Source organism: Apus apus, chromosome Z (assembly GCF_020740795.1).
Source record: "Apus apus isolate bApuApu2 chromosome Z, bApuApu2.pri.cur, whole genome shotgun sequence".
NCBI classification, from domain to species: Eukaryota; Metazoa; Chordata; class Aves; order Apodiformes; family Apodidae; genus Apus; species Apus apus.
Window position 1 is genome coordinate 34,403,258 of NC_067312.1, and position 288,358 is coordinate 34,691,615.

Genomic DNA, 288,358 nt, shown 5'->3' on the forward strand with positions numbered 1-288,358 from the left:
TTGCTGCCGACTCCCATGCCCCTCCTGTTCCCCGGGCAATTCTATTTATTTATTTCTGAAGGTCTTGGCTTCCCCAGCACCCAACAACTCAGGGCTTCAGTTTCTTTTAAGTGTGCAGAGCTCTTACGCGCAACTTAGTGGCCATTAACTCATGTTTGGCGGTGTTGTTTCGGGGTTGGTTTGTTTTGTTTTCACTGGGATTATTACTGTTAATTCAGACTTTTCGTTACTCCCCTTTTTCTCCCTGTATCTGCTCTCTCCTGGCTTGTTCCCCTGTCAGTATTAAGCTCACCCCTGTGCCCACCTTTCCCATTTCTGCCTGCCAGGTGTTCTTCTTGCTGGGTGCCTCAGGCAGCTCCAGCCACCCCATACTGTCCGCACTAAATACCTTTCCTTAAACATGAGACCTCAGATCCAGATTTTGACTCAACACTTCCTTTCTCCCTGCCTGCCTCTCCTGTTGAGTCTAGTTGTGGTCCTCCTCCCTTCTGCGTTGAAAAGCAGTCGGCCTCTCAGCTCTCTGGCAGGACCACCCAGAACACATCACACAGGAACGCATCCAGGTGGGTTTTGAATGTCTCCAGCAAAGGAGACTCCACAGCCTCTCTGGGCAGCCTGTTCCAGGGCTCTGTCACTCTCACAGTGAAGAAGTTTTTTCTGATGTTTACATGGAACCTCCTATGCTCCAGTTTGTACCCACTGCCCCTTGTCCTGTCACTGGACATCACTGAAAAAAGCCTGGCTCCGTTCTCCAGACACTCACCCTTAACATATTTGTAAACATTGATGAAGTCGCCCCTCAGTCTCCTCCAAGCTGAAGAGACCCAGCTCCCTACCTGATGACACCACACAGCACCGCGTGCATGCAAGTCACGGCAGCTTCTTCGCCACAACACTTGTGCCAAACCAGCAAAAAACTCTTAAGACTAGCAGCACAAAAAGTTACTTCTTACACAGTTACATTGTCTCACAGTAGCAGACACCTAACCCTTTTGTAGCCTGATGCTCTATGGGCCAGTTTTCTGCAAGCTGCCCTCCATGCTACTTGCTCACAAAGGTAAATCCTTGAGAAAAGAATAATCTTACTGCTTTTGGTTTTGATGCTGGAAGACAAATCAGGCCCAAAACACTCACTGCAGTAGCCACAAAGCAAGTTCTAGACTCGCTTCTCCTCAAATGCTAAGTAACAATTTATAAAATATAACTGCAGAACTTTACCCCATCAGTATCAAGCAGGAACAAATGGCAGATTTCTGATTGTTTAAACTAGTTAAATTCATTTTCTTGGAGGTGGTGAAGCTTACCTCCCTGGCATAAAGATCAGGTTTCTACAATGTCAGGCAAGAACTCATCAGATCACCAACATATTAGACAGGAAAAAAAAAACCTTTCTTCCTATGCAGAAATTAATTATCACTTCAGGCAAAAATTGTTTAAAAAATGAAGACTAAAGTAGACTCTACATCTGTAATTGATAGACGAAGAGAAAAAATTGAAAGTAGTAGAAATTGTATCTGCATTGGCAGATATGTAAGTCTTTATTTCACTGCATTGAATCATTCCTGTTTCAGCAATACACAAACTTTTGTATTTTTTCCTAAATGAGAAAGTGTTGAGTACTGCAAAAATTGTTTATATTAATATTTTGCTATGCAGAAACTGCCAATCTGAAGGGACTCCCTTAGCTAAGTCACTACTCTGTTTAATCATATAGTTATATTTATCTTCCATACCAGATTAAATAAGTTCATATTTTAGTTTTGAAGCAATGCTCTTGGAATCTCTAGGGGACACTCTACTTTCCTCAGCTTTTGGAAACAGTCTTTTGAATCTGACATTTCTCAGGACTCAGGAGCTTTGCATTTTATACTAAAATCAGTGAAGAGCAGCTGAAAATACTTTTTTTCTTAATAAAAAACAACTCAAGATGGCTCAGATTCATACAAAACAGAGTGTTCTTCAAAAGAGGCTAATGTGACTAATGCGTTGTTGGAAGGTAAAAGTTAAAGGAGAAGCTGCTGCCTGAGCATTCACAGACCATTCAAGGAGCTGCACATGCACCAGCTGAGGCTTCGACTGCCAGAACTGGAGTCTCTTTGCAGCCAACGACCCAAACAAGCCGATGGGTGTCCCTTTCAACTCCTTGCTCACACATTGACTCACTCTTGGACTCTTCCTCCTCCTACAGCATTGAACGTAGTTTTCCTGGAGCAGAGTCTCAGGTAACAAATCTTATATAAAAACATATTCAGATGGTACAGCTCCATCTCTCCAGAGAGAGACCCCAAGCAAAGGAATCCTTGAGCATTGACACCCTTACGATCTATGCACCTGCCCTTCACAAGCTCTTCACATGCCTCTTTAGTCCAATAGTGATTTTTGCTCTGGAGTCTTCTAACATGTTACTGGATTCTTTCTCTGTCCAAGGCAGGCTGTTAACTGTCCCTATTGCAGCTTCTGCTGTTGGCTGTAGCCTGCTTATCTTCTGGCTAGCGCTTCTTCCCACAGTCTAGACTTAGGGTAAACATTGCTTAGGAACAACTAAAACACCAGTGTGCTATCCGCATTCGTCTCATATAAAATCCAAAACACAGCACTGTACCATTGACTAGGAAGAAAATGAACACTATCCCAAGCCCAAAGCAGAACTAGGTGACAGTCTTCCACAGCTTGTGGCCTAAGGCTTCAGCAAATCTAGCTACTCATGCTAATGCTAAATGATTGAATGATTAATTGTATTTAAAACTTACTGATTAAACCTAAAAGACTAGTATTTCTTAACAGTAAAGAAAACCAAGTAAAATTTGGTTTAAAGAGTGAAAAATAAAATTGAACAAGTTATATTTTGTGTGTGATTTACCTTACTTGTAGATGTTAAATAAATGTAAGATTGGAAACAATCTGTACAGACACAACATTAATACAAAAAAGTGCATGTTGCAATCCAGACATTGTACTTAAAAGAGAGTAACGCACTACACAGATGCTATTCAACTTTAAGGTTGATATGAGCATTTTTTAGCAATCAGCTTAATTCTGAATGGCAGAATCTGAAGAGCTTCAGCCAGACCTGCCACCTGATGATCAGTTAAGAGTTCAGTACACTGATATCTGCAAAGTTGTTACAAGCCAGGAATGAAGCTCAGAGGTGAAAAACAGTTATCCCTGCTAGGAGTTGTATGTCCTGAGCTTGCCTGCTTGAAACAGCCATTCCAACTGACTTCCTGCAGGTGTGGGCTAGGTTGCATTGCAAAAAAGCACACTGATATCCTGCCTGCAAGTGCAGCAGTTGCTCCTTGCTCTGCCAAGGCCAGACCCATGCTGAAGCCTTTCCTTTTTCCTGAAGGTCAAACAAAAACAAAAAATCCAAAAACATATATCCTGAATATATGGTTTTAGACCATATATTGAATATATGAATATTTGGTTTTAGACCAAAATATTCCTTAAATTGTGAGGAAATGCCTAATACAGCATATACACGAGATGTATTTTTCAGTGTGGGGGAAATAAAGTTTTTTTGTTGAGCTACAAGCACGCAGCAGCAGTAGTGTCTAAAGTAATTTTTGAGAATCAAAGTAAAAAAAATTATGCATGTGTTATTATGGGCAGAAAAACTCATCTTATTTGTTCAGTATCTTGTAGGCTGTCATGGTGCCCAAACCTAGCAGATTTTGCAGATATGGTGTTAAATCTCTGTGATTCCTTCCACATTATCCCATAATTTGTATTTCTTCATTAGCCAAGGCATTTTCCAACATGTTCAATTTTTGACTACTCATTAGACAACAGCAGAGAGGAAGACCTGCTCACTGTTGTATGTTTGATGAGGGCAAAAATGCCATAAGAATGCAACATAATGAAAACTTCCAGTTTTGTGTGCACCCAGATGAAGAGCTTCATTGACTTGGCACAAGAAATGTAAAATAACTGCATAATGCAGAAGGAGTGAAAACACAGCTAAAAGCCAATTGTACGGGTCAGGTCACAGACTAGAAACTAAGTTTTGACGCTTATCTGAGGGGGTGTAAAACATGGACTTTTTTTGTCTCTTCCAAAATTTCAGCTCTTACCTTGCAGGATAACAGTAGCAGGTGATACTTTCTCCACACATCTTGGAAAATCTTAGCCCAAAGTGGTATTTCTGCAACAGGAAAACAACTTTGGAACAAAAAGTGATGGGGCACCTTAAGTGCTCTAGCAGTACTTGCAATCACAGAGTCAGTCATGACCATCTCTAAGCCAAAGCAATTAGCTGTACTTTGAATTCAATATGAGTGTTTTCCTGAGTGAGGACCAATTGCAGCTCTGTGGTTAACATAAGCTGGCTTTAACTTCAGAAATAACTGCCTTTGGCGTAATTTTGCTCCTATTGGGGAACTCCCAACTAGAAGAAAAACCCCAATGATTTAATGTGTTTTTAGGAACACAAATATTTAGAAATGAAGATAAACTATATTTTTAACTTAAGTTGCTAACATATTTCTCAGTAGATTTTTTTTGATGTTATAAAATCTGAGACCCTTAGATTAAAAAAAAGGAATTAAAGAAGGGTTAAGACTTCAATCTAAACATTTCCAGTTGCTATATCCAGACTAAACAGTCATACTAAAGCTGAAGAGGGGGCTTCCAGACCGAATACAACTGAGGAAGCTTGGGAAGAGGAACTGCAGCACCGCTCCCCGCAGGGATGAGGAAGCAGAACTGGCAGCAGCAGCAGGCACAGAGCAGGCAGCCTGTCAGACCGAGGGGCGCTGCGGGTCCAGGGATGGAGTAGGCACCTCGCACAGCTCAGGCAGTTGTGTAAGCTCGTGTATCCAACCTTCATGTGTCACCACTGAGCTATTACTTCGCTTTGATTACAGTTAGACTATGTAATCCCTTCTACGGACCAGGATAGCTGAGTTTCCCACAGAGGACTTTTGTTTTTTTTTTCCTCTGTTTCCAAATGTGCTCATTCTGTGCATTACCCATCAGTATATTATTGTCTCTTAAGCGACCTGTCTATCTTTCGGACTGTGTGTTCTCAAATAACTTGGCTCTTTTTTGGACTCTCTGCCCTCCAAGCTTAACCCGGTGGTTTGCGGCTCATGCATTTCCCTGGATAACTTGGTAATCTCTGGACAGCACGATGCGTTTTTCCTTCTCCAGACGCAGATCAAGGCTCATCTGAGAGACATGCAGGAGGACCCAGGTTTGCCACGGCCCGCAGAAACCCAGGCCACACATCGACAGAGAACAGTATGTACTCGGAGTGCCTTTCAGGCTGCTTGCCTGATCACTGACACCTCTCTACGGCAGCCACGGAACGTGCTCGCTGAGCGCTGCCGCAGCTCCCCCCAGCCCGTCACACGCTTCCCGGACCAAGGCATCCCGGAGGCGGGAAGCAGCTCCCGCGCCCGCGCGTGCGCAGCGCCGCGCCCGCCACCGGGCGCCTTCCCGCCCTTCCCGCCGCCGGAAGTAGCTGCGGGGCAGGGCGGGGCGTCACCGGGCGTGGCCGCGTCCTTCCCGGCCGGCCCTAGCGACCGGCCCCGCGGCGGCACCGGCGGCACCGGCAGCGCGGGGCGCGCCCCGCGGCTCGCTCGTCCTGCGGGCGGCCGCGCGCTCGCTCGCGCGCTCCCTCGCTCGCCTCCCGCACGGTTCCCAGGGCGTCCCCGCCCCGCCGCGCCTGGCCTTCCCCGGGGGCCGTCTGCCGGCGGTGGGCGGCGGAGCTCGGTGCCGGCTCCGGGAGGCTTTGGGCGGCTGCCGTAGCTGCGGTGTGAGCGCCGTGCCCCGCTGCTGGGCTGGGCTGCAGCCTGCGCGGGCGCCGGGGCCGGGCTGAGCAGCATCCAGGGGCTCGGGGACCCCTGCCGATAGGTGCCGGTGCAGGTATGTTAGTTACACCTGGCGGTAGGCGTGCTAAAGTAGTGTGTCTTCAGATCCCGGTTGGATTTGAGTAGTCTCCATCGTGGAAGAGTTTTGGGTTGGACCTGTAAAGGTGGTTCTGTTCCAGCCCACCTGCGTGAGCAGGGGCACCTCCCGGTAGACCCGTTTGCTCCGAGCCCCATCCAGCCTGGCCTTGGACACTTCCAGAGGTGAGATAACCCGCAGCTTCCCTGGGCCTGTGTCTCACCGCCCTCACAGTGCCAGGCAGGAATTTCTCCCTAATGTCTAGTCGAAACCAGTGTCGTCGCTGGAGTTGCTTAAGTGCATTAGGAAGTTCCTAAGGAGAGTATGAAACAAGCTTTGTAGGTAACACCCATCAAACGTACTAACTTCTCAAACCAACACTTGTTACGCTGTTTTATTTCATTTTAAGGCTCCTACCAGCCGTTCCCAACCTCTTGAATACTTTTCCCAGCTGTTTTCTCGGCTGTGACTGAAAGAAAGCTGTGGCATTCGCTGGGAGTGTGAGTGACAGCTGTATGGTGTTTATGTGTTCTGGGGCTTACAGACACAGGTACCAAGGTGAATTTTGGTGAGTAGATCTTAAAAATCAGAAATGATACCTCTAGATACGATTTATTAATAAACTGAAGCAAACTGTTAAGCTTCACTGTACTTTTCTTCCCTTGTTGCTCCGCTTGATTTTGAAGATATTTTGAATATAAAGCAGTATGAGAACCATGGCTTTTTATGCTTTTCTTAAAAAAATAAAATAATACAGGCTTAGTGTTGCTGCATGTTCTGTTAAAATTATAGCTTGAACAGAAATGCATTTTTTTCTTCTCTGTATTTCTAGTGCTGGTCATTAGCTACTAGAATGAACAAAATCAATTTGTAGTTAATGACTTACACCAAGTACTTCTGTGTTTGCTCCAACAGACACAGGTTGTGGCAAGCATGTGGCTGGCTGCAGGCCAGAGCTGGTAAAGATGGAGTCCAGGCTAGTTTATTGTTTCAGACTTCAGCGTGGATGTCCATCTGCTGTTCAAAAGCAAACCTGCGTGGCTCATTAATCTTTACTGTTGGATACATCTTATTCTTCATGTTACTTTAATAATGGAAAGAACTCATGAATGAGTTTGCTATTCAAGTTGAAGTAAATCATGGAGCTTTTTTAGGGTCTCTGTTGTAAATATGTTATCAGTATTGATTTATTTTTTTTTAGTAACACTACACTAGCAAGTTTCTTCCAAAGGTGAAATGTGTTATAATTCAATGTAATATTCCTACTCTATACCCCTAAATATTGCTGATATATCTGATACAGTAAAAATACAATTGAGTAGAAGATTCCAGGTTTACAAAATAGAAGACTTGGTATTGGTCAGTAAAATTTGGATATTGACCTACTTAAAAATAATAGTACATGCATTTATCTCTGTTAGATTTATTTTGAAGACAAATAGAGTTTGTGATCTTCTTGGGAGAACAGAGAATGTAGGGGAACAATCTATGCAATTTTGTATTGGCATCATTCTGAAAATGCTCATAGCAGATATTCTACAAAATCTATTGCCAATCAAAAAACCAAAGTGTGTCTCTGTTACAGGTTTTAATGTTCTTATCATATGGAAAAGAGTGATTTTTTGAGCTTGTCAAGTGAATATATATATGGTCAAAGAGGATGTTGATCTAGTTTACGGACGTAAAAAGCTGCATGTTGGATGGACATCATGAGTTTGTTGTCTTCAGTCAGCCACGCTGTCACAGAATCTGAATGGTGAGCTCCACTTCTGTATTTTTAACTCTAGTAATATGGTTAATGTTGTTTGTTGTTTTGTTTTGTTTGTTTTCTAAATCCCTGTAATTCAGACTGAAGAAGAACCAGATATGGTGTGGTGCATGCACATTTTGCCATTTCTATTTAGTCATTAGATGAAAGGAATTACTGGAGGGTGTGCATACTGGCCATCTGATCTGCAAGGATTCTCACACAACTGTAGCAGACGTGACTTAGAGTCAGAGGGAGTTCTGTCTGCACTTAGGAATGCTGACCTGGAGTTTCAGAATGGTTTTCTGCATTAGCTGAGGTGATAGAGGTTGGCTTAAGTCTTGCACGTGGGTCTTACATTTTGCCATAGAATAATAGAATATGCTGAGTTGGAAGGGACCCATCAGGATCATCAAATCCAACTCCTGTCCCTGTGCAGGGCACCTTGAGAATCACAACATGTACCTGAGAGCATCATCCAAACACTTCTTAAACTCAGGCAGGATTGGTGCTGTGACCACTTCCCTGGGGAGCTTGTTCCAGTGCTCAACCACCCTTTGGGTGAAAAGCCTTTTCCTGATATCCAGCCTAAATCTTCCCTGATTCAGCTTCCTGCCATTTCCCCAAGTCCTGTCATTGGTCACAGGAGTGAAGAGATCAGGACCTGTCCCAGCTCTTCCCCTCACAAGGAAGCCATAGACTGCAGTGAAGTCACCCTTCATCCTCCTCTTCTCCAATCAGAGTAATCCAAGTGACCTATTTATCAAATTGTAAAATATTTATAGGCTGCAGCTATAAACTTGAAATTTCATCATTTCATTTGTAATTAGTAATATCCTTAAAGGCAACACTTAATCTAAATTACTGTTCCACTTGTTGATGACATTTTTGTCTTTTTTGGAAGTCAACTTATGTGAGAAAATGTGTAACATCAGGTCAAGTTCTTAGTTGTGGAAAATGTTAATAACATCTTTGTGCAAACCTAAGGGTAAAGTGATCATGTTTTATTTATCATTACATCCTGGTAGACTTTCATTTCTTTAATTAATGCCTAAGACTTTATGTAGAGAAAGTTGTCCAATTTGAAATTGCAGTAATTGCACGTAAGCTTGTATTACGTAGGGGCTGATCCTGCTAACTGCCAAGTAAATTTTCTTTTAACTGAAATAGTAGTGTGAAGTACTGAGGCCTGAACAGTAGGCCCAGGACCAAAATTGACCTCTAGATGAATCTCACAACCCAGCAGTGTATATATATAATATATATATATTGATGACAATCTATAAAGCTTTATTGTAACACTGTGTTAACAGTAACCAGCAGATGGATCTGTCTTTATTTAGAGGCATGCTGCAAGGCCGTGAAATAAGGTGTCTGGCCTTGTTGAGAAAGTTGTGATTTAAGCCAAAATAGTGAGAGTGACAGAGCACTGGAACAAGCTGCCCAGAGAGGTTGTGGAGTCTCCTTCACTGGAGACATTCAAGACCTGCCTGGACACATTCCTGTGTGATGTACTCTAGGTGATCCTGCTCTGGCAGGGGGGTTGGACTGGATGATCTTTCGAGGTCCCTTCCAACCCCTAGGATTCTATGATTCTGTGAAAATAGACCCTCCTCCTTGGATGCCTCCCTAGGCCCTGACCAGGCTTTGGGTGAAATCCAACAGGGAGGGTGACACCAACAGTTTCCACACTTGAGGTTTTGAAATTTTTTTATTCAACTGTATAAAAGCTGCACCCTCTTGCAGCGACTTTGGAGACCTCAACCATGAGTGGACACACAGCATAGGACTTCCCAGTTGCTGGGACACCTTCTCCAAATCCTTCCTGTAGCTGGGGCTCCCCAGCAGCTGTGGATCTGGGTAATAGTTAATTATTATTAAGGCAATTAGCGCTGCATCTCTCTTTGTCACTGTTGCTAACTGTATGTAGTAATTATTAGGTGCATTAGCTCCCTCAGCACTCTAGGATGAATACCGTCCAGACCCATGGACTTGTTGGGATCTAAATGGCACAGCAGGTCCATAACTACTTCCTCCTGGATTACAGGAGGGGGATTCAGTTCCCCATCCCTGTCTACCAACTCAGGAGCCCAGTTGTTCTGATGGTAGCTATTTTTTTTTTAAAGACTGAGGCAAAGAAGATGTTAAGTACCTCAGCCTTTCCCTTGTCCTCCATTACTAAGTTTCCCCCCTTATCCAATAAGGAATGAAGATTTCCCCTGATCCTCCTTTTGTTATTATTGTATTTATAAAAGCATTTTTTATTAACCTTTACAGAGATGGCTATTTTAAGCTCTAGCAGACATCTGGTAAGTTGAAGTCCTCCACAAGAACAAGGGCTAGCGAATGCCAGACATCTCCAAGTTGTTGAAAGAATGTCAGTGTCTTTATCCTGGTTGGGTGGTCTGTAGCAGACTCCCACTAGGTTATCAGCCTCATTGGCCTTCCCCTTTATCCTTACCCATATACATTCTGCCTTGCTGTGTCTAACATTGAGTTCTAGGCAGCCAAAGCACTTCTTAACATATAACACCACCCCACCACCTCTCGTCTTGCCTGTCCCTTCTAAAGAGCCTGTAGCCATCCACTGCAGCACTCCAACCATAGGAAGCATGACACCACGTTTCCGTGTTGGCAGTTATATCCTGCTCTCCCTGGTGCACAGTAGCTTCTAACTCCTCTTGTTTATTTCCCATGCTTTGGGCATTGGCATATACACGCTTGAGCCGTGGTACAGATATCCCAACCACTTGCATGGTTGCTAACCTACTAGTGAGCCCTGTGTTTTTGTTCCCACATTTATCCCCATTTCCCATCTCGCGTGGGATGGCAGACTGGTGGCTGTCCTTAGGCTCATCTCTGGTGAGCCTGGTTTTGTCCCCATCCCCCTTCAGACCTAGTTTAGAGCCCTTTTGATGAGCTCTGCTAACTCGTGCCCGAGGATCCTTCTCCCCCTTCGGGTTAGGCTTCCCCACCTGTTGCCATGCCTGGTGTCCTGTAGGTCCATCCATGATCAAAAAAGCCAAAGTCCTGTCTGCTGCACCAGTCCCGGAGCCAGGAGTTAATCTTCTGGCTCTTCCTGTTTATCCTCTCATCAATCCCTGCTACTGGTGGGATAGAGGAGAACACCACCTGTGCTCCCGATCCCCTAACCAGCTGTCCCAGGGCCCTGAAGTCTCTCTTCTTTGCTCCCAGACTTCTGGTAGCTACCTCATCACTGCCTACTTGGAATAACAGTAAAGGGTAGTAGTCTGAGGGCTGCACTAGGGTAGGGAGCTTCCTCCTTATATCCTTAACCCTGTCCGCAGGGAAGCAGCTGAGCCCCCAAGAAGTGGGTCTGGCCTGCATATAGGGCCTTCAACTCCCTTTAGAAGTGAGTCACCTTGCTTATTCTCTTTGCTGCTTAAAACTGGAGTTTAATAAGCTTGTATTTATGACTAAATGCAATGTCTTGTTTTTGTATTACCTTGAAATACAGAGTAAAATAAGCCTACTCTTTCTGTTGGCATCTGAGTCCTTTTTGTTGACCTCATCAACTGGCAAAACATAGTGGAAATGAAGATACTGGGTATTTTAAAGGACTAGATCTTTAATTTGTATGGTGTTTGTGATTTATTGCTTTCGTGTAGTTTAAATATATGTATTTTTAAGAAAAAAATGTGAAAAAGTGATTTTTGTTCCTTATATACCCATTTGTTTCATGACAGAGGTGGTTTTGGGGTGGTAATCCATGTTAAAAAACGATCCTCACTGTAGGAGACTAAAACTTGCTAGTCATTTTAATATAAGTGATTAGCATGATTTGTTTTAGGCATTGCAAATGTTATTGACTCAATAGTAAAGATAATGAAAAATAATAAAAAACATGCTATGCTTAAATCAACTTTGTGAAATCCAAGGTACCTATCTGTTTTAAGTTCCTGCTGGTGCATCTCTTGCACATCAATCAATTCTATGTAACCCCTTTTTCAAAGAGCAATAGTATGATGACAACTGCATGGCACAATTTCACTTAAGTGACTGTTTAGAAGTTTGAGCTCACTATCTGATAATTGTAATAAGGGAGCACTAAAACTTATAAGGAATACTAATGTTTTTTGAAAACATTCATATTTTGCAGCTTATGTAATGCCAAGTGTGAGTCACAGTTACTACAAAATCACAGTGAATCAGAACTGGAGACTGCTGAAGATTTGAGAAGAAAACTCCGTCAAGCTAAAAAAGAAAAATTAGACTTAATAATTAAACACAATCATCAAGTAAGGACTGTTTTATTTACTTCATTTTACTCCTGGGATAAATGTGATCTCATTTCATTAAAATAATACTCTCAAATGGTGTATCAAAAGCATAGTCATTAGCTGAAAAAAAAAACAAGCAAGGTGGCACTGTACAGACTTTTCATACTTGTTTGTAGGAACTCTTAGCATCTCTGCTGGCATTGTTTGTAGTTAAAGTTGCACAAAGAATTACCAAGGCTGGAAAAGACTTATAGGATCATCAAGTCCAGCCTATGACCAACACCACCACATCGGCCAGACCATGGCACTAAGTGCCACATCCAGCCTTTCCTTGAACACATCTAGGGATGGTGCCTCCACCACTTCCCTGGGAAGTCCGTTCCAATATCTAATCACCGTTTCCGTGAGGAATTATTTCCTAATATCCAACCTAAACCTCCCCTGGAGCAGCTTGAGGCCGTGCCCTCTTGTCTTGTTGCTAGTTGCCTGGGAAAAGAGTCCAGTCCCCACCTGACTACAACCTCCCTTCAGGTAGTTGAAGAGAGTCATAAGGTCCCCCCCTGAGTCTCCTCTTCTCCAGGCTAAACAACTCCAGCTCTCTCAGCCTGTCCCTATAAGGCTTTCCCTCTAGTCCCTTCACCAGCCTTATTGCTCTCCTCTGGGCCTGCTCCAGCACCTCAATATCCTTCTTGAAGTGAGTGGCCCAGAACTGGACACAGGAAGCCAGGTGAGGCCTCACCAGTGCTGTGTACAGGGGGCACCAAATTTTTCTGCAGGGAATGAAGTCTCTGTCACGACCAGTAGTTTGTTAGGTAAAATTGCCTGGTGACACAAATAAATAAAAGTCACGGTTTGAATCTAGCCTCTTATGTACATTTTTTTTCAGGGTGTTAGAATATAATTTTAATACTGAAATTCGTAAACCTAGCTCACCGTTTCTGTGTGTGTGCATATGAAATCCAGCTAGGGTATCCTTTAGTGGTCTTGCAGTGTCTCAGCTTGTGCAAATTTGCAGTTTTTAATAACTGTAACAATGTATAATACACAAATAGGGTGATGCATTCATCTGTAACTTCATACACGTTAATGTGAACTTCATTCATAGGAAAATAATTTACTTGCATTACAAAGGTTTTCTCTGATGCTGTTGTAGAAACTAGTATTGAAATGAGATAGTTGTAAGAAATTACTTAATATTTTCTTTAGCTTGATTACTTGAATGTCAGCTTTCACAGTAGTATATATAGGAAAAGTAGGTACTGAATCCAGCAGTAGTTTTAAGTGGCTTCAGATTTGTTGCTACTAGGAACAATTCCTATGCTTGCTAATGCTAATCTGGCAGCTGATATCCTGGTTTAAACTCTACTGGTGCAGAAGTGTTATTTCTGCTACTACTAGAGGGAACAATTCTGCTCTTGGCAGTTTGCTAAGGCAGTTGTTGTGGGTGCTTGTTCGTCTGTTTTGGGCTAATTCCATATCCAATCAAGTTTAATCAAGTTTGAATTCCATATCCTTTTATTATTGGGTTGTGCATCCAAATTAAGAGATTCCTGCTTCTCACACAGTGACTTGCTCTTGTGCTGGAGTTAATCAGTTTTATTTTCCATTGTCCCATCAGCTGTGGGGGCATTCTATAAAGCTGATACCTGGAATTACTTGGATTTTTAAAAAAACCCAAACAAACGACGTGTTACGTTGAGATTTTGAAAGCTGGGTATTCAAAAGGATCTTCAGTGTAGTTTTGCTCTTGTGGTTTGCACCACAAAATCATGTTGTATTTTAGGCAGATAAACTCCTTGAGGTTTTTTTCCCTATTCATTTACTTGTAGTTTCAGATAATGGAAGTGCTGTGATGTTTTTGAAGTCAATGGGCTACTTTGTAGAAGTTCTGAAGAGATACATACTTTACTTTCCACCTTCTTGTGTTGCAATAGCTTGAAACTGATTTTCTGGATCCAATTTTTGGTAGCAATGACTAGGCTATGTTTCTTAATCTGGGTAAGATAATTTTTTGAAGTGTTTTCCATTCTTTGTTAGTTGTCTGTTAAATTTAATAGCATTCTGTTTGACTTCTGAACATTATCGGACTGAATTTTATGTCCATACATATATTTGTGAGTTATTATGTGTCTGATAGTCTAGCATCCCAACTTGACTATTTTTCCAAGTGTTAAATGTAAAGAAAGTCAGTTGCTGCACTTTTTCATTTGAGGTGCACATGGAAGATGTCAGCATTATGACTTCTATTTTCTCAAGGTAGTGTATTTTTGAAGAAATGGAGCGTATGTTTAAGGTACATTAAATTCATGTAGGAATGGGAACAGTTTACATAGAAAACAGTAAAAGTACTCAAAATCTGATTAAATGTGCATTTGCAAGGCCATATTTAAAATTCAAGTGGAATTAGAATGCAGGTGTGAGTGCAATTCAAAGTGCAATTCATTGAGAATATTCTGTAGGTGTATTTCTGTAATGTATTTTTTGAAAGGAGCATTTTTGTCAGTTTTCTGAAACAAATTTGTTTTCTAGCTGTCCAACTACGAAAGCCAGATTGTCAAATTACGGTTGGAATGTGAGAAAGGAGTCGTTGTTCGGCAAAGTCTGGAGTATGATTTGGAAATTGCCAGGAGAGATGCTCGCCTGGAAATATGTTCTGCAAAAGAGGAGCTAAGTGATGCGAAACACAAACTTGTAGAACTGCAAGGTAAGTTTCAAAAAAGCAAACATGGAGCAAGGCTAAGTCAGTTCCAATTCAGGAAGACAAGTGAGAAGCAGTTTTCTGCATGCTGTTTTTCCTGGGTCTCTCCTGTCTTTCCTATCTCTTATCAATCTGCTTTTACAAACTCAGAAGAATTTGCAAAACTCTTGCTGTTTTGTGTGAATTAAAACTAATCTGCTAAACCTGTCAACCCTTCTTCCTCTTGCCCCTTACCTTCTGTTGTTCCTTTTTCACTGCTGTCCCTATACAGAATTATAGTCATGGTGCCTCTCTCTGCATCCTGGTTATCACTCAGTCCAGCAGTTCTTCCTCTTCCATTTCAAGGGGAAAAAAAATAATAAAAAACCATAAAAGTCCATTCTGCTTCTTTCTTTCATCTTTTCAAAGGTTTCAAGTTTTTAATTGCTTATGTCCAGTTTTTTTTCTTCTCATCAAACTTGTTTCTCTTTTTATAGGTAATGGATCATGTATGTTGTTACAGTAGTATGTGGAAGGGAAGGTTTTTACCTAGACTTTTTTTTCCCTACTAATTGTATATTCAGAAACTCAGATTTTCTTGATCCTCCTCAACAGAGCTTTCTCATTCTTACAAGTGAGGTTCATGCTAAGTTAGTATAATACCTTTTTAATCTAGTACAGGAAGCGCATTTGTGAGTTTTCTTAATCTTCAATATTCCATCAAGAATTTAAAGCACTCCTCATGGAGATATTGCCCTTTCAAGAATGGAAGGAGACTTGGAAACTTCTAAAGCACCAGGTGTTTTTAAGATAACTAGGAAGCTGATCTTTTCAATCCTTTGGAGAACACAAAAAAATACATAAAAATTTATGGATTGCAAGCAGGAAGAAGGCATTGTTTTTTTCTCTTTGGAAATTAGCCTTGTGATTGCAAGCTGAAGACTTGAACTGCTAGTTTCTCACTTAAAGAAACATTATGTTTCTTTCTATGAATGCTCACTCTACTGCTAATCTGCTTGCCAATTCAGGAGTAGTGTGTATGTGTATTTTACAATACGTTACATCTCATTTTGTGATTCCCTTTATGATTTGGAGAACTTGTTGTCTGCTGTATCGATTGCAGATGGTGGTGGTGGGTGCAGCTCTGCAGGGGAACTTGTGTGGGAGGAAGGAGGTCTGGGTCTGCTTGAAGCTGATCCTGTCCAGCTTCACAGTGGACAAACCCATGCACTAGCACGCAGGGCACCTCTGCCAAAACATGTTTCAGAAAGGGTAATAAATGCTGAGAGGAAGAAAGAGAAGACGACAAAAAAAAGAAATGGCAGGAGAGACGGGAGCAGAACAGCAGCCAGAGCAGGGACTGGGGCTGAAGCCAAAGTAGTGACTGCCCATGCAGGCACCAAGAGTCAGGACTCAAAACAGGCTGTTGCTGATGGAGAGTCTACAGCACAGTGACCTAATGTAATGTGCAGTGCCATCTTTCACCTCCCTGAAGGAACTGGGCTAATGTGTGGTGAGGAGAGTGGAGAAAGGGGGTAGGCAAGTTTTTGCTGAGGCAACAGATATTTTCCTAAACGTGTATGTATGGTGTTAGTTTCTTTCCATACCAGAATCAGTAATTAGAAGTCTGTTAACTGACAGTAAATTACATTATTTGAAATTCTTCAAAATTCTTCAAGCTATTTTTTTTTTTCCCTGTAACAGGTTCCAAAGAAGTCAAATCATCATGGTGTTGCTCCCAAATCTTCGGCAGTTTGTAACTTACCACTTGTTTTCCCTAGTCACTTGGAGACTTCCTCACTTAGTCCTTGCTGTGACCCCAGCTTAGCTCCTCTCATAGGAGGCCTCATTTCTGGCTTGTCCTCCTCCATATTTCCTCTGAATTATTCTTCTGCTGTTATCAGTGATGCTTGATTTTCTGCTTTCTTACAGTTCTCTCCCATCATTGTGTTCACTGATTCTCTCTCATCTTAATGTGTCTCTTCTCTTTGTATTATTCTTTTCTGACTGGCAGGAAGTTTCAGAAAAGTAGGATGAATTTGAAATAAAAATCTGTTAGAAAATGGTGCTCACTTAAATGCCAATGTAGCTAGTTGTATTCGGCAAAATGAAAGGCAGGTACAAAGTAATTTAATATGAAAATGAAAAATTTCAGATGTTTTTAAAATTAAGCGAAGTTCCTAGTCAAACTGCTTAAATACGTAGGCATAGGTAATGAAATTTTCCATAGCATTTAAGCTTTTGCAAAAGAGTATATACAGTGTTCCCCTATCTCAGGACATCTGCTCGGCTGGCAATTAAAATCTCTTGAGAAGCAGTAAATTTCCTTGGAAAAGCTAAACCTTTGCTTGCTAGCCCAACCTGTCTTAGGTTTTTCCTATAGTCCCTTTCATGGGGCAGGTGCCTATTTTTAGTGTCACTTAAATGCAGCTTAGAATTATTTGATACAGGAGGATATCTATATCAAGTAGACAATTGGAAATGAACTGGCCAGATGTTGTAGAAATCTGAAATAAAAGTGTCCATGCTATACAGATCTCACTTGAAAGAGTTATCACAAGTTTTTATTATTTTCCAAGAGAAGAGTTTTAATTTATAAAAATCTCAAGCATTTCTAAGTCATTTTGTGAAAGATGCTGCAGAAGCACAAAATTTGATTGTTTCTTTGGAGTGAATCTGGTGGTGGAGGTGTTAACGTTCCGGTGTTCCACAGGATATCACAATACACGGAAGAACTGACAATCATCACACATTTTTTTTCTGAACATGCTTTGCAGTGCTGCTTGTCTTCTTTCCTTCTCTTTTTTTGTAAACCATAGTTTTGAATGAGGAACTTCAGCAGAAAGTGACAGAGACTGAGAAAACATTTCGTATTGCTCAGCAGAACTGGAAAGAACAGCAGCAAAGACTTGCAAGTGAGAAGGATTGTATTCGCAGAACTTTGAAGAGTGAAAATGAATTGCTTCTTAAGGAAAGAACCAACCTAGCAAGTGTTTTGCAGGTATGATGTATTAATAGTTGGAAAGTTGCATGAAATGATGACTAGAACTTTTTTGGTGCAGTGTGTGGCGGGTTGGGGTTTTTCTGGTTTAGGGAAAAATCCCCCTAACAGCTAAATACTGCAGAATATTTCTGAAGGATATAGCTTTACAAAGGTACACGGACTGTGTCACAGTCTTTCTTGCTTTGATAGCATGAGTTGTGGCTGATTTTCATAAACACCTAAGTCAAGCTACCAGAGCACAGTGGTAGTTAAGCCCATTTGCACTGTTGTGCAAAGCTGGGTTAGTAAAATCAGGGACACCCAACACCTAGCTTCTGACTCAATTTCCTTCTTGCCTCTCCCAGTTTGACATGCAATAGCCTGTGAGCATGAAAATAATTTGTATAATATGGAGTCTACACACTGTCTGGGAACACAAACGGTGACGGAATTTCCAGTTGTACATTGTACATTATTCACTCCATGCCACATAGGAAAAATGATGGGTTTTGGAAAATCTGCTGATTGGTTAGGAAAAAAAGCATTTAATACTATCAGATGGCCTTAAAATCTGTTATAGACTGTGAGTTTTTATTCTGCAGATAATTAATTTCATTGTGTTTAATAAATAAAGTAATTGTTGAGGTTGGGTTGTGCTGATATGAATAAATCCCTTAGATGTTAAATATGTAAGAAATAATAAAAATGTGAATTTTTTACACTGTTTTATACAGTAAAGCCATTCTAAATTGAGTTATGTTCCAAAGAAATCTAGTAGTATTACGATGCAGAAGTGCTGAGTTAACATACTCAACTTTTACCTTCTCCACAGGGACACAAACAATTACACAACTATCATTTAATAATTCTAATCTTTTTAATTGACAATTGAATTACCTTTTATCTTAGCAATGCAGTAATACCATCTGAGGAAAATCAAGGATGCAGTCAGCTGTAGTTATCCTTTATGATTTTAAAGAAGTGTAGTGCAGAGGCTCTGTTAAGGCTGATAGCCTTTTACTCAAATGCATGACATGTGCAGAGAACAGATTACTACTAAGAGATTCACTTTCTTTTATTCAGTGGGACTTTTTTTCAATATATTCTTATTTTCCTTTTTTATAGCCCCCTTTAAGCTGTGACAGTCACATCTCAGTTGGTCTGGACATTGGTCAAGCAGTGGAACATTAGTCCTGCTTTCTTTTCATCTAGTCGGCTCCAAGCCTGGGACAGTGCCAAACTGACTTCCCAAATGACACAAACCAATCCTTGCCTGGCAGGTTGTTAGACCAGTTCTGACAGCAAACCTACCTGTTTTACCACGTTGTGGTGCTGTTGGTCAGATTCTATGCAGCACCTGCAGGAGCAGCTCTTATTAAAAAAAAAAGAAAAAAAAAAGGTGGGGGGGAGAGAGAATCCCTTAGTTATGTGTATCATGTAAGTACTGACTCTTCAGCTATTTGTTGAAAGGCAAGTCTGGAAAGAGAGATGCAATAATGAGACCTGAAGAAGTTGTCATGTAGTGTGTGAATATGTAGTGTTTTCTGCATGAGCTGCAAAAGGAGTTGAACCCTGTATGTTTCTTAATGACCAGGAGATCTGATGGTGAAGAATGATCCCATTGAACTGGATTTCCTCTGAATTAAGGACAAAAGGGAAGTCCTTTAACTAGCAATTTTGTGGATGTGTTTAATAGTGCTTTGAAGTAACAGTTAGTAGAACCATAAATGAGTAGTTAAACAGACAAACAAAGCCAAGGAAAGAGAAGGTTTCAGAGAAAAACGTGAGTTGATTGACAAGTGATACTCTTAAGGTCCTTCTCAAGCCAACAGAAATATGATTCAGTTTTCATTCAAAGTCAATGCTTTAGAAAGCAGGGTTAGGTATGGGCTATGAAAAAATATATATTTAGATAGAGTTTTCTTTTTTAATTTGTCAGGTAAAGCAGGCTAAGAGAGTAAGAGAGGGGCTTTGGGTCTGAGTTATGATGTGAAAGCTTAGATGAAGTAAATTAAATTTTTGTTTTAATACTTACATAGACATAAGATTCTAAGCATGTGTGCAAATCCTTGTTGGAAAAGCTGCACTTTGTGAAATGTAATTCAGAACTTGCCTTTGAAAATGCTGAGGTAGGCATGGAAATGAAGTCAGCTTAACCTATTAAATTGTGTCTCTGAGATATGGAGGAAAGCTAATCCTCTGCTTTCTGACAGAGAAGCACTGCACATTTGTGGTACGCTCTACTAGGTGTGCTTAGCATGCTATAGGGTTCATAATAAAAATGTTGGGAGTTCAATAGTAAATGCAATAGCATCACCTTGTGGTTAGTCAGAATAGAATATTCCTTCACAGAAGCACTCAAGATTTTCCTGAGGCCACTTGTGAAACCATGGTGTTTACACACACTTAAAAAAAATCAGCCATGTTTTTCATAACCAGATATATGTAGAAAGTGTGTATATAGCATGCGAGCATACAAGGGTATATGTGTGTGTATCTATATATATATTTAATGAATTGAAGTATGTTTCTCTTTGAACCTTCTATGTGCAGGTGACTGCTGGGATAGTCTTGCACAGATTCATACCAGGTCTGAAAAGTTCAGAGCCTTCTCTAAGGTTCTGAAATTTTACAGCTCATATGGACTTGCATAACAAGCTTGATGTATTAATGTCAATTTTAGTCTGATTAATGTTAACTACATGTTCAGTATAAAATGTTTATAAGTCTTGATGTAGTATTTTCCAGCAAACTGGGTATTATTATTTCATGTGTACTTTTCCCAGCTCACTTCTGTTTATGTTTGGAAGGTATATCTGAAGAGATAAATATATCTTTCCCATGGGGTGATAGTGAGAGTAGTTGTATATTTCTACAAAAATGGTTAAAATTGTTTTTTAGCATTTTTGGCTGGATATTACAGGAAAAGTTAGGGGATTAGTTTAAATTTAGTCCAAATTCCAAGTATACTATTTTTGCAATATTTTGCAAATATTTTGAGGTTCTCAATTTTTTTCTTCACATGTGTCTCACATGCATGCTCCTTTCTATCTTTTCAGAGTCTGCCAAAAAAATGTGCCATAGTGCCTGTGCTTGAAAGAAGAGAGAAAATACAATTAATTTTTTTCAGTTACTGATTGGCAACATTTAGCACTGTAGAAGAGTGGTGATTCCCTTATTGTCATGTTTGAGTAGCCAAAAGTTTCTACCTTCAGTCTGGAGGAGTTTCTAAAAATAATTTTCCAAACTTTGGAAAGGACTCTTTTTTTCTTTGATCTTCATGTATAAACATGGTTCTGTCAGATTTCAGTCTTCCAAAGAGTCATTCTGTATGAATAATTCATTTTCTCCTCCTCTCTGCTGTGCAGATGCCTTATGATTAGTAATTTCTACTAACAAGATTATGTGATGTAAAGGTAATAGCAGGATTTGCAGACGAGCTCCCTTATTTTCACAAAATGTCTCTTGCCATGATATTGACTAGGAGTAAATGAACAGGAGGACTTTTTGTAATCTTTGTGTGTTTTGCACAGAAAATAATTTTAACAAATTGGGTCTCCAAAGGTCCTTCAAGTAAATCACTGGATTTATACCATGTTTCTGATGCCAGTTAGAAAAGAGTTTATTCCTGTCCACTAGACCAAAGCTATTCTTTTTGATGCTTCTGGGATCTCCAGCTTAAGTATATGCTACACTACCTGGGGTTCATTATTTGGCTACTTTCCTCTGAGCCTGGTGTGGTGTAATTGTGGATTTTGTAGCAGTGACTCCACAGAGCTGCTGAGTGCAGTATTCCTAGTAATTATCCCAGCCCACAGCTTGCTTCAACTTCTGAACACAGAAACTAAAGTGAGGATCAGCTTGGTTATGTTATTCTACTGAGAACTTCATAGTTCATGTAGATAATTTTTTTGAAGTAATTCAGTTTCTAGACAGAAAACTCTTACTCAGAACAACAGTAATATAGATTATTTAGGCTATAGGAGTAACTATTTCTAAAAATGTCTAATTTAATTTCAAGTTCAAACAAATAAAACCAGAACAAAATAGAACTTCTGTCCCTATTTATCATTTTGTCAAATGCATTTAACTGTTTACCTCTCTATCATTGCCGTTGAGCTGAAAGAGAAAAGAGAGTGGAGGAGTGGAGGAGCAGCCTTATACCCTTTAGAGAGTGAGATTCCTGGTGGGGAATTGGTTCTGATTTTTGTATTTTTGCAGAAGGTCAAGTTTGTAGTGATTTTTAAACCAACACGTTTTACCTGGTGGTGAATGAAGAGCATGTCAGCTGTTGACATGCTAGCATGTTATAGTAGCCTGTTCTTAATGCAGTCTCCATTCACAAGGTATTCCTCTTTTGAACTGTAATACTTTAATACTTTACTGTAATACTTTACCTTACTATAAGTATCTTTTAATGCTTTTTTTTTTTTTTTTTCCTAGGAGCAGAATAATACACTGCAGAATTTATGCAAGAAGATGAAAGAAGTGGAGGTGGAACACACTGGTTGTGCTGAACTGTTGAGGCATCAGGCCACTGAGCTTAAATACAGCACTGAAAGGGAGCAGCGACTTAAACAAGAACTTGAAGTAAGGCTTTTAGACTATTACTGTTAGTTTCAACAAGCTCTGACAAATTGAGCAATTTCAGTTTTGAGGGATGGAACCTTCCAGTTAGGCTGTGAATTCTATATACTGGATTAACAAAGTGTTGAATATGAGTTTCTTGCAGAAAAGACTGGACAGGCAAATGCCACTTACACTGTTTGTCTGACTTGACACTGATGTTTGAACAGCATATGGGGAAAAGCTTATGCAAACATGAAAACAAGGCTAGCTTTACTTTAGGAAGTATATACATTTTCCCCTAACCTCTTAATTTTTCTACCTTTGTATCTTTTGGTCTTAAGAACAAATTTTGAGAATTAGTGCATTTGCAATGCAGAATGTATTGGAGCTGAAAAAGTCACCAGATGTTGTGCTAGGTAGAGAGAATTACATACTGGAAGATCACGGTGTTAAAGCAGCCTCTTCCTGTCTAGACTTGAACCTACAGGTAGTTATATTTTGGCTGTCTGTTGAGTAACACCTGTCTCAAGACTTGAAGACTGATAATGTGCTTCTTTTACCAAACTGCTCGTTCTCTCCTAAGTTTTAACGTTTTGTTTCTCCACAAATAGGCTTTGTAGTAACTGTATTATCTGTATGTACTGCCTGGACCAAGACTTTCTTTTCTTGGTAGAACATTTGTCACTCCAGAAAGGCAGTGACATAGTGAGCAGATGATTCTTTATCCCGATACTGGTTTTCTACCAAATACAGCTTGAAATGTTTTCTGCAATTCATTTTAAAGAATGGGCACTTGCAGGATATGAGCGCCCCTAAAGGAATAAGTGACATACACTTTTCTGTTTCTTCTCTGTTATTTTTCCCTTAAAGGCAAAAGAAGTGTTAAAAGCATTGATTGCTAGGTATGTAGGGCTTTGCATTAAAGATGAAGTACAAAAGAAAATTCCTACAGGGAAGATCAAAGCTCATCAACTAAAACCACTGACTTATTGACCAAGAAGGTAGACTTTTGTGCCCTCAAAGAGATTTATGGGAAATCTGTTGTCAGGTATTATGAGCTGCACATTTTTTGGTCTGGGCAGAATTACCTTCAGTTGGAAAGTGCTGTGCACTGTCAAGTTCCAACAGCTCTTTTAAAAGCAAAGATTTTTGCATCCAAATACGTGAACAAGGGCCTGTTTTGTGACTTCATGGTTTTTAGTATATTAAAGTAGAACTCAAGGAGGAGCAAGGCAGCAAGTTATTTCTTTTTCTAAATACATTGTTTGAGTAAACTCACTCTGTACATTTGAATAGGAACTACTCAGTTCCTTGAAAATATATTAACTGCTGTGGCCTGGAGTATATTTTATCAGGGAATGCTATCTATTAACTACAAAGAGCTAAGATGTTTTCATTGCTGCTTAATTTTTATTAGATTATTCTACCTTATTGAATCTCTTAATAATGTTAGAAAACAACATATTCAGACTACAGAAAAATCAAGTCTCATGGTACTTGTTGTAAGTACAGATATTTAACCAGTAGTTAAGGAATGTATGTGATGGAACCTCTTGCATTCAGAAGTTTAAGCAAATTAGCACAAATCCCTGTGAAATAGAAAAAAAGTATTTTAGACTGCAATGTGTATGCTTTAGTCAGCTTGCATCTCACTTCACCATCTCAAAAGTAAATTGCATGTAAGTGTCTGAAAGGGCCTACAATAATAACATACTCATTCTGTACTTCAAGTCAAAGAGATGAGCATCTCCAAAGATACCTTTATTCTTTAAGAAGCAAAAGCACCAGATATTTTAAACTTTCAATATTGATTACTGTATACAGTATTGGTTACTGTAGACTTCATACTGGGTAGTAGACTCAAACACAGAAGTCTGTGGCAGCAGCATCAACTGCATCTTACCAGGTACCAGTACTTTGCATCACCATTTATGCAGAATTTATTTTGCCTTTTCTGTTGTCATGAGAGACTAGGCATTCTGAAGTTGAAAAGTCAGTTTAATAAAGTCTATCTGTTTGAAGTTGCTCTCTCACCCATAATCCTCTCCCAAAAATATATATACTGAGGAACAGTTTAACGGAGTTTGAAATCTAATTGCAACCTTTCTTTGATTTATAGATTTGTCACTCCTCCTCCTCTCTTAGCTGTGGAGCCCAATCAGGCAGAGGTATTGTCTGTCCTTCATGCTGAAACATGTAGAAAGACTACAACCAGAGGGGCCAGATGAACTGCTCTTCACCTCTGTAGCTTACTTTTTGGAATTTGGACTATGCCCTTTTAGAAGGGCATGCTGCATTTCCAAGTACAAAGAAGTGTTTTTGTGAAGTCTGGAGGTTGTTGCGGTTTAAACACATTGCCGCCAATAGAATTTCCTCCTCTGCTCTCACAGCTGTGTCACTAGCATTCTAGCCTCTGTGGATGTTATTCTTAGTTGCCAAATTCTTCCCATATATTGTGGAAGAGACATTAAAGGAGGGTGCTAAAACTTGGACAGTAATTTTCACTGTGTGCCTTGCCTTGTGGTTTTGGTCACCTGGTGTAACTCTCACACAGCTCTGTGGTATTCTAGCTGTCAATCTATGGGAATAAGCATTACCCATGTAAGAAATACGGTTAAAAGTTCTGATAACTTCCAGCTGTGGTTAAATACCACTCTTATTTTTGCTTATGATGTTAGTGTTTGAGATGGATTTCTATTCAGATATAGAAACTTACACCCCAGACACAGCGAGCTGAAATTTTCTTGAAATAGACCCTATATTTCCTTATTTCTCTTAATGAAATTTTTAGCTTATAGATGGAAATTTGGGGTTCGGGGGAAGATGGACACGGGAGACCCGTCTTACTTCAGTTTTCATGCAGAATACCTTGTGTTAATGTACGTTTGGTTAGAAAATGTCTGTTTAAGTTCTTGATGATGGCAGCAAACTTCTGAAGGTGATTTGTGTGAAGGATAGTGTAATTCTAATTAAAAGGCAATCTTGTAAGATTATTTTTGTTACATACTTTTTGATATACAATCTTCTGTCATACACGACTTTTTGATAGGCAATGAAGATGAAATTTTTTTATTTCACAAAGCTGTTCCTTTACTACACTCTGCTGGACATAAGGGAGAAGTTCATGGGAAAATATGTATGTTTCAGTAATGAAAGGATATAATAAATTTAGATTACTTTTATTTTTGTATGATGGCACTCTTAGGAAGATCTATATTTAATAGACTATAGTATGAAGAAAGTAAAGTGAAAAAAGTCTACCCATTCCCCCCCTTTGTTTTTAAAAAATATTAGTCTGGTTTTCTAGTTTTAGTCTGGTTTCTAGTACATGTCTAGTTTCTGAAATGAGAAAGTAAGAGAGAGAATAATGGCAAGTTTCTGTGGACTCATCAGTTGAAAGATAGCTGTTGGTACAGTGTCTAACCTGCCAGCTCTTTGCTTTGCAGGGATGCCAATGTAGTGTACTGTTGCATGGACATGGACTTCTTGGAACACACACTGTTACAGAAAAATATTTTTATTGAACTCATCAAGATACTACCATTTATGATAATCAGTTTCCTGGAACCAGTGTCTTTTATTTTAGGCTTTTACTCCATTGCTTTGGAAAGATGATTTCTTGGAAGACACAGAGAAATTTGTATATAAAACCAGTGTTTCTTATGTGTCTAGCTGCCAAAAAGCTCTGTGGGAAAGCTGTTTGACAAACAGTGGAGGAAAGGGGATTGTGTTTTTTACCATGAGAAACCAAATGATTAGTTCATAAATTTCAAACTCATTGTCTTGCTCACAGAAGTGTAGTGATTTTCTGGTTTTTGTTTTATGTGTTTGAGACTGCCAACTCTTACTAAGCTGGAGCTCAAGATCTCTCAAAGTTTTTAAGCCTCTCTCACGAGGCCTGAAAAATGTCCTGTAACTTGGTCGATTTTATTTCTGAGACTGAATATGCTGCCATACTTCTGAGACTTTGAGTTGCCATTTAAAGACCATTTCCTTAGCTTTCACATTCCCTTTCCTGCTCCCCCACCTGTAAGACCTTTTCATGTCCTGCTAAATATGTCATATTGTGCTTGCTTCAGCAGCACACATACCAAAATTGGAATGATACAGAGAAGATTAGTATACTCCCTGCACGAGGATGACATGTGAATCTGTGAAGTGTTCCCTATTTTTTTGCAAAAAATAGGCAGTATCAGATGGCACTAGTGAGCACACCTGTGGGAGGTGCATCCAGGTAAAGGAACTCCTCAGCTTAGTGACAGAGCTCTGGGACGAGGTGAGTAGGTTGAGGAGTATCAGGGAGTGCAAGAGAGGGAGAGACTCATGGAATTGCGCCGTGCCTTCCCTGGAACAGGTCCAACAGGCAGACAGGGTGTGTGATCCCCTATCTTCTCTCCAGCTGCTGAACACAGTGACTTAAAGGGTAGGGAGCCATGGCCACAAGTTCCTGCTTAGTACAGCAGGTGCGCCTCCTCCTTGCTTACTGCTTCACTTTCCCGGGTTCCCAAGCATAGCAGGTATGAGGCTCTACAAGTGGAACTGAGCGATAATGAGGATTTCATCTAGCTTGGAGGTGTCATTGAGGTTAAGTCGGCCTCTGCCCTGTGTCAAAACTGCTTCCATAAAGAAAAAAGATGGGTCATTCTCATAGGAGACTCCCTTCTGCAAGGAACGGAAGGCCCAATATGCAGATTGGACCCAATTCTTAGGGAAGTCTGTTTCTTCCCTGGAGCCCAGGTTAAAGATCATGTGGTTTGGGCCTAACCAACAGCAAAGAACGAGCCACATGGCCACTCACTCACCTCCCCCTAACCCCTGCCAGCTGTGTGGGAGGACAAAGGGCAGCTAGAAGCTCGTGGGTTGAGACAGGCCAAGGAGGGTTCACTCACCAGTTATGGTCACAGGCAAACCAGACTCAGCTTGGGGAAAAAATAATAATCTAGTTTATCACAAATCAGATGCACAGAAGACAAAAACGAAACAAAGAACAGTGCTCAAATACTTTATCCCACCCCTCCTTTCTTCCTGGGCCCAAATTACTTTGTTCCTAATTTCTCTGCCTCCTTTGCCCGAGCGGCACAGGGGGACAGGGGATGGGGGTTCAAAGCTGGTTCACAGTCTGTTGTTTCCTGTTGCTCCCTTCTCTGCGGAGTAGGATTCCTCACAGTCTTCTCCTGCTTCCCCATGGGGTCCCTCCCATGGGAGAGTCCTTCACGAACCTCTCTAACATGAGTCCTTCCCACGAGGTACAGTCCCTCAGGAGCAGACTGCTCCAGCATGGGCTGCCCACAGAGTCGTAGACTGCTTCAAGAACAGTCACCTTCCCTGGCAGAGTCCTCCATGGCTGCAGATTCAAGTCCGCAGGCTGCAGGTCTACATCTGTCCCATCATGCTCCTTCAGGGGATGCTCTGCCATGCTCCTCCATGGGTTGTGGGGGGACAGCCCGCTGTCTCACCAGGGACTGCAGGGGAGCTTCTGCTTGGGCACCTTGTCCCCCTCCTTCCTCACTGATCTTGGTCACTTCTGCTCCAGCACTGCTCTCAACTCTGCTCTCCAACTCCTGTTCTGTTCTCGGGTCTTATATCAATTCTTTCATCCGTTAACCAAAGAGGTGCATCTGTTGTCTTTCTAATGGCTGGGCCTTGGCCAGCTGGTTTGGAGTCAGGGGAGCCTTTCAGCTTCTTACAGGAGCCACCCCTGGGGTCCCTTCCCAGCTACCAAAAACCTGCCAAACCCAACCAGCACAGATGTGAAGAGAAAGCTTCCTGTACTGTTGTGGCCCTCGGATTATTAGCCATTATTAGTTTTTCAGGTAGGTACTGATGAAGTTGCAGCAAGAAATCCAAGGGCAGTCGAGAGACTTCAGGGCCTTGCGTTGGCTTGTTAATAAATGAGAAGCACAAGCAGTGTTCCTCTCTATTCCTGCAGTTGCAGGGAATGATGAGGGAACAGGAAGAGCCAGCAGATCAATACTGTGTTCTGAGCTTGGTGTTACTGGCAGATTTTTTTTTTTTTTTTTTTTTTAATCATGGGTCAGTCTACACAACATCAGGCCTGCTGGTGACAGATAGGGTATGCTTGTCTCAGAGGGGGAAAGGGATCTTTGCACAAGAGTTATCAGGGCTTGTCAGAGGAGTTTTAAACTAGATTTGAAGGGGAAAGGGATAAAACCAGGCTTGCTAGAGATAAGCCTGGGGTGGCACACCAGCATTCGTGGGACAGTGTGCTAATGAGGTCCTTCAGTCTGCCATATCAGTGGAGGTAGAGGATGGAGATCTATGTGACAGCAAATGTACAAGGGATGTTGGTGTGTTAGAAACCACAAAAGCACCTTAGAATGGTCATGGAGGAATGAGGACTTCTCCTTCCAGAAGGATGGTGGGATCAACAGCCCAAACGAGATGCATCTATACCACTGCATATATCATGGGCAACACACAGGAGGAGTTGGAATCCATTGTACAGTAGGAAAATGTTGATACAGTTGCCATAATGGGAATATGGTGGGATGACTTGCACAACTGGACTGCTACAATGGATGGCTACAAACTCTCAGGAAGGGATAGGCAAGGACAGAGAATTGGTGGGGTGGCCGTGTATGTTAAGGAGTATTTTAATTGTCTAGAGCTCAGTGAGGGTGATTGAGTGTTTATGGGTAGGAATCAGGGGTAAGGCCAACAAGATGTGGTACGAGTCTGTTGTAGACCACTCAACCAGGCTGAAGGAGCAGATGAAATATTCTATAAGCAGCTGTGAGAGGTCTCACAATTACTAGACCTTTTTCTGGTGAGGGGAGCCAATCAGGGAGGGTGTCTGCTGAACCTACTGCTTGCAAGCAGAGAGGGTTGATGTGATGGTTGGAGGCTGTCTTGAGCATAGTGATCATGAAATGAGAGTTCTCTGTTCTTGGAGAAGTAAAGAGGGGGTTCAGCAGAGTCAACACCTTGGACTTCCAGAGGGCAAACCCTGGCCTGTTTAGGAGACTGGTTGACAGAGTCCTTTGGGAGGCAGTCCTGAAGGGCAGAGGAGTCCCGGAAGACTGGACAATCTTCAAGAAGGAAATCTTAAAGGTGCAGGAGCAGGCCTCATGGGCTGAAAGGTGAGCCAGGGGAGAAGACTGGCCTGGCTGAACAGAGAGCTTTGGCTGGAACTCAGGAAAAAATTGAGAGTTGACCTTTGGAAGAGGGGGCTACGAAGATGTCATGAGGCTAGACAGGGAGAAGATTAGAAGTGCCAAAGTCCAGCTAGAACTTAATCTGACTGCTGCTGTAGAAGACAATTAAAAATGCTTATTTAAATGTGTTAGCAAAAAAAAAAAAAGGACTAAGGAGAATCTCCATCCTTTACTGGATGGGAGAGGGAAACACAGTGACAAATGATGAGGAAAAGGCTGACATACTTAATGCCTTATTTGCCTCAGTCTTTAGTAGTAAGACCAGTTGTTCTTGGGGTACCCAGCTCCCTGGGCTGGAAGACAGGGGTGGGGAGCAGAATGAAGCCCCCATAATCCAAGAGGAAGTGTTCAGCAACCTGCTACACCACTCAGACACACAAAAGTCTATGGGTGTGGATGGAATCCACCAGGGTTACTGAGGAATCTGGCAGAATTATTCAGTTAGCCACTTTCCATGATTTACCAGCAGTTCTGGTAACCAGGCTAACCAGGCTAAGGCAGGCTAACCTGGCTAACCAGGGAGGTCCCAGTTGACTGAAGGTTAGCAATTGTGATGCCCATCTACAAGAAGGGCTGGAAGGAATATTTAGGGAACTACAAGCCTGTCAGCCTGACCTTGGTGCTGAGGAAGGTTGTGGAGCAGATAATCTTGAGTACACATACAGGACACACAGGTGATCAGTCTCACTCAGCATGGGTTTATGAAAGCCAGGTGCTGCTTGATTAACTTCACCTCCTTCTATGACAAGGTGACCCACCTAGTGGATGAGGGAAAGGCTGTGATATTGTCTACCCAGGTTTTAATAAAGCCTTTGACACAGTTTCCCACATAATTTTCCTGTAGAACCAGGCTGCTGCTGGCTTGGACTGGTGTACCTTGTGCTGGGTAAGATACTGGCTGAATGAATGGGCCCAAAGAATTGTGGTGACTGGAGTTAAATCCAGTTGGTGGCAGGTCACAAGTGGTGTTCCCTATGGCTCAGTGTTGGAGCAAGTTCTATTTAATAACTTTATCTATGATCTGGACAAGAAGATCGAGTGCATCCTCAGTAAGTTTGCAGATGACACTGAGTTAGGCAGGAGTGTTGATCTGCTTGAGGTCTTGAACCTGATCTACCCCTACCATGGGTGGTTCTTCACTCTTGCATTCTCCCTTTGTCTTCTGTGCCTTGGGTGGTGTGGCTTGAGCACCTGTCAGTGAAGACTGGGGCAAAAAAATCATGGAGTGCCTCAGCCATCTCCATATTCTGGGTAACCAGGTCTCCTATTTCCTTCCAGAGAGGGCCCCTATTTTCCCTAGTCATCCTTTTGTCATCTGCATGCTTATAGAAGCTTTTCTTGTCGTCGGATTGAATTCTGTCAGGGCTTGCTTTTGTATTTGTCTAGGAGGTCCTTGCTCATCCATGCAGGCCTCTGGGCATTTTTACCTGACTTCCTCTTTGTTGGGATGTGTCACTCCTGAGCATGAAGGAGGTGATCCTTGAATATTAATCAGCTTTCCTGGGCTCCTCTTTCCTCCAGGGCTTTATCCCGTAGTTCTCTACAAAGCAAGTCCCTGAAGAGGCCAAAGTCTGCTCTCTGCTCTCCTGAGGTCCAGAGCAGGGAGCTTGCTGTGTGCCCTCCTTGCTGCCCTAAGGATCTTGAACTCCACCACTTTGTGATCTCTGCAGCCAAGGCTGACATACGGACTTTCTGAGAGGAGCTTCCTCTTTATCATCTACTGTGTCATCATATTATTCGAGTCACGTTTGAAGGCTTTTCACTCTTAACCCACTGCCAGACCGAAGTTGTTTCAATATTGTCTTATGTAGCCTTCACCAAGAATTAATAACTAGTCACATGTTAGTCTTGTCTATGTATAAAGTAACAGTGTCTGTTCATGTACTGGTAAGGGTTTCACCAGCTACTGAGCATGAGAACCAAATGGGACAGCTTTTTCCCCTCATGGTACTGAACCGTAGAAAGGGAGAAGAGTTCTGATGGGTTTGCTAGCTGCAATTCCATTGCTGATTGGAATGGACTTGGAGTTTATCCATAGGCAACCAAACTTTGTAAGTTAAGTAGTCCTAGTTGTCTTTACTTTTTTATTTGTAACCGATAGAACCTCTGCCCCAGTTTAAGATTGAGAAGTAGTGCTGCCACCCTATTGAGTGGACTCACCACCCACTCGGTAGAATTTGTTAAGGTGAAACAAAAAATATTAACAGTGTGACTGCTGCCCACTGGCTTACCTTGGGCAAACTGCTCGCTCTGGAGCGCGGAGCCTTTGGTATGACATACCCTCAAATGGACTTGACCAAAAAAGGGGGGCACTTTGCATCATTCCACATGGTGTGGTGAGATGCGAATCAGGCTCAGTTTACAGTGGATGTGTGTAAATGCTGTTGGGAACTTTGTAAGTGAGCAGGTTGAATAAATGTGCTGGAGGAAGTGGTGGGACAAAAATGGAAGTCTCACACTGGACTTGATGATAGGTGGATGAGCCACCTTTACTTAACTAGGAAAAGGAACATAGATCTCTATGTTCAATAAATAGCCTAAAGCCAAGCGTATGGCATATTTTTTAGCCCCCATGCCAATGTAGTTCTTTGTCTGGGTTGTTCAAGTCAAGTATGGCTCCTCTGTCAATGAGACATGTTACACTAGACTTCGTATCCAGGAAATGTTTATAGTGAAGGTTGACTGCATTTGGTCATGCTGAAGGAACATTGCTTCAGCAGTTAAGAATTGTTTGTAGTTAAGTAACTTTATAGTTACTAAAAGGTTGTGTATTATCTGGACAGGAGGTGGCTCCACCTTACCATGATCCGGAGGCATCAGCATTTCTAACACTAGGTGGAAGTGGTCAGCACATCTCCCAAAGATGTGTTTGGAACTGACCTCCTGATTTGATTTATGAGTCACAGGGAAATGTTTTTAAGTAAGAAGAACTAAGATACCAGTCTGAATATGGAAGCACACAAACAGAGTGGGTAGATGATGATCCAGAGAGGAGGAACATGTGTCCCCTTCACTTACAGCTTTAACTTGGCTGAGCATTTCACATAAGGATTGGATCTTATCAGTGGGGAAGTGTAAGTATTATGGGAACTTCTCAGTAAGATGGAACTGAAAAAGCTTGTAGAAGTGGTCTAAACAGAAGATGAGAAAAATTGCTTCTATTACTGTATCTAAACAGTAGCTGTTGTGACTTTTTCCTATTGTTTTGTTTGTTACTTATCAGATAAAGGGAATTTTTAGTTAAGTACAAATGTCAAATGATTATATTTTTGTGTCTGTGGCATTGCACAAATATAGGATACTGAATTTATCTTTCACTGTGCCCCAGTATTCACAAATATTGAGATACTGAGAACAGGTGTGAGGGGCTGAGAGAAGTGAAAACCACAAAGGCCAGTTTGGAAAATTGTATTGCAAACTGTTAGCATGTAGAAATCATCTCCTAGAAACCACGTTAGCATTGACATGCAACAGGACACTGGGAAAACTGACTGAACATTAAGGGATTAGAGTTAACATATACTGTGGTTGCTCATGAGTTCTAAGGCTGACATAGAAGTTTTAGTAATTCTTATTTGCTGTTTCTCATAAGTCACGGTTCTGTCTGTGCTATCATGGAAATAGATCCCAGATATCCTTGTTCTTTGTACAAGACTGAAATTGTCTCAGCTTGAATATTTAAGGCAACTTCAGAAATTCCATGAATTTGTGTGTGATACCTTACTTAAGATGTCTACCTTCATTTGTCCTGTTAGGGGCACATGGAAGTAAGGAGTGACTGAGTGTTAATAACCGGTGTTTCCAATGTTGGATAAGCAAATGCTGTCTAACCACTAAAGCACTCACTTCTTGGATCCAGCATAGAGATCCATCTCTGTGACTTGGACCGGAGAAGAAGCTTTCCAAGCTAAATCTGAAAGTATTCCTGTTTGAAAGGATTCCTCTCCAGTGGAGAAACTGTGGTCTGGATGTCTGTGGCCCACAACCTATCTTTATTAATTGTTTTCACACAGCTTCTTTCTAGACAGGCATTGTGTAAAGTTTTCAAACACATAAGGTTCAGTAAGGATACTGATTTTCACGTGTTGTTGATTCAAAGAGGTTTGCCTAACTAACATGATTCTGTGTCTTTCTGTTTGTCAGGCAGGAACACAGAACTCCTCTCCTCATCCCATTTCTCTTTGTGGAATGGTTAATGTGGTGTTACAGTTTAGAATCATCCCTGACATTTATTCCTTTCCCTCACAGGGTATGCAATGGATCATTCTTACAAGGGACGTATGCAGCTTCTCACAGTGGAGGGAAGTGCATATAAGTATCAGTAGAGCATGTTTGAACCTTTAGTAGCAAAACAGACAACATTTTCTATGTAGTGTTTTTTTTGCATCTGTGTTCTTCCCAAATAAAACATCAGACTCAGCTTGGAATCCACGTGCCACTTAGGTCACTGATGTACACTTAGATAAACAGTGATTCTAAGATTCTTTTCCTTAGCGCAGTCTAAGCAAATCTGATTTTTTTACATTTAGTAACTGTATTGCTTAGCAAGGCTTGTGTGCTAATGGCTGGTTAGATATCTCTCATGAAGTTTTTTTTTTTTCCTACTAATTTCCCACTGATTTGCTGGCATCTGAATTTGTTTAAATTTGCTAGGTCTATGGTGAACCATAAGCTTCAGCAATGAAATAACTGAACCCAGGAAAAATAATATTTTTTGCTCCACCAGACACAGCATCTATGTGACTTACTCAGTTTCCATATGCAATTTTTTTGCAAGCTCTTAAGTATCTGATTCTCTTCTGGGTAAGAGGTGCTTATACTGGTAAGAAAAGATTGTAGTTTATTTGAGTAATCTTCTGAGAATTTTGATAATGTAGCTCTCTCTTCATCTTTGTCTTCTAGCAATACAAGAAATTAGTGTCAGTTCCTATCAGGTCCCTGACAGTGACTTGTCAGGGAAATAGATTTTATTTCTCTCCCTAGGTTTTTGTTTCCTAAACAACTGGTGGACTAATTCTTAAAGGTTTTAAAAATCAAAATTGTAACAAACTAGTGGTATGAGACAAAGCTTTAAATAATCAAACTCTGAAGAAGAAGAGCTTTACAAGCAAGAACAGAGCATTAAGATTCCTAACTTTGTGAAGAAATCCCAGTTTTGAGCCAGTAAATTTTCTCATGCTTCTATGTGGGGATATTATCTGCAAGATGTTACTTATCTGTCAAACAGATACTTTGATTTCTAGTTTCCAATTTAATTTCCCTGTGTGTGTACTGTCTTGAATCTCTTTGAATACTTTTCATTGGGTACTTGTCAGGTACATCTAACTGTTCTTTGGTGGGTGCCTAGGGTTCATATCTCTCATACAGTAGGCTAGACAGACTGTCCTGCTTGCACTTAGGAGCCTGTTTCTCACATTCCAGAGATCATCAGGAATCTCTGTAGCTGAAATGCTAGTTTTCCCATTGCTCTTTTTATAGGCATGCCATTGTATTAATTACTTCTTTAGTGACTTGAGAAAACTCAAGCAAATGAGCCATCTACAAAATACCTGTTTTTAAATGCGATTGCTCTTGCTTCAGAAAGCAAAAGAGTGATATGTTGGCACTTCTTACACATATCTACTTAATATTGCCTCTCTTCTCTCCGTGTCCCAGAATTTTCTATATTTCTGGGAATTTATTTCCTTCGAACCATGTCTCGTGTCCTTGCAGTTAGTGTGGGTCATGTTGACTCAAGGATACAGCCTCTACTTTTAAAGAGCTATACCAGCAACTGGTTTGGAAGAATGTGGTTGCTCTGTTTTTTCATTCTTTCAGGTGCCATCACTCAAGCTGTTAAATATTCCTTCTGTTTTTATTTTTCTTCTTGGGACTGACGAAATCTACCAGTTTCAGGGGGCTTCATTGGAGAGCATAGGTTAGCCATTTTGATACTGTCTTGGATCTCATTTCACTGAAGAGAGGCAGATATGAATGTATATTTCTACTTTGTACTGGTGCCCAGGAAATAAAATAAGACTTAAAAGTCAAATGCAGTACAGAGCTTGTGAATTAGTAAGTTATGCCTAAAGACTTGCAGAATCACCTTTTTTTTTTCTTTTTCTTCCCCCCCCCCCCCCATTTCAGTGTTTGCTATGAGAACAGATACTTGAACAAACCAGTCAAAGAACTAAAAGCATTTTTTCTCTTGAGGGTATGTAGTGAAATGTTCTCACTGAAGTTTCTGTTTCTTAATTTTATTTTTTAAAAGCTTTCAGCTCTAAACGTTGTGATAGGTACTTTCCTGACTCTTTTATTTTTCTCCTCAAACTTAGAATTATTTTCAAGCTGACTTTTAAAATGTTATTTAAAAACAAATCACTTAAATTTATTGTTCACTGGCTACTTTTACTAAGACTGGTAGTATTCTTATGTAAAACCATTCTGTTGACAGATATTGACCTGATGCAGGATGCTAAAGAGTCCTTCCAGACTCAAGCAGGAGGTAGTTTGCTAATTCATCATTAAGGGCAAAGGGGAATAGGAGCTTATATTTGGAAGGAATGACTGTTAAGAGTCTCCATCAAGCTATCTTTGAGAATAATCTTAGCAATATGGAAGTACAGTGGGAGTGTTTGTGCAGGATTTGGGAATTTTTTCTTTTATTTAATATATTAAGCGGATAAAACTCCTGGGAAGAGGCAAAATTTAATCCTTTGGTAGACCTTACTGTGGAGTCAGTTTGGTAGCTCTGTGTTCTTGCTGCTTTTCTCTTTAGTAAGCCTTCCATGGACATCAGTTTCTAAAGTCTTTCCTTGTTTGTGTGTATATAATGATAAAAAGTTTAAATTTATGGCCAAGAGCTTTTATTTTAACATCTGTTAATATTTCTTCTTTTAAATGCTCAGAATCAAGATAGTCTTACATATTGCTTCTTTGTTTTACTTTTCCAAAATCAGTAACTTGAATTGTATTTATGTAACCTTAAATGTGCTTATGTTAAATTACTTTTTAATATTAATTTATTTTCTTGATCTCTCTGAGTTAACTTGAAGCCAAAAGACATTTTGGGATTAATTTTTCTTTTCAATTCAATTTCAGTCAAACTGAAAAGATTTTATTGATACAAAACAGTGTAGTTAAAATTGTATATGAATTTCCATTATGGCAGATCTTTCGTTACTGCTTTTGGTAAAAGTGTTTTTCCAGGTGAAACTCTGTGTCAAGGCTGTTACCTCAACAAATGTATCTGTTGATTGCTTTTGTGTTTTGCATTGAAATGGTTTCAGCTTGGATCAATTAACAAACCCTTTTAGTAAAACTACAGACTGCCTTTTGAACTTTTTGTAGGCAATTGAAGTTTTCAGTTAGATTCCTAGTGTAGTAGTTTGCATTTTTGTGCTTTTTAAAATGCTGAGAGAATGGGTAAGAAGGATGCAAGAGTTTTATTCAGAGAATCAGGTTTTGTTTAAACTATGCATGCGTGTACAGGTTCTCCTGTGTAATGAGATGTAGTAACTGACTACAGTAGTCAGGATATTTATTAAAAGAGATCATTAACATTCTAATAATTGCTAGATAAAAACATGGGAGAGAATAGCTACAGGTCAAGGAACAGAGCAGTGAAAAAACTAGTAGGTTAGTGCTTTAAAAAATTACAGGCTTTACAGATTTTTGTTGTGGGGAATCTATGACTAGTCTAGGGCTGGTAAGAAATCTGTTCTGGGCAGCTTAGTTGCAAATTAAGTGCCAAAGCAATGTATTTTGAGAAATTCTGTGTCTTCTCTTTGTTTCATCTGTCTTGTTGCTGAAATTGTAGATACTCTTTTGATAAACCATTGTATTTTGGAACATACAGGATGTTGTTATGGTAACTCAGGTGACAACCTTGGTGTTACGACAACAAGAAAATAGTAGGATGGTAGGAATAGTGTATGGAGTCCTAATACACTGAGTGAACAGAATAGTCTTTTTGTCATGTTTGCTATCTCTCTGGACTTACATTTCTTCGAAATGTACTTTTAGGCAGCTACAGTGAGAATAAAGAAACTGGAAGAAAACATTGAAGCAGAGAGAGCAGCGAATTTGGAATCCAAATTAAATTCAGAGCTTATCCAGGTAAACTTTTTGTTAAATATTTTGTAGAAGTTGAAGTAACACAGGTGATAAAGTTGTAAAGATAAAATCTTCCAAAAATGTAAGACGACTTACTTGCTTCAGTGAAAACACTGAATAGTTTTTTTGCAGCAAGTGTTAAAATCGTAATAGTTAATACATGAAAGGAGAGAATAGAAAATACCTGCTTTTCAGGGAACATTAATGTTGTTAGAATAAATAATAAAATATAACACTTGTAAGTTTGGGAATCCCCACTAGCATTTCAACAGTGAGGGGAGAGGACATATTTCAAAATAGTTAAACACTATACTACTGTTTAAATATCCTGCTCTGTATCTTTTGAATGGGCACTTAAAGCTGTTTGGAGATGCAGTGCATACATCCAGCTTCTCTAGGAGTGAGAGCTTAATGCATCACAGAATCACAGAATTATAGGGGTTGGAAGGGACCTCTGAAGATCATCTAGTCCATCACTCTTGCTGAAGTAGGATCACCTACACTAGGGCACACAGGAACACGACCAAATGGGTTTTGAAAGTCTTCAGAGACAGAGACTTCATAACCTCTCTGGGCAGCTTGTTCCAGAGCTCTATTACCCTCAGTATTTTTTCCTTATGTTTAGGTTGAACCTCCTGTGTTCCAGTTTCTGACCATTGTCCCTTGTCACTGACCATCACTGGGAAGAGTCTGGTCTCATTCATACTCCTGACACCTGCTCTTCAGAATGAGTTCCCCCCTTCTGAAACTGCAGATCCAAATATAATCATTCAGAGGACATTTCAGCTTCAAACAAAATAATAGTGTCTGCAGCTATCAATACATTTTGATTACATGAAAAAATGTGGTATATACATTGAATACTGAGTATTTCTATCATTGGACTGTATAACATGGGGTTTGACCCAGTAAGGCAGTTATGGTTTATTTTAAAAAGCAAATTTAAAAAAGCTAAGTGACGATTGCTTAGTAATCTCATCCTAACTAAGAAGCCCTTCACACTGGACTTCTGAAAAACTAAGCAAAGGAAAAAAAAAGGAGTTTTGGTATCATTTTTCTGTGTTAAAAAAATTAGTACTGCCATTCTTCAGTCAGTTATTTTCTTGGTCTCATGACCTTCTCTATATACAGGCACTTGAATTTTTTAAAGTGACAATTAAACAAGTACAAAGGAAAGATTTCATATTTTTCATTTCCTCTCTCCACTTTTATAACATATGAAGGAACTTGGAGGTTAACATTCCTTAAATTTAGTACTTACCTTTTATGGGTGAATTACTGGTAAGATTTTCTTCCTTGTTCATGTACATGAACAAGCTTCAAGTGTGCTTTGTACTGAGTGGAAGTGTAGCCTTCATTGTTAATTCCACACTTACATGCATCTACTTAAAAAGTAGCGTTTCCCACAAAACTTTAGTAATAATTGAAAGAGGAAAAACCCAGACTCCAGAAAAGGAAAATATAAGGTACTTTTGGTCAGCATATGTTTGTTTCAGTTTTTAACTGTAGGCATTCATACACTTACTTGTACATGTGTACAATGCTTTCTGTAGATATGCTTCCACATAGAATAAATAGAATATAGTTACCTGTAAAGGAGAACAGAACACAGAACAGTATTAGAGGCCATAAGTTTTTCCTAACTTGCTTCAATTGCCTTCTTATCATTTGGTAGTTAAGAATTCAAGACCTTGAAGAAGCTTTACAGGTGGAAAAAGCCAGCCAAGCAAAAGCTCTTTCGGATTTAGAAACGATCAAGAAAGAGTTCAAAGAGGTAGAAAATGCATATGAGAGAGAAAAACACAATGCCCAAGAGAACGTGGAAAAACTCAATGTGTAAGTTACCTTTTAAATTAATTGTAAAATGGCAGTAGACAGTTTGAGTACCAATTACACTTTACATTCTCTGTAGTTTTCAGTAACTGGAAATCAACATAATCTGCTGCAATTTTCCAAACCAAGACAAGCTTCAGAACCTGGCATTCCATTAGTAACAGGTCCATATCAGTAACCTTACATATTAGGTAGAGAATAAATAAATAAATTATAGATTATTTGCCAAAGCAAAATTGTTGAAAATAATATGATTGGAGATACTGTCCCCTGTAGTGTTTGAGAGGAGTGTAGGAAAACATATGTTGCAGATTTATAGAAGATACTTTCTGTATACACTTAAATTATTATGAAAAAAAGTACTTTTCAGTGAGCTAGATTAATCTTTTAAGACTTCTGTTGAGAAGTTATGTAGAATTTATAGTGGATAATCTTCATTGTCAGCTTTCAAATAATTGTGGAAAGTTTTAACTTGGTAATGGAAAATAGAAAGGGGTGGGCAGTGTGTGAGAGCAGACAAAATTACTTGGGAATCTTTTCTTGCTTAGCACAATCTGCTGTGACTTTTTTGGGGGCAGGTTTTGAAATAATGGCAGTTTTACATTCCCCAGGCAGATATAGGGTGCTGAGTACTGAGTCTTCTTCCCTGGCTGAATCTAGTATTTATGGGGTGAGAAAATGTCAGGAAGAATAATGGTGTTGGAACATGGGAATGGGTGAAATAAAGGATGGCAGTAGGTAAAGTTTAGGGAAAGGGGCGGAATCAAACTTAAATTGGGTGGTGCACAGTGGGGGTGTCAGAGAGGCTCAAGATAGTGGAATGGGTTGAAAAAAGAGAGGTGGCATCTCAGTTTAGGATTATATGAGTGTGTACATATAGATATTTATGTTGACTTACTCATACAAGCAATAGTGGCAAACAAAAGAAACTTCCTTACAATATGGAAGCCTGTAGTCCTGAGAGTCCTTCTATAGGTGTGTTAGTAGCATAGTTATAAACACCTTAGAGGTCTTCATGAAAATAAGGCCAAAAGAGGTCTGAATGTAAGATTGTGCATTTAGGTAAGCCAGAGTCATATTAAAAGAAAAACACCACCAAACCACAAGCTTTTTTTGCTGGAAATAAACGAAATAATTTTTATGTTAAAAATTTGTGAAAATGTGTGAAATATATTATGATAGTAATCCAATGTGATACTTCAGGAAAACTGCAGTCTTCACAGATGGACAATGAATAAATGTATTTCCAGATTCTTTATGGTCCTAAAATAACATCACTGAATTAAACTGTAATCTCACCCTGCCTGGTAGTATTTGCTTTGAGCATGAGCTCTATGGCAGCAACATGCGTGGCACTAATCTAATACTAAGTTCTTCGCCTTTCCTTGAGCTGAAGGAAGTCTGTACCATTGATTTGACATTTTATTTGTTTGGTTTCTTTTTGTTGTTGTTTTGTTTTAAAAAAAGCTTATTTGTGTATAAAACAACCTTGTTCGGAGGAATGGCAGTTGGATCAGTAGTTTTATGTAACAAGCTACTTCACACTGTGTGAGTTTTTCTTGTGTGTAACTTCTTATTCTTACAGAGAAGGTGGTTTGGTGGGGTTTTTTTGTTTGTTCATTTGTTTTTCTGGTAGGTTTCCGTATTTTTTTTCTGTATAGTTTTGGGAAATTTTCACCTGTTGTTTCTGGCCAAGCCCAAAAACCAGCCCTTAAATTGTACAAACAGCACGTCTGTCATCATATCTGTTATTATAGCTCTTGCATTCTTAGAGAAAAAATGTGCATCTGACCTGTAGCTTTTGCTTCTGAAGCTTAATATAATGAGATTAATGATACTGTTAAATTTAAGGGTGCAGTCAGTCCATATGGGAATTGGCAGATATGTAGAAATTCTATCTATGATTTTTTAAAGTACTTGACTTAGCTGAAACATCTGTTTAGGGATTTTCCAAGCCATTAGAACTTCATAAGTTTTTACACAGGATCTGCTTTTAAAATTCTAAATTAATAAGATTAATTAAAAATTGTGAAAATCCATAAATAGTAATTTTCCAACTAAGTCTTTGAGATACTCTTAAAGATACTATTCTGTATTAGATTGTTCAGACCAGCATAAGGATAATGGTTAAATATTGAATCACATTGCTGCATGCAATGTTTTGCTCCTTTTGAGAATCTTTAATCTAGATGTGTGAAGCTATTTCTTTGAAAAGTGACAGTTTTTGTTTTTAGTGTAGTTCTAATCCATGAAAATTACATTTTCAAAATTAGAAGAACTCTTAAGCAAAAACCTTATACTAATATATATAATTTGGTTGTTGGTGGTTTATATATATACATATCTGAATATATATATATGTACTTGTTGCAGCTAAGGCTAGGAAATTGTTCTTAAGAGTTATGATACCAGTTGCATTAGGAGCTTTGAAATTAGTGCTTACAGAGAAGTAAGTAGTTGTGTTACTAAAGTGCAAAAAGAACCATAAACAGCCTTCCCCTTTTCCTCTAAACTGGATAGTTCCGTCCAGTACTTTCCCAGGAAAGCAGACTTGTCCTATTTTGTTAGGTTTTTTTGATACCAGAAAGAATTTGTGCCTACTTCAAGCATTTGTTCTGTGTGTTTATTTGATACCAGAATAAAATTTGTCTAATATCCAAACAGTACTTTTCACTTGCAATCATATTTTGATTCAGACAATTATTCCTAGCAGCTTCTTCCAAATCAGTTTTTTGTAAACAAATGAGTTTTCATTGAATCCATGAAAACTAACACAGTTAAACAGTTGGTGGCTTTGTTAATAGAGCTTGAACAAACAGAAACAGCCTATCCTTACCATTTTCTTAGTCCAGACACCTAACTTCCCAGAACTCTACAGAGATAGGTAGTAAAGATCAAGCTTTATCTCGGATGGACATCAATACACTGAGTTCCTCTGAGGTAATTACACGGAGTGGGCAGGTACTGCCTTGTCTGTTTCCTGTGCCTTTTTATTCTTTGAAGCATGGAAGTATCAGTAACATTGGTGAATATCAGTGATTGCTTTTACTGGATTCCTTCAGAGAGAATACAAGAGCCTTTGATCTACTTACCTTTGAAGGCTGTGGTCCTTGGACTCCAGACAATGTCGGGCACTTGGCTTTTTCTTATAAGCCATTATTTGGTGTCCTAACATATTTTCCCTTTTTCTGGTGTAGTCCCATGAGTTTCTCTTTAAGCCTTAGTCTGGAAAGTCTTGGAGACTTTTAATTTGTTGTACTAGAACACTTGCATGTCTTTTTAGCTGGGCTTGATGTAGGATAAAGAATACTGAAGTTGGAAGCTATACAAAGCTGTGAGAATGTATTTTCTCAGATTAAAAAAAAAAAAAAAAAGATGGTTGTAGCAAATGAAACCAAGCAAACAGGCTTTTCTAGGTTTCATAATTTATTAATTAGCTCTGAACCCAGTAGCACTATGTAAATTGGAAATAACATGGGATTTGCTTCTATGTGTGAACTCACTTTTCTTGAAGAGTGAGAGCATGACATAGAATAAATTGAAACTGCCTTTGCTGTGTTTCTGAAAGCTGTGGGAGTAGAAGCTACTTTGGGGGACTGAAACAGTCAAATTCTTTCTCTAAGAATAAGAAATAACCATCTACAGCGAAAAATAATAATCAACAAGGTACGCAGGTATTTAAAGGACTGACAAAGTAGTCTTTCAGCTAAAAAGATACATTCATCTATAAGTCAAAGTGAGGAACTGACAATATTGATTCAAAAGTTTGAATGTTGGAGGAACTTTCAGCCCTTTGCATTACTATCAATTCTAGTGAGACAGTAGTGATAGAAGAGATAAAGAAATAAGAGAAACTTGGATGTACTCACTGCTAAGAGTTACATCAAAGAATAGTTCAGAGTGAAAGGGATTGCAGGAGATCTGTAGTCCAACGTTCTGCTCAAACCAGGATCAGCTATGAGGTCAGGTTGCTCAGGCCTTCACCCAGATAGGTCTTGAAAACCTCCAAGAATGGAGGTGGCAGAACTTCTTTGGGAACCTCTTCCACTGTCTGAGTGTCATTAATGTGGAAAAAGTTTCTCCTTGTATCAATCTATTTAGATTTGATTTGTGACGGTTGTCTCTTGTCCTTCAGTTACACACTTCTACACATTTTATCATGGAATGTTACTGAGGTGGCCAGACAAGATTTATCCTTGATAAATCCTCACTGAATGTTCCCCATCACCCTTTTCTCTTTTGTGATCCCAGAAATTTGTTCCAATAGGACTTCCCTAGGCTGAAAGGAAGCTAACTCGCCTATAGTTCCTTGGCTTCTACTTTTGCCCTTTTTCAAATGTAGGTGTGACGTTTGGCTTTCTCTGTTTGCTAGGGAGCTCCCCCAGTCTCTGGGACCTTTCAAAGATGACAATGAGCTATGACACTGGCTAACTTTCTCAAAACCTTTGAGTGCAGGGGAGCTGTCCTCTTCAATATCTATGGGTTGAGTTCCTGCAGGTAATCCAAGACTTAATTCTCACCTAGTACAAGTAACTGTTCTCCTCTTTGAGCACTTTTATTGATCATAGGAGCCTGGGAGACCTTGTCAGGGAAGACTGAGGCAAAAAAGACAATGAGTGTGGTGACCTTATATGTGTGCTTTTGATAAATTACCTGATCTGTGTAGGAGCAGGTCCATGTTTCTTGCCTACCTTTTTATAGTAGTACTAAAATCTCTTCTTGTTGTCTTTGTTATTCTTTGCAAACATCAATTCTAGGTGAGCTTTTGGCTTTCCTGACAATGCCTACACACTCAGGCAGTCTTTATAAATTCTTCTTTGGATTCCTGTTCTTGCTTCTTCCTCCTGTGTGGTGTTGTTTGGCCTTGTAACTTTCTCATGAGTTGCCTGTTTAGCCTTGCCAGGCTCTTTATATATCTGTTTTGCTGAGTACCAGGAGGAGATACAGTATGAGAACTGTTTGAAATTTTGGGAACAGTCTGATAGTGGAAAAATTTGAAATTATGCCTTTCATAGTAGAATATAGTCAGATTATATGGAAACTTTAGGAGCAAGCTTAGTATGTAAAATCAGTGTTGATTATGCAAGATAGGATGTGGTCTTTCTGGAGACCATGTTAATTAAAATAGGATGGATTCTGCTTAATATATACAATTCAAAGGCCATATCCAAATGAATTTAAAACTTGAAGCCATGGCCAATGGCTTCAAGTTTCAACATGGCCAATGAAAGTACTAGGAAATGAAAAAAAACCCCAAACATAACCACTTCTTGAAAAGCCTTTCTTAGAAAGAATATATAACTTCACTTAAAAAAAAAATAAATTTGGAAGCCATATGATGTGCTAAAATATCTGTTGATTATCTTTAAAAGGATATAGTATACTGGACAAAATTATTTTTGTTAAAAATGTTCTATTCTGAAACTTTCCAGTTTAGAAAAAGAGTGTTTCTCCATAAAGAAGCAAATGGATGAGAAGATAGAGGAAAAGAAGAAGATAATTAAAGACCTCTCTGAGACACTAGTATCTAATGAAAACACCTGCAGAGAATTACAGGAGGAACTTGCAGTGGTAAGACAAAAATCTTGTGGCATTTACTGTTTAGGATTTTTAAATGTACTGTGAATATAATTTGCATTTGCTGTGCTGAGCTGTGGAAGAGCTCTGCCGTTGTGTTACTCTGAGTTTACTTATGTTACTTTGTTTTGTAAAACATGAGTACATACAGCTCATACTCTGAGAAGCTAATTAAAAATATATTTTAAGTGATACTCCATGTATTTAACTGGAGATCTACTTGCAGAAAAAATTATCTTACAAGTATGTCCACGAATAAAGAGTAACTTACTTTTGCATTCCTAGCGAAGAGGGCAATTTGTAGATACAGATTATGATTTCTTGTGGAGAATGTTCTGTCTTTCTACCCAAGGTTTTTGCTTCTTCAGGCTTGGTTAGCTACCACTGTAGGCTTATTTAGTTCTATTTCACATAACATTTTGGTTTTAGTGCAAGCATTTGACTGTAAAAATTGCTTGAAAATTGCTTGTTTGAAGGTGACAAAGCAGAAGGAATTTATTTTTTGTTTTGGTGTGGATTTGGCTTGTTGGATGTATTTTATGGGATTACTTTCTGAAAATTTTCTCCTTTGATATGGCCAGTTGGGCCTTCCCACTGTCTCCATTCACCTTAGTTTTGAATAACAATTTTGCCATCCTGTCGCATAGTAGCAGGGAAGAAAAGATGTTAGGATATCTAGAAAGCCTTCTCACCTTCCACTGTGTAGTAGCATTAAGAGTATTTCTGTACTTAGGCAATGTGAAATTTTTGAAACTGGCTTGTGAATTTCTCCTTTTTCTCTCTCTTGGAGCTATGAATAAGGAAGGTAAATGTGGCCTGTTCCCTGCTGCTGCCAGGCATTGTGCTAATCAGTGGGCATGAGCAGAGCACCTTCATCAAAGGATCTTAATCTTCAGACTTGTTGATGTCTTTTGGTCAATGGATGGAGTTATTCCAGACATTGTCTTATTGTTGTCCACTTCCCAGACAGAATGGTAACTAACAAATTGAAGAAAAGTTAAATCAACCCCCCCTTTTTCTTCTGAGTGAATCACAGCTTCTTCCGTGCATGCATTAATGTATTAAATGGCATCTACTGGCCTAGTAAGCCTGAAAAAGTCATCTTACCATGGACAAAAGGAATATGAAGAGAAAAAAACCAACTGCCTCCTCTAGCTGCAGTCAGTAATGGTTGCTATTTATTAATATAAAATACAATTCCAAGCAGAAAAACTTACACTAGGAACCTTGAGTGGTTGCTAGGTATCACTGTGATACCTAGCTTTCTTTTTCTATTTGTGTTCCTTAGTAAAATCTATGTTAAACCTGACAGGAATTCATGACAAAATTCCATTAATGATCAAAGTTTCTGGTAATGGCAATAGTGGCAATGGTGTACTCAGAATGAACATTACATGACTGAAAAGTGAAAAGCAGAATGGATTGTCTTAGTTAAAAGAACTGTCTTATTCATAGAGTCAGTTGTTTTAATTGTTTTACTGGAATGATTGCAGACCATAATGCTGCCTTGAACAGGTAATAAAAATACTAATATTCTGAGGAGTTGTATTAGTGGTTCCTTAAGGGATTAAATTTTTATCACCTTGGATGGCTTTGTATTTTTCCTGAAGACTTTGTATTTTTTGGGAAGCAGGAGTTGCCTGTGTGTGGTCTTGTTTACTCAGTTGGGAAAGGTTTTTGTTATTCTTCCAAAAATGAAAAATCAGAAGACTCTAGGAGAAACTTAGATAACATTTCATATCCTGTTATTAGGCTATCCAGTACCCATACTAAAATTGTGTGAAAATGTCACTGTGTTCCATTCATTCCCCCCTCCTGCTTTCTTGATCTGTTTGTTACTTTCTGATATTTATACTGTTATTTGACATCCTGAATATGTCCTTTCAACTCCAGTCTGATAATCTTATAATAATTTCTCACTGTACTGCTTTACTACAAGTTAATGGTTTTTATTTGTAGAATATTTGGGAAATACAACAAAACTAATGAAGGCTTGTTGTTCTTAGAGAAACAGACTTAAGCAGGGACAAAAGACATTAATTGGAAACTTTATAAGAAAAAGAAGGTTTTTTTTTTTTTTTAATGATTCGCTTGCATCTATAGGAGAGAAGTTGTGCTGCTTTTAATTTTAAATATCAGCATGTGGCAGAAGTTTGCCAGGAATTTGCATGGATCAAATGTGATAAGATCTGTTGGTATCAAACAAAACTGCTTATGATTGCTCAGCATGAGCAGACTTTCAAGATTTCCATTATGTTTTGCTGAGGAAATTGGTCTCAAGCTTTTCATTATTTCCAGCTAAGACTTCAAGAAATTTTTCACTTGAAGAATAGCACTTTGAAAGAATGGTCATTGTGACTCAGGACTTGTTTTAAGTTGAAACAGCCCCAGCTGTATTCCTGTCCCATGGAAAGAGTATGAAGTGTCTTTATTAGTTTTAAAAGGCACTCAGGAAATGTACATTTCTGGCACCTAGTAGTGGATGATCTCTAATTCCTGGTATTGGACAAATGAGAGATGTTGAATCTTTATTTAATGGGAAATGTATTTTTGAAATTTGGGGAGCTTGCCAATTAACTAGAATGCATATTAGGAAACCGAAGTACTTAAAATTTGTGTATTTTAATATAATTTCTTTTAACTGAGAAGAACTGTGCATTAATTTCTTCCCTTTGTATAGATACTATTAGGAGTAGCATGTTTAGTGTATAGATAGTGCAATAGATTACACCTAGAGCCTCTTTTTTCTGTGAGGGATATAAATCTTTCACAGCCATGAACGCAATCATGCTCTGTATGCATCTCAGCTATCTGCAATAGCCTTGTAGGTTATCTTAAACTGAAAGTCAGAACAGAAGTGTTTGAGAATCTTGTTCCTGGACATGGGCATTAACCATTGTTCTTTAACACAGTGTCTTCAGTGCTGACTGCACAGACAATGAAACACCCTGAATATTATGATTCTATGCTGCAAATTTTATGGAGAAGAATCTGGTACTCAGTGGCAAAGATGTAAATCTCATTTAGAAAATTTATTTTGAACAGAGATTTGTCTTTCAACTTAAACCAAGATGCAGGCTTCATTAATGTTGTTCTCATGATTGTTGAATATTGTGTTACATTAGTTCTTGCTTTGCTTGCTTTAACTCAGGGTTGGAGCATTCCTACCCAGATGCTACTTGTGTTATTGTTCTAATTTAAGAAGACCGATCAGTCTGAAGCATCTGCTGAGATTATCTTCTACAAAGAAACCAATTTTGTAATTTATTCATAGAATTATAGGGTTTGGAAGTGGAGAGGTCACTCAGGCTGTGATGTCCCGGTGCTTGAAGGCAGGCATCTAAAAATGCTTTTAAAGTTGCCAGTTCTCAAATAATTTTCTCTTACAATAAAACCCCAAACCCAAAAAACCCAAAGAGATATTAATGAAATTCTCTCCTACCAAAATGTTGTTAAAAATCTTTCTTTAGGGGGTTAGAATGGTTCCATAGAAAACTTCTTTGATTTGGTTCCCCCAGGGTAGTTCTGTAAACATTCTGTTGCTTTTGTAAAGTTCTGGCTTTGTCCTTTGCTCTGCCATCACCAGATGGGATTTGTACTGCAGGCCAGATGGGTGACTTTGTCCATGTGCAAGAAAGTCACACAGGAAAATCCCTGAAAGTATAAACAAAGTAGAGAAAATTCCTCTTGGAATAATAGCAGTTTGTTGTGGGACTGGAGCCCAGTTCCCTGCATAATAGTACTGGAGTTTTGATAAGTTAATTTTGAAAAAGCCTCAAACTCTGCCTATATGTTTATTTTTTAGCTGTTACTGAACTTGAGCTACACGTGCACATTTGCAGCACCAGGCCATGAGGACTATTTTGGAAGGGTGCATAGAGTTTGCATTTATTCAGCAGTGGCTTTTGAAAAATGCTGAAAAATCAATGAAACTTTTGTTCTGTCTTGTAACAAGTGGTGGAATAATATTGAGTAGTGGTAGTTAAGTAAAATATCTCTGCAACCCAGGAAGCAGGGAATTACCCAGATAAATGCAAATACCTAATTCTGGAAGATTAGCATAATTCTGACAGTGGGTGGAATAATATAAACTTATGAGTAGTAGCTTTTCTTCATAACTCTGGTTATCCTTACAGATAAGGATATAAAAGCATTTGGAAAAAAATTTTTTTCTCCTGGTTGGAGCCTATAGTGCCTGTAATGAAGAATACTTGGCTTCTGTTTAATTTCTGTAAAAGTGCTGTTTTAAAATTGACAGTTAAATAAATATGTTGCCAAACACTTTTTTCTACCAAAAACGTTTTTGTCCATAAGGAATGTTAAGTGACAGTGGGAGCCTTCTTAAGGCCATGAAGTTTGACTCTGTGAAACATTGTATATTCTATAATTCAGCATATATACTGGGTTAAAAAGTATTAATTTGCTTCCATATTGTTTGTTTTCTAGCCTTCTGTTCTGAGTATTTTATGAGGGAGGGAATTTTGTTTGGGCGGGTATAGGAAATATTCCTAATATATTTTGAGAATTTTAAATTCCTGGGTGTTTATGCAAACTTCACAAGAAAACTTCACCATTGATTTCAGGGACCTGTGATTCCTGATGGCAGGTTCTACCAGTAAAGAATTGAGGTGAAGAAGGCATTGAGAAGGCCTTTCCTGCCTCCTAGTCACCGGATCCCCTGCCCCATTCAGCATCAGGTCCACATTTTGCCTAGTCTGCTGTATTTCAGGAAGCCTTTCCTGTTGCCTTTCACATCCCCTGTCAGATTCAACTTTAGGTAGATTTTGGCATTCCTAAGCTTATCCCTCTGAACTTGGACAGTGCCTCTGTATTTCTTCCAGATCACCTGTACCTCCTTCCACCTCCTTTATGCTTCCTATTAATATTTTAATTTAGTTAGGAGCTCCTTGTGGATCCAGACAGGCATCGTGCTACCTTTTATTTTCAAGGTAATTTTCAAGGATCACTTCCAAAGTCAAGAAAGATCCATCATGATGTGCAGGAAGTCAAGCAAAGTCAGCATAAGGCTTGCTTTACTAGTGTTCTTTCACCTGTTTCTACCAATGTGGTCTGGGAAGTAAATTCTTTTTAGCACTTTGTCAACTGATTTCCCTTTTGAAGTAATCTAAGGAACCAGTGCCTTTCCAGCAGTTCTACAGGAATGACATCCTCTAAGACAAATATGAAGATGGATGGAGCTGCTGAGAGGGAATTAATCTCATCTCCTGGAATAGCTGGATCTGGCAGAAGATATCTTTCAGCAGCTTCAGTTGATTATGTTTGACTTTTACACTTGTGGACTCTGTTTTTTTTCCTTTTCAGGGAATTATATACACTTGTTTTTGTTCAGACTGAAGAAAATTTAAGGGAGATACAGCTACTGCCATGGATTGTCAAATGGGTGCTTGTGGGGAAGACAGATCTACATTCTCCTTAGGACAGTGTAATGGAAGTATGAGAAAAAACAGAAGTTTTAGAAAGGGAAGTTGTAATTACCTGTAAGGGGCAGAAAGCTTTACAGTGAGGACTGTGAGATGTTGGAGCAGGTTGTCTAGAGGGATTGTTGAACTCCATCCTTCAAGACACTCAAAACTTGACTTGACAAGACACTGAGCAACCTAACCTGGCTTCAAGCATGGCCTTGCTTTGAGTGGGGAGTGGGAACAGATGATCTCCAGAGATCCTGTCAGCTTAAATGATTCCATTGTTTTATGGCTCCACTCATTCTTATTAGATGTATGTCAGTGAGACATAAGAAGTTAGGTTGATACTTTCAGACCCTTTTGGACTCCTAGACTGTGCCTGGATTTCCAGCACTGTAGTTTACAGTATGTTTCTTTAATTTCTGATAATGAGAACAGTGATTGAAAATGGAAATTAGAAAGATTCTAAATACTTTGTAACTAAAGTGTAGAGAAACTGGCTAGTGCAAGGAATTTACTTTTGATCTTTTTTGATGTGAAAAAAACCCCTAAAGTTGGCTAGGGAGTATAGATGCAGTTGGCAAATAATGCACAGCGAAGTGGTGAAGGCTGAATAGACTGGAGTGTACTGACTAAATTGTGGTAAATGAACTAAAAATGAAAAAGTTGGATAAGAAGAATGAAAAAAAAAATGTCTTACATTTGACTTTTGCATGGGAAAAGGTTCTTCTGGGAAGATTTAGTCTGACCTTGTCTGTGCTGGAGTGGTTTATGTAAAAAGAATATTTATTTTACTGTGATGCTGATCATATTGTTATATTTTCTGATTTGTAATATGTGAGGTCTTTGAGATGGTATCAGTACATGAGAGTAAATAATTTTTTGTGTTTGCATCTCATAAAATATTTTTACTGGAGCTCAGCAATTACAAGCTCTATTTGTGTAGATAGATTTATAGAATAAGAATTAAAGCTTAGGGTTTTTCTAATGTATAGAAGTGGTTTGGAAATTCTTTATGAAGTGTAGTACAAACTCTCACACAAGGAAAGGCATGTAAATGCTACAGGGGACCTAACACTCAAATACACATATTAATAATATATTAGTTGATGTACAGTACATATAATTAAAATTGAAAGAGTAAAGCTAATTTATAAAATATTTAAACTGAACAGTGAAGAACACTGCAGAGAATTAAATGCATTCCTTATTTTTTTTGCCTGACAGTTATATGCTACCAGTATGTAGCAATTTTCCTGGGGAGGATGTTTCTCACACTTGAGAAGTTGACTGGATCTTTACACGTGCAGCAAAGCATAACTACACCAATAATTTATAGGATAGAAAACAGTAGGATTTTTCTCAGTACAAAAAGGATAACCTTCCATCAGGAACTAGAAATTATGCAAATAGATGTTAGAATTTAGAATAAAAATAAATTGAGTAATTAAAAGTAATGAGACATCTTAGACCAGAACCTTTATCATAAGAAAATGTTTATTTAAATCTAGTTTCTCCTTGATTTGGGTAGGAGGGGTTGTTTGGAGGTTTGGGGTGTTTGGCTTCTTTTTGTTTGTTTTTTATTGTTGACTTGTGAAACTTACTACTTTTTGCTAGTCAGCTGCTAAAACTGTACATTTCTTTGGGAAGTCAGAACTACCACAAGAACCTAGGTCTTGTCTGGAGTAACGCGTGTATGTCTTTGAAAATTGCAAGTATTAATAACAGTTATCAATTGAAGTAATTATTTGACCTAATCTTTCTATTGTAGTGATTAAATAAATGTGCTGTAATACCTATTTACCTTCAGGATAAAACCAGTGTCTTGATTTGAACAATAGGCTGCACTTAAGTGAACGTCTTTCTTTAAGAAAATTTGATTATAGGAGCCGAAGGGCTTTGCTGCTTTATATTCCATGCATAAGAAGGAGGTTTTGATATTGAAGAAATCGCTATCAAGCATGGAAGATAGTAACAATTAAAGTAGGCAGGTTTGCAATGAGAATAGGTGTGGGATTTGACTGAATGCCAGATGATGAATTTCTAGCCTGTCTGCCAGTAGTTTGGTGTCTTTCTGGATGCCCTTGTAGGGTGTAACAATAGATTTCATTCCTTCCATAGATGGGCAGCAGTTAATTAATGTTCATTAAGATATTTTTAAAGCAGAAGAAGATCAAGACTAGGTTACAGTGCAACCATTTTTTCTTTTTCTTTGGACTACCTGAAGCCTTTAATTCTATTTTAAATGTATTTCAGGGTTCTGTGTTACTTATTTGTGATGTCAGTTAGGTCTCTTGGCTCAAGAAAAGGGGTAATAAGAAATATAGCAGGAATTTGAATTTCAAGGAGAAAAAAAATGCCACTGTGATTTGTATTTCTTCTCTTTACCATTTTAATGCGTTTCTTTTTTTACCCCCTCTCTTCTTGCCTGTATCTCCTGTCAAATAAAGGCCAAGAAACACCAGGTCTTTCTAACAGAGACGTATGAAAACAACATGAAAGAGCTGAAGTTACCCTTGGACAGCTTTGCTATGTCAGGCCAGCGGACAGCAGGTTAGTTGAAGGTATAAAATGACAGATGCATCTGTCAATGTTCCAAAGTCACTACATTGTGGGAATTCTGCAGATGCCTCTTGCATTCCCTCTTCTCAACATGCTTTGATTTGATGACATGATAAGAGCAGTTCTCACAGCAGTCAAATGGCCTTGCTAGCTGAGAAAGGGTGACGGAATGTGGACCTGCTGTTGTCAGCCCAGAGCTTGATTTACAAATGCTGGGGTGTATATGATCGGTCAGAAAAGGGCTCACTTGCTGTGCTCTAAATCCAACTGAGAAAAAAGTCCTTACAGTATACCTGCAAAGGGAACAGATGTTTTGCCTGAACTGAGCCAAATTCTGAGGCAACCTTCAGCAACTTAAAGGTCATATATTCAAAAAGGTTGTGTAGGACACATGATATAACACAGTAGTTTTTACTGTTGATTGTGGACTAGTACTGAATTGCATTAACTTGATCTAATACTGAACAAATATTTATCTATTTGAATTAAAATTAATTGTAAGTCAGTGATTGTCACTCTGGTACCTAGCTTTATATGTAATTATTATATCAAACTCAACAAACTGCTACCTGCTTAAACATTTAAATAGTAGCCGACATAAGCAAGCAGAACTTTAACATCAAAGTGAGTAATTTTTTAAAAAGGTGAAATAGCACACTGCTTAAAATCTTAATTCAAAACTACCTATTAACATTTTCTCTTTGTTTCCTGTTAGAAAATCACATCCTGGACACAATACTTACGTCTTACAGTGTAGGTAAAATGGAATAAAACAGGCAAAATATTGTCCAAATATCAAGTGTGTTTGTTTTCTGTAAATTGTCATTATATGTTTCTGCACTTTTTAGCAACAATAGACATAAATGGGTCATAGAACACCTTTAAATGGAGATGTGTTTTTTTATATCTCTGCAAACAACTTTTTTTTTTTTTTTTTTTTTTTTTTTTAGAGCCTGGTACTGTTAAAATTGAGTAGAGGAACTTACTGATTCCTCTTGTCCTTAAAAATCTGTCCTGGAATCTATGATGCTTGATTTTCTTACATGGGCTATATGGGCTTTTTTACTTCTTATTTGGGAAATGGTATTAGTTTTATTCTGTAATTATAAACATAATTCCTGTGTGTAATATATGTGGGTTTACTGTAGATATGTCAGACTGAAAAGCTCTTCAGAACTGTATGTTTTCTTCCATCTTGCAAAGTGTCACATGCCCAAAGGGGCATCAGCTGTTCTGGAGGGAGCTGGATTTGCTGCCAAAGTGCAGTTTCCAAAGCAGTAAGTGTCTTTTGGGTAGGCTTTCTATTCTCCCTAGTGGTTAACCTTGCAGAGAACGGCTTTGACCTGGTTCTGTAATACTAAGAATTCAGTGACAGTAACTCCAGTATTAATTTGCCTTTTTAAGGCAAACTTTGAAAGATCTTATTTAAAGAGATTTTTTTTAAGCTTTAGCATCTCCTGCAGAGGTTCAGTTGAGGCAGAAAGTAAATTTAGCTCTGCTGTGGATTGAGTCTTTATGGCTAATATTAAAATGGACATTAACTAAGACATTTGTTCTATGTATGTTCTATGCTTCTAAGTGTGAAATTTAGTACTGTTGCCTTACTGAGTTGTGCTTACAAATTTATTATGTAACAAGTATTTCTTTCAGTTTTCAAAACGTTGTTTAATGTAATCATATTTGAAATGGGAATGCCAAGGTGCCAATAAAAGTAAACATGTTGAATGAACCTGTATAGTGTAATTAGCAGATGAGGGGCTAAACGAGCCACAGCTAGCTGAGCAGTCATTCTTTCTTGTTTTACTTTATAACTTTTTACTCAAGAGGTTGAAAGATGTACTTAAAATCTGCCAGTGTTAAAGGTCCAGCCCCTTAATTTAAGTACGGATGGAGCTGTGATTATTGGACTATACAGGGAAATGAAGAGAAGACTATCATTTTAAGACTAAAACCCAGGATATTTAAAAAAGTTATTTTTTTCTTCATACATCCCAAAATAACAAGGATTAAGTATGTGTCTTCTCCTTTTATAGTGACCTTTAAAGTTTTTCTCAGTGTTGTTGTTCTTATTGGGCAATTTGCATTATTTCAGTTTATCCCTGTTCAGTTTTTAATATTTTGCAGTTATTTGCAGTTGTCTTCATTTCAGGAAAAAAAAGAATAAATTGCAATCTGAAAAAGACTGAACCCAGTATAAAGTGATAAAAGTGTTAGTTACTTTGAGTTATTGTCACCACTTATTGGAGGCCAACAGTATTGCTTTGGTCAAAAATCTAAACCGCAGCACCATATGACCTGCAACGAAGAAAGTTAACTCCATTGTAGACAGGCCCAGTACTGTTAGGAGAAAGTCTGAAGCAGTACATTTAAGAGTTTACTCACTTGCACACCTCCTGTCAGGCTTTTACTGAATCTGGCGTTTCCTTACCCCAAACTCTTAGGTGATATACAGGGAAATATTTTCAATTATTGGGTTTGCTTTTACGTTGTTACTGAAGTAGGGCCCCTCCAGCAAGCAAGTGCTCCTTTGATTGTGTTGCAGGTCTCCTGCATAACTGGATGGAGACAAACAACATTTGGCCAGTGTTGGTCAGGTAGTGCAGGAAACTGGACTATGGCATTTCTGTTGGCAGACTGAGCTAACTAGAAAATAGAGTTGCAGCAAAGACAGGGAATGCCAGCGTGGAAAGTTTATTGGCAGAAGTCTGGTTTTGGCAAACATGATATTAAGATAGTTCAGAGGCATGTTTCAGTGACAGCATGGCCAGTTGGGGCTTCAGAAATGAAGATGCATTATTTAGACAGCTTGATAAAAACTATGGGATGGAATACAACCCCTAAATTGACTTAATAGGTATTATTTTAAACTGAATGAGAATTTTGAGTTACAAGTTCTCTAGAGCTGTAAGTATGGCAGAATGGTACTTTCTTCTGTGCACAGGATCACTGCAAAATGTGCCTGCAATGGCTAGGAGAAGTAGTTGCAAGAAATCATTCTTGTAATTGAGAAGAGAGGACTGGAGCCCTTTTGCATCCTTAACTATTGCTGTGGTTAAGGGATGAAAATGACAGTAGGGTGTTACTAATCTCTTAAATGTGAAATCTAAACTTCTCACAAAAGGTTAGAATTTATTAATTATTCTTAGGTTGATTATAGGTGTAACATTGGTGTTTGGGACATCTCTAGGACTCAGAAGTTTGGCTAAGGGCACTGCAGTCTCATTAAGAAGATTTTGCTTTTCACTGACTGTGTAGACCATTACAGTAGGTGTCCACTGGAGAGCCTGGTAGGACAGAGCAGAAGTCTGTCACTGGGATGTGTGTTCTTTTTACGTTCACTTGCATACTGTAGAACAGATCTTGCTTCTCTTACTGAAAGTCATCTCGCAAACCTGCACTGCTTTGACAAGGTGTGACATTGACAGTAACAACTGGCTGGCAACCTGAAGTGAAAAGTTAGTGTCCAATCTGAATAGTACTCCATGCTTTCTGGTGTTATCGAAGAGTTGGGAGAGCAGAGGCTAATTAATAGAAAAAAATTTCAGAACAGCTGTTGGCAATACTTTCTAACTTCTGCATATGTGTAAGTTTTGCACTGACACTGCACTCACATTGGTGCATTATGTATAGCCTACAGGACAAATCTGTCATTTTTGTATAATGCTTTGAGTAGGCTGTCATGCTTGTTAGTTAATGCTAACCTTAGGATTTTTTTAAAAAACCCAACCTGCTGGTCTGTAAGTGCACATCCTCTAGCTGACGAAGTTTTATGGAGATCCAAAGAAAAGGCTGAGAGTTTAATATCTGATTTGAATTTATGAGCCACCCTAGGTAAATTGCGTAGCAGCACTTATCTTTCAGAGGTGATAAACACCTTTATCATCATTTGATTCTGCTGGAAGTTGTGATTGTTTATCCTTTCTGGAGTTAAACTGGTGCAGAATTTTAATTTCTTTTGCAAAATAAGGATGCTATTTGTGTTGGTAATGTTAGTTTTGCTTATAGAGCAGCTAAGACTCAGAGAAAGGAAGATACTGTAATTTGTTACAAAGTAAGTTTATAAACAGTGCATACCAGTATAAATAATACTGAGATGAAGAATCTGTGAATAACTTGTTATTTTGCTGTAAAAACAGAAAAGAATGAATAGTTTGTTATTGGAAATTTAATATCAGCTGATATCTTGTATCCTTATGATCAATACAGTGTTGTTTTTCTTTCTTACCACATTGTACTATGGGCTTTTTAATGCTCAGACTTGTTCATATGTCCCTCATTAAGGCAACCAGATCAGAAGTCTCTGTCTAAAGGTTTAATAAGCAAGTGTAGTGTGTGTATAATGGATATATCAGCTTTAAGATTTATAATTGAAACATTATGTAGGACTCTGCAGACAGATAATAAATTTTTTTTATTATTTCCTTTGGAATGAAATTCAAGATCATTTGAAAGGTTTTTAAGACCTCTCCAAGCATAACATAGTCATGTGGTCTTTGGCTCAATAAAGCATTGAGTAAATTAAGTACTGCGTTAAAACATGCGTGCTTAGTCACAACAGCAAAATAAGGTCAGGAAAACTGTAACATACTTAACTTTCAGGCAACGTGTTTTTCAAAGCATGTTACTGTGTGATTTTAAAGTTGACTGGTCTGACTGAAGCTGACCACAGTAGAAATTATATGCAAGACTGCATACCAAATACATTAGGTAGAAGTGTAATCCAGAATTTACAATTCTGTATCTTGTATTAAAGCTTTTGTACAAATGTCTTTCAGCTGTATTTGCTCTGAAAGTATGGCTATTCGGCTGCATCTCTTGTGGCAAGCAAGGCTGCTGCTCATTGTTTTGTATTGTCACTGAAGCCCTAACTAATTTTAATAGCTCTCATCTAGGGTGAGTCGTTTTCTCGCTGTGTCTTTAAGGCTTAATTTTCATTCTGTATTTTTCTTCAGGCACTGGTAAGGACAAAGATAAACCTCTGGGCCTCTCTGACCTTGAGACTTTGAGCTGTAACTTGACAGCTTACCAGAACAAGCTGGAAGATATGTCTAATGAGGTAACGCTTGCACTGTTTGGCTCTGTATGTATCGCCTTTGGCCTGCAGCAATACCTACACTTTGTTTGTAAAAAAAGGTCAGAAGAGTGGGAGTGTTGAGTTGACAGCTTCACGTATACCCAAAGAAATAATCTCTGTCACTACCGTTTCTAAGCGTATCCTGCAGTGAAGTTTCACTTAAATCTGGGGCAAGAAGGAGAGCAGTTTTTTTCTCTATTTAGTTTAATTTGGTTTGTTTTCTTATTAAACCTGTTGAAGGTATAATTGTAAATAAATATTCAGGAAAACAAGCTATTCATATCTAGGATTTCAGTTAAGAGATGATTTAGGAGTTGGGCAGTGTGTACCGCAGTATTTCTAAATATGCAGCAACTTCAGCCTCAACAGTCATTGCTATCAGTTATGTAAATGTGCATGCCCTTGTAAATTTAAAAAGTGGGATAATTTCCTGAGATGAGTGTGTTTACTGTGAAGTCCCTCTTGGTGTTATTTTTTGCTGTGTGTTTACTTTTCAAGTAAAATAGGACTGTGGCAATATTTTCTTTGAATTATCTAAGACAATAGAGGAAATATTTCAGTTTTAGAAAACTGTCTTACCCTTGAAAAAAGCCACAATCTTGCATTTATTTTCTCATTTGTATTGCTAATATGAATAAATTAAACCTCTTGAGTGTAAATGTTTTATGAATTTGTGGCATTAAAGGCTGTAGAGAGAAGTTAACTGCTCTGTTAGAACATTCTGTGCAAACTTGTAATTAGCTTATCTTTGGATAAAATTGGCAAATACAGAAAGTCGAGGTGTGATAAGATTGTAAAAATGCCAGTGCTGTTTTTTCAATTCTAGGTTTTATTTTAACAAATGCATTGTCTAGCTAGTCACTCACAATGTTAAAAAAAAAAAAAAAAAAAGGCAGATGAAAAAGTATATCAGCTTTGCCCCCTTTATTGGGAAAAGAATGGTCTCCCGCAAGACCTTTGAGTTTGTTCAACAGGCGCAAAAAATAAGTGACCATGGAAACAATTATACTTTTGTAAACAGCAAGGACTCTTAGGTCTCTCCCAGAGAGATAAGAGAACCAATGTGTGTAGTCGTTATGAAACTCTACTGAGACCCATGTCTGGAAGCTGCAGAGTAACTAGGAGCATACTACCCACAGTGAATTGTTATTTGGGAGGAGGAATGTCACGTGATAGGCAGCACAGTTGAAAAGTCGACTCAGCAGGCTTTGGCTTAGTGATGTGCTTTGTTGTGAAACTGTGCCAGAGACAGCAGTGGGGAGACCAAGGGGGTGGCTACTAAGAAAGCAAGGAGAATTTTCTGACAGAAAGAACAATGAACTGTCCAGGAAAATAAATCGCCAGCAGAGCAGGACCAACTGATGACCTGCCACAAGACTTCCCAGTAGGACTGTGTGTGACTGACCCTGAAGTTGTCATATGGAGCCAGAGATCACTGAGCATCTTCATGGTGCACAGAGAGGGCAGAGCACTGTCCTTCTTGATCACTCCCACCCCCATAGTTCATGCTGCCTTTGGCTTTTTATATATTAGCTATGCTTAGAAATAGAACTTTTAAAATAATACAGTAAGATACAAAGGGACTATGAAGGGTGCTGTGCAGTAAACACAGGATGTCTTTAAACACAGCAGTAAAGATTTAGTTTTGAGTAATTATGTAGTGGGTGTTTTTACAGAGAGATTTTCAACAAGACTCCACCTATTGATTGTTATTAATATAAGTGTTCATCTGTATGTGTACATGAAATAACGCTGGTAAACTTGTCATGTATCACTCTTAACATAGTGCTTTAAACATTAAATTAAATTATTTAGATAATCTGAGTGACTGAAAGGTGTGTGTTTTGTTTTTGACAGATAAGAAGCTTTTGACTTTCTATATAGTGCAGAGGCTAGAATATGTTTGGGAAGAGAGAGAAGGCTACTAAACCAACAAAGTCTGGAAATACTCCACTAGCATTTTGTAATTTACTGTAATTATTTCTAAGGATTCTTCCAGGTCTCCTAATTTTAGATAAAATAAAAATATAATTTCCAAAGTAACTTATAAATTTGGTAAATGGATTATTTTACTTCTGAGTTGCCCCTTAATGCTGGAGTGCTGGCAGTAATCTCCACTATAATGCTTTATTTCAGACACATATTACTAACTTCATCATCAAGTAATCATAGGTACAGATTATAATGATGTGTCATCTTTTTCGAAAGTGGAAAGAGAAGCTAGTACACTTTGTGCTCATGGGCTACCTCTAGAGTTGTTGCTGTAACACTGCAAATAGTTCAGTAGTCACCATACTTCTTGGAATTTTGTTGCTTTTTACAGTTATGTGACTACCATCCAGCGCTCAGCAAAAATTGGAGACCATGCTTGTATGTGGACAGTTTCTGCAAATGGCCACTGATTTCAAAACCTTGTTTTTTCAAACCACTCCCCAGATCATAATCTCAATTTATTAAATCTCAGGTGCAATCCAAAGCCCATCTTTTGGTGACATATTTTTTAACGGGAAAGTTAACAGTGGAGCCACTTAAGGATTCTGCCACTGTTATTTATTGTGAATGATTTTCAGAGAGTTATTTAGTGCTTTTGTAATGGCACGTTATTTTGATTGTATGGGGTATGAATATTATCAAAGAATTGAACTTTTTTTTTTTAACGTTTTTTGCAAAATTAATCCTTTACATTCAAGTCATTATGTAACCTTTCTGTAAAAGCCTGTTTGACCTCTGTATTTTATACAGCTTGGGAAACTGAAGGCTTTGTGTGGAAAGATGGCCAAAGAACTTGAGATATCCAAAGAGGAAATATGTGCTTTAAGTCAAGAACTTAAGGTATGATATAATGAGCTTAATATAAAATTTGAAAGTTCTGCAAAAAGTATCTTCCTGGATTTAAGGTATCTTTTCTTCCTTGCAGAATAAGTCTCTGTATCATTTTATCCTGTTGAGCAAGCTAGTTTACTTTGCAACCTTGTGTAAAGCCATGTCACTTTATTCTGTTTGCCATCTTAGCCTACATAACTGATCATTTCCATGACTGCACTGCTGAAATAATTTGAAATTGACTTATCATTTTGCATAGTATTATTTTATGTTAAAATCAGCATCAGTATTTTGTCTCTTAACTGTTTTTCTCAAGGAGATAATTCAATTAATATGACATTATATTCATATGAAAGCGTGTTTTATTAAAGGAGTCCTTTCCTTGTTAAATTTTGGCTTCGTTTGTGACTGTCAGACAAGTTAGTGCTTGTATGGGCATCAGGTCATTCTTAGCACTTGTATGATGTGCAGCCCAAATTTTCTTGGAGTAAAATCTACCTCAGGACAGATAAAAAACACTTGTGAACTCTTTTATTTAGTTTCTACACAATATTTTTTTTCCTGTGTTGGCTGACACACCACTTTTGTAATGTCCTGGCTGGTTACTTCAGTGGCCAAGGAAATGAGGAAGTCCTGAGGTCATGGTTAAACTCAGTCTTCCAAGGGGTAGTGTATTATATTACTGCCAAAATACAATACAATGTATCTAGTCCCAGAGTTTCTTCTGCTAGGGATATGCTGCCTTATCACTTCGGTTTAGTCACAGACACTTCTTCAGCACTTACTGAATATTCATGTTAATTAATCCTTGCACATGATCTGTCATCTGATTTGAACTTTCTTTACTAATTTATATCCAGAAGACTTAAGACTCCTGTTTCTGTTCCTGCATCTTTGTAAAGCACCTAAAAATGCTGCAACCCATTGCCACAGACACATGTATCCTCATGCAAAAACTGAGTTAGCTACACACAGGCATTGCTGGTTTTTATGCAGTACACCAGTTTCTGAGAACTGAATTTTTTTTTGTAATAACATTGTATATATGAGTGAAAATTAGATGTAGTCTGAAAACATTTATGTTAGAAATGTAACATTACTTTAATATTTTAATATTTTCATTAAGAAGAATAAAATTTGTCATTCTCTGATGAATTCAGGAGCATCTTTCTTGTTGTATTTCTTATATATAAGCATCTGTGATTATATGAAAAAACCCAATGCTTTCAGTTTGACCTTTGGTAAACTTTTCCAGTACTGGGGGTCTAGTGCTTGTAGGAGAGGAAAGGATGTGTATCTGTCCACTCCTTCTCAGCAATCTTTTGGCTGAAAAGGGGTAGTGTATTAAGTTTTTTATTTACCTTGTGATATTTGGTACTTATGACATGATGATTGTATTTATGGCCTTTTCTAATTATTAGTTTCTTCCCATGGTCAAACCTCCAAAGAGTCTTGATGGTGCTGTCTGTGTTGTCTATTGTCTCATCTGTAACAGATCAGAGATTAACTTATGAAAATAATGTATCTTTTCACTAGCTCTGAGAGCTCTCCACTCTGCAGGGTGTCCTGCATCTCAGCTGTGGGGGTAGAGGGGATTACGAAGGAAGGTCACTGCATCATGGAGCTTTTAAATCTGAGATGAAATTCTGATGCTGTCTTGTTATAAGTTTTGGGGAAGGACTGGTGTAAATTTTGAAACTCTGTTATTGACAAGATACATCCAGCTTAGCCTGGAGTCTTCTGAACACATGTAGCTGTATTACTGTTTACTTCCTCACATGCTTAGCGCTGGACTGAGGTAACATTTTATAGAGTAAAATTCTTACCAGCCTTTCTGTTTCATGCCTCTGTTCTACAGGAAGCTCAGGATGACCTGGCTGATGCCAATAAAGAGTTAAATTGTCTGCACACTAAGTGTTCAGACAGAGAGACTTTAATAGGAACTTTAAAAATGGAACTACAGAGTGTACGGCAATGCTGGGAGAAAGAGAAAGTACGTGCCACAGAATCTGAAAATGAAATCCAGAAGCTTACCAGAGCTTACCAGAAGGATATGGAGGTATTATCAGAGACAAGATGACTGTCAAAAAGAGTCTTTATTTAATCTTGACTTTATACATTTACATACATCAAATAGTTTCTCTTAGTCTTAACAGATTTATCCCCAAAATATGATTTTAAGATACGTATTTTGAAATATGTGTTTAATATCTACAAGATCTCAGGACATACTGATTCTCTTTCCTTCTGTATCATAACTAATAGTTTAACCCTTGCAGTATTTTGAATTTTAGAACAGAGCTATGCCTGATGCACAGTTATTTCTTTCAAATTGAAAGTTAATAAAAATGTTTTACAACTGGAACATACAGTAGTATCATCAGCATGTGCTATTAATTGCTGATTCACACATCAATAGATATCAAATGTGAAATTGAGATAGTTTTGCCTGCATACCACAAAACCTAGAAATTCTTATTTGTGACCTGGTAGCTCATTGGGGTGTGCTGTATATGGGATTTGCTTCACAAAGACTTATTTCAGAACTATTATCTTTCTCCTTATATTTGTTTAAAGATGCTAGTTGCGTTGCTTTCCATCCCCCCATAAAGCAGTTCTGTAGCAGCAATAGTAGTGATACACTGTCATAGTTGTTGTCCATATTGAGTTCATTACTTCCACAAATTTGTATATGGATGCCAAGTGAGTAAAAAGGAAACATTCTTTCCACCTCTTTTACAGTCTGGTATTTAAATAGTGTCCACATGAAGCAGCTGGAATTGCTATACACATCAGATAATGATTAAAGTGAAGGAAACTAGAAGCCTGGCTATATTGTAAAGTCAGCATGTACACAACACTGTGGTTGCATTCAACATGTGTGAATTGATTTTAGGTCTTGGGATCCTTTTTTTCACTCCAAATGGATCATTATCATTCTTAGTTTGTGACAGTTCAAGCAAAAATATAATGATGGTTGCAATCTGGATTTTCTTTGGGGATTTAGGAAGTCTGCTAGAAACAAGACTAAACTAAACCAAATTACAATTTTTTATTGCCTAAAATACCATGAAATAATTGTGAGAAAATGCACCTAAGTTTAAGGGAAAGGGCTCATAAAAACCATAGTTCCCCATCACAGTTATCCATAATTTTGTAATATAAAGCCTCATCCAAGGTCCCTGGAAAACAATGGGAACCTCTACAGTGGTTTATTAACTTTGAATAAAGTCACTGTTTCTTATAGGTTTTCAGGAACAGCTTTCTGTTGTTATCTTAATCAAAGTTGCTAAGTTGCGTGTATGTACTAAAAGGATGAAGGCTGGGATTTTTGTTGCATGCTGTTGTTGTTAGATTTATTTATAACTTGCAGCAATTTATTATGCTAGTGACTCAAATCAGTGTAAATGAATGAGGCATGGCTTGTGGAATTTAACTGATGAAGCTATAAGTCTGTTTTGTCTAGCTATTTTGTCATACATAATCCATGCAAAAACAAATTTTAAAAGACTTTAGAGTGATAGTTGTATAAACAGTGTGTCTTGCTGCCTGGCCATCAGACAATATTCTGCCTGCTACACAGATTGTGGAACTGGGTGCAACTTGAATGTATCTGAAATTGTTAGCATGAATGATTAAGTTGTCTCTACTTACAGCATGGAAATTTTATCTGTGTCAGGTCATGTTTGTGACCACTGTAGGACTGGCCTTGCTTCATTTATATACTACATCTAATTAGACAAATTTTGTAAAAACTGTTTTCTTACTCTGGCTTTAGTATGTATGACTGCAATTATTAACCAGGAATTAGAAAATTTTGAAAAGGTTTGAGATTGAGCTTTCTGTGTTTTTTCACCTATATGCAGCTCACTTTGCTACAGTCTTTGGATTCTAACACTGTTCAGATACAGCAGTTCATTTTTCTTTTTGTCTCAGGAGAAGCTAACCTTCCTCCATGGCTTATACCAGCATTTGGTAGCAGGCTGCGTGCTTATAAAACAACCAGAAGGCATCATAGATAGATTCTCTTGGTCTGAGCTTTGTGCAGTCTTGCAGGAGAATGTTGATGCCCTGATCTTAGACCTCAGCAGGGCTAATGAGAAGGTAAGTGTCCTTAGGCAGCAGCTACCTCTATTAAATTCAGTGACATTTGTCCACATCACACTATCATTAAAAAGGACTGACATTCATCTTATTTCAAAAAGAATTTGGACGTTAATAATTCAGTACCATTAATTATGGCTTGTCGACAACTCAGTTTGATGCCATTGCTGTGGGCATGTAAATGTGACTGAAGTCTGTATGAAGTCTCTAAGCTCCACTTTCTGTGCAGGACATGCTAATAGTACTAGCCAATATTAGCCACAGGGACCTAATTAAAAGAAAATAAATTAATCTTACTGATGAAGCAATTCAAAGAACTTAGTAATTTACACTAATAAAGCCAGTCTTTATTTTAGCATAAAACAGAAACAAAATGCACTCCAAGAACATCATCTTTAAATTAAATGTTTAAGATTCAGAGGTACTATCTGAAAAAATGCCAGTGTGGTTTTTTGGTTCAAGTGTAACTTTTGGATTATGGTATTTTATTCAGAAATACAATAGAAAAACAATTATTTTTATAAAAAAATGTCAATAATTGTTTAAAGGAGAGGCTGTATGTCTCTGAATTATTTTAATATTAACAAGCTTACATGGTCTTTCTCCTGAGAAATCCCTGTGTTTTTAGGAAAGACTCTTTTAAAATAACTTAAACTAGCTGCACTAACTAGCACGTGTCACTCTTTAGAATTTCAGTTCATGTTCTGGATCCACTGATCAGGCCAGTCCCACAGTCTGGTAAAGTGGCTTTGCATCTTGTCTGCCCTGACATTTTGATCTTGAGGCATAGGAAGGGAAAAGCTTTTTCACACATTTCTTGTCTGCTGGACTTGTGACCACTCTTCTGGCCTGAGTAAGGGACAGGGCTGGTTACAGTGAATAGGTTTGACTCTGCTCATCATTTGGTAAATACCCCAGCAGTCAGTTATTAAAGAAGGATATAATAAAATCTGGATTATGCAGATGCACATTGGGTGTACATTTCCGTTTAACTTTTGAAGCAGAGGAGGAAAGGGAATGGAGGGGAAGGGAGTGAACATCGTTAGCAGTGTCCGAGTGGGGGTTCTGTCTTATTGTATCTTTCTTTTTAATTTAGCATGGTTATTGAGATTGGTTGTGCCGTCTCTAGGGCTCTTTTCATGTACTGAACAGGTTTTCAGGGATTTGGGACAGCATTGTTGCCTGTCTTGTACCTGCACTCTGAGAATCAATTTTTTTCTCCTGCAGTTTTGTGTGATATGTTCGGAAGGCATCTTGCTGATGTTATCTAGTAACAAAGTGTAGGCATGTGAATTTAGAGATCGTTGTTACCTTGATTAATTCCTTCATTATTTTGCATGGGAGCTGAGAAGTTAAACTACGGAGTGAATCCATTCATGCTTGTTGAAAACACATCACAAACTAATGAGCTACTTGTAAGAAAAACATTCTGCACGCTAAAATTTTCAGAAAATATTTTAATAATAATATCTAGAATGTCTTGACTTTCCAATAAAAAGTAAAATTAAGAGCTGTTTTTTCATTATTACTTGCAATTCTTGCAAACTGCTAAAGGACTGGGATACTCAGATTACTAATTTAGCAGCGCAACGTTTAATGCACTTTTTTCAAAAAATCTGAGAAGCGTTCAGTTCAGGTTTCTTACAAAGACAGAAAAAGATATCTGCAAGGTGGTATAAGGATGGCAAAACTGAAATTCCAGAAAAATTCATTATTCCAAATTATGTCTCAGTTTTGTTGCAATATTGAAGTAAGTAATCTGTTATAAAATGCTTTCACTTAGTTTTAATAAAGATGTAGAAGAAATCACAATTTTTATTTTATGCTGGAATAGTCTGTGCTTAAAATTATATGTACAATTAAAGTTAAAAGGTATTTTGAGAGGTAAAAGAAATGTTTTTAAATGCTTGTTGCACAGATATCTCACCTAGAATATGTTTGTAAGAGCAAGTCCGATACTATGAAGGAGCTTCAGCAGAGCCAGAAAGAGGTGTTTAGCAAAATGGCTGAACAGATGAGAGCACGGGAAAGCTGTTGGCAGAAACAAAAAAAGTACCTGGAACAGCAGTACTTAGGTCTCCTTGGGGAAGTTTGTGCAAGGGCACAGGTATGGTGCTGTGAATATCTGATTTCTTCTTTTTTTTTTTTCTCCTTGCAGATATTTAATGGATTATTTCAGTAGTTTAAGCTCCTAACCAATTTAAGGGTTTTTTTTTTTTGAATTTTGGTATATCTTTAAAATGAAAAAAAAAAAACCCCGAACAAACCAACAAGGTGCTAGTATTAACTTCAGTTGTAGTAAGAAATAAATTACTTTGCTAAAACATTCCAGAAATTAATCCCTTGGCTTGGTCTAGCAGTTACTAGTGGGTTTTTTTGATAATTTTATAGGGCAGCAGTTACTTTTCCAATATCAATACTTTCCAAAGACTCTGTAGAGTAACAGCAAAGTAGTGTCATGTGAGATTAAATTTAGGTGTATACATTCTGACCTTAAGAGCCAATCAGCAGTTACAGTGGTAGTTTCCAACAGTATTAAAAGACTGAATTACACAGATACCACAGTGAGCAGTGGTTCAAAAGTGTAAGGCTGTTGTCGCTGATAGTTAGAAAAGTTACTTGCAATCTAAAATTTTCACTATTATACTACAATCACAATTCACTGCCTTTACAGTCCCACTCCTTTTTACATGTTTAAGTTTAAAGTGTGAAATAGAGGAAGTAAGAGATGTCTTGTTACTTGCGAGTGCCACCTGAAACTTACTTAATCAGAACACTGTATGTGACTCAGATTTTGGGCTTGCAAGTATTTGCACTCTGGAAAACATTTATGAAGTACTCTCTAGACAGAGCAATTTATGGTAATTTCTTGGGAGTTAGTTAAAGTCTTGCATCTATTTTTTGCTTGATACATTTCACGTTAAATCTTGGCAATGTTAAAAACATCCCTGTGAGTGGAATAAGTGGCATCAAGACCTATATTCAGTTCCTTCAAGATCCTTTAGTTTCATTCTGTGAAATCATTGCCAACAAAAAGAATGATGAAATGAGGAAGCTTATTTTAATTTCAAAAAATACTTTTCCTTCCTTTCCCTTCCTGGGATCTGCAGGGTCCATGGATATCTGCTGTTAAGGCTGTCCTAATCCTGATTGCTTGTTTTTCATAAGACTTTACTGTCTGTTACCTATTGCATTTTGCACCTTTTAGTCATATTTGTCTGCAAGATCACTGCTCTGTTGGATTAGAGGTGTGCAGACAGACTAATGTAGCCTTAAGTGGAAAAATGTGCCACAAGTTACAGAATGTCTTCAAAGGGTCTTTTAGATATTACTGTGTGCCAATGTCTACATAAAGATACAGAATGCAGTATTTAATTTTTATTAATAGGCTTTAGTAATTAGATTTTATAGAAGATGTATCATAAGTGTAAGTGGAATATAATTTGCCAGTAATTTGTGTTCAGTTGTAGAACTGTGGGTCTCATTACTCTAGGACCTTTATTCTAGCACTATAAGGAAACTTTAGCAATTTGCTGTATTTTCCATCCAAATACCTGAACGTTAATGACAAACAGTTTAATGACCTAATCTCTTGCAGGTGTTAGTTCCTTTCTAGAAAGGGAAGATGAGTGATTTTTGCTGTCCTGCACCAAGCTAATGGTACATTGTGGGATACATCCTTTTATTTATAACTTTTTCTTCAACTAGTGTTCTGTGCCTTATTCTAGACATTTTCTCTTCAGGCCTCCTGTTTTGAGACTTTCTTAATTTTTCCAGTTGTTGGAAAATGTCTGAAGGCAAACTAGACTGTAAATTCAGACTCTTAGGAGCTAACTGAAAGCCCTAGCTGCACAGCAATATGAGTAATGTATCTTGGAAATTATTGTTTTGGTTTCTTAGAACTGCAGTAGAGAGTTAGGGCTTTTCAGAATGGTCTCCTTATGATTAAAATGTAACATTGCAAAATTTGGATGTTTCAGTAGCAGGGAGACCTGCCACCACTTCTGTCCCCAGCCAGTACTTTTAAGGGTCCCTAACTCCAATATAGGCTCTGTAGATGTTAATAAGTAGTAGTTCACAGCTGTTACTGTAGGTCAGATGGCTGGTGTAATCAGAAAGCAGTTTCACTGTATTTCTGTAGGGCAGAAATTCCCAGAGTGGCCTTATCACAGATCAGCAATAAACAAGGCACTCTACAGATACCACTTTTCTTTGTCTGTGGTCTCCATGCTTGGAGAGTCAATGGAGCTTAAAATGTGTATCATTTTCCCCTGCCTTTTGTAGTAGGAGTGCAGTCCTCTTGATTTGGTAGTGTGCCATTTTGAAAATGTTACTCTGCCTGTTCCTTAGCCTCACACAAATTATTTATTCAGACTGTGCACAGTCTCATAGGAAATCTCCTCTGAATTTTAACTATCAGTTATTGTTTGTTTATTATATAGACATTTATTAATCTGTCCCTATTTTTTTTTTTTTTTTGTGGCAACCACTTAAAATAGAAGGGTTTTGTTCTGATATGCAAAAACATTGCAGGAGAAAAATCCTGTAACTATTTAAAAAACATTGATTTCAACAGAAAAATAAAGAGATTGCTAAACAGTAAAGGAGAAAAGCCCTTTTGAGAGGGAAAAAAAAAGGTGTTTTTTTTTTATTGTTGGTTGGTTGTTTTTTTTTGTGGGGGTTTGTTGTGTTGTTTTTTTTTTTTACAGCAAGGCAGGTGAGTTAGTTAAAGGCTGTGGTATCTTGTGATTGTATCAAAATTCAGTGCAATCAGTGCCAAAGGAGGAGAAATCCAAGTAACTATCCTGTTCCTGACCCATCATGTGTCTTTAATAGGCTTGTTTTGTCCATGTACTTAAAACATAGGAAAGAAATGGAGGACAGTACTGTTGATGGTTATTAGATGTGTAGATGTATGTTCTGTAGGAAAATAAAACAGCTGAAATATAGAAAAGATTTTGAAGTCATAATATCGTTATAGTTATATTTTCCAGTTTTGTTTTATTGGCAGATTAAAGGGTAAGGACCCAGTAAGATGTAGGATCAAATAGTGTTGCTAGTAGCACCTGCATTTTTGCTAAGGATTCTTGGAATGTCCCAAGTGCTACAACCCAATGAGTTGTCCTACAAAGCTCAAACACCAAACGGAACCAGCTTGCCAGTGTTTAGGAAAAGAACTCAATGTCCCTTTTAATACCTTTTAAGATTGAAAGAAAACACTAGAAACTGTGGGATAATAAAAAAGCAATTATTACCTGGTGAAAACAAGGTGTGTTTTCTTACAAAACTTTTACATTTCTGTAGTCAGAGATTGCCTTGTTAACTTTTGCATATTACCATATAGCAATAAGCATAAAAACATTAAGCCTTTTTAAAAAAAACAAGCTTTGCTTAGCCAGAGCACTGAATACTGGTGATGCTGCCCAACAGCCCTGTAGGGATCACACTTTGTTTACTCAGATATTGGCCTTTCACCTGTGATGGCCAGAAACCATAAGTTGTTTCCTAAGTTCAGTTTACCTTTTCAGTTCCTTCCAGTCATGCTATCTGGGATTTTTTTTCTGTAAAAATCAAACACTGTAAATAATGCAGTAGCACTGAAAGTATTGTACATGTTCATGCTTAATTTTAGAATAGAAAAGTGACATGAAGCCTGCAAATTGCATTTTGTAATGAAACCTTTCAGTTACCTGCTCTATTTTTGCATCACTGGAAGTATTTTAATAACACTAGAAATTCTTCCTCTTTCAAAAAAATAGTAAAATATGTATTTGGTCAAAGACATTCTGAACTGACTAGAGTATATGTCTATAGAAGTGTGGAATCTTTTATTTCCATTCAAGGTTTTTTTTTTCACCTGTTGTGCCTGAGGGATGGAGGAGGGAAAAGAAACTAAGGTGCCCTCTTTATCTTTTGCTTGGGACCTGTGCCAAATAGAACACATGGGAATATGACCAGATGACACCGTTTCACTTCTCTTTTGGTCACTGCTAACAGGAATAATCTAACCCAATTTTTATTAAGCTCTATAAGGTCTAAGAGAGGTTAGGTGAAGTGTAGCATAATCCTTGTCATTCTGTTAATGTTTTCCTTATTGTGTCCATGTATTGTAACTGGATCATAAGGATTTAACTTGAGCTTGTGGGTTCTTTCGGAACAGTGCCTAGATTTTCATGTCTCGTTATACCACTGGATCCTGTTTAAATGTAACCTCAAGTGATTGTTCCATTCACACAGGGCTGTCATGCATGAAGAAGCCTCTCTTTAAGTCACTGACATCCCTCTATAGTGTGTTGATTCCTATTCAAGAACTTCATGTTATGAAAAGCAGCCAATCTGTATGATCTAACCTTAGTCCTGGCTTTCCTCAACTTCCTAGTGTCTTCATTTTGCTAAACTGGTTTACTGTTGTAAATCTCCCTCTTTCCCTATTTCAGGGCATATAGAGTAAAAGAAAAAGTATTTGGCAAGCTGAAAAAAATCTGTAACAGCACTAGTAAAAATAAAAATATCTTGTGTTACTTAGTTCTTTTGAAAACTCAGTTCTGTATGAGACCTAATTAATCTGTGAATATATAAGTAGGGGGTTGATTACAAAGTAATTAAGAGATCACCTTTACTTCCCCTTTCCCAGCTGCTGCCAATCTGTTTAGGTTTATCTTCCAGTCTTCCTTCTTTTTTTCCTCTATCTTATACCAACTTTTTCTCTGCTTTGAAGAGCAGTGTTCTTTCTGAAATTAGAGTATTTAATTGCTTATTGTTAAGCCAACTAATAAAACTGTTTTGTGGACAGCCAGGTAGTGTTGGGCCTTCTGTGGTCTATCGCAGTGCTATTGTAGTATTGTCAGAAATCTGGAGCCCAGTTGTATTTGAAGGTTGTGAAATTTTTCCTCATACTACTGATTTGGTTTTATATATCTGGTTCTACAGCTGTTTGCTAGGAGAGGTACTTTGACCGACACTGCAGGTCATTTTAATTCCTTTAATTGAGTTAATTGAATCTGAAAAAAATAAGTTTAATTTAGCTTTTGTCTAGGTAAAAATTACTTTTTTATTTAAAGAAATATCTTCTAATTAGTATTTCTTGTGATTGTTTGTTTGTTCACCTTATCCCAGGAATTCCAAGAAACAGCAGAGAAGAACAAGGAAAAAATTTATGACCTTGAAAGAAGATTGGAGACACTGGGTCTTGAAAATGTTTCTGTGAAAAATACATTAAGGAAAGTTCAGAAGGAGCATTCATCTCTCCTGGTTGCCTGTGCACTATTGGCAGGTGCCCTGTATCCTCTCTATGGCCGATCATGTGCTATGTCTTCCCAAAGAGCTCTTCTCCAGCATCAGGTTGACATTTATGAATCAGTGAAACAGGAGATTAGAACCCTAGTTCATGCTCTCTCTGATGTAGGGGAAAACAATCAAGATGAAGCAAAACTGAAGAAAAGAAAACTCAAAGGCCTGATTTGTGTGTTCCGAAGAGGTGTGATTGCAGTTTTGGCAGCTAACAGACTGAAGGTTTTAGCACAGTCTTCTAGTTCTCTCTTCTCCTGGGTAAATGTCTCCAAAGAAGGCAATGGAATGCTAATTTGTATAGGAGACTCTAAAGGCAAGTGCAATCTGTCAAGTAAGCTAATTGTTTCATGGTTTTTTTTATTCTTTGGTAAGTGTTATGTCAAATTACATGGTTAGTGAATAACAAATAGTAACGTCATTAATAGAGTGTAAAGACAGATTTTATGCCATTTTGTCAAATCTAATTTCTGGATTTATGATTTCTGGATTTCTTGACAAATGTAATTTCCCCTAAAAGAAAACTCTTAGTCCATTAAGCATTGAAAGAGAAGTTATAATTACACACATTAACTTACGTGGTTTCAAATCCTTGACATTTGCGTTACCGATTTCAGAACTAGGTGCCCCTACATCTTCTCTGTGGTAAATATCTTGCAGTGCTTCTAAGTTATTGACTATCAACATATTTTTTAAACAGATATTTTCTCTTGTTAATAACTTTCAAGATTTATTTCTTACTAAAAAGGCAAAAAGTTGCTTTCTAATTCAGGTGAAATATTAGTATAGGATTTCTAAATTTTTCTTTAGAGATGATGTAGTCTTCCTGTCCCTTTCTATTACCAGACCAGCTACAAGGATAAATGGTATAAAAATGTTTTCCATCCCAAAAATTCCATCTGTTTATTGTTTGTTTGTTTGTTGTTTTGTTTTAGTTTTAGTAGTTCTGAAAGTATATTTAATACAGTCTAAGTGGTCTTGAAAGAAGAATTAGTTTGTTGCTTATATACTGAGTTTTGCTCAATTTCTGAAAGTAATTTGCTCCTTACCTGCATCACTCAGTTTTACTGCCAGCTGTAATTCTGTTTCACAGGTCACAAAGAGGGACAAATTGACTGTGATGAAGCACTCAGATGGTTTACTAGTTCTAACCTCCTTGCTTCAGTAATCAGTTCTGTCACTGAATTACAGGATGTTATTCGCAAAACAGGTAATTTAAAAGTGTATTCTTACCTTAGGAGGTAAAAAAGGTAATCAGTGTGGTTACATAATTTCAATGTTTAGAATTTTATCCAAGCTACTCTGAATCAAATATCTGGAGATTTGAGGATTGCTGGAACAGATTCATTTTATTTCATTGGTGATATGATAGTTTAAAATTTAGTTATATAGAGTCACAGAAACAGAAGGCTGGAGAATGCTTTAGAAAGTATATAAACTGTGTTGCCTACTTTGTTGTGAGATAGAAAAAAAACATCTGCACCATGCAAATAGATATTTAGGTAACCTGTTCTTAAAAGCTTTCAATGAAGTAATATTTACAAGCTTCCTAGTTTTGCTGAAGCTCAACCCAGTTTCTTTCCATAGAGAAATCTGCATAATTTCTGTCTGTTTGATCTGTGTATTTCTTAAGTGAAGGCCATAAAATGGACATATAGGCAACCTGGGATGTAGTAACTGCTGACAGACAGGAAATAATTTCCTACGGCATTGTATATGATCCAAAACTAGAATCGCCAAATCTGGAAAACAATTGAAATTGATGGATGTGATTTTTAGCTGGTTTGCATGCTGTTTTGTGGGTTTTGAGAAAGAAATAAAATGCTTTAATTTTACACAATGTATAGCAGTCCTTATTTTATGTCTCGGCTGTGTTCCCTCTGTAAGTATGTGCTTAATTAGATTATTTTTTTTTTGGGTTATCTAATTTCCTTAGTGCTTTCTTGTTTTGAATTCTATTATGTCTATGGAGAATTTTAATGCCAGTATTTGGAATTGTAACCTCTTGATTCCCAGCTGTTAAATATCTACATTAATGTCTTTGCATTGAGGAACTGATTCCAAGACTCACTTGGTTCCTCTACATTGCTGTCACAGAATCATAGAATGGTTTGAGTTGGAAGGGACCTTAAAGATCATCAGGTTCCAACCTCCCTGTATGTGCAGGGACACCTCACACTAGATCCGGTTGCACAGAGCCCCATCCAGCCTGGCCTTGAACCCATCCAGGGATGGGGCATTCACAGCTTCCTGGACAACTTGTTTCAGTGTCTCACCACCTGCGCACTAAATAATTTCCTTCCAATGTCTAACCTAAATCTCCCCTCCTCCAGTTTTAATCCATTAGCCTTTGTACTCTCACTACAACCCTTGTAAAAAGTCCCTCCTTAGCTTTCTGGAGGCCCCCTTCAGTTACTGGAAGGCCACTGTAAGGTCTCCCCAGAGCCTTCTCTTCCCCAGGCTCAACAGCCCCAACTCCCTCAGCCTGTCTTTATAGGAGTCACCCTTAGCTCTTTGGTACCTGGTAGTTTCAAAGTCCCAACAATTCTGTCACAGAATAAAGGATATTAAAGGAAGGATTACTTACATGGTAAAGTGAAATAGTAGGACAGAGATAAGGTGATAATTTCCCAGAATCCTGAACAGTCACCTGGTACCAGTTGGCAGCCATTGAACTGGAAGTATCGTGATTCAGCTTCAGGCACTCTCTTCTTTGATCATTCTTTTTTCAGTAACTTAAATTTACATCCTTATGAAAGTTTGAACTGTGTTTCAGAGTCTTTACAGGAAAGATATACTTCATGTGTTCCTGTGTGTAGAGTGTTGAGTAAGAACAGCAAAAAAAGCAATAAAGAGAAAGTTTACAGTAGTACAGATGTGCTATTCAAGTGCTCATAGAAATGTAGCATAGAAGTAATTAGCTAAAATACACTAAACCTCCTGACAGTTTGCTGTATTGAAGTATGTGAGATTCTAGTGGACTCTGTTTACTTGATATTTCTGCACTCAACACAGTTTTGATTTTAAGAATTAGGGAAAATCATGCTGAGAATGTTATGACCATCAGCAGTTTGGTTATTCTTTCATAGCTTATCTCTATTTTGAGTCATTTTCACAGAACGTCAATATCTAGCTGCTTGTGTGTTACTTGGAATTCTGTTGCTCAGGAGCTCAAAAGTCTCCCAAGAACATTTGGTTCAAAAAATACTAGTAAATCATTTAAAGTTTGACATGAATTCCCAGAAGTATGGAAGTGATAACACTGAAGGAATACATTTGAAAGAAAGCTTGCATACTTAGGAAGTTATTCTATGTTCTGTAAGTCACATTTCAAATAGTTTAAACCTTCAAAATTACTTCAATTGTTTTGAATTTAAAAAAAATACAAAAATACATAAGCAATCTCAGAGGCATCTGCTTTCTTCAAATCTTGAAATAATGGCAGTTCTAGACTAGACTTCCAAAGGGCCAACTTTACTTTTTTCAACATCCTGATTGCCAAAATCCCTTGGGAATCTGTTCTGAAGGGTACAGGAGTCCAGAAAGGCTGGACACTCTTCAAGGATGAAATCTTGAAGGTGCAGGAGCAGGCCATCTCCATGTGCTCTAAGGTGAGCCAGCAGTATATAAGACCAGCCTGGCTGAACAGGGAGCTCTGGCTGGCACTTGGGGAGAAAAAGAGAATCTGTGGCCTCTGGAAGAAGGGGCAGGCCACTCATGAGGACTACAAAAATGCTGTGAGGCTATGCAGGAGGGGAATTAGAAGGTCCAGGGCCCAGCTAGAAATTAATCTGGCCTCCATGGTAAAGGATAACAAGAAAAGCTTTTATAAATACATTAACAGCAAAAGAAAGATCAGGGAGACCCTCCATCCCATATTAGATGCAGGAGGAAACACAGTGATGAACAACAAGGAAAAGGCTGAGGTGCTAAATGACTTTTTTGCCTCAATGTTTAATGATAGGACCAGTTATGTGAAGGGAACCCAACTCCCTAAGCTAGGTGACAGGGACCAGGAGCAGAATGATCTCCTCACAATCCAGGAGGAGATGGTCAGTGACCTGCTACACCACGCAGATGCACACAAATCTTTGTGGCTGGATGGGATGCACCCAATAGTGCTGAAAGAGCTGGCAGGGGTGCTCACCAAGCCACTTTCCATAATTTACCACCAGTCCTGGCTGACTGGGGAGGTACCAGCAGACTGGAAATCAGCCAATGTTACCCCCATATATAAGAAGAGACAGAAGGATAATCTGGAAATTTATAGGCCTGTTAGTCTGACTTCAGTACCAGGAAAGCTGAAGGAGCAGATAATTATGAGGAACATTATGCAGTTCATGCAGAACAACCACGTGATCAGGCCCAGTCAGCATGGGTTCAAGAAGGGCAGGTCCTCTTTGACTAACCTGATCTCCTTCTGTGACAGGGTGACACGCTTATTGGACAAGGGAAGGGCTGTGGATGCGTCTGCCTTGATTTTAGCAAGGCCTTTCACACAGTTTTGCACTGCATTCTCCTTGAGAAGGTGGCTGCTCATGGCTTGGATGTGCATACACTTTGCTGGATAAAAAATAATTTGGACAGCCAGGTCCAAAGAGTTGTGTTTAAGGGATATAAATCCGGTTGGTGGCCAGTCACGAGTGGTGTTCCCCAGGGCTCAGTGCTGGGGCTGCTCCTGTTTAATATCATTATTGATGATTTGGATGAGGAGATCAAGTGCACCCTCAGTAACTTTGCAGATGACACTAAGTTGGGTGAGAATGTTGATCTGCTTGAGGGATCTGGACAGGCTTGATCGATAGGCTGAGGACAATTATATGAGTTTCAACAAGGCCAAATGTCAGGTCCTGAACTTCAGCCACAACAACCCCTGGCAGCGCTACAGGCTTGAGGAGGAGTGGCTGGAGAGCTGCCCAGCAGAGAGGGACCTGGGGGTGCTGATTGACAGCTGGCTGAACATGAGCCAGCAGTGTTCCCAGGTGGCCAAGAGGGCCAACAGCATCCTGGCCTGCACCAGGAACAGCGTGACCAACAGGACCAGGGAGGTGATCCTGCCCCTGTATTTGGCACTGATGAGGCTGCACCTCGAGCACTGGGTGCAGTTTTGGGCACCGCAGGAGAGGAAGGACATGGAGGTGCTGGAGAGGGTGCAGAGAAGGGCAGCCAGGCTGATTAGGGGTCTGGAGAACAGTCTTTTGAGGAGAGGCTGAGGGAGCTGGGGCTGTTCAGCCTGGAGAAGAGGAGGCTGAGGGGAGACCTCATTGCTCTCTGCAGCTATCTGAAAGGAGGTTGTGGTGAAGTGGGTGTTGGCCTCTCCTTCCTGGTGACCAGCGACAGGAGCAGGGGAAATGGGGTCAAGTTGTGCCATGGGAGATTCAGATTGGACATTAGGAAAAATTTCTTCACAGAAAGAGTGGTGAGGCATTGGAACAGGCTGCCAAGGAAGGTGGTGGAGGCACTGTCCCTGGATATGTTCAAAAAAGGGGTAGCCATGGTGTCTCATAATATGGTTTAATGGTTAGCGTTTGTAGGGTGGATGGTTGGACTTGATGATCTTGAAGGTCTTTTCCAACCTTGGAATTCTGTGATTCTATGAATTCACATCACAGGATAGAGCAGGCATAAGAAGGTGCTATCTGGATCTACAATATGGAATGGTTTGGCATCTTAAAAATTGCTTTTAAAGATGGCTAGCTTCTAAGAAACCATGTCAGGCAGTTGAAAGAACCAAATCCAGATCACTTGGGTAACACTGGAACTTTCGGGCTTGTCTGCTCTGGTGAGTTCTTAAGCTTTTGTAATTTAAAAAGGAGTTTTTTTGTTTGACATTCATAATTTCCCTTGACACTATTCATCAGCTTGCTTCTCATTCCAGCGTGTCTTGGAATAATCTCTTAGCTTCAGTTTGAATACAGGTTCATTGAAATGTTCGTGTTGTTTGGTTTGGTTAGGTTTGGTTTTTTTTGCGGTTAGTTTTGTAGGTTTGTTTGAACAGAATCTGTGCTGTGATAAACCAGAGAAAGTGAAGATGAAGGTTTTTTGATACGAATGTCATCAACTGCTACATAACAAAGCTTTTGAATCTTAGCATGAAAGTTTTAGTCCACCGTAGCATGACTACATTAATCCTGCTGACTGTTCTTTTTCACTGAAGAGTAAACAAGAATTCTTCCTTCATCTGTTAGTGAAGTAAGATTTGTCACTTTTCATTGTCATTTTCTTCACTTGTTTTATGTAAGAATTTACTGCTTTTTGCGTTATAGTTATATTTGTGTTAATAATTTCTTACACACATCACAGTGTGCATACATTAATGCTTTTCTTTTAATTCCTTTATCCTTCATGGGCAGGTACTTAAAATGTGTGTACTTGAACCCAGTATTCTCTTTCCAGACATTATAGGTACAGTTCCTTGTAAAATTCCATTATATTCTCATTGCATCCTTCACAGCAGTTAGTAACTTGTATCAACATATTTCTTTGTATTTGCTCCAAACTGTTCTTCATAAAAAAATATCAACAGAAGTGATCATTTGCTGTTTTTATTCTTCACCCCAAAGATGTGCCTTTAAGGTGTGGATGCTGAGTGGTACTGAATAATGGGAATCTTGGTTATGAAGTAGAGTGATTGTTTAAAAATGTTACAATTATCTGAATTATTATTATTAGTTTAATTTTTAATACAGTTAAACTGGAGGGTCTAGATGTAGGGAAAGGAGCTGCCATCCTAGATATTGCACATATGAAGAAATACTGTTTTTTCTCTCAAGTAAACAATCTAATGTAAAATGATATACCAGTTGGAAATGTTAGGAAAAATGAAGGAACAGTAGCTCACTGACAGTATTCTTGTTTTCGGATTTACCAAAAATCATGGCAGAGGAGAGTTTTTATAAGGTTTTGATGTGATCTGACATGGATGGCAGTACAACTATTTTAATTTTAAGTTAATTTGAGTAAATATTCAAACTAGTGTATACATCGTTACTGGAGAAAAGACAGTCTTTGATACTGAAAGACAAGTAGGACAAGGTAATCTGTGATAAATGAAAATGATGAAGTTAGCTTATCTTTTATGTGGTCAGTTGTAGAGAACCAACATAAGGAAGCAAAAGGAGCTTTGGCTAAATTTGCCAGGGCATCACAAGAGCATTTTATTCTGGGGATGAGAATAATATCTGTCTGTCTATGTATGTATGTATGTATGTATGTATCTATCTATCTATCTATCTATCTATCTATCTATCTATCTATCTATCTATCTATCTATGCATTTATCTATTTATTTATTTCAAGGGATAAATACACAAAAATGCTGGATAAGATTTTTAGCTTCAAAGATGAATGGAAAAGGTGCTGTCTTAGACATGAAGGGAAGAGAGATTCACTACTATCTGGGGCTAAGGAGAGCATGTACTCAAAAATGGTACTCTAGTTAAGCACTGGAATTGATATCTTGAAACTAAACAGGAGAATGGCTCTTTATCATCTGCTTTTTTTTCTTTGCTTACAGATAAATCTAATATCATGTAAATGATACATTCTTTATAAAGAGAATCATGATCTAAAAATATCAATAGTACTGTTTTTTTTTATTTATTTTGAACCTTTGCCTTTATCCTTCCAATGTATAAAAAGAAATTCTTTAACTTCAAAAAGCTATGGTTATTTATTTCTGTTTATACTTTTAAGTAAATATTTTAATTCACTGTAGCAACAGGAGATCTGCTGTACTACTGAATGTAAATAAGCTCTTCCATGCTTGTCATCTCACACTGATAGTATCATAAGACAAGTAATGACAGATTAAGACCTGCCTTGCAGAGGGAAAACTAAATTACAAGACTTTTATTAAGGCATAAATAAACCTATTAACTGTTATCTGGAATACCAATTAGTGGAAGGAGCACTGACAATTTTATTTATCAACATTAAACACAATTATTAATTACAGACCTGACGAATCTAGCAGTAAGCAGGACATGTTGGGTGTGCTGGGGCCTTAAGTCCATTATATGAGAAGGATGATTACCAAAATCCTGTGGGGAAATAAGTAATTGTAGCTGTAAAATTTTAATTGCCTTGGAATAAGGTAAATTATATTCTCTTGTCTCAGAATATAAATAGTATGGCATTAAGGTAGCAAGCCTTGCTAATTTTGAACAGCAAATGATTTAGCCATGTATAAAGGAGAGAGGAGTCAGGAAGCCCCGAGAAATTTGCATTGTAAATATTGTGATAAAATGATTTACCATCAAATTTTTACTATCAAATCTGATGTACTTGACCTGGCTTGCATTTGTATATGTCTGTCATACATGTTTTCTGAATTACAAGCTGAGAACACCCAAGAAAGTATAGTATTGGAGAACATAAAAATAATTGGGAAGTAATTTTTTGTCACGCAAAACAATTTCATTAAGACTGTATCCTACCCTTCCAGCCATAGGCTGATAGTAGTAGAGTGTTCACTGCTAAATGCAGAATTTATATGAAGGTCTCTCTGAGATATTCCTGTGAGCTCAATCTTCTGCTCTTCAATGGAAATTTCCTTCTGAGTATTTTTAAGATGCTATTTGTTGTTGTTGATTTTTTGCAGTGAAAAAAAAAGGAAATTAATAACCTACTTGATGTTTCTTTTTTTTTGTTGTTTCTGAAAGAGCCAAAGCCCTGGCTTTCTGGACACTTACTTGTAAGTGCAGCCAGGAACTCCTTTTCAGAACTTATGCACAAGCTGAATGTAATAATGGAGACTGTTCCACTAGACAGTAGCAGGAGAATTATTCACCTGGAGAAAGACTCCTTGGTACAGAGGCTGGCTCATGGACTTCATAAAATAAATACCGAGGCTGTGGGAACTGGATTGAGTGACAGGCTACCCATTATGGTATGCATATTTATCCTGCTACTTCATGTAAACAGTAGGTTCACAGCATAAGTGTTACAGTGAAGCTCTCTTGATAGTACCATTAATTTTGTTTCAGATTGTTTTTGAGTCTGTTACATTGAAGTCAGCAAGACAGAGAATCAGAAGGTGATTTGCAACACCCAGAGGGATTAGGGCATGAGTAGATTTTTCTTTTATTGTCAAATAATTTTAAGAAGAAATTTAATGTGTCCAATAAAAGTTTTTTTTTAAGTTCTGTCAAAAATTACCTCTGCTTTGTAAGAACAGACTTGCTTTTGGCTTTAACTAAATGTTAAAGTTATTTATTTTTTCTTCTGCTCACTGTTTTATCTTCAGTAAAGATAAACTTCTTCCATTTAACCAAAATGAAAGGATAACTCTTTACCACATAATCGTGTCTTTTATCATGGACAATTTGTGAAAATAGGTGCTTCCATGAAAGCAGAATATTCAGTAACACTCAACAGTAGGTGAAACAAGTTCACATTTTTGCAGTTGTGTGGATTTTAAAGATGGGGGACAAAATGACAACTTTGTCTGATCTGCTTAAGTATCAAATGTGATGGATTTTATTGGTAAGTAGCACATTTTATATCACATGAATTTGTTTCTGTTTACTAACAGGAAAGCGTAGCATCCTTGCAGAAGCAAATGCTAGAGTTTATACAAAGACTTCGCTCAGCAGAGGTGGAACGCCACTCACTGCGCCTGAAACTTGCAGAATTTAAATGGAAATTCAGTGAGGTGAAAATAGAAAATGACAAATCCCAGGGCCTGAAAAAGAAATTAAATACATTGAAGCAATCTGTAAGTATATTAGATTTAGAGGAGACTGCTTACAAGGCATCCTCCCTGTAACACTTCTTTTTATTTGGGTTCTTTTAAAAAAACAAGTATAAAAATCAATCTACCATTAACAGAATATTCCAGAAACATTGCCTTGTATGTCACTAAACTGTAAGTCATATGTATTTAGAAGTATCTCCTTTCTACAGGAGTTATTCTTTGATTTGTAGCATGAGGTATTCTGTGTAAATTGCATGTTTGGACTTCAGCAACCTGGTTTTACCTCAACTTGTTGAAAATGTGATTTATATATCCTGAAAGGATTTATAGATTTAAATCTTAAACAGATTAAAATCAGCTGAAATGTGGGTATTCAATAAGTATGTTAATGAGAAATTCATAAAGTATAAATGTAGTATTTTAAATTCTGTATTGCTGAATATTATGATAGGCATTTTAATGTATCTTTGAGTATGGATTATATCCTGAGCTATTCAGTGCAAATTTTAGTGGGGCTGTTTCCTCAAAGAAGTAAATTTATGGCAAGGAAAAAAAAAGTCCTCCTCTGTATTCTCTATAACCCATATTGGCCACATTCCACTGACCATCTGCTGTCGCTGATCAATTTATTTAAACACTATGGCTTCACTAGCCTGTAGATATCACTGTCTGGCAGGAATGAGATGAGACAACAAAGAGGTTTCTTAACCACTTGAAGCCACAGTGTAGTGAGTAATGGACATAGCGTTTGAGGGATTGATGCCGTTTTGTGGGTTGTTGATTTGCTCCCTGTCATACTCATGGAATCGTGCCTTCAGTCCTCACTGGCAAGGAAGAAATTTGTCTTGCTTTATCATGCTGGAGGTTCACTGGGCACCTTTCCTCCCATGCTTGTTTTCTATAGATTTTATTCAGAGTCGAGGTCACATTTGAACTATCAGTGAATTGGTGAGGATTCTTATACATGCTTTACAGGTGCACAGTATAAAAGAAGCAGTCATGTCCCAGAATGAGCAGCATTTTCTGTAGCTGTGCCCAGTGTTGATCCTGAGGCCTAGCTGGTAGACCTGTCAGTGTGTCCCAATCAAAACACATAGAAGCAGAGAATCTTTAATAGATTATTTCACCTCCATTCTCCTTCCTGTTCCTACCTGGTAAAATGGATTTTTTTTACTAATCTAATAGTCTAATCAGTTTTGTTCTTAGTACTAACAATTATTATTAACTTATTGCTAACTTAGTAATAACTTAGTATTATTCCCTCACGGTTCTTGGACAGTTAGATAAAATTGTCACATTTTAGCTTGTTATTCAAATGTATATGATGATTTTCTTTGAATAATTATTCCTTCTTTTTGGAACATTTTGTGGAGGGAATAAAGAGTTCAGAAACACATTTACAAGAGGTAATAAGATAAGCACTGAAATGTGGGACATTGATGTGCATATTTCCTTCTAAATACTCATTCTTTGCAACTCAGGGTCCTAATTTCAGTAGAATATGAATTCATACTGTTTACAGTATCCTGAATACTTTTTTAAAAAAATACAGTCTTCATGTCAAAAAACCTACATATTTATCTATAGCATGCATTTGGTTTAGAAACTGGTATGTTTGCAAGTGAAAGTCAAGCATGTAAACAAATGAATACAGTTAGACAATCAAACACAATTTGTTTCCCTTATCAGAAACTGATCACCTCTGAGAAGCTTGAAAGTGTATGTGAAGAAGTAAATAAGGCATTATACTGGGAGGATCAGGCAAAAGTGCTTTTGAGTGAACAGGCCCAGCAGCTGCAGGAGTTAAATAATACACTAGAATTGCACTCCACTGATGAGCAAGAAAAAACCCAATTCTTAAGTGAAACTGTAAAGGTAAGATGATTACCTTTCTAAAATAGGCACCAGAAATTTACCTTTTGGTGGATAATCTTTCTATTCTTGTGCAAATAAAATTATAGGTGTAAATGCACACTTACTGCTTAGTCAATTGGAATTTTAGGCTACTTGCAAAACGCTTTCAAGGTAAAATTTCAGATATAACTGCACTTTTCTGCTTTTGGGACTGGTAGATGTGCACCAATATCTGTAAACTGTGAAAGTATCTGGATTTCACATGATACATATGAGACAGCAGTTCTAGCTATCATGAGGTGTTTTTAGGCTACAGGAAACATTAAGGAAGAAATACAGGAATACTTTGTTTTTTGATGAAATCATAAAAATATTTTAAAACCTGGATTACCTGTTTTCTGAATATAATCCTAAAGTAGAGAATGGAATATGCGAGGTGTGAGAAGAGAAAGATGCTTTTTCATCAGGATTTAGAATTTTCCCCAGGCCTAATGAGTAATGAGGGAAAAGATGTTGTTATCACACCTCTGACAGCAAATCAAGGAGCTGAGAAACAAAAAGAGGTTTGAAACCATCTGGAAATCTAACATGGGAAGAGAGGAAACCCTGTGATGCCCTGCCAGTGACGTGTGATTAGCTAAGCTCTGCAGCTTTTATTTTTTTATTTAAAGCAATCTTGCTGCTTGTGCCTGCTTTTCAGCCCTATTACTGTCTTTCCAGCTCTCAGTATTCTTCTGTGTATTGATAGTTGAGCAAAAGAGACTGTTTCACTGGTATTTTGAAAAATAGATGCACTTGTATTGAGGAAGATTTAGGGAGGAAGTGATAAGAAATGTCACAAGGTGGGAGGAGAACCCCCAAAAGATGCAAGTGACAAAACTAGCAGAAATGTCACCAACCATTTTGAAAATGTAACAGTGAAAATGGATGTCAAGCAGTGTGACTTGCAGCAGAGTTGAAGTTTGAAGTTATATACAGTGGAGGAAACGGAAGGAGGTTGTTAAAATTATTGATGAGGGTTTTTCAATATCAGTATTATTTACTAAAAATGTGTTTCCTGACTAAGGGTTAAAGACAATGACATTTCCAGTGTACCTCTTTGTTTTTCGTTTTTTTTCACCCTCCCAGCCTTCGAACCTTGGGTTTTTTAAATGTAAGAATAAACTTGTTTAATGTTAAAGTTGTGTTTTTGTTGTTAGTACTATTGATTTTTTTGCTTCAGAAAAAAATGCAGTATATATAAGCCACTAGACTTGTGTTTCATTTTTTTGGAAAATACTTAATTCAAGTTTTAAAATGGATATTAGAATCATAAAGATTGGAAGGAATAGGAGGCAAATGTTATTTGAAATCTTCCTTGTGGTCTACTCTTTGTACATAATGTGTGGTATCTCACTGTGTTTTAATTTTTATGTAAAACATACTTTTACATTTGTTCAGAGGAAAAGAAACAAGGAGTAAATTTTAGGCATTTAAAATACAGGATGGATTTTAAACAAATCTATTACTGGGATTAGTGGATACTGAATTAGATTTCATAGATTCTGTTTTTATTAATTAAAGGATAAATACAATTTTTTTTAGACAGCAGTGATCTAAAATGTACCCTAATGCTGAACACCCTAGTAGTTTTTTACTACTGAAACAACATGATTTAATGTAAAATGCTTGATTATAGCTGAAAGATGTAAAGATACAATACAGTGCAGTGATATAGTTGTTGCAATAGGATGGAGGCTACGAAAGTGACAAAATAAACCTTTGAACTGAACCTTACCACTTGCAGTTACACTGACATGATTTTCTCCATAATTCTCAGTCTTTTCCATGGGGGAGTTTTGAGGCAAACTTAAGTAGCAGATTTGTTGCTGTGTACTGTTCCTAAATTTCTGTTTAAATACCAGAAAGTTGATTGATTGATGTCTCTTAATGACTTCCTCAAATTTACTACAATAGTTAGCATAAAATTGCATCCTGGTTGCAATAGCCTGTATCTGTGATTGTATCAAGGAAGGAAACAAGATCATTTTCGGTAGCATAGCAATATAAGTTCATGGTCAAATGTTTTTTTGGTTTTTCTTTTTTTGGTTTATACTTCCTAAATCATCATCTCACTTTCAATTTTTATAATTGTTTTTAACAGTTCAAAACCTTTGCTGAATAAGTGCCTCTTAAATTCTGATAGCAGTCTAACACAAACTACTGTGATACCAAAGGGCAAAAGGACTTTTTTTGTTTTGAGCTTCACACATTTGGGTTTTAAAAATTTAGTCTTCATAACCTTTTTTTCTCACAGTTTACCACACTCCCACTTTATTGATGGCTTTATTCTCAGCAGACAGAAATGGTCTGTGCCTTTGCCCTGGCATTTTAACTGACAGACCTAATTCTCTTAGCTAATTGTTTTTTGTCAGTTAAAATGCAGCCGAGTTTGGTTGGCAAAACTACTGTTTTGCAGTACCATGGAACAATCTCATATTTAAAAAACAATCCTGACCTTGTAAAACAGTGTTCTTAAAATTGTATGAGCTTTTACATGCTTAAATAGTACAGAAGCATGGAAAAAACAGAACTGTTACTCTGAAAAAATAGAATAGAAAAAATATGTTTCCACATTCTTTTTAAGATACAAAATAAACTATTGATATATATAAGAAGTTGGAGAGTGTGGTTGTGTACAGTTGATTTTTGGATGAACTAGAGTGTCATGGAGTAAAAAATCTTACTTAGATGTCTTTATTCATAGATTTTAAACAGCTAAGAATAGGAAAGAACAGGAAAGAATAGGAAAAATAAAATATTAGATACTTTAACTTTTCATAACTTATTTTTAAACTTCTTCACACTTCAAAATCAGTAAGGAGATATTTTGGTATTCACATACTTTCATGAAGAAGGCTTATTAAAGGAGTAATACTTAATTTCTTAGCTTTATCAGTTCTGATTTTAATCCTGTATGTTTTTATCTTCTCAATGGCATATACCATTGAGACATCCAAGGTAGCCAATTACATTCAAGGTCAGATGGAACTAACCAACTCTTTTTACACCACTTTTTTTTTTATTAGATGAGGTAAATCAGTAGCTCTGTTCCTCTGTCTTTGAAGAGGAAATTTTACCTGGCTGCTAAACAGACACCTATAGCAGACATAATTTTGTCTCATATAAACATATCTTAATTCCAGTAAAGTACCTTTTCTTCCTATTAACAAGCACTGGGTGTATATGAAATCCCTTTTAGATATGTTAGTACCTGTAATAAAAACAGTATCTTGTTAAGGTTTAATTTATGGAGCATGTCCTATCAACAGTTAATAAATAACACTGCATTTCAAGTGCAATATATGTGAGATCACCTAACTTGCTACTGTTCTGCCTCAAAAGAGTCTTCAATACATGTTTAAAAATAATATGCCCTGAATTTTGGGTTTATTTACTCTTCTGAGTTTAGTAAATCCATCACTGATTTCAGACAGCATGAGAAAATAATGTCATCCAAGTCCTTTGGATGGTCAAACTCACAGAAAAATGTTTTCTAATGGGAAGTTTTGGATTGCTTAGTTTCACTAGCTGTTTAATTTAGCTCATTATATGCATATTCTGTGTTCAGAAAGTGTAGTATCCTTTGCTAAATGGACACATCTGAATTAATTAGATTCTGATAGAGATTAGGATTTCTGGATTTGTTAGAAGTAGATATTTTCCCTGAGCAGGCTCTCTGTTCTTGGTGTGGAATTCAGATGAAAGCAGTATACAATTTGTTGCTTTTCCTCTACATATGTTTTTAGCCATAAATTTTCCCTGAAAAACCAGTCGGATTGTTTATGCAATTCATTTTATTCATACAATTGCACACACTTCGCAAGTCACTTTTATAGTTGGCTATTTGTGCATGTATTCCAGAATTCTGATTTATAGAGAGGTTAAAAAGCCTCACTTACATAAGGAAGACCAGGTGATTTTCATGCTTCTCAAACAGAACAGCAAAGATTACAGTCCCTATAAGACAGATACAGGTTTTGAATTTTTTATTTTTTTAATTTTTTTTAGGCTCTGTAACATCTTAAGTTGGAAAGATTGTTAGGATTTTGGTGCACTGAGGGATACTGTTGGTTCCCAAAAACCTATGTGTGACTCTGTCAAGAAACGACAGTTATATGTGTTGCTCATTTAAGTTAAAGGCTATTCTTTAAAGAAAGCAGTATGGTAGGTTACCATTAGCTTCAATAGACTATTTGTATTAATCAAGGTTAGCATGTTAAAGAGAATCTAGCTCCCTTCTGAATAGGTTAGAAAGAATTCATAATTCATTAATTAAATGCTTTTTTTTTTTTTAGTTTCCATACTGTCTATGTTCTGAACATCTAAATAATTTACAAAGTAGGTAAGAACAGATTAGCATTGCCATCTGCCATGTTCTTAGTCAAAAAAGGTCACGTTTTCTTACTACAATAAATTACAGGTTAAGCGGTTTTGTCATGTATTTCAGTTTGTGTTAACACTATTTGTAAATTAAGTAAGCCTGCTCATTCTCCTCCTCTGTTACATAACTTTCACTAGTGATAACTTCTTAGATAGTTTTCAAAGAGTTAGGTCAGTTAAAGACTTGCCCTGGGGCTGGTGGTTTGTGCTTTCTTAGAGTTTGCAATGCATTGTGCGTGGAATTTGGCATTTGGTTTCCTTCTAGCAGCTGGTTTTTGTACTTAATAGGAGAGACAGAAAGAGAGCATCCTGCGAGATATTCACAGAAGGAAAGAGAAAGATGACCATGATGAAGTCTGCCTTCTATTACCCAATCTGAGCTTTAAATGAAAACTTCATCTTCAATTTCTCTCTTCTGTGATTTGTTCATGAAGTTAATTTGTTTTATTCTCTTATTGTCTATTATCTTTTTTGGTATAAAACCACAAACTTATGCCTTAAAGCTTCTCTTGGTCATAAATAATTGTATGCTATTCTGTTTAGTGCTTTGAAAGCAGCTCTTTAGGTGTGGTGCATAGCTCTTCTTTACTTCTCTAGTTAGTCTCTAAGATTCAGGGTCCAAGGGTTGCCCTGTTCTTTTCCACTATAGAGATCACCTCATTAGGAATATTGATCCCTGTGTTTCCTTGCTGAACTAACTTACTTCCAGCCAGGTTGTTCAGTCTGTGCATTTCCTTTGTTCTGTGCCTAGAACATTAATCAGTATCAGCATGAGTACTCTGAAGGGACTGAGGGAAGTATATGGCCTGTAGGAAAGTATTGTATTTGCTCCATAGTTATCAATGGAGCAGCCAAGGAACTAGCAACCAAGTTCATGAAGGTCTGCCTTAAATTTTCTGAGTCAGGCTTTCTGGAAAATATGTAAGTTGTGAAAAGAACAGGTGAAAGAATAAAGTTAAAATTAGTGGTTATGAACTAGTTATTGTCAGTTTATTGCATTTCTGTTAAATCTAGTCAAGTGTAAACATGATTTATCTAATAAGAAAAAAGCATCCCTATTTAGAAAAAAATGGTATTTTATTTTTAACATGTCAAAGAGATGAAGATAAACAAGGAAGATTCTCTCATCATTGTAACAGTGTGGGTGTAATTTAGGCACTGAGAGAGAGCAATGAAATAAGTCATGATAATGTAACACCACTTCAGTTAATCTTCGAAAGCTAATTTTGACCAGAAGTTAATTTCTAAGTAAGAATAGGTGTCCCCTTCTTTAGAAAATTATGGAATAAGTTTGATCATGCTAGTCTTTTTCAGTAGTCTAATTCCAACAGTCATTTTACTGATTGTACACCTCAGTGCCCTTCTTGAAGTTTGAAGAGGAAGACAAGTAACCTAGACAGGTAGAATTGAGCCCAGGAATAATGAAACTATTGTGGAAACAAGAATCAATGGTTTGGACTGCAAGTTACTTCTCAACAGATGGCTAAGACCTTTGGTTCTTTTACAGGGTGGTAACATTGTCTATTTCAGACAATACTTTTAATCTTGAGTCTTTTTTCTGCACTGTGCTATTAAAAAAAAAATATTCCTGACATTCTGTCAAAGATAAAATAAAGAAAAGCTTTAATTAAGTTATTGCTTGAACAAGTAAACGTAACTTCCAGTGTTCTCTAAGTACTCCATTTGTAGGAAATATTTGCCTTCCTTGAGGGCAGGAGAGAATAAATGGAATGATATTGGGATCTAAAAGCTTAATGGTTTTATTGCTGCATTGTAATTATACTAATAAACATCTCTGTCCGTGACCCTGGAATTTATAGTGCAGTGAGGAAGATTTATTGACATATAATTTGGAAGAAAAATGGGTTTATTGTGTAATTACAGTGTGTGGTTATTAAGCATATGTACTTGTCCCTGTTATTTCAAGACCTTGAACAGTATTTCAGTTTTCACTCAAAAATGCTTAAAGGCTTCTTGGAAATTCAGTGCCTGGGTGATCTTTGTTGTATTATTGGGTCAACTACAAAGTAACTTTGTTACTGTCAGATGTAGAGAGGAGATCAGTAGATCTTAAAAACAGCATGTAATGTTTTTAAAGAAGTGTTCTAAACCCTACTTCCCTAGTAGTTTAGGTATCAATGTGTAGGACTTTCTGCTGTATGGGTTCTTGATATACAAGTCCTTTATAGGTAGATTTGTTTCTTGCTGCTGTTTATCTAGGGTATCTCTAGGCCCCCATAATTTTTTCATCTTATTCAGGTTTTCCCATGAACTCCCTTTCTATTTGTGTGAAGCTAACTCTGTAAGATCTTTATATCTTGCGAAACCGTAAGTAACTAATTCTCAAATTTCTATTGGAATATAATTAAGCTATTGGAACATAATTATGTATCTAACTGGCATAAGGCTAAAGCAAGAGTTGCGTTCCTTTGCACTTCAGTCCCCTTTCTTGTTTGCGTACCACGACAGCAGCCATGCCTATCTTTCACATAATTTGGTTTTGTTGGTTGGTTGGTTTCTTTCTTTTTATTTAATTTGGCACTCTGTTTTCGTTAGGCATTTGATGATTTTTCAAGGGAGAGTTTTTTCAACATTTATAGCAAGTTCAGCTTCCAAAATCTCTAAGTATGCTATCTTCATCATGATTAGCATGTAAGCTCTTTGATATTGTAGCAGGGTAACATACAAACCAGAAATTATTTTTTTATGTTGCTTAAATTTTTCTGTTGACTTTTACCACATGTATTTATGAAAAACCCACTGAAGTTCTTGTTGCTTTTACTGTCTCAGAAGGACTTTTAAAACTTTCTAGCTAAAGTAAACCCACCTTACTTGTTGTTGCTGTTGAGGATTTTTTGTCTGTGAACTGCAAAACAAGCAATTAAGTGATGTAAAAATCATGATTTTAGGATTCTCAGTTCGTTAAGTAATAGTCCCAAGATTTTATTTCTAAATTGTACTTTGCTGTCATACAAGGAAATTTCTCGGATGTGAGAAAGAAAAAAAAGCTCTTAAAAAAAGAAGTTAATGATGATTTACTGAAACGGTTGTGTGGTATGACCCAGTGTTTTTGATAATAAGGCATATTTATTATGTTGTTTCTACAAGTGAGTAAAGCAGGTAATTTTCCAAATTTTTTACCATCCTGATGCCATTTTATCTTGTACCTAGGAAACATGCCAAAAAATAAAAATATTAATAATAATTTAGTTTAAGAGCTGCAGTAATTTATTGCTGTCAGTGTTTGCTATGTCTGCTTCAGGATCTGTGTGCGCCATGCTCAGAAAAACATATTCCTTCTTCAAGGTGTGTGCTCTAGGTTGGAACTTGGCACACAAAGCATATCCAGAGGGAAGGTAGACATCCGAATCAATATGCCTTTATAGGACTTTGAGTTCCTTTCTGAATATTGGGACGTAATGTATCATTGATGCTTTTTCAAGATTTAGAAGTTGCTTTTTTTATTAGTAGTATTTTGTTTCATTGTGGTGTTTTTTCATTTGTGTGTGTGTGTTTGTTTTTTTCTGCGAAGACTACTCTCCAGTTTTTAATGAAGTGAGCGATAGGGTTGATATCTATGAAATAATAAGACTTTTTAGTATGGAATTACATATTTATCAATTCATTCTTATTTTACTGAGATTTAAAGAGGAAAAAGGATGAAGAGAATCACATATGCATGTTTTCCCCATGCAGATACTTCGTGCAGCAGGATGTGGCTGGCATAATATTAAAACAAAATACGCATACACTAAACAGCATTTGGGACTGTCTTTAGAAAGACACATACCTGAATACTAATGTACAGTTTGGTCAAAACTCTTCTGAAGGAGAGTGTTTGAATGTAAAAGGTATAAAGTGAGAAATCTGCTGAAGCCCACATTAATGTTTGTGCCATGTTACAAAAAAACTTGTCCAATTCATTAGTTAAATAAAATGAAAACCTGTTGCTGAAGCAAGACCAAAACTTTAGGTGGCATAAATTGGTACAGTTGGCATTGTCCATAATACGTGCTTAATGTGATGGCTCACACTAATGTGCTTAGTGTCTGGTGGAATTGCTCAGCAGCCACTTCCAAGAAATTGCTGTAAAACGACCTGCAGCACTAAAATAACTCAACTGGGATCAGCAATATTGAGATTCTGAATAGTGTCTTTTCTTACTCAGAACTGAACCTTAAGTTCTATTTTGAAAATTTCTTGAAATTATTCTAAAGACTTAAGTTTCCCATTTTTGAACCAGTGTCTGAAGTGAAGACACATAGCCATTTTACCATAATTCTTGTTTCTTAAATGTCGTTCTGAAGCAGAACGCTGTGTGATTTAACCAGTCCCTGATGACTTTTTAGTTTGTGTCCAGATTCAAGCTGACTTAAAACTGAACGCTTTTTAAATTAAACAATGAAATTATGGTTATTTAATTTGTAGGTAAAATGTCATTGTTAATGGTTTTATTTCTGCTGTTCTTCCTTCCTCCTGAATTATCTTAACTAACTGTTAAGATGTTGGAATAAAACAAACAAATTCAGTGATGCAGATCCAATGGAAGAGTATTTTTTGAGAACTTCAAATAGTCTGTCCTAGGCTTAGAAATGTCACTAGTAATACAAGGTCATAAATACTAGTAAGACATGATTGGAGACAAGTGGTTTGAGCCCAGTTCAGATATAATGACATGGAAGACACTGCTGCAGTGTGTTGTGTCATCATAGGTATCCAGCCCAATCTTTCTGGCTATGTATATGTGATATGGTAGCATTTGTAAACCACAGTAAAGATGAAGCCTAAGTGCTGTTTGTATATTGTACACTGGGTGCTAACGTGCACAATTAGATAACATATAGCAAAATGAAGCAACAATATTGCCGATGCTTGTGTATAGCGGAAAGCAGCGTTACAGAGCAGCACAGGAGTTCCCCTGTAAAGTTAGGTGCCCTACTTACATATGGGTACATGAGAGAGCTATGAAAAGTCCTCTTTTGCAGTACCAGGTATAAACCATCTTTTTGAAATCTTGAAACTGTAACAACTAGAAGGCCGAGGACCTATCAGGTTAAAAAGCGTAACTCTGAAAAAAAATAGAATTATTTCTTTTCTATGTCTCTCAAGGAACTGATTTAAAAGCTTAACACTGCCGAAGCAGAAAAGCTGTTGCTCCTGCAAGGCTGGATCTTTTCTAGTCTGCAGCTGCACAGGTTTAGGTATTGTGGTGGGAGAGGATTTTACTCTTCCAGGGAGATAAAAGAAATGTTAGCCCTGAAGGTAGCATGTCGAGGTGAATGATCATGTACTCATGCCACCACGGATGCGATTCTAAAAATTTATTTGCACTTAACATCAAGGGTTTTTCTAACACTTTTAAACTCAGAGTGGTAAAGCCTGAGTTTTTCTACAGTTGTCTTTGTTCCATTAAGGTGGTATAATTCTCTACTACAGCTTTCCAGTAATACTAATATAATTCACTTAGCTCAGAAGATGATAAAAATTTCTGGATTACCATATGCATAAATTTTATTACGTACTTCAGCATTTTCCAAAACATTATTTAAAAGTAAGAGTTAATTATTATCTCTGATTGGATTAGTGTATGTCTGGAAGGTCCAGTGCATCCTAGTATTCAAAAGGGTGTCCCTCAATTTTTTCAGCTTCTGTTTCTCTTCAAATGCAACAGTGTACCTAACTAACATATTTAACACCAGTTCTTTTGTTTGCTAATACTAACAGTCCATAAGGATCTAGCCTATGTGTGGGCAGTTTATATTTTGTGATTCCTTAATGTAAAATACTACTAAGTTTTGTTGAGTTTTACTTACTTTGAAGCTGAGTGACATGTGAACATACAATGTCTCTTCTGCAAGAAGTGTTATTATGTGGAATTATTCGGGAAAGGCTACTGTGTTTAAATTAATAAGCTCTTTTAATTCACAGTAACTGCAAAAGCATACCCAGCTCAGTGACTTCATAAAGCATTTTCAGTCAGCCTGTGCTAAACATTTTGAACTAATGCAATTGAAAAATTAATTCCTTTCTTGTTTATCAGAATAGATCTTCTCTTGAGAAGTAAGTCTGCAATGTAGCACAGTGATATTAAACCATACTTTAGGTCTTTGAAGCACTGTAATCCAGCCTTAACCACTGCAGGTAAAATGCTTGTGGTACCTGAACCTGCTTGTATGTCTGAGAGCTGTGTTTCAGTCAATAAATGGACTGTTGTCTAGACACTGGTAATGCCATTCACTTTCACAGTGTGAGTGCTTACGATTTCAAATGACTTTTGTAAGAAAAATCTCTTGCAAGGTGAAAACATACACATTTTCCCCATCCATTGAGTGACTCTTAATACATTTTTCTTGAAATGTTTCTGCCTTAGGTCCTAGAACTTGTCAAGTAACTATATCATGGCTGCCTTTTAATCTACCTGTGCCATCATTTAACTTCCAGTTACCTTTATATGATTGCTTGACTTTTTTATGATACTGATTTGGCTAAAGCTTTCTGCTATTAGCATACTGTATTATGAGGGTTTCTTATATAAAACAACCACAAGCAATTCTATTTGATACTGTGTCAGAAATGTGAAAATAAGCCTGCAAGGATCCCTTCATTCCCCAGTATTTTGTTAGTTATTGATTAAAATCACTCTGCTGTTTGGTGTTACTGTTTTGCTTAGTAGATACACTTTTATCTTGTGACCTCATCAGATGGGGCTCTTTCAAAGACACACAGAGCCATTTTGCACCTTGTTGGGTATACTGTGATCTGAAAGCCATGTTTAACTGCTTCTGTGGTACATCACATACTTCAGAGCAGAGTGTGATGTCCTTTCTCAGAATGCCAGCATATGACAAGTTTGCTGCTATCAGGAGGAGGATCCAGTAGACAAGAGATTAAAAATATCACTGTTTTGTTTTGTTTTGTTTTCCTGCAAAGCAGATACAGGTAATTCAAGTGTCCTTTTGAATACTCATATTTCTTTTCCTAGAAAATTTTAAAGGGTATGTGAAAACATTTGTTACTGAAGGGATGTCATGGGTGGTCAGCCTCAGGTTAGCTCTGCTTTGCAAGAGCAGAACAGCCACATGGAGTTAATTTTTAATTATTTTAAGACACTAGTGCAGACACTATGAAACACACAGTGAACCCAGATACAGTATGCTGATATTGCAGTTTGCTTTCTACTTGAAAAGTGCAAATCCATCTTAATTGTTGATGTAAGTCTAAATACATGTCTCAGATCTTTTTTTTTAAATGTATCAAGGAGAGGTCCAAGTTAGGAATTATTTTTGCCACAGAACTTTCTTTCCTTGAGAATTTTAATTCTCTATTTTGATAGAAGAAGTTTCACTTTGAGATGTTCTTGATAAGTAAGAATTCTTTTCAGAAAATGTTCTGTGGAAATTCAGCTGTATATTTTGAACTAATGTAATTTAGTTTGCATTGCAGTCATGCACACTAAATTAAAAGTGACATTAAATATTAGTGTAATTTTGGATTTGGACATTTTGAAGATGCAAGCGTTCTCTAGGTTATCTGTAAACTCTTTTGAGGGTGGACAAGAATCTCAACATGAGCTGGCAATGTGTGCTTGCAGCCCAGAAAGCCAACCGTGTCCTGTGCTGCATCAAGAGAAGCGTGGCCAGCAGGTTTAGGGAGGTGACTCTCTCCCTTTACTCAGCTCTTCTCAGATCCCACCTGGAGTATTGTGTCCAGTTTTGGAGCCCCCAATCTAAGAAGGACATGGAGCTCCTGGAGAAAGTCCAGAGGAGGGCCACAAAGATGATCAGAGCACCTGGAGCACCTCTACTATGAGGACAGGCTGGGAGAGTTGGAGCTTCCAGCCTGGAGAAGAGAAGGCAGTGGGGGGACTTTATAGCAGCCTTCCAGTACCTGAAGGGGCCTACAAGAAAGCTGGGGAGGGACTTTTTACAAGGGTGTACAGTGAGAGGACAAGGGGTAATGGATGAAAACTAAAAGATGGGGAGATTAAGATTAGACATCAGGAAGAAATTCTTTACTGTGAGGGTCGCAAGACATTGGAACAGGTTGTCCAGGGATGTTCTGTAAGGCCAATCCCTGGAAGTGTTCAAGGCCAGGTTGAATGGGGCTCTGAGCAGCCTAATATAATGGGAGGTGTCCCTGCATATCTAGGGAGGTTGGAACCTGATGATCTTTAAGGTCACTTCTAACTCAAACCATTTTATTATTGTATTTACCAAAATAGATAATGGGAACTGTGTTTCAACTGGTGGAGGAATGGATGCTGGCTAAACTTTGCATTCTCATTTTCGTTGTGGAATTGTATTAGTTACCTGTGTAGGACAATATGTAGGAATTTTGAGGTAAAATTTAATATTTTGCATCTGAATAGAAAATACATGCATAAAACTTCTTCCTGAACACAAACCCTTTACTTTCAGAAATTAGTTAATAATACACATACTGCAGCATATTTGCTTATTTGGTAGTGCTGTGTTGTGTCTGCTTTAGTATATCTTGGAAAATACGCTCTCAGTATGTACGTGTCACGCATGCTTTGCATTCATTAAAACTGTATGACTGTCATAGGTGATTGTTCATCTGTTACCTTTTGAACAGACTTCTTCTTTTTAGTGTGTGTAAAGAATGAAAATGTTAACATTTATTTATTTTTGTAACTGGTTTTTAAGGAGGAGATTCCTGCAATTGTAAGCTTGTTAAAATTATTTGTGGAAGGACCCAGCCAACAGACATCCAATGAGATTTATCTTCAGTGCTATCAGTTACTTGCTGTTCCCTCCAACAAGTGATTTTCATGCTCAGTCTATGGGGTTGAAAAAAGCCTAAATCTAAAATATCTCTAAAGGGAACTCCTTTTAAGGATTCTGATGAAAACTCAACTGATTCATAAGATTTTGGTGGGTTGTGGAGGAAGGAGTACAGTGATGTCTGACTTAGCACCTGAATGCCTAAACATCTGAACTAAACAAATAACTGACATTTTACAGAATGTCGATGAATTGGAGTTTGGCTTCTAAGCTAGTTCAGAATCTCTTGTGCTTGAAAGTGAAAGCTCAGCATCTTCACAGAACTATGTGCAGACATAGTAGGTTTTTAAAACCTTCATTCTTCTTATCATATTTAGCCTAAACTTTCTAACAATTGTAATTGTCTACAGAAAACATTTCAAGATAAATGCATTATCAGGTTTTGAAATTTTCTTATTTTTGTAAATACTAAGACGTGGGGGGCAAAATAAGTGCTATATTGTGGATTAAGTGAAATATCTCAAGGCTGCGCTTTTCTGATAACTGAACCTGAAGTGACCTTTCTCAGACACAATTACAGAGCTGTATGTTTTTCCTTTAATTTCATCAGGGGTTTAATTAGTATACAAATAAAACTTCCCTTATCTTCCTTTCTACCTAATTGGCTTGTCTTCGCTTATATATGAAGAATGTGAAAATGGGCTGTAATTAGGGTGACCGTGTTAACCTTTTTTTCTCAAATGTACTGTTGCCTAAAGGCCTCAAGGCCTAAAAACAGTGCTTTGGATTATTGCTTTGCAATCACTATGGCTCTCCCATAGGTTTTCTCATGAGCAGAAGGGCTTTGGGTGCTGCAGGTTCCCACTGCTTAACAGGATCTTCATTCTTCTCCCCACTAAATGTTTATTGATTATCTCACTGCTCCACACTCAGCCTCCAACAACTTAATATCAGGTGACAGTCAGGAGAGTTCTCCAAGTAATTAGAGTGGAGCATTGAGGGAACAATTAGGAGCAGAGTTATTAAACTTGATTTATCCTATTCTCTCCTGAACACTTTCTTGGATATCAGAACATCACACTTTCACAATCTACCCTGGCTGAGAAATTAGTGGCTAACCTGCTGCTTATCATTGTTGCCTTGCTGCCTTCAGGCACACCCTCTTGGTTTCAGTCACTCAGCTGGAAATATTAGAGTCCATAAAGTTTATCAAGGGTTTTAATTAGATCAATCTGAAGAAGGAAAAAAAAAGAGAGGCTTAGCAGCCATTACTTTAGAATACTCCATACTGCACTTGAGCAGTTTCCAAGGCTTGACTTTAACCCGCAATAGCAAAGAGCTTCAAGTGAATGCTGGAACTGCTTTTAGAGAGCTAAAATCAGTTTACATTTTACTTAGATAATGCAATATTATTGATAGGTAAAGTAGGAGATTTTTGTAAATTATGGTGAAAATTTTCAATATAATAAAGCAGTTGGTCAGTGAGATATTTGATTTAATAATTTCTGTATTGCTACATCACCAGCTAGTGTGGATTGCTGGCCATGCCTGTTGAAGTGTTAGGCTTCATGTTTTCAATCCTGTAATTGCCTCATTCATAGCCTGCACTTTCAATTGGTAAGCAAGATTAATTAGCTACCAGAAGATTTTGACACCTAGTGGGTCTCTTCAGCATTTTTTGTCAGTGATGAAAGCTTTATGCGGGATGAGACAACTCTTCAGCCGCTGTAGAAGGATAGCTGTCTAATAAAAATGAAATAAATATGTATAATGTTCCTAGTATCCTGTATTCACTCATTTAGACCACAAGAATCTTGGAGTCAGATTCTGTTCAAGCAGCCTCTACATGATAAATTGCTTACATCAAAATATCAGCAGAATTACCTCTCCTACATCTTAATTCAGATGGGAGAGTGGTGTGGACAGAGCATTGCCTCCAGAGAAATTGCTCTCTGTTCAATAAATTTTGTTTGTCAAAGATGGGGATATAGGAAGATGGGACTTGACTCAGTTTTCAGAGCTGTTTGTTCAATGTTGACTTAGCCTAAAACAAACCAACAGTAAACACAATAAATGGAAGAAGATAATGTTCTTTGCTTCTACATTAAAGATGTCTGCTTTTATCCTTGCTAATCCACATCTGGTTTTGTGGAATAACATTTATGAAAATCTGACAAATCACAAATTGAGCTGTTCAGACAGGGCTTTAATAGCTGCTAGTGGCATTAGGGTAGAATTTCTGAAAGCAACACATCTAAGTTTAGATGTCTTTATGCTAATAATGCAGTGGAAGAAAGATCTGTGTGTTTATCTTTTTTTATGTGAAGAATAGCATTCTTCATCAAAAGTAAGTACATACGAGGCAGAATAGTTATTCAACTTGCAGTAATTTGAGCAAGACTAGTATTAACATTTCTGGAATTCAGAGTTTCTTAAATAAACTCCTGATGTTTGGGTGTGGTTTTGTTTTGTTCTTCTTCTTTGCTGTTTTTTTTTCCCCTCACAGAAGTGATTAAACTCAGGCTGGAGTTAGTAAATTGCTGAATAGAGAGTTCAGGTAGTGGTACTCTAGCTTCCAAATACACTACTGAAATAACAGGTTGCTTTTCTGTCTTCAGAAACATTTGAAGAAAACTTAAACCAATCTACAAATTTCAGTTTATTTATGAGGATTATGCAGTTTTATGCTCTACTGTTATTTTATAGACATTTTCTCAGCATGTTTATTTTTGAAGTGCCTTGACTCTTGGCTAGATCTGAGAATTTTCAAGATCAGTTGAGTTTTCAGTGCCCTCCAAATTTTTACCAGCCTTTCGTATATACTGTTCTTAATACATATCTTCAGCATGATCCCTATTCTCCATGTTCCACAGTCCAGGTCAAGTTCTTCTGAGTATGAATTATGCATAGCATTCTTAGAACATAAGCAGAAAACATCTACAGATTTTGAAAACAAGGTGTAAGAGCTCAGTCTTGAAGCTGTGCAGCCTCCTCTATCCTTGTATATTAGTTCAGAATATGTTAGGGACTTTACATTTTGTAAAAGAATGTTTAGAGCCAGCTATTATAATTTCATTCAAAAAAGGCAAGTAACAGCAATAAGTAAAATGTAATGTTTAGCAAACTCTGAAATCACTTTATTAATACTCGAGTCTGTGTTAAGTATTGATTTATCCCAGCAGAAAGGAGCAGCAGCTAGCCAGGTTCTGTATTAATTAGTTCTGTGTGCTGTTTGTCATCTGTTGGGTTAATCTGAATTGATTTAAAGCATGTTGTGTTAATTTTAAGTTGGAAAGAAACATTAAAAAAATACAAGTACAATTTTGTTTACTGGAAAACTAATGTTAAATCAGTGAAAACACCATAAAATAGTGATTTATTCTTAGCAAAAATTGCAGCAAAACATGTACTTGATTCACTTAGAATGTTAGATTATTTTTTTTTTAATTCTGCAATTTCTGCATAGTGCAGAATATTTAAATAAATGCTGCTTTGTTTATTCCCTTTCTTTCATTGTGAATTCTTTAATGTTAAGTTTTGAGAATATTCTGTTCTCTCAAATGCTGTTCTTTTGACTGTTTCCACTGTGCTTAGATATGGTATTTGTAAGTATAGCGCCTGTAGCATAGTATATGTACCTGTTGGATCAATAAATGACTTTATTTTATAAAAAATATTCTACATAGGCAATATACTAAAAACTGGGGGGTTCTGAGTTAGTATGTTTTTTGTTAGAGAATTCATAAAACTGCAGTATATAACGGTCCAAATCTACTTCACAGTCAGTCTGTTTTCCACTTTGTTTAATAGCCTATGGCATAAATTGAAGTTAATTATTTGGGCTGACAAGTAACTCTGCCTTCTGTCTGCTTGCAGAGACTCTCTGAGACAAAGATGGAGCTGAGAAGGAAAGATCAATCTCTGCGTCAGCTCAATAGACTTCTTACCCAGCTGGAGCAGGACAAGCGTCGACTGAAAGAGAACATCCGTGATGCAGAGAGTGCCCTCTGCATGGCAGTGAAGTGAGCACTGGGACCTTGGGGAGATCACTTGAAAAGGACAAAAGATCAATTCCTACTTTCATGCGCAGGGCTTTAGCCCTGGCTAATGTAATGCTGGGAAACAAAAGTACATCTGTCTCTCTTTAAAATTCAGTAATAGTCTTCTTAAAAGAAAACTGTTAGTTCAAGATGCTAGATGGCATATTTTCTGTAGCTATCCCATAATAGTTCTCCAAATTCAGGGTCCTGAAATAGCATGGACATTTTTGTTTGCCCATTATCTTACTAATTTGATAACATCTCTTTGGCAGATCTGTAACACTATTTAATCAATGATTGTTTGTTTTCTCTGTTTCCACATAATCTTTTTATAGAGAGATCCAATTTATTTATAGTAAATACAGAAATGTCAGGTAGGTGACAGGTCTTAGTTTCCAAATTGGCTGAAACCCCATTTTGTACCTTATCTTATCTGTGGAACAAGGTACGACTTTCAGCTGATTTTCAGAGAGTTTTGGATTTAAACATAAAACCCATGCCTTTTTATACCATAACCTGGGGAGTCGAGGGAAATGTCCAGGGACCAATCTTGAAAAGAGTGGTAGTCAAAAGGTGTTCCATTGACTTGAATGAGATTATTACTAATCTCTTATAGTCATACAGATAGAAAGATAATTCTTTGCAGACGCTGTTATCTAATACTCTTTTTGTAGTATGGACTTTGAATATGGTTGGTCCATGGCTAAGATTTAATAAAAATTTAATTTAAAATTAAAATTTCTCATTATACCAGGAATACATTTGACCTCTGAAGAGCAATAGGTTAGAAGCTCTAAGGGTTTTATGCACAAGTTAAATAATGGAATTAATATAATTATCAGTGAAATGTTTATGAAGCTAATTAAAATGACAAATGTTATTTAGAATGAGTGTATTAGAGCAGATCTGACCTGAAGAAGGATTTGTTCTGGAAAGCTTGCCCCTTTTCACCCTGTCCCAACCTATTTTTATGTACTCTAGTACGGATCATTCCCTTCTTGTGTTCCTGCTTTTCTGGCCACCTTGCTGTATATGCTGCTAGGATGATATGAATCAAGAAGTGAGGAGGCAGTGGGGTTTCGAGGCAGAGGAATGCCATGGTTTTGAGTTCTGTTTTAGGAACTGTAAGAGCTCAAATGAACTATTCACATAGCTGTCAAGATAAGAGATGGTCCTGGAATATTAAGGTGTATCAGCTTTTCTGGCATAAATTCCATTTTATTTCCTGCGGTGTTCTATTGGTGATGCTGTCCTGTTCTCCTTAGTCATATAGTATTATGCAACTTTCATTCAGTTTCTCTCAATGCATCAGATGAGACCAAGGTTTTTGGTGGCAACATAGCTGATGAAAGCTGTCTTTCTCACTGAAGCCCCAATCTTACAAAATGGCATAAAAGCAGTATTTCCTTCGCCAGACTTTCATAAGGATAGGATTTTTGACCTGGAGTTCTTTTTGGAAAAGGACCAGTGAATAGAATGTTCAGAGTTAGAGAGGACAGGAAGACTTCTATGCCTAGAAGTATACAGTTGTAAGGCCCATATAATTGATGAATAACACAGAATTTGTGTTTTCCAGTATAAGATTATAATCTCTTCCTGCTAGAGCATGGGCTTAATTCAACATGTCTTTCTTATCCAAGACTGCAGATTTCTTCTCCAAGAACATGATACTCATTCATTGATATGCATATAAATACAGCTAGTTTAATTGCTTATCCACAACAGAAGCATCTTTCATATGGAAATGTGCCAAATAGTGGTCCATGAACTGGATTTTGGGATTTGCATTGGAGATATAAAAGGAGAGTTACAATTATAACAGTTCAAGTTATCAAAAATGATTTCTAAATACACAAACGCTATGAAGCAGGAGAAAATTTCTACATGAGCTTCAGTTCTGTTAACGACTTTGTTTTTGTTTTTATATCTTGTAATAGGGACAAAGAATTGATTATCAGTCATATGAAATCCGTGGAAGCCTCTCTTCATAAGGTAAGAATTTGAAGTGTTCCCTCTGCATTTGTATTTCCAAACACATCGAGATTTTACAACAGCTACTTTAATCTTTGATAAATCATAGATAAAAGAAGGAAAATACAGTATTAACCTGTAATTAAAATGTTTAATGATTTTCTAAAGGCTTTTAAAAAACTGAGTAATAATCCTAAGTTTTCTCTTTGACTGGTTCTGTTTTGCCCTGGTATAGTATTCTTTGAAGGTCCAAAACAGCTGCATATTAATTATTTGGGAGAAAGCCTCGTTTTAGTTGAAGGTCTGGTGGCTGGTTGTTTTCTGTCTGTTTTTAGTCCAGTGCAAAATCCATGGTTTTATTAATTTGGAGTATTAACTTCCCTTATCACATCTTGATTTCCCAGAACTATGGGAATCTATTTCTTTTGTTAGTTTCTGTGTCCACCAAAACTGCTGTTAATTTAATTTTCAGATACCTTTTTAAAGTTACTCTGTCCTTTGATGTTGACAAAAACTACCAGTACTGAAATTGTGTGTTTTATCTGCAGCAAACGGGGCTGACAGGGAGTATCTCCCTTTGTGTTACCATCTTTTTCATACTGGGTTCTTTTCAGTTTGAGAAATCTGTGTCACGCAGAAAGTGCTGGCTTTTTTTTTTTTTTTTTTTTTCCTGTAACATGTACATATAATGTCCTTGGTCTTGAGAATATATTGTTCTGGATTGCTAGTTTACATGTTGATTTAGAAAGCAGTGCTGCATATGCACAAGGATTGAAGTGTTTGGAGAAAGGTTGTAGGGTATATTACCAACTTAACTCTTGATTTTCTTGATGCAGATCAACAGGCTGCTGTCTTTATTTGAGAATTTTAGTTACTACATCTGTTTCTTAGTTCTTGGTGTACGTAGTTCTTAAGCCAAGACAGTTTATTATTGAGTAGCAGAATCATTTATCCTTTCTGGATAAGAATGAGGAAAACATAAGAGTTAGAAATGCCAGGATGCTCCATTCAGCATCAATCAGAATTGATTGTAAATCATTCATAATTTGACATACCATTTTTCCTAGAAGAACAAAGGGAAATTACTGATCTTTGTTAGTACTGATCATGGCAAGTCCCATGGACTTGTGCACCTTCATGTACTTCAGATGTTCACGAACCCACTCTTCTCCTACAGTGGAAAAATATTCCTTTTCCAGTCCCTGCCTTTGCCTTCTCTAACTTGGATGGTGTGACCAGAGCCTTTGCCAGTGAAGATTGAGGCAAAATAGTCATTGAGTACCTCAGCCTTCTCTTTGTCCTGCATGACCAGGTCTCCAGTTCCCTTCTGGAGTGGGCCCACATTTTCCCTTGTCTTCCTCTTATCACTGATGTACCTGTAGAAACTTTTCTTGTTGTCCTTAACATTCCCAGCCAGATCCAGGCCAATACTCTATGCTTTGGCCTTCTTTAGCCTATCCCTTGCTTCTCTGACAACTCGTCTGTACTTCTCCCAGGATACCTCTCCCCACTTCCATTCTCTGTATACCTCGTTTTTACATTAACTATGACTAGGAGCTCCTTGCTCATCCACGCAGGCCTCCTGGCACTCCTGCCTGCCTTCCTTTTTGTTGGGACACATTGCTTCTGGACAGTGGGGAGGTGATCTTTGAACACGGATCAGCTTTCCTGGGCTCCTCTCCACAGCTTTGTTCCATGGTACCCTACTGAGCAGATTCTTGCTCATTTGAAATTGAGGGCAGTGAGCTTGCTTTCCTCCTTCCTTGCTGCCCCAAGGATCCTGAATTCAACGTCATGGTTGCTGCAGCCTAGTCTCCAACTAAGTTTGACATTGTTGACCAGCCTGTTTCTGTTGGTGAGAACAAGTTTCAGCATAGCACCTTTTCTTGTTGGTTCCTCTACCATTTGGAGGATCAATGCCCTCCAGGAGCTTCCTAGATTGCTGGTGCTTTGCTGTGTTGTCCCTCCAGCAGATACTGGGGAGGTTGAAATCCCCAAGAGGAGCAGGGCTTGTAAACGTGAAGCAGATTCCACCTGCGCCTTAGAGGGCCTCATCTGCTTGGTCATCCTGGTCTGGTGGCCTGTAGCAGATCCCCAATATCATATCTCCTGCCCCTGTCTTCGCTTTAACCCTGACCCATCCAGTCTCAGTCAACTCCCCCTCCAGCCCCAAGTGAAGCTCCACAGACTCCAGCTGGTCATTGATGTAGAGGGTGACACCCCCTCCTCTTCTCCCCTGCCTGTCCATCCTGAAGAGCTTACACCCAACCATCTCCACACTCCAGTTGTAGGAGCCATCCCACCATGTCTCAGTGACACCACTGACATCATAGCCCTGCAGGCATCCACACATTTGCAATTCCTCTTTGTCATTCCCTGTGCTCCGTGCATTCAAACACAAGGCATTTAAGAAGGGCCCCCATGGAAGCAGTCATGCTGGCAGGGATTACATTTTGCAGGTTAGATGCTTTCCTGTTGCCCTGTGATTCTCCTGCTGGTCTGGGGCATCTGTTACTGGCTCTGTCCTTAAAATGGTGGGTGTGGGATGAGTTGAGGGTCTCCTCCCCCAGCATCACTACTTTAGAGCCCTCCTAACTAAACTGGCCAGCCTCTGGCCAAAGACTTTCTCACTTTCTGAGACAGGTGAACCCCATCAGCCCTCAGGAGACCAGGTTTCTCAGAGCGAGTGGTCTATGTAACCAAAGCCCTGACTGTGGCACCACTCCTGTAACCATTTGTTGACTTTTCCAGTTTGGCTGGCCCTTTCCAGCCCTTTCTTTTTGACTGGAAGGATTGATGAGAGCGCTACCTGTGCTCCCAAGCCCTTCATCGCCGCTTCCAGCACCCTCTAGTCTTTCCTGACAGTCTTCAGGTTACTCCTGTCTACAAGTGGTGCCCCCGTGAAACAGTAGGAGCAGATAATGGTTGGTGGGCAGTACAAGTGTATGCAATCTTTCTGGTCTGTCCTTCATTCAAGCCCCTGCTAAGCTGCAGCAGACATCTCTGGTAAGCGGGTCCAGTCTGCAAATGGGTCCCTCTGTACCCCTGGGAAGGGAGTGTCCCACAACTATGACTTGTTGCTGCTTCTTCTGAGCACTCTTGTTACAGGATCCTCTGAGTGAGCTGCCTTAGTTGGCTCTGGCAGCTTAACTTCCAAGAGTTGTTTTCCCCCTTCAGTCTGCAGAATTGTAAAATGGTTCTGCAAGGGCACTTTACGTTTTTGTAGGGAAGTCTCATCTTCCTTTGTTTTTTTGACTTAACACTATTCCATTCCTCTCTTTTTCCACTTTACTCACTTCCCTCCTTTCCATGTTTGCTCGTGGGGGGAGTTTTTGTCTCTGGGGGTTTAGGCTGTGGGTTTGCCTCTTCGTGTGTCTGGAGCCAATTTCCTGTCTCCTCTTCTGTCTCCCTAATATTCCTCAGCCTTCTTACTGTCATCCTGCAGTTCAGCAACCTGCTGCAGAAGATCCTCAACCTGTGCACACCTTTTGCACGCAGGGTTGCCCCAGCCCCGTGGGAAAGGACTCGGCACTTCCCACAGCCCGTGGGCTCTGCAGCTCCCGCCTCCTTCCCTGCCTCCGTTTGGGGGGAGGCATCAGGCAGCGCCGGGGCGGATGGCGCAGACCCCCAGCCGTAGGAGCAGCCTTGGCTCTGCGCCGAGTGCTCACCACAGTGCCCTCTCTATTTGGGAGGACCTTGGCCCCTGCAGGGGAGCTGGGAGCTCTGCCCTTGGAAGGAAGGAGAGAGCTCGCCCCGGTTCCGCGCTCTGCTCGCCGCGCTGCCTGCGGGCTCGTCACAGGCAGGGGTGGCGGCTGCTGTCTCGGCAGTGCCTGAGTCTTGTCAGCACCTCCCGGGAGAGCTGCCGGCTTCTCCTCTGAGCCTGCCCTCCCCTCGTGTTTCCCTGCGAGAGGGAAACCTTCAGAACGACAGTGAGAAAAAGGAGCCACTGTTAGCCAAGATCAGCCGCTCCTCAGCAGAGTCTGCTTCCCGCAGCGCCACTCGGGGACTGAGATCTCAGTTGTTTACACCTCGTTTAAATCTCCTGCCGTTGATCTGGCAGCGCTGGGAGATAAAGATAAGGAGCTTGCATACTGGTGATAGGTAGAACAGTTGACTTGGGGAACATGATTTTATTAATTAAAATATATTTGCATAGTGAGAAACGAGGAAAAAATTAGCGTCCCCCTGCCTTTTAGGCTCAGCTTCACTCCCGACTCCCCTGCGCGTGGCCTGAGGGGAGGGCGGTCGAGGGCAGGGAATTGCAGCCCCGCCTTCACAGCTCCCCTGCGCTGCTCCTCGGGCAGCTTCCCTGCTCCCGCGTCGGCTCTTCACCTAGGCTGCAGTCCTTCAAGAGGAGCTGCTGTGGTGTGGGCTCTCCGTATGTTACAAGAAAATTTGATTGCTGAAAGAGTCCTCTAACACTTTTAAGTTTTAGAAGGCAGGCATTCTTTACTGCAGTGTTGGATGTGCAGGGACTTGCTACTCCTAAGGTGTGTGCTGGAAGGGACAACAGACAAGGCTTATGTTGTCCTACTAGATACATATGCATCAGATTTCCTGCTACTAATTGTTGTATTTGCATTCTTATTACACATGTGATTAAAGCCTCTCAGGTGGGGGTCTTTGGTGGTCTTTGGGAGTCGCTCAGAAGCATCCTTTTGTTGAACCCTCCATTGACATATGCAGGGTGACCCATAGGGTTGTCATCTTCTTTCTGGCTTGCTGGTGTCAGCTAATTCTTAACCACAAGGCCCCTAGTTCCTTTAGCTTGTTAGCTATTTATATACAAAAGGCTTGGAGACTGCTCAGGTAAATGTCAATCAGCATGACCATAAATGAGATGATGGAATGTTGTGTACTGTTTAAGATATCAGCCTGTTATTTAAGTTATCACATAGATTTTGGTTTCTTCACCAACTATCCACCTGCTGTGACATGGGATCCTCCGTGGACTACAGTGTGGATGTGTGCTCCAGCATGGTCCTCTTTATGGGCTGGTCTGGTTCCTCAGCCACTTCCTCCACTGCTTCTTTAATTTTGGTGTTGACAGCACTGTTTCTCTCTTGTTTTCTTCCCTTCTCCTCTGTCTGTGTGGTGTTTTTTGCCCTTTCTTAAATATATTTTCACAAAGGAGCCACCAGCTTGGCTGCAGGGATCAGCAGTGCCCTTAGGGTGAGCAGAGCGGGCTGGAATTGGCTGTGTCAGGCAGGGAGCAGCCTCAACCACTCCCCACAGATCCCCTAGGGCCAGTACCTGGGCACTGCACCTGCTGCAGCCCTGCACGTTGCTGATCTTTGGGAGACACCTGAAATATAAACATTATATGATATTGGAAGCTGATTATCTAATATTAATGAACAGGGCTTACGTGTAAACTATCTGTTGTTCTTAAAGGGCTTATGTGTAAACTATCTGTTGTTCTTGAAGGTTTTCTCACACAGTGAAAATTCAGAACATGGTGAAGTAGATTAAATGCTAGTAAAGGAATGACAAGCCTATCTTTTCCTCCATAGAACTGGCAACTGCTTTTGTTTTCAAAAAAGGAATCAAAAGAAAATGAATAAAACTCAGAATCATCTGGAGTTGAACAAGTATTAACTCTTAGCTGCAGATATATTTATGGGAGTTTGAAATGGAACATTGTGGTATTTCTTCATTGATGTATTCTTGAGCACATATCCACCAAATTCCAGCTGCCTCTTCCTCTACCTCCCTAAATCCTTGTTTTCTAAACTGCCTGTGTAAAACACCACCATGGGCAATCATCCCAGTAAGTCATCCTGTAGAGACAGAAAATTGTTTCTGTTTCCCCTTATACACTTAACTGCTAAAGTCTTGACAAGCTTTATGGGCTAGCAGAATTTTCAGCTTGTCCCAGCCCCAGCTGCTTAGGATTTGTCCATTTTAACAGTTTAATCAAATACTGTGTCTTCACAAGCTTAGACTGTTACCTGCTGCCTTGTGAGGCAGATGAACTGTGTTAAAGAGTCAGAAAACACTCACAGAAAAACCTCTTCCCCAAAAAAGCTTTTTCACAATACAGGTTAGCAGCCCACTCCTCCTGACATTTTGGAACAATTCAAAGATCAAAGCACCTATCCAGTGTGCCTCCTTTCATTTTGGCACTTGGTTTAGAAAAATTATTTTTCATCCACTTCTGTGATACACTTAATTTCTCCTTATTGGATGACCTAGCTTGGCAGAATGGCTTCCACGCAGACCTGTCAGTGGTCAGGCCTTGAAATTCTTCCAGCATTGTATTTCATTGCCTCAGTTTTGCTCCTCTTTTACCCTGGTGGTTCTCCCCAAAATCACATACATAGGCAAACAGCTTTGGTGCAGGCACATCTCCACTGGAGCAGAAAATTGGTGAAAAAGGGGGCTTTTACTGAGCTTCCTGGACCAGGGAACAAGCCCAGACAGTGCTGGGGGAAAAGCAGCTCATCAGAGGGCTGCTGAGGAGGTGTGAGTGAAGCTCAGCCCCACTCCCACAAAAGCTGACCTGCGAAGTGCTAGTGACCAGGAGCATGGCACATGAGTTCATTATGCAGGGTGTGCTGGGAGGGCACTCATTTGAAGGGCTCAGCTCCAAGGTAGGCTGGGATCAAGGAATGCTCACCTTAACTAACAAGGTGGAATGGTTAGCACTTGGCAGATAGCAAAGACTGCAGTTCTGGCTGGGGGTTCCACACCATCCACCGCGGTGGTGACTGGTGCCTCAACTCAGAGCTGTCAAAGGGAGAGCTTGCTGTACAGACTGCAGACAATGGGAGGTGCCTGGACATGGGGCAGGGTTTGGAAACCTTCATGCATAGGGTGTGCTCATGTAGGGGACCTCCTGCAGCAGGCATCTGAGCTGAAGGAAGCTGTGAAAAGGCTACATAACATCAGAGAGGCAGAAAAGGAGAGAGCTAATTGGATCTGGGCCCAGGCTATAGTGAAACCACAGCCTGTGGTCACACAGCCAATAAATGCCCCACCAGCACACACTGAAAGAGAGACGACAAGAAAGAAGAAGAATGGAAGATTCCAAAGATAAAAGACAGCAGGAAGAAGGAGAGGCTTCCCACAAAATCTGAGGTGCCCCTGCAAAACTGCTTCTCTGTTCTGCAGGTTGGAGAGGCAAAAAACCAGGCTGCATCAGGTGAGTTGCTGCAGCCAAACAAGGCAGCCCATATATTGACAAGTGCAAACAAGAGGAAGCAACTGGTAGTAGTGGTGGGAGACTCTCATCTAAGAGGTATGGAGACACCCATTTGCTGACCAGACCCCTGTCTAGAGAGGTCTGTTACTTGCTAGAGGCTTGAGTAAGGGATGTCACTGAAAGACTACCCAGACTTGTATGTCCCACTGACCATTATCCACTTCTGCTGTTTCACGTGGGCTCCAGTGATATAGCAGGGAGCAATTTTCAGACCATGAAGAAGGATTGCAGAGCCCTGGGAGTGACAGTGAAGGAATCAGGAGCACAGATAGTCCTTTTGTCGATCCTCTTGGTCAAAGAGAATGGGCTTGAAACAGCAAATCACACTGGGAAGATCAATAAACGTTTACAGGAGTGGTACCACAGCCAGGGCTTCCTAGACCATGGCACTTGTTTTGAGAAACCTGGTTTCCTAGGGGCTGATGTGGTTCATCTTTCAGGGAAAGGGGTGAGTATCTGTCAATAGACTTGCCAATCTGGTAAGGAGGAACTTAAACTAGAGTTGCTGGGGGTAGGGATCCCCAGTTCATCCCACTGCCACCACTTTGAAGCTAATTCCAGTAAGAGATGCCCTAGGCCTGAAAAAGGATCACCTAAAGAAGGCCAGCAGGAGAATACCTGAAATGAAAGAAAATGGAATCCCAGGCAGAGAGACAACTTCAATGGGGTTCCAACTTAAATGCCTCTGTGCAAATGTACAGGCATGGGAAATAAGCAGGAGGAGTCACAAAAGTGTGCATGCCTGCAGGGCTGTGATGTTACGGGCATCACTGAGATGTGGTGGGATGACTCCTATGACTGGAGTGTGGGATTAAGCTCTTTAGGAAGGACAGGCAGAGGAGAAGAGGAGGAAGTGTTGCCCTCTACATCAGCATCCAGCTGGAGTCCATGGAGCTCTGCCAGGGGATGGATGAGTTGCTGACCAAGAGCTTATGGGTCAGGGTTAAAGGGACTGGTGACATCACACTGGGAGTCTGCTATAGGCCACCAGACCAGGATGACCAAGCAGATGAGGCCCTCTACAGGCAGTTAGGAGCGGCTTCCCTTTCACAGGCCATGGTCCTTATGGGAATTTCAACCACTGACATCTGCTGGAGGAACAACACAGCAAGGCATCAGCAATCCAGAAAGTTCCTGGCATGCACTGATAACAACTTCCTTTTCCAAGTGGTAGAGGAGCCAGTGAGAAAGGTACCATGGTGGACCTTGTTCTCACCAATGAGGATGGGCTGATGGACAACATGAAGCTTAAGGGCAGCCTTGGCTGCAGCAACTGTGAAATGGTGGAATTCCATAGGGCAACAAGGAGGGTCCAAAGCAAGCTCACTACCCTGGACTTCAGGAGAGCAGATTTCAGCCTCTTCATGGATCTGCTTGGAAGAGTATAATGGGATAAAATTCTGGATGGGAGAAGAGGCCAGGAGGGCTGGTCAGTGTTCAAGGATTACCTCCTCCAAGCCCAGCAGCAATGCATCCCAAGAAAGAAGAAGGCAGGCAAGAATGCCACGATGGATGAACAAGGAACTTCTGGACACTCTTTGACATTAAAACAATGTCTTCAGAGGGTGTAGGTGGGGACAGGTAGCCTGGGAGAAATACTAAGACGTTGAGAAGGCAGGAATCAGGTTAGGAAAGCTAAATCCCAGATGGAGTTAAACCTGGCCAGGGACATTGAGAGATCTAAGAAGGGTTTCTACAGGTACATCAGTGTTAAGAGGCAGAACAGGGAAAACGTGGGCCCTCTTCAGAAGGACTTCGTCATGTGGGATAAGGAGAAAGTCGGCTGAGGTACTCAATCACTTTTTTGCCTCAATCTTAACCGTTAGGCAAGGGCTCAGGCTGCACTAGGTCACAGAAGGCAAAGACAGGGACTGGGAAAAGGAAGATCTACCCACTGCAGGAGAAAAGCAGGTTCAAGACCACCTGCAGAATCTGAAAGTGCACAAGACCATGGGACCTGACAAGATAAATTTGTGGCTCCTAGGGGAACTGGCAGATGAAGTTGCAAAGCCTCTTTCCATCATATTTGAAAAGTCATGACAATCTGGGGAAGTTCCCACTGGATGGATGGTCTCATTCAAAGAGTAGTGATCAATGGCTCGATGTCTAGATGGAAACCACTGGCAAGTGGAGTTTTTCATGGGTCAGTACTCTGACTGGTGCTGTTTAACATCTTTTTCAGCAACATGGACAGTGGGATGGAGTGCACCCTCTGAGTTTGCCACTGACACCAAACTGTGGTGGAGGGAAGGGATGCCATCCGGAGGGAACTTGAGCAGCTTTGAGAGATGGGCTTGAGCAAACCTCATGAAGTTCAACAAGTTGAAGTGCAAGGTTCTGCACCTGGATTGGTGCAAACCCAAGAACAAATACAGGCTGGGGGAAGAATGGATTGAAAACAGTTTTGAGAAGGACTTGAGAGTGATGGTGAATGAGAAGCTCAACATGGGCTGGCAATGTGCATTTGCAGCCCAGAAAGCCAACCATGTCCTGGGCTGCATAGAATCATAGAATGTTTAGAATTGGAAGAGACCTTAAAGATCATTGAGTTCCAACTTTCCTGCATGCGCAGGGGCACCTCCCACTAGATCAGGCTACTCGGAGCCCCATCCAACCTGCCCTTGGATGCTTCCAGGGATGGAGCTTCCACTTCTCTGGGCAGCCTGTTCAGTGTCTCACCACCCTCACACTAATGAATTTCCTCTCAATCTCTAACCTAATCTCAATCTCTAACCTAAGTTAGAGACTCTCTTCTTTCAGTTTAAAACTGTTGTCCCTTGTCCTGTCACTACAAGCCCTTGTAAAAAGTCCCTCCCCAGCTTTCCTGTAGGTCCCCTTGAAGAACAGGAAGGCTGCTACAAGGTCTTCCTGGGGCCTTCTTTGGACTGAACAACCCCAACTCCCTCAGCCTGTTCTCATAAGAGAGGTGCTCCAGCCCTCAGCTAATTTTTGTGGCCCTTCTCTGGACACGTTCCAACAGGTCCACATCTTTCTATGTGCTGGGAGCACAAGAGCTGGACACAATATTCTAGATGAAGTCTCACCAGGGCAGAGTAGAGGGGCAGAATCACCTCTCTCAATCTGCTGGCCACTTCTCGTGGTGCAGCCCAGGATGGAGTTGGCCTTCTGGGCTGCAGTTGCACACTGGGGGCTCATGTCCAGCTTTTGGTCCACTAGTGCCCCCAGGTCCTTTTCCACAGGGCTGCTCTCAAGTGTGACCTCCCCCAGCCAGTATTCATATCTTGGGTTACCTTGGCTCAGGTGCAGGACCCTGCACTTGGCCTTGTTGAACCTCATGAGGTTCACCTGGTCCCACTTCTCTAGCTTGTCCAGGTCCCTTTGGATGGCATCCCATCCCTCTAGCCTATCAACTGCACCACCCAGCTTGGTGTCATCAGCAAACTTGCTGATGGTGCTCTCAATGCCACTGTCAAGGACAAGAGGCAGTGCTTTGAAGCTGAAAGAGGGGAGATTCAGGTTGGGCATTAGGAACAAGTTCTTTCCTTTGCAGGTAGTGAGATGCTGGAACAGGTGGCCCAGGGAAGTTGTGGATGCCCCATTCATGAAGGTGTTCAAGGCCAGACTGGATGGGGCTTTGAGCAACCTGATCTAGCGGGAGGTGTCCCTGCCCATGTAAGGGGGTTGGAACTAGATGATGTTTAAGGTCCATTCCAACCCAAACCTTTCTATGATTCTATGAATGTCCCTAAGCTGGCTGCTCATGAGATGGGCCCCACAGCTGTCAGTTGAAATAAATCTCAACAGTGCACCATCCATCCTATTATATACTTGTAAAATAGAAAGACAAAATTATCTTTTCTTAATCCAATTTAATTACAGTTTCAATAGGGAACAATGTTAGCCATGGGTTGCGAGCTTTGAAGATGTGAGAATTAGTAACATTGTAGCATTATATTGCTATTTCTGATGTGGTCCATTGTAATAAAATGCATTTCCTGATGCTGGTTGTTTTATGGCCTGTAAGTAATTAGTTTACAATAGGCTTAAGTCCACATACAAGTGACTACATCAGTAAAACCACTCAGTTTAAGTTACATTTTTACTTTCAGCAAGAAAACCACAAATACATTTGGCTTGGAAAAACAGCAGTTATGAGGCTTAAGTTAGCTATCACAGTCAGACTTCATTAGATGTGGCCTGATACTTTTAGATATATCATGTAGTCTATCATATTATTTAGTTATCTCAGTAATGATTTAAAATCTCTTGTCTTAGAGATCTCAACTTGAAGTTTTTTCCCTCACCTGATGTCACTCCCAGGGCTGATTCTTCTGGACGTGTTAACAGGGTGAAGGCTGCTCGTGTGTCTGCATGCTCAGGTTCTTTTCACCACTCTGGTCCTTGCTTGTTCTAAACCAGCCCTATCACATGCCTATTGAAATAGTGGGTAGTGTACATGCAATAAAATCACAAAGAAAACCCAGTTAGAATGTTAAAATTCTGAATGTCTGCTGTAAGAAGTTTATAATAGGAAATAAGCTATTATTTCTCTGTGACAAGAAAAAAATGCAGTAAAAAGATTACTTTTTCTCCTCCTCCATCTCAAATTAGAACCTCTCCATTTCAATGTTTTATGAATGACTTTTGTTTCCTCGTAATCTGACTTTCTTGATCCTTGTTACTAAAGATCAGTTGTGCAGGACATACAGGTGTTAGCACAGCTGGCTTACTGATGACAACGCTGTCCATATAGCTGTCTAGTGTGTCATCACTCATATTGTTCAGTGTCATTCTGACCTAGCCAAGCTAAAAATGGTACTCCAGCTCAAGAGGGATTTAAAAACCTTGACAAACTCAAGATAAGACATTGCCAAATGTCATATCCATGTGCTTAACTGTTTTCAGTTTAAACATATCTGAATAACTAATTTCAGCATGCATTTGTCTTGTCATTTTTAAATTTAATTGTTTCTAAGGCTGAATACTTTTGTGTAGTTTGCCTTCAGTAAGGAGAAATCCTTGCATAGAGAGAATTGTGGAATTACTGAATACATTAACTGCTATTTTACCCAGTCATAGGTTCATTTTCAGCCCAAGGTCACTGAAATCCATTCATTGGGGATGTATTATAGTGCACATACTGCAAGTACAGTGAAGCTTAGGTGCCACGGTCAATGTCTGCAAAAACAACTCTGGATCAAATTAACATCTTATTTAACAGAGCGTGTCGTATGTATCTGTAGTAATATGAGAAAGCTTGAGTTAAACTTACATGTAAGCCTAGGATGGTATTCTGCCCTGAAATTAAAAAAACCTAAAAGCCACGCATACCCAAAACGTCAGTTTTATGAGATAGAGCTTTCCTTAGACAAATGCTATTGTGCAATAATTAATATTCTTTTAAAAACCACCTATGAAATGCCTTGTATTGTAAGTAAATATAGATTTGCATGGCAGTAATAAAAAAGGATAGTTGCTAATACAGATTTTTTTTTTTAGTAGATTTTCTATTAAGTGAAGTATTTGGGTATATCTAATTGCATTCATGTATGGCTACCTACTTCAGGCCTTGTGCAAATGCTGTTTAAAAACTCCACTATCAACAGAAGTCAGACCCTTTGGTTTAAGGATGTATTCCTTCATTTGTTGGAAGAGTGTATCCAGCAATCTGCTGGTCTTTCATGAGTGTTCAAACCTGACTGTCATAGCCGTATAACAAGTATCCATTTATCTGTAGCATGTGGCTCTTTTTCTCTCCTATGAGGCACCGTTTTGTCTAAGCAAGATACGTGGTGGTTTACTTTTGTTTATCCTTCTGAGGAAAAAAAAGCCACAAAACTCACAAAAATTATAAAAGAGTTAGAGGGGCTTTTCGTGCAGTTCAGTTAACTGGTTTGGTTTTCCGCATAATTCCTCACCTATTTCACTCTCTAATTGTGGCTGTAGTTTTCCAGTTTTCCGATGTTTCCTTTAAAGTGCCTTCAGTTTAAGTATTGAAATATTGTGTCAGGCAATCTGTCTAACTTTGGAGTGATCTTTGATTTTTGAAACATCCTGATGGAAAATATTGTATAGGCCCTCATTCAGTAAGATGAATATTCACTTTTTGAGTGATTTCATTGTTTTCAGGGCTGACTCAGACTGTGGTGTTTTTGAGCAACTGATAATAACAAGATTGTCTATTGCATCTCGCTGTGGTATACACTTCTTTGGATGTCACACATGCCAGATCCTTCAGCAAATCTTTTGGGGTCTGTATTCCCTTAAAGGGCTAACACTTCAGATGTGATCACGGTTTTCTAGAGCCCATACTAAATTGTGACAGTATATGGGTATATCCTTAGAAAGATCATCTGTATTGGCCACTTACTTACAGAACTCCTGTTATCAGCACTATTCAGTACTATTGTTCCTTTATGTATATGCACTTTTATTTTTTACTTTGGAATAAAAGAACATCAACAATTCATAACTCAACATTAAAAAATTAGGAAGTATTTATGAAGGTTTAATTCTGTCCATCTATATATATAATTTTTATTATTCTCCTTAGTTCCATGATCATTTGTGCCACTGTAACAAAGACGTGCCCATTCAAATGAGTTTCTATGTAACTTACTTCCTGTCATCAACGAAGGCAAAGGACTGTCTTCAGTCGACTTGCATGTCTTTGGTTTGTGCAGTATGGCCCCCGTTCTGAGTTCTACCCTGAAGATACGGATGTTATGCAGCTAATTCAGCCACGTGTTTAAAAGACTGTGGTTAAGAATAAGATGTGATTTGCATTCAAGCTGCCTTCTTCTATTTTTAAAAGTTGTAAAAGCATTTTTGCTAATTATGTAGCACACACAGGATGGTAGAAACCATTTTGCTTGCACTCTCTGATTTGTGTAGCATTTGTAGCTTCTGTAATCTCACCAACATGGTCATCTCAAAGTCCAGCAGACTAAATCATTGGTCATTTGCTTATGACCAAATTACTGCATCATTTTAGTTTTTATTCCACAGTTCAAATAGCAGATAATATAGATGATATATAGATTAAAAATAGTAGGAAATAAAGGTAAATAATCCCCAAATCTGCTTTCTAGGTACTGGGTTTTACGTAGAATTGGTGAAATTTGAATTTATAAAATGTTCTTCTATATAGTTTCCATAGTGACTTACATACCCATCAATATTCTTCTTTTCCTTTTTGCCCTAAGAAAGCATTGAATAAGGCCCAAAATAAAGAACTAAAATCTCGTATTTCTTTTACCAGTCACACAGTAACTGGGCAAAGACATTAGGAAGGGGTGGGCACATCTTAATACCCTTCACAGCTTGCTAGCATTTAGTACCACGTCTTTTGTTGGCATAACTGGACATACCAGCTCAAACTATGCATAGGGGAAAACAAAACAGTGAACACAGAAGTGAATTGTAGACAAAATTATTGTTGTTTCTGCTCAGCAGAGAATTTTAAATACAATTTTGGGACATGTAGAATTAGTCCATCAAACTCCATACCTTGGTTCAGTTAATAACTTCATTCAGTTTCAGCTTTGATCTGAATTCATCCGTACTTTATTGATTTTAAATTGAGCAGCTATAGTGTTGTCTTCTGTGTTGCTATTTTCATTAATTAAAAAGTTAAACATTGTCATAAGTCACCATACTCCGTTGTTATAAAATGGTTTGAATATTGTAGAGAGTTTTGTGGATCCATTTGTGATTTTACCTGTTTTCAGACAGTATTCATGTAAGGCTAATCTAAAAATCTAATTATTATACTTACCAGCCCACAGTTGCAGTACTAACTGTGCTCCATATAAAATAGCTTGAAACTTTTCATAGTCTCAGACAAAATTAGGTTTAGCAAAATAGCACAAGTAGGAAAAGTCTTCACTAGCATTGGGTATAGATACATTAATATAGTTCTCCTTTCTGTTCATTTTTGAGTGTAGGGGAGTGGAACTGGTTTTAAACATTTTTAATCATTGCAATAAACCTGATTAGCTGATTCGGTTTTTTAGATTATAGCATTAGGTCTCTAGCCTAAGAAGACTTTTTAGGTAAAACAATTTTGCTTTAGATTTCATGTGGGGAAAAACCAAAGTGTACATTAAATACAAAAAAACTTTGCCACTGGCATCGTAAATCTTAACTGCATAGGATGGTTTTCCTCCATGTTAAGCTGCCAAAAAACAGATTTTTTTTTTTTTAAATGACCAGTTTTACTTCTGCCTGATAGTTCTGTAACGTAAGTGTGTTTATGAGTACTGTGCTTACTTCCTTAGAGAATGAGGAAATAACCACAGTCTCCCAAAGCCTGTCATTATCTTTCTGTATTTTAAAAAGCAAATAGCAAGGAAATGATAAAACTAGTTCTTAACTTAGATTTCATATAGGTAAGGTACAGCCTATCCAGTGTGATTCCATGCAGGCATGGCCATTGTAGTTTTGAATATATAGCTGACTTGTTTTTCACTTTTAGTGAAAAAATGTAATAATATTTGTACAATATATACCCAGTCTTTCACTCTTAAAGCTTTTCCTGAAAGCTTGTGAGTATTTTTCAAATGAAAACTTTAGCTTTGTTTTCTGTTTCACAGCATAATGCACGTCTTTACTTTGATATTTATGATGTAAGTATTTATGAACACAGGAAGGGTTTGGGTTTTTTTTGTTGTTGTTGTTGTTGTTGTTTTTAAGTTGTGAATCTTCATATCAGATTTCATACTCTTTAAGGAGCTAGTACTGTTCTTGTGTGGTGGTATTAATGGCATATATTCACCATAATTCAGCCATTTTCAAAAATTGCTTTTGTATTTTATTGTTCAGTGAGTGTGAGGCCCCAGTACTAAAATGGGGAGTTTGAAACTAACAGGGTTAAAAGGACTTCCGAAGTCTGTATTGTGTGTGTATTATACCTACATTGCTTATACATTGTTTTTTTCCCAGTAGTATTAGCAATCTGCTTTTGTACTTTGACATAGGGATTTCCCCTGTGAATTTTGTCACAGAAAAAAGAGAATCATCAATATCGCAGTTAAACTTGACTTTCAAAGCTAATAGTATCTCATTTGGGGGCTGAAATTTAATAAATTTTCTTTGATTCTGGGTGAGTTTTTAAACATCAAACAATGAATTGGCCAGGGTGCAGTAAAATATTTAGATCTATTGACTACGGTTCAGAAGGGTAGAAGGCAAAACACTGGTGGTTTGATGTTGATAAATTCTTAGTACCTTAATCCACATTAATGTTTTCTTTTATCTGTGTGCATCCTGGCAGCAAAGACACTGAAAAGTTGGGATATATAAGCTATAAAAATGTAAATCAAGTGTATGTATGTGTGTGTGTATTTAAAGTAATGTATTTTGTTATATTCAGCAAGGTTAACATCTGACCAGAATTACACATGCTGACAGAACACTAGACAGAGCATGTTGGTTCCACAGGACTGTATTTCCTGAACCTAGTGCACTATGTGTGCAAAAAATGTGTAAAGGACCTTTCCTGTTATAAAAATTGCATCATAGTGCATATGTTTGGCAGCCACAGGTACTGACAGGAGTTCTTTAGGTCAGCTTGGGAAATGTAGGGCTCCCTATTCCCACAGAACAGAGCAACGAATAAAATAAAGTCTTTTTCTTCTTTGTATCAGTAGGTTTACACGTGTCTGCTTCTTACAATCAGAGCAGATTTCAAAGGCTGTGCTGGCATTTGAAATACATTCACTCTCAATCAACAGTTTACAAAAATCAAATTGTGTTGGTGGTTACAAAAAAGTAATCTGGGATTTAAAATGAGTGGACCTATATTTTAACTCATGTTTGGCGAGTTTCTTTGTGCAAGGGAGGTTCTAAAAGGAACTGAAAATTAGATAGTATTTAGTAAACAGTGCGTCTGTTGATTTACATGTATTCAGTATAGTGTATGTTTTGGTGTCAGACTGTGGTGCTGTTGAAGACAGGAAATTACTTTTGCATTACTAGCAATTTGTTAAGTAACAATACAGTCTCTGCCAAACTATTTTATCTATTCATTTGTACTAATATTTATTTGTATGGGTTTCTGCCCGTCTGTGTTAGAATCTCATCTGAGTGCTGGGATCTCCTGGAGGTGCACATGCTGACTTTTGTACTGAGCAGAATGAGAAGCGGGATGTGTGTGGCGAACGGTTGATGGATGCGAATGGAATGCAAGCGTCCATGGAAGTTACGCGTTACATACCTGCAGTTTCCCATCTAGACTAGTTACAGGTGGGGATGGGGAGCAGCCAAAACCACTTCCCGGGCAAACGCTGCGTTCCCAGCACGGGCACCGGCTGCTGCCGCGTCCGCCCTGCCTGCCCGCCTGCCGCTCCCGCCGCGGCCAGCAGGTGGCGCTGTGGCACCAGGCGCCTGGGCTGCGGGGCCGCCCGCCCGGCCCGGCCCGGCCCGGCCCGGCCCGCCCGGAGCTGCCGCGTCCCGGGGGAAATGCCGCATCCCGGGGGAAATGCCGCATCCCGGGGGAAATGCTGCATCCCGGGGGAAATGCCGCATCCCGGGGGAGCTGCCGCAGCGCCCGCTCCCGCGGGACCGGCTGGAAACCGGCTGAAAGCCGGTGGCTGCCAATCGGTTGCTTGTGTCGTCCACAATGAGAAATCTAGGAGAGGATTTTGTTTTGCTTTGTTTGTTTGTTTTCCTCCTGGTGTTGGTTGCAGAGCTACGGGCTGGTTGATTTGGGTTTGTTTCAGGGTTATTAATGTTAATCTGGGGTTTAACGGGATTGGTGATAAGTGAAACTTACTGTTGAGGACTGTTACGATCTCCCTGCAGTAGGCAGAACTCACATGGCAGCTTCTTGTTGTGATGACACGAACTTTTCGATTGCATAGATGATGTTTGCTTGAGTCAGAACCTCTTTTCTTACGAGGTTATTACAGGGGACATATCTGTGAAATGTATATACCAGCTGGGCTTCTGAGCCCTTAACTGTCTCTTCTTCCCTTCTCATTTCAGACGAGGGGAAGATGCTTTTTCTTCTTAACATTCTCTCCCAGCACTCTGAATTAGAGATTTATTTGCAACGAAAAATCAATTAGTCCTAAATTTATTCATGGATTTCAGGTCCAGCGATCAATGCAAGTCCACTCAGTGGGCTCAGGGGGACCCAGTTCATCCCAGTTAATGTGTCTGAAGGGGAATTACCATTGATGCTGTTTTTTTCCCCTTAGGTCAGAGATCAGACCTTGCTGTCACGGACTGCGGCAACCAGGAATGACTTCACCCTGCAGCTACCCAAACTGCACCTAGAGACCTTTGCAGTGGAAGGGCTGAAGGGCAGACCAGAGGTTGTAGCATTTCAGGTTAGAGTCTGAAATAATCCTGTTTCTTTTTTTCCCTTTTTTTTTCCGCCTGAGATGGAAAAAGAAGCTAGACTGCTCTGGGTGTGTGGTAAACAAAAAGCGTCAAAACTGTTGCAGTCAATCAACAGTTGAACGATAGATAATTTCCAAATGCACTCTTTGATAAGTTATTTCAGAGGTGATACAAACTTTTAATTTTGCAGTTATAATGTTAAATAACTGACAGGAATATGAAAATGAAAAAATGTAGATGTTATATATTAAAATTAATATCACTCTGTTCCATCCCCCTATTTTCTTCCCCCCCCCCATTTAAGCAAGACAAATAAAATAGGGGAAAAAAAAAAGACAGGCTTTTAAGTAATAGTGTTTTTTGAGCATTCTTAAATTAAAAGAAACTGATATTTGTAATACTTAAATATAGAAGGTATTTTGTTCATAAATGTATGAAGACTTGTATCCTTCAAAATACTGATTTTGTTGGAAGGAGAATGGGAAAAAGGAAAAATGAACTGAAAATGTACATGTTTTCAGCTTTGAAAATGCATTCTGTACGTCCTCACTGGTTTTAAGTTTGTTATGTTTTACACACAAACTATCCCTTAGTCTTCATAGAGGTGCAGAATCACTTCATTCTTACAATACATTATTGCTAAAGGCAGAACATTTTGTTTTCTGCATGTGAGAAAGGCAGAGTGAGTACATGGTTCTTTAATTGTGCTCTTCCATGTGAATCAGAGAGAGGAAAAGCTAGTTGTGCAAAGTGCAAGGGAGTTAGGCAATGCAAGCATTGCACATTGTGTCTGCTTTTCTGTAGCAGTCCTTTTTGATTTATTGTGGATTTTTTGTTCTAGATGCAGTATGTAATTGCAGGAACAGGGTCACAAAATCAAACATTCAAGAAAGGCAGATTGTCAGCTGGACATTTCTCATGGTTGCCATCTTGCATGCATGGGTTTTGATATGATAAAGATTTAAATTATATCTGTATTATTGTATTATTTGCAAACCAAAGTAGCAGTACATAGTACTTGAGACTTTTAGTTAGGACAGCTGTACGTCTCTAGCAGAGAGTAGAGTTGCGAATGTTTCCCCAGTACAGTGATGATCCCTTTAAGGCTGTGCAAAAGGTTCCACAGGTGTCATCTTTTCAAAGAAGCTGCTGTAGGAAATCACCAGCTTTTAAATACTGGTATTCTAATTCGGTAGCCTATACAGTGATAGCTGTGGGTGGTTTTTTTATTGTCCCATCCCCACTCCTGTCCTTTTTTAACCTCAGAGAGATTGTTAGAAGCACTAGCAAGACTGTCTGTTACTTCTTTCTTTTTAACAAGATGAAGAGAAGCAGAAGAAGTTGCATTTGACATTTGAATAGAGTGTTTGTTGAATAACTAACAGAGAGCAGTATATGCGCTGGGTAGCTTGGTGGTGTTGCAGTATTGTAAACATACTTTTTGTTCACCCAGCAGCTCCAATTACATATGGTTACTCTTTACATACACAAACAGCATCAAGGGTTCACAGTCTGTCTCAGTGTGCAGTTCCTTTTCCCCTCCTCACCTTGTCTCTAGTTACATAGTGCCTGTTTGATAACCTTCTAATCATGTTACAGAGTTTTGTTGTAAAATTTCCCTTTTATAGCTAGGAGTCAGCTAATTGATTTTAATTTCACTGTATATAAAAGTATATAAAAGTATATAAAAGTCCATAAAGTGATTACTTACTAAAACCAGTGTAATTGTTTGCATGAATGGTCCATGTTATAACTGCTGCTATTATATGTGCTTTATACTTAGTCTGTGCCAGGTACATTTCAGTTAAAGGCCTTATTTTCTCCAAGTGTTAAGACATAAGGAGTTTTTTTCCAAGTCTAGATTTATTGTTATTTGATGGTTTCCTCTTAAAAACGGCATAAAAATTAAGATCTGCAATTAGACAGTATTATGATAGGGATGAAGCACTGGCACAGAAAACTGCATTGTTTAATTTTTATTATTCCTGCATCCAGTTTGTAGTAGGTGGCTGGATTCAGTAATAAATAATAAACTTATAACCATTGGATCAATGTATATAATTTTTCATGATATGAGAGTTCCCCACAGAGAGGAAGGAAAAAAGCTTGTATATTTGTATGCACATGCACATCTGCATAGGTTATCTTTTTTTCCCAAATTTTTCACATAGCAGGTGGCTCTTAAAGGCATTTTGAATGAAATCTGCTATCCTTAATTTACTTGGTGGGCTCAGCAGCAATAGGGACCTGTATTCCTTGTTATCTGGAATATGGAAAGTCTTAGAATTTGTAAACTGCTGTTATCTCTATATGAATGTTTCTTAGGAAAAATACGCTTTCTTTATAAGAGACAAGTGAAAAGAAGATTGGCATAATGAACTTAAGTTGCTTGACTGTCACTTGCTATCAGAGATTTGCTTTTTTTGTGGCGTATTTAATTAATCATCTTGTAAAACCAGAAGGTTGTTTTTTTCTAGTAGGTGGACCTGACATTCCAGATACCATGAATGTTTACAGGGTTGATCAGACAAGCCCACAAATAAACCCCCTGTCATTCCCAAATGAAAAAAATGGTTAAGCTGTATTGGAAATGGTATGCATCTTGTAAATAATGTGTTGTACACTTTAGTGATAGACCTTTAGCTAATGAAATTAAGTATTTGGCACACAAAGTTCTGTGTATCTTCTCCAAAGCCTACACTTTATGTAATGACTCTTGAATTGCAAACATACATAAAAGATTGAAATATAAGTCATTCAGCAAGGATGTCCTTGCACTAACTGTCTTCTAAAGCCCTGAGCAAGTAGTGAAACTATGACCAAATTTCTAGGTGTTTGTTTTGTTCTTGGAAACTGTGACAAAAAGTACCAAAATAGTTTGAAAATTTCGCTTCAATTGGATAACTAATGGAAAAAGTGCAGTATCTTGAAGAGTGGAATGATATGATTGCTAGAGCTTTGAAATGCTCTCATCTGTTTTTAATAGCCATGAAGGATGTTAAGTCACAAAGTTAGTTTGTAACTTACCTAGGTTTGAAAGTGGAAAATATAGTAGTATTCTCAAGCACCTGAAACACATGAGGATTTAAGGTGTGCTGTTCTGGCCATACTTGAATGTTACCACTGCAGACAAAAGGCGGAACATCTGCAGCATGTCTGAAAGAAGTGCTTGTGGCTGTGTGATGAGGCAGCCGCGGATGTTCACATGTGGTAGCTGCCTGCAGATGCGAAATTAGGGAAAGGGTTATAGTTTTCTGTGACATGGGAACTACCTTGGCCTCTGTCTTCAAAGCCTCCATTTGCATATTTTATTAATTGGCCCTATTAATTTATGGTGGTTTTGGTCAGTATTTGGCATGGAAGGCCTCTTACTTCTTTGGTTTCTGGTTGCTAAAGAACATGACTTCTGGATGTTGATTTAGAAGAATACCAGTATTCACAGGTGAACTTGCGTTGCTGTTTTACAGGATTTATATGAATTAAAGAATCCAAATGGACAAGTTTTGTGAGTGACTTTAATAAGGATATTAATATTTAATGCATTTAGGTGGTGTATGAAAAAGGAGATGTGAGGATAAGACTATAGGCAGGCTTCTAGTATAAAAGCACTGCATATATATGTATTTTCAGTATTTATAGGTCTTAGGAAAAAGCTTTTTTTTTGTGTGCTGCCCTTCTCAGATGTAAGGTTGTCCCGACTGTTGGGAATTCCTTTTGTTTGTTTGTTTGCTTTTGTTTGTTTGTTTTGTTTTGTTTATTATAACCAAGAACTTGAGTAGGTAAATCTCTGTTTTTCATTACTAAGCTGTCCCTTAATTCTGAAAGATACTATACACTTGTGGTCTACTTTCTCTGCTTGAAGTTGGTTTGAGATGGAATTTTCACTTTGTCATGTCTGTCTCTGTGTCCCTCTCCTTTTTGTCTCTCCCTCTGCCACACAATCTTGTTTGCTGCTGCTGCTGTCTGTCCGTCTGCTCTGTGTGCACACCCTCCACTGCTCATGTGCACTCTCTGCTGCACACATGCTCTGTGCTTTGTGCACACTGCCGTGCATGCACTCACTCTCTGATGCTCTTTCTCTCTCCCTGCTGTGCCTGCTCTCTGCTGAATGTGCACTTGTGCTTTCCACTGGTCCATCTCTGCATGCTGCTCTGCTTTGGTCTCCCTCTCTTGCACTCTCTGCACCTCTCCCCAGCTCCCCATACCTAGCTTTCCCATTCTGGCTCTGTCTCGCTTGCTCTACCTCTCTCTCTTATCTTTCAGTTCCCGTGGTGCCTCTGGCTCTCTCCCTCTCTGCCTCTTCCTCCCACCTACCCCATCTTGTGCCCCCTCTCTCTTATTCTCCCTCTTTCTCTGCCTTCAGCATGTATCCATCTGTTCATGAAGGTTTAGGAAGTTTTGAGGTAATTTGAAATGAAGGGTACAGTAATAATGTAAAAACTTACAGTGGTGATAGTCCTGTAGTCATATACTGATGTATCTTCAGTGTTAGCATACAGTCACTATAAATTTAAGAAGGAGTAGGTTGTTACCATTTATTTTACATAAATTATGTATTCATGTAAGATTTGGCCATGCATTATCCAATTGCGTATTAGGTCCATTTTTTCTAATTAATTGTGCAAACATAAATTCTTAATTTGTATTTATTTTCACTAGGTCATTAATTTTAGATTTATTCTTGATAGATTAAAAGGTAAAAAATATGCGTAACTCTGCTAATGTTTTTTTCTCAAAAAATAGGATCCTAGAATGGTTTGGGTTGCAAGGGACCTTAAGGATCATTTAGATCCAACCTCCCTGCCATGGGCAGGACACTTCCAACTAGATCATCTTGCTCTAAATCCCATCAAGTCTGGCCTTGAACACTTCCAGGGATGGGGCTTCCACAACTTCCCTGGTCAATGTGTTTCACTGTCTCACCATCCTCACATTAAAGAATTTCTTCCTAATGTCTAATATAAATTTACCCTCTTTCATTTTGATCCATTACCCCTTGTCCTCTCATTGCAAGATGTCTCTCCCTAGCTTTCCTGTAGCCCCTTCAGGTACTGGAAGGTCACTATGAGGTCTCCCCAGAGGCTTCTTTTCTCCCAGCTAAATAGCCCAAATTCTCTCAGCCTGTCTTCATAGAAGATGTGCTCCAGTCCTCTCATCATCTTTCTGGCTCTCATCTCCAAGAGCTCCATGTCCTTCCTGTGTTGAGGACGCCAGATCTGGACACAGTACTCCAGGTGGGATCTCACGGAAGTGGAGCGGAGAGGGAGAATGCCCTCCCTTGACCTACTGGTCACCCTTCTTTTGATGCAGCCCAGGACGTGGTTGACTTTCTGGGCTGCAAGTTCACGTTGCCAGCTCAAGTTCAGTTTCTCATCAACCAACACCCCCAAGTCTTTCTTCTCAGAGATCCATTCTCCAACAAGCCTATGTTTGTGCATGGGATTGCTCTGACCCAGGTGCAGGACCTTGTACTTGACCTTGTTGAACTTCATGCAGTTTGCACAGGAACTTCTCTCAAGTCAGTCGAGCTCCCTCTGGATGACATGCCTTCCCTCCAGTGTGTTGACTGCACCTCACAGCTTGGTGGTGTCACCAAAGTTACTGAGGGTGCATTCAGTGCCCTCTCTCTGTCTGGGTTGCCACATCACATGTTTGGAAGTTCTTTCTGGGTTGCCATCTGCATCTGGCAAGTGCAGAGGACAGAGCCAGGTGGATACCAGAGCTAAGCCCCTTCTAAGAGGGTGATGACCACTAGTGGAACTCACTTCTGGACCTAGCAGGACAGCTAGGCCCTACCTACATGAACTGCATGTCATGCTCTGGCTGACACCTCATGCTCTCTTTGCCTGCTCTGCTTGCCATGGTCCTTGTTGCTTACTTTTCCTAGGCTGCTTTTTTATAGGTGTAGGGGTGATTGACATAGCCCTGGCAATGCCCAGGTCTTGAGAGTGACTCCTGCAAGTGCTTCTGGCTCCTGGCAGCTGCCTTCTCTTTCTTGTGTGTATTTGCCAATAAAAACTTCTTATGAAGTCAAGAAAGCAAGCTATTTCAGAGGTAACATTCATAGAATCATAAACTGGTTTGGGTCCAGCATAGCACGTCTCCTTGTTGACTCCTCTATCACTTGAAGAAGGAAGGCATCATCAGTGCATCCCAGGAACCTCCTGGATTGTTTATGCCCTGCTGTGTTGTCCCTCCAACAGATACTGGGGTGGTTGAAGTGCCCCTGGAGGACCAGGGCTGGTGAATGAGAGGCAACTCCTATCTGTTTATGAAGGGCCTCATCCACTGGGTCTTCCTCGTCAGGTTGACTGTAGTGCACCCACACTATATGATGTCCTCTGTCCCTGCCCTCCATTCAATCCTGACCCATAAGCTCTTGGTTAACTCGTCATCCATCCCCAGGTAAACCTCCATGCATTCCAGCTGGCCATTGAAATAGAAGGTGACACCCCCTCCTGTTGTCCCCTGCCTTCCCTTCCTAAACAGTCTGTGTCCTTCCATACCAACACTCCAGCCTTAGGAGTAATCTCACCACGTCTCCACGATCCTAATAAGATCATAGCCCTGCAGGCACGTGTATGTCTCTTACTCCTCTTGTTTGTTGCCCATGCTGCACGTGTTTGCATAGAGGCATTTAAGCTGGGCCCCTGAAGAAGCTGACTTTCTGGCTGGAGTGGCTGGAATTCCTTTGAGGCATTTCATCGGGCTTTCCCTGTTGGCTCCTGTCACCTCAGGAGCCCTGGGCTCATCTCCACAAGACTTCAAGTGTGCTGCGGTGTAGCCATCCCATCTCCAGGTAACAGGCTGAGTTCCCTTGCTAGCACTGTGTCCCTCTAACCTTGGTGTGTCATCCCACAGCTTGTCACAGGCAAGCCTGATGTTATCCCCCTCCCTCTTCAAATCTATTTTAAAGCACTGTCAATAAGCCTTGAAGGCCTCTGAGGGAAGACCCTCTTCCCCCTTTGAGAAAGATGAATCCTCTCTGATGCCAGCAGGCCTGGTGCCATGTAGGCCATTCCATTATCAAAAACCCCAAAATAGTGGTGGTGACACCAGCCACAAAGCCATGTGTGAATAGACTGGATGCATCTGTTTCTTCCCATGTCGCTCCCCACAACTATAATGAGAGAGTTAAAAAATAACCCGTGCTTTAGCTTCCCCAGTCAACCATACCAAGGTTATAATTCTATCATCGTATTTTGTCCTCTGTGTAAGGTAAGTCTTTTAAACATAAATCACTTCTGGTATGAGGCCTTAATGGGATGAATTAATTGTGAAATAGCTGCTTGAAAACTGAGGCATTAGTATTTGAACTTTGAACTTCTGTTTTGGACACTTTTTCTTAATTTTTTAAAAGGAGAAACCTTTTTGATAGAGCCTTGAGGATAGTGCATTTAAATACAAATGCACCCAACATTCACACACTTCTGCATTACAGCATTACAAGAGCAGAAGGAACTATGCACTTCATTATAGAGGCCAGAGTGCTGCCTCCTCTGGAATTGGAGAGCTAAAACTAGGTCTTCTTTCTCCAGGAGTTCAACAGCACTTGGGTTGTCCTCTTTTCTTCTCCTCTCCAAAAGGACTAATTTCCTATCTAGTGTCAAGATGTGCTGCTTTTAGACTGACTATGAGCCTGCCTTTCAATATACTGTTTAAAGAGAGAAGCAATTCTTTATTAATATGATACTTTGCACATGCACCTTGAGTTGAAATACTCATAAATAAGTGGGTGGAATGACACCCCTTGCAGCTCTGACCTTTTGCAAATTTCACTTTGTCAAAAATAAAGTTGGTGCAGGGCTTAAGAAACAATGATTAACGACTAAGTCAAATCTGAATAACCAGATGGAGGAAACATAAGATGAACTCTTAATTTCATCTCCTTGAATACATTCATTTGGTGTCTGGAGTCATGTCTAAATATTTAGAATCCATTTTAGGACACTTATGTTAACTGTAATACCTTTAAAACCTAACATTAACTTATGTTCACAAAACACGTTTTAAAACATAGAAAGTGAGGCATCTTCAAAATGCCAGTGATGTTGGAAATTTGCCTCTTATAATTTGAATTTCACACCCCTTTGCCTTTCTGTGAGTTAACTGTGTTAACTCTTCACAGTATTTCTTTTTAGCAGTCTTTTCTGGCCTGTCCTCTAGGAGTTTTATATTGCTGTCTCTACATTCCTTCTTTCCCCCCTTTCCTTTATTGTTAGTCCCTTTCCCTGGCTTTCTCAGCCAGTCTTTCACAATTTTTTTTTTCTTCCCTGCCATTTCTGCATTCTAATAAATGGAAAGCACACAAAGAACTCTTCTCAGAAGGGTTTGTAGTTAGCTGATGTACTGATTGCACCCAAGCCCTCTTAAGTCTTTTGCACTACGGGACTGTAAATATCAAAGTCAGTATCTGTAATCACCAATTAATCAATTACTGAAAGCTGTCTCTTCATGCCTGTGAAACGAATAATTTCTTGTCCAGCCTCTTTCATAAGCATTATTAGTTTTGTAAATACTTTCAGTTAAGATCTGCTGCTGATTGTCTTGAATACCATAGTTAGTATATAATCATTTAACCTTTAAGAAACCTTTCCTGATGGAAAATTTTCTTTCTTGACCCTGTCAAGCTGTTGTGTAACTATCTGCCTTTTTCCACTTAGACTTTTTTATGTATGTTGGATGTGGGTAATCTCTTATGAATGATCTGTGATGATACACAAGAAAGCTCTGTAAAAACTGTGTAAAATACTATCTTAATGCACCAAGTTTATTTATTTACTTTGCTGCTTCTTGTAATCCTGGGGTGGGTTTTCTTCCCTGCTGGTTACCAGGTTGCTGCATCTTATACCATAAGGACTCAACAGGAAGCATCTTTATTGACTTCAGTCACTATTCTTTTATGAGAAAAATTGCTCTAGAGACATGGTGATCTCAATATTTACTCAAAGCTGCCTCAGTGAATAAGGGCAGACTTGTAAATGCTGTAACTACAAAAAGAAAGCAGCATTCAATACCAGAAAATAACAAATACGGCTTTCACAGCGCCTTGTTTGTTAGGCAGTTTTTCTTACTTCAGAAATACTATCTGTAAGAACTGCATGGGATTATCTTTGCACAGTATCTTCAAAAAAGGAGTAATTTCACCAGATAACCACTGTGTAGCTTGGATGTGACTGTATTGTTTGATAATGTCTGCAGTGTGTGCTGTTGTAGCACAGATAGACCCATTTAGAAGCACAGCTGTCAAACTGTTGATAATCATGTGTGTTACAAAAGGAATTATTGAAGGGCATATCATGAAAGATTAGGAATTGTCTGGAGCCTTACTTTTTTCTACTGATTCATGTGATTTCACTAAGAAGAAATGCTGAGCAAGTGAGTCTCAGCAATAGGAGTTAATAAGGCAATAGACTTTATTACACAAATATCTTAGTATCAGAAACGGGATCAAACTATTTTCTTAATTACATTTGAACTAAAAAAAAAGTTCTTCAATTGCTGAATTTTTTTTTTAGTCTTGTTCACTAAACTGCTTAGTATTCCATTATTATAAAATATGTCTCTTTCTGTTTGTTATTCTTATCAAAAGCTTGCAGAGTAAGAAAAGTATATTAAATAATGCACTATATTAGTGCAATAATTTTGTAATGGAATCAGGGGAGACATTTCTGCCCAGATACTGCATTTGATGGGCGTTGTTAAAGACCTGGAAGAGGAAGGGTTATCTACAACTTGAGCGAGTTTATTATGGCTTAGTGATTTGCTGATTGATTTCATTTGCTGTCAGTTAAGGCTCTCTTAATGTCAGCTTTCTTTGCATAATGCCTTGAAAAAAGACTGATGAAGTTTTTGAGATTGATGCCTCTTACATAAACTGACCCTGATTTGCCCTTCTGCATGACAATATAAGTGACAGCAGTTAGATGAAAATATAGCAATGCATATGCAACTTAAGCATTAAGAAAAACACAGTAAACCCTTCAGAATATAGAAGTAGGTATAAAAAACAGGCTGTTTTGTTAATTCCACAGTTGTACTATATTGAATGAATACACTGGGATAGCATCCCAAGTGGTATTCCACTGAAGTGAAATTCAAAGAGGATGAATTTTGAAAGGATTAAATGTTAACGTGTTTTTCACCAAATTCTACCAATTTGCCACAAATTAATTTTGAGTTCTGGTGTTTTTTTTCGGGGGGAGAGGTGTGTGAGTTGTGGCTCATAAATGAACATATGTTATCTGTGAATATTGTTTTTTTCATGGTCATCTTGCACAAATCATAATTAACTACTTTGAACCCATGATCTTATTTTCTCAGTTACTGAATTGATTGATCGTCTAGGAATATGTGCTGCTAGAATCCTAAGGTCAATCCTAGGGTCACAAGTTCCAGAGTTTGTATTGGACTGTGAAAAACGTTATTTCTTAGGATTGATAAGAACTATTGCTGTAGGTGTTCCAGGACAAATATGCTTGAAACACTGCACTCATTTTTAACTAATACTGGTCCACTACACAACATTATCACCATCTTCAACTCTTCCTTCACTATGGTTTCTTCCTTCATTATGGTCTCTTCCCATTAGAAGCAGAAGGATGGTAAGAAATTAGGGAGAAAGTGGAGAGGGCTGGAGGGTGCTAAAGTAATGGAAAGTGGGTGAATGTGGAACTATTTTGTTAACCTCCATAATAGGTATACATAGCCTGCACATTGGCAACTTTACCTGCAAAGATTTGAGTCTTTCATGGCTATTAAAAAGATAATGTCCATGGAAAGACCTCAATTTTTTTATCCTTCTGAAACCTTGATAGAACTTATACTTAGATTCCTGTGGTTTGCTTCCATATCATGGCATTTTTTGACAAAATTGCAGTTCTAAACTAAAAAAATCAGAAAGGAAGTCGCCCATTCCACCATTGCAAACTTGCAATGCCCATTTAATGCCTGAAGACTGTATTTTAGTTCTGACTTCTCACTGTTCAGAGGCAGATTGTATGCTCTTTTCCAATTGCAGCACCTGTTTGTAGGTCCACCTCTTCCTGATTGTATCATGAATGGCAAATACTAAAGGGAGAGATTAGAGAGCCAAAGCATCATGCCATTGCCACTGCCTGTAGTGCCAGACTTTCCCTCCATCCAGTTTCCCAGTCTCAAATGAATAACTTTTAAAATAAATAACGTTAATATCAAACAAGCTAAAGGTTACAAGTTGAAGTTCTGAAGTTTTTAGAAAACCTTGCAAAGACCACAGGACAAGATTTGGAGCAGCAAGTCTCCTGCATGTCAAAATGTAATGTTTGTACCTCAGCAAAGGTCACTAGCCTAGATACTTGATTTGTTCTACATTTATTTAATGTGAGACTTGCTTCAAATTTTACTTTTTTGGAAAATAGACTGTGGAACTGAGTAAACTTTTCATGCCTAGCAGGCAAATGGAATAGCAGTAAATCTGATTGTTCCTGCTTAGAAACACATTGTACAGGGTAAAGTAAAAAAAAAAAAAAAAAAAAGACTAAAAAGGGGATTTCTCAATCTAGTTATGAAATCGTGTGATATGGGATATTTTACTTCTGATCCTATTGTTGAAGTATACTGTATGCTCTCTAGGCAAACTTTCGCCTTTGGGTTTCTCCTTTCTCCTCTGAAGATTGAGTAAAAAAATAAGTGTCTTCCAAAATATTATCTAAAAAAGCTCATCAGATAGCAATGTATATTTGAATTGCTGGTCCAAATGAGGACAGCCAGAGATCTACCGACAGAAAAGTTAGTGTCTGCTTCTCCTGGTCATTCAAGCTATTTCAAGTGACTAGCTTTCTGAGCTTGTTGACCTCTTGCAGAGAAGAGGCCCAGGCTTCAGTATAGTGGAATCTCACTCATGCACCAGTTTTTAGTGCATCGATTGGGATTTATACCTTTCTGATGTGAGATCATCTGTCATCTATATGACAAATGCCAGGAAGATAAACAGAGTCAGTTGTTCCCAAAAAGGGTTTTCTTCTTCTGTGCATGCATTTTTAGTAGAACTAGATATTGAGAGGTGACAGGGATAAATTTATTTCTTCTTCTTCCTCAGGTTATGGTGGTTAAAAACAAACTTTGGAGGAGGAATATATTTTCTTAATTTCATGCTAAACTGAAGGATAGCAAATAGTCAAGCTCAGTGTTAGTACCTGTTTTGGAAGATTTTGCCAATGTTCTCCAACTTTTGCTTTGGAAGGAGGGATGCTACTGTGTATGCTAGCCATGAAAGTCAGTATTAGGTGTATTGTGGTCTTTTGATTTCCTTTGACTCTTGATGTTGCAGCAAGAGCTGTTGTCCCTGAAATTTCTAATAGTGCATTTTCATGGCATAAATCCATAAAAGGAATGCAATTCAGCTTTTCTAGATCATTACTTTCTCTATAGAGACAGACTGGTGCTTTTTCCTGTGCTGGCATAATGAATTTGTGCACATAACTGATGCTTTGGTGAGAAGCCAGAATGAAAAAATTAGTTTGCTATCCAACCTAACAGGCATACTTTAGAGTTTCCTTACAAAACTACAAAATGTTCCTTCCTGTAGGATGAAATAATTATGATAAATTACAATGTAGTCCTAACATCACCAATTCATAAGAAAAGCAAAGGAAATGAAGTAACTGTATCACAAAAGTTTGTGCAGTTTTCTAGCTCCTTGGCTCAATTAGACTTGAACATTCACCTAAAATCTGAAGAGGAAGATGGGGACTCAGTAATGATTGTTTATGTATGAGCCACATAATCACACGTCATATTGACTAAACCTGCCGGAGCCTTTGTCTTTCCTAATAAATGGCAACTTCAGCATAGACTGTCTGCGTCTTTTTGCATGGAAAATACAGAGTGGACACATTTCCTCCTTCTAAGCATATGTTAAGTAGTTTATCTAGTTCAGTTTGAAAATATTTTAATCCAAACTTGAAAAGCTGCTTCTTATGACAAGAAAGAAATAGCCTCTATCTCTTTGTGGCTCTAGTAAAAATATTTAAGGAAATGCCTATACTGAACCCAGATTTTGTGGGGTGCTAATTTTATTCTCTTGGAGTCAGTGACAGGCTTCTTTTTAACTGGTAAAAATTTGTTATTTTTTTATGAGTTTCTGACAAGGTTCGTAAAATTCTCTGTTGCATCTGTTTGTAAAGCATATTTACACCACTTTAGAACCATTAAAACCCTGTGTTTTAATTTTCTGTAAAATCATTTTTTCTACTATATTGGTAAATAGTCGAGTTTGTTACTCATGTTGAATAGTTTGTGGACAGTATTTCAGAAGAACAGAGATGTTCTTGATGTTCTTCAGATCTTGAATTTGCCTTCCATGTTAAATTGCTTTAGAATTTCCTAATTAGATTAGTGTCTGCTTCAGTACCCTCCTTAAGTTACTCACATACTTATACACCTGAAATTAATCCACTAGATTTCAGATAGTTACAACTTAGTGTTTAGGTAACATTTGTTTATAAAAATTGGTTTGCTTATATAGGATATCCCATCCATATGTTGGAGTCCCTTAAAAATAAGAAAGAATATGCTTTTTAAAATTGACTTTATTTCTATTAGTTTGGTTGTGAAAAGAGAATTATATACTTCAGCTTTTGTACATATTTTCTGGTTCCAAGATGTCACTCCAGTAGACCAAAAGCAACATCATCCAGGTACAGGCAAGTTGTACTTTCAATTGACATTTAACTTATATTTTGATGTGAAGCTTTGCTGTCTTGACTCTGCTGCTCAAGACAGAATGTGTGATGGGATGCTGCCATTTTAAAAATAAATCTGCATCCTGACTTTTCTGTTATGACTGCTAATCCTTAGTTTTGTGGTAATATATTTGGCTCACTCCAAGCATATTTTCATGCTCACAGTTGAGGCACTTTCATGTGGACTGTGTGTTATTTTCAGTGACTACCTCTCCCTCTTTCTTTCATTGCTATCCAGAACATATGCTGTAAAAGAAATCTGAAGGGTACTAGCCTGAAACTTCTTTCAGTTTTTCTGTCTTTCTTGCCAAAATAATTTACTTGAAAAGTCTCTTCCTCCTTGTCATGAACTAGTTTTTAGTATCAAGACTCTGTAAGAAGATAGGAAGAGGTACAATGTACGGGTGGCATTTTCGCCACAGTAGCAGCTTAAGTTACAAGTTCTTCAGGGCAGCAATTGTTTTACCTTTACTTTTTGCACACAGCTATACTTAGTGCAACAGACAGTGAGAATGGTCTTTGTGTGTAAATATGGGCAGATAAAAAGATGCATTTCCTTAATTTTCAGAAGTGTTGATTTGCTTGCGTGGGCCAGATATATTTCCACGTAGTCAAGCTGTGGGTAGCTCCTTTACTATAAAATCCTGTGGTTGCTTTCTACCTGATCATAGCAACAAAAACATTGTTCTTAATTTATCAGTTTCTATAAGATCAATGTTACGTTTGAAACTCTTACACTTTGCAGTAATTGCCATGGCAGTTGTTGTTATGCTGATCTCCTGTGGTTTCCAGTAGAAGCACATTCCCTTCAGAGCTCCCTTTTCAATTTTCTTGTAGGAAGTCATGTCCTTAACTCTAGCAGATAATATAGGTTTTTATTTAGAGCTTCATTCCCTTAGTAATTGTTACTGAAGCAATGGGGATAGAGGTAGGCCCTGTGTGTGGCATTGAGTAAGCATTTGTTGGGGAAAAAAAAAAAAAAAGTTGTAACAGAGCTGACCTGCTTGTTGGCACATTTAAGTTGTGCATACCATGCCTGAATGGAACCCAACAAAAAGTTTAGTGTTGAAATGAGATACGAGGGGAACAGGTCATTAAAGAAATGCCAAACAGCTGTAAAAGTGCAATTTTGCTGAATGCTGTTTCTCTTGAGGGTTTTTTCTGGTGCCTGGGAAGCTGCTGTATTTACATTGTCCACTGATATTGCCACTAGATACTTTGGACTATAGGTCAAGGCAGCCAGAATGGCTTTTCAAATGTTAAAATGTAGGGGGGAAATTAATTTTAATACTTTCTTACCCAAATATAGCTCTCTTAAATCTATAATAAGTGTCCTGAAATCTTGCTTGTGAAAAGAAAAAGTAATTTAAGTGTTTTTTTTGTTCTCTGGATTCCTTTTAACCAATCTGATTTATGTCAGTTTGAAGCAAGGCATTCATGACAGTAATTCTAGAGGATATCCAGTAGGCATGCTGAACTCCACTGTGTGGAGTATTGTTTTCATACTAGTTGCTTTTCCTTCAACTGCACTTCAACCAAATTCTGTACCATAAATTAAATTCTCAGTCCTTTCAGATTCTCATCACTTTGTCATACTAGAGTTAAGCTTTCTTTCTTTTGAAATTCATTTATTATTCCTTCTCTTGTTCTTTTTCATCTGTGTATATATTTTGCACTTACGTAAATTTACTACCTGCTAACATTCTTTTTAGTGGAAGAGCTTCCTGAAAGGAGAACCTAACAGTCAAATGTTGGTTTTGAAAAAAAATATATATATTAAGCACAGTGTGTGAAGCAGATGGTCTTGTTATTCTGGATGCTGCATCTGATGTTACAAATGCAATCTTTACATTATTGGGCTGTTTTTGATACTTTTAAATAAGCATAATTTCACGTAAGTTCTCCTTATTTTAAATTTGTTCCCTCTAATCAGAAGTGCAGTTCCCTGATAACAGCAGACCCAGTAAGATCTTGAGTTAATGGTATAATGTGGGTATAAAAATAAAGAAACTGATTCTTATTCACTTGCTATTTTGCTTGTAACTTCAGAATAATCTAAAACTTTTAATAGAAACTTCAATTCATAATTATTTCTAATAAATAGAAACTGTTTTGACCTGTGTTTGGTCTCATTAGTCAAGCACTGTGAGCAAAGGGGACAACATGTACAGTGTTAGACCCAAAGACCTATAGGCCAGTCAGTCCCACCTCCATGCCTAGCAAAATCATGGAGCAGATCCTCCTGAGGTCTCTACTAAGGCATGTGGAAAATTTGGAGGTGGTTGGTGATAACAAACATGGCTTCATGAAGGGCAGATAATGCTTGACAAATTTAATGGCCTTTTATGATGGGGTTGTAGTACTGATGGGCAAAGAGAGAGCAACTGGCATAATTTACCTGGACTTGTGCAAAGCAAGTGACACTGTCCTGCATGACGTCCTGGTCTCTAAATTGAAAAGATAAGGATGCAGTGGATGGACCATTTGGTGGATAAGGAATAGGCTGGCTGGTCCCATTCAAAGAGTTGTGATCAACAGCTCAATGTCCAGATGGGGACAAGTGATGAGTAGTGTTCCTCAGGGTTTCGTACTGGCACCAGTGCTATTTACATCTTTGTTGGTGACATGGACAGTGGGATTGAGTGCAACCTCAGCAAGTTTACTGAGGACACCAAAGTGTGTGGTGAGGTCGACAGGCTGGAGGGAAGGGATGCCATCCAGGGCCATCTGGGTTCCCATGACAGGCTTGAGAGGTGGGCCTCTGCAAACCTGCATGAAGTTCAACAAGTCTAAGTGTAAGGTTCTGCACCTGGCTTGGGGCAATCTCACACACAAATACAGGCGGGATGGAGAATGGATTGAGAACAGCTCTGAGGAGAAGGACTCAGGGGTGTTGGTTTATGAGAAGCTCAACATAGGCAGGCCGTGTGCAATTGCAGCCCAGAAAGCCAGCTGTACCCTGAGCAACATCTACAGAAGTGTGGCCAGCAGGTCACAGGAGATTATTCTGTCCCTGTACTTTACTCTCGTGACAGGTCAAGGACAACACTCCACCACCAACCCTGTGCTGGACAACTTGCCATGGGACAGCCCTCTGCAAGGATAACGCTTTGTGGATTGGCAGATGAGGCATGGCACATGAGGCTGTGTCATCTCTGAATCTGTCCAGAGTTGTCCCTGCAGAGGACTGTCCCAGCATAGGGAGGTCCCAGTGGCAAGTTGTACAGTAGAGAGTTGTCCTGGCAGCAAGCTGACTTTGACAGTGAGTTGTCCGATAGTGAGTTGGCAGTGGAGAGTTGTCTCTTCCCATCTCATGAGACCCCACCTGGAGTACTGTGTCCAGTTGCATAGCCCCAGCACAGAGAGGACGTGGAGCTCTTGGAGTGAGTCCAGAGGAGGGATGCAAAGATGATCAGAGGGCTGGAGCACTTCTCCTATGAAGACAGGCTGGGAGAATTTGGGCTATTCAGCTGGGAGAAAAGAAGCCTCTGGGGAGACTTCATAGTGGCCTTCCAGTACCTGAAAGGGCTATAGGAAAGCTGGGGAAGGACTTTGTAAGGGGATGCAGTGAGAGGACAAGTGGTAATGGTTCAAAACAGAAAGAGGGGAGATTTAGGTTAGACATTAGGATGAAAACCTTCACTGTGAGGATGGTGAGATGCTGGAACGGGTTGATCAGGGAGATTGTGGATGCCTCATCTCTGGAAGTGTTCAAGGCCAGACTGAATCGGATTTAGTGCTACATGGTCTAATGGGAGATTTCCCTGTCTATGGATAGGAGGTTGAGCCTGGATGATCTTTAAGGTCTCTTCCAACCCAAACCATTCTATGATTTTATTATTTTGAATTAAAAATGGTGAATTTATAATGTATACTAAATACATTCAAACTTTGATGAGAGGCCTTCTGCTGATTGAACATACAAAAGCTTTTTTTAAAGCATCTGCAGTATCTACAGCACTGTGCATCTTAAAATTACTGGTTCTAGAATATATGTACAGAACTATAAAGTTATTGGTTATTTAAAAGTAAGTTGAGGGAATATCAGAAAATAAATTGGTCTTACATGTTCTATGAGGGACTGTCTGTAACATTATGGTTTTTTAGTCCTTTAAAATATTACTGGAGAATCATAGAATCATAGAATCATAGAGTGGTGTGGGTTGGAAGGGACCTTAAGGATCATCTAGATCCAACCTCTCTGTTATGGGCAATGATGCCTGCCACTAGAACATGTTGCTCTAGACCACATCCAGTCTGGCCTTGAACACTTCCCAGGATTGGGCTTCCACAGCTTCCCTGGGCAACTTGTTCCAGTATCTCACCATAGACTAGTGAAGAATTTCTTGTTGTTTGGGTTTTTTTCTCCTGTTTTTCATGTTCTGTTCCCAGTTTGCATGTCACACTATTACCAAAGAAAATCTGCAGAACTAGATGTGCCTTCTTTGAAATTCTTTCAAAAGACATTATTGATCACAGAACAGTTTCTAGAGCTGCAGGTATATTTGTATTTGTAACATGCAAATAATGATCTAAATTAAAGTTCTGAACTCATTTAGAGATGTGTTTAGTCATTAGGTGGACGGTCGTATAATATGGAAGTGACCAGATTCTATGCCCATTCCCTGTGTATAAAGCTTTCTAGTAAGTGTAACTTTTGTATCGTGGAAAACAGATCCATGACTCCACCTGTAAATGACATGAGTTATGTAAAATCATATGTAAATTATGCCTTCTAATGGCACATCTAAAAACTCAAAGTATTTGCCTACCTGGTGGTGGCATTTCAAATAAATATTCTGCATACTCATTGTTGAAGATTCTATGGCATCCACTGGAAGACCCAAAATACTATTTTTCCTGATCAGATCCTGAGTGAGAGAAATCTAAACTGAACCTGAGTCTTTCCTAGGGAGTTGGTGTATAGTGGAAAGAGTATGTACCTGTGGGTGCATAATGCTACCTTCCATGGTGATAATGAATTGTTAAGAGCTGAAAAGTTCTTTCTGGACTAAAAATAAATCTAGATGTCTTAGAAAAAATATTTGGCATGTCTGAAAATAAAAACTCATGAATGAATACACTTTTGCTAGATTGAAGGTTTTCTAACTCATTAAAAACAAGAGAACAAATTAAATAGCTGAGTTGAGCAGCAAGGAGTTGGTAACTGCATGCACTCAGAGTGGCTCGGGAGATGTAAGATGAAGCTCTACAGGTTAATGGCTTCACTAGCTTTGTGGTAGCTAAGCTAGGAGGAAGAAGGTAAGGAACTGTCTATGCGTTCTAGTTCAGTGATACATCTAACTGTCAGGTTCGAAGTAATCAAAGGAACACAAACGATTTTTTTCCATGAGATTTCTGTCACAGCTTTTTATGATTCATTGGTATAATCCTTGTTTATGAATCACAGGCCCAGTCCCTATATGTATTTCAACATATGTCTAATTTTTAACATGTGGGCAGTTGCCATTTGAAGACTCTCAGGCAGTTTTTTATGGAGTGTGAGGTACATCCACATTCTTGCTTGGTATTGTTTTGAAGAGCTGCAGCATTTTGGTTATGTTGACTGTGGATGAAAATTTTATAAGCAGGATCAGAGCTGACAGAGGCAGACTTAGAGAGAGCTGTGTGAATACGCTTCCAGGACTAGCACCATTGTATGTAAAATATTATGTATTTTTTTCTGATGGCAAAAGATCTGACTGTGTTTATTTGCCACTGCTGTTTTCTACATTTGACAAGTAAATCACTTGATTGATTTCAGCTATGTTAACATTTATTCTGAAAAGCAGTAGTGTTTGAGAACAAAGAAAAGGAATACAGTAAAAATCTTTGTGAATGCCTGATTTTGGTGCTAGGCTTGTTTTTGCCTATACATTCAAAAGCCTGATTTTGTATTAGATATGTAATATGTGCTTGCAGTAAGAACTTGCTACAGGTCATTTCAGACGGGAAAACTATAACTTACAAAATGTGATTAACCAGCTGTAAAGAAGACCAATAATCTCAACAGTGTGCCCTATTTAGGGCACTTAAAAAGTTACCAGTACTGCCAAATAATTTTTACTCTCCTGTGCGGCTAACTTTATTATCAGTCTGATCAATATTACACGGTGGGGACATTCTTCCACTGTATACATGAAAACAATTGCATTTTCCCAGCTATATTGTAATCAGATTATTTACTTTCAGAGGTCTGTAGGTTTACTGTGTTTCTTTTGTTTCTACCAAATTATTACTTTTTTAATCGTGGAGTGGAAGGATTAGTAACTCCACTCAATTTGAAAGTATGAGCATTTATGTGAAATTGTGTAGTGATTATTTGTAAACAGAAATTGAACTTGCTTATATTTAAATATGTTGAAAAATTGTATCAGCTGCTAAGTGTAGTATTGCATGTTTGAAAACAATTCATCAAAACATGTTCTAATTAGGATAAACAGTAATTTGCTTTTCTTTATTGCTATTAATATTTAAGATTTTAAAAGGAATGCAAAATCCCATGGCAGACCTTTTTACGGTCCTGAGACTGAAATTTGTTTTGCTTCCAACCTTTGTTTGATTTCATTAATTAATAAAAGTTAGGTCTTCTGTAATGAATTTACATGAATGCTATTTGACATTTAAGTATAGCCTGCCTGGTGCTGATGATTTATTTTACTTTTTAAAGGCCATGATTGAAAGTTTTGTGGATGTCTACCAACTTGCAAGATCCAGAATTGACATGTTAGTGAGAGAAGCATCATCTCATCAGCTTCATATTGCAGCCCTGACGTCCAGTCTCCAAAAAGCTTGTCTTCATGAAAGTCAGAGCTTAGAATTGGTAAGTTGTCTTTTCAAGTAATTTCTGTTATTTGGATGTGCTTTCCTAACCGGTATCTCCCTTCATGCTGCATATTTTCTGTACAGAAATACAATAATATTTCATTATAAACATAAGAAAGCAATAAAACTAGTATCAACAGAGACCTTCTGAGACTTTTTCATAAGAAAAAGGGACTGGTAAAAGTTAACACAAGGATTAATTTTACTGCTGCATCTTCTGCAAGGATCTGTTCATTGCTGCTGTTTCTGCAAAGTATACATTGTGATTAATTTGCTTTAAGCAGTATACTAAATGTCTGAATTTTGGACCTGAAGAATGTAACTATCTAAATATATAGCACCATATTGAAACTGTGTTTTTAACTGTGCATGTAAATAAAATGTTTATTAGGAGACGTGGGTTTTTTTTAGGCATTTGTGGTTATTAATATTTCTCACTGAAGTTTTCTTTCCTTCAAAAGATTAAAATCCAACTTCAGAAATAATTTATCTTCAAATCTGAGATATCTCTCTAGGGGGATTACTGAATGTAGATGTATTTGTGTCACATGAGCAAGGAGGCCAGACACAAACTGTCAAAAATATGTAGCCAAGTATGACTAGTGTGAGACTGTAAAAACTGTGGAACTTGCATGCACTTGATGTAAAGGAGAAAACTTAGGAGTTTATTTTTTTTCTCCTCTCCTTGCTCTTTTTGTTTATTCTTGTGAAGCAAAGGACCATAAAGAAGATTATAATTGTTTGTGTTTGTTTTTGAAACAGAAGGTCTGTAAGAAGAGAGCCATCACTAGTGCAAATGACAAAAACACACTGGCGAATGTATATTCAAGGGCTATGGCTGTTACTATAGTTGTTTCTAACAGAATAATATTAATTTCTTATCTTTCCTCTAAATTGGATCAGCTCAGTGGGAAATTAGCACAAATAGAAAATATATTAATCAGTGCTTAATTTCAATTTTAAGATCTTGAGATGATAATTGTTGAATGAAAGAAATTGCTTCTCTGAAATATCTTCTTTCCTCCTTAAACCACGCTTGCTTTATGTTGTCTACTAAGTTTACAAATGCCCTGCTAAGTCTGTGCCCACTGTAACTGGGTTGCTCCTTTGTCTGTTATGATTGTTTTTATTGCTTAAATCAAGATGACCACTTGTGTGCTAAGGTTGGGGAAGTCTGCCAAACTTGTTGCAGTGAGGTTTGTTTTTGTTTGGATTGAGAGAGCTTTTGGCGGAGATTTTACTAGTCTTGTCTATAAAGAGCTTTTAAAGTAATTTTTGTCTGTCTGCAGTATCAATGAAAAGTTGGTACTTTTTGCATTGTAGTAGGAACTGTGGTGTTTTGAAATTTTAATGTAAAGGCAAAAAATTCAGAATTATAGATTCTCAGGTTTCCATGAAAAAAGTATTAGTGGTTATGGTGTATTTTATAGTATTTGGGTTTTCTGTAAAGCTCATCACCAATACTTGCAAAAGTTTTATCAAGCATGACTTCTAGTAGCTTCAGGCATCACACATTTCTGCAGTGACTTACATGATAATATTTTAGCCAATCCTGTTCTGTTCTGATTTTGAGGAGGAAGTTTTGCACTAAATTTCTTTCTGTATTAAAAAAGCAGAACAGATTTTTTTCTTGATTATTTGAAATGAAAGGGAATAATGACATTTCTTGAGAATTTATTTGGTTTCACAACCATACACATTTAGTTGGTGTCAACCCACAGTGTTTAATCATATATCCAGTTACCAGTTCTGGTAACATTGCAAGCAACACTTTTCATGTAGGGGACAAACGCAGCACCTGGACTGTATTAATCGCAGGTCTTTATATGATGTAGGTTTGTGTTCCTAGAACTCAGTGCTGAAACACATTTTTAGAAAGCATTTTGGGTGTATACCATCTGTAGACTCTTATCCTACACAATTGCAATTTATCTCACCATATCTTGGCTGTCTCTGTGCTTGTTGCATAAGGTTCTGCATTTTCAGCTGATCATTGCATCCAGGTTTGGGCCATTCATCAGTAGTGTTCTTCAGCTTGTTCAGAAGGTACAGCTTTCCTAACTCACTTTTTGTACAGAAATTTAGTAACTATGTCACCTTTCTTTCTGTTCTCACCACTTTTTTCATCTTCTGTTGCTTTGGGTTTTGCTAATAATTATTAAAAAAACTTGATGCCATAAAGCAAGATCAGTGGTTCTGACTCCTCATCTTTTATCTAAGACTCTGAATTAATGTTTCCATCTTTCTGTCTGATTCTAGTCCAGCTGCTTTCCTTCTACTCAATAGTGTTTAGATTCAGAGATTGCTATGTGTGCTCATGCTAATACCAACAGAGAGGAACAGGAGGGTTATTATTATGATGGACAGAGGTGAAATGAATGCTGGAAAAACTGCTTACAGAGAAGATAATTATTATGTGGGGTGAAGTGGAGTCAATAGTAGAATGTCTCTGAACTCTTCGTTAGTGTCTAGTTGTCTGTCTGTCTGTTGTGCTTGTCTCTGATGGTTTTTCCTCTGTGCAGAGAAATGACCTGTGCATTTTTCATTCTTGCAACACCTTAAAATTCAGCATGACTGAACTAAAAATTATTTGTTTTCTACCTAAATTTTTTTTTTCTTCCCCCCTTGCATTGTTTCCTGTTCCTTTATCTGTTTTCTGTTGTATTTTTCTGTTTTAAAATATCCCTGTTGTGCTTTTTTTTCTTTACCAAATGTTTCCAAAATTTCCCTTGCATTTCCAAAATGTTTTTCTTCCATTTCTGTTTTCAAACAGTTAACATTTTACAGTAGCCTTTCTTTGCAATCATAGTAGCTTACTTTCTGTGCATTTCCTTGTTTGTTAAAATTTACTTTCTCTGAAGTGCAAGTACCACAGTTACAATTCTGTCCTCCATAACTTGCTGTGTCACCACATTAAAGGTCATATGTATAATTAGTAGAGGTAATAATAGAATTAAGGTTGGAAGGGAGCTTAAAGATCATCAAGTTCCAACCCCCTGCCATGAGCAGGGAACCCTACCACTAGATCAGGTTGAACAAAACCTCGTCCAACCTGTCCTTAAAAACTTCCAGGGATGGGACATCAACAGCCTCCCTGGGCAACCCATTCCAGTACCTCACCACCCTTATAGTGAAGAATTTCTTCCTAATATCTAACCTAAATCTCCCCTCTCTCAGTTTAAAACTATTACCCCTTGTCCTATCACTATATTCTCTGATGAAAAGCCCCTCCCCAGCTTTCCTGTAGGGCCCTTTCAAGTACCAGAAGACCACTTTAAGGTCTTCCTGGAGCCTTCTCTTCTCCAGGCTGAACAGCCCAAATTGTCTTTGTCTTCACAGCAGAGGTGCTCCAGGCCCTTGATCATCTTGGTGGCCCTTCTCTGGATCCTTTCCAACAGGTTTATATCCTTCTTGTGCTGAGGACACCAGAACTGTGTGCAGTACTCTAGGAGGGGTCTCACCAGAGCAGAGCAGAGGGGCAGAATCACCTCCCTGGCCCTGCTGGCCACACTTCTGATGCAGCCCAGGACACAACTGGCTCTCTGGGCTCCAGCACATGCTGATGGCTAATGTAAAGCTTCTCATCCACTACCACCACCAAGTCCTTCTCCTCAGGACTGCTCTCTGGACATTCTCCCCCCAGCCTGTATTTGTACCTTGGGTTGTGCCGACCCAGGTGCAGGACCTTGCACTTGGCCTTGTTGAACTTTATGAGGTTGGCACTGGCCCACCTCTCCAGCCTGTCAAGGTCCCTCTGGATGGCATCCCTTCCTTCTAGGGTGTCAGCCACACCACACAGCTTGGTGTCATCAGCAAACTTGCTGAGGAGACACTCAATCCCACTATCCATGTCTCCAACAAAGATGTTAAACAGCACTGGTCCCAATACTGACCCCTGAGGGACACCACTCATCACCTGCCTCCATCTGGACATTGAGCCATTGACCACAACTCTCTGGGTGTGGCCATCCAGCCAGTTTCTTACCCACTGAGTGGTCCATCTGTCAAATCCATGTCTTGTCAGTTTGGAGACCAGGATGTCATGTGAGACAGTGTCAAATGCTTTGCACAAATCCAGGTAGATGACATCAGTTGCTCTGCCACCATCCACCATCCCTGTAGCCTTGTTGTAGAAGGCCACCAGATTGGTCAGGCATGACTTGCCCTTAGTGAAGCCATGTTGGCTGTCACCAGTCACCTCTTTATTTTCCATGTGCTATAGCAGACTTTCCAGGAGGATCTGCTCCATGACCTTGCCAGGCACAGAGGTCTGAGTGACTGGCCCGTAGTTCCCTGAGTCTTCCTTTTCCCCCTTTTTAAAAACAGGGGCTATGTTCCCTTTTTTCCAATCAGCAGGAATCTCACCAGACTGCCGTGACCTCTCAAATGTGACGGACAGAGGCTTAGCAATTACATCCACCAGCTCTGTCAGGACCCATGGGTGAATCCCATCAGGTCCCATAGATGTATGCACCTTCAGGTTCTTTAGATGGTCATGAACTTGCTCTACACCTACAGTGGGTGTAATTCACTCTCCCAGTCCCTGCTTTCACCTATTGTGGCCTTTGTGTTGAGGTTGGAGCACTTGCCAGACAAGACTGAAGCAAAGAAGTCATTGAGAACCTCAGTCTTCTCAATATCCTGTGTTACTATCTTGCCTGTTTCTTCAGGAGAGGGCCTGTGCTCCCCTTGGCTGTCCTTTTCTCCCCAACACACCTAAAGAAGATTTTTGTATTGTTCTTAACATCCATGACAAGATTTAATTCTAGCAGGGATTTGGGTCTCCTAACCTGACCCCTAGCAGCTTGGACAACCTCTCTGCAGTCCTCCCAGGATGCCTGCCCTAGCTTCCACCCCCTGTATGCTTCCTTCTTCAGTTTGAGCTTTTCTAGGAGCTGCTTACTTATTCATGCTGGCCTCTTGGAATTTCTGCTTAACTTTCTCTTAGTTGAGATGCAACACTCTTGGGCCTGGAGAAGGTGATCCTTAAATATCAGTCAGCTTTCATGGGCCCCTCTACCCTCCAGGATGTTATCCCAAGACATTCTCTTGAGCAGATCCCTGAAAAGGCTGAAATCTGCCCTTCTGCAGTCAGGGGTAGTAAGCTTGCTGTGAGCCCTCCTTGCTGCCCTGAGGATCTTGAACTCCACCATTTCATGGTCACTACAACCTGGGCTACCCTTGATCTTAACATCCCTCACCAGCTCTTCCTCGTTGGTGAGGACAAGGTCCTGCATAGTACCTCTCCTTGTTGGGTCCTCGATTACTTGGAAAAGGAAGTTATCATCCTTGCACTCTAGGAACTTCCTGGATTGTTTGTGTTTAGCAGAGTTGTTCTTCCAACAGTTTTCAGGGTTGTTGAAGTCTCTCGTAAGTACCATGGCATGTGAATGTGAAGCTGCTCCCATCTGTCTATATAGTGCCTTGTCTATATTATCCTCCTGCTCAGGCGACCTGTAGCAAACCCCCACTGTGGTGTCACCATGGCCTTTCTTTCCCTTAATCTTCCCCCATAAACTCTCTGTTCACTCCTCATCCATCCCCAGGGAGAGCTCCATGCACTCCAGCTGGTCTTTAACATAGAGGGCAACACGCCCACCCCATCTCCCCTCTCTGTCCTTTCTAAAGAGTTTGTAACCCTCCATTCTGACACTCCAGTCCTAGGAGCCATCCCACCAGGTCTCAGTAATGCCAATGAGATGGCAGCCCAGCAGGCTCACCCTCATCTCTAACTCCTCCTGTTTATTCCCCATGCTGCGTGCATTTGTATAAAGGTATTTAAGCTGGGCCTCCAGTGAGGTTGCCTGACTAGCTGACCTGACCACCACACCACCCCTAGGCTCATCTGTAGTAAGCCTGGCTTTATCTCCCACCCCCTTCCAACCTTGTTTAAAGCCCTGTCAATGAGCCCCACTAACTCCTGTCCTAGTAGCCTTTTTCCCCTGTGGGACAGGGTCTTCCCATGCAATGCCAGCACCCTGGGTGTCCTGTAAACCAAACCATGATCAAAAAACCCAAAGTCCTGTTGGTAGCACCAGTTTTGGAGCCAGGCATTGATCTGTGAGGTCTTCTTGTTAACCCACTCATCATTCCCCAAGACTGGAGGGACACAGGAGAACACAACTTGTGCACCCAAGCCCTTGGCCAGTCATCCCAATACCCTAAAATATTTCTTTATTACTCTCAAACCTCTTTTCTCCACCTCGTCACTACTTACCTGAAAGATCAAAAGAGGGTAATAGTCTGAGGGCCGTATCAGACCAGGAAGTTTCCTGGTTATATCCATTACCCTGGCCCCAGAGAGGCAGCATATGTCCCTGTGGGAAGGGTCTGGCCAGCATCTAGGACCTTCAGTTCCCCTCAGAATGGTATCACCTATCACTATCACCCTCCTCTTGCTCTTCTCAGAAGAAGCTGAGGAGCTGGTTGCTTTGGCAACTTCTTAGGAGCAGTCCTACTGCATCGAGCTGGCAGCTTAGGCAGCTCCCTGGGCAGGGCTTCTTCAGCATCCTTGTTTAACTGGTCCCCTATCTCCAGAGCCCTGTATCTGTTCTGTAAGGGCACCTGGGAATGTGGGGAGGGTCCAACGAGAATTCTTCTGCTACCCCTAGCAGGCACCTGCTTCCATTGCCCCCTGTCCTCTCCTAGTTCCTATCCTTCCTCCTGGTGACCAGAGGGCTGGGGATCTTCTACCTCTTGTGAAGCTACCACCTGCTGCCATCTCCACCAGTCTACTTCCCTTTCATGTTCCCATATGGTCCTTAACCTCTCCGCTTCCTGCTGAAGCTCAGCGACCAGGCTGAGCAAACCATTTACCTGGTCACAGTGCACACAGATGTCTTCACTGTCACCTTGCAGGAGTGACAGACTCAGACACTTCATGCAGCCTGTCACCCAGACAGCTGTCTGCCCCTCAGGCAGTTCAGCCTGGGTTTCAGCCCTGCTGTTACCCAAGGCTCAGGACCGAGCACAGACCATCTCCCAGTGCCCTGCCTGCCGAGCTCTCCCAGCACCTCCTCTCGCTCCCACCCACGCACCCCGCTTGCGCCGCTCCCTGGGACACCGCCGCCTGTTCGCACTCCTCGTGGTCCAGCCCCCCTGTATGAGCAGGGACACCTCCCACTAGATCAGGTTGCTCAAAGCACCATCCAACGTGCCCTTGAACACTTCCCAGGATGGGGCTTTGATAACTTCCCTGGGCAATCCATGCCAGTATCTCACCACCCTCGTAGTGAAGAATTTCCTCCTAATGTCTTTTCTAAATCTCCCTTCTTCAAGTTTTAATCCCTTGATCCCTTTTCCTCTCACTACAAGCCCTTGTAGAAAGTCCATCCTCTGCTTTCCTGTAGGCCCCTTTCAGATACTGGAAGGACATTTTGAGGTCTCCCTGAAGCCTTCTCTTCTCCAGGCTAAGCAACCCCAACTCTTTTAGCCTGTCTTCACAGGGGAGGTGCTCCAGCTCTCTCATCATCTTTTTGGCCCTCATCTGGACTTGTTTCAGGAGATCTATGTCATCCTTTTGTTGGGGCCTCCAGAACTGGACACAGTACTCCAGGTGAGGTCTCACAAGAGCAGAATAGAGGGAGAGAATCACCTCCCTTGAGCTGCTGCCATGCTTCTTTAGATGCAGCCCAGAACATGGTTGGCTGTCTGGGCTACAAGTGCACATTGCCTGCCCATGTTGAGCTTCTTGTCCACAATCACCTGCAAGTCCTTCTCAGAGCTGTTTTCAATCCATTCTCCTCCAGCCTGTATTTGTGCTTCAGATTGCACTGACCCAGGAGCAGAACCTTGTACTCGGACTTTTTGAACTTCATGTGGTTTGCAAGAGCCCACCTCTCAAGCCTGTCAGGGTCCCTCTGGATGGCATCCCTTCCCCCCATTTGGTGTCATCAGCAAACTCACTGAGGATGCACTCAATCCCACTGTCCGTGTTGCTGACAATGATGTTAAACAGCATTGGTCAGAATACCAACCCTGAGGAACTCCACTTGACAGTGGTCTCCATCTAGACATCAAGCCGATGATCACCACTCTTTGAGTATGACCATCCAGCCAGTTTCTTACTCAATCAGTGGTCCATCCATCGAATCCATACCATTCCAGCTTTGACACCAGGGTGTTGTGTGGGATAGTGTTGAAGGCTTTGCACAGGTTGATGACGTCAGTTGCTCTTTGTTTTCCACCAATGCCATGACCTCATTGTAGAAGGCCACCCAATTAGGCAGGATTTGCCCTTGGTGAAGCACCTTTGTTTTCCATGTGCCGTATCAGAGCCTTCAGGAGAATCTCCTCCACAGTCTTGCTGGGCACAGAGATGAGACCAACTGGCTTGCAGTTCCTTGTGTCTTCCTTTTTTCCCTTCTTGAAAATGGTGGTTATGTTCCCACTTTTCCAGTCAGTGGGGATTTCACCAGACTGCCAAGACTTTTCAAATATGATGAACAGAGGCTTTGCAACTTCATTGGTCAGTTTCTTTAGGAGACATGGATGAATCCCATCAGGTTCCATGGACTTGTGCACCTTCAGGTACTTCAGATATTCATGAACATGCTCTTCTCCTACAGTGTGAAAAATCTTCCTTTTCCAGTCCCTGCCTTTGCCTTCTCTAGCTTGGATGGTGTGACCAGAGCCTTTGCCGGTGAAGACTGAGGCAAACTAGTCTTTGAGTACCTCAGCCTTCTCTGTGTCCTGCATGACCAGGTCTCCAGTTCCCTTCTGGAGTGGGGTCACATTATCCCTTGTCTTCCTCTTATCACTACATACCTATAGAAACTTTTCTTGTTGTCCTTAACGACCCTGGCCAGATTCAATTCTCTCCATGCCTTGGCTTTCCTTACCCGATCCTTTGCTTCTCTGACAACTTGGCTCTACTCTCCCCGAGATACCTCTCCCTGCTTCCACTCTCTGTATACCTTGTTTTTACATTTAACTGTGTCCAGGAGTTCCTTGCTTATCCACACAGGCCTCCTGGCTCTCCTTCCTTCCTCTTCATTGGAACACATTGCTCCTGGGCACGGAGCAGGTGATCCTTCAATGTGCTCCAGTTTTCCTGACCTCCCCTCCAGGGCTTTGTCCCATGGTATCCTACCAAGCAAATTCTTGAAGAGGCCAAAACCTGCTCCCTTGAAATCAAGGGTACTGAGCTTGCTTCCCTGCTTCCTAGCTGCTCTAAGAATCCTGCATTTGACCATGTCACAGTCGCTGCTGCCTAGTCTCCCATTAAGTCTTACATCATTGACCAGCCTGTTTCTGTTGGTGAGAACAAGTTTCAGCACAGCACCTTTTCTTGTTGGTTCCTCTATCATTTGGAGGAGGAAGCTGTCATCAATGCACTCCAGGAGCTTCCTGGATTGCTGGTGCTTTGCTGTGTTGCCCCTGCAGCAGATATTGGGGAGGTTGAAATCCCCCACGAGGACCAGGGCTTTTGACTGTGAAGCTGCTCCTGTCTGTCTATACAGGCATTTAGCACAGCCTGCCATCTGCACAGTTCTCTCCTTCTTCACTGCCTCAGTTAGAGTGGAGGCATCAGTCACCACTGGGGTGGATGATGCTCACCCCCCAGCCGTAGGTGCAGCCTTGGCTCTGCACCAAGTGCTCTCCATGTTGCCCTGTGTGTCTGTGAGGATGTGTGGCCTTGGGCCCTGCAGATGTGCTTAGAGCTCTGCCCTTCAGAGGAGCAGCCTGCCTGCGCACCCGCTCTGCTCGCTCTGCCTGCGCGAGCTCTTAACAACAATAAAAGTTCAGCTAAGAAGGTGTCGTTAATATGGCCACCTATAGTCCTCACTATAAAGATGTAGGTTGCCAGAGGAGGAGCAGAGAAGCCAGCAGTCTACCTCTATCAAGAAGTAAGATGGAGAATTATTTCACTGAATTTTAAGAAACTGTGTTGTTTCCCTTTACATGTCGCTGCCTTTATGCCTTCTTGTGATTTTCCTTAGGAAAGCTTAATGTGCTTAAAATGTGGTTTAGTGGAAATATTTCACTGGTAGTAACTAACAATACACACGATCTGTATGTAAGTGGAGAAGAAACCAATTAAAATGTTACTGTATTTCTTTTTTCCTGCCTGTTTCAGTAACATCTAGTAATATAAATGTAACAAACTGGACTTGCTCCAAGGTTTCCTATGAAATGAATGCTTGCCAGTTACTTTAACAGCACTATATTCTGCTTTTTTGATCCATTTTGGTTCTTCTTCAGATACATTATTTTATTACTATATTTGCACTTTCGTTGAGAGCTGCACTAATAAATAGGCTTTGAACTGACACCCTGTGAATGCGGAACTTTGCAGCACTATAGTAATGAGCAATTACTTTGAGGGTGCTGTGTGGCAGTATGTGGCATCGTATTAGTCACATGGTAAACATATGAATCCGTGGTGTTTGTACTTCCGAAGAGTTTGTTGCTGTAAGCACAGTTTTGTGCAGAATTAATGTAATGACACTCTATTTTCCAGTATGACCTGACACATATGAGAAACTGTCAGAATTAAATTATTTATAAAATCTCTCCATAAACTCTTTTCATAGCTTTCAGCTATGAGATTTTTGTGCCTGATGGCTGTATTGCCGTCAGAATTTGAAGAATTTGAAATATTCTGGTAGCAGTTTTGGCAAATAAAAGAAGCCACTGTTGTATTACAAGTGGTCAGGTGTTTCTCTGAGCCTGAATGTGAAGGTGATCTGGTGATTTCCCTTCCTATTTCCTGTTTTTGCTTTAATTTCAGAATTGAAGCAGAGTAGAAAGTGAAGGGAAAAATACAGTAATTTATAAAGGGAGAAAAGCTTTGTGTGCACTGGAGAAATGGAAATCTGGGGAGCCAAGTTGGTGACTTTAACTGAAAGTGGGAGCAGCTGGGTTTCAGAGGGGTGAGAGGGATGAAGTGAAGGACTTGAAGAAAAGCAGAGTTCTCTAACTAAACACTAACCATAAAAAACAATCCTGACATTAGATGCTTCTCTTAATTGTGGTTGAAAATGAAGTCACTAATTACTTCAGGTAGCTTTGCATAATCCTTACTTTTTTTCTGTAACAGTTGTGGCTATATCTGTTCTTTGTCTGAAAAGGATTAGTGGTATCATTTCAAGTACTGCAAGTGATGCCAGTAGCCATTTTTTACTGGAATTGTAGGTTTTGGTGAGGTGAGAGAAGCAAGTAGAATAATTTTATGTATGAAAAATCCAGATTTGACATATGTAAAACATCCATAATTGACATAGGCTCTCATATTTTTGTGTTGAAGAACTGCATTAAGCAAAATGCACAGTTCTCTTTCTATTCATAGCAGTCAGTTCTCTATTTTCATGATCTACTTGAACAGTCTTCATGGGAAGGATTAAAACACAAACTTATATGTTAACTACACCACTGACAGTGTCTTCCTACTTAGCCAGGCTGGTCATTGCAGTGGATTTTACATGTCTTTGCCCCATACCGTTTGTTTCCTTGTCACCAGTTCAGTCTGTGTTTCAAGGCTGACACCTGCATCTAGCAGGGATCCAATGTCATACTTTTAGAATTATGAGGACGGAACTGGAGAGAAAGAAAAAAAAATACTGGCCTTTTCCCTTGCTGCGTAGGAGAAGGGCACTCCACTGGTGTCATGTTAAATGTCAGAGAGTGTCATTCATGGGCTGGAGCCATATCTCTTGTCTTAGGACATGGAATGACTGATGTAGCTGGGGGGAATGCTTCCCAGACGTTGCAAGTAGCAGATAGGTCCTGGATGAAAACTCTCCTTAGCTTTTCCACTACTTCATACTAGCCTGATGCATGGCTAAGCTAAAAAGATTTTTTTGTTAAGATTTAGAATTGAACTGTTTTTGTGAGACATTTGGCAATGCTAGTTCTTAATATGCCTTGCAGAAAGTGTTCAGACTTGTTATTTTTATTGTTATCCTCTGTCTTACAGTGTTTTCTTGGAAGTAGTCTAGGATAGAATTCAGTAAGAGATGGACTTCAAATAATTGCAACTTTTCCTCAGTATTGTTAATTACCAGTGCATGGTTTATTTACTGTGGAATATATGAATGTTCTTAAAGTGAATAGTAAGGGAAGAAAGATCTGACAGGCTCACAAGGTTAATTTCCCAAATATTGAGATTATAATAGACATGAAAGAATAGGAATATCAGTATAGGCAAAATTAGAGAACTATATTAATAATATTTATTAAACTTGAAGTCTTTTTTCAGGCTGAATACACAAAGCAGTAATATCTTCCATAAACTATTTTTCTACGGAAATATTTGAATTTCTTACCTGATTTGAAGCAGCTGGGTGTCTCTTGCCAATCTTACTACATAGCTGAGGAGTGCAGGTATTCTAGTACAAATGCTCACCTTGCCATGTGGTATTGCTTACAGAAGTAATACTTGTAACCAAACAGGATAAATAATATAGTTTAAACTCTTTGCTTACTATGTAGTACCAATTAAATAAATAAGTAAGTAAGTAAATAAATAAAAATAAATACATTATGTAATTTAGGGCAAGGTGTTAAAAAATAGTTACAGTAGTCCAACAACAGATCTGCTATTTTGTAAACAATAGTTGCTTTTCTATGCAAAAAATTTTTGATACTCAGTATTCTAGGTATGTGAACTTTTAACTTGTCAGGCTATTCTAACATATTTGAAAACTATAGTAATTTGATTAAAATGTTGCCTATAAGGCAAAAGGTTCAGTTAATAGAATCCATATGTAATTAAAATGCAGAACTAAATGTAATCAGACCCCAGTGACTGGTGCCCTCATATTGATAGTTTTACAATGGCCTCTGGGGTTGAAAGTTTATGTTAAACTTACAAACATACCTATGCTCTAGGAAAAGTTAGACAGTTTAGCCATTTCAGGTATGACAATGTCCTAAAGTGATAGTCACAAGATAGAAATCGTTGATAGTCTGAATTTTAGGGTTATCTTCCACTGGCAGGTGGTGGAAGCACACGGCTGCTGGAGTGTACTAGTCACAGAATTGCACGCAGTGGTAACACTGCTACGTAAACATCCTCAAATGAAGGATCTTGCTGTGAGCAAGTAACAATGTCTTTTTTTAATAATAAAGTTACTTAATTTGTGTAAATTCATGTTTGAATAATCTGAGGGTTATAGACACAACACTATGTACCAAGCCATGAGAGAAGTGTAAGAAAATCTCCTGAACTTAAAAAAAACCCAAACATTATTTTTTCTGGACAGTTTTAAGAGTTGACATCCTGTGTTAGAGTTCTCTAATCATCACCAGCACAATTTACAGTCAGAACACACAGAGAGCCAGTTCAGACCATCTCATCTGTTGACTTTGGCAGAAGCCCTTCATCTCACAGTGTGCAGCTGCCACTTGAGAGCTGGGGACTCGGCAGAGAGCCGAAGGAGGGTAGGATGCAGAGTTGGTCAAGGCATGAACACATAGGCCTGCTTCATTTCAACAGCCCTACACTGCTTTTTTTATAGTCTTTTCATTTTACAGCCTTTTTTTTTTTTAAATAAAAAAACCCCAACCCACCAACCTGAAATTAAATGAGGACCTCTCATGAGCCACTGTGCTCCAGGCATAAGAAATTGTAATGTCTGGCTTCCAGAAACTGTCCCGTCAAAATGTGCTTCTGATTAGGTGGCTTAATTACAGCTGTGAAAACAATGTTGATTTAGGCCTCAAGATTCCAGTGCATGTCAGCCGTTATTAGCTAGCCTTGGACTGAAGCCACCATTTTAAAACTCTGTACCACTAAAGTCACACACTGCCTGACAACTTTTTATTTAGGCAGAAATCTTGCCAGCAGCAACACATTTTATGCAAAGTATTTTTCATTGTGCAAATTTCAAATATGACACTGTTGATGGACATAAAATGGGTAGTTATGGGTGGACTTCACCAAGTCCAAACCCTAACTTTTGAAAAAATACCCCAAAACACCTCCCCCCCCCCAGGTGCTTCAAATAGTTTTTATAAAGTTTGACTGACATAATGCTTAATTTTAATTCCTTTAATTCAGTTTTATTCCAAATCCAGCATGTTGCTTTAACCACCCAGTTTTATTGCATCTAAATTTTCCTGACAGTTTCATTTGCTGTTGGGAAATAAAATTGCCATTTTTGCAACATGGGAAATAATGGCTAGTTTCAAACCCAATATGTTTGAAACTTCCTTTGCCTCAAGCAGGATAAGGCACACACTCAATTTACTTTAGGGGAAAAAGCTCATTAAATAGTTTTTAATATTTTAATATAATTTAAGTAACTGCTTTTACAGTGGGAAGGCTTATTAGGCCCATGTATTTACACCTGCAGAGAGGTGAATGTTTGGGTAATTAGGTGGTTTCCAATACTTCAGCTTTTCAGTGTAGTTGCAGAGTTAATGCTGTAAACAGTGTAGATGCATTAGCTGCATTTAACATTACATTTCCACGTGTAGTATTTTGCTTTCAAGTGCTTAAGAATGATATTCAAGTGGGATTGAGTTTTGTTTTGAAGGGGTTTTTTGTTGTTGTTATTGTTGGCGTTGTTTTGTTTCTCTTGTTTTGTTCTGGGTTGGGTTTTTTTTTGGCTTTGTTTTCTCTTTCTGAAGGTCTCCTGAATGACATTAACTGGCTAAGGAATGTGAGTGAATGTGTGTGGGTGTTAGCTCTCAGCAGAGGCTAGTGCTTTGGAAAAGCAAGATCTCATTTCACTGTTGCCATGAAATTCCAAATGTCCATGCTGTTCTGTTTAATGGAAACCATGAAGTTCCCAAATGACCGCAGGTTTGTTCCAATGTTTTAAGCACAAAACAAATCTTTCAAGTCATTGGCTGAGTAGCTAAAAAAGGAGGGTCATGTTTTCAGGAAGCTAATCTCCTTTTCTTTTATCCTTCATGGTTTGCATTTCTATAGCATTAGAAATGTGTTTTTAGTGAGGTACTGGAACTACCAGCTCACAAACAAGGGTCCTCAGTTCCCAGGACATGACACTTGGAACCTGAAGCTGTATTCATCTCTTATCCTAATTGCTCAGGCCAGTGCAATAACTGTACCTCTCAGAGCAACTAATTGGAGAATGATTTGGAGAAGGACACAAGTCTAAAGGTTCCAGTTTTCCCTGTAAAAGATTGTCATGCATTATTTCTCAGCCTGTAGGAGATTCACAGAGAAAAAGGAAGTGAATGCCTATGCTTCATTTTTTTCAGTTTTTTGAAAGAGATATACTAGAACAAGCTACTATTTAATTTTTTTTTTGCAAAATGGTATGTGGGGTTTCCTGAAATTTAGTGTTTGAGAAAGGCCCCCATTGCTGTGGAGGGCAACTGTGAGTTGGGAGACAGCCATGTGATTTCCTTAGTAGATGTCTTTGCAGTGGTCTTTCACAATGTGTTTTATTGGTAATATGCAATGAGTTTTACTCACCAGATTCAGATGTTTCCATCCTGTCTTCTACACACCCATTTCTTATGCCTTCTTCCCACACCTCTCTAAGTGACATTTTCAGCACATCAAATTAAAAAAAACTTTTGTATATGATTACATATGTCCCTAATGCTGCAGTAGAAATGAAAGGATAGGGAGTGCTAGACAGGCTGTTATTTAAGAACTATTATAGACCAGGAATTTAACCCTGGGAAAAAAGTTTTTACAAAAGAACAGAGCCAAGGACACAATATTACTGGCTTTATAGAAGAAAGGGAATATTCTCTACAAAGGCAGACAAATTCACTTCTTTCCAGAGTCAAGGACTTTTACTCAGGGCAGAAGGTGCTTCCTTCTGCCTTTTGAAGAAGTTATTTCAAGAAAGGGAGCTGGAAAGCTTCTATTATTCCCTGCTAAACTTTGGGTTAAACATAAAGGGGACGTCTGTTTGTTCTGAGACTGAATCACAGAGAAATTTTTGGAGGGGACTAAAGCATGGCTATGCCTGAATGAGTCTAGCTTATATACTTCAGTGGCGAATGAATACATGCAAGCCAGATTTGCATTGTCCTGGTATTTTCTTGTAATTTAAAATTCAGATCCTATAAGGTATACTGTTGTGAATAACTATTTTCTTGTTTTGACACCTGTTTGGTTTTGTGTTTCAAGCTAAGTTTGTAAAGCACTGTTTATAAGGAGAAAATTCAGTACTGATCTTCAGGGATTAGCTTCAATAAATAGTGCAAGATGTGCAGATGCTACCTGTTAGTTGCAATTCAGTTAATCAGGATGATAGCTGGAAGAATTCTTGTTGTCTTTTGGGGTGTTTCTTGTTTATGTTGTACCACTAGCGCACTCCCGAGTTTGCAAGGAAAGAAGTCAAGAAAGTAAGACCCAGGGCAATTTTTCCAAGAGTCTGCCTCTTTCTAAGCCAGCCTCAGAAATGCATATATGTGCAGCATGCCTCATGGCCCCACTTATTATGTACCATGGATAAAGTGCATGCACCCATTAAAAAAATAAATAAAAAATGGTGCTGACATTTAACTGGATTGGGCCTGGACAATATATTTAAGCATTAAAAAAACATTTAAAATAGTGGGGAAGTCAGTATTCCTCTCAAAGGATGTATTTCAAGTATTTGTACAGCAAAATCTTACGTTACGAGGTTTATGTTTCATTCTGGATAGTGGGGAGACAACCGATCCCTCACCACAAGAATTCAGTGCCAGGTGCAGGGCAAACTTTCTTCCACGGGAGACTGTGTCTGATGCTGCATCTCCTCTTTGTCTCTGCCTCTGGTGCACTGACTGGAAGGAAGGTCATGGGAGCGCAAGGCTTGGTATTGTCTCCACCCTTGATCTCCCTGCAGATTTCTCATCTGTCAGACCCCACCTCACACTAGTCCAAGCAGAGGGGGAATAGATCCTCTGCAGGGCAAAGGGGGATAATGAGAGTGATAAAGAAAGGTAGCTGTAAACCATGGCAGTATCCTTAACTTTGTGCCTTTCTGGAATTTATAAGATCAAATTGTTTTTCTGTTGGTTTGCTCATGTTCTTTTCCCATGCCTTCTCCTGTAACTGTTTGCATCCTTTTCAAGTGGGGAAAAAAGAACAAATCTTTGTGTCCCTTTTTGTGACATTGATGCAGTAGAGAGATATGTTTTTTTTGTAGAAATACGTGTTTTTGCCTGCTTCCATTGCCTGGTTGCTTGGACTTTGTACTTTAAGCATAAAAGTTAATGTGAGAAACTAAAAAAAACCCTTTAAAATATATTAGGGAGTATGACTTGCAGAGATAAAAAACTAGGAAATTCAGAGTTAGAGCATGAAGCATAACACAGTTCTTAACTCATAATTTTATCTGTGTAATGTTGACATGATTTAAGGGCATGCAGTCAAAATGTTATATTTTAATGTTTACTGTTATTAATTTTACATATTTAAGTCACTGTGCTTAATATTTATCCAACATCTGTTTGTTTATTTATTTGTTGTTCTAATTTTTTAATTACATGTCAAAACTTTTTGTAGAAGTTAGTGAAACCAGCATTATGTAGTGAAGGCATAGTTTTTCCAGTTGATCATATTAAGGACCTATTTTATCCAGAGACTGGACTCCCTGAAGCAGTTCAGCCTGTTGTATAAAGCAGTACTTGAACAAATTTTAAAAATGTGAAATGAATACATGGTAGGTAAAGAGCTTAGCTGTCATCTAAATGGATGTTATCATTTTAATAATCTTGATTTTTCAAATAACTTCTATTATCTTCAGCTTGCATAATGGTTCAGTTAGAGATTTAGAAACAAATGTGCTTTCCTTTCCCAGTTTACAAAAACCTGTTTTTTGGTTGACATGTTTCAGCAATAGTACCTTTTTGGAAAGGAAGGACCTTCTTTTTGTTAAGTAATCAATTGACTTCCTTTAATTGGAAAGTAGGGTACCTTTAAAATGCAGAGCAAGTAATAAAATTTACTAAAACTGTAGGCAAGAATAGTGTGGCTAATCATCAGCAGAGTTCCCCTGCTACATGTGATGATAATAGGAAAGCAAAGTGACATTAAGATGATGGAACGATTCAGTTTCTTCCTTTTCAGATGGTGTAACTACTTCAATTCCTGCAGCTTTTTAGGGAGGGACCCATGGAACACTTAAAGCCACAGTTCTTTAAGACACCACATTTTTGGATCAGGCCCTCAGCTGAAATTGGCCCACAAACCCATAGTTCACTCAGCAAATGTCACCATAAAGATGACACTGCAGTACTTTGTTATCCTAAATTTCTATGTTCATCAATATTTTGAAAAACTGTTGTCCTTTCAAGGTGTTGCAGGCAATTTGACAAGGAAAGTCTTCAGAGGTCAGAGCCACAACTGTGAAATAATTCACTATTTTTTCAGTTTTTGTTGAGTACCAAGGGTTTCATTTGATCACAAAAGGATCAGCTCATGTGGTGGTTACACACTTCTGGTCAGGGATTTGTTATGTTTTCAGACTGTGTGTAACATCAGGTTGGTCTTTCACAGGGTCTGTTCAATGCATTGCACTCTTCTGGAAGCCTGAGCATGTAGTGTAACATAACCAGGATTTTGCCAAGATTTCTGATACTTACAGTAATCCTGTTTTGATTTATTCATTTCTCCTATTGCCTTACTACACTTTAGTAAGAGATTTCTTAAAGGAGCACAACCTAATTAGTACCTCTGATTAAAGGAATTTAAGTTATCATTCTGGAATGTACAAGGCACTCCAAATTACTGAAACATGCCTGTATAAAATGATTTTTTAAAGTTGTGTTACAGTTTTGTGATTTAACAAAAAAACTAAGAAACCTCTCTCCAAGTCTCTTTCTATGCTCTTCATGACTTTTCTGATAAAAATTTCACATGCCTGATGAAAGTTTGTAGTACTAAATGCAAAGGTGATGATGAAAAGGATGAAATCCCATTAGCATTTTAAAAATGTTGATTCACATAAAATATGATTTGTATGTAGGAAATAATAGTTACATTCGGCCAGTGGACTCACTCAACCTCCATCATCAGCTTCACAGAAAGTTATGATCTAGTATCTGAGCTAAAAGCAGTTCTCAGAGGCTGATTAAGCTCTGGAATTTAATACGTCTAAAAACTCTGTTGAAATAATTATTAGTTGTTTTTTTTAATTTCATTTCAGTCTGAAGTATATAACTGTATATATAAATTTGGCCAAAACCAATAGAGACAGTAAACCTACCTCTCCCACACTCAAGCTGTTTATAACTGATAAGCTTGATTCCTTGCCCAGTTAATGTAATTTGGATCTTGCATTTACAAAGGACCTACGTGTTAGCCGTCAGCTGAAAATGAGCCTAAAATACATGTATTTTCGGGCAATTCAGATATCAACTGCTGTTTTATAAGCCACACTACTGGAAAACCAACTGTTTTCCCTGACCATTACGTGCTGTTATAAAACTATCCTTTAGAACTCTATTGACTATATTCTGCTTCAGATATTATATGCAGTCTATGGGAGAATGAGTAATTCCCTTCTGAAGTTACTTCAAATAAGTTTTACTGGGGATGGTTGAACATTAAAAGTGCTTGATTTGGTTAGCAAACAAAAGTTTGAAAACTATCCTGAACCTACAGGGAGCCAAACATGCCTCTTCCCAGTGAATCTTTCTCTAAGCTAGTTTATGGGCAGAGGGAATGGAGCCCTTATCAGGATTCTGGCTGTGAGGTAGAAGGCTACATGTCTGCAGTGGACAGTCCAGAAAATGTACATTGCACTGGCCAATGCTAAGAGACTGGAACCCTTTGTTCTTTCGATGATTTTAATAATAAACATTAATTTTAAGAAAATGAAGTTGACAGTAGTAATAGTTTACTTCTGAGTACATGGTCTAAGTCAGTAATTTTTTGTGTTATCATTAGAGGATCTCTATAAGAGGCTACTCAGTTTAATACAGTTATTTAGATGAACTGGGATTTAGATTAGCCTATATTTGTCCCTGTTTGAGCCAGGATGAAGCCAATTTTATTTTTACCTATATGTTTTTTTATTTCAGTGAGCTGTCTTTTAAGCAGCACACTTGCTGAAAGCAGCATCAAGTTTTCCAGTTAGTGGACTGATAACTCCCAGATGTTTGTAGTTACTGTCAAGAGACCCAGGACACTTTGCTTCGCGTGTTGAATCTGCTGCTTCAGACCCTGAAGGAGCAGAAGAGTTGTATCTACAACCCTCCTGTAGGGAAGAGTGGACTAGACAGGTGGCAAAGTGAGACAAATAAATTATTCTATCCCATATGTATGCTCCTCAGTACAAATTCAGGAATCGTGGAAGTGAAGTCCCTTTTTCCCTTCTTTTCCCTCCATGGCTGGCACCTGGGAGGACTCCATCCATCCAATACCATTGATCCCTAGGCCCATGCATTCCTGACCCTCGTAACTCTCCCCTCAGCTCCTGTCTGCTCTGCCGCTTTCTCCAGCAGCTCTGGGACATTTCAGAGCTGCTCACAGCTCAGGAGATGCCGTGGAAGCTGCTGGGGGTGAGGAGAGGTGTTAGGGGTTTTGCACATTCCTGCACATATTTGTATATTATTGTATGTCTTTTCTTTTGTCATCAGTATTTAATTAAAGCTGTCCAGTTTAAGTTTCAATCTGGAAAGTCTCTCTCTCTTAGTTCTCTCTCTCCTTCCCTCCCTGGGTGGGAATGGATCCAAGAGCATTACTGTCACTGGTTTAATTGCCAATCCTGAGTCAAACTGTGACAACAGTGTAAGGCAAATGCAGCTGTTCTTCCTCAGCATGCAAATGTTTGTCTTTAGTTTGAATAACAGATTACAATCAGTCTATTTTTCAAATAGGTGCAGATACATTGCATAAATTGTATCTGTATCCATTTTATGATCCTAATTCTGTTTGCTCCAAGGAGCTAACATCAAGCTTATGTTTGTTAGGGGATGCTAAAGGCTCTCAGTTAATGAGACCAGCATTTCCCTTCTCACTTCAGAATTAAGGACAACACCGGATTATATTCTCACAACCAAGTGGATCAAAATAACTTTTTGCTTACCTAAATGTTTTTTGAAAGATCTGCAGTAATATCCACTAAGAGGCCTTATGTTTCCCTAGCACTTAAAAATAAGTCCAAGTAATACCGTTTTCCTATTTGAAGTCCTGGTGAGATGTTAATGACTTTTTTTTTTTCTTTCTTTTTTTTTTTTTTTTTTTTCATTGCTGCTAAACTACCACTTTCTGCATTAGCAACCTCTGCCAGAGTTGTGAAAATTCCAACTCCTTATGACTTGCTTCTGATCATCACCTTTCATAAAGATAAGCTGGTTCTATGTCTTTACCATAAATTCCTTTTGAGGAACTTCCACTTTCTACAAACCAGTTGCCTTGCTTTTATTTATGAAAATCATATTTCTTGTGTGAAAAAAACACATGCCCTTTCAATGTTTTTTAGAGATAACTTCAAGGAGACAAGTCCCTGCCGGGAAAGCAAATAGGTTATGTAACCTATCTGAATTTGCAGTAGTTTAGCAAACACCAGAATATGAAAGGGTTTTGTGGACAGTCTTTTGTGTCTTTCCTTGCTGGAGTTCTCGTAGTTGAAACCCATAAGACCACCAGAAGGCATTCACTACGATGACTCCTAATTCCATTGTTCAGATACCAGTTCTCATCCAGACAGTTCCACCTTTGGTTAACAGCATGCCCATTCAGCAAAGAGCACTAGAACATCTCAGTACTTACTCTGTATTGGATATTTAAAGTCCTTTTCTGGCCTACTCCACGTATTTAATATAAATATACTTGAGAAGAAGTAGTGAGCAAACCAGAATATTCTCAAGGTATCCGTCTGCAAAGTAACAGCAAGTTCCATGTTATACAAGCTATCAGGAAAATCCTAAAATGTTGATTTCAATTTTTTAATTGTTTGTTTGTTTTGTTAGCTACATAGATTTATATTTCTGAATATTATTCCTCAAAAATATTGCATATTTGGCAGAACTGCATAGCAACTGTTAATCTTCTGAATGCCTGAAGATTTTTTAATGCAAAAAAGCTGAATCATAAAGACACTTTCATTGTTCCTAGACTTTTATCCTTTATATTGTTATTGTTAAATGTTACTATTAGAAATAATTACTTTTTTGTCTTCCCCTCCTGTATCCATATTGCTGATATGGTATATCTTTATTAATTATAATGTGAAGTATTTTACTGAATCAGTGAAATTTCTTTTTTTGCCAAAATGTTTATGATTATTATCTCTAGGATTCTGCATTAAAATTAGTCTTTGGTAAAAGATAGCTTCATGCACCACTGGCAAATGTCTGCTGTCCTCGTCCTCTTGAGTAGCAGAATGCCTAAATTGTAGTAGCACCAGTTCAGAGCAAACAGACACAAAGGAAGGTAGCTAAGCATTTTGCTGTGCGTGAGCAGTTAGAGGGCAAGCAGACACCATGCACCTTGACCACCTATTATGAAGCTTTTTGCTGCAATGTCAAGTGAAAGCGAGTTAATTGGGTGAAGCTGTAGAGCATGTTAGGGGCATGGTAAAGGGTTGCTGTCTGACAGCTGAATGTCAGCAGAACCTAGTGAAGTGTGGCTGAGAGACAGAGACCTGTCACAAAGTTCATGTGGACTATAGCACAGTTAGGGAGATGAAATGTGGTTCTGTCTCACTTTCTCCCTCATTGCATTCAAGTACCTTAAGATTTCACACTGTATGTGTCAACCCTTGTTCTCTAAGCTGTTCTCTTCTAACACTTCTGCATTCAAATGATTGGACAAAAGATGCTAATGTTTGGCAAAATGAATGTAAACACAGGGTTTTTTTTCCTTTTTATGCTAGAGTGGCAGTATACATGCAACTCAGATGAAACTTTGAAGGCTTACATCAGACAGTCACACTGTCTAGGAATTAAGCTGATGGCTGAATATATTTCTCAAGAGAATAAGAAGTTTGAGTCTTTTAACTAGTTGGACAGGGACTGTTTACCCACTAGCACTGGCAGAAGATAGGGCTAAATGAGGAGGACTTCTTAATGAGCTGTTTGTGCCTCAGCATGGTGTCATGAGTATGGTTGTAGCCATCTTCTCCTCTTTTCTTGCTGGAAAGAAGTGAAGAGATGAGGGGGAAAAATGAGAGAGAGGAGTACTGATCTGAGGCAGTGAGAAGCTTTGGGAAAACTCACATAGGAGGAAAGACTTTCTTGGAAGTAAGAGTAGCATCAGTTAAAGACAGCAACAGACTTACTCACTGCAAAATATGGAGATGTGTCACAACAATTTAATAAGAACATTTCACCATGAAAATAGTGCACTACTCAGTTGTCCTAATGTGTTGTTATTAGTGTAGTGCAAAGAATTTGATCTGAAAATGGGGAAGTTCATGTGTATTCCAATGAAGCATCTGGAAGACAAACTTATTACATACGCTGTATGGTGGATTTTGGCCAAAGCTTTTAGAAATACTCAAAATTAGTAGTGCAAAACCAAACTGTTTGCCTTTAAGCAGCCACAACATTGAAGTTAAGGTGGTCATCTGATGTGATAATCTGTCCAATCTGATGCACTCTTCAAACATACCAGATTTAAGTATGTTTGAATGAAACAGCATTTTATTTTATGAAAATAAATACAACATGAAATCTTTCTCTTAATTGCTCTAGAGTGTGATTTCACTGAATGCATGAAATTCTAAAGCATTAGAAAAACAGGGAAAAAACTATTTCCAGATATTTCAGACTCATATATTTGCTTAAACACTCCCAAAAGCAGAAGAGGGAATTATTTGATAATTAAAAACATCATTAGTATTGTTGGCTCGCAGCATCCAAGGTGTGTTGTGTGTCTACCTTTCTGACTCAATATGTAATGAGTTGGCAGCCCGTTGAATTATTCTCTGATAGCAAATTGTTTGCAGAATCCAGGCAGGAGTGCTGACAGTTAAAATTTATACCGAATGTTACTGTTTTCTTATTTTGTGTCAGAGCACCAATTCAGTCCTACTGCCTCAGCATACAGAATTGCAAAATCATTGACATGGGAAGCAAACTTTCCAGTTTATGCCACTGTACATACCTGCTTTGAAAAAATTTGTTAACCAGCACTTTATTGCACTGACACCCACTAGTAATATTTTCTTTAAGCACTAATGTCTAGCATTTTCATCAGTCCCATGTTTCATTTCTTTCACTGAGAGTAAGAAATGGCTCTTGAAGCTACTTTTAACAGCAAAAGAATGAGCAGCCTCCTACAAGTCCATTGGCATTGTCTGGCAAAAGGCAACTCAGTTTTGGAAACAGCAGTCTGAGGAGACTGTGAATGATCTGAAAATGCACTTCTTTCTCCATAGAGAAATAGGTTTTCCGCGTGTTTCAAATGGTAATCAAAGACAGTGGTTGTTTCTTTAACACTTACTGGGATTGCTGTTGCTACATTGAAACGATGCAAACTACAAGGATAGCATAGATGTGAGAAGCTGGAACAAACATTGTTGCCCATTGGATTTGCTGTCTGCTGGTATTACTGCATATGTTCTAGGGTCGAGGTGAGAGGCATCAGTATTGGAATTCAATTGTGGAGAAATATATTGACTGTTTCCCACTTTCCCTCCATCATTCTCTGTGTCTGTGCTTATCTTACATTTCTTCCTACTCTTGAGGGACTGTGCTACAGCCTTTCCAGAGTTTGTTAGAAGTTGCTAGAATTCAGATGAAACTACAGATGGCTCCTCTCTTCTGCATTTGTTTGCTTTCAGAAATCCTCACACAGCTAAGTGTCTTGTAATCTGGTGATTTTCAGATCACACTTTTGGCCTTGTAATTCAATAATTCTCTTTAATTTACCTTTAGATATAAGCAGTTTCATAACTTTCCTATCTTAATCAAAGCCATATATGCAGGCTTTATATTCACATCCCAGAAGCCTTAACTCACAAAAACCATACCACTTTTTATTATAACAATTTTTTTATTATAATATAGAATGTTACATGTTATAGAAAAGTAGAAGGTAAGTTTGGGCTGAAATGGAAGTGTTTTGAAATTGAATATTTGAAAGCAATTTACAGTGACTAAAATTAGTGGTGGGAAAATCCTGAATTGGAAGGAGTCATACAAATAGTAGAGGGCAATTGAAAAGTTGAAGTGTGGTGTTACAGTGAAAATTGTGGTTCAGTGAAATTATCCTTGTGTGCCCTTGAAGACTGAAACAATTCAGACTGATTGTGGCTTCAGCTCTGGATATAGACTTTACTTATAAAATTGAAGATGAACAGTGTAATTCCTTAAGTAGTTATCTGTTTGCACCACTGTTATAAGCATAGTTTTCTAATTCTAAGAGTCTAATTGGCCATATTATTCCACAAGTATTGAAATATAAAAGCAAAATGGGGTGTCTTTGATTGCAACATGATCCTTTTGAGTAGGCTGACCTTACAATACAGATATGATGTATATAAGACATGATATTATAGTATTTCCTCACAATACCAAATGTAATAAAGCAGCCCAGCTGGTAAAACAGCTCATGCATCATAGGAGAGCCTGTAAACTAGCTACTGAATGTGATCATAGGTTAGTCACAGAAGAAGAGCTCTAGAGAAGAATTCAGAAATATTTTTCCATGTCTTAATACTAAAAAACTGCTTGAATTGACTATGGTTTAGAAAGCAATTCTCCATAATATAGACTAATGTTTCATATTTTGGTCTTTGAGAAAACATGTTTTATGAAGCTGGGCTATCAAACTTTGAAAAATGATGGTAGGACATGGCCAATTACTATACTACGTAAATATTTTGAAAACGTATTTTTGCTAGACGTACTGTCTTCTAAGTATCTATTTACCTGATGAAGTGTAACAGTTTAGATGGAATCATTTAAAGCTTATCAGGTAAATAAAAGTGCTATACTAAAGATTTACATGAACAGACACCTAATTTAAGATACATAATTCCTCTTTTAAAAATTACCTAAACACATATTTATATGATGGATTATCATCATATCCTCTGGCATAGTCATTTGAGTTGGTCAATTTAGTACATGTTTGAGAAAGGTGTCTAAATACAATAATGTAGAAAGAGGTCTGTTGGGAAAATTGTAACTGCCTTTAAAATTCCTGTGTACAGGTAGGTATTCAAACAATAAGTTGTTTAACAGTTCTGAGTATTTTTTTTCTTATAACCTGATCCAATATCCCTTCTGTTCAATGAATAGTATTCTGTTCTTTGTAAGAAGTACATCACAGGATCTTGATAACTAAAACAGAGCTTTTTTTCCTCCAACAGTGAAGCTTTTACTGTAACATAGTCTATTGACTTGCTGCCAATCATTAAGTTTCATACTTTTTTTTTTTTTTTTTTTTTTCAACTCTCAAAGGAAATCTGATTTCTTATCTCCTAACTGGGATCTTGATGCACTGTTCTTAAAAAATACCCCACCTCATTACATCTGGAAGAAAAGTAATGTGAGAGTGCACTGCAGCATGTGATTTTTATTCATTGTGATATGCTGATTAGTTGAGATGTTGAAAGCAGTACAAGCTAGTATGTTTAAATTTGTCATTTATTAAATTTGTTATCCAGAGTGAAAACTGCTTATAGCTTATATCTTATTGATTTCAATTGTTTTTACACACGGAAATGTTTTTAGAATATAACAAGTTTTTTGCGTATTTCAATATTGTAATAATTGTTTTTATTAATTACTCAGAGAGAATTTTGGCCATGTGGTCAGCTGATTCAAATGTACAGTAAAGAACAGACTGTTAATTGGTGTAATAGGTGGGCACCTGATCTCATTTCAGATGTGTTGATTCAAATGCAGTAGACCTTGTTTGTGCTTTGGCTTTTTAGTGGTTTCCATTCTGCATAGCATTGAGCCCAGGAGGACTGAAAAGCTAGAGTGTTACAGATCATACTTGCCAGTTCTGCTGGTTATCTCATGCTCGTCACCACCATAGTTTAAACTCAAGGCATTACCTCATTTTAACTTTCTACTTGAAGCAGTCATGTAAACTTGCTACTGAATGGGTTCTTAATGAAGGTCTAACATAACCTAGGTGTTTACAGTAACTGCAGTATGGCTTGTGGTGAATTAGGAAATCAAAAGAATCGATATCAAAGAGAACTGTTGAAGTAGGTGTTAGAGGCAACCATTGATTTTTCTCCAGCAATGGTAAACGAGGATAGGGGAATCTCTCATGAATGTGTCTTTATACATATGGTTGAGTGTGGATTTGTGAAATATACACAGACACTCCTGCCTCTCTCTGGGTATCTATGAGCATGTATATTGGAATCTGTGTCTCTCTATATATGCATTTCTGCCACTGTGTTTGTGTTTATATGTGTGTATACTCTTCCTGAAATGCCAAAGAGAGAGTGTTTAAAACCTCAAATATGCTATAACAGTCTTTCAGTATCTTAACTTATGTTTTTCTGTAATTATATTTGGTTTGTGAAGTTTTTGCCTATTTTATGACCTGATCAAATAATTGATTTTTATTACCACAGCATACAGTGTTTTGGATAAAGTACCTTGATAAAGGGCAGAAGAGCAATATGATACCGTGTTTCCTTAAGTTTGTTCAAGACTATGGAAGGAATAAAGAATGTGTTCATTTAGCATTTAAACTTATTTAGACTGATATACCGATATTTTAATATCCATAATCTTTCAAAGTAGAATGCATGATGTTTTGGTGCTGGAAGTTATTTAAGTTTTAACTGGTCTAACCTTTAAAACTCTTTGACTGAATGTTGAGACTCATTGAAACATGAATCATGTTCCCCATCAGCCTACGTTCAGTGTATGTTGTCTGGCCATCTACTAACAGGCTAACTTTTGAAGAGTAGTAAGTGTTTTATATCAACTGATGTTAAATTATATTTAAAAATACATTAATACCTTCCACAGTCAGCATGGAATATTTTTTACTAATAATGTATTGACAGGGAGACTGTAGAATAAGTTTTTTTACTTCATTAAAAAGCACATCCTAGAAATCATAATGAAAAGGTGTAAAAGTTTTTTGTAAGTATGTGAAGCACTTCAGAGAAATTAGGCTGTTGTTTCTAATACTTCGTAGTGCAGAATAGTTTAGCTAATGTCCTTTGTTGCTGCTTATTAAAGATTGCTGTATATATTCAGGTACCATGTATTTTAAATAAGTGCTTGCAAATATATCATTCACATACCTTTGTGAAAGGCATAATTAAATTATTTTCTTGCTTATTTAATAGTAAATGTAGATTCTGTGTTGGTTTGATTTTTATTTTTACTTTATTTTACTCCAGGAATCAAGAGGGAGCTCAAACATCACCACGACTTCAAGCTAGGAATTCAGCCCGACCAGAGTTGTATCCCAGATTTTTTGGTCTTGCAAGCTGAACCTGACACATCCTCGAGCTTAATGCACAATAGAACCAGTTCTCAGTCTTCAGGCTATTTCTTCACCTGTATGTCACATCCAGTCCCAAAAGAGCAATGGAAAATGGATTTTCAGATATTTTGTATCAATAATTTTTAGAAGGAAAAAATTGCATTAATGTGAAGTGATGCAATTAAAGTGCAATTTTGTTGTTACCTTTGAATTGTAGTTCAGTGTATGTATTTTTTGACATTAATTTTACGTGTTTATGAAAATGTGCATTAATATGTTCACATTTCTGCACTTCTCATTCTTTGTATACTGAAACAGTTTGCTGGGTTTTTAAATTTTTATTTATTGCAGTTGTTCATTTTTATGTAGTGTATTTTTAAATGTTAAGGAATGACACATTTTGGGTAATTTTCCTCAGTCTAAAAAAAAAAATCAATAAGCCATTTTAGTCTCTATCTATCAAAGTTGTTTCATACTTGTCTATTTTAAAGCAGGACTGCAATACTTTAATAGGATTGAGAGAGCTATTTGAAATGTATGCCAATGATTCCTGTCATTTCATGGCAGCCCTGCCATGGTTCACTGAGCCCCCTCTTTTCTCTTGTCAGCTCAACTGAAGACAAGCATTTAGTTGCAAACTTTAAGCAGGTTGTGCAAAACAGAAATGATGTGACTGCTTCTCTTCCTACACAATAATGTCACTGCTGGTCAATGTGAGAAGGTCAGGTTGCTCCTTGTAAAGCTACATGATACCACTTGCCTATTTGAACAAGTTAAGTTAACTGCTGAACCTGGTCCCTGCAGGCACTGAAAACTCACCCTTTTATCAAGTCTACATTTCACAAGAAAGAGGAACAATTGTGCAGGGAGGGTTTCTGATGAGGTGTTTATGTACTTTATAAGGACAGTTCCCAAAACAGTGTTGCAGGTAATATATTTGGTTTAAGCTGAAAGACTTTAAAGTAATGGCTATTTTGACCTTCAAATAGACTCCTTTTTTGTTGTAGTTGGTAGGACCCAAGAGTGACGCCCATCTTTGATGCTGACAGAATTTAAAGCAAGGCCATTGCCCTGCATTTTCTGCCTTGTAGCACACAAAAGTAAAATTGTATGTCAGGCCGAGATGTCGGGGAGCTGACAAGATGCCCCAGTGACATTTCAGCTGGAAAGAGCAAGTGTCTTGCAACCAAGTGGTCAAATATCAAATAATAGGTCAAGCAGGAAGGAGCTGAGTTCTAACCACAAAGAGGTTTCTGGTAACTTACTTGACAAGCTTTTGGGCGCTTTGTGGCTTGACAAAGTGATGTTCTGTTGGGTATCGCTAGACAGACTGTTCTTTATCGCCTTCAGAAGATCAGACATTGACATTGATTAAACTCTTTAACCCTTAAAGGTTAAATCCTAGCAGTTTCATTATTGTGAATGAAGAACAAAAGAAAATTTGTAATATACCATTTGTTTTCATATTAATCACTGAGCTCCCCAGTGCTATTAACTTTTAATGTTCTATGTAGTTTTTGACAAAAAGATTGAATGCAAAATCTATACAATAGATTGTTTCTCATTATGGGCCAGTGATACATTAGAAAAATAATATTATGCATTATGGAATTTGTAATTTCTTCTAATATGTGGAATGTAGGATTGGATTTTAAAGCCTCCCAACTACAACTGATATTTCATTTTAGATGGAAAACATTAGTTGCATAGGTAATACACCACTTACAGTGACCAAAGTCTTTCCAACACCCTTGTTTTCAGGTACCCGAAAAGCTAATTTAAATCCCAAATTTACAACAGAAGAACTTCAGTCAAAGATGTCTGCAGATTTTCAGGTATTCCTCTATTGTGCAAGTCCATTGCTCACAGTCATGATGTGCATATATGTATGTCAACTAATATAGACCCCTGCAAACTCAAAAGATAAATCCAGCAGAACTCTCACATGTAAGAGTTGGCTGGTACATGAAGAACACTCCTTTTCTTTACAGTGATGTATTTAGCTTTTAATACTGAAGAAGGAAGTTTCATTTCCCTCCAAAAGTCTTGGCTCTCCTGTTTCCTGACAGTGACTGTACCTGGTAAAAGCACTGGAAGTATCCTGCTCTTCCAAATACAATGTCAAAGATATGTTATATTTGTAAGGAGAATGAAGTAATATCTTTTACAAAGCATTTTTTTTTCTCTACTATGTATAGAAGCATGTATGTACTTTGCTTTTTAAAACATTCTATAAACTTTGTATTTTGAGAAAGTGCCTATTCTTTGCTACATGACCTCAAACTACTGAAAGAAAATTTGCAGCAAGTTTGTCCCATCATTGCCAGTACATGTGCTATCATGCATGTAGTGACAGAAGAAGGATTTATTTCTGAAATCTGTTTTTGTTTCTTTAATCAGTATCATATTGAGACTAGGACTGGTAATCCTCCATTTACTTCAGTTACTGCTCCAAGCATAGGTTCATGTGATTTTGCAGGGACCACAGCAATGACAAACTCAGTGTAGTTAATATGAATAATTTTGCAGGCTGTCACTTCTCACAAGAACTAGCTAGTGTGTTTTCATTGGAAGGAGGATGTCTATCTCGATTATTCTGTTTCAGTATTAACCAGCTGTGAGTTACACATCCACTTTGAAGAGACTTTGAATTTATTTTGTTTTGTTTATGTATCAGATGTTCCATTTGTAAAGGAAAGCTCCTTTCTCATAGTGTGAGGAAGCTTTTGAGTAGTAAACAGGATCATCATTAGTCAAATACTCCTGTGTTGCTTTTCCAGGCATCTGATCAACTGAAGTTTGTGATAAGATGGCTAAGAAGGCCAGTGGCATCCTGGGGTGCATGAGAAAGGGTGTGGTTAGCAGGTCGAAGGAAGTTCTCCTCCCCCTCTATTCTGCCTTGGTGAGGCCACATCTGGAGTATTGTGTCCAGTTCTGGGCCCCTCAGTTCAAGAAGGACAGGGAACTGCTTGAAAGAGTCCAGCGCAGAGCTACAAAGATGGTTAAGGGAGTGGAACATCTCCCTTATGAGGAAAGGCTGAGGGAGCTGGGTCTCTTTAGCTTGGAGAAGAGGAGACTGAGGGGTGACCTCATCAATGTTTACAAACATGTGAAGGGTGAGTGTCAGGATGATGGAGCCAGGCTTTTTTCAGTGATGACCAGTGATAGGACAAGGGGCAATGGATGCAAACTGGAGCATAGGAGGTTCCATGTGAATATCAGGAAGAACTTCTTTAGTGTGAGAGTGACAGAGCACTGGAACAGGCTGCCCAGAGAGGTTGTGGAGTCTCCTTCTCTGGAGACATTCAAAAGCCATCTGGACAAGTTCCTGTGTGATGTGCTCTAGGAGATCCTGCTCTGGCAGGGGGGTTGGACTAGATGATCTTTTGAGGTCCCTTCTAACCCCTAGGATTCTGTGATTCTGTGATAAGTTCCAAATGAATAGAAGAAATCCATGTGGCAAGATCTCCTATTAGTAGTTTACAAATGATCCTACCAAAGCATATTTTTCTCTTTTTGGGAACACAATAAAAATCATGCTTGTGTAGAATGAGGCAACACAGTTCAGTAACAGTAGCTGCCAAAAGAACATCCTGATTGTTTTATACCATCTGCTCTCTCTGGCTTGCTTTGAAAATTGCAGAGCTTGAGACCTTGACTCTTCTTTTCAGAGCTTTTCATGGTTTGGGCCTGGGATTTCAAGAGGACAGCTTCTACTTGGATAACCTCAAGTCCATCATTGGCACTGCTCCTTGAGAACCTCTGAAAAGTGTCCTTAGAAGAAAATCCATGTTTGGTGGGGCTAGTATATTCTACACGTTTTTGGAATGCGGTACAGCAAATTAGTGGTTAAAGATGTGCCTTCTGATCAGTCTCAAAATTCCTGTTAATTTATTTTCCCACCAAGCAATCTCTGAAAAGAGACTGTGAAATATATTATTTATTCCCTGCAACAGGATCTTTTACAACTGTTAGTACAAATTGAATGTTTGCCTCTGTGCACACGTGTGTATACTTCTCAACAAAGGGTTTGGTTATTGGGCTGACCGTATTATCACTCAACAAACTGTAAGCAGTTACTACTACACCAGTAGTACAGAAGAGCTTTTTGACCCCCTGGCTCTCACACGTATCTGTAAATTCAGCACTAGCTCTTCTGCCAATAGAGTTTGATATACAATTACGAGAGTCTCCTTCATTGCTGGAAAAGACCTTGGATGCCTTTACTATGTGAATCTGGGGCAGCTGAGGTTGGAAGGCACCTCTGGAGATCATGTTGTCCAGCGCCCCTGCTCAGAACGCAGTCAGCCACAACAGGCTACTGAGTGTAATGTCCATTTGGGTTTGAATATCTGCAAGGATGGAGTGTCTCTTGACAACCTCTTCCAGTGTTCAGTCACTCTCAAAGTAAAGGGTGGTTTTTTTACTATGTTTAAATGGAATTTCTTGTGTTTCTGTTTGCGCCCATTGCTTACTCTGTTACTAGGCACTACAGAGAATAGTGTGGCTCCATCTGCTTTCCTTTGCAGGTATTTATATGTGTTGGTAAGATCTCCCTGAGCCTTCTCTCCTACAGGCTAAAAAACCCACAGTGCTCTCAGCCTCTCCTCATATGACAGATGCTCCAGTCATTTTATAAGGCGTCTTTGTGGCCCTTCACTGTATGCTCTCCAGCATGTCCATGTCTCTCTTGTACTAGGGAGCTCAGGACTGGAGCCATTACACAGATACGGCATCACCCGTGCTGAATAGAGGGGAAGGATCGTAACCCTTGACCTACTGGCAGCTCTCTTACTGATGCTTCCCAAGTAAGCTGTTGGCCTTCTAAGCTGCAAGGGCCGCAGTGCTGCCTCATGGTCAAGTTGGAACCTATGAGGACCTCTAAGTTCTTTTCTGCCAAGTTGCCCCCCAGCCAACTGGTCCTCAGCAAGTCTTGGGCCTCCAGCCTGGTCTGGTGCATGAGATTATTCCACCCCAGGTAGAGGGTTTTTTTCTTATCTTTTTTTGAACTTGGTGAAGTTTCTGTCAGCCCATTTATCTGATCTGTCAAAGTCCCTCTGGATGGCACCAAACCCTCTGGTCTATCAACCATTTCTTCCTGCTTTGTATCATCAGCAAACTTTTGGAGTGCACACTGGGTCAAGAAGGCAGGGACAATCTCTTTTCGCTTGTGCCCTCTGAAGTTCCACCTCAACATGAGGAAGAACATTTTTACTGTAAGGGTTACAGAGCACTGGAACAGGCTGGCCAGAGAAGTTGTGGAGTTTCTTTTCTCTGGAGACTTTCTGGATGCATTTCTGAATGACCTGCCCTAGATTCTGTGGTGAACCTGCTATGGCAGGGACTTGATCTCCAGAGGTCCCTTCCAACCCCTGACATTCTGTGATTCTGTGGGTCCCATTGTCCATGTCATGAGTGAAGGTACTAAACAGTACTGGCCCCCACATTGACCCCTGGGCTACACCACTAGTGACCAGTCTCCAGATGGACTTTTTGCCACTGATTACAACTCCTTCAGTCCACCAGTTCAGACAGTTTTGAAATATCCATGTATCTAGACCACATTCCCTTATTCAACAGCGGGCCATTTTGCTGTGTGAAGGGCTCTCAAAATTCCCCAACACTGCTGAAGCCCTGGATTAACTAAAAGACAATGTTTTATATAACCTGTTTGTCAATTAGGTTGGTTTGATCATTTGATCACTTGCAACAGCATCTGATCATACTGCTGTCATCCTGCATTTGAAAGGTTTTCCAAGGCTCTGAATTCTATATAAATCTGAGTGTTCAGTGTTACGAGTTAGCTCCTAAAAATTATTTAAATTCTCTTTTGAAATAAAAAATGCTTTAGTAGCATTTTTCTCCTGGTGTTTTTTTGTTATTTGATTATTCTATCATGAATAAAACCCAATAAGCCCTTTGAAGTATCAAAGTTACGAACAAATAATTATGTGAAGAGCACCTTTCTTCCATTGTTGGTGATGAACACCACATTTACTCAACATTGCTCTCTCTATCTATCCTTTTAGGACATTCTTTCCTGTCTTTTTAACTTTCATCTTGCCCAGTATGAAACTGCTGGATTTTGCCTACCTGGGCTTCACTTTAGTCTCCATAATCTGATCTTTTTTGGACAATCATTTCACATCATGACCCAAAAATGCACCTTAGTACTTATTTGGAAAGTATTTAAGTGTCTTCTTTCCTCTTCACTGAATATTCATCTAAAAAGGTGGAATCTACATTAATCTTTATAAATTTATGTTTATATAGAAATTATTTAACCCATTTATGTACAGTGTTTTAGGATTCAAACTGGTATAATTACATTCTCTGATAGGTTCTCTACCTCTGCTGTGACTTCAGCTTTACTGATGTAGACTTGGCTTTCATTTAGGTCTCTGCAAATCATCCTTCAGTAACAATGGAAAGGTGACATGCTCTTTGTCATGCTAACATGGCTCTCATCGCAGTCTGGGGAGCATCAGTGTAGGGACTTTGCACAGTTTCTATATATATGTGTGTTTTAGTTTGGTGCTAATGTTAAAAAAAAAACAAACAACCACAAAGGTTCTTACTTTATGAACCAGTTATTCAGTATTGTCTGTGAAGCTGAATCTTTGTCTACCATTTCTGGTGTCCAGTGTCTGATGAATACAATTGTACAAGGACAAAGAAAAGTAAGAGGAAGTGTCTGAAAACTAAATTGTTACCAAGGAATCCTTGGCAGGAGGTAGGGACATTTACTGAATAATTTTTATTCAGTTATTTGTTTACAGCTCCTACTTTACCATACTTTATAGGCTAATAGTGCTAATAGTAATAACTGATATTAGATTGCCTTCCCATGTCTCTACTGTGCCTGATCAAAGCTTCAGAAGTTGTTGGGTTTTGTTTTGACCAATTCAATGAAATTAATCAATTAAAAAATGGAAAACATTTGCTTTAAGCACAAGTATTCTGAGCATTGTTGTGTAAGTATCCTTTCTTTTTCATGGTAGATGGTTTTTAATCTCCCATTGCATAATGGTAAAAGAGACATTGTTCAAAATGAAAACAGCAATGGTTTGTTTCAGTAACTTCCGGTGTATGCTGTGTTGATTTGCCAACCCATCATGACTTCATGCATAAAGTCTTTCAAATGCATGGGATTATGCTCGCACACATGAGGAGAGATTCAAAGCTGTCTTGTGACATTCACATAGCTTTTGAGATTTTTACTAAATTAAAAAAAAAATAAAATTATTTTCAGATCCTTAGTTCACTAGGTAGCTATTAAAAAAGGCAAGGAAATTAAAAATTAAATATTAAATCCTTTCCTACCTGTATGCCACACGAAGGTTAATAAAATTTGTTCCCATAAACAACAACATGGGAGAAATCTTCGTTGCAGTGTTTCCTGTTTTCAGGCTTCATTCTCAATTGGCTTACTGACACAAGTTTATGTCAGACATTTGGGGTGGGAAGCTGTATATATTAAAGCACTGACCTTAACGATAGTCATACAGCTAAAATCCCGCATAGTTCTTTTAAAATGTCAGGGGTTAATGTTATTTAAATGCAGTATTTTGTGGTTTAATTGCGTCATGCTTCGTTGTCTTTTACTGCACATTAATGCCAGTGAAACACTCATTGTTGACAGAAAGTTCCCTTCAGTAAGGTATACACTGACATATCATGCTGCTATAGAAAAATAGCATGCAAGACAAGAGTAATCATACTCTGCTGGAGTAAGAATCCTATACTGTCTAAATGGTGGGAACATTCATTATACATGGACGAGAAATATGAACTAGTTTTTTTTTTTTTTCTTGTTTATGTTTTCAGCCCACCTCTTGAAAGAACAAATAAGATTTTTTTGTTGTTGTTGGGATAAAGAAATAAATCTCAAGATTTTTTTGTTGGGTGTGTCACACAACTTAGTACCCTGAAAAAATAAAAAGCCAACTGCAGAAAGTATATTTGTTATAGAAGCACATTCTAATAGCTTTTGGAAGCTTGTCTTAGGACACACCAATGTCCTTCTATCTTGTCTTTGTCTAAGTTTGGCAAAAATAACTTTATGTTCTTTCTCTGAATACTTCTTTGTTCTAATTCTTCATGTCAGTCTAAAACCCTCCAGAGGAAACAGATGCTGGCTTGCTAAGTGAGATGTAGAAACTAGGTAAGTTGGAGACTCCAGCATAAAAAAGTTTTTGAAGGAGAATACGGGAAGCAGTAAATGCTGGTGAGCTTACAAGAGCTCATGAGCACAATGAGTGGAATATATTGCATATTGTGCTTTTGCATGGTAGAATAACTATGCCAAAATAACTGCCCTTGTATGGACAGCTGTTACATACTTCCTTATTTTGGCTGAAGTAGTCTGCATGCTGTTAGCCTAGTTCCACAGGGCTTTATTATGTTTTTGGGCTCTGTGCTTTCCAGGATTTTTCTCATGATTGTAGGATGCTTTCTGGAAGTCATTAGAATTCTGTGTCTTGGAAATGAGTTTGCAAATGCTTGTGAGTTACAACTTCTTAACAATAATTTTTGCAAGCCAACACCATTTTCAAGTTGATATTGGCCAGCTTTTGTGAAGTTTGTGGATGAAAATTGTCCTAGCTTATGAGAAACTTTTGATGCATTGTGGGAACTTCCAGGTTCTTATGCTATTTTATTAAGGTGACATCCCATCAGGACATCACACTTGCGCTGCTAAGGGAAGAACCAAGTGTTTGAATGTGTTATGTGAGTGGTAAATCACAAAGAGTTTCTGCAGAAAGTCGTAATAGTCAGAGCTTCTTAGAAGCAGCAAAATGTTTAGGTACCTGCCTTTATGGGTTTGCCTACATATACTTAGCTTCCTCATGGTGTCTAAGATACCGTGGAAGTGTTTAGAACCAGATAAACTACTTCATAGTAGGAATTACTGGTGGTTTCCAGATCTGTGCCTTCTCCCAAGACCTAGACTGAGTCACTTGTATAGTATGGAGAAGAGTACAGCTCAGCAGGCAGAGCCTGTAGTGCTCTGCACTGTGGGAACTCAATTCTCATCTCTGCCTCTGGCTCAAGGACGAAAAAGAAATCTTTCCAGCTTCCAGAAATTCACAACTGTGCTGCAAAGAGCACTGAGTAATGCAGAGGGGTGAAGCCATGAGGAGGCTTGGGGGAACCTGCTGTAGCTCAAAGTCTAATTATCCATGCAATGTGTTTGTATGTGAACCTTTGAGCTAGGTGTTGGCTTTCTGAACATGTTAATGCTTTGTTTTATTTAATATATTTTTAGCAATCTGTGCTGTTACGCATATTCTGCACATTGAGCTGAAATACTTATTGTACCCTGAAGCATTTGCAGCTCTGCAGATGTGGCCTCAGCAGGGCAGAGCAGAGGGGATTGAAGACCTTCTGCAACCTGCTGACTACATTTCTTAATGCACCCCAGATGCCAGTGGCCAGCTTGGATGCAACTCTGGCTCATGGTTAACCCGTTCTCCATTAGAGATCCCAGGTCCTTCTTCGTAGAGAGGCTTTCCAGCAGGCCCCCCCTAACCTGTACTGGTGCATGGGGTCAGTCCTGCCCAGGTGCATGACCCTACACTTGCCCTTGTTGAACCTCATTGGGTTCCTCTCTGCCCAGCTCTCCAGCCTGTGCAGGCCTCGCCGAATGGCAGCGCAGCCCTCTGGAGTGTCGGCCACTCCCCCCCAGTTTGGTATCATGAGTGAACTTGCTGACGATACACTCTGTCCCATTGTCCAGGTCACTGATGTTGATGTTGAACAATACTGCACCCACTACTGACCCCTGGGCAACACCGCTTCCTACAGACCTCCAGCTAGACTCTGTGCCACTGATCACAACCCTCTGAGCTCTGCCATTCAGCCAGCTCTCAATCCGCCTCGCTGTCCACTCATCTAACCCACACTTCCTAACCTTACTTAGGAGGATGTTGTAGGAGACAGTGCCAAAGCCTTGATGAAGTCAAGGTAGACAACACCCATCATTCTCCATTCAACTAGCCAGCCAGTTGTTTCATCATAGAAGGCTACCAGATTGGCCAAGCATGATTTCTCCTTGGATTGAATCCATGTTGACTACTCCTGATAGCCTTCTCTTCCTCCACACACTTAGAGCTGACATCCAGAATGAACTGTCCCATAATCTTTCCAGGGATGGAGGTGAGGCTGACTAGTTTTCTGGGTCCTCCTTTTTCCCCTTTTTGAAGACTGGAGTGACACTGGCTTTCCTCCACATTTCAGGTACCTCTTATATTCTCTATAAGCTTTCAAGGAATATGGTTTAGTAATAACACCTGCCAGGTCCCTCAGTATTTATAGATGCATGTCATTGGGCCCCATGGATTTGTGAGTATTCAGTTTGCCTAAATGATCTCTAACTCAAGCCTTCTTGACCAAAAGAAAGTCCTCCTTTCTCCAGACTTCCTCTTTTGCCTCCAGGATCTAGGATTCCTGAGGACTGGGCCTTATCAGTTAAGGCTGAAACAAAGGAGACATTTAGTAACTCTGCCTTCTCTATATTCTCTGTCACCAGCACATCCACCTCATTCTGCAGGAGACCCACAGTTTTCTTAGTCTTCCTTTTGCTACTAATGTAATTGAAGCCCTTTTATTTGTTCTTGACATCCCTTCACAAATTTAAGTTCAAATGTACTTTAGTGTTCCTTATTGCATCCTTGCATACTATGAAAACGTTCATATTATTCTTCCCAAGTGGCCAGTCCTTTTTTCAACATTGTGTAAACTTCCTTCTTCCGTTTGAATTTTTCCAGCAGCTCCTTTATTTTCCATGCAGGTCTTCTCCATCCTTTGCTTTGTTTCCTACTCCTAGTGATGCATCAGTCTTGAACCTCTTGAGGAAGTGGTGCTTGAACATTAACCAGTTCTCTTGGACACCCCTACCTTCTAGAGCTCTAACCAATGGGATTCCTCCAAGTAGGTCTTTGAAGAGGCCAGAGTTAGCTTTCCTGAAGTCCAGGGTTGTGATCCTATCTATTGCCCTGCTTCTTCCATACAGGATCCTGAACTTCACCAGCTCATGGTCACTGCAGCTAAAGCTGCCCCCAACCATCACATCTCCAACCAGTCCTTGTTTCTTTATTTGTGTCACCAATATTAACATCCCCCCTTAATTCTTCTCTATAAGTTCTCAACTCATTCTTCATCTGCCCATAGACAGACCTTGGTACATTCCAGGTACTTTCTCACATAAAGAGCAACTCCACCCCCTCACCTTTGCTAAAAAAGTACATAGTCATCCATGACAGCATTCCAATCATGCAAACTATCACACCTTATCTTTGTAGCTGCAATGAGATTATGGCTCAGTGACTGGACACAGATCTCTACTTCTTCCTGTTAATTCCCCATGCTGCATGTGCTGGTGTTGATAGGTAAGCATGGAGATTTCCCTGGAGGGTGACAAGAGCATCCGGCATAGTCATACACACGCTTGTGGTGGTTGGCCTTCTGGTTCTCATCTTGAGAGGCAGCTAAAGAACATATGTCACTGTTCTTTTTGACCTGGTTTATTCCCCAGTTAGATGCAATGGCACGAGCATTGTCATTTTGGATCTCATCCCTGTATCCTTCAGTTTCAAGCTCACCCTCACTAAGTTGGCCAGCCTGCTGCCAAAGATTCCCTTGCCTCTTCTAGATAGGTGGATTCCAACCCTCCCTAAAAGGTTATAGCCACTAAAGAATGTGGCTATATCCTGTTGTAATAAAAGCAAAACTCTTACAGTGACACTGCCCACATATTCAGAGGTTAATATGCTGTCCTAGTTTGTGCCAGGATGAAGCCAATTTTCCTTTTACTGATTTTTTTTCTTCAGTGAACTCTCTTTTAAAAAGCAGCAAGTTTTCCAGCTGGTGGACTGATAACGCTGCAATGTTTATGTTACTGCTGAGACTTCGAAGACACTTTGTGGCCTCAGTTGTGTCTGCAGCCCTCCCGTAGGGAGGAGTGGACTAGATGGACGGCAGAATTGACCAAAGTATTCCATTCCATATATCTACTTAAGGTCAGGGATCACAGGAAACAACTTCCTTCCTGCTGCTTCTTCCCTTCTCTTCCATCCATGGCCAGTATCCAAGGAGGACTCCATCTATCCATCACCGTTGATCCCTATGCTCATGCATTCCCTACCTTCATCACTCTGCCCTCAGCTCCTTCTGTCAGCTCTGCTGCTCTCTCTGGCAGGTCTGGGACATTTCAGAGCTGCCCACAGCTCAGGAGATGCCATGGGAGCTGCTGGGGGTAGGGGGAGGTGATAGGGGTTTTGCACATTCCTGAACACATCAGTGCATAATTGTACATATTTTCTTTTATCATTAGTAGTTAATTAAAGCTGTCTAGTTTAGTTTTCAATCTGAAAAGTCTCTCTCATTCATTACCTCTCTCCTTCCCTACCTGGGGGCTGGGGGAGGAGATAGAGATCGTTACTGTCTCTGGTTTAATTGCTGAGTCAAACTAAGTCAGACACATGCATCATGCATCTTTTGTTGGCTGCCCCTTTTGTCCAACTGATAAAATGGAGGTAAAGATAACTTTGGCACCAGCATTTTTCACTTGCACCCCCAGGGCTTTATGGTGTTCCTTGATTCTGCCCAGGTTCTGGCTTGTAGTGTCATTGACGCCCATATGAGAGAGAGTAACAGTGGATACTAATCTGTACTCTTAACAAGTTGTGGTACCCTCTAGAGTGTGTTATACTATTAGCCAGAGAGAAGAGGAAACTTGATTATTACCAGTATACGGAGAATAATTTATTGTCTGGCACCGTAAATAAACCCCTTTTAAAAGGCTTAAGCCAAGTATCACAATCTTAGGGAAACTGCAAAGTGGTGCTAGTAATTTGGTCAAAAAGCTCCAAGAAGAAGGGCATGTAAAACTGATCAGTTAGAAAAATTGTGCTAATATTTTCCTAATGAGCATCCTAATTTAGGAAAATAATGCATAAAAGGGGTGAGTAGCTAGAACAACTTTAATTGGGAAGGACCAGAAGCAAAAGAGGACCTGGGAGTCTCTAGATAGCTTCAGACAACATCAGGTAACTTGTAGCTTAATTCAGTAGCAAAAAGCTCTGCTTATTTCTAAAGAAAGGGATTATGTGATTTTAGCAATAATTTAGGGTTTGGACAGCAAATGCTGACTGTGGCTCTCCATTAGAAAAAAAAAGAAAGAAAAAAAAAGATAAAAAAGAAAGAGAAAAAAACACTTTTGTTTTTCATGTCAACTGCTACTTAAAACAACCTCAAAGAAGCAAATGAAACCCTTTGGTGTGGAATTATTTTGTCCAGAAGCATGACTGTAAATTCTTGTAAGAATTTCTACCCATTTTCCTCCAGTACTTTAAAAAAATCTTTTCACTCTCAGATAAAAAATGTTACCTATCTTCAAAGTCTGTTCACTCTCATCTTTACTGTATTAATGTCCTGCACTCTGTGAAGGTATGTTAATTTACTGAAAATGTAAATTTCCTCCAGTGTGAAACACCTTTACAACTGTGACTACATCAGAAATTTTCATAAAGCATTTCTGGAACACTTCTTGTTTGTGTCGCACTTTGGCACCTATATGATTGGCTGATCACTGCATAGGAAAAGGTAAGGCAATCAATACATTTTACTTCTGGGATATTGGATTTGCTAGAATTTCATATAATTTGCTTTAAACCTAACAGCGAACACCCTGGAATAATAGTAAATTTAAAGGGAAGTGTTAAATAGGACCTTGTATGAATGGCTCAGACTCTTCCTGTAAACTAAACTTCCTGTTTCACTGTAAACTAGAGTTAGAAACTGCTGGTTTTCTCCACAAATAACATTAAATACCTTTGTTAGTGGATCTAATGTCCATTTTACTTTTGGGGTAAGTTTGCCGACAGTGATCCCCACAGGTTCTGACCAGACTACAAAAGGTTGAAGACTCCTCAGCTATATAATGCCATTCTCTGCAAAGGAAAACTAGGTTCTGTCCCCTGTCAGAAGCAGCTAGTTATACAGTGGGCTGAGCAGAACTGTGTGATTTTTCCTATTTCAGCAAAAATGTTTCTGTCTCACGTACACACACAGCTTGACTTCCTGAAGGGTACAGATTAAATGGTTGGGGTTATTTGAAAAGTGTCTGAAGTTCTCTTCCAAACCATAAAGAATTGCACTATAAAGATTGATAATTTGAAAGGGAGGAGTTTCCTTTTTTTGGTGCTGCACAAAGGACTTGGTTTCTTTTAATAACTGAAATAGTTTCTACCTCTGTCTGAGTCTACAAGAACCTCTTACAAAGTTCATAGAGTAGTTACAGTTCAGCATGTGAGCTAGTCAAATGCAAACTTGTTTCTTTGAGCAGGTGCTAGTCATCTTTTTAAATAGAACAGTTGTCTAATTCACATCCTATTTAGAGACTATAATTTTATATACAAGTCTGATTATCTCAGAAAGGTATAAGTCTCAGGGATTAAGGTGAAATGGGGAGAGATGCTTGGGTTGACTTTGGGCTGGAATCTGGGCTGTCGTCTTGAGGAAAATACTGTTATAGACATTTCTGCATGGCTTCCACATCTTCCCCCTGACCCTCTAGTTTTGAGTTCTTAGTGTCCTGGATGTCAAAGAGTCACAGAATGTTAGGGCTTGGAAGGGACCTCAAAGGTTGATCTAGACCAACCTCCCTGCCAGAGCAGGATCACCTAGGGGAGGTTACACAGAAACATGTCCAGGGGGGTTTTGAATGTCTGCAGAGAAGGGGAGTCCACAACCTCTCTGGGCAGCCTTTTCCAGTGCTCTGTCACTCTCACACTGAAAAAGGTTTTCCTCATGTTTATGTGGAACCTCCTATGCTCCAGCTTGTACCTGTTGCCCCTTGTCCTATCACTGGACATCACTAAGAAGAGCCTGGCTCCATCCTCCGGACACTCAACCTTCACATATTTTTAAACATTAGTGAGGTCACACCTCAGTATCCTCCAAGCTAAAGAGACCCAGCTCCTTCAGCCTTTCCTCATAAGGGAGATGTTCCACTCCCTTCATCATCTCTGTGGCTCTGCGCTGGACTCTTTCCAGCAGTTCCCTTTCCTTCTGGAACTGAGGGGTCCAGAACTGGACACAATATTCCAGATGCAGCCTCACCAAGGCAGAATAGAGGGGGAGGAGAACCTCCCTTGACCTACTAACCACACCCCTTCTAATGCACCCCAGGATGCCATTGGCCTTCTTGGCCACAAGGGCACATTGCTGGCTCATGGTCATCCTCCTGTCCACCAGGACCCCCAGGTCCCTTTCTCCTACACTGCTCTCCAGCAGGTCAGCCCCCAATCTGTACTGGTACATGGGGTTGTTCTTCCCCAGATGCAAGACTCTACACTTGCCCTTGCTCAATTTCATCAAGTTTCTCCCCGCCCAACTCTCCATCCTGTCCAGGTCTCGCTGAATGGCAGCACAGCCTTCTGGTGTGTCAGCCACTCCTCCCAGTTTAGTGTCATCAGCAAACTTGCTGAGGGCACATTCTGTTCCCTCATCCAGGTCATTGATGAAAATACTTAACAGTACCGGTCCCAGTACCGACCCCTGAGGGACTCCACTAGTCACAGACCTCCAACTAGATTTTGTCCCATTGACAACTCTCTGACTAATTCCCTTCAACCAGTTCACAATCCATCTCACTACCTGATCATCCAGAACACACTTCCTTAGTTTAGCTGTGAGGAGGCTGTGGGAGACGGGGTCAAATGCTTTACTGAAACCAAGATAAACCACATCTACTGCACTTCCATCATCTATCCACCTGGTTATGTCCTCATAAAAGGCTATCAGGTTGGTTAAACATGACTTCCCCTTGGTAAAACCATGTTGACTGCTCCTTATGACCTTCTCATCCTTGATATGCCTAGAGACAGTGCCATGGATAAGTTGTTCCATCACCTTTCCAGGGATGGAAGTGAGGTTGACCAGTCTATAGTTACCTGGGTTCTTCTTACCCTTTTTGAAAAATGGAGTGACATATGCTTTCCTCTAGTCCTCAGGCACCTCTCCTGTTCCCCATGAGTTACCAAAGATGATGGGGAGTGGTTTAGCAATGACTTCCCCAGCTCCCTCAGCACTGATGGGTTCGTCCCATCAGGACCCATGGATTTATGGATTTTTCAGATTACTTAATTGATCCCTAACCCAGTCCTCATGAACCAAGGCAAACTCCTCCTTTTTCATTACTTCCCCTGGGGCCTCAGAGGTCTGGGGCTCTGGAGAACAGTCTCCAGCAGTATAGACAAGAGACAAAGAAGGCATTCAAGTAACTCTGCTTTCTTTGTATAGTTGGTCACCAGGGCACCCACCTCATTCAGCAATGGGCTTATATTGCTTCTGGTGTTAGTTTTGTCTGCAATGTATTTGAAGAAGCCCTTTCTCTTATCCTTGGCCTCTCTTGCAATATTTAATTCCAAGGAGGCCTTAGCTTTTCTAGTTGCCTCCCTACATCCTCTGACAGCAGTCTTCTGTTCCTCCCAAGTGGCCAACTCCTCCTTCCATGATCTGTAGACTCTCTCCTTCCACTTGAGTTTGCCCAGCATTTTCCATGTAAGCATGCATGTGTCCTGGCTCCCTTTCTTGATTTTCTGCCTGTAGGGTTGCTCTGATCTTGAGCTTGGAAGAAGTGAATGTTAACCAACTATTTTGGCCCCCTTTACCTTCTAGTACCCTCTCCCATAGAGTTTCCCCTAGAAATTGCTTGAAAAGGCCAAAGTCAGCCTTGTTGAAATTCAGGGTCATGATCCTGCTTGGTATTATGCTCCAGCTTTGTTTTTTTTATGGTGTATGTATATTTATACACATGATAAAAGTTCTGCCTTTTCCAGAATTAGTAGGTTCTCTGTGAGAATGAAGAAAGGAAGAGAATAGATCCAGGTACTGCAGCTTTGAGTGTTTCTAGAATTGCCCCTGTATTAGAGCACAGTTTAAACAGTCTGTCAGAAATACATGATCACTCAACTGGGATATAAACCTGATACCCTACGTGGTTTTTTTGTTCTGACTACTAACATAACTAAATTCTAAGTGATACTTTAACACATTTTCTTTGCCCCAGTTATTCATATGTTGAGGGTTTTGTCTAAATAAACACGTTCCTGTCCCCAAGGACAAGGACAAGTATCTTACCATTATTCCACAAACTCAGCTGCTTTTATTAAAATGGCCAAATAAATTATGCTATATACATGGTAACTAAAAAGTTCCAATATGGGAGGACTGCAAAAGTGATAGAAGTATGAAGATCATTAAACTTAATCCATTCACTTGGCACAGATAAGAAAAACATATTATGCAATGCATCGAATTGCACTAGGTGAAACACCAATATGAAGGCATACAGCTATGAGCCTAATAAAATATTAGAAGGGGAACTTAATAATTTTGAAACTTCAGGTTTGTATCCACAACAAAGAGGAGGATGAACATAACCTAAATCTCCATTATTGGTTCTCTCTGTCTTTAGTTTACAATACCTGAAAGTGGTTGGTTTGTGTGTTGTATTGGTGTGCTGGAGCTTTGGAAGCCAGAGAGGGACCACAGGGGTGGCTCCTCTGGGAAGCTGCTGAAAGCCCTCCCAGCTCCAAAATCCAGCCCTGCCTCTGGCTATGGCCAAGCTTATCAGCAATGGTGCATGTGCCTCTGTGATTAACATATTCAAGAGAAAAAGGAAAACTACAATAAGACCTGCAAGGCAGAGGAGAGGGGGAGATGACAGCAATACCAGAGCAGAGATACCAATATTGGTGAGGAAGAAGGGATGGAGGAGGTACTTGAGCAGACATTCCCCTCAGCCGATGGTGAGATGACTCCAGATGTGGCCTTATCCATGCTGAACAGAATGGAAGGATCACCTCCCTGGACCTGATCATTACCGTCTGCCTAAAGCAGCCCAGGCTACTCTTGGCCTTTTATGATCTGAGAAAGGATTGCTGACTGTTGGTCAGCTTGTTGATCACCTTCCTGGGGACTGAGGTGATGCTGAAGGACCTGTAGTTCTCCACACCTTCCTTTTTACCATTCTTCAAGATCTGGAGAGATATTTGCTGTGTTCTCGTCTTCAGGAACCATTCTGAGTTGCCATGACCATTCAAAACCAATTGAGAAAGGCCTTATAGTGACATCAGCAGCTCCCTCGGTACTTTTGAGCTTATGTACAAGCACTTTATTTGTATGGTCCCTAACCTGGTCCTTCTTCCCTGAAGGTAAGTACATCTTCCTTGCTCTGTATTTTCCCTGTGGTCTCAGGGGGCTGGGATTCCCGAAGACAGTTTTTACTGGTAAAGACTAAGACAAAGAATAACGAAATCACAGAATCACTTAGGTTCGAAAAGACCTTCAAGATCATATGACCCTACTCTACTAAGTCCAGCACTAAGCCATATGCCCAAGCGCCATATGCCCCAAAAAAATCAGCAAAGAAAAAATTCACTCCACATTGACTCAAACCAGGTGACCTCATCTCTGCACAACTGGACAGCATCACTACACTCCTCCTGGGTCATTTGACCCTGCTCCCACCTCTTGTCCACTTCCCTTTTATGTCTGAGTTCAATTGTATGAAAAAAAAAGGAAATGAGAGGTTGGTGAGAGTTGTTCTTCCATGTCCACCTGTAACTGTTGATTTTTTTGACTAGCAGAGATGAGGACAAATATAAAGTAATATTAACTGCTAATATGTGTTACACATGACCAAAGATCAGCAGAAGTATGGCTGCTTGCTGGTAGGCTGGGAATTACTAGACCTTCACTTTCATTTTGATGGTCTTAGTTGTCACCTAGAACTCCTTGGGTTAAAAATTTATATTATATCCCCAAATAAATGGCTTATTTGTATTTGCAGCAGGTAAAATTGCTATATTTTCCTCACCCACATTTTAAATTCTGCAGATAGATACAGAAGTATATCTACAGCTGTAGTTTGTTCTTATCCTTTTTTCCATATCAATTGAGAAATTCTGAGACTAGTAAGGAACTTATATTTAAAATATTTTGTATAAGTAGAACATCTCTGCAGTTTAAAACTAGAATACGTCAGAAGCAAGTGTTGAATAAGAATGGGTATTATAGCAAATGGATGACAGTGGACTTTATAGAAACTGCTGATGTTCAGAAAATGAAAGGGTTCATATTAGTAATTAATGATTGTGAAGACTGCTACTCTGTTCTGTGAGATGTGAAAGCCACGTCTGAAATGGGGAGAAGATTAAAATACGTATTGATTGGCGGATGGGCAAAAGGTAGGATTTAAAAGCAAAGAAATGACCAATATGTGTGGAATTAATTAAACTCTTTTCATCATTGTGAATAAACAAGGGCTGACAACCCATATCTGTAAATTCCTGAATTGATTCCAGATTGAATGTACTTCAAAGGTCTGTGCCATGTAAACCAGAAGTCACCTTCAGAAGAGTCTTCTCCTGCAGCTCAGAGGAACTGCAAGACATGATACTTTCTGCTGCACTATTTTTATTCTAAGTTTTCCTGCTGATTAATGGGCAACACACACTGGATAGATTGATAAGAGAGGCCCTACAGTGTACAAGTTCGCCATAAATACTGATTCCACGAAGACACACAACACAGGAGAGGCAAGTGCATTGATTTAATCAGCTGTTGATAACGAGTTGTGACCAGTTATAAAACATTTGGATTAAACCTGTGTTACAATCTGCGACTTGTTTATTTCCTTTTTGGGGATATTTTGTCAGGATCTGCTGAAAGGTCCGCACGCAGCGCTCGCCTCTCGCAGGAGAGCAGTGAGCTTCGGCACTGGCTTTTTAGGGAGAGGCACTTGCTTGGTACTCACTAATATTCCTAATGAAAGCAGCTGACTCCCAGTTAGAATTCATGAATATGCGGTTTATTAAAAGGACAAATAAATCAGTTTGGGGCAGGAGTTTCAAAATGGGTAATCAGGAAACAATAGCAGCAATAATAATAATAAAAAATAATGGAAAAACATCAATAATACTATACTAATGTAATTTCAGCTAACAACACCACCACCACCCCAGCAATTTAAGGAATAACAACGACAATACCAATAAGGAGAAGGAAAGGAATGGGAAAAGAGGAGGTGGAGGGCATACCTAACGGATTGTGAAAGGAATTGCAGAGACTAAGGAAGGGGCCGGGTAAATGGGTAAGGAAGAATTAGAGGCAAGTAAATGTTTGTTTTTACCCAAATCCTGAGGTGGTCTGTTGTTATATATACAGCCTTGTGAAATTACTTAATTTTATTTTATCTTATTTTATTTATTTATTTATTTATTTATTTATTTATTTATTATTTTAATGTAGTTGTATAAGGGAGGCAACTAGGGTAAATCTGGCTGTGCCTTTTCTAGTGCATCAGTTCAGTTAGTTAATTTTTTTTGTGAAGAACATCAGGAGGTTTGGGTGGAAATCAGGTGTAATTGACTTTTATGATGAATTGCCTGAAAGTGATGACTAAATAAATAGTTTTGGAAGCAAGAATAATGCATTTACTTACCCTTTAAATCCACATACAAAATTGGCACCAGTTCTCCTTTTTGTTTGGTTTCCTTATTCTGTCATGTTAAGAAGTGGCCTGTGCTGCTAGTATCTGTCAAGCTCCCCCCCTCTACTGGAAACAATGCAGCTTGTCCCCCTGAGGATATTCAGACATATTGTATCCAAATCTTATATTTGATGAAGATATATACTTATAGTTCATCAAGCTAATGCAAGGAATAATTGGGAGTGATTGGGATGAAATCTAACATATTACTAAAACCAGACAGAGGTTTTTACTTTGTTGTTGTTGCTTTATGTTTGTTGATGATGGTTTTGTTTGTTTGTGTGTTTGTGTTGTTATTTTAGTTTTTTTGTTTGATTGTGATTTTTTTTTTTTAATAAAAATCAGTGTTCACAACTGATTCATTTACTTCCTTGGTATCGTGCAGTTCAGAGGAAGAGAACCCTTAGTACTAAATAATCTTGTTTTGGGGAAGAGTTGAGACAGGTGAAGGTATGCAGGAGTTGCTCATGGATGCTATTCTTCCTTGCAAAGATGCCATGCTATGACAGAGGCATCCAAAACCACTGAAGAGCTGACTGAGTATTTATTCCAAGAAACACTACTTAAGCCTCTAATAATTAGAAAGTAATACCACAGATTCTGATGTCGGTCAGGAATATTAATGCACTACACCACAACTACTTAAGAATTTCTAAGCTTTTTTGGCTAGTCTTAACATGGCTAATAATAAGAATCCCACATGTGCATACTCACTGAGACAAATGGGGAAAGCCTCCCTCTTAGGAACCTGGAATCACTTGCCCAGCAGGGACAAGGCTCACCCAAAGATATATCTACAAGAAATATATCACTCACCAAAGATGAGGCCACTCAATCTCAAGAAGTTTCCTTAGGTGGGATCCTGACCTAAAGGGGCAGGCTTCCTGGCAGATCCACTACTCATTAATGCAAGAACGAGATGGTGGTGTGGCAGAGAGTATTCTACTGCATGGAAGAAGTTTCTAAAATTGTGTTGTGTCAACTCAGCATGTCTTTTTGACCCATGACAGCTAGATATCTTTATCACTGAACTCAACTCAACTGTTGTTTTGCATACAGAAGGTGCTGACACCCACAGTGCCTGGCAGGATTTTGTTAACAGAGTGTTTACATCCGTTCCTCTTATAACAGAAAACAGAAGTTTTCATATGTAAACTTTTTCCTGTTTTTCACTTCTGGTCATGTACTTCTAGGACTCAGTTGCTGTAAAGTCTCTTGTGCCTCTCAACTGCCATGGAAAATTAGCTTATTTTACTGGGTTTTTAAAGCATTCTATTTTGTCTGGCTTTTAAAAAATATTCTGATTTAATATCTGTTCTTTTGTGGGAAGGAGAAGGAGACCTCCAAATGATGTAAAAACACTCAAAGATAATTATCAACTGAAAGAGGGGGTGAAAGATTGGACAGACACTAATCGGATGAAGATTAAAAAAAGTAGAAATATATGAATCTGGATTTTCTTGCTCCGTGTTACCTCCACAGCTTCTTTTTCTCCCTTAGGGGTGCTCTGGCTAAAAGCTACAGTTCTAATAAAACATTGTATTTTCAGCCCCCTCCAGATTGCACCAGAAAGTGGAAGCCAAAGGATGAACCAAAATATTGAGCTTTCTCTCATTCATATCTTCATTTCTCCCAAAATGCTTGAAAGTGGTCTTCTGCAATAGTTACCCATTCCCAACCCAGGGGAGGTGGATGTAACCTCTCCAACAGGCATCAGAGCTCTTCCCAGCCTCCCGAGAAAGAGACATCATTTTGCTGTGACAGAAGCGATTGGAGCGCTGTCAATCCCAACCGTCTTTGAGAAGCAGATGCCCAAAATGCCTTTGTCCCTGTCACTGCTCGGAGTGGAAATATGCCGTGACTTAGAGTTATGTAGAAGTGTATGTGAGCTATAACAATGTTTCTATTACAGTAAATTTTAGGCAGGCTGATGCTGTCTCTATTTGTAACTCCACAACATCTAGCTGATAACGCTGGCACCAAGGTTTTTACCATGCTTAGTAGCTCAAGGCTTTTTTGTCAAAATGTTGCAAAACCTGAGATAAGTTAATTAGCAACTAAAAGCTGTAAAAAGGCTTTCAAGCTTTTCAGACCTTTCAAAAAATATTTCAAATAGATGCTTTGGCATTTAATTCCTGGGACACGTATATGGCTTGGACATAGATTGAAGTGTAAAACAAATGGGAATGTAACCCATACCCTAGGAGAATGCCACAGTGCATTTGGGTAACCAAGTGTGAAAACTTACAGGTGTTGCAGCAAATTCATGTACTGATGGGTATGAGTGGATCAGCTTGGAGCATTAAACCAGGCCAGTTTGGAGACTATCTCTGGGAAGAAACTGCCCTGAACATGTGGTCAGATTGGCAGGTTGTGATGTGCAGCCTCAGGCAGGCAGACGGGTTGTTTGGTCTGGGGATGAAGCTGCAGGACCTCAGTGGCTGTACAGCCTATGCTGGGCTCTGCCTGAGGTCTCAGCATGGTGGGTCCCGTAGCCCTGCGTAAACAGATGTCCAGGGGATGATTCACAAAACTATAATTACACACAATAGTGCAAATGTTTAATTAATCAGGTCTCATGTCCTTATTATCCCCTCACTGGGTTTCACTAATAATGACCCAGAGGAAAATTCTGCTCCTGCCTGTGAATTATATTTTATTTACAAGGGTTTCATTTCTTAAACCATTTTTTTCTCCCATTGCTGGGTAGGACTACCAACAAGAAAATAAAATTCTGATGTCCTTTACAAGTAAAAGTTGTGACTGGCCTAAAATTCAGAATGAGGGAAGGCTTTGTGCTACCTCACATTTTTCCTTTAGCAGAATAAATTAGAATAACTTAGCACTTAATATGTCTCTTGCCTTACATTCTCAGGATACATAAATATTTGGCTCTAATCCTATCACTAAAGCTGAGAGGAAAATAAAAGAGGACTTGAAGGCAAAGCTATTCTGGATGAGGAAAGAAACCAACCCTTTACAAGTGGGTTTGTAACCCATACAAAGGGTTAAAACAGAGAAGGGTGTCTGAAGCCAAGAATGCCAGCCTCCATCAGTGACAATGCCTCTGTCACCCTCAAAAGCAAGCTGCTGGAAAGAAAGTGTTAAAAAGTATATTGTTTGCATTAAGGGGCTGAATTTTCCACTGGGTAATCATCAGTGAAACCCAGTGAAGGGCAAATGAGGATGGCAGGCCTGATTAATTAAACATGTGCTATGGTGCTAAGAGCAAGATTTATGCTATTGGTTTTACAAGAGTCATTGATATTAGTACTGCTAGAAGAAATGTTGAGCTGCTGTTTACATGTTTTATGGCAAAACTGGTGTTAAAAGTACAAATGAGGGTTGTGGAGTATTGCTGTAAAACCACAGTTTTGTTCTCTAAATGTTTCTCCTGCTCTACACAAGAGAGCTCTTGCAGTGCTGCTCTTAGATGCTTTGTTGCATTATTTCCATTATAATCCACGCTTTTAAACCTGATTACAGAAATTTACTTTGGGCTAAAATCCACTTTACGAAGATCTCCATCCAAGGTACTTGTGTTTGCTTATGTATACATGAGTGCACTCCGTTTGTGCAGAATATTACATGGAACTTTCTGTAAAATTGAAAATTGAAAGGAAAATAAGTTTGATAGGCAGCATATTCAGAATTCTCTATTTCATAATGTGTTGGTTGAGTTGAAGCTTAATGCTCTTGTACTATGAACACTGTTTCAGATATGTGTTCATAGGCAATTCTGCTTTTGTTCATTAATGTGCCATGGGAAACATACCAGTAAAATCCGGAGTGTAGGGTGTGAATGTGTGTCTTGGGGTGGAAGGCGAGGTTGTCTGTTGTGAATAAGCTAGCTCACATAATGGAGAGCATGGATGGCAACTAACCAGGTCAGTCGCAGTTCAGCTTTTATTTTCCTGATAACACACTCAAGTGTTTGCTTTTTACATTATGTTAACATGGAGCATTTTGTTGGAATGATGCCACTTCCTTTGGACTAATTTTTTTCCTTTCTGGACAAGAAACTCTCAGAGGCTGTCTATATCTCAATAAAGTCTGCAGACTTTGCAGTAACTTTGCAAGGTCTCAGGACTGAGGCAAACCGGCCAGGCTTGGCCTGACTGGAGCTTTGTTTTAGTCAATTTAGCTGTAAATAACAGTTCTTCCAGTGATGATGGTTGCCTGATTTGTTTTGCTTTTGCTTTTCTTTGTGCAATAGCAGAATAGCCATAATTTTATATTGTGTAGTATAAAAGTATTTTATACTTTAACCATAATTTTATATTTTGCCGTATAGTTACTCTGCACAGAATGCAAAATTTGTGACCCTACCATAACTATGTCATTATTATGTCATTATATGCAGGCAGGTTGTGACAGCAGAGGTCTTGGGAATGGGGACACAGCATAGAGATATACAGGTGTGGGGTGATGCAAGAGAGGAAACAGGCTGGCACTGGAGACCCAGGGCTTTAAACTATTTCTGTCAGCTAAAGGGGCAGAGAGCTGGTACCTGAGCAGAATTAGCCACAGGAGCAACAAGCAGCAGGTATCTATCTACAAAGTGTAAAATACACCATACAGAGTAAATTGGGACTTAACATGAGCTCCAGATCAATAAAGACAGAGCAAAGTGTAGAAATGTGTCACACAAGTGCTGTTGCTAACCTGAGGACAAGCAGGGGCTGTGGAAGGATCAGTATAAAACCAGAGAAAGGGGAAGATAGTAGGAGGGTTTAAGCAATTATTTTTAAACTGCATTATTAAGGACATTCGTGTTAAATAAATCATTTGGATGATGAGTGCTAACATTGTTCTTGCTGGAGCACTTGTTAGAAATACTTGTTGTTCATTAATTACACTGTGGGATTTTAATTGCACTAACAATAATTTCTAGGCTTCACTTATAAAGTGTGCTACCCTTTTTGCCCCATAACAACTTTTTGAATGTAACATCAAAGCGCTTCTGGCAAATGAGAAATTGATGTTTGTTTTGTTAAGTGTTCCTGTCTCATGAGGGATGATGCAGGATTTCAGTATTGTAGCATAGAGAGCACCTACCTTGACACGGAAAATTATTCAGGGTTTTCCTATAGCAATGATCCTACTATATTTGTCTTTTTAAGGCAGATAGCAAGTGGCAATGGAAAATGAATTATAATACATATTTTAAAATACTGAACTTAACCTGTTCAGTTACCAGCAACCTCAGACAAGTGTCTTCCTTCATCTAAACCCAGCACATTTGTGGACACCTCAGCAAAAACTGGATCTTCAAGCAAACTCAGCAGCTCTAAGTATATGTCTGATGCGGGGCCATCACGTTAAGTTTCTGAAGGTATGGGCACCCCACATCTTTAGTGTTGATCTGGTAGCAGGTGCTAGCCTCTGCAGCCTCCCAGCTCCATGGCATCCTGCAGAGCTTAGTGCTGAGCAAAGGCCAGCTGGTGCCAGGCTGGGTAACATATGGTCATCCCTTACTCTCTGTGGGGGTCATGTCCTCATTTGTTATGGGAGTCACATGAGCTTTCTTGCCAACACCCACGGGTGAGGGTGCCTTGTACTAAACAAAAAAAATCACTTTTGGAGGGAGACTATCCTGAAACCCAGCTTGGCAACATTACTAGCACACCAGAACTGACTTACGGCCATGATGGCTGTGTTTTTTTGGCAGAAGCTATGAGGTACATCCAAGCATCAGGTAAGTGCAGGTCTGTCCTGATCATAGTGCACCTCTGCTGATTGATTACCTGCAGTATATGTAGGAAGGATTTAATGTCCTTCAGATCTTGGTCTGTCTGTCTGGGACTGCTAGGTCACTAACGAAGTTTTTGCTTTTTCATTTCCACTTACGAACACAGCTTGTGACTGGATTTAACTCGTGACTGGATTTAACTCCATTAATCACAAATCTTTGGGACCAGTCGTCCAACCAGTTTCTTACCCAGTGAAAAGTACACTTTTCTAAGCCATGATTCCCCAGCTTCTCCAGGAGAATGATGTGGCAGAGGGTGTCAAAGGCGTTATTGAAGTCTGGGCAGCCTTTCCCTCATTCACCAGGCATGTCACCTGAGATCAAGTTGGCCAAGCAGGACCTGCTTTTCATGAACGCATGTTGGCTGGGCCTGGTCCCTAGGTTGTCCTGCACCTGCCATGTAAGCATACTCAAGATGAACCTCTCCATTATTTGTCTCTGTGTCAAGGTCAGGCTGACAGGCCTGTAGTTCCCCGGGCCCTCCTTCTGGCACTTCTCGTACATGGCCATCTCACTGGCAAACCTCCAGTTGTCTGCGACCTCCCCAGTTAACCAAAATGGCTGAGACATGATGAGAGGGAGGCTTGGAGAGCTCCTCTGCTGACTCCTAGAGGAGACTACTAGAGTACTCTCAGGTCCCCTAGACTTGTGAGTGTCCAGGTGTCATAGCAGGTCATTAACTGCTTCCTCCTGGATTATGGGTGGTTTATTTTCTTCTCCATCCTTGTCTTCCTGCTCAGGGGGGGGTGAATTCCCTGAGGGTAACTGGTTTGACTATTAAAGACTAAGACAGAGAATGCAATAAGTACCTCAGTCTTTTCATTGTCCTTGGTGCAAATATTCCCCCCAGTCTAATGAAGAATGGATTATCCTTGGCTCTCTTTTTTCTGTTAATTTATTTGTAAAAACATGTTTTGTTATGTCTTATGACATTGCCCAGATTGAGTTCTAGCTGAACTTTTGCCTTTCTAATTTTCTCTCTGCATGACCTAATGAGATTTCTGTACTCTTCCTGACTTGCCTTCCCCTTCTTCTAAAGGTGATAAACTCTCCTTTTTTTTTTTTTTTCTCCCAACTCCCAGGAAAAGCTCCCTGCTCAGCTGGGCTGGTTGTCTTCCCCACCATTTTATCTTACAGTACATGGGGACAGTTGTTACATCAAGTCCAGGAAGCTTTATGCTAGACTTCACCTTGAAAAAGAGAAGCTGATCTCAACGTTTAAAATCAGTGTTTATTTAGACAAAAATTGTCTCAATTATGTTTGTTATGGGCAAACAAAATACAGTCTGAACAAGAAATACATGTACAAAAGAATGTTAAAGGGTCAGTTGAATTGTAACAAACCAACATTGCACTCAGATAATGAACAAGGGGCAGATCTCAAGAAGATAATTACAAATGTCTCCTTTCTCAGGGCACAGATGTTTGACCTAGCCTCATGCTGTTTAACAATTCCCTGAGCAACGACCATAACTGTAACTGATAAATGGCCTCTCATTCCACAGGAACAGGGGCACAGCACATCCTAATATCATTTATTTGTTTATTATAGCCAGGATGCAAGAAAACAATTCACATTTCCATGGTGCTTGCATTAAATGGCTTATAAACAAGAGACTCTTATCATGGAGGCTTGTGGTTGAGCAAAGTGGGTTGTGTGGTGTTCAGCATGACTAAGCCTCATTGAGTCGGCTGCAATATTGTCCGCCTCTGGTCCCACTTCTAAGAGGGAACCAGGAGATGGAGAGGCTTCAGGAGGAGTCCCCAGGTGATGCTGGGCCTGGAGGGTGAGCTGTTGTGTGGAGTTGAATCCAGAGTACTGCACAGGACCATTTTCTCCACTAGCCAAACTCGTAACAAGATTAAGAGAAGGGAAATTGAAGATAAACAAATTCTGAATAAAACAAAGACAGTTCTTCAAGGTGAAACAACAGGGGTCATGATCTGTGCCTCACAGGGAATTATTGTGGTCAAGATTTCTTCTTTTTTTAAAAAAAGAAGGAAAAAAGGTGCACTGTATTTCAAGAGCATGGATTGGGCAGAAGCAGGCCGTTCTTAAGAGAAGTTTTTTTATTTGTTTTGATGAGTCCATTTTGACATTAAACCCTATTGATCTACTCATAGGGGCTAAAAGCCCATATTTAGGCATATCAATAACAGGTCTGAATTTTCAAAATTCTTCATTTGATTTCATTAACCTTAACTTCTGGTTGTTATTCCACTTCTCATTGGTTACTTGTAATGAGGATGCATTAATGATTTTCACTACTGAAAAATTACTATCTGTAGTATTATGACAAAGAAATAGAATTTTATATGGTTTTTTGTATATAACAGAATTTTATTTTTTTTCAATTTTCTAACACAAGAAGATTATACTGGTAGAGAATCTTTCCTCTGATAAGCTACACCAGTATATTTAACAACAAGTAGCTGTTTTGATATACTACATATTGTTTATTTTTCCAATTGAAGTGTTGGAATAATACAGGTTGCAAAAAGTTACATTTACAGCTATGTTGAATTGACTTACATTATTGCTTTCATTTTACGTACAGGCTTTTAAAACTGTCAGATGTATGATGCTGTCTAAGACCTATTTAAATCTCATGCTGCTTGAAGCTTTCTGTCTGCCACAGTCAACTTGAAGTTGCTCATCACCTGAAAACATCAAGATTAACTTGGTTTGTCCAGCTAAAATGCATCTTCACATCTTCCATTTGGCCTCTCTCTCAGACATGATGCTAAAATATCTATTAAAATTGAGCTTATAAGTTTTAAAAATGTGCTTTAAATTAAGGAAGAGAGACTGGTTATGTTTCTTGTTCAAATATTGCAGTGTGAAATGTGCTTGCCATACTACACCAGGTATCCGCAGACGTTGCTAAGATTAATAATCAGCCTGTTGCAGGAGTAGGAGGATGAATGGCAGTCCTGCAAAGACCTGTGCCTGCAACTATTCCTAATGAAGTCAACAGCACTATATAAGTAATTAAGAGTGCTCTCATGCCTGTCTCATACACATTACTGTAAAGAGCAGACTTGGTGTTCACAGACTGGAGTTTTGGTTTAATAAAATTTGGTTCCAGAGCAGTAGTAATCTGTAAAAAAAAAAATAAAAAAATTAAGTATGTGTTCTATAAGACATCATGTAATCTAAAGGGAAACCTTAAGTCATCTGTCACAGTGAGGGATTTTTCCAAACAGTGTACACTGTGTTGTTGCTTTTTAATTTCCTGCTCTTATACTCAAGTTTCCTTTCTAATGGCACAACAAAACTGACTGGTAAAACAACACAGAAAATTGAAAATTAGAATGAAATATAAATAATTAAACTGTACTGATATTTAATAGGATTTTATTTTTTTTCTTAAGCAAGGTACAGGAGAAATTTTCTGCAAGTGATACAACCTGTGGTGGTAGGTATGTATAATCCCCTGACAATCCAATTTATGACTTCTTGCAAACAAGTTTAGAGGCATTTAGTGATTCTGTCAATTGTTCACTGTTAGAACCTGAAAGTCTCCCTAATGGATTATTTTATATTAGCAGAAAATAAGGCAAAATTTAGCCAGGGTGGAAAATTATTGCAATTTGGGTTTTAGTAGCCTATACTAGATATGGCATAATAGTTTGCATCTTGGATTTTAGCTCTGCTTATTAATCAGATGGGATTTGTCTTTTAACTTAACACAGATTCAGAAATTACATGATGTCCTTAGTAAGAAATGCCATTCAATTCCAGGTAGCACTTCAATTTGGGCACATGCCTGAAGTTAGGTACCTAGTTAAGTACTACACTGCTTAATGACAGATGTGAGAGCCTATTGCCAAAAACCTGTGAAAGTTTCTCCTTCAGTCAGGGAATATTTCTGCATGGTTTGCAAGCAAAAGATCCACTTCCCGCAGTCCCTCAATGTCATCGTGCGACCTCTGATATCACTGGGGATTCTTCACAGCCAGTGAGCTGGAATGTCAGCTACAAAGCAAAACCAGGATTTTCCTTCCTGACACGGATCATCTCTGTATTATATAATATAGAAACTGAAAAATTGTACTGTCAGTTAGGACCAGATACAAGAAGCCACGGATGATAACGTTACCAGGATAAAGCACTCAGGTCAGGAAGAAGTAGCAGAGGGTTTTCCGGGGGGCCATACTGAGCTCCACAAGCTTTCTGTTACTGCAAAAGAATCTACCTGGAAATAAGGGTGCACTAAGTGAATTTTTTAAAGATTTACAGCCAGTTCTGTTGTTCAGTGTATCAAGGTCTGTCTTGATCTTGAAACTTGTCATGTTGCAATTGAGTCCTTGGGGTAAATCTGAAGCATTTGAAGGCAGATGTGCTCCATCAAGGCTATATTCAGGAAAATTTTACAGTTTGCATAGCTGGAGAAAATTTTAATCTGACATTAAACAGCAATGACATAAAAAGGAATAAGATATATGTAATATTTTATATTTATATGTGTATACACACACACACATATAAAGTTACATAAAGAGTCAAAGTTGCCCCCGTGAAGCATAACCTCCTTGTCTGAATAGTAAAGTTTGAAGATGACGTAAAAGATGATCAGTAAAAATTATTTGTTCACATAACTCTACTGAAGACCGAGAAGATGTAAACACAGAGCAATCAAATCATAGTGCTTTTTACCATGATTTAGAAGTGCGTATGAGGAGAGACTTCCTACATAAATGAACATAGTCTGAGTCATTTGGGAAGGAATCAGGGAGCTAATGATATTTCTGAATTGGAGCTTTGCCACCACCCTCTGTTGAACTAGAGGATGTGTTAAGTGAGGTTTTCCACAAACACTGTAAGTAGGGAAAAGGAGAGCAGTTTTGGGACAATAGTGTGCTGAAGGTCAGAAACAGGGTGTTAAGGGCAGTGAATGGGATGGGCAGCCTCTGATGATGCTGTGCTTTATAACAAAACTCAAGCAGAACAAAATTTTCCTTTCAGAGGGACCGAAGTGAAGCCTTCTGTGCTGAAGAGGAGTGGGTGCTAGCTCCAAGTAACAAGCCTATAGACAAGACCACACTCCTCCATTTTAGTAAGACTCTGAACTCACAAGTGGTCAAGCTGAAAAAAACCCAAACAACCAGAACAACAAAAACAAACCCAACAAAAAGCAAGCAAACAAACAAACAAAAACAAATCTGGAAAAGAAATCAATACCTACAAAGAAATAAAATGAGCAGCAGCAGAAACAAGAGTAAGTAAAATTCAATTAAAATAAGAGAAAGCATAAGCCAATGGCCTTTTCTATGAACTCCACTATTTGGGTTTGCTATAAATGCCATCTAACTCATGCAAACACATTATGCAAAAAGCATTTCAGACAAAGAATAAATAAATAAACACCACATGGAGACCCAATGGGTCACTGTGCCAGAACTAACCTTTGAACCAAGCTATGGTTCTAAATACAGGAAGGAGAGACAATTAAAAAAAAAAAAAAAGAAGGAGAAAGAAGACCTTTTGTTTTTTTATGGGAGGAAGAAAGCTCATTGCTCCAGGCAATCTCGGGAAGAGTTTGCTGTTTTAGGACACTTACATTACGGTAGTATTGCTGGGTTCCTGCTCTTTGTCATATTCCATTGCAGTCTGAGACTTCACTTGACAGCAGTGAATCATTTCTCTGAAATAGATTCAAGTGGTTAGCATTGCATCCATCCACTCACATGCGAAAAGTCCCGAAGTGTCATCAGTCATGGGTAATTTTCTGAAAAACATTACCTCCTTGACTCTTTCAGGACCAAAACATTCAGCTTTAGCAATGTCTTTGTCAATGAAAGTCCATTTTTTCCATGGCTATTTTATTCTTCTTTCCTCCCCAGTCTGAAAACACATAAATACTCAAATGCTCTCTTGCCTGAAGTGGAAGTAGAATCCTTCCCACAGATTTTTATACACATGGCACATCTAGGCATCCCTCTCCTTTTGACAAGAGGAACAGGTAACTAAATGTAACCTACCACTCCCTATTAGGACATGCTGGCAGAAGCTTTGTATACTACATAAAGATGGATGTGTCTTTTCTCTTGTCACAATAGGATTTTAGCGGATCTTCCTAACACCATGGTTCAACCCCCTGATGTAGACCATTGCAACCACAATCATTTCCAGTGACACTGATATTTCTACTTTAATATTAATGGGATTTAAGAGAGTGTGGCAGTCCATGCAAGTTTACCCAGTTACTGATCACAGTAGGAGTGTAATGGGAAACCTAACTCCACATATAATGTGATAAATGTAATAGGAAACTCTTGTCAACTTTGTGGTCAGGGATGGAGCAGAGGCTGTCTTCTCTGATTCTTGGCCAGAGTGTGCACTTCCAGACAATAAAAAAACCAAACCAAACCCTACCTCATGCTTCAATTGAAGTCCTAAGTCAGGTAGCTAAAAATCACTGAATTGTGTAGGTTATACACTTACACATATATATGTATATCTATATATATAAAACTGTATTTGTTAGTAGACAGAATTTGCTCTATAATTTCCTGCTGAGTATGAATATGTGAGAGAGAAAACACTCCTGTTGTGACTGATATGTTTGTGTTCACTAGTACCAACTGAGTAAAGACAGAAGAGGTGTGTGGGGAAAAGTGAATGGGACTGACCGAGAGAATAGTGGAGGGGGATGGTCTGGGGACCCTCAGCCAAGGGGTATAACTTCACAGCATATACTAAAATTAAACCAAAAGAACAAGTTGGTTGATGGACAGGGAGGCTCATAAAATACAATTAACTCATTGAAACTGTCAGAGAATATGTGAGCAGGCTGGCTCCAAACCAAACAACACTTTGTGTCCTTGTTTGTCAACTATTAACTTTTAGTATTATTAACTTTTGCTAACTCTTACGGTAAGCAAGGCATACATCCTCCTCCCATGTTTATTTAAATTGGATATGGAGGAGAGAACTGCTGGGATCGATTGTCATATTCTAATGGCCTGCTGAATACTTAATAATGAAAATGTGTTTAGACATAAACTTAGGCAACTCTAATCGAAGAGACAGATCTGAGAGGGTGGCTAGATTCTTGAAGTTCTCATTCATTTTTTCCTCGATCAAATGCTGAACTTTCTGAATTCAGTAGTTGCTTTTCTACTGTTAATTCAAGTTAATCTAAAATGTACTGAAGAAGATGTCATAGTATACGGAATTTGCATCAGGTGCTTGGTAAACGTGTATTGTTCAGCTTTGCAGGAAAGGAGCTAGGGATCCCAATGGAAAAAAAGCTGAATATGAAACAACAACAGGCTTTCACTGCAAAGAAGACTAATGGTGTCCCGGGCTGTACTAGGAGGACTGCTGTCAGAAGGTCAAAGGAGATGATCCTTTCCCTCTGCTCACCACTGGTGAAGCCAGTCCTGGATTTGTGTGTCCAGTTCTGGGCTCCCTAGTACAAGACACATGACTCTAGAGGTCCCTTCCAACCTTGATCATTCTGTCATTTTGCTACGTGTGAGATTTCTGGATGATTATTTATTCACAGAATCATGGAATCACAGAATTGTCACAGTTAGAATGAACCTCTAGAGATTACCTGGTCCAACTCCTCTGCTAAAGCAGGATTGCCTAGAGCACATTACTCAGGACTGCATCCAGGCAGGTCTTGAATATCTCCAGAGAAGAAGACTCCACAACCCCCCTGGGCAGCCTGTTCCAGTGCTCTGTCACCCTCACCTTAGAGCAGTTTTTCTTAAATGGAACTTCCCATGTTCCAGCTTGCACCCATTGCCCCTTGTCCTGTCACTGGGAACTACTGAAATGAGTCTGGCTCCATTTTCCTTGCACCCACCTATTAATACTTGTAGGTGTTAATAAGGTCTTCTCACTGCCTTCTCTTCTCCAGGCTGAAGAGTCCCAGCTCTCTCAGCCTTTCCAAATCAGAAAGGTGCTGCAATCCCCCAAGTATCTTTGTTGCCCTCCTCTGGACTCTCTCTAGTAGTTCCCTGTCTCTCTTGAGCTGGGGAGCCCAGAACTGGATGCAGTATTCCAGATGTGGCCTCACCAGTGTAGAGTAGAAGGGGAGAAAGACCTACTGGCCACACTCTTCCTTATGTACCCCAGGATTCCACTGGTCTTCTTGGCAGCAAGGGCACATTGCTGGCTCATGGATAATTTACTGTCTACCAGGACTCCCAGGTCCTTCTCCTCAGAACTGCTTTCCAGCAAGTCCACCTCTAAACTGTATTGGGGCATGACATTCTTCTTCCCCAGGTGCAGGACCCTACACTTGCCCTTGGTGAACCTCATTAGGTTCTCCTCTGACCAGCTCTCCAGCCTGTCCAGTTCATGCTGAATGGCAGCACAGCCCTCTGGAGTGTCTGCCACCTCTTCTGGTTCTGTATCATCAGGAACTTTCTAAGGACACACTCTGTCCCCTTGTCCAGGTCACTGATAAATATGTTGAACAAGACCAGACCATGTATTGACCCCTGGGGACACTGCCAGCTACAGGCCTCCAACTCAACCCTTCTCCAGTGATCTCAACCTTCTGAGTTCTGTCACACAGCCAGCTCTCAATCCACCTCGTTGTCCACTCATCTAGCCCACATTCCCTCAGATTCCTAATGAGGATGTTATGGGAGACATTTAGAACATATAGAAAAGAACAGAAACAATAGAAAATCTAGTTCAACTGCATTCATATAAGTTGCTGTCTTAATGAGAAAGATAATTGCATAAGGACCGATTCTGTCATTGTGATGGACTTTTGATCACAAGGTATTCCTTTTGCATTACACAACATGGTTTCATTCCTAGATAATTTTTAAAGGGTTAATAAGTTCTTATTTGTGGTGGTTTGGGCCTAACGTGATGACAAAGAAACAGCCACATGGCCATTCACTCTATTTCCTCCCCACATTGGTTTGGGAGGACAAAGGCCAACTAGAAGCTCATGGGTTAAGACAAAGGAGAAGGAGGGTTCTTCACCAATTAAGGTCCTGGGTAAAACAGACTCAACTTGGGGAAAAAAAAAATTAATTTCATACTAATAAGATGCACACAGGACACAGACAACACACAGAGCGGGATTTGCGTATGTTATCCCACCCGTCCCTTCTCCCAGGCTCAAATAACTGTTCCCAGTTTCTCTCCCTCCTTCCCCTCAGTGGCACAGGGGGACAGGGGATGGGGTTTAGAGTCAGTTCACAGGCTGGTGGTTCCTGCTGCTCCTTCCTCCTCAGGAAGAAGAATTCTTTACAGTCCTTCCTTGCTTCCCCATGGGGTCCCTCCCATGGCAGAGAGTCCTCCACAAACCTCTCCTTCGTGAGTCCTTCCCAAGAGGTCCGGAGCTGCTCCAGCCTGGACTTCCCACAGAGTCACGGGCTCCTTCAGGAACAGTCACCCCTGGCCCCAGGGTCTTCCAGAGCTGCATAACTCAAGTCCACTGGCAGCAAATCTGAGTCCACTGGCCACAAAATCCAAGTCCAGTGGCCAAGTTCACCCTTCCTGGTGCCTTCAGGGAATGTCCCACCACATTCCTCCATGAGTGCATGTGGCCAGCCTGCCATCTTGCCATGGGTTGCAGGGAAACCTCTGCTTGGGCACCTTCTTCCTCTTCTTCTTCACCAACCACCGTGGTCTTCACTCCAGCACTGTCTTCCACCTCTCCATCTCAGCTCTTCTTCTTTTTCAACTGGTCAGTCTGCTCAGCTTTTAACTCAGTTTTTTTCGTATGTTAATCACAGAGGAGCATCTATTGTCCCTCTAATGGCTCCTTGGCCGGTTTTGGAGCAGGTGGATCTTCTCAGCTTCTTACTGGAGCCACTTCTGCGGCCCTTCCCCTGCTACCAAAAAGCTCACCAGACCAAACCAGCACATTATTAGAGGTGAAAAAGAGGTGCAAGCCTTGTAGTAACAAGTGATATAGAAAGTTATAAGCATGTCAAGAGGAGGTGTAGTGCATGATTTTTAATACTGACAAGCAACTTATTGACGGACTGAATTTTAAAACTATTATTTATTGCAATACCCATTAATTATATATTATTATTAATAATTTTTAGCTTTTTGTTTTTACAGAGACCTTGAGATAAAATTGTGCCTCCAATGAGAATAAAGAAACTTAAGTAATAGCAGATAATTAGAATCTGATTTACATATAAAAAGACTGGTTTAAGTATTATTTATTGTGCCTCAATCAAAAACTGTAAGCCTGATTAATCTGGATTCATGCAACTACTTATAATGTGTACAAAGGCTTTCCAATATGTGAGTTTATGAAACTTACATTGTCCCCAGAATCATAGAATCACTTAAGTTGGAAAAGACCTTCAAGATCATCTAGCCCAACCATTAACCCAACTCTACCAAGTCCAGCAGTAAGTCATATACCCAAGCACCACATCTAGACAACTTTTAAACACCTCCAGGGATGGTGACTCAACCACCTCCCTGGGCGGCATGTTCCAATGTCTGACAACTATTTCAGTGAAAAAGTTCTTCCTAATGTCTAGTCTAAACCTCCCCTGGTGCAGCTTGAGGCTATTTCCTTTTGTTCTATCACCAGTTACTTGTGAGAAGAGACCATCATCTACCTCTTTACAATGTCCTTTCAGGTAGTTGTAGAGGGTGATGAGGCCTCCCCTCAGCCTCCCTTCCTTCAAACAAAACAGCCCCAGCTCCCTCAGCTGCTCCTCATAAGTCTTGTTCTCAAGGCCCTTCACCAGCTTCATTGCCCTTTTTTGGACATGCCCAAGCACCTCAATGTCCTTCTTGTATTAAGGTGCCCCAAACTGGACACAATATTCAAGGTGTGGCTTCACCAATGCTGAGTACAGACGGAGGATCACCTCCCTGGTCCTGCTTGCCACACTACTTCTAATGCAAGCCAGGATGCCATCAGCCTTCTTGGCCACCTGGCCACACTGCTGGCTCATGTTCAGCTGCCTATCAGTCAGAACCCCCAGGTCCCTTTCTGCTGGACAGCTTTCCAGCTACTCTTCCCCAGGCCTTGCATGGGGTTGTTATGGCCCAGGTGCAGGACCTGGCACTTGGCTTTGTAGAAGCTCATACAATTGACTGTAGCCCATCGATCCAGCGTTTCCAGATCCCTCTGTAGAGCCTTCCTACCCTCAGGAGGCAGATCAGCACTCCCTCCCAACTCTGTGTCATCTGCAAACTTACTGAGGGTACATTCTATCTCCTCATCAAGATTGTTGGTAAAGATGTTAAGAAGTGGTGACAACACTGAGCCCTGAGGAACCCACTTGTGACCAGCTGCCAGCTGGATTTAACTCCATTCAGCACCACTCTTGACCCAGCCATCCAGATGGTGTTTTACCCAGCAGAGCATGTGCCTGTCAAGCCATGAGCAGCTAGTTTTTGTCATCAGAATGCTGTGGGAATCAGTGTCAAAGGCCATTTGGAAGTCTAGGTAGACAACATCCACAGCCTTTCCCTCATCAACCAGATGAGTCATCTTGTCATAGAAAGAGATCAGGTTCATCAAGCAAGACCTTCCTTTCATAAACCCATGCTGACTGGACCTAATCACCTGGTTGTTCTGTATATGGTGTGTAATGGCACTCAAGATGACCTGCTCCATGACCTTCCCTGGCTCTGAGGTCAGACTGACATGTCTGTAGTTCCCTGGATCCTCCTTTCAGCCTTTCTTGTGGATGGGTATCACATTTGCTACCCTCCATTCCTCTGGGACCTCCCCAGTTAGCCAAGACTGCTGGTCAGTGATGGAAAGAGGCTTGGTGAGTGCATCTGCCAACTCCTTCAGGCTTCTTGGGCGCAATTCATCTGGCCCCACAGATTTATGGATGTTTAGGCGATGTAGCAGGTCACGGATCATTTCGTCCTGGATTATGAAGGTCTCATTCTGCACCACCTCCCCATTTTCCAGCTCAGGGGACTAGGTTTCTAGGGAACAACCAGTTCTACAGTTGAAGACTGAGGCAAAGAAGGGATTTAGCACATCAGGCTCTTCCTCATCCTTTGTCACTGTGTTTCCCCCTGCATCCCATAGAGGATGGAGGTTTTCCCTAGTCCTCCTTTTGTTATTAATGTATTTATTGAAAGATTTTTTTATTGTCTTTGACATCAATAGCCAAGTTGAGTGCAAGTTGGGCTTTGGCCCTTCTAATTTTCTCCCTGCATCGCCTTATTACATCTCTGTATTCCTCATGAGAGGCCTGTCCTCTGTTCCACAGGCCATAAACTCTCCTCTTCTTCCTGAGCTCCAGCCAAATCTTTCTATTCAGCCATACTGGTCTTCTTCCCTGGAGACTCGTCTTTGGGCACAGGGGAACAGCCTGCTCCTGGGCCTCTAAGACTTCCTTCTTGATGTCCAGCCTTCCTGGACTCCTTTACCCTCCATGGCAGTCTCCTGAGGGACTGTGTCAATCAGTCTCCTGAACAGATCAAAGTCTGCCCTCTGGAAGTCCAAGGCGGCAGTTTTACTGACCACCCTCCTTACTTCTCCAATGATTGAAAACTCTGTATGTTCATGGTCACTGTGCCCTAGACTTCCTGCAACTGTTACTTCCCCCATAGATCCTTCTTTGTTCTTGAGCAGCAAGTCCGGGAGGGCACCTTCCCTGGTTGGCGCCTTTACCAGCTGTGTTAGGAAATTATCTTCCATGCACTCCAGGAGCCTCCAGGACTGTTCTCTCTCTGCTTAAGCGTTTCCAGCAGATATCTGGAAAGCTGAAGTCTGCCATTAGGATAAGGGGTAGCAATTGTGAAAAGTCTCCCAACTGCTTAGAGTATTTCATCCACCTCCTCATCTTGGTTAGGTGGTCTGTAACAGACTCCAACTGCTATATCACCCTTGTTGGCCTTCCCCTTGATTCTTATCCATGGGGACTCAGCCCTATAATCACTCATTAATTTTTAGGCATTCATACATGTCATGATCTGCGACCTATTATATCTCCTTTTTGGAGTGAATTTAACTTACCGGGATCTGCCAAGAGGTCCGCACGCAGTGCTCGCCTCTCACAGAGGAGCAGTGAACTTCGGCACTGACTTTTCGGGTGAGACACTTGTTCAATGCTCACTAGTGTTTCCAATAATAGCAGCCAATCCACAATTAGAATTTATGAATACACGGTTTACTGAGGGAAAAAAATAAAACAATTTGGGGCAGGAGACTCCAAGAGGGTAATTGAAAGACATAAATCTGTAAAATATCTATAAACCACCACATATCAAGAACTTACATACGCTCTAATACTTATATATAGATAGGCCTTATTTACACACCCAGATTAATTATTATTATCACACAGAGGGGAAGAGGAAAGAGGGATATGCCCAACATTTGTCCCGTATAGGGCTGCAGTTTCTGTGCAGGTGAGTGAGACAGGAACACCTCAGGGAGAGAATTATACCCACAATACAATCCCTTACTTTGTTCCGGAGATGGTCTAGGTACTTTTATAGTAGCTGCGGATGGCTTCCCCTGCAACCCGGTCTTAGAACCACGGATGGCAGGAAGAAGTCTCACTGCACGTGCTCAGCAGCAGGCAGGTTCTGCAGGTGGGTAGCAGCAGGCAGGACCGCAGGCAAACAGGTTCCTTCAAGCAAGGACCGCAGGCAGGCTGGCAGGACCACAGGCAAGCCGGGAGCTGGACTGCAAAAAGCCGTGGGTCAGGTGGGACGAGCCAGGTCTGCTGGGATTAGCCGGGACTGCAGGTGAAGCAGGAGCTGGGACTAGTCGGGAGCCGGGCTGCAGGAACTAACTGGGAGTAGCAGGTACGAGCTGGGAGCCGGGACTAGCAGGTAAACAGGAGGGGGAACAGGAGCGGGAACCTCTGGCTGGCAGGCACCCTCTGGCTGGCAGGCACCCCCAAGGTGCAGGTCACACCCCAAGAGAAGCAGCAGCAGCTTCAGTGTCCATCCAAAAGCGCGTCCCCAAGAAGCACGCATGCTCTTCATTATGGGTCTCCTTTGCTCCCAATTGGCCAGTCCGTTGTTTCTGGGGCTTCTCAGCCAATCAGGCAGGGACTTTTTCCCGCCACTGCTGTTACCAGGCTGACTTGCGGTTTGCAACCTTGTTGCCGTTTTCCCGCCACTGACCCTCTCCAGCTAGCAGCTAGCAGCTGGCTACCTCCCCCTCATGGCGTCCGAGTTGCTGTTTTCTGGCAGAGGATGCAGGCAGGAGAGGGTTTAAAGTGCCACATGGAGCAGCCATCTATGTCATCTATGACTGCTGACCTAAGGGGCATATTATATTAGTGTGAGGAAAGATCTGGTCCTTCACAATATGTCTCTCTGATGTAGAGGGCCACCCCACCATCTCGTCTTCCTCACTTGTCCCTTTTGAAACTTCTGTTGTGTGAGTCGTCCCACCAGGTTTCTGTGATGGCAACTATGTCATAGTTCTCTTGCTGCACAGTGGCCTCCAGCTCCTCCTGTTTATTGCCCATGGTGTGTGCATTGGTGTAGATGCACTTCAGCTGGGTTAATGGTCCTGCCACCATTTTGGGGAGAGAAGTCCTAATTGCTGTCTGACCATTCTCAGCCACTCCCATGGTTACTAACCTACTAGTGAGCCCTGTGTTTTGTTGCCACATGCATCACCATCTCCCACCTCAAGAGAGACATCAGACTGAAGGCAGCCCCTTAGGCTCATCTCTAGTGAGCCTGGTTTTATCCCTTTACCCCTTCAAACCTAGTTTAAAGCCCTTTCAATGAGCTCCACCAACTCATGCACAAGTATCCTTTTCCCCCTTTGAGACAGATGTACTCCATCTTCCACCATGCTATATAAACTTCCCTGTGATCAAAGAACCAAAAATTCCTATAGTGACACCAGCCTCTGAGCCACATGTTAATCAGGTGTGTTTTCCTCCCACTTTCAGTATTTTTCCCTAGGCCTTGCAGGATTGATGAAAATGCCACCTGTGCACTTGAGCCTTCAGCCAGTCACCCCAGTGCTTTGCAGTCCCTTTTAATTGCCTTTGGACTTCTCTCTGTAACCTTGTCATTGCCAACCTGGATAACCAACAGAAGGTTATAATCAGAGGGCTGCCCCAGACCAGAGAGCTTACTTTTAACATCTCTAACCCGGGTCCCAGGATGGCAGCAAACTTCCCTGTGGCATGGGTCAGGTCAACAAATGTGGCCCTCTGCTTCCCTCAGAAGGGGAACTACTACAACTACCCTCCTTATTTTTCTTAGTTGAAGAGTTCCTAAGGTGCGGGGCATGAGTGACTAGCCCTGGGTGACTCACTGGATGGATCTTCATCTCCTTCCTCATTTGCTTGGCCCTCAAGTTCCAAAGACCCATGCTTATTGTGCAAAGGCAACTGGGAAGATGAGAGGGGCCAGGAGCCATTTCACTTGCCTCTCTGAGTAGGAACCTGTCTCCATTCTCCCCCTGTCCCTTAAATCCCCTCCTTCTGTGTGGTGACAGGAGAGGAAGGGATCCTCCACTTCTTGTAGAGCCTCTACCTGTTGCCTTTGCCTCAGGGTGAGACTCCACCAATCTATTTCACTCTCACATTCTCTGATGCTTCTTAACCTTTCTACCTCCCCTCTCAGTTCAACCATCTGCCAGACCAGATCGTTTATTTGATCACCCCACACACAGGTGGTGTCTCTCACACCCTCTGGTACACGTACCAGGCTCAGGCATTCTTTGCAGCCAGAGACCTGCAGGGCTGCATGTTTACATGGGAGTTCAGTCTGAGTTCCCAGATTCTATTTCACAGTGGCTTTTGGCTGTGCTGTGGCCATGATCATCTCCCAAGCCAGAAGGGGACCAATCACTGCTCATTGCATCCTGTGTGCCCTACACATGTGCCCCTGCACGCACTTCTGTGAGCAGGCTGGCCTCAACTGCCAGAGCTGCCCACTGCTGTTAGGTCTCTTTGCTCTCCTTGGGCTTCCCTGGCTCCAAGAACACCTTTCTTGCCTGAATCTAGGTATAACACTGATTGCTGCTGCTTCATCACTTCCTCGCTCCTAGTGTGTTCCTGCTGTTCCTCCCCATCCACTCACCTGTCAAACCCGGCTCACGCTGCACCTCTGCTTTTGAATTTCCCACGGCTCTTATGGCACTCCCCCAGCCACATCAAGTTCTTGTCTCTCTTGCAAGAGCTGCTGATTCCTGACTCCTTTCAGGCCTCCCTTCTCTCCCTCAGGCTTCTCTGTCTCTGGGATCCCCCCTGTCCATCTCAATCTAGCTCAATTTTCTTAAAGACACTGCTGCTGCAGCTTTGCTCCTTGTTGTTTGTTCAAGAACTCAGTTTTATAAAGATATTAATGGATTCTTTCCAGGAACACAAACTTGAGTAAAAGTCTGGATTTTGATCCTTTTGCTTTAGATGCTAAGAAGAATGTTTCTCCTGTCTGAGCAAAAAATTAGGAGGTGTGTTTGATTAGTATTCCAAGAGAATGTGTTAAAGAGCATACCCCAAGTACAAGCTGAACTTGGGCCTGAGTTAATGGGAAGCTACTGCACAGTCATTTTGCTTATTTAATAAAAAACATTTGTTAAGAAGGACACCTAGTGGGTCATCTGGTTCAGCAGCCACAGCCACAGCATGGTTATTTGTGTTGAATGCCTACCAGGTTGAAGGGTAGAAGGCTGGAAGGTCAAAAGACATGCTGTGGAGGCTGAACTGCTGCCCAGCACACCTCTTTTCCTTCTGGTGGGTACAAAGGTTTGCCTGTAAAAATGTTGTCCAACCTGAAGCTCTTCTCTGTTGAGAGTGGCTTGGGTGATATTGGTTCAGTCTGCTCAGAAGTAGTTTGCTTTGCATTAGGTGCTACTCAGGTAACAATAGTACAAAGAGGAAATCCTTTAACCTACTCTCCTTCCCCATTAAAATGAGTAGAATCACAGAGAAGTCTTTAGTTGGCCAAGATAAGAACTGGATGAATATTGAGAGCAGGAAAAAGTCTCTTTCTTGCCATAATCAAGTGTTGTTCTGTGGAGAGAGTTAGGCTACATGAGGTTGTCAGCTTGTATCCTGTCTACCCTGCTCTACTCTGGGATGCAGGAAAGGAGAAAAGTTGTATTCAGCCCTGACTGTCTCCAGCTAGCTGGAAGGAAGAAAACAAGGAATGGGCTATGTCTGCTCCCTGGTTGCCTCCCTGCCATGCTGGGCTGGCCCTTTTCTATTGGGATGAAGTGCACCATGAGTGGGCTGTACTGATGCATGTGGGGAGACTTGTCTCCATTGCTGAGGCACTCCCCAGCTCCTACTACTGACAGCAGTGGTTTTGTGTCTTCCTCTGCTAACTGATTGCTAGGACCCCCACCAGAGTTTGTAGGTATATGGGATATTTCTTTCCTACCTCTTGATGCTCAGCTGGAAGATGGGAATGCACTCCACAGCCTGTGAGCTATCCTGCCACCGCAGGCTCAAATGAATGGCTGTACATCATGTTTTCTTTGACAGAAAATGCTGCAGTATATATTCATGTTGCTCAATGGCCATGGTGCAGCTCATAGAAATCCGTCATTGTTTCACAGTTTCCTGACATGTTCTGCATAAACACCAAACTAAGCTTCACTCTGCATTTCCACAACACCATCATGACTTTACAAGCATCTTGTTTCAATGATTGGTATAAAGCCTTCTTCTAAGCCAAGGAAATTTCTGTATACCAAATCAGATGATCTGGTTGAGTTGGCTCTTTTCTGTAACAGCAGCAAAAGCAGCAACTGTAGCATTTATAGGCAGAAATCACACCATATTATAGTTTGAAACAGAGATACTGAACTTAGAAACACATCTGGAATCCTTAATTTTCCTTTCTGCTCTAAGTTCCAGTCACTTAAGACCTTAACTCCACCATTTTGAAGAGTAAAGAAAGACTATGGTTGATTTAATGAATAGCACCTCCAACACCATGCTTGCTGAAGAGACTGTCTGTGTAACAGACAGTTTGAATGTGTGGTGTTTTTTAATCCAATACTAGTCTTGAAGTGCAGAATGTTCTTAGAGCTCTGTATGTGATTTATGCCTGGTTGTGGTCTATGCTTTGCAGGGTCTGCTCTCTAGCTTATGGGAGGATGTGGTCTGCAGGCTGAGAGAGAGAAACAATGAAGTAACTTGCTGCAAAATGATGGCAAACAGAGGTGGCTTCCTGAAAAGGATGACTCTGACAATTTAACAGAAAAATAAAGCCTCACTACTTCCACCCTCTAACTAGGATTATGGTTCAGCTGCTTTGGCCTTAGCAGCAGTCCACATGGAGCTCCCTGTCAGCTGCCACATCACATCTCATTCACTTCTGCATTGTGTCATTGCTCTCATGAAGACAACTCTGAGAATTTCCTTTGCTGATACCTGATATACCGTTATTCACCTCTTATCATTTTAGCAAAGCAGTTATGCTGCTGTCAGAGGTAATGGAGACCATGTCACTAAGCAAATTGGCTGTAATTTATTTATCAATTGTTTCTACATACCACAAAAGAGACCATCTACTTTACAGATAGGTCTAAGAACCCTTGAAGTTCATGGTTTTCCGGTATTCTAAGTTCTACTTATGACTTTTCCTGTATATGACACACAACACCACCCCTGTGGTCTTCAAGGCTGATTTCTTCTTTGCTTTCTTTAGTCACAAATCATTCTGAGGCATCCCTTAAGTGCATTTGTATTGTTAAGTGCACCGGCCTGATTTGGTGTTAATTCAATTTGAGTGCCCTTAATATCTTGCGGGAGTGAGGCAATGCATGCAAGCTGTACCTTGTAAAAACAGGTTCCAGGTCTCCCTGAGAGCAAAGCACCTTTCCCATAGCAATTTACCAAAGCTTCTGATAAAATTTTCATAAGGAAACCTTTTTAGTCTGACCCTACTGTGTTATTCTACCATTAAGAGTCAGGGAACTGAGACTGTATTCTGGTGACAGTTTATCACATTTTCCATTATTTTCATGTATAGACAGCCTACTGATGGGTCACAGCCTACATCTCCTCCTCTTACAAAATGGAAACGGCTTTCAGAGCCAGAACCCGGAGGCCCAAGTTGCACCCAAGCCAGTTGCACTGTGTGTGTGTCAATATAACTGCAGTAAACTCTAAATAAACCAGTCACCTCTAACCTTCAGATGATTGGAGATGCGACATTTTAGTGCATTTGGGGCCAAGCAAAGAGGGGGAAAAGCAGAAATAAAATGTAGGAATAGTTAGCCCTAAGGAACATTTGGAAGAAACAATATCACATTGTGATTTTAAAAAAATGGTATTTAACTTACAACCAAAGATGAAAAACCAGTTTTAAAGTAATTGGTATAAGCAAATGCTATTTTCATTCCTGAGCACTAATTTTGCCAAGGGAGGGAGGGAGGAAGTGAGGAAGGAAGGGAGGGAGGAAGGGAGAAAGGAAGGAAGGAAGTGAATTTCCTTTAACTTATTTGAGTCAGCTGTGGCACAGCTGTTCAGCACATGCACCAAATACTGAGGCTGAATAATTTGATTATAAGGAGCATCTTCTGTGACCTAGCACACAATGGTAAATTTGTAGCACTTTAAATTGCCTTTGGGAGTCTTGCCCTCCTTACCAGCACGACATTTGCTGGTGGGCGAAAAGCCTTGATCCTGTGTCCCACGTAAGTCAATGGGAACACTGCCTTTCACAACAATTGCTGGATCACACCCAAGGTGAAAAACTATAGGTTTGCTTCTAGTTGGGCCAAATTGATGAATAAATGAGAGCCTTGGCTGTGTGGACTCAGGGCTGGTTGTGAGTGTCTCTTGCAGAGGCATTTTACAGTCCAAGTATGTGTGACCAAGGCAATGTGATTAATTATTGGATAAAGCTTGAAGCAAGCACAGAGTTACAGAAACCAGCTAGAGAACTATGTTACAGAGAAATTTATAATACCTTAGACTGTCAGAACTTCAGGGGTATTCAAAGAAAATCGAGACAAGGCAATTCTTTTTGTGTGTTTTCAATAGGGGAGAAAAATAAGACAGCAAACAGTTATAGCTGTTTCTCTCCATGGCAATCAGTATATGCTCCAACATTGTGCTCTACTTCTAATTATTTTTGAAGAAGTATGTAAGTTCTCAGGGAAGTGAACTGAGTGCATTTAATATTGTGTGTATTCTCTCCACCAAATCACAAAGATTCACCTGTGGCACTGTGTTAGTTGTTTGCAAACTTCCCTGCTTCATATAAACAAGGCAGAAGCTGCAGAAGGCGGAGTGAACATCACCCTAGGCCTTGGGGATCTGTGGCCAGTTCTGCTTTGTCTCTGTGTGCCACTGAGGTCAGTGGCAAGGCTTGTACTGCAGAATGCTGTGGAACTGCTTGGACCTCTGAGAAGGTGCTTGCAACCTCCATTCAGACTCAGTTGTTTTGCTCTAGTCTGGGTCTGTGCTGGATTTTGAGCTATCCAATCTCCCCACAGTATTTCCTGAGTGAAAAATTTTAAAGGGTGAAGGGACTATTGGCTCACATTTCCATAGCTTTCCTATTCAAAACAATGGGGAAAAAAATATTTTTGTTTGTTTGTTTGTTTGTTTGTTTGTTTTTCTTCCTTGCTTTTTAAAGTAACACTGAGGTGGGCACAAAGCGTTAGTGATTTCAGAAAGAGCAGCTCACCAGGATGTTCTGGATGACCTCCTGCCAGCTGTGTTTCTTTGAACTCCAGTAGGCTGTAGCTGCTAGGAAGAGAGGGGTCATGAAGGTAAAGGGGCAGGTGACGTGCCACAGCACAGAGAGGACAAAACCACATGGATCTTCAAGATGCATAAGTAAATCCCATGGCAGGATCTGCAGCAGCTGCCCCAGACACTGCGAGTGAGTGACTTATGAGACCCTTTCTGATGGATCAGCAGTTGTTCAAGGAGTCAGAGTTTCACTCTCTTGCTTTCACACTATAAGGCAATTTTAGGGACTCAGAAGGTTACAGTTATTACAATACATTATGGGTTTTAAAGAATTACTGGGTAAAGGTTTTTTGCAGTGGATTTCAGGGGAGGAAATTCTATGTTGGTAGGATTTGTGTGACCCTCAGAACAACAGAGACGGAAGGCTATGTGAGAGATGGGACATGGCACCATGCTCCAGAGTTTTCCAGCATTGCTTTGCTTCCATCTAAGGATAAATGCTTCTGTGTATGGTGCTTCGAGAGAGGAAACTCCAGCTCAATCAGGGAAATAGTCTTTGTCTTTCTAATCCAGCGAGAAATGGAAATGTTTTTCCCTCTCCCTTCCTCTTAATTGGTTTATGTAAATCAGCTTTCATCATGTTTATCTGCGAAGACGTGGCTTCAGTATGATTGCTATCTTCGTAGCTTTTTTTATAAACACTTTGAGCCCCATTGTATTACTCAGATTGAAGCTAAACAAGCATTCAACTGAACCAAAAAACCTCAGGAGATCTTGCTGCCAGGACAGAAGTTGTGTAGTGAGGAGAAAAATAGCCGAAGTAAGAAGCTATGGGCCATGCCTCATGCTAACAGAGATGCAGGTGTTTCCCTTGACTATTTTGAAAGAAGGCCTGAGCCAAGCCCTCTCCACATGGCTTCACATGGGAACATATCTTATTACTCAATATACTAACAAATTTCAGTGATTTGCACACATAATAACCTTCTCTGCACTTCCACCGTTAATCCTACACAATCCACAACAATGTCACTCTCTTCGTGCACCATGATAGAAGTCTCTGTGTATCATATGTTCAAATCATATTGTGTGCTTGAGGGAGCTCATGATCCTCTGCAAACTTCTGTGGCAGCACAGTTTGCAGGCTCTGCACACTACCTGTGAACCATGTACTCTGTATGTGACTGCAACCTTAAATCCCTGCCTGGGATTATCTGAAAACTCTGGAATTTGCCAGCAGGAAAATTTACAGCTAAACAATTATATTGTTGAAACTCTGACAAATCCACCCCAGTTTATGACTTTGAAAACAGGCTAGGTGTGAGCAACTGAATATATTATTCACCGTAGCATGGTCTCCTGGGGGCTGCAATATAGAATATGTTTACTTTGACTGACACTTTTCATTTATCTTTTCTTCCAGACATTATTGCTGCAAATTATAGTTCAGCTCAGTGTGGATCTGTATGGATTCCTCAAAAAACTATTTAGATATTTGGATAAATGTCTTCTGAACAAGTTCTTTTATTATTATGATGGTGATTTTTGGAAGCAACCCAGCAATAATGTAACGGACAGGCAACACAATGAGTAAAAGCAAGCAGACTTGCATTATATTGGTACATCAGATTGCATGGAGGTAGGATTTCCAGAACTTCTCTCCAATACAAAGTAGTTCTAGAAAATCCAAATCTAGACACAAAAGAGAGTATATGTATTTTTTTCCATCATTTTTTTTGTAATCAGAAGTTTAAATCCCCCCGAATAAACTGGTGGCTTCTTGCCAAGGGTGAAATAAATCTCACCCAAGCACAGAACAGCATTCACAGCCCCATAAGCAGGCCATTCTTGCAAAGTACAACCACTCAGTAAAAGGAAGATTTGTTATTAAAGCAATTACAGGACTTCCAGATAGAATCAGCATTGGGTCATTCAGAGTGGCAGCTGTGTGGATACCAGAAATTAGAAATTTACTACAATTTTCTACTTTCTTCAGAAATTCCAGCATCTCCGATGTTGAATGCCAGAACAGGTGGCAATGACAGGTGACCATTTTGTACACTACTACATTTGCCTGAAGAATGCCCTTTTTTTTTTTTTTTTTTTCTTTTCCCCTACAAGAGAAAAAGTAGGAATGCAAAATTTTCATTTCCAGAACATTTCCTGATTGACAATAAATCATTCTTCTTCTCATTCAGGCAGGACCAAAGAACATATTTTAGATTAAAAAAATGGCAGTTTTATCAATGTAGATTATGAGTTCTAAAATACTAAGTGTATCTTTTAAGTATAATTTTGTGAATCAAAAAAGCATTTTGATCTGATGCATGAATCTCTTATCTACCTTACTCCTGCCATTTGTATTTCCTGCCACATCTCAAATGGCGTCTGTCTTCCTTTTGTACAGCATCTGATGCTAACATTTCTTTGTGAGTGTGAAAGTTGCTTCTGGTTTTGAGTTACCTGTACTGTACAGTACTTGCCAAGTGGTGGACATGTTGCTTTCTGAGATAACTAAGAAGAAAATTCCACCTTATTCTTATTGAGGAGGGGTAATTTCTGTGCTGAAGTCTTGCAGCAAGAGAAAAATATGGAAGAACTGAGGAAATTCCACATGCCCCTGTGGAACTTCTCCCATAAGGAGGGAATCCCAAGAAATTAAACTAGGACATCATTGGTACAAATACAGCACACGCAGAAGCTCATATTTCTTAATTTCCCTGGATTTATGTTGCTTATTTATGTTTTGTGTTGTAAGTGTGACTAGAGGTTTATGTAATAGATTGTTGCTTGTAAAAAAATAATAATATAGAAGCATGTAATGCACACATCATTTTTTCACCTTTATTAGAGATCATAAAACCGTGGAATGAGAGAACAAGTGACAAGTCACTCAATTATATCTTCATGCAGTGTCCTCAACATGTTTATTGTTCCATAAGAATTTTCAAGGCTGGTCATGCATCTAGAGCATTCAGTCCCTACAGGTGATCAGTTTGTGCTAAATCTGACTGATGCTTTGCTGAGAACTGAAAAGAAAAAGTCACTAAGCAGTTCCTGTGACAGAACTGGCTTTCCATTAAGAGTTGCACTTGAAAATATTATACTGTCTCTACACTCCAAGCAGTATTCTAAGCACCACAGTTAGTCTCCTTAATTCTGGAAAAAAAAGTAAAGTTGTAGAGGAACTAAGGAAACTTGCCTGCTCAAAAGAATGCATAGTTCGTTGACTGACTTAAGTACTTAGGGCTTTCCCTGAAATTTTTAGGTGAGGAAAAAGTAAGGGTAGTTGGCTGAAAAAAAGAAGACAATTATCCTCAGTTATTCCTGTCTTGTGAACATCTCAGATTCCTTACCATTCTCTCATTTCTCATCTTTAAGCAGTAGAAGGAAACAAGATGGAATTAGGGACTGTATGTAATTATCATTTATCCTGACTGCACCTCCCACAACTCACAGGAGCTCAGGCTTCATGAATAAGTGGAATCAAAGAGGATCCCAGTCATCACTGTCCAGTGGTGAATTTTGTATGTGCAATTTGTGCCAACAGCTAGCAACAGATATGGTGTGGTGATTTGCTGAAAAGTGTTCATGAATAGTGTCTTGTTTCCAATGTAATCCTGAGTAGGAGGCTATGGAGAGTCCACCTGAGACAGTATTTAAAACATGCCATTCATCCTAGAAAGCTCCTCCTCACTTTGACATCTCTTGTCAGCTCCTTAAATCAAACCCCTCAGTTCAAGAATGGAGTAAATAAATTATAAGCTTTATTGATTGTGTCTGCTGTGCAAACATTCTTTAGCATTGACTAAGCCGTTCAAACTGTTGTCTCAACATGGATCAGGCTCCCTGTAAAACCTGAAATGGCTACTCAAGAGGGAGTAGAAATGTTTTCTTTTGTTGGTCCAAGGTTCTGTCAGGAAGGGTTTTGATCTCTGTGACTTTACAACATACATATGGTTAGGAAAGGATTAGCTGGCTCCTTTCAGTGGGATACAGGATCAGAGTTTTAGATTGGACAGAAGCCCACTGTGACATAGTTTGTGGGTTTTGGTTTTTTGGTTTTTTTTGTTTTGTTTTGTTTTGTTTTGTTTTGTTTTTTATGTGTGTGTGTGGTTTTGATTTGGTTTGGTTTTTGGGGTGTGGGTTTTTTTGTTGTTTGTTTTTTGCTTGTTTGTTTTGTATATCAGTTAAATTCTCATGATTTTTGGAAAAACGGACCCAGTTTGTCTCTCAATTGATCTGTTTTCCTGTCTGCATGACTCTTTTGACTTCAACTAAATCACTGGTATAAATGCATCTCAGACTTCTTTACCAACTAATGGGATAGTGGTGGTGGTGGCTGGTTAGGGGTTATTTTTGGGGAAGGGATGGTTTTTGCTTCTGCTTTAAAGGAAGGAGATGTGGTAAATCACAGGCATCTTTCTTGGCATGGAGATAATAAATCACTCTTCCCAGGTGAAATATTTTATTTATGTCTTGGGATTCCATTTCATTGAGGAAAGGTATGTTCTTTTGGCTTCAGCCAGGCTGCACTTTAGCAAGTGATTCAAATCAAGCTGACACTTATTAGTGACCATGTTGAACGCTTTGCTCCCAGGTACTTCACTGGGCTACCACCATTCTCCATTCTTCACAGATGTTTGTTCTCCTCAGGTTTCATTTGGAAGCAAAATCACTGCCTGCTCCTCCTGTCAGTGTGAAGTCAACTGCAGAGGGCAGCTCGATTTTAGAGACAATGGATCACTCCCACCAGTAAAGAAAGCAAATAGAAGGGAAGATGAAATAATACACTCGCAGATCAACTATAGCACACTCCCAGATCAGCTTCAGCTCATTTTTCTGGTCTAAAAGTGACCAAATTAACCTCATATTACCATTTATTAGGTGATGAGTCCTGTCACAATGCTCAGGGTTACACAGTAAACATTTAATAGTAGCAGTTCCAAAGAGAATATCTGCAATATCATACGGACAGTAAATTATTTAATTGCAGGCTTTTATTTATTTGGAAAAAAACCCCACAACAAAACCAAATCTTGAACAACAACAAAAAATAATAAATTACACAGATAAGGAGTTCTAGATGCTTTCCTCAGGAATACTCCAAGATAATCCATAGACACTTAATTCCTAAATTTTCTTTGCAGTGCATACAGTTGTGTAGCAGCCTGAGAATGCATGATTCAGAGACAAAAGCCTGCAACTAAATCCTGCTGCCAGGGAGGAAGGAAGCAATGGCAGAAGCTCACTTACATAGTTTCTTGGTTAAATTTAGGTTTATTTGTGTCTAGAAAGAGGTGTAAAAACTCACCAGATCACAGGCAAGAAAGATGTACCTGCCACAGAAGCAAAAAGAGGCAGCAGACCTAGAGAGCTGGTAAATTCAAAAGACTTCTGGAGCTTCCTCCCCTACTGGAAGGTCTGGTGGTGTAGGGCATCTTTGCATAGAGGCTACATGTCACAACAGAGGGGCAGTTGCTTCAAGGCATAACAACCTGCATGTGTCCAGGTGACTCTGTAATATATCTGGGAACTCTGGGAGATGTTTGGGAGTGCTTCTGGAAAAGGCAGAATACGTGGCGCTGCGGGAAGCAGACTCTGCTGAGGAGCGGCTGATCTTGGCTAACAGTGGCTCCTTTTTCTCACTGTGGTTCTGAAGGTTTTCCTCTCGCAGGGAAACACGAGGGGAGGGCAGGCTCAGAGGAGAAGCCGGCAGCTCTCCCGGGAGGTGCTGACAAGACTCAGGCACTGCCGAGACAGCAGCCGCCACCCCTGCCTGTGACGAGCCCGCAGGCAGCGCGGCGAGCAGAGCGCGGAACCGGGGCGAGCTCTCTCCTTCCTTCCAAGGGCAGAGCTCCCAGCTCCCCTGCAGGGGCCAAGGTCCTCCCAAATAGAGAGGGCACTGTGGTGAGCACTCGGCGCAGAGCCAAGGCTGCTCCTACGGCTGGGGGTCTGCGCCATCCGCCCCGGCGCTGCCTGATGCCTCCCCCCAAACGGAGGCAGGGAAGGAGGCGGGAGCTGCAGAGCCCACGGGCTGTGGGAAGTGCCGAGTCCTTTCCCACGGGGCTGGGGCAACCCTGCGTGCAAAAGGTGTGCACAGGTTGAGGATCTTCTGCAGCAGGTTGCTGAACTGCAGGATGACAGTAAGAAGGCTGAGGAATATTAGGGAGACAGAAGAGGAGACAGGAAATTGGCTCCAGACACACGAAGAGGCAAACCCACAGCCTAAACCCCCAGAGACAAAAACTCCCCCCACGAGCAAACATGGAAAGGAGGGAAGTGAGTAAAGTGGAAAAAGAGAGGAATGGAATAGTGTTAAGTCAAAAAAACAAAGGAAGATGAGACTTCCCTACAAAAACGTAAAGTGCCCTTGCAGAACCATTTTACAATTCTGCAGACTGAAGGGGGAAAACAACTCTTGGAAGTTAAGCTGCCAGAGCCAACTAAGGCAGCTCACTCAGAGGATCCTGTAACAAGAGTGCTCAGAAGAAGCAGCAACAAGTCATAGTTGTGGGACACTCCCTTCCCAGGGGTACAGAGGGACCCATTTGCAGACTGGACCCGCTTACCAGAGATGTCTGCTGCAGCTTAGCAGGGGCTTGAATGAAGGACAGACCAGAAAGATTGCATACACTTGTACTGCCCACCAACCATTATCTGCTCCTACTGTTTCACGGGGGCACCACTTGTAGACAGGAGTAACCTGAAGACTGTCAGGAAAGACTAGAGGGTGCTGGAAGCGGCGATGAAGGGCTTGGGAGCACAGGTAGCGCTCTCATCAATCCTTCCAGTCAAAAAGAAAGGGCTGGAAAGGGCCAGCCAAACTGGAAAAGTCAACAAATGGTTACAGGAGTGGTGCCACAGTCAGGGCTTTGGTTACATAGACCACTCGCTCTGAGAAACCTGGTCTCCTGAGGGCTGATGGGGTTCACCTGTCTCAGAAAGTGAGAAAGTCTTTGGCCAGAGGCTGGCCAGTTTAGTTAGGAGGGCTCTAAAGTAGTGATGCTGGGGGAGGAGACCCTCAACTCATCCCACACCCACCACTTTAAGGACAGAGCCAGTAACAGATGCCCCAGACCAGCAGGAGAATCACAGGGCAACAGGAAAGCCTCTAACCTGCAAAATGTAATCCCTGCCAGCATGACTGCTTCCATGGGGGCCCTTCTTAAATGCCTTGTGTTTGAATGCACGGAGCACAGGGAATGACAAAGAGGAATTGCAAATGTGTGGATGCCTGCAGGGCTATGATGTCAGTGGTGTCACTGAGACATGGTGGGATGGCTCCTACAACTGGAGTGTGGAGATGGTTGGGTGTAAGCTCTTCAGGATGGACAGGCAGGGGAGAAGAGGAGGGGGTGTCACCCTCTACATCAATGACCAGCTGGAGTCTGTGGAGCTTCACTTGGGGCTGGAGGGGGAGTTGACTGAGACTGGATGGGTCAGGGTTAAAGCGAAGACAGGGGCAGGAGATATGATATTGGGGATCTGCTACAGGCCACCAGACCAGGATGACCAAGCAGATGAGGCCCTCTAAGGCGCAGGTGGAATCTGCTTCACGTTTACAAGCCCTGCTCCTCTTGGGGATTTCAACCTCCCCAGTATCTGCTGGAGGGACAACACAGCAAAGCATCAGCAATCCAGGAAGCTCCTGGAGTGCATTGATGACAGCTTCCTCCTCCAAATGATAGAGGAACCAACAAGAAAAGGTGCTGTGCTGAAACTTTTCTCACCAACAGAAACAGGCTGGTCAATGATGTAAGACTTAATGGGAGACTAGGCAGCAGCGACTGTGACATGGTCAAATGCAGGATTCTTAGAGCAGCTAGGAAGTAGGGAAGCAAGCTCAGTACCCTTGATTTCAAGGGAGCAGGTTTTGGCCTCTTCAAGAATTTGCTTGGTAGGATACCATGGGACAAAGCCCTGGAGGGGAGGTCAGGAAAACTGGAGCACATTGAAGGATCACCTGCTCCGTGCCCAGGAGCAATGTGTTCCAATGAAGAGGAAGGCAGGCAGGAGAGCCTGGAGGCCTGTGTGGATAAACAAGGAACTCCTGGACACAGTTAAATGTAAAAACAAGGTATACAGAGAGTGGAAGCAGGGAGAGGTATCTGGGGGAGAGTAGAGCCAAGTTGTCAGAGAAGCAAAGGATCGGGTAAGGAAAGCCAAGGCATGGAGAGAATTGAATCTGGCCAGGGTCGTTAAGGACAACAAGAAAAGTTTCTATAGGTATGTAGTGATAAGAGGAAGACAAGGGATAATGTGGCTCCACTCCAGAAGGGAACTGGAGACCTGGTCATGCAGGACACAGAGAAGGCTGAGGTACTCAAAGACTAGTTTGCCTCAGTCTTCACCGGCAAAGGCTCTGGTCACACCATCCAAGTTAGAGAAGGCAAAGGCAGGGACTGGAAAAGGAAGATTTTTCACACTGTAGGAGAAGAGCATGTTCATGAATATCTGAAGTACCTGAAGGTGCACAAGTCCATGGAACCTGATGGGATTCATCCATGGCTCCTGAAGAAACTGACCGATGAAGCTGCAAAGTCTCTGTCCATCATATTTGAAAAGTCTTGGCAGTCTGGTGAAATCCCCACTGACTGGAAAAGTGGGAACATAACCACCATTTTCAAGAAGGGAAAAAAGGAAGACTCAAGGAACTGCAAGCCAGTCGGTCTCATCTCTGTGCCTGGCAAGGTCATGGAGCAGATCCTCCTAAAGGCTTTGCTAAGGCATGTAGAAAACAAAGGGGTGATTTGTGACAGCCAACACAGCTTCACCAGGGGCAAATCCTGCCTTAGTAATTTGGTGGCCTTCTATGGGGTCACAGTATCAGTGGACAAAGGAAGAGAAAGTGATGTCACCTACCTGGACCTGTGCAAAGCCTTCAACACTGTCCCACATACCATCTTGTTATCAAAATGAACACTATGGATTCAATGGATGAACCACTCATTGAGTAAGAAACTCGCTGGATGGTCATACTCAAAGAGTGGTGTTCAGTGACTCCATGTCCAGATGGAGACCTGTGAGAAGTGGTGTTCCTCAAAGGTCAGTACTTGGACCAGTGCTATTTAACATCTTTGTTGGCGACATTAAAAGCGTCATTGAGTGCACCCTCAGCAGGTTTGCTGATGACACCAAGCTGTGTGGTGAGGTCAACATGCTGGAAGGAAGGGATGCCATCCAGAGGTACCTTGATAGGCTTGAGAGGTGGCCTTGTGCAAACTGCATGAAGTTCAACCAGTCAAAGTGCAAGTTCCTGCACCTGGGTTGGGGCAATCCCAAGCACAAATACAGACTGGGTGGAGAATGGATCGAAAACAGTCCAGAGGAGAAGGACTTGTGGGTGATGGTGGATAAGAAGCTCACCATGAGCCAGCACTGTGTGCTTGCAGCCCTGAAAGCCAACTGTGCCCTGGGTTGCATCAAAAGAAGCGTGGCCAGCAGGTCAAGGGAGGTGGTTCTCCCCCTTTACTCAGCTCTTGGGAGACCTCACCTGGAGTACTGTGTCCAGTTTTGGAGCCCCCAACATAAGAAGGATATGGAGCTCCTGGAGAAAGTCCAGAGGAGGGACACAAAGATGATCCAAGGGCTGGAGTACCTCTCCTATGAAGACAGGCTGAGACAGTTGGTGTTGTTTATCCTGGAGAAGAGGACTCCAGGGAGACAATCATAGCAGCATTTCAGTATCTGATGGGAGCCTACAGGAAAGCTGGGGTGGGACTTTCTACAAGGCCTAGGACTTTCTACAAGGTAGTGAGAGGACAAGGGGTAATGGTTTTAAGCTACAGGAGGGGAGATTTAAGTTAGACATTAGGAAGGAATTCTTTAGTGTAAGACACTGGAACAGGCTGCCCAAGGAAGTTGTGGATGCCTCCTCCCTGGAAGTGTTTTAAGGCCAGGTTGGATGGGGCTTTGAGCAATGTGGTCTAGTGGGAGGTGTCCCTGCCAATGCAGGGGTATTAGAACTAGACAATCTTTATGGTCTCTTCCAACTCAAACAATTCTATGATTCTGTGATTCTATGTGGTCATACAACCTGATACAGCAGGGACACATGGCACTGGTGATTTCTTCCTGCATGAAGCAAGCTTCCAGCTTGCTTTGTAACCTAGCATAAATAGTGGAAAGGAACTGCAGAAAAATGAAGGCTAGTTATTACCAAGATCTGACTACTTTCTTAATGCACTTTGCTTCATGGCCATCATGAGGCCCTTCCTCACCAAGCAGAGGAGGCAGCTTGCTGTTTCTAAAATGTAAATTTGGCAACGCTGTTGAAAATCAAATGCCAATAGTAAGGACACAAACACTACTTGTAGCATGAGACAGTGTGTGCTGGAGTTTGAAGGCTCAAGTCACATTTATACACAAAGAGGGACTATATGTAATGCATGAACTGGAAAGGTGACCCTACTGGTTAAGCAGCTACACATGGCTAATAAACAATGGAGGATAAAAGTTCCCTTTTAAAAAACAGGTTCTTTTAATTTAACATAATAATAATAATAATAATAATAAAAAAGGAAACCAAAGGCGAGGGTAATGTGTTTGTCTTTCTTCTTTCCTTAAACACTTTACTGTATTGCAATATACCCAATGTCTGTTTAATATGTCAAGTGTTTTAAAACATTAATGTATCTACAAAATTTGTGTAAAAGAGTAACTTATAAACCTTTCAAAATAAAGTGCCCCTATGCTCTAGAAATTGAGACAAAACAGCAAGCCAATGTTGCAACAGAGAAAGGGCACGTTTCCAGCCCAGAGTGTGCTGTGGATGATACCAGCCACAACTTCTTTCCCCAGCAAAGTCACAGGTGAGCTAGCTGACTCCATGTGCAGTGATGTGAACCAGTGGAATCATGGGAATCTTGTTAATTAATACAAAGCTGAACAATAGGGAATTAACTGTTGAGATAGTTGCAAAGTGATCTGAGGACCTGTTAGCAGTGGAGGAAAATGGCTGATTGGTTTTTCTGGACCTCTGTAATGTGATTCTCTATGTAGCTTTAGGGAAAATGAGGTAGTCAATAACCTTTAGGAATGACTGATGACTAGCTGCACAGGTTAAGATGAGGCAGAATGTCTTTACGAGTGTTAAAACTGGCTCTGTCAAAAAAGTGAAGGGATCCAGGGGCAGTTTCAGCCTTGGAAGTAAATTGCCCTACAGCTTACATGGACAAGCTCCTTTTCTTAATATATAATTATGATAACTAGAGGTTTTCTGTCACTTTCCCAGTTCTGTAACAATACATAAGCTTATTTACTAGTGGCTCTTTATTCTTATTTTCTTTGCTATCTTCAGACTGACAACATTCAGTTGAAATCAGTGAAGGAATAGGACCAGAACAGGTTGTATCCAAAGTGGTGGAAAATATTGCAAGTAAGAGTCTCCCAACTAGAAACGAAAGTGCACGTTGTTATGATTACACTACTGAGAGGTCACTTCCTCTAAATCTTAACATTTGTGGTTTTGTTCATGTTTTACCATTAATAGCAATGGCTGTCTATATGATTTCGTTGATAGCAGTATTATTTGAGAAGGAATTTTTAATACCATATATAAATATAGCATGCATTCATTTTTTTAATTAAGTGTGACATTCAGTAAAATGATACATTATAAAGAAAGGTCATTGATTATTCCCAGGTTGTGGCAGTAAAATATCTGGTATGTACTAAAATTAAAGCTAGTTTTAGAGTGGTGTAGCATAGAATAATGCAAAACAAAAAAAGGTGCCAAAGTTAACAGTAAATCTACGAATAGAAAAAGGAATGTAAATGATGCCCTTTTATATGATTATAGCTTGACTGGATTCAGAATTAGAGATGCAAACAGCTTTTATGAGGTTGTACTTACTCCTGGTAAGATAAGAACATATTGGTAGCTTGCAAGACATTTGTAAGGTTTTCATAACTTGATGAGAAAAAGGATCACTGAGATTATGGAACAGCACAATTTAGTGAGTGCCAGCACCAACAAAAAATCTTTGCTTTTAAGCTGATTGCATTGACTTGGAAATGCTGTATTAACTCTTTGAGATCCTGCAAAAAAAAAAGTTGAAACAGGCTTTCCCCCCCAATTCTGTAACATCTGGCTGCTTCAAAAAGTTTGCCCTCAATATGTCTCCATCCTCCATGTCACTTAAAGGTCATGATCCTGTGAGCCAGGTTTCAACAGGAGGTTGTACCCGCTCAGCAGCATGTATGACTACTACCATGAGTTTAATGGGCTTAAGAACTTTTTATGGTGAGACAATAATCAAAGCATACATGATCTCAAAATATTTCATTAGTCCTCCTAAATAAATATGGTGATTCTAAAATACTTTAAAAAATATACCAAATAACTTTCTAGAAAACAAATACTGAAAGCCCTTAGAAAGCCCTATCCAGATTAATAAACTTTTAATGAAAACAAAAGGAAACATTCACTTAGGTTTCTTTTATTTTAATTTTATTTTTTTAAAATTTTTCTGTTCTTGAGCTGATGAGATCCTTGCCTCAGTTACAGCATTTGCTTACATGGGCAATGAGTATTCAGAAATGTATCTTTTGCTTTTTAACACAACCAAGCAGCTAGAAGCAAGGAAATAAGGCACTTCTATGTGATCAGCCCATTACCTGCAAAACATCTGGGTAGCACTTGCCAACTTGCACAAAAAAACCTGCCTGTGCCCTGAAGAGTAGAAGCCCATGGCAGAGGTTACAAAGTAGCTCACAATGCAAGGACAGAAGTGCAATCTTTAAATAATTAAGAAAGTAAATTGTCTGCTTTTATTTACCTTTTACAGTAAAAACAAACAAACAAACAAAGTGATGAAGCTGAAAAACAAGACAGTGGTGAAATAAACTTTTAATTTGGTGGAAGATCTTATGGCTGTACTAGATTGGCAAATTAGTTTTTAATGATTGCTGCTGTTTGTTCTGGTGGATTTTGTTTCTTTTTCCCAGATTTGAAGACTTAACAAAATCCTCCCCAAATTCACAGGCTATGCTGTGGTCCTGTTGAGTCCCAGAGAGGCCTTCAGGTGAGGGGAGCCAGCTGGCACTGCCACAGCCACCTGCAGCCCTGGGGCTGGCCAGGGGCACGGGTGGGGTGCCCAGGGCACCATGGGGCACAGCCAGCTTGCCAGCTGCCCTGGTGCCCCACAGGAAGGACTGGGGACCTTGGTACCTGCGCCAGCAGCGGGGAGCACCTGGGCTCTGGGAAGTGGCTGGGTAGAGGAGCGTGGCTTTGGGAGGTTTCAGGGCTGTGCATAGGGCTGGTGAAAATGGCCTAGTGCAGGCTTTGTTCCTTTAATGTAAGATTTTTGGGTAGGTGTGGGGAAATGGAATTCTTATTTCCATTTCATAAAACATGAGAGCATGCCTCCTTACATGGAAGGCTACCCAGTATCTGGGGCAATACAGTGTATCACCAAGATTAAGAGGATAATGAGCTCTCTAAAAGCATCAGACAGCACTGGGATAATTATGAGTTCCATTATTATTAGGCAACAAAACCAAATGTGTCTCACAAACTCCAAAGCTCTAGAGCAAAAAGCACTCACTAGCTGAGTGAAGGGCAAGGAGCAAGCTACACTGGAGGTCAGGTTATTCTAGGTTAGTCTGTTACATGGTTATTGTACCTTTCTCTGAAGCAAAAATAGTCAGAGAGGTTTGTGCAGGTTGTTATGGCAGAGCCTCTCTGCCATAATCAGTGTTCCCACTTCATGCACCTGCACTGAGCTACTCTATGGGCTCCAAAGGTCATTTTACTGAATTCTGGTCTCACTCTGGAAACAAGCCCTTTCCTTTTTCTAATGCTAATTGGTTTATTCCTCACTGCTCTCTCATCTTCTTAATCAGATGTGCCTTATCCCTGGAAATAATTAAAGTATTTGTGTGGAGCAAATATTTTGCTATAGTAATTGACTGGATTTCATGAAATAGTAGATGTTTTGTGACAAATTAGCAAAGAGACAGTATTTCTGTGTTTCCCTTGAGGCCTACTGTGCTGTGCCCTCAAAATGGCATCTCTTGAGAACATTAGAAATATCTTTTTTTTATGTGAAGAAACTAACAAATACAGTCTGTAAATTCATCACCCACTCTCAGTTTGTGAGGCTTGAACTAAAGTCGTGAGTATGAGGAGTGCCAGAGAAGTCACAGGGGTGATGGAGGAACCTTTTAAAAAATGCTGGCATACTCATCCAAGTCTTGCAGTTCAGCCCTCCTCTTGTCTTGGGTTGGCTAGCCAAAGGGATAAGCAGATATACTTTGGCTTTGAAGAATTTTCTTTTAGTTTTAGATAGGTGATTGAGCAGATTAATACAATAGGTTATGGGAGTGGGATGTCTGACTTGTCTTTCAGGTATGAAATCAGATGTTAGATGACTACCTGACTCTTCCTGTCAATAGCAGTGCTGCTCACAGGTCAGGTCTGCAGTCATTAAAGGGTCCAACTGCAGTTCTGAGTCATGTTGGCTTTGCCTGCACTGTATGCTAAGAAAAAAAACTTTCATTATCCCTGAAAGGTCCTCTTCTTTGTCCTCCCTAGATCACCTTGCCAGCTTAGGGAACTGACATTGTTTCTACTGTATCATTACATATAAGAAACTATTATATGGCTAGGAGGAAATAAGAGAAGGAGCAAGAGATGCCAGACAAGGACGGCAGTGTTGCTGCATTCTGTGGTCTGGGTGCCAGGAAGGAAGACCCTCTTGAGCCTGCATGGGGTATTGTGTGGCACTTTGCTAAGCAGAAAGGAGAGATGCTGTGCTCCTGGTAGTCCTGTCTGTCCCCACTGCCAAGTTGCCTTGCTCTTCACACATCACTGGCATCACTGACACACCCTTTCTTTCCCCAGCTGTGCGGTGATGCGTAAACCTGTAGAACAGTGTGCTACCTTCTTAGTTTCGTGTCAGCATCTGACACTAGTCCTGGAAAGGATATCACATCCACTTCTGAAAGGGCCATTGTCTTAATCCAGAAGCTCTTGATTAGCACAAAGGTTGCAGAGATCATCTTAAGTTAAAGCTGCTTCGCTCCTCACTGAAAACGCTCTCCAGGACCAATCTGGCATTTGTAATCTATTCACTTCTTAAAACTTTTATCTTCACCACAACACCACATCCCACCGTTTTCCTGTCCCCAGAATCTGGCTGAGAGACACCTTCCTCCTGGGATGGTCTTCCCCATACATTCCCAAATCTGCAACAGTTCCCACTCCAATGTACAACACAGCACAGCAAAGTGCGGTTTGCATCTGTGCATCAAGGAAAATTAGAAGGTGAGAGGGAGCACTGGGCCTCACGGCCCCTCCAGGGAGCATTGGGAAGAGGGAATAGACACATGTAAAACTAAGGTGCAAATGCACTTTACGAGTATCCAGCACATATATCCTTCTGTGTTCAAGTGTGTGAAGACAGCACTGGTGTCGCAGGAGTCTCCTGGCGAGGCCAAGCCCCAAAAGGAAACTCACACTGAAGATCACCCCAGGATTGCCTGGTCCTTTGGGAAACTTCAGAAAATATGTAACTGCAGTCCAAAACAGGGTCTACAGGTCAGCCCTTCCTCATGGGGTCAAATGAGGTTATATGTGATTCTCTCACAAGACTCAACCACCCCCATCCAACTTTCGATGGATCCAGGCGGAGTGCCTCAGAGCTCATGTGGCTTAAACACAGATAGGCCATGGCCTGTGGCATACTATAGGGAATGTAAACTTATGCCAAGACTTGATCCCTGCAGGCACCTGACAAATATACCTCTGTAACACTTGATTGTGCTCACAAAAATTGAGCAAACAAAAAGAAGGGGCAATCCTATGCCAGAAATCCAGGCTCTGGGCTGTCCATTAATGTTTGCTTTGTTTTTTTTAAAAGAGCCTTCTGTGGCCACGCCTGTAAGGATGCAAACAAAGCACTTCACCTGTGGGTGGCAAAATGAGGAAGGAAGAGCCCACCTTCCAACACGTGTGGAGACTTCTGAGGGACTCTGGTGCCCACCTGCCCTGCCTGCCCATCTCAACAGCTGTCAGCTGAGTGGACGTGCTCAGTCCTCCAGTGGCTTGGGGCATTGGGACCCATGGGCTGGGGTGGTCATAGTCACCTGATGAATACATGGTTGCAATCCTCCTGCATTATTTCCCCTGTCAGGATCCCAGTGAAGCTATCGCAAATAGTTTACTGATTTTCTGAAGACATCTTCAAAATTGGAGAATTCAGTGTTATTTTTCTTCTTTCAGTAGTCTGCCAGCCTTGCCTAGACACTCATGGATGATGGTGCCAGGAACATGCACTCCTAAAATAGCATCACATTTCTACTCAGAACAGTGATTCCCATCTTTGGCAGGGATAAATGAATGAAAAAGCTTTCTTATCTTAGCACCTCACTGGTTTCCAGCTCGCTGGTCTCCATGAACTTAAAGTCAAACAGACTAGCTTGGACAACCTTTCAAAAATTTGTGAACCTGTTGCTTCTAACTACATGAAAAAGAGAGTGCAGAAGCCTTCCCTTTTTCTGTCACTAAATTGCAAATACCTTTTAGACAATAGCTCAAACAAGTGGTGATGATAATGTGATTCTAGGCAAAATGTTGCTTCCAAAGTTAGATGTTATGAGAGTTCAGGGAACCTGTTTCTATAGCCCCTTGTAGTGAGGTCTGTATGCAGGTAACATATTTGCTGTAAAACTATAGCTGAAAAAAAAAATTAAAAATCACAGACTCGTCCCTTGCAGCAACTGTAAACTCTGCAGAAAGCTAGAAAAAAGAGACCAAGACTAGTGCTTAAAACACAGGGCAGACAGGAGACTTGACTTTTATCAAATGACTTTGACTTGTAGCCTCCATAGGTGTTTTTGAAGAGATCACATACTGCTGTTGAAACAGGCAAGGGACACTGGCTATAACCTGAAGGATGAGGCAATAACAGGATTTAAATATGGTTGTTTTCTCAAAACTTAATGTGTTTTTGTATGGAGAAAAAATGTTATCCTCTTGTACTTTTGCAGGCAGGACTATAGGATATTGCAACAGTACATATATTTCCAGTGTTTAGGTACACTGTGAGCTGAGAACAGGCTCTAGTTCTTGGGAGGATGTTAGTGCTTGATGACATCTGCATTATTATTATTACTCATTACAAACAGATTTCTGGGAGTGAGGTCATTCAATGGCAAACCCATAGTAAGTGTTTAAAAAGTGTGCCTGGAGAAACCTTTTGGATGCAATCAGCTTTTATGAAGAATAAATAAATAGAGGAAGCTGGGGTTGATTTGGGTTTGCAAAACCCAAAACTTCCTTCTGTCTTCTGCTGCATGTTTCACCCCCAAAACAATCAAACACAAACATCCCATGCCTCTGTGAATTTCCTTTAAAAAAAGCAAGGTAGACCTCATTCTGAAAAACACAAACTCTATTTTGAAAATAATCAATTATTTACCTTTGTTTAAGAGTTAAAGAATAATAAAATATTTAAAGGCTCCATCAGCCTGAAATGAACCAGTGAAAACTGAACACAGACAACACCACTAGCAGCTCTGACCTGGACCCAGAAGCTATGTCTTCCAACCTAGCCCTCAACTAACACAAGTGAGCTGCACAAGTGAAAGTAGCTTTGTGCCAACCTCATCCCCGCTCGATGTTGAGTAATTTTTCTCAAGCTATATTTGATGTTGGCTAAACATGTTTTCAAACTGATGCTCCTTGTTATCTCTGCAGCTTGTTTCTAACAGCTTAAAGGTTTGGTCCAAGATCTCCTTAAACATAAAGAACATTTAAAAACTCATCTCTCTTAAATGAGGTTTGAAGTTGACATGACTTTGAATTTTTCTGCTGTTTTCAGCAAAGCTTAATGATTTCTCTTTTCTATTAATAGGGTAGTTCAGATATTTTACTTTATGTCATCCATTAAAGTGTAAGTAAGAGAAGCTAGTGTCTCAAACTTTGCAATGTCCCCTTCAGCATTTACTCCTTATACTGTCTTTTCCAACATCAGCTTTGTTACAAGTTCAGCTTTTTTGAGTAAAAGAATGCTTTAATTTCACAAGTATGTGGCTGCTTTTGATCAGAAAACATGCGGCAATGTCATCAGCTGACTTTATTATTTGAAGAGAATGGGACAGAAATCCATATCTCTTTGGCCATTTTTGTTTTCAGTGACAGCAGTAACCCTTTCCTACAAACCAGTAAAAAAGTAAATAAAAAAGAGACTCCAAAAAATAATTAAATTCGCAACAGTCTCCAGTATGAAATTATATTTGATGAAGATGGTCCCTATTCTTTCTCACCTGCTTTTTTCTTTTGTGAAATAGTTCATAATGAAGACTTACACAGAATCAGCTGAAAACTTGGAACTTCAGATTCAGTGAAGAAAATCTCTCATTTAAATCACGTCTTCCCAGGAGTGTTGTTTTGGGCTGTCTGCTGGCTTGAGAATATGGCATTGTTTCACAATTGAGTCACAAGCTGAAAGTTAACTCTGATCTTCTAGGAACTCAAGAGCTAGGCCAGTTTTACTATTATAAATATTTAACTCCAGGCAACTGTAGAAAGTTTATATCAATTTCTCAACAGCCACATTTTAATTTTTAGATATAGTGAGCAGTACATTTGTCATGCTTCCTTGTCTCACTCCTGGCTGGCTCACCATTGATGTAGTAGTTTAGGACAACATAACAACATAAGAAACAGCCCCATGGCTGCTCACTGAACTCCCAGCCCACACACACACACTCTGGGATGAGGAGGACAAAGCTCATGGGATGAGACAAAGGACATGGAGGGTTCTTCACCAATTAAGGTCCTGGGCAAAACAGACTCAACTTGGAGAAAAAGTAATAATTTAATTTCACACTAATCAAACACACACAGGACATAGACAACACAAAGAGCAGGGCTTGCATATATTACCCCCAGCCCTCCCTTCTTCTCTGGCCTAAATCACTTTGTTCCTGGCTTCTCTCCCTCCTTCCCCCCAGTGGCACAGGGGGACAGGGGATGGGGTTTAGAGTCAGTTCACAGGCTGGTGGTTCCTCCTCAGGAAGAAGGATTCCTTACAGTCCTCCCTTACTTCCCCACGGGGTCCGTCACATGGGAGAGAGTCCTCCCATGAACCTCTCCTTCCTGAGTCCTTCCCATGAGGTCCAGAGCTGCTCCAGCCTGGGCTTCTCACAGAGTCACGGGCTGCTTCAGGAACAGTCACCCCTCATGCCGGGGTCTTCCAGAGCTGAATAATCGGAGTCCATTGGCAGCAAATCCTCTGGCCACAAAATCTGAGTCCAGTGGCCAAGTTCGCCCCTCCTGGCACCTTCAGGGAATGTCCCACCACGTTCCTCCACGAGTGCAGGTGGCCAGCCTGCCATCTCGCCATGGGTTGCAGGGAAATTTCTGCTTTGGCACCTTCTTCCTCTTCTTCCTCACCAGCCACCAGCACTGCTCTCCTCCTCCAGCACAGCTCTTCTCCCCCTCTCCTAGCTCTGCTCAGGTGCTATAGCTGCTCTTTCTTCTGTTAATCACTGAGGTGCATCTATTGTCCCTCTAATGGCTCCTTGGCTGGGTTTGGCTCTGGGAGAGCTTCTGAGCTTCTTACCAGAGCAGCTCCTGGGGGCCTTCCCCTGCCACCAAAACACTTGAGAGCAAGAGCACAAAACTGAAAGAACTGATTGTGGAGACTGGATTCCACTGCAATTTTAAGGAAGAAGCTGGTTTTTTAGAGATAAACTAATAGAATTGTGTTCTATGGAAAAAACAGATTTCACCTTGTAAAATAAAATAGAATTTCGGCCTCAGAATGCTCATGGTAGAGGATTTTATGGGGTTAATTTCTTGCCTATATTTTGCCTTTATCTTCTCTCTACCTTCTTCCTTTCCCTTCCCTTCCATTCCAGAAAAACTTCATTTCCATTACTCTCCCCCCTGATCTCTGCATCCAACCTTTTCACAGACTGTCTTGATCTTATTGTATGTTTTCTTCCAGACAACTGGTGGAATGGTGGTGACATTTTTTTTCTTTTAAATGTCCCTGAATGCATCCATTCATTCCTGCAGGCAACTCTGCCATCAGTTATGTGTCATGGGTGAAACTATGCCAGAATACGTTTCTCTCTCTGCTTTGACTGCTTTTTATGTAGCATGTAATACAGTAGCAAATAGTTATTGAAGATACACCTCAGTGAGCTTTTGGTTGTGTTGGGAAACTGCTTGATTTGCGGTGATCAGTAATATCACCTCCATTTTTCACATGAATGATGAAAAGCTAACTTTTGAGTTTCTGGAAACTAAACCGTGTTCTGAATGGTAACCTACATCTTGAGCCTTGTTCATCCTACCCAATTTCAGACACTAGTATAGAAGCATCTAATGTAACAGTTTCCTCTCCACAGGTTGGATCTATTGTAGGTAGTGGAAGGATAGCTGAGATTCTGTCAGGTATGAATTGCCCTTTGAAAATGCCAAATTCTTTTCACCATTTTAAGATATATTTCCTTATTTTTCTGAATTCTATGAAAGTTAAATGGCTGATACCAGGGACCAAACCCCTTGCTCTGGCCATCATCCTGTTCAATGACCAAGACACATGGAGAAGAAACCATGAAAAGCAGGAAGGTGGAGGAGAAAGTCTGGCACTTACGTGCCATTCTCCACCAGTCAACATTAAATGAGTTTGCTGAAAGAAAACTGGCTTGTGAGTAAGTCTGGCTGTCATGTGAGCCCTTAAAAAAAAGCTGTCACACAATCCAAAGTAATATTATTTTTTACATTTAAATAAGTTCGTAATTCCACAGAACCTGCAATTACCACCAAACACTGTCTCAGCAAGGTAAAGCTCACTTTAATTTTTTTTGTGTCTTTGAAAATACCACTGGAATTCTGCTTGGACAAATACATGATAATGAACTCATCCAAAGGCAAACCTAACAGGCATTTGTGCCAACTGGAGTTTTGCTGGTGAAGACACTAGAAAATCATCACTGTGATGAAAAGAAAATAGGATGGACCACTTTTATGAAAAATAAAAGCTCCATCTACCTGTTGGTATTGCCTCAAAAAACAATTTGCCATCTTTTGCTAAGTAACACAGTTTTTAACCAGAGCCATGTTTACTCCGCTCTTAACCATGGTGCTTCTTCTATGTGGTAAGATCCAGAAATATTTTATGCTCCAAAAATTAAAATACAAATTCTAGAGACTGAATGTATATAGGCAATCCTCAGTTATTCTTCATGTTTTGATATTAATTAAATCAGTCTGACCCACCATGATGTCGAGTTATACTGCATTTTAATGAATGCTTTCTAGTACAAGCAGGAAAGTATCTAAGCCATTTTCTGTTAAGGGAGTGTTGTTTACTCATGACTTTCACTTTCCATTTCAAACCTCTCACACAGCATTGCTCTGTGCCATTCAATAGCTGCCAAGTTAATACCACAGGGGAGGCTGTATTTCAGTGTGGGATGAAACAATCCCTTCACACAAATATCTTGAGGAACCACTCAAGGAACCAGGAAATACATCAGTTGCTTGGACAAGGTAGTCTTCAGTATGGGTTGAATCATTTCGGATGTTATAAAGTGATACCTATGAAGTAGCAGAAGGTTATCCACTGAAAGGCCTCAGTCTTGCAAGGTACTGAATGTTCTGTCTTTGGTGAATAAGAAATGAGGAATTTTTGCAAGTGCTTCTTAAACACTTGACATGTCCCAGAACTGCTCTACATGTAGGTTTCACTGTAGAATTTGTTAATACTTTGCTAATATTTGGGTATAGGTTTCAGCTATGCTAGCAGTAATGGGGTGTTAGTGTGTGTGTGTGTGTGTGTGTAGTTTCCCGAGTTCAGTTCAGCAAAATGTTCCATCAGCAAAGACTCTTGGGCGAGGTGACTGCAGAAATGAGAAATGTTTTCAACCTCTGCTCTGCTGAGCTTCTGTGAGGATCCAGGGTAAGTCTGTAAATTGGCAAGGCTCACAAGTCTGACATACTTGAGAGTGCGTATAACCTTCACTGGCTTGAAATTTTAAACCTTAACACCTTTCAGTTTGTAAAAATCAAACTTTTGTATGGCCAAGAGACATGAGAAATGAATTCACCACAAGATTATTATGATAATGTAACCTATTTACAAGTCATGATAAACTGAATCATCACTGACAGTTACCCCCAGACATTGGTTAGGCTTGAAATATCTTTTTATTTTGCCAAGATAGAAGATGTCCAGTGAAAGTATGTTTTTTCCTTTTATGGCAAGGAAAAAAAGGGGAAAAGTATTTTATTTACTATGGTGGACTGGAGTGAAAGAGATCCCAGTAACTTTGAAGAAACTTCATTGTGCTTTTCATCCACTTTTCTGCTGATCTGTCTACTGGAATCGCGTAATGTTGGATGACTCACGTCATCTGAGACTGCCCATCTTTGAAACCGCAGTTAATCCAGAGCTGCTGAAGTTTGGTATACTTTGACTACCAGTGTTTTCAAATGTATTCAAAATTTCTAAGCAAATTCTAACTGAAGGATCTGAAGGTCTGTTCTTGAACCTTTTATGAGATGTAGAAGATGGTTTACATTTGCTTGGAAAGAAATAAAAATTCAGGCTTTACAGATGAACCTACCTTCAGCTTTGAGCTTGGAAAAAAAGTCAGTAGATTTTTGTTCAGCTGTCTTAATAACCATGATATTATTTCTTTACATCAGGTACTAGAACTTTTTTGTACAGTAGGACATTAATTCCTGGGTTAGAGATCATTTAGGCAAACTGAATACTCACAAATCCATCACCAATCCAATCAGCCTCACCTCCTTCTCTGGAAAGATGATGGGACAGCTCATTCTGGATGTCAGCTCTAAGTGTGTGGAGGAAGAGAAGGCTATCAGGAGTAGTCAACATGGATTCAATCCAAGGAGAAATCATGCTTGGCCAATCTGGTAGCCTTCTATGATGAAACAACTGGCTGGCTAGTTGAATGGAGAATGATGGGTGTTGTCTACCTTGACTTCATCAAGGCTTTGGCACTGTCTCCTACAACATCCTCCTAAGTAAGTTTAGGAAGTGTGGGTTAGATGAGTGGACAGCGAGGCGGATTGAGAGCTGGCTGAATGGCAGAGCTCAGAGGGTTGTGATCAGTGGCACAGAGTCTAGCTGGAGGTCTGTAGGAAGCGGTGTTGCCCAGGGGTCAGTAGTGGGTGCAGTATTGTTCAACATCAACATCAGCGACCTGGACAATGGGACAGAGTGTATCGTCAGCAAGTTCACTCATGATACCAAACTGGGGGGGAGTGGCCGACACTCCAGAGGGCTGCGCTGCCATTCGGCGAGGCCTGCACAGGCTGGAGAGCTGGGCAGAGAGGAACCCAATGAGGTTCAACAAGGGCAAGTGTAGGGTCATGCACCTGGGCAGGACTGACCCCATGCACCAGTACAGGTTAGGGGAGGCCTGCTGGAAAGCCTCTCTACGAAGAAGGACCTGGGATCTCTAATGGAGAATGGGTTAACCATGAGCCAGAGTTGCATCCAAGCTGGCCACTGGCATCTGGGGTGCATTAAGAAATGTGGTCAGCAGGTTGCAGAAGGTCTTCGGTCCCCTCTGCTCTGCCCTGCTGAGGCCTCATCTGCAGAGCTATGTCCACTTCTGGACTTCTCTGTGCAAGAAAGACTAGGAAATAATGGAGAAAGTTCAGTAGAGAGCTACAAGGATGATTTGGGGACAGGAGCATCTCTCTCCTGAGGAATGGCTGAGAGACCTGAGTCTGTTAAGCCTGGAGAAGACTGAGGGGGGACCTTATTGATGCTTATAAATATTGAAAGGGCAGGTATCAAGGGGATGGGGCCAAACTGTTCTCAGTGGTGCCCAACAACAGGATGAGTGGCAACAGACAAAAACTGGAACACAGTAAGTTCCATCTGAACAGCAGGAAAAACTTTCCTGCTTTGAGGGTGACAGAGCACTGGAACAGGCTGCCCAGAGAGGCTGTGAAGTCTCCTCTGGGAACAGTAAAAACCTGCCTGGACACGATGCTGTGCAGCCTGCTCTAGGTGAACCTGCTTTAGTGGGTGAGTTGGACTACATGGTCTTCAGAGGTTCCTTCCAATGTTCACCATTCTGTGATTCTATCACCAATCTAGATGGCTGCTGCAAGTTGCCGTTCAGTTGATGTGACATCTGACAAAAAACTTGTGTGACCTGGGGAAGTCTCTATGGCAATGCTGATATAGTATGCATAGGCTGATGCATTTTTATCTGAGGAGTTTCCAAGAGTACTATTCAGTTTTTCAGTGTTTACTAGAAGTCCTGAAAAGAATCAAGCCACGTACAAAAGCAGTGAAACTTACCCTACTCGGAAAGTTTCACTACTGCTTCTGTTGTAAAATTGCAGTCCAGGATTAAAAGTGGGTTGATGACACCCAAGGCTATTTCATCATTATATTGTGTGACAACTTTTTTGTTGTTTGTGGTGAAACACAAATTAAATTATTCTTCTTGCAAATCAGCTATGTTTGTGTCTTCTGTAGTAAAAGCTCTGTTTATTTCTCTTAGTTACATATATTTTACCACAGTTTATGATCCACATGCTCAGTTAGGACTAAAGTTTCTGCTTCATTCGAACTTTGTCAGCCCATTTTAAAGAGAGAAAGAGAAAAGGAGGCTTGTTTCCTGTATGCAGACTATTCCAGGAATACTTGGAATGATAAATTTTATCATTATCATTTTATCAATATGCTTATTGTCAGCAAATATGTTCTTGGAAAATTAGGTCCCGTGGGTTGTTGTGTTTTGTTTTTTGGTTTTTTTTTTCTTTTGAAGCATCAGTGGCCTCCAGTTCTCCGTACCAGAAGGCAGTCTGCTTTTACTGTTGTTCCTGTAGCTCTGAATTCTTCACTGGTCACTCCACTGTGAGTCTGCGAAGTCATACTGCATAAACCACAGTGGGTGCCTCTGCTACCTCCTGTAGCAGTAGACTACCTTTTTCATGTGGTAGGCCATTTCTGTAATAAAACCAGATTAAATTACACTCCTGGCATACGCTCTCCATGTTCCCTTAAATTTCATTGAAAAAAATACCCCAAGTTTCCTGAAGCATGAGAAAAATTCTGTGTTTATAAAACTTCATAGACAAGTAAACACTGGGTTTTTTTTGTTTGTTTGGTTTTGGTTTTCATTTTGTTTCTTTCCCCCTCAATTAGTAATTTCATATGACGTCTAAGCAGTCCAAACAAACCTCTGTGGAGTCAAGACACTTCCTTCCCTACACCTTTTCTGTCCTTGTTGTGGTAGATGCTATGCAAATCCACAAAATAAAGTATCCTATTCTGAAAAATTCCATCTTAAATGGTAAGTTAAAGGACAGAAAGAAGGAATTATTGCTATTCCAACTACACATAGAGGGGGTTGAGCAACAGTCATTAAATAACTTGCCTATGCTAACTGAGACCAAGAAAATCAGAGCTTGACTTGATACCATCCAGATAACAGCACATTGAATTAGTGGTTTTGCCTTATTTTCGACCAAGTCACTCATACTAATTTTACATTAATGCTTGTGTATCACTGTTGTGCACAGAAGAGTTAGTGGGAAATTTTGTCCCACTGGCTTGCAGAGTTCAAACACACAACAGAGGAGGTCCCCACCACAGTGAGTTTGCAATCAAGACCCCTGCTGAGCCTGAGGAATAACAATATTTTCTGCTGCTGTCTGGAGTTCATTCTTGTGCCACTCAGAGTTCATTGGAAGCCTCAATTTTTATTCCAGTCAAAGATCCCTGGAAAGACAGCTTTATTCACTAAATTCACAGATCGATGCAGCAAGATTTGCATATAGGCAAGTACATAAATCCTGCTTTGCAGTATATTTTCCTTCTCTTGCAGTGTGAATTTTTAAAGTCTTGTGTCAGGAAGAGGCAATAGTCTGACAGCACTAGAAAAAGAGCTCCTTTGATGATCTGAAGAAGAGACAGAGCCCACGCAGGAGCAGTATCAGCTCTTTCTGTGTCCACCCATCTGGCAGCAAGCATTTTGGGAAAAGAGAAGGCAACTCAGACTGGGTGTTTTTTCAGTCTTCAGCTGTCTTTCCAGGAGTGCAGTGTTGCCAAGCCTGAGTCCAAACACCAGGATGCAGTCCTTCTCCTACTGTTCAACTCTTTTTTAGTAGTAAAAGGGATTATGCTTACAATAATCTCCTGGTTTCCATGCTTTTAGGGTATACTTTGGCCACATTTTCAACCTTTCTGCAGCGATGAAAATTAAAACTTAATTTTTTAAATGCTGAAATTTTAAATGCTCTCCTCCTTGCAACCTTAAAAATGATAGGGCTTTATGAACAGCATCAAATGCAGAAGTGAAATCTGTGAAGACTGTAGCATTGTGAGTGCCATTTCTGATTCAGCACTTTTTCTCCTGAACTTGATGGAGAAGAAATGTCTATTTTGCACAGTTCAGTGAAAAAAAGGAAATAAATTTTGGACTCTACAACCAGGATTGAATTTAAACTAGGAGCCACAGGGTCAGCACTGCACCAGCCCACAGCCAGTTCCATAAATGAGATATTCACTGCTGGTTCCCCTACCCCTGAAGGCATATTTTCCTAAAGGACTTAAAGTATCTCAATTTTGTTTTCCCTAATCTTATATTCTGTTGCAGCTCACAAACTCATAACTCTATGCCTTTCTGGAGCACAGGAAAACCAGCTGTCTTGGTCAAAACTATACACACTTGATCTCTTGATGTAGCCTGGTCTGAAAAGGAATCTGGTTAATTAACATTGATTACAATCTACCAGCTGCAAGTAAAAATTGATTGCCTAGGTTCCTAATTTGAATGCCTCTTTGTTCCGATTTCACTTTTTCTGTGACTGTCCAATGAGAAAGAGAGGGACAGAGAGTGAATCCACTTCTTAAAAGTCCCAGTTATTCGTAGGCTCCCATGTAAAAGACATTGGTGATCCCTCTGGTCCTGCTTTATCACTCCAAGGGATGGTAATTTGTTAGCACAGCATCTGATTGCTGCAAATTGTCAGTGTGTACATTTGGACCCTGTTCAATGCTCCATTTTTTATTGAGAGAGGAGCAATGGTATTGATTTTGGATAGCCAGGGAGAATGCCAGGGATATTAGTAAGGAGCTTAGAGAACACAACACATAAACTTTTATGACATGTTGTCAAACTGTATTGTGCAGACATAAATGAAAAGGACAACAACTTCTGTAATTACTGCAAACATATACCATGAATCTATTAGAAAAAGTGTGCCTCTCAATGAAAAAGACACCTTATAAAAAGTGGCATCTCAGAAAATTTTTCTGGCCAAAAAGGGGAAAGATTTTTAAGTGCATCTCTGGAAATGACAACACATGAGCAAGGAGCTGTATTTCTGGTGAATTTTCAATGTGACTGAAAATGCTGAAATTTGTGTTGACTGGTGACCCCCTTCCACCCTCATTTGAGTTTGGATTTGTGTGATCTCACACAAGGCACTGTGACTATCACAGTGAAGCTGATGCCTTCGCAGAGTATAGAAGAGCCACTGCCCAACTTTGCTGGGTGAGCTTTGCCCCAGTCCTTTCCACCAAAGGCAACTTCTCACCCATAAGGGTGAAACTGCACATCTCCCAGAAAGGATTCAGTAACCACCTGACATACTGTAGTGTACAGACTTGGCAGTATGATGAAGTTTAAATGAAATAGCAATTTACCAGCTCAGCCAATGCTCTCAGTGACATGCAAGCTCTTAAGTCACAACTACAGGTGAACTGGTGGATGCTAGACTGTGGCTTAACTCACATCTGAGTCACGGCCTTTCTGTAAAGTGGTTGCACACAGTTTGCCATAAATAATTTGTGCAAATCAGTGTTAGAGCCATTGATTCAGAAGTTTTGTCTTCTTGCGTCTGTGACCCCACCCTTCCATCTCCCCCGACTTCTCACTTTCTCTGCCTGGTGCATTATGAAAGTCAGCATGAGTAGTTTTAGCTCACCCACATTCCACCCATGAAATATCAATATCCCAAATTTAAGAAAATCAAAACTGCTATAAACAGAAATTGAAACATAGGCAGGTCTGTGTGAACATCACAAAACACTTTTTAACTGTGAGGGTGACCGAGCACTGGCAAGGTTGCCCAGTGATGTTGTGGAATCTCTGTCCTTGGAGATATCAAAAAACCATGTGGTCATGGTCCTGGGCGACTGGTTCTAGATGTCCTCACTAGAACAGGTTGGTTGGACCAGATGACTTCCAGAGGTCCTTTGCAACCTCAGCCACTCTCTGAGTTCCATTTCTATGAGGCAACACATAGATCATAAATATCTTTGCAGTTACTCTGTAATTCTTTTTCTACTTATGAGCTTATTTATTTATTTTGTTATGAATTTAGTTAAGTTCTTAGAGTCCTAAATTTACCAAGTAAAATTTTTAAAGGTATTTGTGGCTACTCTCTGTCACTTCTGTGTGGGAGCAGTTGCTTCAGGCAATGGAGAAAGGTGTAGGAGCTCCCAGAGGAACGTCCCCACTGATCGACCAGAACTCCCATCTTTGAGATACAGCTTTAAACTCAGAACAGCAGTAGATGAATGGTGAAGACTAAAATGATGTCAACAATTTGTGCAGTGGCCAAAGAAAATACAAAGGGGCCCTCAGTGGCTCCATCTCTGAATTTGTTGCAATGCAGCTGTGAGTAACAAGTTTGTTTTCTTTTCAGGCACAGTACACTACATCTGAAACAGTTTCTGAACTTAGCACACAGTTTCCTGACCATCTATTATCTTCCTCGGGGATCACGAGCCTTTCAAGCACTGCAGTGAAGAGTTTGGTCTAAATGTATTGTGCAGCAGGGACATGGGTGGTGGTCTGCTGGTCTGATCTCACAGGTTGCAGAACTTTTGGAAAGTTACTATTTAGACATATTAATATCATTTTATTGCTGGCACTATCACTTATTTTGACTCATCTGAACAGTGGCCAATTGTGTACAATTTTAAGCATTGTGCAGAGAAGTTATGCAAATATGTAAGTTTTCTGTATGGGTGGGTTTAGAAAAAACTCAGTTGGAATAAGAAGCTATATTAAAATTCTCTTCTACAGTCTGTAGAAGGTATGCATTCACAGCAGTGGCCGCCATTTTTAGGAGCGGAACACTGCCAGCAGAAAAAATGTGCCTTCATATATATATGAAAGGCTACTTTTTTTTTTTAAAAAAATACATTTTAGGTATATTTTATTTAATGACCATGAAATCAGAATGATATTCTAAGCAGTAGTATTTCTTTATCTCTGCATTTGGAATTCTTGTGCATTTCTTAATACATCCTGAAAATTACTAAGTAACTGAAATAACATCCCTCAATGTAGTTTACATGAAGCAAAACTATAAAATAAAATCTAAAGTAAACAGCACCATGAATCTGAGAAAAATAAAAGATAGTATTTCCTCTTGGGATTCTCAATTGTACTGCTGCTTCTAGTGGCATCACAAAGTGCCAGGGAAATGCATTGTTAGACTTATCAGGTTCATGACCTGACAGGTTTAGAATCAAAGGTTTTAAATTCCTATATTCAGACGTACTTTTCCCCTGCTCCACCAATCATCTCTGGAGAATGTGAGTGTAGCTCTGTCACAGTTTGACTCAGGATCAGCAATTGAACCAATCCCCACTGTCAATCCCCTCCCACACCCACCCAGGTAGGGAAAGAAAGAGATAATGAAGGAAAGAGACTTTCTGGATTGAAAAACAAACTAGACAGCTTTAATTAAATATTAATGACAAAATATTTACAATGTGTTCAGGAATGTGCAAAACCCCTATCACCTCCCCCCACCCCCAGCAGCTCCCATGGCATCTCCTGAGCTGTGAGCAGTTCTGAAATGTCCCAGAGCTGCCGGAGAGGGAGGCAGAACTGACAGGAGGAGCTGAAGGCAGAATGATGAAGGTCAGGAATGCACAAGCCTGAGGATCTATGTTGGTGGATAGATGGAGTCTTCCCCAGATGCCGGCCATGGATGGAAGAGAAGGGAAGAAGAAGGAGGAAAGAAGTTGACTTCCATGATCTTTGACTTTACACTGAGCTTACATGGTTGTATGGAATGGAATACTTTGGTCAGTTTTGCTGTCCATCTAGTCCGCTGCCATAGCATCTGTGGCTGCAGATTCACTAAGCAGAGCAAAGTGGCCTTGCAGTCCTGGCAGTAATATAGATATTCCAGTGTTATCAGTCCACTGGCTGGAAAATTTGTTGCTAGCCAAAAGAGAGCTTATTGAAGGGGAAAAAAAAAAAAAAAAATCACTAAAGGGAAAATTGGCTTCATCCTGGCTCAAACCAGGACAAGCTCAAAGCCTAAAAACACTTCAGTGTTTTGTTCATTTAGTTGCCAAGACTCTGTGGCTCCCTTCCATTTTTTTCCTTGTGGAACAATATGGGGTTTGGTCTATTTGGTAGCTTGGAAGTTTGCTGTGATATGTTGTGGCATCTTCTTGTCGGTATGTGGAGCTGATGTTTTGAGGGCCTTGCAGGGTGAAACCTGTCTTGTTTGGATGCTGTGGGCTGAGCTCAGTAAGTCAGGAGCTTCCTTCAAGACACACAAGCTCATGTTTCCTTCACCCTTTCTTCCAGGTACATACTTTAAGTCCTAAATGCCTATAGTGCAGTGTAGGTTGAAAATCTTTGGGGCAGAGATTTGTCCTTTTAACTTGTGATGTATGTACAGCATGGTCAGGCATCAGGTGAATAATGTTGGTAACAACCATGCAGACAAATATGACTGATATAGCTCTGGGGATCTGAGAAAAATCCGTTAATTTAAGTGCAGATAAATCACAGGTACATACATGAGATATGAATGTGGCCTGGATCTGCTTCTTGCTGTGTTGTCCATCAGCATGGTGCCCATCACTATATTCTCTGATGGCCTCTTCCACATATCTCTTTTCCTGTCTCTTTTCTGGTTGCTCTCCCAAAAGAAGTAAAGAGAGAATAAAAAGGAATGGTGTCAGCAATGCATGACTTGATGGTCACATCAAGGCTAAACAAACATTAAGGAGTTTTGCTGGTGGGGTGGGGCATTGAGAAGGTGGAGTTGAGAAGGTGGCAGTGAGAAGGTGGCAGTGAGAAGGTGGCGGAGTTGCCAGATTTCCACTGAAAAAGAAAGTGGCCAAAGCCACCACACTATTTGTTCATGCTAAGGACCAAGAAGGGAAATATGACTTGAAATTAATGAGATGATAACAGTCATGTGTTCTAAATAGCATCGTTACATGAAAATGAATTTGCTATGAGAACATGAAAGTTAAAGTTCTACTCTGGGTCCTACTCCTTTACCTGTAAACTAAAAATACTGGCTTCCAGTCTTTATGTTTGAAATAGAATTACTGATTTTTTTCTTTCTTTATGTTGTTGTTGTTTTTGGTTTAGTTTGGTTGTGGTTTTGTGTGGGTTTGTTTGTTGTTTTGTTTTGTTATTGCAGTAACAGCCAAGTGCCAAAAGAAGCGGTTTTCCTGCCTTAAGCTATCTGTTAGTACAACTGTTAAATTAATCCAATGTCTGGGGTGATTTAGTATGGATGAAGGATTGAAAAATTATGAGGAGAAACAGTATTTTTGGGACAAAAAGAAAAGACTCATTGGGAATTTTGGTTAGTGAGAGAAACAAGTACTTAAACCACAGAGGCCAAGAGAAAACATCTGCAAAAGTAGAAGACAAGACATATTGTCTCCTTTTGCCACAGCCAATGAGTTTGAAAAGAAAAGAAAGAATTCTGGCTAGGAAGTTAAAATAGATCTTTTCTCAAAGAAAATGCATAATCCTGAGATCTACTCAGAAAAGTACAAGAAAACAAACAAAAAAAACAAACCCTGAGAAACATTTGAGTGATATGAAGAGAAGAAAGTCATGATGAGTCAGGCGAAAGTCAAGTGAGATCAGGGATAAAAGATATAGCTATGTGAAATTACCAAGATTGGGTTGGCAAGAATGTGAATAGTTGATAGTCTTGAGGTGCTTCGAATTCAAGGTTCTTTGATCCCGAAGTCCTAGAAGCGCAAATTGAGGTAATTTCTACTAGGAATGTGAACGTTCATGTCAACCCTGTAGACCTTCAGTTTCTGAATACTCTCTAGGATCCAGCCACCTTTTCCCCTCATCTGCACTGAGCACTGCAGTACAGACTCCAGCCTGTTCTCACCAACTGGCTAGTCTGAATTTTTGAAATAAAACTATGGAGTGTTGTCTGTGAGAATAAACTAGTATCTGGCCCAATCTCCACAGAAGCAGTAGGTTGACACCTTCACCAGCTGGGTCTTGGGCTTGCATGAGGCCTCCATACCCCAAGAATGTCTCCTACACTTGGTTTACTCTGAGTTTGTTACAATTTACGTAGCTGAGAGGGATAATTCAGAGATAGTTTATATTTAATTGCAAGTAATATTTAAATAAAGTACAAGAAAGAGGATCCATATAGCTACAGACTAGTCAGCCTCACTTCCATCTCTGGAAAGGTGATGAAACACCTTGCTCTCAGTGCCAACTGCAACCAGGTTGAGGAAAAGAGGGTCATCAGGAGTAGCCAGTATGGATTCACAAAGGAGAAATAATTATTGACCAAACTGATAGCTGTCTACGAAGGCATAACTGGATGGATAGATGAGAGGAGAACAGTGGATGTGGTCTACCTTGATTTCAGCAAGACTTTCAACACGGTCTCCCACAGCATCCTCACAGCCAGACTCGAGAAGTGTACATTGAATGACAGGACAGTGAGGTGGTTTGGGAATTGGTTGAAGGACAGAGCTCAGAAAGTTGTGGTAAGTGAAGCAGAGTCTAGCTGGAGACCTGTGTCTAGTGGGGTCCCCCCAGGTGTCAGCACTGGGTCCATCCCTGTTCAGTATGTTCATTAATGACCTGGATGAGGGAAGGGACTATACCATTAGCAAGTTTGCTGATGATACAAAACTGGGAAAGGGTGGCTGACACTTTAGATGGCTGTGCCTTGATGTGACTTGGGCAGGCCAAATAGCTGGGCAGAAAGGAACCTAATGAAGTTCAACAAGGGCAAGTGTAGGGTCCTGCATCAGAATATCACGGTGGGGGCTTCCTACAGGTCACCAGAGCAGGAAGATAATACGCAAACAATCCAGGAGGTTCTTAGATTGCAAGGATGATAACTTCCTCTTCCAAGTAATCGAGGACCCAACAAGGAGAGGTGCTATGCAGGACCTTGTCCTCACCAATGAGGAAGGGCTTGTCAGAGATGTTAAGCTCAAGGGTAGTCTAAGTTGTAGTGACCATGAAATGGAGGAGTTCAAGATCCTTAGGGCAGCAAGGAGGGCTCACAGCAAGCTTACTACCCTTGACTGCAGAAGGGCAGATTTCAGCCTCTTCAGGGATCTGCTCAAGAGAATGTCCTGGGATAACATCCTTGAGGGTAGAGAGGCCCACAAAAGGTGGCTGATATTTAAGGATCATCTTCCCCAGGCCCAAGAGTGTTGCATCCCAACTAAGAGGAAGTCAAGTAGAAACTCCAGGAAGCTGGCATGGATGAGTAAGCATCTCCTAGAAAAGCTCAAACTGAAGAAGGAAGCATACAGGGGGTGGAAGCTAGGGCAGGCATCCTGGGAGGACTGCAGAGAGGTTGTCCAAGCAGCTAGGGATCAGGTCAGGAGACCCAAATCCCTTAAATCTTGCCTGGGATGGTAAGAACAAGAAGAAAAGCTTCTTTAGATATTTTGGGGAGAAAAGGAGAGCATAGGCCCTCTCCTGAAGGAAATGGGCTAGATAGTAACACAGGATATTGAGAAGACTGAGGTCCTCAATGACTTCTTTGCTTCAGTCTTCTCTGGCAAGTGCTCCAGCCTCAACAGAAAGGCCACAGAAGGTGAAAGCAAGGACTGGGAGAGTGAATTACCCCCACCGTAGGTGTAGAGCAGGTTTGTGACTATCTAAAGAACTTGAAGGTGCATTAATCTATGGGACCTGATGGGATTCACTCATGGGTCCTGAGGGAGATGGTGGATGCGATTGCTGAGCCTCTGTCCATCATATTTGAGAGGTCATAGCAGTCTGATAAGGTTCCTGCTGATTGGAAAAGGGGAACATAGCCCCTGTTTTTAAAAAGGGGAAAAAAGAAGACCCAGGGAACTGCAGGCCAGTCAGTCTCACCTCTGTGACTGGCAAGGTCATGGAGCAGATCCTCCTGGAAAATCTGCTAAGGTACATGGGAAATAAAGAGGTGATTTGTGACAGCCAACATGGCTTCACTAAGGGTAAGTGATGCCTGACCAATCTGGTGGCCTTCTACAACAAGGCTACGGAGATGGTGGATGGTGGCAGAGCAACTAATGTCATCTACCTGGATTTGTGCAAGATCCACATGACATCCTGGTCTCCAAACTGACAAGACATGGATTTGACAGATGGACCACTCAGTGGATAAGAAATTGGCTGGATGGTCTCACCCAGAGAGTTGTGGTCAATGGCTCAATGTCCAAATGGAGGCAGGTGATGAGTGGTGTCCCTCAGGGGTCAGTATTGGAACCAGTGCTGTGTAACATCTTTGTTGGAGACATGGACAGTGGGATTGAGTGTCTCCTCAGCAAGTTTGCTGATGACACCAAGCTGTGTGGTGTGGTTGACACCCTAGAGGGAAGGGATGCCATCCAGAGGGACCTTGACAGGCTGGAGAGGTGGGCCAATGCCAACCTCATGAAGTTCAACAAGGCCAAGTGCAGGGTCCTGCACCTGGGTCGCACAACCCAAGGCTGGGGGGAGAATGTCCAGAAAGCAGTCCTGAGGAGAAGGACTTGGGGGTGGTAGTTGATGAGAAGCTCAACATGAGCCGCCAGTGTGTGCTGGAGCCCAGAGAGCCAGTTGTGTCCCAGGCTGGATCAAAAGCAGTGTGGCCAGCAGGGCCAGGGAGGTGATTCTGCCCCTCTACTCTGCTCTGGTGAGACCCCACCTGCAGTACTGCATCCAGTTCTGGTGCCCTTGGCACAGGAAGGATATAGACCTGTTGGAAAGGATCCAGAGAAGGGCCACCAAGATGATCAAAGGCCTAGAGCACCTCTGCTATGAAGACAGACTAAGAGAATCTGGGCTGTTCAAGCTAGAGAAGAGAAGGCTGCAGGGAGACCGTATAGTGGCTTTCCAATACTTGAAACAGGCCTGCAGGAAAGCTGGGGAGGGGCTTTTCAATAGAGAAGATAGTGATAGGACAAGGGGTAATGGTTTTAAACTGAGAGAGGGGAGATTTAGGTTAGATATTAGGAAGAAATTCTTCACTATAAGGGTGGTGAGGAACTGGTATGGGTTGCCCAGGGAGGTTGTTGATGCCCCATCCCTGGTGATTTTTAAGGCCAGGCTGGATGAGGTTTTGTGCAACCTGCTCTAGTGGTAGGGTTCCTTGCTTATGGCAGAGGAGTTGGAACTTGATGAGCTTTAATGTCCCTTCCAATCTTAATGATTCTATGATCGTATATCTTTTCCTAAAGCCACAGGAAAGAAGAAACTAAAAATCTGTTACAGTGTTAACTCAAAGCATGGAGTTTGTCAGTTGGAAAGATTACAGACTCTAAAATATCTTGAGAGATCAGGGCACAGGAGTTTTACACATTCACTTTCAGCATTTTGTCAGCACATAGTTTGATAATGTGATTTTGTTAATGAATGTGAAGAATTTTATATGTTGTTCCACCCCCTGGATGATTGATTGGTACCCAGCTGGCTTTGTATTCAAAAAAGTGGGCAATTTAAATAAAACAGAATATATATTTTGACATGACTTGAAGCAACTATTTGTTTCTTTTGAGATTTATGATGTCTTCACAACCAAAGAGAAAGACAAGTACCAGTAAGCTGCTTGCTAAACATACCATGTGTTCCTCTCTGGAGACTGCACAACAAGAAATAACTTCAGCTGGCACAGGAATGGGTGAAACCCAAGGCAGACTGATACAGTTCTCAGGTAGCTCTCCTGTCAGGGAGATTTGCCAGATCACACAAAAAATTTGATTCCTAACAGAGGTCAGTGCCAGATTACTTTGAGCATGGAGTAACCTGTCTCCTAGCTGCTGCTTTTCCTCTGGCACTGTTATGCAGTCATATGTCTATCAGTATTCTACAGAGACAGTAGATGTTGCTCCTAGGTTTGGATTAGAAATGCACATTTGAACATAATGAGCCAAATAGCTCCTTTGACCTACTTGTAAAGGTTGTGATTGGGCTGTCTAGTGTGGCAGAAGACAGAAAATCTGAGGAACGGTCTGAACAAAGAGCAACATCTCAGAACAACTCTTGAATAAGGGAAGCCAAAGAGGGTTTGACCAAGTTCTTCCATATTTCTGTTGATTACTGTGTGAACAAAACCAAATATCCATAAGGGCTGAGTTTGAATGTTACAGCATTGTATGGTGTGTATTTTAAAGTGGGATGCTGTAAGACTCATCACAAAAGCTTCTGGAAGTTTTTTTTGTTATTATAAGCTAAAGACTGAAAATTTTGTATGAGAAAATTTGATTTTCAGTGTTCTGAGCACTTGTAAGATTGCCTTCTTCTATAAGCTAAATACTGTCTGTCTTCTCAGTTTCTTTTGTAACCACTATCAGACTTCCTCTCATTTTATCTGGGCTTTCCCTTTGTGTTATACATCTTACCATTCTCTGTGTAGCAGCTCCTGTCCCTACTAATTCTTTAATGAATACTCAGTATTTTGTGTGCACAGTCCTTAGGGATTGCTCTAAATCTCATTGTGAACCTTTAGGAAGAGTTTCATAATGGCTGTCTTCAAGAGGAAAACCTTAACAGGGAGAAACTGAGCAGAGGCTTAGGTAGATCTGTACCATAGGTCTTTCTCTCTACCTGGAGCTTCCCTCAGAGCAGGCTAACATCAAAACAGAGCAGATCAGATAGTATGTCCAGGACCAGCTACCCACTCTTTCCCAGCAAATTACTCACTCATTGGAATCCAAACTCAAATCTCAAATTAGTTAATTAAAGTGACACCAAAGAAAATAAAAAAGTTCAGTTTGGAATGTCTGAAATATGTATATTTATTAGGTCTCTATACACAAGGATGAGACTGAAAGATTTTAGACAAATACAGGGGTTCTCTAGATTCAACAAATTTTGCTGCATTTCCAGTAGCTGCAAAGGCAAAAACTGAAACTTCATCTTCCCTGATAGATTCAATGCATTTAATTATACTTGTCCACCTGGCACAGTTGGTGGGGCAGAGACCCTGTGGAACAAAAAGTATAGGACCAAATAAAGACTGAGACAGTTAGCAAACTTTGCACTGATGCTTGTCAGGTTTGGAGTGTGTGCCTGCAACCAGAACGTTGATGCCTTTATAACAATTAGAAAATTGCAGGTATGCAAACTGATCCATTTCACTGTTGTCATGCCCAAACTGCCTCTTCATCTGACATTCTATGAGAAGCTGGAGTAGATAGGTTAAAAAAAAGGCCATGGTTTAAGAAAAAAGATCCTTCCCACAGTCATTAAACCACTACAGACTGCTGCTTCACTGTGAATCAATTTGCTGAACTATCTGTATGGTGGTGTCCCTTTCCACTGGCGTATTCTGAGAGACGGAAGCAAGTGTCCATTGACTTCAGACCCACTTTTCCCCATTTTGGCAGTTCTTTTCCTAGGGAAGACTGAATAGAAGTTGAATAGAGACTCAAGGATTTTTTATGTGTGGCAGGTGTCTTAGTCCAGCTACCGGTACCACCAGAAACAGGCTGGCAGATGCTCTCTCCAAAAGCAGTCAGTTGAAAGCAATAATGAACTTCAGTCAAGGCCATTATTTTAAACAAACATATTCATTCACCACAGTGGACTGGCTCCCAAATTTTGGCTGACGATTGAAACGGAGTAGGATGTGATATCTGCACCTGACTTTCTCTCTGCCATTTCCTGCTCAGCTCCTGCTTTGATCTCTGTCTCAGATGTAATTATGAAGCCTGGAACCAGGCTCTCATTTCTGCTGCCCCAACTTGCCCTCTTCTCTAGCTCTTAAGGAAGAGACATGCGATTCTCAAATGCTTGCCTTTTATTTTTACTCCAATAAAATGGACCACCTGCAAATTCAGATTGCTTTTTTCTTTTTATTGCCTATTTTTTATTATGTAGCCAACATACCCCAAAAGTACCCAGTAGGTGCATATAAAACATAATTAATCTTCTGAAAGGAATGTATCTTCTTTGCCTGAAGTTATTGCACCAAACCCTTTGGTGACATACACTGGCAGAGCTCCACTGAAATCAACCCAGCAATCTTCATTTACAACACTCATAGTTTGGCCCAATCCTTTTGCACTCAGGGATAAGTGCATGCTGAGCTGCATCTTCAAGGCTAAAGGATTGTTCTTGGTTACCAGTGGGGGCCAATTAACATAGCTCTGTTAACTGAAATGAAACTCTCATGATTCATGGCAGCAGAAGTTTGCACCTCCCTTGCTTTCCCTCTGCTGTCTCAGCAGATATTGTTTCAATATTGGTCATTTAAAGATATACTTACCATGGAAAAATGTATCTTCATGGCAAGATATTTTTCTAAGGCTCTGCACTGACCTCAGGAGGTTAGGACCTTGAGGTGCTGTGTCTTACATTCTGTGCTCTTTGTGAGAAAGAGATGTAGTAATCACTATTAGGTTACATTGTATATGTAATTATAATAACTAGCTCTTGGAGCAAATCTGAAGAACTAACAACCAAAATCCAGACATACTGTTTCTCTTACATGCAGTTCTTGACAAAGATATGAAGTTGTTTGTCACTGTAAGATTTTATTCAATCAGGACCAAGAATAATAAGGAAACATACTAACCATGACACATACGTCTATGTACACATGCATGCATGCATACATTAATGCATAAATAGCAGCTCTCTGATCCTCCTCAAGTTTTTCGCTAGCCTAAGTGCAGCATGAATGCAACATTAGCAAGGATATCATCGTATACCATACATCTAATTTTAGAGCTCTGGTTTTGTAAAAAGAATTGCCAAGTTTTTCCCAGACATGTTTGTTGACAAAGAACTTAGTGTTTCATCCTTTATTAACCAGAACATTTTACTGTAGCATTTCATGTTACCATTACAAACAGAACACATTGACTGCTTGTGACTAGCAACTGTTATGAATTCTTCTGGGTGAGTTAAGGCTGTAAAACAAGAACATTAAGTGTATGTATAAAAAGCACAAGCCAACTGTGTACAGCTCCTACATAAATGTCCTTCTTATGTGTCCTTTATTTTTTTATTAGAAAGTGACATGGCAAAGGTCAAGTACACAGCAAATGCTTGCCATTGTTGATTACTGAACTAGAGTAAACTAAGATTAGGTAATCCTCAGTCCTTTCTATTGTAGAGAAGGGCAAGGACACAAAGGAGCAAATCAAACACCTGTTTTTCTTCAGTATTTTTAGGAAAATTCTTCAGATGCTGGAAGCCCAGGCTTAAATCTAGTATCCGGTAGTTTAATATAATCATGTCCTTCAGTGGAGTCGCTCAAATTTCACAATGACACAAGTGATTAAAGCTAGAGCTTGTCTTATTTATTGACAGACTGGATTATATTTGCAATATCACCATAATAAGCTTACTTATAAGATAGTCTTAAACATTCAAAAGACTAGCTCTATCCTGCTATACTCACTTTCTGCCTCTGTAGCTTCACTGACCTTTTAAAGACAGAACTCTTCATTAAACAGTTAAGCACAGAGTTAAAGGGAAAGCATTTCCATCTCTTTTCTCTGAAGTTGCTGACTTTGAAGTTTTATAGTGCAAAAGATACAGTTCAAACTGGAGTCAAATACTCACCACAGGAACTACTGTTCTTACAATAGCAAAAGGTGCATTACAATAGAGATTTGCTAAATATACAGACTTTTTGAACACAGTCAATACACGGTGTTCTGTTAACAAGTCGATCTCTTCCTGGAGTCATCCTTTAGATCCTTTATTACAGGAACTAGTGCAAAAGAGTTTCACTTAAACAGAGTAATTCCTTTGACAGATGTGATAACAATATTTTCCTTTTTGATACATGTTCTTTTTGTTTCACTTCACATATCTGTACTGAGGAATTTTTTTATGGGCTTTAAATCCTACTACTAGATCTTAAGTTGGGATCATTTTGTAATCAGTAGCATTTCAACATGACAGAAATAGCAAAGAGCTGAAAAATAATAAGCCAGGCTTCTGTAGGCATTTCACAGAAATTTAGAACAGCATGTGAAGCACACTGAAAGGCTCCTGATTTTCATGCTTTAAACTGTCTCCACAGAGCTGTTAAATTTTCCCAGTGAGGCAGGACACAGAGATGGTCTGCCTACGTTTCCAGAAATATTTCCTTAAGGAAATGTTTCTATTCACTGAATCCATAGGAGTATTTTAATAAGACTTTGCTTTCTACTCCTGTAGAAAAGAAAATTCACATTCCTAACTTTCCTTTAGTCCTCATATCCATCTTCAAAAAGCCCATGTCCTCTTTTTACTCATCTTTCCCATCAAATCCACTCTGCAGCCTATTTTTGGATGTTTCTCTCTTTCTTAAAAATCTTTAGGGAAAAAAAAAAATACTCTCTGTTTTTTCATACAGTATTAGTGGTTCTGAACAATTATAGCAATACCATGACTATAGTATACGTGTCTCTTTTCATTATTAGATAATTTCTCTCGGTAGGGAAATGAGTCTGAAATTTGGCAACTCAACTTAGTTTTATACACATGCATACAAGCACACACACTCACTCCTTCATGTAGAGGCATATACATCCACAGATATACCCTTCTTCCATTCACAGTTCCTTATTGAAACTTAGAATATTTAAAGAGTCAAGACAGGACAGAATTTTTCAGTCATGGGCAAGCCAAGATGCTAAACATGTTCACAGCCGGTCCAAGGTCATTTGCCCAAGAAATTTGGAGTGCATTCCAAGCTCTTTGGGACCAAACATCTGCATCACTTCGAATTTCTAAATTGAAAGTAATCACCTTCCTCTAATTTTACTCTGCCAGGAGAGTCAGTTTCTTTTAGAAAACTAGAGCAAACAGCCATCAAAGAGAAGAGCAAACTGTAGTTTTTGAGAAATTTTGTCAATGACAACCACCCCACAGCACAATGCAGAAAAGTTAGCGATAACAATGTAACACCATTAAGGTGCTGCAACAGTAACCAAAAGTGGAAAGAGCATGTATTCAAGCATTACTAGTACAGCATCAGGATTAAAAGAAAAAAAAAAGAAAAAAAAGAAAAAAAGAAAAAAAATAAACAGACTAGTTAAGTGCCAACACTCATTACACGGAGAAGTTTTACAATGGAATATTAAATTGCACTACTACCTGCCTTGTCCTTAAAATTACGTTCTTTAAAAGTGAAAAACCCCACAAAATAAGCAAATGAAGAAACAGACCGCCTGTTTATATTTTTAAGTGTTTTTTTTTTTCTTCTTCAAGTTTATTTTCTTCTTCTTCTTCCTTATTTTATTTGTTTGTTTGTTGTCTTAAGAAGGATTGAGTCACGTCTTTGCTGTCACCGGCGATGACTGCTTCTAGGCTAAGTAAATTTGCCATCTGCAGAAAAAGATTCTCATAGGATATTATTGTGAATTAATTATAGATCTGTAGCATTTCATAACACCTACCTTAATTTAAACATTTATAGTACCAGCCAAGTTCTGTGATTATCCTAATTTTTGTGAAAGGGGGCTCACAGCAGTGGCTCTGTAAGTGTGGAACCCAATTGTATATCCTTTGCATGCCTTAAATACCTATTGAGTGAAAGCTGGAGCAGGAATTGTTGTGGGTTTGGTTTATTTGTTTTATTTTGCTGGGTTTTGTGTGTGTGTGTTTTTATGAGGACAATTTAGCTTTCATTTATTTTTAAATTTTTTTTTATTTGTTTAATGTCTCTGAAGAAAACAGCAGTTATCTGTTCTCTCTCTTATTTAAATTATTTGTGAAGAATTCAATTCTTCTTGCATTTTGCTGTGAAGTATACATTCCATGTCATCAAATTTCCCCTCACTCTTCTTAAGTTCTTTCACATGCATTCATTTTGGTTTGTGCTGGTAGAAAAATGAAGCTGAGGAGTCAAAGTCCACCAAGGAGTTTTGGTAGAATTCAAAAAGTACATTATTTTTAGACTTACATTTGTCTTCAAGACACAGTTCCCTGTATATTAATTCTGTAGCTACATATACACATGGTGAAGGATATCTACCATTTTGCTAAAATACAATATTGCACTACAAAAAGAAAACCTAATTTAACAAACACTTGCTGGTAACATTTTGATACAGGTAGATAAAGTCATGGTCTTTTCCTTTGCTAATATGAAAGAATTAAATATAAACCAGGAATGATCTTCAGCTGACAGTGTCTGCCCAAAACACTATTATTATCTTACCCTAAGTCATTATTTGAAATGGATAGATAAGAAAAAATCACAGGACAATATTAGTCTAAATACTGATGTCCTGATGCAAAATTGCTCTGCAAAATGAGATTAGGAGATTTTGTGCTCTGGCTTGTAGACGCTTAATTTCTGATTAGATGACTGGAACTGTTACGTTCAGAATGGCTGACTGTAAGAAAATGTGACTGTTGATATTTTCCAGGTACTGCAGCTCCAAAATGTACATTATTTCTATTTGTTTTTGTGAGAAAACAAATGGGCCGTGTGTACTTCTCTGGGGAACTGTGAGGTTTACTTGCTGTTTTGTAACTTTCCTTACAAAATTCAGTGAATGTTGACATATAAAAGGCATAGAAGAGCCTGGCTTCATATGCTGACAAAAGTGCTTAGTAGCCCAAAATGTGAAGCTTGCTCATTTCTCTAGCCTGAATGTCAGAAATCAGTTTGGGGAAAGCAAGAAGCCTCTGTTTATAAATAAATACCCACATCAATTCTTACTTCACCATCTTCAGACTAACAGGCCCAAAAGAGCTTTCCAAATCCTGCATGAGTTTCTGAGAAATTGATATCTGTGTTTGTTGATATATGTACTTTGGTACATGTATCATTAAAACACTGAAATTGTATTCCTTAAGTAAGGTGCTGAAAAAAGAGGCAAGTAACTTACAAAAACTAACTGAGACCCAAAGCATAACACATTTTTGAGTTGCATTTTAGCATTCTAGGCCCTAAAGTCACAGACCAGAAGATGTGAATATCAAAGATTCAACTTTATCTGTGGGATGTTAGTATTTTTGGTACCCAGGAACTTGAGTGTTCATTACAAATCAGTCCACCATTTCTTCCCTGGCTTTCTTCAGCAACTTAAAGAGAGAATGGCTCCAGGTTTGCCTTTTTATTAACAGGGAGATAAAAAAAATGTGCAGTTATATAGTCTTATGTCCCAGAGCATAAGCAGCACATCAGGTATGAGAGTGGAATTGATTCTGTGAAAGCGCTTGCACCTAGACACATTGCAGTAACTGTCCCTTCCGAGCCATCCCAGAAGAGAATACTTAAGCCATAAGTTGAGGAGGAGAAGCCATGTTCTCCATCTGTCTTTCACTAGACATCTAAAGGATGCAAACATAAAGAAAGGAGTCCATTACTTGTCTCCAGAATCCACACACTGGCACAAAAATCCTTCTGCCATACAGTGCCCTGGGAGGGGTTCTCAGCTACAGAAATGATCCCCCTTGGAGCACCCTCTGGCTATTGGTCACACTCCTACCATAGTGAGCCTTCAAAAAAGCCCAGCTTCTGGTAATTTGGCTCCTGCAAACCATTCTGCATCCCTTCCTCCTTAAATCCTATTAAATATACAGTTTTCAGGATCTATTAAGCATAAATCAGTTTTGAGCTGATCAGCATTTCTCTATTAATAGTTTCCAGACCCATGCTGTAAGAGTACAAAAACTCAGAGCAAGTCAAGCCAGAAAATTTGCACTGAATTTTGTATTGTAAGAGATGGCAAAATGGCACAAGAATTAAACTAAGAAGCAGAAAAGTTGTTCTTAACAGGAAGAAGAGTGTAGCTTTAAATGGTTTTTAGTCAGTGTAAATGGGGATGTCCCCACTCATTTACTTGGTTTATCCTTACCAAAACTAGATAAGGATGTACTCCTCTTTATTACCAAGAAGTCTGGCTCTGGGTGCTTTTTGTCTATTTATTCCAGTACAATTAGCTGACTTTGCTCAAGTTGCCAGTGTTTTGAAATCCATTGTTATTTATCTCTTTCTCAGTTACATCCACCAGGGGAAACAAACAAACAAACAAACAAACAAAAACTTACAATGGTTTCAAATAATGTAGATAACTGGTCTTTCCCTTTTGTTTCTCCAAAGTGCCACATACAATACAGTTGAATTTCATCTTTTGTGGTGGGCAAGCAGCAATGGTATTAGTGTTGAATCACTGCGTGGTTAATACAGGGATAATTGACAAGTTGAAATCATCACTGATGTGTTATCTGGCTGATGTGTGATGGATGAAATATTTTATTGGATCAGCATTTATTTAACATATTTTTCCAAAAGATATATTTATTAATGTTATGACTGAGGGAATCCTTAAGGTCTTTCAGACTTCAGTTTGCCAAAGTGCTCATGCAACATAATGGTTTACCACTGTTGTCAAATTAGGTGTTGTTCACTTCCTCTCCTGTTTCTCTTCAGAGCTCACAGGTGGTACCAGCTCCCACTGGGCAGTGCAGAGTGACTGAGCTGACACAAGGTCCACATCTGGAGTGTGATGCTGCTAAGGAAAAAAAGTAAAAGGGAAGGACAGAATTACCCTACTCTTTCCACCATAGCAAAATGGTAGATTGGCTAATTTAATCAGAAACTGCTCTCTGAGTTATTTCTCCCATGTTGCTTTACTTGAAGTAATGTTGTAAGCTTAGTTGGAAAACTTTTCCCAGAATATGTGGGTCCGTACTGGGTATGAAATAGAGAATTACAGAACCATGGAAAACCAGATTGGAAGCAACCTCAAGAATCTCCTGGCCCAACCTTTCTCGGCAAACGCCCAGTCTAGACTAGATGGCCCAGTACCCTGTCCAGATAAATCTTTTAATTGTTGTTTTGTTGGGGATAAAAATGTTGGGGAATTCTCCACTCACTTGTGGAGATTATTCCAATGGCTGATTGTTCTCATTGTGAAAAATTTTCCTCTTGTGTCCAATCAGAATCTCCTCAGGAATAACTTGCACTCATTACCCCTTATTCATGTGTCGTCCTGTAAATAGGGAGTCTCCAACTTCTTTGTAGCCACACTTTAAATACTTGAATATGGTGATGAGGTGTCCACTAAGCCTTCTTTTCTCCAGGCTGAAGAAACACAGCTCTCTGTGCCTTTCCTTGTAGGTCAGGCTTCCTAGTCCTTTGATCATCTTTGTGGCCTTTCTCTGGACCCTCTCCAGCCTGTCCACAGCTTTTTTGTATAGCGAGGACCAGAACAGCATCCCAGGTGTGTCCTGACAAGTGCTGAGTAGAGTGGGATGATGACTTTTTTATCTCTGCTTGTCATGCCCTTATTAATGCAACCCAGCATCCTGTTGGATTTCTTGGCTGCTGCTGCACACTGTTAATTCGTGTTGAGCCTACTGTCCACCAGGACCCCCAGGTCCCCTTCCATAGAGCTAGTCTCCAGCTGAGGTGATCTCAGTCTCTGCTATACTCCTTGATTATGTTTTCCCAGGTGCAAGACCTTATATTTGTCTTTGATGAACTTTATCAGCTTCTTGTTAGCCTAGTCTTCCAACCTGTCCAGAACTCCTGGAGGGTCTCTCTCCCTCCTGGAATGTCTGCTTCCCCACTTAACTAGGTGTCATCTGCAAACTTCATCAGGGTGCACTTGATCACAACATCCAGATCACTTATGAAGATCTTAAGCAGCGTTGGGTCCCATATCAATCAATGGGCAACCCTACTTGTGACAAGTGGCCAGTCAGAGGAGGAGCTATTTATGACCATGCTCTGGGTGCAGCCTGTCGGTCAGTTTCCCACCGATCCCACAGTCCACTTGTTTAGTCTGTAATACACCAGTTTATCCAGGAGGAGACTGTGGGGAACTGTATCAAAAGCCTTGGAGAAATCCAAGTAGACAATGTCCACCATTCACCCCAGATCAACCGAACAGGTTACTTTGTTGTAGAAGGCATTCAGGTTTGTCAAGTATGATTTGCCCTTGGTGAACCTGCACTGGCTTTTCCCCAATCACTTGTTAATTTTGACTTGTGATAGCTCACAGGAGGATTTGTTCCATAACTTTCCCAGTGACTGATATAAGACTGATGGGCCCAAAATCACCTGGGTCCTCCTCTGGGACCTCCTTGTAGATGAGAGTGACATTAGCCTTCTTCCAGTCTTCTGGATCATCCCCTGATCTCCACCACTTGTCAGAGATTATGGAGAGCAACCTCACAATGACATCAGCTGTTTTAACACCCTCATATGGATAACGTCACAGGGCCCATCAATTTGTAGAGCTGAAGCTCATGCAGTAGTTCACATACCAACTCTTCCTTCCTTCACTGATGGTGGGTCAGTGTTTGCACCGACCTGGATTTTTTGTTCCCCAGGCCTGGGGCCCAACAGTGCTGGTCAAGGCAGTGGTGAAGGAAGTGTTGAGAACCTCTGCCTTTTCAGTGTTGTTGGTGACTGGTTCACCTCTCCTGTTTAACAGCAGACCAGTATTTTCCTTGTTTCTGCTTGTTGTTTATGTGCCTGAAGAACCCTTTTTTGTAATTTTTGACATTTCTGGCCAATTTCAGTTTGAGCTGAGCTTTTGCTTTTGTAACTTCATCTCTGCACACCTTGGTAATGCCTTGTAGTTCTAATGGGTATTCATCTACTTTCCCAGCTCTGGTATGTTTCTCTTTGGTTTTGAATAGGCTCAGAAACTTGCTGTTAAGCCAGGGAGGTCTCTTGCTCTGCCTACTTCCCTTAGCCATAAAGGAGAAACAATCTACTGCTGAGTAGATTATATGGGAGACAGTATCAAAGTAACTGTATTTTGAACAGAGATCTTTGAGGGACATGGACTTATCTAACCCTGAGGTGTAGATTTTATCAGTGAACCTTCATTATTTAACTAACATTGTCAGGAAACACTTCAAGGCAATGAAATAGTGTTTCACTATTCCAGTATTGTCCCTGATCCATGGCAACCATTGCTATCTCAAGTGGTTACCAGAGAGGCCTCAGGAGCTAGCACAAGCTGAGACACTCTATCTTGGAGGTTAGGAGAGTTCATTATTATGGAAGTCAGTCAGCCTCATACACTATTTAACACTGCTAAAATTATTCGTATACTATAGTCTACATGCCTAATATGAATACATTCTAAAAGATGTTCCATATATCTCAGAATCTGTTGCAGTGGCCTTTGATGCCACTTGTACTGGACTTCCTTACAGTGATGCTCGAGACATTTGTCTCTAATAGCTTTCTTCTTGAAGTCACAGGCTTGTCTGTTTACTTTGATTCAGCTTTCCCTGATTTGAACACTGAGCAGAGTCTATGGGGGAACTACCCTAAGTCTCTGCAGTTTGCCCAAAACACCCTGACCTGGGAGCATGGTCTGACCTCTGCTTGGGTGTGCCCTTTCACCTCTTGCAGGAGTCAATGGTCCACCAAACTTTCTCACTTCCACTCCTGCAGTTTTTCATCCAGTGGAGCTGCTGCAATGGAAGGGCTGGAAATTTTCTGCACTTCCCCTCCAACCTACACACATTCTATTTCTTTTCCTCTGTTATCCAAACAAAAATAGAAGTTGTAAAGGAAAATAAAGCAATTGCCCAAGGCAGACACCTGTGTTCACAACAAAGAAAAAAGCTCATTTTTCTTTAGTCATCAGTTGTGGCTAAAGTACATGTCAGGTGAGTTACATCTGCCTAACCTAAAATCACCTACAGTAATATTTTGGCAAAGAAAAGGGAAAGACAGGTGGGTGAAGGTAGTGTGGCATACATTTCTAAGTGCACAAGACCAATCCATATATTCAAAAATGTATTGTAAAACATAGACCAGCTATTTAAGTAGACAAAATGATATCTAGAAAGGCAATTTTTTTTCCCCCTGCCATTACATACATTGCAAGCAATGCCAAATAATTTCATGGGGGGTTTGTTTTGTTTTTCTTTTATTTGTCTATTCAGTTTGATTTCCTTCTGAATTATCATTCCTTAGTTTTAAATATCTAAAGAATAAAGGTTAGTTACACAGAAATACTGTTGCAATGCTAACTAACATAACAAAGTCTATGCTTTTAAAATAACACAAAGAGGAATACCATTTCACTTCTGTGAGCTAGCTTTTAAGTTGGGATGTTGAAGAAATTTTTCACAAATATAATTAATTTGTAAATGCTTGATTTGTACAAGCTACATCTGCCCAGTCATCAGACATGGACTATTTATCTTGCACATTTTGCTTTCATGAATATATTTATACAGAAAACAATTATCAATCGGCACATCCACCCTCCAATCAGACTGTGGCTGCCATGCCACACAGAGACAAATGGACACTCATAGTCTACATTCCGAGCAGAGGGAAAGGGCTGAAGTGAATTAATCTTCAACATTAATAGGATAACATGCGTGCTTTGTAACAAGCAGCAACTTTGAGAGTTAAGCTGTGAATGGATGGTTGGAGGAGATGGCTGTTAATATAATCAGAGATCCCTGCTTGCAGAGAAAATGTTCCTGGAGACAGAATTAGATCAGGAATGATCTTGACTTTTTCCATTGTTTTCTAAATAAAAAGCAGTAAGAAATAAATCAAAGAACTCTGAGACTTTTAAGCTAGAAAGCTCTGAACTGCATAACACCCAGTGCAAACTCATGAATTTCCATGGCAAAATTTTGATCTGTATCTGTGGCGGCAACTTAAGCTGTCCTTTACTTCCTTAACTTTCAGTAAAAGTTTCTGCCCCTAGGAGAAAGAAAAAAAAACAAAACCACTTGGCAGAGTTTTCCAGACCAAAAGACTTTTTCTCAAAAAATATGACCATGTGTACAACAGGAAACAATAGTATTCAAAATGTATAAGGGAAAATATGTAAGTTTTTAAATATGTAAATGACTTTTAGAATAGGATGTAAATTCTAGACACAGAAAAATAGAACAGTAACAGAAACTCCCCCAAATTTGACAAACTTTCCCTAGGAGCATGCTTGAGAATATTGGAGAATGTAAAATTACCCTTGAGTGTCTGTGGACTGCTGTTGAAACTTAGCCCTCTTTCCTATCCTCACCGGGAGCTAAATATCTGTAGAGTGACATTTCCACATAGGCTGAAGTCAGAAATTACAGACACGCAAAAAACACAGAAGTGGTTACAGTGATATTGTCCACATGAAAAATGGCTGATGCATGCCCATGCAGCATCTGTGGACACATAGAGGATTACACATATCTAATGAACATACCCAAACTTCACACAGAAACAGGCCCCGTTCCACCCCGGGGCTCTCCCACCTGGACTCTGTGGCTTGCCATGACCAGACTCTCCTCTAAGATTCAGTGCTCTTCAGGTAGCCTCTCTTCCATATTCAATCACTGACATACCTCTGGTCAGCAGTGTAGCTCGAAGAAGGGAATGAACTTTAAGCATAACTACTTACCTTTGGATTTTTTTCCTATCAAGCAAAAATTAGACTCAAACGTATCCCTCAATCCTTTTACCCATAGAAGTAAACTGAAAAACAAAATGGTCACAGACCTTTCCAAACAGCAGTACTGATAAGAGGAACTAGAACTGCTCAGATAATCCCATCCTTCCATACTTGTTAAATATTACACCTGAGTATCTCTTACTCAGGTCGTGGTTGCCTTATACTACAGGTGTGAAAGAGCGGACTTTTCCTCACACAAACAAAATAAGCCCTTTAGGTCAGCAGTCATAACTGATGTAAAATGGCTGCTCCGTCAGGCACTTTAAACGCTCTGCTGTCCGCTTGCCTCCTCTGCCACAAAACAACTTAAGACTCCATGAGGCAGTCACCAGCCTGCCAGGCACGAGCAATGGCGGGAACACCGCAACAGGGCTGCAAACAGCCAGCCTGCCCAGAGACGGTGCAGCAGGATGGGAGAAAGTCCCTGCCTTATTGTCAGGGAAGACTCAAGAACAAGAGACTGGCCAACCAGGGATGAAGGAGCGGGTCCCCCAGACTCATAAAGAAACTGCCTGCCTGCTTCTTGCTGCTGCTCTTTGGATGGACACTGAACCTCCTCCTACTTGCCTCTTGGGGCTTTGCCTGCTCTTTGGGGGCTCCTGCTCATCTGTGGTCCCTGCCTGCCTGCTTCCCTGCAGTCCCTGCTCACCTGTGGTCCCTGCTCACCTGCGGAACCTGCTCACCTGCGGAACCTGCCTGCTGCCAGCCACCTGTGGTGAGACTTCGTCCTGCTACCCATGGATTCTAAGACTGGGTTGCAGAGGAAGTAATCTGCACCTAATACAGAAATACCTAGAACATCTCAGGAATAAAGTAAGGGATTGTATTTTGGTATCGTTCCCTCCATAAGGTGTTCCTGCCCTGACTTATGTCCACACAAACCATGACCCTATATGGGACAGACATTGGGCATATCCTTCCTTCCTCTTCCCCTCTTAGATAATAAGAGTTAATCTTGGTGTGTAAATAATAAGGTGTATTCATAAATATGTATTAGTACATGTATAAGTATTTGGTATTTGGTGTTTTAGAGATCCTATCTGTCCTGAACCCTTCCTCCCCTAAATTGTGCTAAATTCCCTAATAAGCCATTTTAATTCATTAAACTATAAATTTGCAGTCAGTCTAAATTTGTGGGCATGATAGGAGGCAGGATTCAGTATTCCACCTTAAAAGTCAGCTTGTGGGGGCTGCTCCTCTGAGAGGCGAGTGCCACGTGCAGACCCCTTGGTTCCACTCACCAATTTTTCCAATAAGGAAGGCGAACCATGTTTTAACATCCTGACAAATCGTGCCAGTTTGCGACAACAGGTCAGCCTGAGTAACAGAACCTCTATTTTCTGGTACAGACAGTATTTTATTCCCTGAGTATATCCCACTTTTTTCTATCAACTAAAGATAGTCTCAAGGCATGGGCATATCAGGAGGTGCTGATACCCTGAAATCTTTATTCTCCAACAAAACATCAAAATATCATGAACCATACAGCATGTCAAACGCAAAGGATTTCAATAATGCCAGCAAATTTTAAAGCACTTGGAAGAAATGTGTTTTTACATGGAAGACACTTGTCTATCCTAGTCTGAATTTCTTGCATGAATAGGAGTGTCATCAGGGAAGACCTTGGTGAAGTGAGAAATAACTGCTTTATCCATGCTGCAAAGCATTATCCGTCCCTCACTGCCTTCTCTCTAGAAAGGCTGAGAGTGTCTGATATGCATGGAATGCAGCTCTCTTTGATGTTGGCTTCATGCTGGTCCCTGTGCACAGAATACACAACTCTTGTGTAGCTCTTTGCATGAACGAAGGACAAGATATCCCCAGGTGCCACTTCAGCCAGGGACAAGGGCCATCATTTTACTTTAAGGAAACAGTGGTGAATGGATGCAGGCTAAGGGTAAAGCCTTTCTTTCCAGGGCTCTTTGAAATCCTGAGTCAGCCCTGTGAAACACTACAGAATATGGTCCCAAAAATACCAGGCATAGTAAAAGCTGAATTTCTTCCTAGGTGACAAGGGCTTCCTGAGAGTAGTCTGTGTGGGAAAAGGTTCCTGGATTTGGAGGAGGCAGGGGGCAATAGAAGAAGGTCTGCTACCTATTACACAGATCAATGTCTCCTTTTTTTTCCATCCTGAACATACCTCTGCACCTGCAGTTGCTCTAGTCCTGAATCCCCCAGCTCTCATCCTTCTCCACACTTCCCCATGTGATTCCTCATGGTGATACACTTACTCCCACTTCCATTAATTAACTGTTTAACCTGATCTCTGCTTCTCCTTCTTACCTCCTCCTTTTTCATCCACGTATAGCCATTCATTCTCTTGCCAAATCTTCAGTCTTCTTCACTCTCTTTTCTCTCCACCAACAGAGAGTGACTACATGTGATTTGTTTTCTTTGAGGAAGCAATATTGAGCCCCTTTGTAAGTCTAGATTTCAGTCAGGTTAGGTTTCCCAAAAAATAATTAAGACATTTGCCCTTTTTTTGGTTTCATTTTCAAGGACTTGCTTACTGCCAAATGCAAAATTACCCAAAGGAGATTCATGTTGGCTTTTCCAGTTGAGCCACCAAACTAGAAGCTGCTCAGCTGCTTGGATGGTGAATGGGTTGATACAACCCACTTGGTCTGTGACTCTGTATTGCTTTTTTTTTTTTTTTTTTTCCTGAAACCACAACTCCTTTAGGAATATTAATTTTCATAGTTTCTTCAAATTAGGGGCTCAGAATGGGCATAAAAATAAATATTAGGTGGGGTAAACATCAATCATATGAGGCCAGTTTTAGGCCCCTTTAGAGCTTGAACCCTCAGGTCTGCAGACAAAACATAATAGAGATATTTGTCTGCCTCAAGACAGCCTAAGTACTTGAGGAGGTGGAGGCAGGCTGTTAGAGGGAACTCCTTTTAAGTATCAACAAATCTTAGACAATAAACCATCTTGGCACCAATGTGAAGGAGGTCAAATACTGGATAAAAATGATGTGTTTAAAAAAACTTAGCAGAAGAAATAGATAGATGTTTGCTGTAATACTGATTGGTCTGAGTATTTTGCAAATCAATATTGAGTACTTGATCTGAAAATCTGCATTTTGCTGCAAAATTATGCACTCGGTATATAACATTTTATTTCAAAGTAATTAGCTTTTGAACTGTAATTTCTGAAACAGCTCAGTCATGTATGAAAGATAGCTTTCTTTTTAAAAACTAATTATAAATATTCAATATCAATATTAATCTTACTTTGATTGCTGATAATTTTACCAGAAGCATAGAACTAACAAGTTTATTCTACAGTTTCAAACTTTATTCTGAGCTTTCCTGTAGCCATAAGTGTCTTTTGTCCCCTCCTTTTATGCTTAAGTCACTGAAAATGATACAAAGTACTTTTACATCCTAGTCCAAAACTTTATGGTGCACTGAAAGCCAAGAACATAAGACAAACCAGTTAAAACTTGAAGCAAAAATAATTTTCACATTACGTACAACAAAAACTATACTAACAACTTTATTTGAAGTTGCCATAGGATTAATAATTTGCTGTAACTGAATGTAACAGAAATCAACAGGTAGCTGTCAACTCAGGTGTCACTTTTTACGTACTTTTTAACTACGGTTGTTGGGCATGTATGCTACCTATCTGCACAAACACACACACTCGCAAATACCTTGCATGTATCCTTAAGACATCCAAAGAATGGTTTTATTTGGCTACAACTTAATGTGAAAATATATGTAAAATATGAAGAAAAGCATAGAAATATCTAAGTTATGCCCGAGGAACTCAAACCAGCAATGCTTGTAATTATTCACTGAAGTGCATCTGATACCTGGGTGAAGCAACATTTTATTTTCTTTTCTTTTCTCAGTCACTTGGATTCAGAGTATGGGGACAAAATGAAAGATGCTATTATTCTTTCAAAAAGTCAAACTCAGAAGCCATGAAAGCCTATATATTCACATACAATGGCTTATAATTTGTCCTATTTTATATCCTAACTTGGGACAATGACACTCACAATGCCTGTGCAGTTGTGAATAAAGTTGGGCCATGCAGTCTGTTTGGGTTGAAAACTGCTGGTTTAGGTTGTTTTCATCTCTACCCTTTTTCCTTTTTTTCTGTGTGTTCATGAAGAATTCTCTCTTTTAAAAAATATTATTATTCAAGTGCATGCTGAAATTGAATCATGCTATTCTTATGTAATTTTTCATTGGGTTGTTGCAACATACAAAGAAATCCAATTAAATTTCCCTTGCGGGCATGGAGCCTCATTCAGCATGCCTTTATAAAGCTGGCTTGTTGTATTGTAAGGCATGGCTATGAATTGAGAAGCACAGAGGCCCTGTCCCGTTCCTTGTCCTGTGTGACATGATGTAGAGAGAGTCTGCCAGCAGTGTTTCAAAGAGCTGTATTACCAGAAAACATAAAGGTTTTGTTGTAATTTCTACTGCTGTGTTTAGAATATGCATGTGTCAGTGCATTTGCAGAACAATTTTGAGTACTGTTAAGTTCAGGTATTGCATCTGTGATTTTCATCTTCCATGCACTACAAACATAGGATTTATTGTTTTATTCTATGCTAAAGATGAAGTACAGATTCTCCATTGAAGATGAGGTTAGCAGAAGCACTTTTTAGAACGGTATTCTACTTTTCCAGGCCACACAACTAGTATGCGCATTCTTCCTATCTCACAGAAGCAGACTGCAAAATTTGTGGCATTGGATTACATAGCAGTGAGATTGCTGCATTATTTGACTGTGTGTCTTGCCACTGATTTAGATACCGTAGAGAGATCCAAATAATCAGCAAGCTCACTGTCGCTGTCCCCTATAGGAAGGGCAGTGCTTACCTTCATCCATAGGAACAGTATGGAAACGTACAGAACCACCACCTTTGTTCAAGATCAGTGGGTATATGCCCTGTGTATCCTGCATGAGAGAGATACCCCAGGTTCTATAGTAAGACTGCATTGGCTTGATGAGTCTGATTGTTATTATTGCTGAGAAGGATGTGGCAAACTATGTTCTGTAGGCTCCAGGTACTTTCCATACAGAAGACGACTGATTGTGGTAAGAATCAGGAGTTAGATAACTGGTGGCATATATTTGGCCTACATGGGTAATGAAGTTAACTACAAATGCCTCCTTTCACCTCCTCAGACCTCAATATTCTGCAGCTGTAAGATCCAAATTATAAACAACATGTGGAACGCAGAGATGATAGGAATCAACCACTATTTACTCCTGTTAATGCGGAATTGATTTCTGTGCTATATTTCCTGATGTTTCTCCAGTCTAATTTAAATCTTCCCAAGTGTTCTTTTCCCTTGAGAAATTATCCCACTGTCCAATGTTATGATGATGGGCAAAGTGTAGTCCAGCTCCAGTTCAAGAACTGAAATCTACATGTATGTAATTTTAAGAAAAAAAAAAGCAGTATCAATCACATGCTTAAATTTGCATATGTACTCTAGTGCTCTAAATATCCTCACTGCCTGGGATTTTCTTCTGATAGTCCATCTAAATTTTTCTTCTTTTAATTTCTGCTCATTACTGCTTTAGTTATAACCCTGTAACTAAGCTAAATAATTATTTGACATTTTCATTTTCTTCAATGGGAGCCATTCATACATATAAGAGGAAAAATTTTAGCCCTTAATAAATAAATGAACTATTGTCTCACCAAGCAGATAGTGAAAATGCCAGCCTACACCTGCTTACACAAGAGAATTGAGAACTAACTGTTTCCAATGATCATTTGTCCCGAGAGTCATCTGTATGGGTGGCGTTCCACTGATTCTGCACAAACTCAGCCTAAAACAATACTTCAAAAGATGTCAGGGCCATGTTCACACTATGTTTTTACATTGCTTTAACATAACCTAAATTTAGTCTCACTTGTAGCACAGTTAGTGTGCATGTGTTTTTTCATTTTCCAGAAGCATTCTAACCAGACGTGTTATTGACTGTTACCTTATTTTCTAACACAGAGGCCTATCCCTCATAAAGACTGGGCTACAAAAAACCATGTGGAGCAAGTTTTCCACAGTAGATTGATCTTCAAAGGATACTCATTTGAATGCTTTTTGGTATTGTCTCTATCAATTAAGTCAGTGTAATTTCAACAAATCATGAGGACCAGTGCTAGCAGTTAGGGAGCTCAGGGGATCAGTGACAAAGCTAGAAAAATAGATAAGACAGTACAGTGCTAACAGAGTAATGCATGTTGAGTGTTAACAAGCAAAAGGAGAGAATGTTTGTCACTTATTAAATGGAAAATTTCAGGCAGTCATGTAACGAGAAATTACTTCAAACTCAAATAGACTGTAGTCTGTTCTAGCCACTATTCTGTCAGAAAGAGGCAAATAGGAACAACAATCTGGATTCAGTACATAACAACAGAAAGTGTCCTTGAAGATGGTATAGTCACTAAACTGGTGAAATGTCACAGATAAAGCTGTGTTTATATTTAGCATACATTTCCACGGGCAGAGGAAAACACTTTCTTGGAAGGAATATAACCAAGGACAAACATGACTCATAGCAGACTTTAATAATGTCTGAGACGGAGGGTTTGCCTTTTTTTTGTTTTTATTCTCAGAGGATGACTTTAATACAATCCTGGGCTGCTCTCTGACCGGCTGGACGGTGTGTGGTGGTGAGGATGGTCAGGAACAGCAGGATGCAGTGTATCTCCACCAGTTGAATGCAGGTCTGCAGGCTCAGCCTTCCCCAGACTGCACACACTGCTGCAGACTCGGTTTTACTTTAGACTTACTTTCAAAGATAAATTCAAAATGGGTTTAGGCCCAGAAGAGAAAAGATAACACCAAGCCTTGCGCCTTGTTTTCCCCAGGCAGTCTCTCTGCAAGCCTGTGAAGGACATGGCTGGTCTCTGTTCTTCCTGCCTCAATAGTTTTGAGCACCTGTCCCCAGAATCCAGGTCTGGGGACACTGGTGGGGTAAGAGTGATGAGTCATGCTGGCAGTAAGAGTAAAGGAAACATTTTAGGTGAGAGCACAAGTGACATAGAAGCTGCTGCTTTACTTCTGACTTCAGAAATTTTTGCTGAGTAAAATGATACCAACCTAAAGCAATACAGGGATAAGTGTTTCACTTTAATCTGCCTGCAGCATAGGACAGTAGCTCCTGAACTTTGGAATTTAAATCTTCAGCTTTTCTCACTGTCTAACACCATGTCTGCACATGCTTTAGGAGCTCAAATTTTTTTCTTTTCGACTTTCTAGTCTGACTGGCAAACCATCTCTCATAGCTTTGATAACCACCAGAGGTCAGCAAACCACATTCCAGGAGCTACCAAAGTGGTGTGATAAATTAGCTGGTCTGGGGCCATAACTTTTGTTTTGTTTATTCAAAGTGCCGTGATGGGCTCCAGTTCAGAGTTTGAGAAGGTAATGGCATTGCCGGTGGTAAAGAGCAAACCTTGTAACACTACCCTCAAGGATAGAAACACTCTGCTTTAGCCTGCCTAGTACTTGTCCACATAGGCCACATTCTTCGAAACAGGCTGAATTGTATAAAAGTAGACCAAACCAGGAATATTTGAAAGTAGCAATATAACCCCGTTTTGCTGCATTTCCAGCTGCAAGGTTTCCAAGCTTTCTAAACTGCTGCACATTCTGGGTCATGGTGAATGGTGTCCCAGAGGAGCTTGGGTGCCCTTGTGTTAAGTAGGCTGGAAAGGAGTGGGAAAGGCAGGGAATTTCTTCTGCCTCCCCCATTCTCAGAGTGAGAATCTCAGAAGAAAGAATTACATGGGGTTAGATGTCAGAACTGTCTCATTTCTGCTTCCTGGCTCAGATCTTGCTTGATTTTTGTCTATGCCAATTGGCCCTATGGGGAGTTCTTATTAAGGACACATCTATGTTCAGGGCTTATAAATATTCCTTTCCCTTGCTAGAAACTGGGCTGAGAGTCAGCTGTAAGTGTAGCTTAAAAAACATACATGAGTGAATTAAACAGAATAAACACCTCACTAAATGGATGCCTTTCTAACTCTGAAGAAAGATTTAGAGATAAAGTGTAGCAGTTGGAATCCAGACAGTTAAAAGATACAGGAGGCTGCAAAAGAAGAAAGGGGGAGGGGAGCAGCAGGGCTGGGAGGATTTCTCTGAAATGTGTTCTGCATACTCTAAAAGAAAAATGTGTGTAATTTGGATCCCAAATGCAGGCCATCTAATATGAGAAACATGATTTAGAGTTCAGTTTATAAACTAAACAAATTTACTGAGTTCCATAAATGAATCTCATGGCAAGATCCAAATTTTTTTTTTAAAAGGTGGATAAAAAATATTGTGTGTTAAGAGGGGAAATCAAGATGGGTTTTAAGCTGATGTCCTTAGAAATATATGTATATAGTCTTTTTTATAGCTCTTGGCATATAAAATAAGTCATTATTCTAAATAGAAAAATATTGATGATGTCATAGAAGCCATTGCTGGACACATCAAGCTGATCTGATGAACTGGAAAATCAATAGATATTTTCCAAACGAGATGGCATTTCTTTTAATTGGTTGTGTGAGCACAATATACTGCAGGGTGCAAACATCTAAACTTAATTTTCATTTGGCTTGGATTTCTCCATGTGTTTCTATTATTTCTTTATGTAGAATTTTTTTTCCTTGCTTTGTTTTAAGGTTTGCTCATTCTATTGGCTTGCATATAAATTCCTTATCAGAACAGATGAAATAGCGTCTATGTATTGTAGGCACTCAAATAGTATAGTTTTGGGAGCTATTGGAATACCTACCAAGATTAGAAAGTATTGAAGATTTCACCCAATAATTGCCCCACTCCTTTAGACTGCTTGAAATCTTTTGATGCAAGCAAGTCTTGTAATTTAACCCCTATCACAGATAAGAAAGCAGTTGGATCTCATGTCCCATAGCAAGTGAACATCAGAATTCGGTACAGAAATCCTGGCTGCTTCTGCTTTAAACTAATCACTAGGCTGTTCAAATGGCACACATGGTAAATCAATACACTAATATAGGACTCAGGTGTTATTAAATAATATTGCATGCCTTTTGCAGCTCCCCAAACTCAGAAATTTTCAAGGGCATGTAATAATGAAACCCTTAAAAAACCCCAACATTCTGATCAGTTGATAAGAAAATAATGTTGGATGGGGACCTCATTTGTGCAAAGTGTCTTAACTTTCCAGTTTTACATGTCAGAATGTAAGTAAAAGATCTGACAAATTTTTGTTCATTCTTCAGGCACCAAACTTTTTTTTTTTTTTGTGATCTTGGCTTTTCATCAATGTCGCATTTCTCTTCTGAAGGGGGGAAGGTACAAAGCTGGTATCAATCTGTAATGGTAAGGAATATGCAAGTACATGGTACATTGTCCTTTTACTTTTCTCCTGTAAATTTAAAAAACAAACAAAAAAGTTTTGCATAAATTTTATAAATTTAGTTAAAGACATTGACTTATGGAAGGTCTTAAAATTTATTCTGACAAATGTTATGGCAGAACAGTTTTTCTTCCTCAGCTGAAATGCTGCTATACATGCAGATACCTCAAACTGCATAACTTCACTCCAAATTCTTGAACCCATTTGGTGATTATATTGCTATAGAAAATTACAGTTATTTGGGATGTTTCTGTCATGAAGGTTTCTACTTCTGCCAAATATGAGTATGGTGAGTTTACTGGGCTCATTTTCTTCTGGTGCTAACCATCAGATTTAATTTACTTGTCATAAATCTCATACATTTGGCCCCAAAATTTTCTGCCTACCCACTTGCCAATTTGAGTCTTCTGACACAACATGATTCATGATTTGTTTATGATTTCTCTTCTCCTTATTGAGAAATATTAGTGGATTAAAGAAATGCAAGCATTCCCGTGACATCTATCCCTCATTTGATACTAGTGAATACAGTATTGTGAGGTCCAATCATTTGTTTCCACTGCAACAGTGGCAGATGATTTGAGGACATTGCTTTGTTCATTGCCATGTATTATGCACTTCATCATTTTATTGCACAAAAGCCATAAAAAAATATACATACCTTAAAATAGGTGAAATCTCCACAGAAGTAAATGGCAGTAGCACCATTGAGAAATTTAGCACCTTGCTCATTTTAATATCCAAATGTTGTGTTCAGTGGATGGGGAAATCATAGAATCATAGGGGTTGGAAGGGACCTCTGCAGATCATTGAGTCCAACCTCCCTGCTGCAACAGGAACACCTAGGGCAGATCACACAGGAACATGTCCAGACAGGTCTTCAAAGTCTCCAGAGAAGGAGACTCCACAACCTCTCTGGGCAGCCTGTCCATCATCCTCACAGTAAAGAAGTTGTTCTTCATGTGGTGGTGGAATGTTCTGTGTTGTAACCTGATGCTATTTCCCCTTGTCCTATTACAGGGCACCACTGAAAAGAGATTGGCTCATTCTCATCATCCACCCTTCAGATATTTATAGACATCAATAAGATCCTTTCTCAGTCTTCTTTTCTCAAGACTAAACAGCCCCAGAACTCTCAGCTTTTCTTTGTATGACAGATGTTCCAGTTCCTTAATCATCCTTCTAGCCCTCCATTGGACTCTTTCCAGTATATTCCTGTCCCTCTTGAACTGGGGAGCCCAGAATTGGAAACAATACTCCAGATGTGGTCTTAAGTAGGGCAGAGAAGAGGAGGAGGAAAACCTCCCTTGACCTGCTGGCCACACAGTTCTTAGTTTATTCCAGGATACCATTGGGAAGATAATGTCTGGAATGGAGCTCCCTCTCATTCCTTCCTTTCAGAAGCTATCTTAAGTTTTTACTCTAGTTTTTGTTTCTTCCAGGTGCCAGAGCCTCACTTTTTATTTAGACTTTCACATTTGTAGAAGCTTCCTTAGCTCTGCTCTGTGTCCAGCCAATTGTAATTTCTATTAAATATTTTTTTCTGATCAGTTTCTTGTAATTCCAAAATATATTCTTTATTTGTAACACAACTGGAGCTGCTTCTAGGTCTCCACCAATCTTCTTAAGATATAAATAATATAGCTAAGCATTTGTAGAATGCCCTTGATTGTAGAGTTTATGTGCTGAGTATCCGCCACTTACTAGAGACAGTGAGAAGTCAATTTTTCAGTTTCTGTGGAGGTGAGACAAAAAGCAAGACACATTTTCGTCTTCTAGTTAGGAAAATTTAGGACAGCCATAGTGCAACTTTCATGGAGGCCAGACTATTTTCCAGCTCTGTCTGGAAAAATGAAGTCTTTTTGCTACTGTAAGGATGTAAAAAAGTCAATGGTTACAGCCACAGAACAAATGATCAAGCTCACACTCTAACTTTGCACCATTAAAATGATGCTAATGCACATTTGTGTTCACAAAACCTGTCCTTCTCAATTTGTAGTGCAAATAATTCCTGAGTTAACTGCTAACATTTCATGAACAAACACCTTAGAGAGCAGATGTGATCCTTGCACTTACACAATTCATAGAAATAATTTTCCTGGCTATAACATGGAAAGCTGGATTCATATTTCATAACGACGAAGGGGTGTTGGCCTGAGCCTGGCAAATACTTGGCCACCTTGCTGAATTCAGCTGCCTCCATGTCCCTGTGTGCAGTGTCTGATAGATAAATGCTAAGTTTCTTACCCTCAGTAACTTGCAAAGCTTTTATTTCTTCCCAAACCATGAAGGTAGGAGTTCTTTTCCTTAACTCCTTAACTAAAATTCCCTAAAAGAGTAATAGCTGAATTCCTCTTATCTCTTGTTTATTTTTAATGCGCCTTGGCTGCATTTTGTGAGGCATGTGGATCTGCATATGGAAGAGAGATTTAATATCATTTCTTGAATCTTTAACGCCACTCCTTTGGAAAGAAACCCATTCTCTTAACTATTCTGAAAAATGCAGGAGGAGCTGTAATTCTTGAGTGGCTCTAAGTAAAACTACAGATTCTTTTTTCCACCAGGGAACAGATGAGGAAGGTTATGTGGTATGCGGAAAAGGCAGAAATTTCTTGTAGTCAATAATCTCATGGATGAACAAGTACAGTAGCTTCATAAATAGCGGTACTGATGAATGTCAACAACATTTAAAAAAAATCACGAACTTAGAAACATGACTCAGACTTTCACAAACCTGTTTCTCCATTGATTTTATGGCTTTTGTGCTTCTGGTGTGATTTCTTAGATATGGGAACAATGGGGTGGGAAGCGAGGGACTATGAAGATCTTGCTGCAATTTGAAGTACGAGGCAGAAGTCAGACTGACAGTTTAAGAATCACAGCTCTGTTGCTTGCTTCAAAGGAAGGTAGTATTAGCCACATGTTCTACAGGTATATCCCTGGCTTCACTGTGCCAGCCAAGAGAGGGAGGAAAATAGCTCAGCTGTCTTTATACCTCTGCCCAGTACATCTTCAGTGTAGCTGTTCAAAGCTGTGCACAGGACACTAGGGTTGTTTGTTGCTTCCTTTTAATTCTTAAGTCTGCTTGGGTGCCTAATCGGCCAAATGATTGAAGTAAAAAATTGCTCACTACATGTGGTGATTTGCCATCATTGTTCCTGTTCTCTATGTAGATGATAAAAACCTTTTCAGCAGGACAAGAATATAAAGAAAATAATTAATACCTCTTTCAAATTCCAGAGGGAATGGTCATTCATCCAAGAGTTAGGGATTTCTCAGCTCTGTCAACAAACTATCAGTCAAAATACTTGCAAATTACAGGGAAAAGAACTCTACAATCAACTGTGCAGTGACTGTGTCAAATTATTTGTAAATAACTTTTTTATACATTTTAACCACTGTAGCTTTGGTTGACTCTTATAGCTGGAGCAACCAAGGTAGAATTCCCATTCAAAGTTGAATGTCAGCAATGTCCAATGGGCCATCAGCAGTATGTTCCTCTGACCTGCTTTTCCTAAGGATTTTCACTTCCTCAAAAGAAAGTATTTTTAAATTCATGCAGTCCTGCTGCCTGAGGCCATGGACCCCAGTTGTGCAAGGAATCAAACAGCAATATTTCAAATGCAACAGGCTGTACATGAGGACCTTCATATAATATTGATGAGATAATAGGGTCTTCATGACTGATTTTCACATTTTAAAAAGGAAAAGTAAGATTTAAATATCTTGCTAGAATTTCAAAACAGAAGTTATTCCTACCCAGACCCTCCCTTCAAACCTTCCCAAATTAATCCCTTCCCCTGTTCCTCATTCCCCCCTGCTCTTTCCCTCCCTTCCACTCTTCTTTCTCCCACCTTTCCTCCCTTTCTCCATCCTCCCTCCCTCCCTCCCCCTCTCTCTTCCTTCCTTCCTTCCTTCCTTCCTTCCTTCCTTCCTTCCTTCCTTCCTTCCTTCCTTCCTTCCTTCCTTCCTTCCTTCCTTCCTTCCTTCCTTCCTTCCTTCCTTCCTTCCTTCCTTCCTTCCTTCCTTCCTTCCTTCCTTCCTTCCTTCCTTCCTTCCTTCCTTCCTTCCTTCCTTCCTTCCTTCCTTCCTTCCCTCCTTCCCTCCTTCCTTCCCTCCTTCTTTTCCTTCTTATTTCCCCCATTCCTTCCCCCATCTTCCCCATTCCTTTTCCCCTTACTTCCCCACTTCCTTTCTCACTTCTTTCCCTTCTTCCTCTCTCCTCCTTTCACCCTTTCTTCCTTTCCCCCCTTCCTTCCTCCCTTCTCTCCCTTCCCTCCCTACCTCCCTTCCTCCCCTTCTTCTGTTCCACCCTCCCTACCCTCTTTCCCCTCCCTTCCCTCGTTCTCTGCCTCCCTTCCTCTCCTTCTCTTCTTTCCCTTTCTTCCCTTCCTTTTTTCTTTTGATTTTTCTTATCCATTTTTTCTCCCTTCCTCTTCTTTCCATCTGTCATTCTCTCATTTCCACCTTATTTCCTTCTTTCTCTCTCTTTCTCTTTTTTTCTCAAGATTAATATGTATACAACAGTGTCCTATCAAAATAATTATTAATTAGACAATCATTTAGATATTGAATCTAACTTCATTTTTTCTCAAATATTTATGAGACATGCATATTTATGGAAATGCTCATTTTGTAATCTGTAAACCTACTTCTTGTGTTTGCTGTAATAATTTATTCTTGTCTTTTTTTTTTCTTTTTTTTTTTTGTGAAATTCTTTTGCTATATCTGACCTAAATCTCTTAAATATTGACTCCAGAGTTATCAGTGAGAAATGTTATTCTGGTAATAAAACAACTCTATTAAAGATCATTGATATTATAAGTGAGATAATTTCACAACGTGTGTTTCAGTGTTTATTTTAATGCAAGGGATTTCTTGGCACATTGTCAGTGAAATGTTTCACACTGAGAGCTGCCTGGAAAAATCCCCCACAAATGTTCATGTTAAAATTAGCCTTTAACAGGGCTTGTGATTTTGTTTTTAAGTCTTTGAAACTGTAAGTGTGTAAATTGAACTGCATCCAATAAAGAACAATAATTTATTCTGGAAATTAGCAATCCCACGTTCCACCTAGAAAAAATCTTTCTTGATGAATATATGTAGACAAAACATATGGGTGTTTGTTGTATGAACTTAAGCATTTGTGTTTAGCCATGTTCTCTGTTGCAAAGATTTTCTATTATGAGGATTAACACCTAAGAATCATGTAATTCTAATAACGTGTATGGTTTTGGCCTGAGATTTTCCTGTATGCTGTCATTGATGCTTCATCTATGTACTGAAAAAAGCCTAGATTTTTACAGAGAAGAAAGACAATCAGAATTAACGGGTGGACAAATATTGTATATATTTTCTTATACCATTAGTGTTTAATTAAAGCTGTGTAGTTTAGTTTTCAATCCAGCCAAGTCTCTCTCTTTTTCTCTGTCTCCTTCCCTACCTGGGTGGGGGAGGGGATCAAGAGCATTGTTGTCGGACCTGAGTCAAACAGTGACAAGAATTCATTGGCGCCCAACGTGGGGCTTGATTTTAAGCCCAGATTACACATTTTCGCTAATTGGGAGTGTTCAAAATTCCACTTCTGATGGAAGGAATCCCTCAGATAGCAATGGGCAACCATTCTGCCGAATTTCCTGATGGATTGAAAACTGAACAGACACTTTCTGCAATGAATCTACTGGATCTTTTTCAAAACATGTAATTGTACATGTGGTATGCAGCCAAGGGCATACTGCTCTGTGTAGCTGCTCTTGTGATTATTTCATGGTTTATTGACAGAACTGTAGCCATAATCAACCATATAATTACCAGCCTAGTGATCCTAGGGGTTATGATACTGATCTTTATGGGGGCACAGTATGTGTGCAGTTACAGTACAAGTCCTGAAGTGAACGGAATGGTCCATGTTGGTAATGCCAGTAGCAGGTTCAATTTTACCTCTGCATTTTATTTCAAGCTGAATCTCCCAGCTCTTGATTTGAACAGCATTGTTGCAGCAGGGATGCTTCTGCTGAATGTTTATAATGTAGTGTGGCTATGTACGGTGATGTGTTGCTCCACTCACTGCCACTCCCCCACAGGCAATGCTGCCACCAGTGATGCTGCCACCACCACTGCTGCTGATACCACCACTCATACTGCTACAAAAACAGCTGCTTCTACAAGTGCTGCTACGAAAACAACTGCTTCTACGAAGATAAAGTCCACTCCCTTTCGAATCAAGCTAGTTCACCCCGTGACCAGGATCAAGGCAAAGGCAAAACGCTCCTGTCTGAGACAACAGAATTTCTTCAGGCAACGATGGAGACTGAAACTGAGGAAGCAGAAGATTCAGTTGATAGAGTGGGTGCCTCTCAAACAGATAAAAAATCAGGCCACTCTCAAGCAGAAAGAACAGCAGGCCCTCCTCAATCAGATGACAGTGATGACCTTGTCCAGCCTTTCTCTATGAAAGAGCTGCACCTCATGAGAAAGGACTTCACCCACACTGATGGTGAGGGAATTCTTCCTTGGTTGCTCCGATGCTTTGATAGTGGGGCTGAAACAATGTGGATGAGAAGGAGCCAAGCAGTTGGGATCCCTGGCCAGAGATGCTTGTATTGATAGAGCACTTGATAATAAGACAGGAACTACCATGCTGTGGGACCGACTTCTTTCCGCTGTGAGGGAGAGATACCCCCACAAGGGTGACATCGAATGGCGCCGGAGCAGAACACACTCTCTTGAGAAAGCCATCACATACTTGAGAGAAATAGCTGTGCAAGCGGTGATCTATGATAAACATGGACTTACAAATCCTGATGATGTTCTGTGTGACACACAAATGTTCCGGAGGTTTGCGCAGGCTGTACCAGCAGCACATGCCCATATATTCTCCTTCATGGGATGCTTTGAGGATTACACAAGACCAACTGTGCATGAGGTGGCTTTCAAAGCATGGCAGTATGGAGACTTAATCTCTGGTTCCCATCAGTTCCACACCTCAGCCATTGAACAAATGACTGACAGAAAGAATAAGATGCTGAACAGATGGGGAGGTAAACTCCAGAATCTCCCTAGAGACAACTGGTCACATGTTGCAGTCATTAAGAAGACTAATGACTAGTTGCACAAGTAGCTGAAGGAGAGGCTGAATAGAGTCAGTTTGCAGAGGTAAAAAATACCCAGCTGGCTTTGGACATTGCTGAGCGAGAGGGGTGGCCGAGACTATCTCTACACTGACTCATGGATGGCAGCAAATGCCTTGTGGGGTTGGCTAAAGCAGTGGCAGCAGAACAACTGGCAATGAAAATGTAAACCTATTTGGGTTGCTGATCTGTGGAAAGACATTGCAGCTTGGATAGAGAAACTGGTGGTAAAAGTGTGTCATGTAGATGCACACATACCTCTGAGTTGAGCCACTGAGGAACATCGACACAACCAACGAGCAGATGACTGGGCACATAAGGGTGAGCTCTTTCTGGCTCGATGGGCCCATGACACTTCAGGTCATCAGAGCAGAGATGCAACATACAAATGGGCTCGTGATTGAGGGGTGGACTTAACCATGGACACTATTGCACAGGTGATCCACGACCGTGAGACGTGCGCTGCAATTAAGCAGGAGAAACGGCTGAAACCTTTGTAGTATGAGGGGAGGTGGTCAAAGTACAGGTTTGGGGAAGCCTGGCAAATTGACTACATCACACTGCCTCAGAGCCGCCAGGGTAAGCGCTATGTGCTTACAATGGTGGAAACAAGTACAGGATGGTTGGAAACATATCCTATGCCTCATGCCAGAGCCAGGAATACTATCCTGGGCCTTGAGAAGCAAATCTTGTGGAGACATGGTACTCCAGAAAGAATTGAGTCCGACAATGGGACTAATTTCAAAAACCGTCTTGTGACTGATTGGGCTAAAGAGCATGGTATTGAGTGGACCTGCCATATCCCATACTATGCTCAAGCCTCAGGGAAAGTTGAAAGGTACAGTGGTTTGTTGAAAGCTACCCTGAAAGTAATGGGTGGTGTAACTTTCAAAAACTGGGACAAAAATTTGGCAAAGGTCACCTGGTTAGCTAATACCAGGGGATCCATCAATCAGGCTAGTCCTGCTCAGTCAGACCTTTTACATAGTGCAGATGAGGATAAAGTCCCTGTGGTATGTGAAAGGAACCTGCTGGGTAAAAGTGTCTGGGTCTATCCCGCTTCAGGCAAAGGTAAACCTGTCCAGGGTGCTGCTTTTGCTCATGGAGCTGGACATACCTGGTGTGTGATGATGGAGGATGATGAAGTACAATGTGTACCTCAAGGTAATCTGACTCTGGGGGAACATTGTTGTCGGACCTGAGGCAAACGGTGACATCACTCAAATTGCAAAGGTCATGCAAAAGGCTGAGTCTTAAGTTACCATTAAAACTACTGAAGAACATAGGTGTGTCAGGAGAAGACTCTTAATTCATGTGGTTCAACTACATATGTGTGTTCAGAAGTCAGAGTAAAACCACCATAACCTTGTGCACTTAAGATTTGATTAAAAGCTTCTTATGGTAATGAGTAAAAACTGGCTGAATCACTTGCTTCTCCCATACCTGGAGCTGTCTTTTCAGGAGATTTGTTCTCACTTTTGTGCTAAAAGATATCCAGACAATGTACCAGGGCTGTGGGGAATGGTCGGACTGTGACAAGGGCTAAGCTCCCACTGCTGAGGACAGTGTTTTGTGGCTTCCGTGTGACTGAAGGAACTCAGCACTCTTTTGGGATTCAGCACCATATTACAATGGGAGACAGATGTGGCTGTGTGCAACAGTGGTCTCTCCAACTTGAACGACGTAATTAGGCAGGCAGATTGCTATCCTGCATTTTCTGTGCTGTACAGTCCCACACCTATCTTTATGGGTCCTGCAGGTGAAGAGACTTGAAACCACTGGAGTTATTCCTGTGTTTATAATGAAAAAAATTCACAGCAAATTGTAGGGTGAATAAATAATTTATGTGAACAGTCCTTCTTCTTAAGCATTGGTTATGCAAAGTGCTTAGTGGACTTGATTTTTCAAGCCTCCTAAGTTTTGTGCTTTAGCTTGTATACAGTTATGTGGCACTTTCTGAAGGGGTCAAAGAATATGCAAGCCAGCACTGCAGCCAATGGAACAGGTCTGAGAAAGAAAAAAACATGAACTGGATTCAGAGAGACAAAAAAAAAGGATTATTTGCTGGTTAATAGTAATCCAAATTGCTGGGCAGCTGAAGAGGTTGAGATGTGGAAGCCTTTCTTATGTTAGTGACACTGCAATAAGGTTAAAGGCTTTTGCAGCTATGTAAAATGACCCCTCAAAATAATCTGTTAGCCATTTTAGAGTTTTCTGGCATTGATTCATATTGTGTGTACACAAATTCATCAAAGCTGTCAGCCAAACTCCCAGATGACTTAAAAGTTTTCTTGAGGAGTCTTCACATTGATTTGAAGAGAAGACGGGTGTGAGCGTTGAAATTACTCTCCCCTTCCCCTTCCCTTCCCCTTCCCCTTCCCCTTCCCCTTCCCCTTCCCCTTCCCCTTCCCCTTCCCCTTCCCCTTCCCCTTCCCCTTCCCCTTCCTCTTCCCCTTCCCCTTCCCCTTCCCCTTCCCCTTCCCCTTCCCCTTCCCTTCCCTTCCCTTCCCTTCCCTCCCCTCCCCTCCCCTCCCCTCCCCTCCCCTCCCCTCCCCTCCCTCTATCCCTTCCCCTATCCATCCCCCTATCCCTCCTTTTTCTCACCTACAAAAGGTTTCTTGTCTGAAGTACATAGTTTCTTAGCAAGTAGCTTAATTGTGTGATGTCTGTCTAGTATCACCTTAAGCACCATGGTTAACACTTACGGTATTGTCTCATAGCAAAGTCTCATATTGCAGATTCAGACCAGGGATGTTTAAGTTCATTGGCATTTTCCTTTAATTGGGCCAAAGAAGACTGAAATTGATAAGAAAGAAAAAGGGAGGGAGGGAAGAACAAGAAGTGACTGAAGTAGACTGACTCACATCTTTTCTCTATCATGAAGGCATGTACAAGCAGGACATGTTTCTGAAAGGCATGATCATACTTTCCGTTCACCATATACAGAAAAACCTGAAACGAGTTTGCCTATCCAGGCGGGTTAGATATTAGCCACATGTATAACAGAAGCATGAGTAAAACTGAATAGTATTGGATTTCTGTACCATTTTAGTTTACACCCTTTACCCCTACCCCTTTCCTAACCCACCTTCAAGCCAGCCATAGTGGCAGAGCACTCCCCCAGTGCTAGGGCGTCTGTGAGGAGCCACTCCACAGACAACCACACACACCAGCATTACGTTGTGACAAGCTGGGAATGGGTCTGTCCATGCAGTGTGCCTATGTTTGTGCGATTTCAAGCCCTTGTTGCAGCATAAAGCCTGGAAGGAAGTGAGAGACAGGATTGCTGGCAGAGAGACAGTGGGAGTGCTAGGGATCTGCAGCCCCACCGGACAAGTGACGGAAGGCCCAAGGGAGGGTGCCACAAGCTGGTTCCAGCAGGCCCCATGCCATGGGAGCCAGACCCCTGCTCCATGGAGGGGTGAATGATTGATTTGGAAGCGCTCAGGCTTGTGCACCCACGCTCCTGCCAGCATCGGAATGTGCACTCCAGAGGGAAGCTGAAGTCTCGTAACTGAGCGTTAATTATGTCTGAATGGATTCTAGAGAAAAGGAAAACCATATACTGTATCAGCAGAGAAATGGTTTCACTGTGAAGAAACTAATGATGCTTTTATCAGGAACAATATAAAGATTGCTTTTTTACTAGTGTGTGTCCCACAGGGTTTGGACTATGAGATATTTCTGTATCTGGTTTTAGGTTCCTCTGAGCTTTTACATAATCAAATCAATATAGCTATGATTCACCCTCTGGCAACAACTGCTCCTTGCAAGTTGCTGCTGCTTCTCTAGTGACTAAAGAGGAAATAAATAAATAAATAGAAAAAAACTTATTACAAATCCGTAAACATTGATTTGTTTGGTCTTAGATTTTACTTTTTTTTAATTGTCTGGGAAAAAAAAAAAAGAAGAAAAATAAGGAGGAGGAGGCAGGAGGATATATGAGTTTGTGGTCAATGGGGCAGATATGTGATTGCTAGTCTGATACTTCGGGAAAAAAAAGAAAAAAGTGGATTAATAGTATTTCATGAATCAACATGAAGTATTGTTCAGCCAAGGACTGAACAAGGTGCAGAGGTTGCCAAAGCCAGGGCAGGCACAGAGTCCAGAGATAGGAAAATTTGATTTTTCACAGAAGTAGCAGAACTGTATTGTTTGGATCTGCATCTTGACTTACACATTGTTGAGTGGGAAGTACCAAACATGAGTTGCCTGTCTCCATTTCCCAGGCAAACAATGGAAGATAAAAACACCCCAAAATTAAAATTAAAACAAAACAACAACAAACACAGCACAGAAAATATGCCTTGCCCAGCTAGGTTTTTTCTATGCCTCCACCTCACCATTCATGCTCCCATTGTCTGACTCCCAGATTACTCCTTTCATTCCAGAAATTCTCTCTCTCTCCTCTCTCTTCTGGTGTCATATTGTTATTATAAAAAATATTTTCCCCTTACAGTGGCTGCTGTGGCATTCTGGCAGAGTCATCACACACTGGAGGAAGTGACATCTCCCGGGATTATCTTGCCTTGTTTTTTCTGTGGCTGACATCTCTGTCTTACCAAAAGACAGAACAAAAAATCACTGGCTTTTACACAAAAGAAAATCCATCTTTAAAACAGACCAAATTTTGTCCTTTCTTGAGGGTCTGCATTGTCAGGCAGGACTTTGGAGAAGGGTGTCCAAGGGGGCTGACACTGTTAGTGCAGGAAACTCCTTGGAGCCCTACTAGAACACTTGCTCAGTGTAGCAACCTTAGTTGTTGATGTACCAACTAACCTCACAGCATACCGTTAATCCTGATCTAACTCCTGGCTACTGATGCTCCTGTCTGTGAGAGGTTGGTCTGTTGATGTTTGTGAAGTGTTTTGGGATCTCTGGGCAAATGCTGTCATTTGCATTAGCTTTTGGGGTTTCCAATTGGCTTTCAGTGAAAAAAAAGGAAAATCACACCTTGCCCTTCATCCTCCTTCCTTACCCTCCCTTCTCCCACCTCCTCCTCCCCGCCCCCCCCCCCCCCCCCCCCCACACCTTGCCCTGATTCCATTTGAATTTTCATGCAGTTTTCCACAATTTATTGTTTTAAATTAGAAATAATATCTCCCTTACTATGAACTAAGAGAAGAATCTAATATTTTCCGGGTAAAGATCATAGCAGAAGGAAAGCAGGGGGCTGTTCACATTACAGGTCCATCCATTCAACCCCAGGCAATGCTACAGGCTTGGGGCAGAGTGGCTGGAAAGCTGCCCAGAGGAAAAGGA

General features: G+C 40.0%; 1 protein-coding gene and 1 non-coding gene across 2 annotated transcripts; both read left to right on the forward strand.

Annotated features, from left to right (window-relative positions):
* The first annotated feature begins 7,407 nt into the window (after positions 1-7,407).
* On the forward strand, positions 7,408-170,269 carry CCDC171 (coiled-coil domain containing 171). Its single transcript, XM_051643553.1, is given in 25 exon segments — positions 7,408-7,575; positions 7,578-7,645; positions 11,757-11,895; positions 14,407-14,581; positions 17,374-17,555; positions 21,981-22,127; positions 37,286-37,378; positions 39,051-39,211; positions 44,641-44,779; positions 52,659-52,761; positions 57,723-57,826; positions 60,587-60,676; positions 62,526-62,726; positions 64,604-64,771; positions 66,690-66,878; positions 71,888-72,392; positions 73,152-73,268; positions 80,722-80,948; positions 81,594-81,776; positions 83,445-83,630; positions 100,652-100,797; positions 102,753-102,807; positions 121,153-121,284; positions 141,692-141,844; positions 170,040-170,269. Coding segments are annotated over 25 exon segments (3,873 nt in total). The 3' UTR covers positions 170,082-170,269.
* LOC127396113 (U6 spliceosomal RNA) lies at positions 26,173-26,279 on the forward strand. Its single transcript, XR_007891912.1, has one exon. It is a non-coding gene; the product is annotated as a U6 spliceosomal RNA (small nuclear RNA).
* Positions 170,270-288,358: the final 118,089 nt, after the last annotated feature.